The sequence below is a fragment of the Cladophialophora bantiana genome (assembly GCF_000835475.1).
Source record: "Cladophialophora bantiana CBS 173.52 unplaced genomic scaffold supercont1.15, whole genome shotgun sequence".
Taxonomy (NCBI): Eukaryota; Fungi; Ascomycota; class Eurotiomycetes; order Chaetothyriales; family Herpotrichiellaceae; genus Cladophialophora; species Cladophialophora bantiana.
Genome location: NW_015971589.1, coordinates 130295 through 407937, shown reverse-complemented (window position 1 = coordinate 407937; position 277643 = coordinate 130295). Strand labels below are relative to the sequence as shown.

Genomic DNA, 277643 nt, shown 5'->3' with positions numbered 1-277643 from the left:
AGATAATTTCTTCACCGATTAATTATTTCTCTTAGAGGTAGAAGGTCGATTTATTAGCGACGAAATATTTCTATCGAACTTCGTTTTACTATTCGTACGATTCTTACGACGACGTTATTCTTACGATTCTTTCTTTCGAACGGCTAAGGATCGAGTCTTTCTTTCGTACGTTAGTTCTTAGAACTTCTCGTCGAGTACTCCTTACGTAAATTTCTTATTTTCATTATTAATATTTTATAGTTCTTTTATTTAATTTTAGTATTTCTAAAAGTTCGAATTCTTCGGCTTTCGATTTATTAAATTCTATTTCTTTCGAATCTTATTTATATAAGTCTTTAGTAATTCTAATAAAAGAAGACGATAGTAAGTATAGTTAGTCTCGGCTTCGATTCTAATTAGATAAGTTATAGTCTTACGAAATTAACGGAGATATAGCTCTAAACTTTAAGACTTCTTTCGTCGATACTTCGCGAGTATCTAAAGATATTAAATACTTATTATTCGCTACACTTCGTTCCGATCTTTATATTTATTTAAGATCTTCTCTTTAAACTTTTTCTATTTTATTACGTTATACTTAGTGAGCTCTTTATAGCGTTCTTTCTTTACTTTAAATATAAAGTAAATAGATCTATAAATATATTCTTCGCTTAATATAATTTAGTTATATTTATATAGTTCTTTAAACTTCTCGAAGAAAGAGATAGCGTTCTTTCTATTAAAGTATAAAAGATTATTACTCTCGTTTAAGCTCTAAGATATTTCTCTTATTAATATTATAATAGAAGGAACGTATAACGATTATATCGTTAAATTCGGCGTCGATAGATCTTATAAGTTAATACTCGATATCGTAGAAGATCCTAGCTTTTCTTTATTATTCGATTCTCCCGTAGACGATATTTTTCTTTATTAAATTATTCTTACTTCTTCTCTTATAATCGAAATAGTGTAAAATCTTAATGACGAAACCGAAAGATTTAGATATTTTATTATTTTTAGTACTTTTATTATTATTTTTTCTCTTCTTCTCTTTATCTCTTCATCGACTTTCTCGTCGAGCTTCTTTCTTATCTTCACTAGTAATTTTCATTGAAATTCTAGATTTACTTTTCGATTAGTAGCGCTCTAACTTCGCTTATTTTAGTGAGTTTAGTTTAACCGCTTATTTTTATTATTTCTTAAGTAGATCCGCGTTCTTCGACTCCTCCTAAGCTTCTTAAGTTAGGAGTTTTTAGGGTTAAACGCATTCCTACATTCCTAGGAGATACTTCTCTCCCATTTCTTCTAGGTAGTCTAAATAGTCGTTAAGTCGTTGGTCTTTACTCTACATAGTGATAGTAAATATATATAGCTAGTAATCTTAAAAGGCACCCCGAGCAGCGATCTCTATGAATAGCTAGCGTAAATCGCTCCGTATAGCGGGATAGACTTACTTAGCTAGTGATCTAAATGATATACTCTACGCAGCGGTTCTATATATATAGCTAGTTTCTCTAGATTTAGTTAGATAGATAGGTAGGCAGTTCTTTAGTTCTATTGGTCCAGCAAGTAGTTTATTTTAGTTATTTTTCGTAATTTTCTCTCACCGCTCGTAGAGAGACGCCTATCTATAAGTATTCGTCGAAGATCTTGTTGGTGATACCACTGAACTGGGGCGAGGCTACTAGCCATGGGCATTAACTCGTACGGCGGTGGGTATGGTCTCTTCTCAACGCGCACACTTAACTAGGGGAAGTCCTCTCTATTAGTAACTTAGTTACTTATGTTGTCTATGAAAGATAGTTCCTTAGAACTATATAAGAAGAACCATAGTCTAGAGTCGGCGCCCCAGCTAATTATAACTCTGTTCACCACTTCCAACTTCTCCCATTACAATATATAGTTAGTTTCTCTAGATTTAGTTAGATAAATAGGTAGGTAGTTCTTTAGTTCTGTTAATCTAGTAAGTAGTTTAGTTGTTTTTCGTAATTTTCTCTCACCGCTCGTAGAGAGACGCTTATCTATAAGTATTCGTCGAAGATCTTATTAGTGGCACCACTGAACTAGGACGAGGCTACTAGCCATGGGTATTAACTCGTACGGCGGTGGGTATGGTCTCTTCTTAACGCGTACACTTAACTAGGGGAAGTTCTCTCTATTAGTAACTTAGTTACTTATGTATTATATGAAAGATAGTCCCCCAGAACTATGTAAGAAAAACCATAGTCTAGGGTCGGCGCCCCAGCTAATTATAACGCTATCCACCACTTCCAACTTCTCCCATTACAATAGGCACGTCTGAGATAGTGGCGACAAGGAAGGAGGAATTGCCTAGGCAATAAATAGTGGCAATCACCTAAGTCAGTATCCTCAGAGATCATAATTCCGCATAGATTAGACCACTCAATTGCAACCTTTCTGAGGGCATAGTCGCTGACATTAAATCGTAGGTGTTTGAAGATCGCGCCGTGAGCCTCTCTAGGATAACCTACTAGCGATAAACTCTCGGATTGAGCGATGTCTTTGATCACTCCTGAGATCGTTTGACAGAGCCGTTTTACAGCCACTTCAAGAGGTAATTGACCGTTCGTTATCTGAGTAACAACGTTATGATAGGACTCAGATCGCTGACTAGATGAATGGCCTAGGTTTGATAGTCCGCGCGTAAAGAGCGTGACGACGCGATCTTCCTTTTCACGCCATTCATCGAGATACCTAGGTTCGATTAGTCGCAATTGTAGGTCGTTCCGCCTGGCCTCAACTGCCTCTTGAGTGTCCGCACGGATATAGGCCCAGGCGCGATCGGCGAGGCCTTCAATGGCCTTTCTAGAGCCACTGCCCTGGCCCTTGATTTGGTCTGTTGTATGGCCCATTTTACGGAACCTTGCCTTCATCGCTTCCACCGCGTGCCAGTCACAGATCTGGTGACTCGCTGAGGGATAACACTGCTCAATCGACGACAGGATTGCCTTTGCCTGGTCAGAGATAACCACCGCAGGCGCAACTACTCTCTCCGGTAAGTGCAACTTGAGGCTCTCCCAAAAGAAGGTATAGGAGGCGTGGTTCTCACTCGGACAGAACGAGAACGCAACAGGAAAGGTCTTGTTGGTATTCAGCACACCGACTGCAACGATCATAGGCATCCTCAGCTTATTTGTATTGAAGGTTGCATCGATAATGCAGACAGATCCTGCGATAAATCGAGCGGCGGCATCAAGGTGGCCACGGTGTGAGAACCAGATCTGTACGCACTTCCTACTAACCACTGCGCCAGCCTCGTCGACGACCTCCTCGAGCCGCGTTTCATATACAAACCCTTCGTTCTGCAGAGCAAAGATTAGGCCACTAATTGTCTTTGCGCTTTCCTTTGAGGCAGGCAAATATCTGACCACATTATAGTACTCCTTTGATGTCAAAAGAACGCCTATTTCGCTGGAATCGAGGATCCTGCGACTAGCAGAGAATGGCAGGGTGTTGAATCGGTGGATACGCGCCTGCGCCTTTGCGGCCTGAACGTCTGCAAATCGATCTCTGTGGCCATTGAATATCAAAGGGTTATCGCCCAATGGGTGGCTAGTGTGTTCTAGAGACTTGGTAGTAAGAGTAAAGGCCTTATTTGCACTGCCTCGTTTATTAACTGACTTCCAGGACACACGGCAGGACTATCGGCACCCTGTGCCACGAATATGCGTCAGATTCCGCTGGCGTTTTGAGACGATTACGCCGTCCTTATCCCCCTCAACTGACTCCTCAAGATCTCGTGTGTTACGAGTGCGATCGCCGTGGTATATACATAGGAAGGAACTACCTGGATTGCTCGGTGTTCCGCCTGAAGACCTCACAATGTCAAAGCCCTGAGATAGCGAGTATCCAACTAGGCGTTGGTAGCACTCCTCAATGGTGTTGTAGGTCTCCTTGTTGGCAGGATCAACAAGGAACGAGACTGGCAGGTCGTTTACAGCCTTCTCAAGTGGCCCGCGGAGGTGGTCAGGACAGCCAGGACGTGCGCGCCAGGGAGAGATTTCGGTGGCCATTGCATAAACTAGGCTAGAAGGACACAAACGAGGCTGGAACGAGATCGATCAACACTAGGTTGGCTATACAAAACAGGCGGCAACGAGGTCAGATTGCGAGATTTTCTCAATATTCGATCGCTAACTGATTTAAAGGATTTGTGTGTCTAGCAGAAACAAACGCCAGCTAAATTTGGTGTAGTTAGATTCTGCCAAGCATAAATGCCGAAGTTGCTGTTGTACGAAGCTGCTAGCGAAGTTGCTGTCCGGAGACATTCCCGACTTGTCCTTCTCGGCCAGCTGCGTGCTCAAAGAATCGACAGACGTCTGCGAATGATCTGTCTGAATAGTCGCTGCTTTCAAAGAAATGCCCTTCTCGGCCAGCTGCTTCTTCAAAGCATTCACAGATGCCTGCAGATGATCCGTCTTGGTCTCCAGGCTGTTGAGAGAGTCCGTGCCTGAGGAAAGGGCTCTGTTGAAATCTTCGACAGGCTGATCACCATTTTTCGATCCTGTTTAGCGACACGCCGTTGAGATTGTCTGGCCTAAGCTGGCGAACCGGTGCGCATGTTTATCAGAGTCCTCGAGAAGATACAGGTGAACCACTACCACTCCTTGTCTGGGTTCTCCTGATCACACCTGCGAACCGATCACTTGTCTACCCGCATCCAGAGATACTCTGGTGCAATCTGGGTAATCTCTACTCATCTCTGTCAAAGCTCTTCAGAACCACAACAATACTATAACTAAGATTTGGTATCCTGTGGCGGCAATCTCTATCACTCTAGCGTCAGAACTTCAGGTCCATGCCCGCCATATCGCCCTTGGCTCTCCAGTCACGCATGATCTTCATGAAAGCCGGCGCACCTCCACCGTACCCGGACTCCCTCGCCGCGAAAAGGTTCACTTCGCCCTCATTATTGTAGTAGCCCGGTGTACATTCCGCAAGGAATTGAAGGCGCTTAGTGGCCAGTCTGATGATGGTGTTGACCCAGTCCTCCTCGGCTTGCGCGGTCGGCTCGATGCTTCTGATTCCTCGGGTCTAGCATTCCGAAATCACATATGCCAACTGCGATGCGGTTTCACTTGCGGCATGGATGAAGGTGGGCGTGAGCGTGGATTGAATAATGTGAATGAAGAAGTAGTTAGGGAAATTCCGAGCACTCCAGCCGTGTAAGGTCCGGGGGCCATCTTTCCAGACTTCGGTCAAGGAAATACCATCGCGTCCATAGATCTCCATGTTAGAGCGATGTGAGAAGAAGGTACTGTGCTTAAATCCGGTGGCGTATATGAGCAGATCGACAGGGTAATGTTGGCCGTTGGCCAGCACCCCGGTCTCATCTACGCCTTCGAGACTCTTGCCCATGGTATCGATCAAATGTACGTTCGGACGGTTGAATGTCGGGAGGTAGTCGTCGTGGAAGCAAGGCCTTTTACACATGGCGTTGTACCATGGCTTCAGGGACTCAGTAGTAGTAGGATCTTTGACTACTTTGCTCACCCGAGCCCGTACAGCTTCCATCTTTCTATAATCGGTGAGTTACCGTACTGTAGCAGCTTCGTCGGGAGTTAGGCTAGGGTCTTGCTGTCCGAAGATAGCGGGAAGAAGGTCGGTCCAGCCATCACGAATTAGATTTTCCTCTTTCCGTATGCCGTTGCAGAGGTTGTTGAAGTTGATGGTGCGATATTCCTACCAGCTAGGCTTCAGAGACTTTACCTATACTGAATCAGTCGGCTTGTTGCCTCTGATACTCACGGAACAAGGCGTACGCTGAAAGATATATAATTTCTTGGCCCATTCACCTAAGTAAGGCACAATCTGAACCGCTGTGGCGCCTGTTCCGATGATGCCCACGCGCTTATCGCGGAGTTTATATAAGTTGCTAGCTGAGTCCCCACCCGTATATTCATAGTCCCATCGTGAGGAATGGAAGGATTTTTTCTTGAAGCGATCTATACCTGGAATTCCTGGAAGTTTAGGCCGATGTAAGGGTCCAGCATAAGGGATCACAAATTTGGCTCGGATCTTGTCATCTCTGTTGGTCTTAATTGTCTAAAGCGACGGCTTTTCATCCTAATGCATTGTACTTCTGTCTAAAATAAGGCTTTCTCATAGAGACCATAATGATGGCCGATTCTCTCAGAATGAGCGAGTAATTCTTTGCCGCGAGCGTATTTCTCCGTTGGTATGTATTCTGTCTCCTCGAGGAGAGGTATATATATGTATGACTCAATGTCACACTGTGCACCTGGGAAGCGATTCCAATACCTTGGGGTCCACATCAGCAATGTTAGCTTCGAAGTGATACGGAATTTCCTCTTACTATGTGCCACCAAAGCCACCGGCCTTATCGATAAGCTTCAAATTAGTGACTCCTTTCACGAGAAGTTTAGACGCTACAATCTGTGCGGAGTAGCCGCCACCAAGTATCAGGACATCGACATCCTCGGTCACAGGAGCCCGACTGAAGGTTGAGTCTACCCAGGGATCCCGCAGGTATTCAGCGAATGGCCCGTCCGTCTCGACGAGTTGAAACTGATTTAGGCCGCCAAGTGCCTTTGCCTCCTGCCGGCGCTTATCGCGTTCTTTAGCGTACCGCTTTTTCAACACCTCTGGGTCGAAAGGAACGTCGGACGGGGTCTTCACCATGGACATGTCAGCATTCAAGTATTTCTCCACCGGCTTCGGACCTAATAGGTCGGTATTCGGGGGCACCTCGATCTCGACAGCCATGATAATCACTGTCGCCGAAAGCGCACTGTTTACGACGTCGATGGGGGTCTCTGAGAGGCAGTGATCAAATGTTACTGCTTATATCTGACAACTTAACTGTCGTTGGGAGTCATTTGTCTAAGTCCGAGCTTTCAGCAGACTGGTACTTGCATGTGTGCAGAACCTGGGTGTGGATTCACAGGGTTTGTATGGTAGGATCGATCACGGGCCGATTGGTCCTCTTCGTATCTCGTAGGTTCGAGGAGAATGTGGGACACGAGTGGCTGCGGCAGCCGCGCGATCTTCCTGTGCAGCTTGTAATGCCAGGGCAAAGTCGTCGGGCCGGAGTGAGGCGGGTCTGTTTGTAACTTTGCGCCAGCCCGTCGGGGTTTGTGACTGGTTGATTGTGCCGATTGACGAAACTTCATACCCGGTACATTCCTGAATTCGACCTCAGTATAGCACACCGTACTCCGCGAAGGACAGATATCGTGAGTCCGGGGCGTTTCGCCAGGGGAGGCTTTCGAGATGTGAGATATTCATGATTGGAGTCAAACTATTGTCACGCTATGCAAATTATAAAAGAACTGTGCCTACCCCAGCGCCAGGGATTCGATATGTTTCGATCACGTGTGACTCTACTAAGCATAGTGATTGTGCTATATCGCCTTCCAATTCTGGAAGATCGACGGGAGAACGATCAGAAATTTAGTGTCGCTTTCAACACCGATCCTGCCTTCAACGAGTACTCAATATGGGCTCTGTGCACAGTGTTGTTAACTGCGATGTGCTGGTGGTTGGCGCGGGACTCAGTGGTATCGCCGCTCTTTACAAGCTACGAAAGTTGGGCCTGAACGTCAAAGTGGTTGAGACGGGCTCTGAATTCGGCGGCACATGGTTTTGGAACAAATACCCTGGTGCCCGCGTCGACTCGGAATTCCCCTTCTACCAGCTAAATTTTCTAGAGGCCTGGAAGGACTGGAACTTTACTTAACGATTTCCCGACCGAGCTGAGCTGTGTGTATACTTCAAATATATTGACGAGACTTATGATCTACGAAAAGACACATACTTCAACACTAGAGTATATAATATGTCCTGGGACGACATCAACGGTATATAGACGGTCTCCACAGACACTGAGCTAGTCACCAAGAGTAAATATCTTGTTTTGACATATAGTTCTTTGGATAAGTCGTACACTCCGAACTTTCCAGGCCTATCCAAATTCTAAGGAGAGATCTATCATTCCCGAGAATGGCCGGACAATATAAGTCTAAAAGGTAAAAAGGTTATAGTCATTGGCGCTGGAGCGACTAGCATCTAGGTCGTCCAAGAGTCAGCGAAAGTGGCCAGCGAGCTATTAGTCTTCATTCGACGACCAAGTACTTATCTACCGATGGTTTAGAGAGATTTAACCGAGGAACAGCGGATTTAGTAAAGAGCCACGTATCCCGATCTATTCCGCGAAAGTCGCCTCTTATGGTCTAGCTTCCCTCTTAAGCGTAGTCCCAAGGTTGTGGAGACTTCGCCTGAGGAACGAGAAGCCATCTTTAAGAAGACTTAGTCACAAGGAGGATTCGCATTCCTGGCTGCCTTTTCAGACACTAGGAATAACCCGAAAGCAAACAGAATAGTATACGACTTCTGGAAGAAGAAGGTCCGTGCCAGAATCTCAGATCCGGTCAAGCGGGAAATACTCGCGCCAACAGACCCATTATTCTATTTTGGAACTAAGCGCAGCCCGCTTGAGCAAGACTACTATGAGGTACTGAACCGGGACAATGTCAAGTTGATCAGCTTACGGAAAAATTCATTTGAGAGGTTTCTCCCGAACGGTGTGGCCATGAGCGATGGTAGCACCCACGAGTTCGATGTCTTAGTTTTTGCTACAGGGTTCGAGAGTTTCACTGGATCGTGAGTATCGTCTTTGCACCACGTTGCATTGTGTATACAGCTAACTATTTCACTCAGATATTATAACTTAGGCCTCAAAAGCCGTAGCAATGTCGAGCTGAAGGACTCCTGGGCCTCAAAGATCCACACATATCTGGGTCTTCTGATTACCGACTATCCAAACTTATTCACCGTGTTTGGCCCGCAAGGTATGTAAGATGCCCTGCCAGCCTAGGAGCATCGCTGATTGCAGCCACAGGGCCAACGACACTCTACAACGCTCCAACCACCGTGGAATGTCAAACTGATCTGGTGGGTCGTCTGATCATGAAAGCAGAGGAGCGAGGTGCAAAATCCATCGAAGCCACAGAAGCGGCCGAAGACGAATGGGCTAAGTTACTCGACGCTCAATTCCAAGAGAATCTGGTCAGGTTTACTGAGTCGTGGTGGACTAGAGCAAACATTCCTGGAGCCCGTGTGCAGCCACTGACTTATCTGGGTGGGTTGTCTGAATACGAGAAGCGGTGCGACGAGGCCATAGAGCATGATGACGGGCTGGTCTACAGATGATCATAGGCAACCTGTCAATAGATCCTGGACGGCCACAATTTCTTGTGTAGCAGCCCAAGTAATGGTAATATAGTTGGTGGAATCTATGTCTCGTACCTGGAACATAAGTGGTGCTGCTATGATAGAAGGAAGCCTTTCTGTCTTACAATCAGCCACGAGTACGGCAATACTCGAAAGGAAGAGGCTGAGTGCCGCCACTGTGCGGTGATGCCCTTGCTGCTAGTAGCTTCGACATAGGTAGCCATCTCTGTCCCCTTTGTCCCCTTCTACTTGGTCAATCCGACCATATCAGCCAATGATGACTTGCTTTTGGTAGAGCAATGAAGCGTTTTTCAGCACATTGCACCTCCGTCGACAGTGTAGATACATCCCGTAGTCCAACTCGAGTCGTCACTAAGCAGAAAGACGAAGGTTTTCGCCAATTCTTCCGGCGTTCCCATTCTCGGAATGGTGAGGTTAGAGTCAACGGCATCGGTCCCGCCGCCAGTCTCGGAGAGGACTCTGTCCATCAGTGGTGTTTGGACTGGACCTCTGGCGCCGAAAATGTATATCAGTAAAGCCGGATCTGCTGGATTGGATATGGGAAGATAACTTACGGTGCTACTGCATTCACTCTGATGCCTCGAACGCCAGACTCGGCGGCGGCACATCTGGTTAAGCCAACAACGCCAGATTTACTCACACTATACGCTGAGATACCGGCCCTGCCTCGAAGCGCGGCAATGCTAGCAGCATTGACGATCGCGCCGCCGTGCTTCATTGCTCGGAGTTGGGCTCGCAAGCAGTAGAAAAGGCCGGTCAGATTGACGTTGATGACCTTGTCCCAAGATGAATTTTTCAACTCGGAGATGCTGCAGAAGACCTTTTGGTCGCCTTCAATGCCCGCGATATTCGCCGCTCCATCGAGCCGGCCATAAAAATCCACGGGGCTGTCGATCCACTTGTCCACGCTCTCCGAGCTCGACACATCAACTATCGTCACCGTAGCTTCTGCACCTTGCGACTTAAGTTCTTCGGCGAGCTCTTTCAGAGGCTTTTCTTGTACGTCTGCCAGTGCGAGACGGGCACCGCGAGAGGCGCATTCGCGGGCCACAGCACGTCCGATCCCGCTGGCAGCACCAGTCACTGCGATGACCTTAAGCTTGAAGGAAGACATGGTTACGATAAGTGCTCCTCTGTGCAATGCTCAGGCCTTTTCGAGGAGATGTGGCAGTGAAACGTAATACATAATGCTTGGACCGCCACTCAGGCTTCGGCCGGAGACAAAAGTAGCTAGACGTAAAGGAGCGGATTAGCGTGGAAACCACAGAAAGAAGGAATACTGGGCCCGGCGATTCTGATTGGATCACCGGACCGAACAGCAATATCCACACATGGCATGGTACCCCGGATCCCCAGATGGTACCGTCGAGCTGATCGTGTGGTAGAGGGTGTTCTCCGTATCATAAAAGAATTACCAAATGGAAGACATTCTCTGACACGACCGCCCACAGGCAGAGATCACACTCATTCGAAAAATCTTAAAAAACAATCACGGTCTACAATGTTCTCGTCACAGTATTTATGGCTGTGGGCTCATTGGGCGCAGGATATGCGGCCTCTATCATCGGCACGACTCTAGCACAGCCGTCTTTCCTGACCTACTTCGATTTACTCACCAGATCCAACGGTACGCAGCTCATAGCCACTACGAATGGTCTCTTCTTTGCCGGCGGTGTTCTCGGAGTTATCACTATATCGTGGATGGCAGATACCTGGGGCCGGCTGTGTGCACTTCGAGTTTCCAGCGCAGTCAGCATCCTCGTTAATGCTCTCCTTGCTGGCAGTGTCAACATCGGCATGTTTATTGCCTTTCGCACTGTGGCCGGCGCAGGTGTCTTTATGCTGGTAGCAGCTATTCCCCTGTGGATCAGCGAGACGGCACCGCCAGCAACCCGTGGTACCCTCGCCGACTTTCACAGCTGTGGTATCCTCCTTGGCTACGGCCTTGCATCGTATATGGGTTACGCATTCTTCCACTTGCCGACAGAGGACAATGTGGCATGGAGAGGGCCCTTTATAGTAGGGCTGGTGCCGTTAGCCTTCCACCTCATCGCACTTTCCTTTGTTCCAGAATCTCCACGATGGCTGTTGGTTAATCGACAGCCGGAACGCGCTCAGGCGGTTCTTCGCCGCCTCCATACAGCCCTGGAAGCGACCGTCGAGTTGCAACAGATCTCTGCAGCGATTAAAAGGGAGAAGAGGCTAGACAGCTCTTGGTCAGCGATGGTCCGAAAGCCGGCTTACCTCAAACGAGCGCTTATAAGTTCGAGCACTGTTGTCTTCATCGAGTCTTCGGGCATTCTCGTGATCAACAATTACGGCCCTACGATATACGGCAGCCTCGGTTTCGATAAACTAACCCAACTCAGATACAACATGGGCTATAACACCATGGCCATAGCCGGCGGCCTACTTTCATTCTTCATTATCGATCGAGTCGCACGTCCCAAGCTCATTATGACCGGTCTCACGGTTTGTTGCAGCACCTTGATCGCGCTAGCTGCAATCCTTGCCAATTTCGCCTCATCAGCCGACGACCTCGCCCACCCAAATACGACCGCCCTTCGCGCCGGTGTGGCAATGATATACATTTACTGCCTCAGTTTTAAATTCTTCCTCGATGGCACCATGTTCGCATATATGGCCTAGCTCTTCCCAACCCACATCAGAGCTAAGGGACTGGTCATCACCATCGCGTCGCTCACAGCGATTAATGTACTGTGGACCCAGATCGCGCCCACAGCATTCGAGGCCATCGGCTGGAAATTTGTCACGAGCCCACCGTTGTCCCCAAGTACTCTACGCCCTCCACCCGAATCGGGTGGACGGTATAGAAAGAAAAGGAAAGGATAAGGCAAAGGACGGTTGAGGCACAAGGCTATCGGTTAACGCTGCCTTACCCTTTTCACGTGACAGAAAGAGGGGAAGCTATAAGAGTCTCCTCTCACCTGAATCGGCTGAGAGAGAACTCTTCCTTTTTCTCAAGCGTTGAGTCGTTGTCAATAGGACTACGTGAATAGAATAAGGCATTCAGCTACTCTAATCTCTTTATACCTACTGCGTTGCGTAGGTCCCTGATAAAATTCTACCTGTGTTTCATCATTCCACCATTGTTGTTCGCCATCCTGGTCGCTTTCACTTTCCCAGACACTCTCGGCCTGCCGCTCGAAGAAATTGCGAGGATTTTTGGAGATCACGAGGACCAAGCCCAGTGTTGAAGTCGACGAGCTCTGATTGGCTGAATAGTCATGATGGAGAGTATGTGTGAACTTGCATGTTGCCTGCATTCCAGACATTGACCATCTGGGACTGTTTATATACACTTTTGGTAGGGTATTTCCCCGACAATTGCAGCGTTCTTGTGCCTGGACCGTGTTCCATTGCATATCCTTGCCTATCGGCGCTCTCCGCGTCGCAAGGCTCCGCCTGGGTGACGAGGCTGACCTTTCTGTATAGGACCTCGCCGACGCTGAGGTCTAGACCGAAAAGTGGGTCCTGGCTTCAACACCCAGCGACCGAGTTCTCCCACTGGCAGCTCAGATATTGTCTCAGCACACGTCAAAAACCCGTTGGCGCGCCAGGTCTCGGATGGTAAGACATCGTATGTTATCCTGTCTGATTCATCGAAGTGACGCCTATGTATTTGGAAGCGCACAAAGCTCGTTGGCCGTGGATTTCAAGATTACATCCCCCGGAGGTGTCGCTGAAGTTGCATCATCATTGAAAACATATTGCTCGATACTGAATCAATCTAAATTTGATATCCACACAAGTAAACGTACCAGAGAACCAGCCACAGGCAAGAACCAGATCGGACGTATTAGGCCATTCATGCAACGTTGTTCCTATCACGTATGATCGTAAATGTCTAGTTCCTACGCGGCTTGCTTCCCTAGCCTGCTTGATCGTTGACGTTAGAAACTGCCAAGGGGCCAGTTCGAGCCAGTGACAGAGTCAGGAATACCAGCCAAATCGAACCATGAATCCTCCAGGGCCCCGAAGCCGCCCGCATCGGAGAGAAGTGGGAAGTCCATCACCGAGGACGACGGGATGGCCGACCTCGCGTCTTGAAGACTGATGTCATTGAAGTGGCCCACCCCTTCTGTTTGGGTCTCGCCGGGTAATACCATCCCGGTCATGCTTGTGAGTTCCATGGCCCTTGAGGCGTGGTCTGGCCTCTCTGAGGCAGGGTTGCCGTCGCCACCAAAGAGTGGTGGAAGTGAGGACGCCCCCTGGGCATTAAAGGCTGCGCGCTGGTCAAGGTACGTATTCGACGTGTTACGCGGACCTGTTGTCTGGCCTGGGGCCGAGCGAGTATTGCTCGTGTCGTCCATCCGGCGATCACCAGACTTGGAGCCATCTTGGCTTGACCGTTCACGTCGCCTCGCTCGACTTAGTATGTACTCGATCGTTTTCAAGACCCACGACGGCGCGAATTGACGTTCTGCCAGCGTGTAAAGCATGGCTTTGCATTCGTCGAGTTGGCGAGATGCTTGGTTGCGAATGGTATTGTCGTCCGAAAAGGTATCGAATGAGTGGTGGATGCTAACGGGCATGATGCAGCTGACCACGGTCGCGGGCAGGAAGTTGAGCAGATCGGCGTTGAAAAAGTCCATAGCAACCTTTGTGATTTCTTGCGCGGCGTGTCGAACCCGACTGCGGGCCAGATGCTTTCTGTCTCGCTCGGTCACGCCCGTGTGGTTGGGCTGGTATGTCTCCAGCGGCAGTGCCTGTGGTCGGTGGATGGTCATCACAGCCATGTTGTACATCATGCACAGGATCGCTCGATGACTCGCCGTGGCTACAGACCACTCGGAGGGATCGTCCGGTAAGGGTCCACTGTGCCAGAGGTCGATCGGTACCTGCTTGCGCCAGGTCGCCAATTCCTGGTTGCACGCAATTAGGTCATCTATCACCTTCTGTCTCTCGTTCCATGGCATCGTGTTGGAATTCCTCGCGGCCTGGGTCAAATGAGCACCGAATATCTTGTTGCCCGTCCTCCGGTGACAGGTTATGCTGAGAATTTTGCCAAGAATCTGATTCAATTTAATGTATTCGACACTCAGACACGCCAGGAGGTGGCTTGGAGCATCGGGAGGCCAGTTCATGCCTGACCCGGTGACTGACCCAGCCTCCGGGTGGGTGAAATCGTCCGGGGTGATTGTTGAGATGTCCTCGACGGCAATAGTGAACCTAGGCGCACGCCTCAGATCGAAGGCTGCGATGATCTCTCTATTGCACAAACTCCACCAGACTTTCTTTCGTAGGCGCTGCATTTGCTGATTGATCGCGTCTGTCGCGTCTGTCGGCGGCGAGTATTGCAGGTCCATGCTACACGCGATGGAATGGGCAACGCCAACCCAATACCAGCCATCCTTTTGGTCGTTTGCTTTGCGGAACCAGAATGACCAGAGTAACAGAGATTGGACCAAAGTCAACCGATCGTCTTCATAGTCCGCGTCGTAGAGGACGCGGATTCGCCTGTCCAAGCTTTGCCGGAAGGCCTTGCGGCTGAGAAAGCCCGCCTTTCGTACGAGCCTAACGTCGGTCCACATGCCTCCGGCAAAGATCACGGCCTGTAACAATAAGAGGCTAATGTTGTCTGTGCTACCGTGCGGTGCGTGGACTGTGGACCAGATCTTGTCAAACTCCACGGTAGGGTACAGAGGGTGCATGAATTGGTAGTAGCAGCGCAGGCAATCATCACGGAGTGCCGGGTGAGGAAGTGTGAAGGCGTCCTTCTTCTCCAGATATGCGATGTCGTCGGCGTCCAGATGCGACGGCATCGGCTTGATGTAGTCAGGCAAGTCCTGAACCGATGACCGTACAGTTGATGGGGCGTACACGGGCGAAAGGCTGCGAGCTGTATAGGAATGGCTTTGCCTGTGCTCGGCACCACCTGGCGACCAGGGCAACTCGATTTCACGGGCAGAAGAGTCCTCAGACTGGGGCGAATGAGTGTTGGGACTGTACTCGGCAGATGCACCGTGTTCGGGGGACGCATTGCCAGTGTTCCCCTGTGGCTGGGAGCCGTTGTATGGTGCTATCCCGTCCTGCGGCTGGTTGCTTTCGACTGCGACCGAGCTCTCACTGGGGACTGGAAGCACCAGGGGAAGAAGAGTGGGAAGGGCCTTCAACCGCCTGCTGGGCAGAAGTCAGCGGTGGTTGATGTGAGAGGAGAGGATCAAAGCAATGGCCTAACCTTCGTGGTCGCTTAGGGACTATTTCACAATGTATGTTTTCAAGCATACAGTTTGAGCACCGTTTGCCGTCCTTCGCATCACAGCGGATCTTCTTGGCACGACATACTCGACACGCCGCTCGCGCACGCTGAGCCACGGGCGGACCTGGGGGCGAAGTATTGGACAGAGACAAATGAAAGCTGGGGGCAGCTTGCATTGTCAAAACCTCCTCTCTTTGCCGAAGAATCAAAATCTTGTGTGTACCACCCAAAGTGTATTAAGCTAGATAGCGCGGACACGCCCGTGGGAGTGGTTCGGTCTTTATGCGAGGTGCTGTGGGCGACACCATTGCCCCCGGAAATTTCCCCCCCGGGCAAAGTTGGGGATTTTCAGAGTGCGCAACCCCGCTCGTCCCCGCTTCTGTAGTCTGGCCAATCACTAATTATTGACGCCAAGGAGATGCAGGCAAGATACTCCGTATTGGTCAAGTCACGTGCTACTCAGCTGCCTCTCCGCTGTATGGGCACCGTGCACGCGGTACACCTCATCTATCTATCTACTGTAGCTGTAGATATAGTCTTAATGTTAGCATACGCGAGGATCCCCAAGGAGCCAAACTCGGTGCCGATGCCACTCTCCTTGACTCCGCCAAACTGTGCCTCTGGTGTAACAGTTGGGGAGCTATTGATCCAAACGTTTCCGCTGTCCAGTTTTTCTGCAACCTCTTGTAAGAGCTTGCTGTTTGTGCCAAACACAGTCGCTCCCAGTCCAGCCGTGGTGCTATTAGCCCGGCCGATGGCCTCGTCAACACTTTGGTATCTCTGTATTGGCACGATCGGTCCAAATTGCTCCTCCTGAACAATCATACTCTGGTCAGGGGGATCATCAATAATGGTAGGGTTGATGAACAAGCCTCCTATGGAGTCCTCACAATCGACCGTACCAAGTGCGAGTCGATAACCTTTGTCTTTGGTGTCATGGAAGAAGTCCTTGATTCGGTCAAACTGCTTCTGGTTTTGGACGGGGCCTAGCATGACTCCTTCATCGTTTGCGTTACCTACTTTCAGAGACTTGACTGCATTTGTGAAGGCGGTAAGGAAGACGTCGTAAACACTGGAATGCACATAGATACGTTTCGTGGCGACGCAGACCTGTCCGGTGTTGTAGAACGCGCCCTAGAACTATTGATCAGCTTATCTTAACCTTTCCACAGAATTAATGACGGTATTACCATTGCGATCAACTGCGCAGCTTGCGCGATATCAGCGTCGGGGAGGACAATTGCAGGGTCATTTCCACCCAATTCCAAGGTCACCCGCTTGAGTGTCTTGGCTGCCGCAGCCATGATACTCTTGCCTACGGCGGTCGAACCAGTGAAACTGATCTTATGCACACCTGGATGCTCGACCAAGGCGGGGCCTAGCCTATTATCGCCGCCGAGGGCCTGTACAAGTCCTGGCGGGAAGATCAGATTGGCGATCTCTGCAATCTTGAGCGCAGTGTATCTGTCATACGGCCGTCAATGATTCTGTTCTCGCGATGTCTTTGGTTATGCTTCGGAACGGAGAAACATGGGATAAATCCACGTACGGTGTAAATGGACTTGGCTTAATGATAACGGCATTGCCCATTTGAACAGCTGGAAGGAGCTTGGCTAAGCTCAGTTTGAGTGGAAAATTCCACGGACAGATGGCCACCGCCACACCCAAGGGCTCATACACATGTCTAATATGCCGTGTGGGGAGATCAAATTCCTCGCCCTTTGGCTGCTCGAGCTTGATGTGCCAGTCGAAGTGTGCATACACGCCGCTGACTTCCACCTTTGCAACACGGCGTGGCTTGCCGGTCTCTTTGATCAATATTTCTACCAAATCCTCTTCTGTGGGTCGAGGGTCAGCTCACTGTCACCGAAAATCATGCTCGAACAAGCCTGCTCATTGAGTAGGACTGACCATAAGCCTGCACGGTCTCTTTGAACAGATTAATGCGTTCTCTGCGATATTCCCACGACGTCGTTCTCCATTCCTTGTATGCTCGATTGGCGGCGTCTACCGCGTTATCCACGTCTTTTAGGGAAGCCACTGGTACGTCCCAGTTCGGACGGCTGGTGTTGGGATCGATACCCTGATATTTGTGTTTGGAGGAACGCAAGCTGCCATCAATGACGTTCGAGAAGGTTTCGAATGAGATTTGAGTCGCTACTGACGGAGCCATTGTGGCAACAACATCCAAATCAGCAAAAACGTCCTAAGGTGATGGATTGCTAGGATCAACGCGATGAATTCAGACAGACGACGATGTGACCATGATTGCTGGATGTTTGCACGCTTTAGAAGGCCATCGACATGCGAATGATTGGTTCATCTCAGGACATACGCCTCCGTGGTTGCGCTGAGCCCTATTCTCTACATTTGCCGGTCGCCCGGTCTAATCGACTGTGATTGATTCGGCTGATCTCCCACGGCTCTGAAGCGGGAGCAATTGTACATAGCATACTGGGATCCTCGCTCACCTCCTGGTTGGGTCAAGGGCTTCGGCCCGGGCGACAAATACGAGATCATCTAATTATCTGAGCCGGACGAGTGCGACCACACACACTAGTTCTGGACTTTGCTTTAGCATCCCCACAGCTCGACCAATGTCTTCTTCACAATCTTGCCGGCTGGATTCTTGGGAAGTCCATCGGCAACAACACGAAGAATTGTGGGCAACTTGGACCATGCCAATCTAGACCGGAGGTCTTCCCTCATTGAGCTCGGCGGGATTTCGGAAATATACCCATCCACACAAGCGCTACCCGAATTCATCGTCCGGTACCTCAGTACCTCGACTTCGATCGCTTCAATGATGCAGGGAAGATCTAGGCTTTCTCGCTCAGCATCCAAAGCAGAAATCTTATACCCACCCGATTTGAGAATGTCGATGCTGGCTCGGCCGAGAACGAAAGAATCCTCGCCTCGCTTTTGCGCTATGACGCCGGTCTCATAGTAGCCAGCTCACCGTGACCTGCCCGCGTTGCCGCTTCAACATGAAGACAGCAAGCAAGCATATATGGTGATTTGGCCAGGATTCACCTCCATCGAACTTGTGATTTTGAGTTCGACCCCATTTGACAATTTGCTGTGTTGTTGTCGACGCTTGCGAAGCGTCCTCCAAAATTAGCTGACGGACTGTGGCAACACCGAAGTTCCGCAAAATATGGCTTCGAGCTGTTTTACGCCTTGAGCCACTTCATATTCGGGCCGAGGAACGAAGGGTTATACCAAGCAAAAATGGGTTTCGCTATCTTTGAGCTTCTCACCGCGACATTGGCACTGGGCCTGCTATCGCCCGGGAACATCGTTCACCCCACGGGGCCCCGCGGTGTTTCACTGAGCATAGGCAAGGATTTCCTGGAGCCGGTCGGCCAGCCTTTAACATGCTGCAAGCCAGTCAGAGCAAGCACTCGAGGATCCGAGAATGCTCTGATAAATGAACCCTATGGCACTTATTGACAGCGTCTACTCTACGTGCTCTCAAGTCCAGACCCAACGCCCAGCTTCTGATATGTCTTCCGCCATGGAGTCCTCAAATCAAGATGTTCAGGAAAAACCTACCGGTTCAAAGATCAATGTGACAGATGTCGGCAAGTCCTACTACTACAGTCTACCATTTCTTGGGACCTACCTCGCTCTCTGTTTCAACCTCAGCGCTTGCACCGGAGGTTTCGCTTTAATTGCTCCTATTCTGTCCATAGTCAACGAAGACATCGGACCAGATCCCTCTATCATCTGGGTAGCCTTGGTGTACTCAATCGGTCAAGGCATTGGGTTGGCATTGATCGGCCGTCTCAGCGACTTGTTCGGACGACGGTATTTCCTCATTTTCGCCAGCGCTTTGGGACTGATTGGATGCATCATATGTGCGACCGCTAAATCAGTCCCTGTCTTGATCGGTGGCGAAGCCCTTGTTGGACTTTCGGCTGCCGGGGGAGCTTCTTACACGTCAGTTCTCAGCGAGATGGTCCCGGTCAAGCACCGCTTTCCAGCACAATCTTTTATCTACCTGTGGCAGCTGCCTACGGCGGGCTTTGGGCCAGCTTTGGCGTACATTTTCATCTTGAACACTCAAGCTGGATGGCGCTGGTGCTACTACTATAACATCATGTGGAACGGACTGTCCTTGATCCTCTTCATCGCATTTTACTTTCCGCCGACATTTGAGGAGAAGCATGGCAAGGAGGACATCTACAAGTGGTTAAAGAAATATGATTACTTCGGCACGGGTCTCTTCATTGCCGGCGAGGTCCTGTTCCTTCTCGGCTTGTCTTGGGGTGGAAGTGTATACCCATGGCGTTCTGCGTACGTCATTTCGACACTGGTCGTCGGTGTAATCACACTGATTGCCTTTGCAACATACGAAACCAAAATGAACCTGGAGGAGCCATTCGTGCCAAAGGGCTTGTTTAGACGCCGTTCCTGGGTTGCAGTGGTGATTCTGATCGGAGTCTGTGGTGGCGTCTACTACGCGTTCGCTCTCGTCTGGCCACGAATGGTCACGGCGCTCTACAGCGACCCTAACGACCTGTTGCAAGTGGGTTACGAGGCATGCGTCGTTGCTCTCGGAATCACTGCGGGCCAGATTGTTGGTTGTGGATTGTCACGTCCACTGGGCCGAACAAAATTCCAGCTTATTGGCAGTATCGCTGCCGGTGCAATTTGCCTATCAAGTACGTCGGCGCAGACTCCTCCGCTCTCTGATATTGTCTAACAAGCATCAGGTATGACAACGTGTGACCAATATACCAGAGCCAGAGCAACTGCTTTGCTATTCTTGGGCACCTTTTTTATCGGCTGGGCCGATGGAGTGGCCCAGATCATGTGCGGAATCGATATCGCGGATCAAAAAGATATTGGCGTAGCCTGTGGAATGATGGGAACCATTCGAGCCTCTTTTGGTGCCGGCTGTGCGGCCATTTACTCGACAATCCTCACCAACGAGCTATCTTCGAAAGTTCCCGGCCAAGTTGTCCCGGCCGTTCTTGATGCTGGACTTCCGAAGGGAAGTGTCACTCAATTCCTCCAAGCCCTCACCTCCGGTAACGTTACCATGCTGCAAGAAGTCAAAGGAGTGACCGCAACGATCATTCAAGATGGGTCATCAGCTTTAAAGCAGGCCTCCGCAGACTCCTACCAGGTGGTCTTTTTCTCGTCTATCGCTTTCAGTGTCTTGGCTTTTGTCTGCGCTTTCTTCACGGCAGATGTCGACAAATACCTAACAAATACCGTCAGTGCCATGGTCGGCAGAACGAAACCAACTGTAGAAGAGGTAGAGATGGTTATGGGCCCAAAATCCGATGTTTAGTTCAACAATCAGATTTCGGACACAGGGCAAAGCCTCGCACTGGAGGCTGTCAAACTCCTCCATGCTGATTGAGGTTACATATGCCTCATTATAGGTCTCCTGTTTCTTTCAAATGTCATCAAGAGTGACTGCGAATAGGTGACCACAATGAACTCGGAATAACAAATGTACGCTAGTTCCGGTGGATAGCAAATTTAACATTTTACATTGGTGGCTGGTTCGACTGGAATTGTAGCTGGAGGCGGTAACTTGGTTCCCCATTCTCATGGCCACGATCTTTAGTCCCGTGGGGATATTTCTTAAGCGAAGGAAGCACGAAGCATACTATCGGCCGGTGACTGAGCTCATGTACGAACGGGAGTTGGTGGTACGAAAGCTGTGCTGCAGAAGTAGTGTGGGTATGGAAGCCGCCCTTGTCGACACTTTCCACTGCTTAGTCGCGATAAAGTGGCAACAAAGAGCATTCCAGGATCTAGCATCTTCGACTGTAGCTTGATTTTTACCATGGCCTTAAGTCGGTTCCATCTCAAACGAATTGAATGCGTACTGGAGACGGATCAGCGAAGGTTTGAACCCTTGGGCGATGGATCAGTCTTAGATCTTTACTTCTCGACTTAAGGTCTGACACCCATGGCCGCATAAGAAGAACCTAGAGGATTGCTATTACGTTGGGAGGAGTGCCAACCCCGCCGAATACATTGAGAGGGGCGCTGGTAAGAAAAAACGACCACTGGTTCCTCTCTCGGCAAACCTCTGCTAATCTTTCGAGGTCCCAGAGTTCCCCAATCGGCGTTCCCCAGTGAGCAAGCAGCCATTCGTGGAGTTTGACGACGCCTTCGTCGTTGAAGTCTACCGGGTTGCATTCAAACCCTATCGTGTCACCGGCCACGGCAGCGAAATGGTGATTCCACAACCATTTGACACTGTTCATGGATGATTCCACGCCGATGAAGGCGTATTTGTCCAGCGATTCGACTTGGTCCTCCTTTGAGGCGTGCTGGTACCATTGCAGAAACCCCGAACGGATGATGAGGATGTCTCCTACATGAAACTCGGTGTCCTGGTGTTTCGCCACCGCCTCGAGCTCTTCGGTGGAAATTGCAGAGGCTGAATTCGCTGCGACGGGAGGTTGGCCCGTTTGTTGTCTCCAGCCAAAATAGTCCAATAATACACCACGCCCTACTATTCCACCTCGTTCTACCCACCCTATACATAAAGTCAGCCAAGCAAGCTTTCCCCAGGTCTTGCCACTGCCTTACGGTGGATGCCAAGCCTACCATCGTGTCGCTTGTTATCAATGTCAGAATGTTGTAGGCCCTGATAGTATGTGCCCGTCTTCTGGAGGCCGACATGTCGCAAACCGTCCCATTGGGAGCTGCTCTGTGTGTTGAAGGTGACGACATCATCGTGAGCATATAGATTGATATTGTTGCTTTCGCTCGGTTCTTTGAAATCTTTGATTCGATGCTCAAAGGCTTCACGTCCGCCAATGCGGTAATCAAAATAGTCCAGGCTCAGGTCCAGCTGGATCGAGACACCGGCCTTGATTTCTTGTGCAGCATTGCGCACGACATCGGGTGTCAGATAATTCAGTGCTGCGCCGGTGTCAGTGTGGCACCTCTAGATTGAGACACACAGCTCGTACTGCCATATTCGTCGTCCTTGCCCCACAGTCCCCAGGCGTTGCCTTGAGGTTGCCTGTCGACCTTGGGCAAAGAATCAAAGTCTGGATAGTGAGACATATGACCGTCTCTCTACGAGATCAGGAATTTGGACCCCTCGCAGAAGGTTTTCTGGTTCTCAGGACTATCTTTGTGCTACGCGGATGAGAAGCATCAAGGTTACGGATCACAGGACGGCCAGACGGGGAGCCCGATTGATCTTGTACCATAGGAATACCACACTCTGGTTCAATAACTTAGAATGTTTCATTCTGCTTGTTCAGACCCGTTGTGTCCAATAGCCTACCGCCGCAAAATTCATAGGCTCAAAGTCTCTCGGTCCGGCTGACCATTGAAATTACGACTTGGAGTGCGGATATTTTCGCACCCTAACGCTCCTCGCCATCGTTGTAATTGGCTCCCGGTTGCTGCGACATGCCGCGGAATTCACATGTCGACGGAACGGAATCTCGCAGGGCACTAGAGTGGCGGCTTCGATCACCTCGTGAGTTGCGAGTATTCGAAAATCCTGCGGCGTGGCGATAGTTTTTGAGTCTCTCGGCCCACCATGAATTCCCGATGCCTCCAGGAAAAGAAGAGTCTACAGCTTCGAGGAAATTCCAGCGAATCGTGTAGAACTATGCCTTGCTAGAACACAGTTGGTAGATGTCCTGATCTTTGGCACAGCCAACGACGTATCATTTTCATCCAATAACTTGCATTCAATCTCCCAAATCAGCGTGGAAGCCACTACTCAAGCAGCGTCTCTTCCTCTTAGGAGATATGGGCGATACCTTCAAACAACCTGCTGAGCCGCCCACCGAGTTGGGTCGGTACAGGATATTGTCCAGCACCGCTGGTGTAAGAGTATCCCCTCTGTGCCTTGGGACTTTGTCTATGGGTGATGCATGGCAAGAAGTAAGTGGTCGGAATATCATTTTATGCACGCTAGAAATATTTGAGCTTGAATCTGATTTCTATCGGCAGTGGCTGGGCAAGACGACCAAGGAGGACTCTTTCAAGCTGCTCGATGCATACTACGAAGCTGGAGGCAACTTCATCGACACCGCGGTATGTCCCATCTACGGCAATCATGTCCTTCCTGCATCTGACCCCTATGGATAGAACAATTATCAAGATGAGCAGTCAGAGACATGGCTTGGAGAATGGATGTCACAGAGGAAAAACCGTGACATGTTGGTTGTGGCAACTAAGTACGCCTTTTCTGTCTGGCTACTTGTCGCATTTTCAAAATCCACTAACGGCATGAACAGATACACCACCGACTATCGCAGCCACGAACTCGGCAAGGGTAAGACAGTCAACTACGCTGGCAATCACAGAAAATCTCTCCACCTGTCCATCAATGCTTCCCTCAAAAAGCTACAGACCGATTACATCGATCTGCTTTATGTTCACTGGTGGGTCAGTTGATATTTCTCCCATGTCTGTTTATTTAATGTGGGTTATTGATCCTGTCCGGCAGGACTGGATGACCTCGGTCAAAGAAATCATTGACAGCCTCCATATCCTTGTGGATCAAGGCAAAGTGCTTTACCTAGGCATCTCCGATGCGCCCGCCTGGGTCGTCAGCATGGCGAACGAGTACGCACACAATCACGGCAAGACACCCTTCAGCGTCTACCAAGGCCGCTGGAACGTTATGCGCCGTGACTTTGAGCGCGACATCATCCCCATGGCGCGGCATTTTGGAATGGCTATTGCACCGTGGGACGTGCTAGGCGGAGGCCAGTTTCAGTCTCTTAAACAAATCGAAACACGAAAGCAAGCCGGTGGGAGTCTACGCCACGAACAGACCGCAAAGGAGGCAAAGATGTCCGCGGCGCTTCAAAAGGTTGCCGGAGAACATAACCTCGAGAGTCTGAGCACCATTGCGGTCGCGTATGTGATACAGAAGGCACCGGGCGTGCTTCCCATCATTGGCGGGAGAAAAGTCGAGCATCTGCACGACAACATTAAGGCCCTGAGCGTCAAATTGACGGACGAACAGATCAAGTACCTAGAGAGTGAGACTGATTTCGATGTTGGGTTCCCCAGCGACTTTCTAGGGGAAAGTCCGGTGGCTTCAGGCAAAAGTCCGTATCTTGTGTCTCTGACTGCACATATTGCATATCCCACCCCCCAAAAGCCTTTCGTCAAGCAGTAGATGAGAGGAAGGGGTGGAAACCTAGCCCCTGGTAAGCAGCAAGATTGAGGCTGGAAAGTCATCTCCGAAGAGCTATCTATCTCTTGAGAATAAACTATGCCGTCACGGCGATATATCACACCTAATATAGACCTCCTCGATATCAACTTCGAGAAGCAAGGCATTCATGATCTGCATGAGTGTCGGCAAAGCTGAGAAGCCTTGTATCTCTACGACTCCGAATTTGCAAAGCAGCAAGAGCTCTCTACTGCGCTGAGCCTTTTGTTGAGAGCTCTCTTTGGTTAAGCACTTCGGTGACCTTGGGTCAAAGAAGGAAGAGCCACAGTTCGAGTCCGCCTAGGCCGGGTGCATTCTCTCGATTCTCATCTATCTTTGTTGGCTAATCTGATTGGATCGCTCCCATCCAATTTATTCAAACGGATATCTGCATGGTCTCGCTCTCATGCAGGGTCCTTACCAGAGACAATCTCCAACCGAAGACTGCTTGAACTGATGTCACCGGACTCGACGAGATGTTGGTCTGTTTCCATGTTACAAAAGGTGTGCCTCCTTGATCAATTGTATTCCTGCTGGCTGGGAGCGTAGAACAAAAGATTATCGTATTTGGAAAATGCTACCATTCGAACTGCCGACGGTGCTCCGAGAGAAAGGACTCATAAGCTTCGGTCCAAATGGAAGCGATGGTTCCGATGAGAACAACAGATGAAGTGACGAGGCTTACAGGGAAGTCCCCAACGGGCCGATCGAGGAGAAATATCCCTCGGAACCCAGAAGGGTTTAAGTCCCGCCTCGTACTCCCGAGACTTCTGTGAAGCCGACTGGGTTCAGTAGATCTTTGGCAATTCAAATTCATTGGTCACGGCTTCAACCTGTGTCTTGCGTTCATCAGACTAGCTCCAAAGGTCATCCTTGGAAGTTTGAAAATTTAAGACGTTGTAGTTCCAGAAGCAATTGTCTCAGTAAAGCTGAACTCTCGGTTTGCTTTCATATACTACCTGCATCCTCGAAGCAAAGATCGTTAAAACAATAACTCTCTGCAGACTCATTAGAAACCTCTCAGAGTGAGGACTAGTCACACTTTAGTCTGTACGAATTAAACGACGACGAAATCTTAAAACAATGCCCATCACCACCGCCGAGCAGCTTGCAAGCATTCGAACCGGCACTCTAGAAGACAAGGTTAACTATCTTCTCGATCATACGGCGATCGTCGATTTGGTACAGCGTTATGGGCAGGCCACTGATACGCACGATTTCAAGCTGTTGAGAACATGCTACGGAGACGAAATCGAGGTAGATCACACTCCAACGATCGGTGGGGGTCTTTTTCGGATTTCCGCCGACAAATGGTGTCGGCTGGCCGAAAAGTTTCATGGACAGCTAGATGGTGATGAACACATCATGATTCCTCAGAGCATAGTGATCGACGGAGACAATGCTTCTTGCCATGTACTCATGCATGCAAGCCACTACTATCGCAAAGCCAATGGCAGCCCATATCAGACCATCGCAGGGACGTACGACATGAATGTTGTGAGGACTAAAGCAGGTTGGAAGATTGCCAAGTCAGTTCAAAAGTTACATTTCGCTGAGGGCAATTGGCAATTTCACGAGGAGATCAAAAGCTCCCTTGGCAATTTGGAAGACGCTTGATTACTGCGATATCACAACAAACATCTCAAATACTCCTCGATCATCTGAACGCCTAGCACAAGAAAAGACATTCTATGATTACATCGCTACTTTGAGGTGACATCTGTCGCGGCACCGAGATATACTAAGCTTGCTAGACCCCTAGTTCATCACCAAACAAACTTATACTGAAGCCCTTACTATATAGTTGCGGCCCAAAAAACGGATGCCTAGTATATTCCCAACCCGTTGCGAATCCGTGCACGGAGCACTGGTTACAGCCCCTCTACATTATCCAATCTCGTCAAGCGGCTGTCTAATCGGAGCAACTTTGCTGATGAGAAACACCCAAAGCCGCTCCGAACTCATAGAAACATCAAATGCTTCTGCTGAAGGAGTGAAACGCCCCCTACAGTACTGTGAAGCCGAAGCTATTGGTGGTGCACGTGGTGGCTCAGGCACTGGCCAAATCTGGCAATAGCCGAAACTCCGTTGATAGAAGCCGTAGGACCGTAAACCGGCCCGGTCAAGATTGGGCCTAGTTTACATCCACGTTTCCCCGGTCGAGATTCCCAGAGACTTATGCTTGCGATGGAAAACCTGGAGATTGTGGAGTTGCCACGCGAATACTCCGTACGAACTCAGAGGCCAGATCAACAAGGTCAGAGAGCTACTCCGCGCATATATAGATTCCGATCATCCAATTGTCATTTTGACCTCGTGATCTTGTCCAAGTTACTATTCCAATCAGATCTACTCCTCTCGACATTATCCTCGTTGGAAGGTGCCATGAGGCTCCGAACGTTGCAACAGGTGGGCCACCACGAGAAGGCGGTCACGCTCGTCGATAGCTCAGAGACGCAAGACGAGCACAATCCGCATTTGGGTGCTACTGATATTGTGCTCGTCCCTCACCCATCCAATGACGTGAACGACCCCTTGCGATTCCCAAAGTGGAAGAAATGGACGATCTTTGGCAATGTCATTCTTCTTACCTTTGTCTGCAACTTTTGGCTGGGCGGTCTAGCTCCTGGATTCTATTTGCTGAGTCTCGAATTTAAGATCGGCACCTCTCAAGCAACAGGTTTGTTGACTTGGCCGCTGCTGGCAGCCGGACTATGTGTGAGTGGAAACTTCTCGATGGCTGGCCCTAATGAAAGCCGGGACTGGCTCTGCTAACGCTTTCACGGGTAGAACTTCTTCTGGGTGCCCACCGCAGACTACATCGGTCGAAGACCTGTTTTTCTCACCTGCGTCATCGCTATGTTCGCTTGTGAGATATGGGCTTCAGTGGCCACTTCGTATACAGGTCTCCTCGCATCGAGAACTATCGGGTCTTTCTTCTCGTCCTGCCACGAGGCTTTGGGACCTGTCATCGTCAACGTATGTATCCCCAGCTCTTTTCCCTCGATAAGCTTCTCCCCAGCTTGATCCGTACTAACGGGCTGGCAGGATATTTTCTTTCTCCATGAACGGGGTCAAAAAGTGTCGATTTTCGTGCTGGGAATCTATCTGGGAAACTCACTGGGCACGGTTATATCAGGATTTATTATTCAAGGTAATCAACCAATCTGTGCTTCAGATTGTGTTTCACTACAAGCTTGGGCATTTGTTAACGTACTACAACGAATAGGAATTGGCTGGCGATGGACATCCTGGCTCAGCGCGATTCTCTCTGGTATAAACATCATTGGCATCGTTTTCTTTCTTCCAGAGACGCGATTTAATCGGACCCTGGACAACGAGGCCGATCAAACTGTCTCAGCAACGCACCAGCCAAAAGAAGATCATGAGTACAAAGAAGAAGCCGCCATAGAGGAATTCAGTGCAACCCCGGTGCTGGTGGGCCAGAAGAAGACCATGTGGCAGGACATGAAAATTTTCTCAGGTGTCGCCAGTCACTCATATGTGACCCATCTAATCCGGCCATTCCCGTTGCTGTTCTACCCGTCGGTTGCTTGGGGCACCTTTGTGTGTGAGTATCATGTCCCAAATCCAGCGATGGTGTGTCAAATGAATGCTTACTGAACCCCAGTCCTCGTCAGTCTTGCATGGCTCATGGCTGCCGGCTCTCTCAGCTCGTTTATCTTTCAAGTCCCTCCGTACAACTTTGGACCTGGAGTGAACGGTCTAGTCCAGCTCGCCGGATTAAGTGAGTACTGCTGGATCTTTCTCAGAGGTTAATTTGGTCTCCCAAAAGGATCCAAGACTAACTAGCCATTTCAACAGTTGGAAATCTAGTGGGCGCTTTCTTCGGCGGACAGCTAAGCGATCTCTATGTACGATACGACGCGCGCCGTCGCGGAGGTAAATTCCTTCCCGAATCGCGCCTCATCTGCCTTGGCTTCGCCGCAGTCATATGTCCTGTTGGAATTCTCTTGTTCGGAATCGGAGCTCAACACCACTGGCACTGGGCGATTCTCTATGCGGGATACGGCTTCGTGAGTGTTATGCCTAACATAGCCATCATTGCAATGACCTATTCGGTCGATTCGTATTTTGAGGTAGCGTCCGAGATATTGCTCCTCATGAACGGATTGAAGGCTATTGGCGCATTTGGGTTCTTTTACGGATTCATCCCCTGGACTGCCAGCGTTGGGTACTCCGCGGTAAGTCCAACCATGAAGACTCTGCTTATCATGGCTTACCTTCGTCTAGGCATTCTGTACAATGGCAGGGATCTGGTGGTTTGCTCTGCTTCTCGCCGTTCCGATGTACTTCTTTGGACCACGGATCAGAAACTACACCATCGACCACTTCAAGATCGTGCTGATCTAACGGAAACACTCCGGCTCACAAAGTCGGTCGTATGTTCTCTGACGCGAGTAATTCATAGCAGAGTCAACAGAATTAGCTGACTTCGAAATTCTTCGGTGGGGGAGCGAGGCGACAAGGTGCTTCAGGATAAGATGTATCGCAGAGACGCCGTCTTTTGCTGGGTACGGAATGAGATAGCAGCCAAGCCTATAGGGAGTAACGGGACGTATCCTGACGTAAATATCAGAGCACCCTCTGGTCGCTTAGAGAGATCTTGCCGGGGTGTCTGCGGGCTCTGAACTCCGGTGCAGCAATTCATCTGGGCTGACCAGTGACGAGGAGGCGGAAGCAAAACATCCCAGTTCACATCGCACAATTTTGCAAGCTTGCGTGCGGATGACATCGAAGGCGAGCTCAAGTCCTTGCCACCACTCATTGCACTCAGCGAAACGAAAATCGGTCGGGCACTGGTGAGGCAGAGCAGATGCGATATCAAGTGAACACCAAGATGTGGACACAAGCAGCCCAAATGGTACAAAGAAGGAAAGTTGCAAACACTGATGCAGGGTCTCCTTGATACCACCGTCTGGAACATTCGACTTTGTCGACTTGGCCGGAATCCAGGATTCCCCCCACACATCTCAGGCGAGACGCATGCTGGCAATGGTTAGGGATGATCTTCGATGATGCTCATCGGCCAAAGCCAGAAGAACGCAAGTCCAGGCGGCGCTCAGAGGGAAAAGCTTCAATCTTATGGAAGTTGGAGGTGGAAATCGAGATCGAGACCTACGGCTCGCACACAATCAGAGCCAATCTATCCCGATCGCACAGGAGGACGCCTGCCAAAGTTGGCGTATGGTCATCCTGACAACAACCAATGGATTTGAGGTCTCTTCCTGTGATTCGTCTCATGCCGATCGGTGCTGTACTTTCCAACAGCTGACCCGCCAATGTATGGGTAGTGGGAGCTTGATAAGGGATTCGACCTGCAGAAACCCGCATAAAGAAATAACCCTGGCCACCTCGTACATTCTCGAAGGCGTTTGGTGTGGAATAGTCTCTATAGGTACCGATCTTTTAGTGCGTTATAGGGCCCAAGGGGCTAAGCACCACGTAATCGCCCGCCACACGGTCCCCTCTTCCAGCCCCTCAGCCCCTCAAGCCCCTTTTACCCTGTGATTCAACCCTTGGCTTTGAGATTGAGACCGCCGCATGCCTCAGGCTGCGACGCGATTTCAATTGCTGAGAGTACAACAGGCGGCATATAGTCTACATGCCTCATTCGGCCAGAGCAAACGACGGGCTGCCCTCCCTTCGAGATCGACTCTTCACGCCGAGACTCGGGAGATAGCAGCCTCATCTTGTGAAGTTGTCCAGTGGCGCCTCGTGCTTGACCTCTTCCTAGATCTTGTCAATGCCCTCGGCAGCCTTCTGACTCAAGGGGCCCTTCTCGATGCTTGTCAAGGTCTGCTCGTGCTGCTAGACGGCGAGCCAGATGACAAAATAAGTGGCACAGCCAAAATGGCCACCCCACCAAAGTCGATGCCGCAACGACTCTCAATTATGCCTATTGCTAGTAATTTACAGTGTATAGAACATCGTCTAGAAGCGAATCCTGCCTAGATTTCACCCCTAGTACTCTGTAACACCTCCATCTCTGAGCGCTAGGCTATTCATCCGATCAATCATGCTGTCTATATACCTGTTAATTGTCTCCTGCGGAATGTCCTACCACGCTTGGTTGATCGCCTGAACGAGGCTATTGTCGTCAAAATGATCGATCGACTTAATCCTCTGTTTCTACGCCCTCCAGATATTCTCAATCGGCGATAGATCTAGCGATCCTGAGGCGTTAAAGAAGTAGTTAAGACCCATCTGTTCCTTGAAGCGCCTGGCGGCAGAGTTCTGGCCAATGCCGTGAGCGCTGTCTTGATCCTCCTCAAGGATGAAGTCGCTATCGCCTTGATCAATCCATCGCTTAACCTCCGTTAGGATCTCGTTAATATAGACTGTAGTGGTCATCTTACCGTTTGACGAATGGGTCTCGTAAAAGATCAATCTGGACTTAAAATTATAGCCAACTACGGCCCATATATGCCAGCGTTTTTCGTTCTTATATTTGAAGGTCTTTTCGTTGTATGTCTTCTGTATACAATCCGGATGGTAGCGCTCTCCTGGCCTTCGAATAATGTGTAATTTACGCTGTGGACCGCGGCCAAAATGGCATTTATCTGAAAAGCGAACTCTTCGCCATTGGCGTAGTGGCCAGTGCCGTCGAATGGCGAGATATTCGCGACGTTCTTTGATTGATTTGGCCGTTAGAAAAGGCTTCTGGTAGGCAACGTATTTATAATAGCCTCGATCGTGAAAGGCCCTTTGAATAGTTCGCTTAGAGATCTGCCTGCGATCTAGAAAGACCTCGTGAAAGACCTCAAGCCAGGTGCAAATACGGTGGTCAAATCCACCCTGTAGTATCCAGTCTTCAAAGACTTCAAAGTCGCTGTTATTGAGGAGAGATTTCCTGCCACGATTCTCTGTCTGATAGGGCGAGTTATGATGCCTTCGAGGCTCTTGAGATGTAGCGATATAGCGATATCCAGTCCGTGGAGGAACGTGGCAGAACCTGAAGATATCCTGTTGACTAATATCGATGCCCTTTTGCTGGCAGAATTGCGTTAACGTCCGCACCTTTTCTTTAACTGGTGTTGGGTTCTGAGCGTTCCCTAAGGCCTCCTCTTCCTCTCTAGGTGTTACTGGACGATTTGCGACCATTTTGGTAGAGTAATTAAAGCACAAAGGTGGTGGGTTGCTCGTGGTTGTGGGTGCGTAAATAGTTGGCAACTAGTTGGTGGGTGGCGTGACGTAACGCTGTGCCACTAATTTTGTCACCTGGCTCGACGGTACTCGCGCCAACGATGATGGCGTCACCAAACTCCTTTTTCAACGGACAGTTATAGGTAACCCACCGATACGCCAGCTCCGATCGAAGAAAATCTTTCACAGTGACCAGGTCTGGAGTAGGGACGTCCGTGCCGAGATACTAGCTGCGGGCCGCGTCTTCGTCTGGGGGAGGGAGTCCTTTTCGCTCGTGATCGTCTCTCATCAACTTTAGGTGCTAGCTAGGCTATAATATTAGGGTCGACTATCTCTTCGAAGGGTAAGAGAAGGAATTTAGTAGAGCTCTTATAGAACGTAGCATTATAGAGTCCAATCGTGATCTTTTTTCGTCTTAGAGATATAATTATTCCCTCCCCGGACCTAATCAACTTCCGCATGCGCTCCTCTTGTGTACCCATTTGCGTCTACTTGAGCCCATAATCTGTCTGCGGTAGTCTCTTGTCCGCCCATTTTAGGAGGACGAGACGAGAAGGAGCAGGGAGAGGATGTCGGCGACGTCTTGTAGGGTATGAAAAGCTAGGATTTGGAACGGGAGAGTTCGCAGATATAGAGGAGGATTCGAGAAGGAGGATTTCTCAGATGGTCGGACGGCCGGCCAGGCTGGATCTGGACTCCCTTATGTCCTCCGCGACAATGAGCTGAGGAGGGAAATCAGAGGGAAGGGGAGGGGCTCTCAGCTGTAGGGAACCAAGGGAACGAAGGGCAGGACTTTGTCCCAAGGGACCCAGATATGGGCCACATCCACTGCCCGGCGCGCCGACATGACGGCAGGACGAATGAGGACGGTCGTAGGTTAGGGCGACGGGGAGAGTGAGTCGGCGGGTGAGTAGAGGGTGAGTAGAGGGTGAGGAGTGGATGAGCGAGGGTGAGTTGTGAGGTGACGGTTTTAAAAGCGGCACGGTCGGGGGTGATCCCCAAGTGAGCGCCGTGCAGATTTTACTCTGCTTGAGCCGCCAAGACTGCCTGCGCCCCTCCAAGCTGAACAGCGTTCCAAGCCTGATCGCAGCTAACCCTTGACCAGCTGAAACATATCCCCATAATAGTATGGTTGGGGATCTTCATTCTAGAAACTCGTTCAGCACCCTTTCACATCCCCAACACAATGACTTCTTTACAAGCTTCGTCCTATCCTACCATGTCACGGTTAAACACATGACGCTTCTACCTGTAAACCACACCGAGTGTTCCCTCTCTTCGTCCTCCCCACCTCTAGCTACGGTGATGACCAACTCGCCCACGCCGCCGGTAACCTTGCCCGACCGGGACATTACACGATGGATCCGCTATCAATGACCGCCAGCATCATTACTGTGTTACAGCTTACATTAACGCTCGTAAGCTACATCAATGAGGCGAGAAATATAACCGCAGAACAGAAGAAGGTAGTAGTTAAGGCTAATAATCTCTACGGTCTCTTAACCAGTCTACGCTTTTAAGTGGAAGAAGCCCGATCCAACGACCCTTGGTTTAATTAAGTGAAGCTGTTAGGAGTCCTAAATAGCCCCCTCGACCAGTTTAAAGGTGTTCTTGAGTCCATAGTAAAATAATTACCGATATCTAGGAAAAGAGATAAGGTCAAATCAGCAATATTATGGAAATTCACCAGAAAGGAAGTGAAAGATGTATTAACTCGAATGGAGCGGTTAAAGACGCTCATCAACTACGCCCTAATAAAAGACTTAATGTGCGTACGACTACTTTAGAGAGGAAAATAGTTACTAACGGTAGAAGAGAATTATTAAGAGCGATTTATGAGGATTTAGAGACGGTACGAGAATAGAATGAACAACTTTCCATGCGGATGAATCGCCTATAAATCCGCGCGGACCGTAAGTGCGGTTATACGTATTGAATGGCTAAGCTAAGATATATGATAGAGGAGCTACTGAATAAATTATCGCAGTGGTTAGACATACTAGATCTATCTATAAACTACCACGTAGCGCTGCAGAAGCGACACCCTAAGACGGGACAGTGGCTCCTAGACGGTCAACATTTCACTGATTAAAAAAGCTCAACATCGTTATTAATGTGGCTCCACGGTAGTGGTACGTTACGGTTATAGAAGGAATAAGGTAGCACTAACACTCTTTCTCAGTGGGCTGTGGTAATGTTAGGGATTCCTTGGTAAGTAGGCAGAATCTAACGATAAGCGTATACATAAGATATCCCTATAGTAAATGATTGATACTGTACACGACTTTAAGTGTGAGAGAGAGAAGAGTGCGCCTTCTATGCGGGGAGTGTGCTAGTAATAAGGATGCACTCCCTGGGTCGTATCTCTTAGCTGGTGGCCTAATTATTCTCCGATGTATTAGGCGTCCGTCCTTCCGATGTTTAGCCGAATCCGTAACACTGCCCCCCCCTTTAAGCTTCTCGTCCCCGAGGAGCTGTGAGTAGTATGCTCGTCGCACCCGTCTCGCATATGCTTCCATGACTACCCACGGTGTACTCCATCGAGTCGGTGCGCACTTCACCTTAACGACGTACTTAGTCGAGATGATCCTGCTCCCTAGCCTCGCCGTATAGCCTTATACATTTAGCCTCGCGTACGTTAGCCTTATTTCATTTTATATATACTATGAATAGTGTTAGTAGTAAATATTATGAATAGGCCCATTTATACTATGACAATAGCGTAAAGATAATAGTATAAGAACAATAGTATATCTTTACTGCTCGTGAGTCGCATACGTTTAAATGGCGAGTGAAGAATGTTAGTGAATAGTGTACTCACTTCTCTTATAGTATAAATATTTCGTTGCGACCATCGATTCTCGATCTTTCCTTTCCTCGGATCACTTAATTCGTTTCTCTATAAGCGTTTTTCGCCTACTATTTACATACGTTCTATTTATACTAATACGTTATACTACAGTCATCTCGCGCTAGCAGTTTTTAGTTCTTTAATTATTCCATTTAAACTCTTTATTAGTAAGTCTTCTACGTCGTATATACTTATCGTATACTAACCGCATTTAGTATCTTCTACTGCCGTTACGCCTACTACTTCTTCTACTCCCGGCTCTAGCGCTATTACTAGTGGCTTCGGTGATAAACGTCGTTCCCCTAGTGAAGATAAACGTTATATATACTTACGCTATTATAGTGCGTATAGTATACTAATCGTCTACTAACTCGTCGCTCCCCGTCGCCGTCTCGCCCGGCTAAAAAAACTAAGAAGAATCTACGTAAGGAGGCGCTAAGCCTACCCTACCGCCGCTACCTTCGCCGCCTATACAGCGGCCCGGGCTCCGGTAAGCTAGCGCCCGGCCAGCCACTCGTCTACGACACCTCTACGGGTGATACGCGCTACTTCCGCTGCGCTACTAATAATCGTAGTGATACCACGGATTACGTTCCTATGAGTTCGCTATCTCGCTACTATTATTATGCTAACACTATACGAGATTTCTACTTCTTATATACGCCGTATCTAGGAGCTACTCGCTGCTAATAAGGTCTACGATCGCGGCGGCCCCGGCGCCCCGGCCCCTATAGAGGTCCGGGGCCTCGTCGACATTCTATCGCGCGAGATGTAGACGGTCGCCGCCCGCGCCGCCCGCCTCGCCCCTAACCTCTTTATTATTAACGGCGTACGCGTAGCTAACGCTGCTCTAGGTAGTCCTAGAGTAGTAAGCGTATCGTCTATAGTCTAGATGGGCTTACTCCTCGAGGCGATTCGTATTAACGTTAATACACTTCGTTAACGTATAAGTGCGCTTCTCTCTTACGTATCGCGTACTAATAGTAGCTAGTGAAATTTCGAGCCCTATAAATGGGACGATGAGACCTTTAGTATCTCGTCCTCTAAGAAGAACGACGACGATAAGGATGAAGAGAGCGCTAACTAGCTAACGCGCACTATTAGATAGTTAGATGAGATATAAGTTAATATTGCCCTTAGGCCGCGTACGAGTCGTACGCGTACCGCTTATAGCCCTATATAGTTAGATAGTTAAATTAGACTTAGACTTCGGGGTTATAGTCTCTACTATCTCTTATACGATACGCTAGCGTACCGCTATAGTGAACTGGGGCGAGGCTACTAGCCATGGGCATCAACTCGTACGGCGGTGGGTATAGTCTCTTCTCAACGCGCACACTCAACTAGAGGAAGTCCTCTCTGTTGGTAACTTGGTTGCTTATGTTTTCTATGAAAGATAGTCCCTCAGAACTATATAAGAAGAACCATAGTCTAGGGTCGGCGCCCCAGCCAATCATAACGCTATCCACCACTTCCAACTTCTCCCATTACAATAGAAGATAGTATAGAACTATAGCCCCCTAGAGTAATTAGATAGTATTATATTAATGGTCGCTTACGAGCGCTATACGCCTCGCTTACGAGAATTAGACGATCACTCCTATCTCTTTTCTTTCCTTATACTTACTCTAAATCGTTCGACTTCGTACTATACGTTCTCTATATGCTCTTCTAACTTCTAGGAATCGTACGCCTTAGAGAATCCTTTTCATCTTACGTAGAACTAAGTTCTACTTCGAAGTCGACGTTCCTTAAGTACTTTCTTAATCTCTTATTCTTTCTTCTTCTTAATATTAATAGACGGTGATAAAGCGACTCTAGATCGCGCGCGATATATCTATAATAAGGAGATATAAAAGATATAGTGTAGTCGATTATACTTCTTTAGTAGATTAAGTCGATAAGTATTTACGTTAATTCTTTTAGTAACCTCGAAAGGACCTAGAAATTAATCTACTAGCTTCTTACTTACGCGTAGCGTACGAATATACTTTATCGTAAGAAGAACTTATGATTCGATTATAAACTTTATAGTCTTTCGTTACTTATTATAGTTCTTAGTCACTCGATTAGCGTTACGCTCGGCTATCGCGTATATCTCGCTCGCTATACGGAGTGATTTCGCTAAGACTTCGGCTCTCTCCCTCGCGACTATATTCCCGGGGTTTTTCTTTTATTTCTCGCTTACGATATTTATACGTATCTCCGGTGAGAATCTATATATAATACTAAACGGTGTTTCTTCCGTAGTAGTATTCGGTGTAGTATTTATTACGTACTCAGCGCTAGCTAATAACTTAGCCTAATTTAATTATTAATAGTTAACGTAGCAGCGAAGATAGCACTCTAGAATCTAATTAGTCCGCTCCGTCTATTCATTAGTTTATAAATGGAAGGCGATTAAGAAGAGTCTACGAGTCGTAAGATATAAATAGAGAGTTCCTTAGTAGACTAACGTAAACGTCGAACCTCTATCACTAACGATTAATCTCGGTACTTTATACTTTATAACTATCTTCTTTAGTACTACTCGGCCTAGGCCTTAGGCGTCTATCGTACTACGATATAGTGTTAAGTTTATTATTTTTAAGTACCGATCTATAATAACTAGTATTAAATCGTATACGTCTCGTCCGTATAACGACGACGAAAGATCTACGATAAAGTTCATCGAGATATTCTACTACGGTCCTTCTAGTCGTAGTAAAGACTTAAGCTATTCGTAGGGTTTATATCGTAGAATCTTTATTCTCTAATAGATATTATACGTAGTAATATATACGTCTATTGAACTAGGGCGAGGCTACTAGTCATGGGCATTAACTCGTACGGCGGTGGGTATGGTCTCTTCTCAACGCGTACGCTTAACTAGAGGAAGTCCTCTCTATTGGTAACTTAGTTGCTTGTGTATTGTATGAAAGATAGTTCCCCAGAACTATATAAGAAGAACTATAGTCTAGGGTCGGCGCCTTAGCCAATCATAACGCTATTCATTACTTCTAACTTCTCCCATTATATCCCTCCCATTATCGCTCGCTTCCTTAACGGCCTCGCTTAAGATTTAACTATAATCTTCGTCTATCCTTCTCGGAAACATTAATTCTTCTTTATATTCTTTAAACGCTCTGCGAAGTTATTTAATTATCTTTCATCTAATCCCTTCGGACTCGAGCCCTTTAACGCCCCTAGATCTTTACTGCGCTTCGGTTTACGCATAATTATCTTATAGATCTCTAGGGCGATAGTGAAACGATCCTCGATATCGACTTAAGTATTAGATAAGGCTATTTATAAGCGAGCCGTCTCGTAAGTTTCCGCATTAATGATCGCCAGAGAATTCTTAATTATCTAGAGTCCACAACTACTGGTGTCCTGCTAAAGATTAGATTTAAGGCGTATTTCCCGGGGTAAAATACTAAAAACGCTATTCTTTAATCATCGAACGAAGAAATTAAGTGCTATCTTAGTCGTATCTAATCTGCCTTATGTCGAATTAATGACCGAGTACGACTGCGTTATCTCATCGGCTATGAAGATTAGCCAATGGTGCCCTTTATCTATTAAGTCGTCGTTGAAGATAATGAGTCGTCTTATATCATCGTCGACGTTTCCCTAGACTTTAAATTTCACCGGTGCGTTTGCGTTCCTACATTGGTTGATTTAGAAAAGGAACGCGGCGCCTAAGATGATGGTACATCTCACATGTGATTCTTTCCGGCTTGCTACAATTCCCGCATCGATGAAAGACTAATTAACCCATTCGTTATATTTAGAACCTAGTAGGGCGCTCCGAAGAGCACTACTCGAGACATCGATAGCCTTATAGTCGAGATGGCTAGGTAGAATTCAGTAATTTACCGTTCCGAACCTTTCTTCTCACTACTTTATTAATTATTCGAGATTCTTTATAGAATCTTTATAAGGCGCAGCGATTCTTTCTAATTCTTCTAGGTATAAGGCGATTCCTTTCTCGGCTATATATAGGTAGGCGGATGTATATCGTCTAGGTATTTACCTAGTAAGTAAGCTTAATGCGTTAATCATCTTTTTAGCTCCGAATTCGTGGTATCGTTATATATCTTCACGGCTAACTAAGGGTATATTTCTTTCGTAGTTCGTCTATCTTATATACTTCTAAATTATTAACTACGCGAACACGACAGAACTCCTAGAATTCGGAATCGAATTCGGTAAGTTATCGGGCGTATCTCTTCCGAGGGAGTGTAGTGGTGGGACGGCTTCGGAAGGACTAGTAACACGTATTCTCTAGTTTATAAGTTACTATTCGATCTCGATTTCGTAGAAGAGTTCTAAAATTCTCGGCTTCTTTACACTTAGATTATAGCCGGGACTTAAAGCTACGAAGCCTAGACTAGGGGTTATCGTCTATAGTCGCGGTCTCTTTACAACGTCTAAGATATTAATCGAATTATTTCTTATTTAATTTACTTATTCGCGACTCCTAAGAATAGGGCGTTCTTCTCCCGGTTTCGTAAGCTATATTAAACTTCTTCGTTCTGCACCCGTTAAACTAGGCCGTATCGAAAGGGCGCTTTACTATAGTCGTATAGGAATTAGAGTAATAGGAGTAGGCGTAGTAGAGGCCGTAGAAATAGAAGTCCGATCGCCTCGGGTAGTCCGCGTATTTAGACGTCTTACGAAAGTATTAGAAGAATCGATAAGATCGGCGAAATTCGTAGTTCGAGATGTAGAGAGATTACTAGTGCTAGAATAAGTAACGGGTCGGTGAACTCCCGAGCCTAAAACGTTCCTAGTAATTAAACCTTACGTAGTAAGTAGTGTTACTAGCCTAGGTTTTCCTTCGGATGTAATTAGATTATCATAGTTTATAGGAAGAACGCCTACCCAGTACAGCCTAGTCGCTTCTATGAATCCGTATCGACTAAGTATCTCTAACCACTCGGGACGGTTGCGCTTAGCGATTCGCCCATTATCGTTAGATATTTTGCCGTCGAGGACGATCTAAATGTCCTCCGTAACTAGATACGGCGAAGTATTATAGTGTCGATTCTATCGAATTCGGGCTAGACGGGCTATTATTTTATGCGAGACGACTTATAGTAGCCGAAGAGAGGTTACGTTGTACTAGAGTGGGTGTTTCCGAGCGAATTAATACTAGTCTAAGAGTGTAGTTACATTCTCTCCGTATGGAATGATCAATTTATTAAAGAATTCTACTAACGTTTAAGTAGGAAGCTTCACGAATTCTCCGCGCGGAATAAGAACGCCTCTCTCTCTGTACTTATAATTAAAGAGACTTATATCATTTATTCGGCCGTATTTAGAGAGTAGCTTATTACGTACCTCTGCGCGACGATTTCGTCTATTATTAAACTCTTTCTTTTCAGCGTATAGACTAGAGTATTTTTAAAACTCTACACGGATATTTAAAAGGTCTTTAGTGAGGTCGTAGACTCGTTAGGCTATGAAGTCGCGGATCTCGCTTATTTACCGATATTTTAATTTAAGAGAGCTATAGAAGTCTTTAACTCGATTCGCGTTATCTTAATCTATAGTAGCTATAGCTTCTTCGAGCGTAACTTCTCTAATATGGTCTAGGTGTTTAATAGTAAGGATAGGCTAGTTTTCGACGGTTCCGACATTAAGTACTTAATATCTAGTATCTCTATTAATAGCGACCATAGAAGTAGAATTTAGATAAATCATTAAAAGTCTTAATAAAAGTAGCCTAGAATTTCCGAATATCTTAATAGCGTAGTGAATTATTAAGCTAGGAACCCGAGGAGAAAGGAAGAAAAGAAAAAGGTAATTCGGTCCGAACTATCGTCGTCGAAATACTGAACTTAATGATGAAGTTATATAAAGGTTTCTAGGCTTACGCTTTTAGAATCTCACTTAGAAAGGTGATTTTAAGAGTAAAGAACGAGTTAAGAGAGTCTAGAATAATTCGAAATAGTATAATTAACGAAGAATTAAGTCGTAGAATCGTAATCGAAAGAAAGATTAATAGGAAGATAAGGACTAGATACTTATACCTACCTTTAGTAGAAGTATATATATCCCGGCGTCTCTATAGTAAAACCCTAATATTTCACATTTTAGATTGTCTCTTCGAACTAATCCCGTACTAGACTCGATCTTCTAGTGGTAGCATCGTCACTAGTAGTGTCACTAATATATATCTTCCCCGCTATCTTTAGTCTATACGGCTATCTAATTTATCTTATCTATAACTAATCTTTTAGTTATCTATAAAGATCTTACGATATTCTTACTTAGTGAGCGAGGATTCTTAAAGCTCTCGTTCCCTAGCGTCATTACTTTTCGGTGGGAGTATACTTCGGGCCATAATATCCACTTTATCTTTCAACGTTTTAAGCGGGGACGGCTACCCCGATAGCCGTAAAATTTTAGCTAATTAGCGTACTTTATTTTTCTCTATACAGTGTTTAGGTAAATTTAGCTAATTAGAGTACGCGCTTACTTCCTTACGTTCGTAGTGTTTTCTTTACGGCCTAACGATTTACGATACTTTATTCCCTCTCTCCTTCTTTTTATTAGCGAGGTTCCGGAGCTAATAGGGTCGTAGATTTAGACGCATCGTAGTTCGGTCCGAGCGCAAGACTATGCTCACCGTCGTTCTCTTCCGTATAAACTTCCCGTAAGCCTTTAAATTTAGAGCGTTACCTCCCCTATCGCTTCGTAATAGTAGAGCGAAAGGGGTGATAACGAATCCTACGCAGTTCATTTCTTAAAAGATTCTCCTAGAATATTTAAATCATTATACTTTCTTCGTATTTAGTCGATCATAGAGGGAATTTCGACTATCACTATTGAGGGTGGCGGTCTCGTCGCCCTATTTCGAAGTCTACGGCTACGGCGTAAGTAGGTTCCTCCCCGCTCCGAGGAAGAGAACTCTATGTCTATGGAATCTTTCGTCTCCGCTAAGTACGGCGAATCCGGAGTCATTATCCGTTATTACTCTTCGTCGTCGGCGAAGTCTCCTAGTAATGAAGATATATCGGCTAGGAAGTTCGCTAGTCTTAAATAGAATCTCTTTAGGCGACTAGTAGTATACGTACTACTTAGCCGGGCCCCATCGAGCTCCGCCAACGTATACGTACTCTTCTCTTAATTCGCTTCCATAATTTTAAACGGCCTAAACCATCGAAAGGCTAATTTCTTTTCTATAGATATATTCATTAATTCTACGGTATTATGACTAAGAACTAATATACCCACTTTAAATGGTCCGGGATATAAACTATGCCGCTTATCGAAATATTTCTTCCCGAGCCTTCGTATTCTATTTAGATGAGCTGCTGCCTCTTCTAGATCTTTACTTCGCCTTTCGAGGGCCCGGGCCCTCATAGTAATTAAGTCTATAGTGTCGATAATCTCATTCTAATTTATGATATTCTAGGTCGTAATCTTAAGCTCGATTAATAGAATCGATCTATCTAAGAATTCGATCTCGTATAGTGTTATTCTAGTGCCGACTTTAATAGTTATTCGGTCTATCTAAAGAATAGTATAAAGATAGTGCATTTATATATCTTTCTCATCCGTTTAGTACATTTTTAAAAGAGTATTCGTAATATCTCTATATCCTACCTTCACTTATCTATTTATCTAAGGATAATAGGCCGAAGTAATCACGCGTTTAATTCTATATTTTTCGGCGAGTTCTTTCACCTATCTCTTATTCTTAGGTTCGCCGTTATACACTAATCTTCTAAATAAGCTATAACGATAGATGATCTCTTCGTATAGAAACTTCGTCACTATTACACTATTAGTAGATATAATATCTCTAGATTCAACCTAGCCGCTTATATTGCTTCGCGCTTCCATAAGGTATCTTTTCCCTTAAGACATCGGCATTAGGGTGTAATCGACACTAATCTACTCCTAGCGTATATCGACTAATGTTAGAAACATCTCGTTATATAATCTTCTACTTTCGCGGAACTAATATTTCGGGTAGGTCTTAACGAATTTCTTAACGTTCCGATACTAACCTTCCTAGAAATAACGATCGATCACTCGCTAATGTATAACTTTACGTCTAAAGTGTTTAGTATCATTATATATTACTTCGAGAATTCTCTTCTTCTCGGTATCATTATTAATTACTCATCTACTTAGTCTATTCGCTATTAGTTTTCTAAATAGATGGCCTCCGCGGACGAAGAAGTTCATTGAATCCTTTTATAACTATCGGAAATTCTTATTACTCATTTCGTGAGAACGCTATTAATCTTAAAGATACTTCGTAAGCTACTTCGAACCTTCCGAGTATTCGTCTTCGAAGAGCTAGACTACGCGCGGTACTACTGAGCTCGCGGATCGATCCCTCGCGCGTACTACTATCGGTCGCACCATTACGAAATCCCGGTGAGTAGCGTTCTATTTAATCGGACGAATATTCCCGCGAACGATTAGTATTCTAGCCTCGATTTAATCGTTAATCTCTTCTTCCTTCTCCGCCTCTTTAAGATCTTCCTCGGTCGGAGGACGGCGAGATAGGATATTTATAACTATATTTTTCTTACTAGGTATATATTATACATTAAAGTCGAATTTACGAATCTAGATTAATCATTAATTAATCACTACTTCTAGTAAATCTATCGATTATTAATTAAGTTAAGTAGCGAGAGTCATTACGTTAGTTTTCACGATAAAGCGTACGGTATATAATTATCTTTTAAACTTCTTAAGGGCTTTTAGTAATCCTTAAGCTTCTTTCTTAAGGGCATCGTATTTCAGCTCGACTTTTATCTATACTTCGCTCTCGTACCTTATAGCTCGGCGCATTCCGGTGATCGGGTTAACTTACATAATTACGTCTCCTCATCCTCGGCCGCTCGCGTTAACTATAAGAATGATCTATCCGCCATCCTCACTATAATTTAAGCTAACCAGAGTAGAAGGCGACGATAAGATAAGTTTTAAGGCGCTTATGCTTTCATCGTGAACTCTTTTCTAGATCTAAACTATATTCTTTCGGAGTAAGGCGTACAACGATTTAGTAATAATTACGAAATGGAAGATCTAGACACGATAATATACGTAGATTCTAAGAAAGCTACGGAGCTCTAGTTAATTCGTCGAGATAGGTTAGTTTCGAATCTTATCGGTTTTCGATTCTTAAGGATGTCGTTCATCTCGATCGTAGACGTACTCGACTACTTCGATTTTATTTATGTAGAGCTATAGCTTCTAGCCTATAATCGTAGCGCCGGCTCTTTCGAGGTTAGTTAGCACTTCGTTAAGATTCGTTAAATGCTTTAATATAAAGCGGCGCATTCCTGGAACTACTTCTTTCTATCCGTAATCGATCTTTAGTTCTTTTACCGCGATATCATCTAAGAATAATCGTATACGTTCCGGAATTTATTCGTGTAAGATACGATTCGTAATGCGTACGAACTGGGCCATAGAATTAGTCGCTTCTTGAGATAATATTACGCATCGAATTAATCTAATAAGTATATAAATATTCGTAAGATCTCGGCTCTTCTTTACGAGCTCTATTTAATCGTATTCGGAAAGCTAGTCTAGGAGGGAAGTCATCTATATTCCTAAGAATTCTTTAGTAAAGTCGTCCGAAGAAGGAGGTAAGTTAACGTCCCTTATTGTCATCGAATTAATGTTCTAAGCAGTAATCACTAGTCGATATTCCCTAGGCTTTTTCTTTTTAACTAGAAAGAAGAGGTTTCTATACGAGCTATGACTAAACTCGAAGAGACGCGACTAAATCTTATTCTTAACTAGCTTAATTACGATCGGCTCGAGTATCTTAGGGACTAGGAAACTCTTCGCCTACTATAGAATATACGATATAGTTCGGATCACCTAAGGCGGCGCTATATCGTAATGAATTCTTCTAATCTCTTTAATGTCCTAGGCTAAAGCGCCTTCCCGGTTATATAGGATTTCCACTAAGACTTCCTTCTTAAGAGATATTAAGTTAGGTTCGATAATTAGCTTTTCTAGGCGCTCCGATGTTAGACGTTCCCCGTGAGAAAATGTTATAAGTCTAGGGTGTATTCATTTAGAGAATCGGTACGGTCGTCCGTTAAACGTAGCTTATTTCTTCATAATAGTCTTTGCTCTCTAGTTTAGTAATTCTCCGGGTATTAAGTCGTTCTATCGATCGGTATCCATAGGCTTCACCTTATTAGCTTTTCTCTTATAGAGGGTATTAATCCGAGCTTTCAACGGCCGCTTAGATCTAAGACGTTTATATCGCTGTTTATTTTCTAGGTCTTATCTTAAGGCTTCGTCGTTAACTAGTCTCGACGATCTCACGAATTGCTTATCATCCCATACGTCGAAAGATCTAGCTGAGAACTATAGCTCCTAAAGGTCGTCGTCGCTCATCACGAAAGGATCCGTTACCGAGATTAGATTGCCGTCCTAGTCTACCTTGAAGTCGAGGGCTAGCGTCCTAGGTTTCTTCTAAGCCCTTATTAACGCGAGTATAGGCTTCTTTATCGTCTTATACTCGCCTAGCCTTTTAAAGGGGCTAAGTGTATAAGCTCGAATATCGTGAATATATCTCGATCTTCATCGAAGTTAGGAGTAGTCTATGCGACTATTTATACTCTCTTATCGACGTAGCTATTCGTTAAATCTATAATGTAAGTATTCTCGTCCTTTTCCTAGACTAATCCTTGAGCTACCTTCTAAAATGGCCTTCCTAAGATAAAACGATACGTTGGGTCCATGACATTCGTTATATAGACATTTATTAAGACCTCGATCTTAGCGATGCTAACCATAAAATCTTTAATCATCTCTATAAACTTTTCTCGGTCGTCGTTGAAGCCTACGGCGTCGTGGATAAACTTAGCTTTTCGCATATATTGAGATAGTCTTATCTCTTTAACTAGGGCGAGAGTCATTAAGTTAATCTCGGCTCTAGTATTTAGTAAGGAGTCTTTATATCGGCCTCTTATCTTCATAGATAGGTAGGGGCACCCACTATAATATAGTCTTAGGCGGATCGGGCGATTCACTAATGAATTTATTTACACCGTACCGACTTTAGTAGTAGGTTCCTCTTTCGCTTACGTGAGTCTTACGTCGCTACCTCTCGGGGCATGGCCCTAATGGACGGGCTCTTACTTATCTTCGTCGTAATGCTAATATTTACGGGAGAATCACTCGTCCCGAACCTCCTTTATCGATAGTAAGTTCTCCATTCGAATTAAGATCTCTTAGTTCAATAGGTGGTTTACGATCTTTCCGGCACTATTTAGATTCTATGATAATATCTTTCAAAGAGGCCTAGGCCTAGGTAGTCCGTACGTAGTCTCTTTTACAGTCCGGGGACGTAACAACACCTAACGAGACTAGGAAGGCCCTGGTGAATCTCTCATTATAGTATTCTAGGAGGTTAGGTTACGTAACCGCTTATTCTATACATTGTATAGGGAAATTCTCGGCCTCTAATTAGTCGAGCTAATCGGATTTAGCGAATTATCTACGATTCCGTTATATATAATTTCTTCATTGGATCTCGCCCGTCGCGTTGTATATCGTCTTAATCCTTCTACCGAAGGTTCGTAAGCCCTAATCCGAGGGTATTTCGCTTACGTATATTCGTCTTATTAAGGAGCTAGGCGCTTTCCTAGGGTATTTACGTGAGCTTCACTCTAGGGCTAGTTTACACGAATTCCTTTTAGACCTATAGTATTCGAGATACGGAAATTATCTTTAGAGTCGTCTAGGGCAGCGTAATTAGGTCTCGATTCGGCTACGTAGACGATACTTAATCTCGCTTCTAGTGACGTAGAATTAGAGTCTCGTATACTATAAGGCCATCCGGACGTAACTCCCGAATTCTTATCGATCTCTCGCGTAACCTATTCTAATCTTTCTATCTTTATCTCTCTCGTAAGAATTAGTAGGGTAGGTGAAGGACGATCTTAATCTCGGAACTTTCTAAGAGCGATTCTATATTCTAGATTAAGATGTAACGCTTCCATTACTTTCTAGTATACTTACTAAGGGTCATCTCGTAGTACGTGTCCCGACTAATTATAAAGAAAGTAATTCTCTTTAGAATTGCTTAAGTTCGAACCCCGTCGACTTAGCTATCTACCGTAGTACTGCGGCGTTTCTTCGAATTAAACCGAACGATTCTAGGACTACTATTCGCGCGAGAATTAGATCGCTTCCTAAGAAATATCTTTTAATGTCTTAATTAGTCGAGTCATAAAGTTTAGAGTAATAGCGTCTCGCGTCTAGATCGGTAGTGTTAGTGCTCCCATTAAACGGGATAATTCCTCCATCGATTAGTTATTTCTCTTAGGGGTAGGAGATCGATTTACTAGCGACGGAGCATTCTTATCGGACTTCGTTTTACTATCCGTACGGTCGTTACGACGACGTTGTTCTTGCGATTCTTTCTTTCGAACGGCTAAGGGTCGAGTCTCCCTTTCGTACGTCAGTTCTTGGAACTTCTCGTCGAGCACTCCTTACGTGAATTTCTTATTTTTATTATTAATATTCCATAGTTCTTTTACCTAATTTTAGTATTTTTGAAAGTTCGAATTCTCCGGCTTTCGATCCATTAAATTCTATTTCTTTCGAATCTTATCTATATAGATCTTTAATAATTCTAATAAAAGAAGGCGATAGTAAGTATAGTTAGTCTCGGCTTCGATTTTAATTAGGTGAGTCGTAGCCTTACGAAATTAACGGAGATATAGCTCTAGGCTTTAAGACTTCTTTCGTCGATGCTTCGCGAGTGCCTAAAGATATTAAACACTTATCATTCGCTGTACTTCGTCTCGATCTTTATATTTATCTAAGATCTTCTCTTTAAACTTTTCCTACTCTATTGCGTTATACTTAGTGAGCTCTTTATAGCGTTCTTTCTCTTCTTTAGATATAAAGCGAATAGACCTATGGATACGTTCTTCGCTTAATATAACCTAGTTATATTCACATAGTTCTTTAAACTCCTCGAAGAAAGAGATAGCGTTCTTCTCATTAAAGTATAGAAGGTTATTACTCCCGTTCGAGCTCTAAGACATTTCTCTTATTAACATTACGGTAGGAGGGACGTACAACGATTATATCGTCGAATTCGGCGTCGATAGATCTTGTGAGCTAATACTCGACATCGTAGAAGGTTCTAGCTTTCCTTTACCATTCGATCCTTCCGTAGACGATATTTTCCTTTATTAAATTGTTCTCACTTCTTCTCTTATAATCGAAATAGTGTAAAATCTTAATGGCGAAACTAAAAGATTTAGATATTTTATTATTTTTAGTACTTTTATTGTTATTTTTTCTCTTCTTCTCTTTATCTCTTTACCGACTTTCTCGTCGAGCTTCTTTCTTATCTTCACTAGTAATTTCTATTGAAATCCTAGATTCACTTCTCGGTTAGTAGCGCTTTAACTTCGCTCATTTTAGCGAGTTTAGTCTAACCGCTCATTTTTATCATTTCTTAAGTAGATCCGCGTTCTTCGACTCCTCCTAAGCTTCTTAAGTTAGGAGTTTTTAGGGTTAAACGCATTCCTACATTCCTAGGAGATACTTCTCTCCCATTTCTTCTAGGTAGTCTAAATAGTCGTTAAGTCGTTGGTCTCCACCCCACACAGTGACAGTAAACATACACAGCCAGTAATCCTAAAAGGCACCCCGAGCAGCGGTCTCCATGAATAGCCAGCGTAAACCGCTCCGTACAGCGGGATAGACTTACTTAGTTAGTAATTTAAATGGTATACTCTGCGCAGCGGTTCTACATATATGGCCAGTTTCTCTAGATTTAGTTAGATAGGTAGGTAGGTAGTTCTTTAGTTCTATTAGTTTAGTAAGTAGTTTAGTTTAGTTGTTTTTCGTAATTTTCTCTCACCGCTCGTAGAGAGACACCCATCTGTAAGTATTCGTCGAAGATCTTATTGGTGGCACTATTAAACTGGGGCGAGGCTACTAGCCATGGGCATTAACTCGTACGGCGGTGGGTATGGTCTCTTCTCAACGCGTACGCTTAACTAGAGGAAGTCCTCTCTGTTGGTAACTTGGTTGCTTATGTATTGTATGAAAGATAGTCCCCCAGAACTATATAAGAAGAACCATAGTCTAGGGTCGGCGCCCTAGCCAATCATAACGCTATCCACTACTTCTAACTTCTCCCATTACACTATATCGCGCCTTATCTACGGCTATTAGTAGTGTCGTATAATAGCGTTAGTTATACGTTGACGTCTAAAATATTCTCTCTACCACGGGTCATTATAATTTACTCTTATAATCTCTTAACGAGTGATAGAATCGCGAGATATATATACTACGCCGTCTCGTCGCACGAGACCCGCACTATCAACGCTCTAGGCACCTTTGAATACACTACGTATAATTCGGCTATCGAACGTCGTCGACTACTAAGCCTCCTTACACCACTCATCTAGTGCTTAGAGCTCCCTTAAGCGAGTAGTAAGCTCGTCGCTACGTTAACGCACGCCAGCCGACTACTACTTATCTTCGCTTAGCTCAACATTTAGAGCTTCAGTATTAGGTAGCGTCACAACATTGTATACGCTTTTAGCAGGGCTTCTACTACTCTGAACCCATGCCCACGTTAATACGCCAACGACGATCTCGTCGTTAACTCGCATATAATTAGTATACGATTCACCATCGCTAACCTTAATTCTCTTCTATAAGAGACTAGTTAGGATGTTCTCATTAGGGGCGTCTCTCTTCTCCATATAGTCTAAACGACGGGATAGCCCATTAGCTAGATTATCTTTACCTCGCCTTCATTATATACGAAAGTTATATACGGCTAGTACCTCGGCTCACCGCATCTAGCGTCTATTTAAGACCTTCGTAGTTATGAAACCCTATAACGCCTTATAGTTGATTAGTACTATTGTACTACTCGTAGGTACCTTAAGATAATAACGCTACTCCTTAAAAGTATATACGATAGCTAATATCTCGCCGTCGTCCGTGTAGTAGTTCCTTTCCGCGGGAGTTATTTTCCGCGAGAAGAACGTCACTAACTTTTAGAGCGTACGACCTCCCGGCGACTCGTATACTTATATAAGTACATCGCTAATCGTCTAGTCTAATGCGTTCACCTCGACTCGAGACTATCTCTCCGTATCGAAGTGCGTAAGCATAGGCGCTTACGAAAAGCGCTCTTTTAGCGTACGAAACGCATAATTAGCCCCGGGTGGCTATACGAAGGGGTCTATCTTCTTACCCGCCATTATATTCGTGAGAAGATTAGTAATAGATACTACTACCGCCGAGTATTTATAGATAAACTCTCAATAGAAGTTAATAAAGCCTAGAAAGATCTAGATCTCTCGGTACGATTTTAAAATAGATCACTTCGTTATAATTTACACTCTACTAGGATTTATCGATACGCTCGCGACTTCCACGCGGAACCTAAGAAAGTTAACTTTCTAGGCGTAGAACTTATACTTAGATAGCTTAATATATAATTTATACTATCGTAGTCTCTCGAGTATAAGTCGTACGTACCTCGTATACTTCTCTTTATTTCGGCTATAGATAAGTATATCGTTTATAAACGCGACGTATATATCGTTTAGTAGTCCTCGTAACGCCTTATTAATATAGACTTAAAATAATGCTAGAGCATTAGTTAGTCTAAAGAGTATAACATTATATTTAAAGTGCCCATAGCGCGTACGAAACGTAGTCTTCCAGCGATTCTCCTCCGCTATAGATATACTGTCACGAGCCCACCGTTGTCTCTAAGTACTCTACGCCCTCCACCCGAATCGGGTGAACGGTATAGAAAGAAAAGGAAAGGATAAGGTAAAGGACGGTTGAGGCATAAGGCTATCGATTAACGCTACCTTACTCTTTTCACGTAATAGAAAGAGAGAAAGCTATAAGAGTCTCCTCTCACCTGAATCGGCTAAGAGAGAACTCTTTCTTTTTTTTAAGCGTTAAGTCGTTGTCAATAGGGCTACGTAAATAGAATAAGATATTTAGCTACTCTAATTCCTTTATATCTACTGCGTTACGTAGGTCCCTAATAATTCTTAACGCTTACCTATTACGCAGTGACACTATCGAGCTAGTAGTAGCTATATACGATTCTAGGAAGACCTCTAAAAACCATCCTTACTAGGGTAAGTTTCTACCTAAATTAGGTGAGAATAAACCTCTTATCGCCCCGAGATAATGGGGCGCCCGAGGTCTCGTCGGGAACTATCGATGAAGACCCTACGATCACTGCGGGCCCTATAGACCCGCGATACCCTATTTTCACGCCTACGAACGTAAGTGACCTCGAAGAAATGGATAATGAATAATTATAGACCGAACTATCTAGGCTTAAAAGAGAAAGAATACGGCGAGAATAAATAGACCGAATTCATTATCTACGGAGAGAGAGTACTCTTAGTGTAGAATAGAGATTAATATAAGAGACTATAGTATATTCTCGAAGTCTCCCACCTAAATCGGGTAAGAATAATAAGCGACTAGCTATAGATAATTTAACTAGCTACGCGAAAATCTTTAAGGCGGATCCCCCGAAGTATTTTAATAGGGGTAGTTACTAGACCTTAACTAAGTTTATTATAAGCATCGAGATATATTTCGAGTCCTATTACTAGGATCTAATAGACCCTAAGGTAGCTAAGCGAACTATCTAAACGGCGGTAACCTAGCTAGATAAAGAGCCTCGTTAGGTATATTATAGATAACGTAACGTATCTACTAGTTAGAAGAAATTTCTTACGTTTCTTCGAGGCACCATTAAAAATTCTTAAACTTACACTTTTAAGGTCACTTATACTACTTAGTTTAGAAAGTAATGAAAAGAATAGAGTATTCGTTAGTACTTATATAAACTAGAGTAAGTAGAGATCGAGGTAAAGATATTAAGGCTTACGGAAGTCGAGTAAAAGATATAACGTTTCCTTTACGACCTATAGCTTAATATTCGTAACGTAGTTATGGTAAAGCCATAGGAGATACGTGTTAGACACAGCCTTAGGGAAGACCGATCACGAGTCACACGAGTACGACTCACTACGCTCATTAAACACCTAGAGGGATCCACGGAAGAATAAGGCTAGGTCACGTAATAGGCCCTATTGGCTCTGTTAGCCCTGTTGGCTCTGTCAACAGAGCGCACAGAGCGCATAGAGCGCACAGAGCGTAAGCATTATATATACACCCTCATTACCCTAGGTAGTTACACTCTCTCTGTAGCTAACTCATATTATCTACTGAACTATATAGTTCTTAGTAATAGAGAACCCTGCTCATACCTTATATCTTCCTCAACTAGCTCATGCTATCCTAGGATTATTACTGAGAACCCTAACCCAGTTAGGATTAGTAGGGATTCTTAATACTTTGGCTACTACCCCCGTTGCGGAAGACAACCTATATAAGTAGACCGAACCGACTCACCTCACCCATAGACGAACTCACGCAACGTACTGCACGACTATTACTCAACGATAACACAATGTCGATAACCTCGAGTACACTAAGACTAACACTAAGCACCCTAAGGACTACGGCCAGTGCACCACCACCGGCGTATAGGATAAGTGTAGCAAGCTCATCCAGAGACGTGCCATTAACAGTTAGTAAAGGGAAGATTAGCAACTCATCTAAGCCCTTTAACGGCGTGGAGTCTAAACTTATACCCTTTATTCACCATGTGAATATATATATTCTAATGAACCTCACTAACTTCCAGAACGACTTATAGAAGATCCTTTTTATGGGAAGCTATTTTAAAGGAGACGCTAAGGCATAGCTTAGACCCTTCATTAAGAACTATATAGAAAACGAAGGAGACGATAGGAAAGACGAAACTATTAATCTATTCGAAACGTTCATAGGGTTTAAGGAAACGGTGAAGCTAGTATTTAGGGTAAAGAATGAGGAAAAGAAAGCCTAAAAGAAAATAGTGAGTCTTCGATAAACGGGATTAGTTTAAGAATACGCGATAAAATTTAGAACACTAAATATAGCTCTAGAATGGTAGGATAATATCACTATTCCGATCTTTAAGGAAGAACTAAAACTAAAGATTAAGTGGGAACTACGACACCTTAAAAAGATCACCCTAGAAGACTAGATCGCTGCCGCTATTAAAGAAGATAACGATATTAAAGAATATCGGTAATAAGAACTCTATAATCCTAGAAAGATATAAGCTACGAAGGCCTAATAGATAAATACTTAGAAAAGACGCGAACCGTATTACGAACCTTAATCTATGAACTTAAGCTAGGCGTAGAAGCGACGAAATAATTCTAGGAAGGATAAATTAAAGGAATCTTCCGGGAAGAAGAAAGAAGTTATTTACTATAGCTACGGAAAACTAGAACACTATGTAAAGGAATGTAAATAGAAGAAGAAGTAGGTCGCTACCGTAGAAAAGTAACTAAAGTAGGAGAAAGTCGCCAAAATAGCCCTAGAAGCTAATATAGCTAAAGGAGGATATGTACGCCTAGGCGACTCTATAAACTAAGGGAAAGCGGTTATCACGGGAATTACTACTAATAAGATCTATATTCGAACTAAGTATTGGACAAGGAAACTATGCTTCGACCTCTACTATTCACGGCGAATTACGGAATATAATTATACGGTGTACGAACTAGACGAATTATCGGTAGACACGGAGACAACCTTTAGAATTTATATATGCCGAAGTTAGGAATGTTTATAGGCTAATACTCACCCGGATTTTATACACGTACACTAAGGAGAAAATTCATAGAGATAACCGTTAACCTAGATTTCTTTCGATGATATAACGCTACTCGAATGTAACATAGCTAATTCTAAATACGACTTAGATTCTAATTACACTAGGGAGAGCTAAACATAGAAATCTAAAGAATCCTTTACGAAGGAAGAAATTAGGTAATTAATTCGAGAAGCTACTAAACGAGTTATAGCGACGGTAGCGTAAACGAAATAGATCACCCGCGAAGTAAGGGAGGCTATAGACTAAGAAGAGATCTTCTTACGATCTCTCACCGAAAGAAATATCCTAGATATTGCTAGAATAACGAGACTCCTAGAAGAAGAGATTCGCGAACGGATTAATTACATAAGAATTATAGATCGAGCGGAAGCCGGGGTATAGGTAACTATACGCGTATATCGAGAGCGAGAAGTCCTAGTCCCGCGATACATTAAGACCTTGCCTAATATACTCATTATCGGACTATTTCCTTACAACCGCGTTCATAGTTGCCTCCTCCGACTAATTCTATACCTCCACGAGCAGCATCTCGACTATTTATAGCCCGAGAAGCTAGGTATAACGGCTATCGAAGTATAATAAGTCTATACCGAGTTAATTTAACGTTATGGCGACCATAACTACGACGTATCATAATCTTAAGATGGAAAAATGAACTATCTTCACTAGCTAAAAAACTAAGTTAGTGGGAGAATTAGGGGCACCTATATCACCGAAAGTATATCTCTAGAAGACGCTAACGCTAAAAGATCGATAGTAGAGGCGTACGTCTAATTAGAACTAGAGAAGAAAGGCGAAAGTTAAAACTCGAAGTGAATGCGGCTATAAGGTCTAACGCTAGGGCTATATTTCTTAGAGAGATACTTAAAGACTAAGAAGTTAGTATTCTAATAGACTTAGGATGTATAGGGAACCTCGTATATACAAGGGTAGTAGAGAAGCTATAAGGCTAGAAAGTTCTAAGGCCGAAATCCGACTTAATTACTGGATTCGATGGAATAATTATGACATAACTTACGTATGAGCTGAAAGCGGTGTAACTAATAATTGACGATTACTAGGAAAGACTAAATCTTAATATTATGAATATAAAATACGATATAGTTCTTAGAATACTATAACTAAAATACTATAACTCTATTATCGACTAAGCTAAATCCTAGGTGCGGTTCGATAACTACGACCACGATAATAAAACCCTAGAAATAGAGATGGGGGCGGTATAAACCTACGTAAAGAAAACGGTCTGGGTGCGACCGGCACGGGTTTTTAACAATGCGACTATAGAATATTCATCACAATATATACACTTAAAATCAGTGTTCGAGAAAAGAATAGAAGCTAATGCACTACTAGAATATAAGCCATGGAATCATGAGATACATCTTTAGAAGGGAAAACAACCTACATTCGGACCTCTTTACTTCTTATCGGAGAAGGAATAAGTCGCTCTACGAGAGTATCTTAAGGAAAATATAGTTAAAGACTATATTAGATCATCGGAGTCGGAAGTAGAATATCCGATTCTATTCGCTTTAAAGAAAGATGGTAAGCTCCGATTATATATGGACTATCGAAAGCTTAACGATATTATCATTAAAAATGTCTACCCGCTACTACGAATCGATGAGCTATAAGACCGGCTAAGAGGCGCTAGATATTTTACGGTACTCGATATTTAGAACGCGTACTATCGTATACGCATAAAAGAAGGCGAAGAGTGGAAAACGACTTTCAGAACTCGATATGAATTATTCAAGTACTGTGTGATGTCATTCGGACTCACTAACGCCCCAGCGACGTTCTAGGCACTAATTAATAATGTATTAAGAAAATACCTCGATATATTCTATGTCGCGTACTTAGATAATATATTAATCTACTCTAAGACCTATAAGGAACATATGGAGCACGTTACGAAGGTGCTGGAGGCCCTTCAGGAGTACCAACTACCGGTTAAGTTGGAAAAGTGCGAATTCCACAAAGACAGTGTCAAGTTCTTAGGGTATATGGTCACCCGAGAAGAACTTAAGATAAACCTCGATAAGGTTAAAAGTGTATTGAAATGACTAGAACTAACTACACTAAAGGAACTATAAGCGTTCCTAGGATTCGCCAACTTCTACCGAAAGTTTATACGAAATTACTCGCGAATCACTACACCCCTAATAAACCTAATAAAGAAAGGAGTCGCGACCTTTACTTTAATAGAGCTTACTAGATAGACGATTAAGAATCTTAAGAAAGTGTTTACCGAGGCCCCGATCCTTACGATCTTCGACCCGGACCTACAGACGCTTCTTGAGACGGATGCATCAGATGGCGCTATCGCCGCGGTCCTTACACAGGTAGGGCACGATGGAAAAGTTAGGCTAGTCGCCTACTTCTCACGAAAAATAACAGAACTAGAGCTTCACTACGACATTTACGATAAAGAATTACTCGCTATAGTGAAAGCATTTAGACATTAAAGAGTTTATTTAAAAGAATCTAAATACTTAGTGAAGATCTATTCGGATCATAAGAACCTTTTATACTGAAATACGATTAAAACACTTAATAGAAGATAAGTACGATAGATAGAAACACTCGCTATATATAACTTTAGGATCTACTATATTAAAGGGAAAGAAAACGACCGAGTAGATGTTCTTAGTCGACGACCAGACTATATAAAGGACATAAAGCTAACCTCACTAACTCTACTACGATAAGAGAGAGAATACCTTATATATGCATAACTAGTGCTTATAGTAGTAGAAGTAGTCTTAGAAGGAGATAACTATCGGTTTAACTTAAAAACTAACGTAATAGAATATTACTTCGTAGATAGGGTGCATAACGAGGTTATACGCCTAGAAGTTATGAAACATTATCACAACGATTCATTAATGGGACACCTAGGAGCCGATAAAATGATCGAGCTTATCACCCGACACCACGACCCTTAGAAACACATGAGATAAGAAATCTAAGAATTTATTAATTAGTGCGAAGTGTACGCGTAGACGAAGCACGCAAGACATAGGCTCTATGAACTACTAAAACCGTTATAAGTTCCCGATGAAGCCTAAACATCTATTACATTTAACTTCATCACGAAACTATCTAAATTATAAGAGCCCCTTACGAAAGTAACCTACGATAGTATATTAGTGATATATAATAGATTAACGAAGTTTTCATACTTTAGACTATACCTTAAGAAATTAATAGTAGAAGAATTCGTATACGAATTTCTACGAATAGTCTTTACTAATTATGAAATACTAAGAGAGATCATCATAGATAGAGATAAGCTCTTTACATTTAAATTTTAGAAGATATTAATGAAGTTACTAATAACGAAGTATAAATTATTCACATTATTCCACCCTTAGATAGACGATTAAATAGAAAGAACGAACTAAACTCTAGAATAATACTTAAGGATGTACGTAGACTATAGTTAAACGAACTAAGTAAGGCTACTACTAGTTACTTAATTTTACTTTAATAATCATAAGTTAACAATAGAAATAAGTTCATTCTTTACTAATTACGGGTTTCATCCACGGCTCGAAGAAGTTATAGACGAAAGTCCGAGCCCTAGAGCTAAGAATATAATATTAACTATAAAAGAACTATACGAATAACTTAAATTAGATCTACGATTTCTCACGGAAAGAATAGTATAATACGCGAATAAAAGAAGAATCGAGGGACCGCTCCTAAAGAAGAGGAACCCCGTCTACCTTTTACGAAAAAACATTAAAACGAAGAGACTAAGCGCGAAGCTAAACTACACGAAACTCGGACTATTTAGGATTAAAGATAAACTTAGAGACGTTATATATCGACTAGAACTACTAAAGAATATAAAAATTCACAACGTATTTTATAAAGCACTCCTTAAATTAGCACCGCGAAACGCTAAAATTATTTAAATACTTCCGCTAGATGAGGAGATAGTACCCGAGGAATATAATGTTAAGAAGGTTCTCAGAAAACGCGTTAGGCCCGGCTAGCCCCAATATCTAATTAAATGGTTAGGATACGACGAGTGTAAAAATAGCTGGGAACTAGAAACTAACCTTTTGAAGGAACTTCTAAGGAAAATAAGGAAGGATTACTCTAAGTGGTTCCTAACGTTAGTAAAGCATTTAGCTATTCATCGTCGAAGGCGAACTCATAAGCTATCGGTAGCTTAGGTTCATCCGGCGTATACCCCTCTTCCCGATTAAAGGCATTCAATATCTAGGATTGCCGAACCACTATATCGCTTTGAGCACGAGTATACCCCTCTATTTACCGCTGATAACTAGCCAGCCGACGTTCTAACTTAGCTAATTCGGCCACGAACTTAGCAGCCTCAGCACGCACTTAAGCCATGCGGTCGCATAGCTTCCGGGCCCGTTCTGCCATTCCCTCACGCGCCTCACGGCAACGACTTTCTAACTCTTCCTTCTTCTTCTCTAGAGACTAGAACTCCTCCTCGAAATATTAACTATCATATCTCATATTTTTCCGAGTATACTCACTACAGCGAGAATTATCTTTTAGAAGGAAGTAGATAGAGGACGACCTAGCGTAATTCGAATAAGAGGCTATAGTTAAAGAACCTAGGCGTTTTATCTTTTTAGTAAGGAGACGACGCTTAGAGGAACGTTAACGGGAAGCTTTGCGAATATCTAAGAAAGAAAGGAGGGAAGATATCTTTAGACTTAGATAAATTTAAGCTAGGCGGCGTTCCGCTTTTATATCATCGCTAAGATGGACTCTTAGAATAAGAGTCTAACCGGAGAGAGAATAGTATTAGATACAGCCTTAGGGAAGATCGATTACGAGTTACACGAGTACGACTCACTACGCTCATTGAACACCTAGAGGGATCTACGGAAGAATAAGGCTAGGTCACGTAATAGGCCCTATTGGCCCTGTTGGCTCTGTTGGCTCTATTAATAGAGCGCACAGAGCGCATAGAGCGCACAGAGCGTAAGCATTATATATACACCCTCATTACCCTAGGTAGTTACACTCTCTCTGTAGCCAACTTATGTTATCTACTGGACTATATAGTTCTTAGTAATAGAGAACCCTGCTCATATCTTATGTCTTCCTCAACCAGCTCATGCTATCCTAGGATTGTTACTGAGAACCCTAACCCAGTTAGGATCAGTAGGGATTCTTAATAATACGTCTCAATAGAGATACTATTCTTACGGCCGTCTATCGCTATAAGATACGTTTCGCGAATAAGTAAAAGAGTAAGACTAAGAAGAAGAATACTTTAGAGAAAAGAAATGAGCTTCTAAAGTAAAAGACATCGATGACTATAATAGAAAGTAAGAATAGAACTTTCCACCCGAATCGGGAGAGAAAAAATACATCTAGTTCGCTAAATGTATTAGCTAAGTCTAAATCTAAGTAGAGAGAAAAATTAACGTCCTCGTTTATTCCTAAGTACTATAATTACTACAAGGAAGGGCATCTAGTACGGAATTACCCTGAAAAGGGTATAAAAAAATAGATACTAATGTAGTAAACGTAGCTACCGTATTGGGATATATTTAGTCTATGAGACACGGCGCATTAGAGTAACGCTGTGTGAGTATTTAAGTAATAGTCCGAGTAAAGAGCGAGAAGCATCGATTACGAGCCCTTATAAACTATAAGGCATAGGACGACTTTATCTCATAGATAACTATTATTAGGCTTAGTTTAAAAGGCGTTTCACCAGATATATTTAGAAAGGCTATGAATAAACGGTAGATCACTATTTACGGCCGTTATAGTCTCGAGGTTTAGGCCATTAATGACCGGGGAAGAACTACTAAGGCTAGACTTAATTTATTATCTACGAATATCGAGAGATTCGATATAATACTCGGTATACACTGGCTCAAAGCAATTAATTCCGACATTAATTTTAGAGATGATACCTAGGTAGTGAGAGATCTAGATCGCTAAATCCGAATTAGTATAATCACAGTGTAAGAGCTTATTTAAGAGAAGAATAAAATCTACATTATATAGTATTAATCTTTAGAGAAATCTTAAAGAGTTTCTTACCCGAATCGGGTGGGGTAGTGTTTCACCCGCCTCCGAACTCTCGTATTAAGTAAGGACGGAGATATATCTTCTCTTTATACTAGCTATAGCGACGTAGCATTAGATTCGGACGAGACTTAAATTCCACCAGTGTCGAGGGTAGAGTATATAATTAATCTCACGCTAGGCACAATAGCACTCTATGGGCCCATCTATCCTTTAAGTAGTAGAGAACTCGAGGCTCTAAGGGAATATCTCGACAATATATTAATAAAAGGGTGAATTTAACGAAGTATCTTATCTACTAAGGCTCCCATTCTATTTATCCTAAAGAAAGACGGAGGACTTCGCCTCTATATGGACTATAGAGGGCTAAATAAGGTCACGATTAAGAATCGTTATTCATTGCCCTTAATATCTAAGATTCTTAATCGCCTAGCAGAAGTAAAACTCTTTATAAAGCTAGATCTACGAGATACTTACTATAGGATCCTCATTAAGGTAGAGAATTAGTGGAAAACAGCATTCCGCACTAGATATAGGCAGTTCGAATACTTAGTAATACCTTTTAGGCTAACGAATGCCCTAGCTACTTTCTAGACATACGTGGACGAGTCTCTAAAGAGCTTATTAGACGTTTTCTACATTGTATATATAAACGATATTCTAATCTTTAGTAAAATAGAGAAGGAATACGAGAATCATATTAAATAAGTGCTCGAAAGACTTCGGAAATCACGGCTTTTCATTAAACTTAGTAAATGCGAGTTCTATATAAGAGAAGTGACATTCCTAGGCTTCATCGTTAATGAGAAAGAAGTTTTAATGAATCCTTAGAGAGTAATAGCTATTCGAGAATAGCCTACCCCCTAGATATTTAGAGATATTTAGATATTCCTAGAGTTTATTAATTTCTATAGAGACTTCATCCGTAATTTCTTAAGAGTAGTAGCGCTAATTATAGATCTACTAAAAGAAATAAAGTATAGTGTAAAGAAGGACCCTCTGGAATGAACTCTAAAAGTAGATAAGACTTTTTAAGAGCTTAAGATGCGCTTTAAAAGAGCCTCTCTACTTTATTATTACGATTTAGATCTAGAGGTAAGAGTAGAGATTAATGCCTCTAATAGTAAACTAGGAGATATATTATTTTAGAAGGTCACTATTTTCTTATTTAAAATAGATAAGAAATCTTTATTCGTTTAGAAATCTATAGCCTTCTACTTCCGTAAATATAAATCTAAGAAAATTCGGTACTCTATGAATAACTAGGAAATACTAGCGATTATATATATATTTAAGGAATGAAGGCATTATCTAGAAGTCCTCTCTAAGATAGTGACTATAATCACTAACTATAAAGCGTTAACCTACTTTATAAATATAAAGATATTAGCTCGAAAGAGATAAATACGCTAAGTAGAAGACTTAGTAGTATTCAATTTTCGTATTAAATGAAGAGTAGATAAGAAAAACTTCGCTAATAGCTTATCTAGAAGGCCTAATTATAAGCGAGTAATTTTAAGTGCTAATAAATAGGGCAATATACTATATAAACTTATAGCCCTACGCTTAGAACCTTCACCCGAATCGGGTGGGAACGGTGAAGTATCGATATCGATTAGCGCTATTCGAATTACGGTATTAACGAGAGCGCAGTCGTTACGAAAACCGCATCTAAAAGACAGTGAATGGAACACCATCTTTAGCCTAATATTTTCTACTAACGAAGTAAAGCTAGAGTAGAAGAACGATGAATTAAATGAACTCATCGAGGACGGTCACCTAGTAAACGTAAGCGGGGCGACCCCTAAAAGAGAAAGCGCGTCGACTTTCTCACCCGAATTAAGTGGGAGAGTAAATCTAGAAGCTTAGATTCGGGAGGCGTAGAGTCTTAATCGGTTCGTGGACGCACGAATATAGATAATCTCCGTAGATAAAGAGCATTAAACACTAGATTAAGCGGGAATAGTCCGACGAAATAGACTTATTTATATTCTCAATGATCTAACGATTAAGGCTGAGATCCTAAGGATTAATTATAATGATCCTTAGGACGGGGGTCACTTTAGGCGAGCTAGAACGCTCGAAGTTATTCAGCGTTATTACTAGTAGCCCAGGGTAAAGAGAGACGTTTACGAGTATATAGATACTTATAATGTGTGCTAAAGAATAAAGATTCTAAGATATAAGCCTTATAAAGAGCTAGTTTCTCTAGCTCCGCCGATAAAACTCTAGTAAGATATTACTATAGACTTCATCGTAGAGCTACTACCGTCTAAGCATCGAAATAACGTCTACGACGCGGTGCTAGTAGTAGTAGATAGATACTTAAAAATAGTGCGTCTCATTCTATATAAGTAAGATATAACGACCTAGAAATTAGAGACGATCTTAATTAATGAAGTCTTCTCGAGATATAGAATATCTAAAATAATTATAAATAATAGAGACTCCCTATTTACGTCGAAGTATTAGAAGACGATATACTATTATCTCACGATTAAGAGAAAGCTATTAATCGCCTTTCATTCATAGATAAACGGATAAATAGAGCGGCTAAATTAAGTACTTAAATACTACTTAAGATACTATCTAAATAACGAATAAAGTAACTAAGCTAAACTACTTAGTAGTGTAGAATAAGCTATTAATAATAGTCGGAATAGTACGATTAATACTATACCGTTCTAAATAGTATATAACTATAAACTTAGTATAAAAAGAAATCTTAAAGGTCCTTATTCACTCGAATTAGATAGAAAGAAACCGCTCTTAATTTATAAGAGAGTAAAATAAAATACTAAGGAGATTTTAGCTATACGAGCCTACTTACGAGAATTTTAGTAAAGAACGTAAGAAAAGATTAAGAGCTACTATAATTAGCACCGTAAGAATATAGAATTTATAGCGAACGATCTAGTTATACTCTTAACGAAAAATATTAAGTTACGTAAAGCTAATAAGAAACTCTCTAATAAGTATATAAAATCTTTCTACGTTAAATAATGAATAAATAAAAATATCTATTAACTTACTCTATCTAAGCGTTATAGACGAATTCATTTAATATTTTACGTTTTACTTCTTTAGGCTTATTATTAACGCTAAGAAACTCTTCCTTCTCTACCTATTAATGTAGATAAAGAGGAAGAGTTTAATATAAAATAAATTCTAGACGCTTAAGAAAAGAAAGTAAGACGACGTTAGTTAGTTAAATGACTAGGGTAGGGCCATAAACATAATATATAGAAATCTAGAAAATACTTCACCGGTGCCCTTATACGAAAAATAATTAGAGAGTTCGACGAAAAGTACGGCGTACGTACTTAATGAGAAATATCTCTTATCTAAATTAAGTGAGGGTATACTTAGTTTCACTATAAAGAGCTACTTATAACCTACGCCACGTAAAGGCGATACTCTTATAGATCGTTTTAAGGATTCCGACCTACCCCTAAGGATAAGTATTACTCTACTATTCATATATATTCTATGTTTTAGGAAGGTCCCGACCTACCTTCTAAGGATAATATTACTCTACTATTCACTTATATTCTATATGGCTCTAATGTTAGTACTATAAACGAGAAGAACGACGTCGTTTAGAGACATCGTTATCCCAGCGACTATAGACCTAGAGACGTTCTTAATTTATATATTCGATCTATATTTTAGGGCTACGAAAAGTAGCTAACCATACGTTCGGCACTCTCTAGCGAGCGCGGACGACGACAGCGGAAGAGAAGAAAGAAATAATAGTCTTCTTTAAGATCGGCGAAGCCGAAGAAGAGAAGAGAGAAGAGAAGAAGTCACTAAAATAACTAGTACTCTAGTCTATTTCACTATTAGTAATTTCTTACTCGAATCGAATAGAAAGAATAAGTATATCGAAACCCGAGCTAAAATTCTTCTTATCGTTATTAACGAAGGTAGAAGGGGCCGGGAGAGAGGAAGTCACTATTCTAATTAGTATTATTTCTTCATCTCTTAATATCACTAATAAAAGGTGAAAACGTTCATTAGAATATCTAATAAATACTAAACTTCTCTAAGATCGGAGAGATCGGTATCGTCGCTAACCTTATAAGTACGGTTAGCTTTTCGAAATATAGGCTTAAGCCTCTATATCTAGGACTTAAGCTATTCTCTAAAATAGATATTAGTGATTCATTATCTAAATCGGGTGAGAAATATCTATATCTAATCGGCTAAAATAGCTAAATCACTACTAGTAACGAAAATTACTCTCTCGATGAGAGCTTAAAGGGCACGATAACCTATCTATAGGTTAACGGGGACCTAATTTATTTAGTATATCATTAATCTTAGCTGAATTCTCACTTACGATAACGTAGTTAGCGCTAGGCCGGGAACGAGAGTAAAACCCACACGACTTGAACTAAGTTTAGTCGTAGAGTAAGGTAGAAAAAACTAGCTCGGAGCTAGGGGTAGACGGAGAATTCGTAAAACCGCGGAAAGCGCTTCTTTCGTTAGTACGCTATCATTATTTAGATATAGTAGAACTTATAATTCTTATTAATAAGGCTAGCACCATAGCCTAACTAAGACTAAGTGTTTAGCCGAACTTTCTCGTACGTAAGAGGCTATATATACGTTAGTAGCGTCTCTCACCCGAGTCGAATAGATAATACTTATATATCTTATAGTTAATCTAAACGAGAAAGAAAGAGATAAAGAAAGCTAGAGTAAAGGACTTAAGAACTAAAGTAAAGACTAAAGTGAATGGCTATTTAACTACTATGTCATTATCTTTATCATTAACAATTAAGACGGCCTACCTATATAATGAATTAAGGCTATCTTTATACTTATAGCGACCCGAGGGCGAGCCGCTTTTTAGAGAGGGGGTAACTATCACGAGCTCACTATTGTCCCTAAGTACTCTACGCCCTCTACCTAAATCGAGTGAACGGTATAGAAAGAAAAGAAAAGAATAAGATAAAGAACGATTAAGATATAAGGCTATCGATTAACGCTATCTTACCCTTTTTACGTAATAGAAAAAGAGGAAGCTATAAGAGTCTTCTCTTACCTAAATCGGCTAAGAGAGAACTCTTTCTTTTTCTTAAGCGTTAAGTCGTTATTAATAGAACTACGTAAATAGAATAAGATATTTAGCTACTTTAATTTCTTTATATCTACTACGTTACGTAGGTCCCTAATAAATCTCTACTACGTCTACTCTTATTATCTTAATTTCTATACGACTATAGTAAAGCGCTCTTTTAATACGACCTAGTTTAACGAGTATAGAACGAGAAAGTTTAATATAGCTTATAAAATCGGAAGAAGAACGCTCTATTCTTAGGAGTCGCGAATAAATAAATTAAATAAGAAATAATTCGATTAATATCTTAGGCGTTATAAAGAGATCGCGACTATAGACGATAATCTCTAGTCTAGGCTTCGTAGCTCTAAGTTCCGGCTATAATCTAAGTATAAAGAAGTCGAGAATTTTAGAACTCTTCTATAGAATCGAGATCGAATAGTAACTTATAAACTAAGAAATGCGTATTACTAGTTCTTTCGAAGTCGTTTTATCACTATACTTTCTCGGAAGAGATACGCTCAATAACTTATTAAATTTAATTCCGAATTCTAGAAGCTCTATTATATTCGCGTAGTTAATAATTTAGAAGTATATAAGATAGACGAACTACGGAAGAAATATATCCTTAGTTAATCGTAAAGATATATAACGATACTACGAATTTAGAGCTAAAAAGATAATCGACGTATTAAGCTTACTTACTAAATATATATCTAAACGATATATATCTATCTATCTATATATAGTCGAGAAAGAAATCGCCTTATACCTAGAAGAATTAAAAAGAATCGCTGCGCCTTATAAAGATTCTATAAAGAATCTCGAATAATTAATAAAATAGTGAAAAGAAAAGTTTAAAATAATAAATTACTAAGTTTTATCTAGTTATTCCGACTATAAGACTATCGATGTCTCGAGTAGTACTCTTTAGAGCGCTCTACTAGATTCTAGATATAATGAATAAGTTAATTAGTCTTTCATCGATGCGGAAATTATAGTAAGCCGGAAAGAATTATATATAAGATGTACTATTATCTTAGACGCCGCGTTTCTTTTCTAGATTAACTAATATAGAAACGTAAACGCACCGGTGAAATTTAAAGCCTAAGGAAACGTCGACGATAGTATAAGACGACTCATTATCTTTAACGACGACTTAATAGATAAAGGACACTATTAGTTAATCTTTATAATCGATGAGATAACGTAGTCGTACTCGGTCATTAATTCGATATAAGGTAGATTAGATACGACTAAGATAATACTCGATTTCTTCGTTCGGTAATTAAAGAATAGCGTTTTCAGTATTTCACCCCGGGAAATTCGCCTAGAATCTAATCTTTAATAGAACATTAATAGTTATAAGCTCTAGGTGATTAAGAATTCTCTAGCGATCATTAATACGGAAACTTACGAGATCACTCACTTATAAATAGTCTTATCTAACACTTAAGTCGATATCGAGAATCGTTTCATTATCGCCTTAGAGATCTATAAGATAATTATGCGTAAACCGAAGCGTAGTGAAGATTTAGGGGCGTTAAAGGGCTCGAGTTCGAAGGAGTTAGATAGGAGATAATTAGATAACTTCGTAGAGCGTTTAAAGAATATAAAAAAGAATTAATGTTTCCGAGAAGAATAGACGAAGATTATAGTTAAGTCTTAAGTGAGGTCGTTAAGGAAGCGAGCGACAATGGGAGGAATATAATGGAAGAAGTTGGAAGTGGTGAATAGCGTTATGATTGGCTGGGGCGCCGACCCTAGACTATGGTTTTTCTTATATAGTTCTAAGGGAGGACTATCTTTCATACAATAGATAAGAAACTAAGTTACTAACAGAGAGGACTTCCCCTAGTTGAGTGTGCGCGTTAAGAAGAGGCTATACTTACCGCCGTACGAGTTAATGTCCATGGCTAGTAGTCTCGCCCTAATTCAGTATATTACGTGACTTAGCCTTGCTCCTTTATAGATCCCTCTGAGTGTCTAATGAACGTGGTAAGTTGCGTCCGTGTAACTCGTGATCGGTCTCTCCTAAGGCTATGTCTAACACTATGACTGCGCTCTGGTTTTTAAGAATGTTGGGGTTAAGCCCCTTTTAAATTTAACAATAGAATATAATGTCATTACGTAATAATTAACATCTAAAAGTACTCCGTACGTAAGATAGTAGTCGTTTTTGTGGATCCTTCGCGTCGTCTCCACCTATCATAGGAACTCGTAATAATTATAACCGTTTTAATGAGTTAGTTAGCTTAACTGCTAGTCGCATCATGGGACTCACGGTTAAAAGGGCCTCGATCGTGATTCTTCCTAGATTTACATTTATTATAAGAGAGTAAGTAGATTTTAAGACTAAGTAAATTAAAGCGATATCGAAATCATTAAATTAGCTAATAGAGAGAAAGACTTCAACATCGGAATCGGGCAGCGATTATTAACGAGAGGTAGGGGCGTTTTGACGTTGGTCACTCAGTAGAAGAATTAAGAGTGTGGGGGGACACTACTTAAGGCTATAAGACTTATCTAACTATTGAGAGTGCGGGTGGTTCACATCTCACAGCACCTAGTTAGGGCGCTAAGCTGCGACGGTAATTTCATGCCGAATTTCCACGGCTTAGCCTCGAACTTCCTCGGTGCCTCTCTTACCTTCTACGTCTCCTTCGTTGCGCGGCGAGACCGTTTACGGGTAGTACTATATCGTTGGAGAATAGTGGGTATAGTACATGCTCTCTAGATGTCAGCGCTAGGATTAGGTTAAGTGATAAAAGGATCGAAAGTTGCCAGGTAGCAGGCTTAGCTGAAAGAAATGAGGTGTTACTACTGGGCAACTGTAGCCGAGGCCCCAAAGAGGACCCCTAAGCCTAAACTGGCTTCTGCGAATGGGCATCAGGCAGCGCTCCTTGTGGCTCGCCCAGTGCTCGGGCGCGCTCTCCCGTACTCTGCCGTGGCCCCCTCGACGCTCCCCCTGGCTCGGCCGGAAGCCCTCGATGCTCCCTCACGTGCACAATAAAAGCGGCCTGGCTCCCTTTCCCGAACGAAAGTGGTAATGGACGAAGCACAGTTCGGGGCATATATAATGTATATATATATGAAAACGAACTCAACAGCCGGCTCTTCATTCCCATCTACCTAGTCCACAACACCGCCCCCCCTTCGACTCCATTCCTCCTCAACGGGTTCTCGCCCCCTTTGCCGTCCTCAGCCTCGCTCACATAGCCAACAAGCTCCTTGAAGCCGCACTTGCGGTAGAATTCTTCCTTGCCCGCGGCGGCCATCACGCACGCGGGCAGATCTCCGCCCATCGCCGGATCACGTCGCGCCAGGTGTTCCAGCCCGTGCTCGACGAGCTCCCGCCCGTAGCCCCGCCCCTGGAAGGTCGGGTGCACGGCGAGGATCTCAAGCGACCAGTGGGTCATGCGGTGCGGCGCGTCCATGAACTGCGTGCTGAATGGGAGCAGCGACGCGCCCAGCGCCCAGTACGTGAGTGGTCGCGGGTTCTCCGCCGTTGGACGGACGGCGGCTTTGTTGGGGAAGAGGATGAGCCTCCGGAGTCGGTAGTATGTGGACAGGATGGGCTTTATCAAGAGCCCTGAGGGCGCATGTTAAACACGATGTTAGTTAGTCATTCCATACAGCACTTTCAATAAATCGGTGGTTGCATTGGGGGATGGATGGCTTCTTCGAACTTACGCGGATCCCAACGTCCCCAGAGTCCATGGACGCGGAACGATCTCTCCCCAGCGCGTTCCCATTCAGCGATGCCAGTGATGGTCTGGCCTTCTCCTCTGACGGTTGACTTGCCCGTCGGCCTCGACGACGGTATCAAGGCTTGTCGCTCATCGGCGTACCTGTCGTACTGACTGGCTGTCCCAATACCATCACCCTCGACCTCATACGAGACCATCAACACTTTCCGGTAGTCGTACCATGACAGCCAGAGGCTCTCGCGCAGCGCCCGTTCAAAGTCCTCCGGATGCTGGTGCTGGAAAGGAAACATGACTTGGAAGAGACGATCCGGCCCGAAAGATGCTGCGAGAACCGCGGCCATGACGGGTATGTCGGCCGCTGCGGCGCATCGGACAGGCATCTTGGGGGGGCCAGGGTTTTTTCCGGATTCGGCTTTTTTTCTGGTTTTTCCAACGATGGCCGGGGGAATAGTTCTAGTAACTCGTAGTGGTAATGCGTAAGAACTTAATGGGGGAGTGTAAGAACTGCTTCCGTCGTGTTTGAGTGCCCTCCTCCTACGTATCCTGGCTGGCGGGCAGACAGGCAGGCAGGCAGGGGGCCCTTATTTCTGAGTTCAGCTTCTGTACCGAGTACTGTAAATGGGTGGATTCGATGGATCTTGACTCCTGAAATGTTATCTTTCAGTGTTACGGGGGGCACGAATAGTACGAGGTACTCGTCGGCTTTTACGAGTAAATAGTAGTACGTGGTAGTTCATTTCGCCATCATCCTGATCCACTCCCCTTTACCGAGCCATCACGCACTACTGCCAGTCCGGGTCTAGTGACCAGCCCCCTTCGCAAAGAATGTCATACTCGCTCTCCGCCTATGGAGCGCTGGGCTGGGTGGCTTGGGGCCCCCGGTTAGTCCATTAAGTTAGATCGGTCACTTCTGCCCCGGGGGCGGCATTTTTGCCACGGAAACGATTCTCATTCCCCCCCTTCGGATGTTGAAAACCTTATTGTTAAAGTCGACTTCCTTCAGTCGCAGTCGGCGCCCTCCCTGGCCCCCAGCCATAACGACCATTCCGACAAGATGCGGCGGAACAAGTATTTTCTGTGGCTGCAATATCGGTCAACGGGATTTCCCCCGGCTCAGCAATAGATCGTCGTAGCGGAAAAGGGGCACCAAAGGGGAGACTCGTACGGCTCTGTATCGAACGCCGCAGACGCGAATTGCAAGCAGTGATCCCAGGTATATCAGTATTTAACGTGGGGAGGCTCTGAAGAGGCTCCGGTCCTCACTAATGCGGGTCTTCTAGGAATGTTGGCCATGGCTTTCTCTTCAACACGATATCCGCTTTCGATTCGGGCGTATTGGTGTCAACAAATCTGTGTATAGAGTTGAATATTCGTTCGTCCAGGCTTGAGACGCCGCAGGACATGAACTTATAAAGCCGCCTATCAATCCAACCCGTTCTATGATGCAATGATAAAACAGGGAGGGAAGTCGGGTCAGCGATGTCCTCCATCGGAAAGCATGCCTCCTGTCCAGGGAGGGAATGTCCTTCCCTATACCAAATTTCTCCCAGGGTAAACTTTTGCTTTTGTGTAATGATGCTCAACGCGACGCCATGGATGAAGAGACACTTAATTCATCGTTGTTCATGACGAATTGTGTATTCTACGTCCTTGCGAATGATGAACTCGTCGCTGTTATGTCTCCCAAGTGAGCCTTCTTCATGCGAAGCATTCGATCTGCCGTCATTGTTGATCCCCTCATTGTGCGGGCCCTCGACGCTCGCGTGATACTGTGTGTGATTAGGAGGGCAGAAATTGATGCCCGTACTCTTTCCCAAGACCTCGTCGGCCTTGTCATTTTCCATCCGGGTGTAGTTCTTCGTATCCTCGGTTTTGGACCGCTGAGCACCGAGCGAGTCCATTTGGTAGGTGCGTCCGCCAGAACCGTATTGGCCGGCGTTGTATCCAAACACAGTTGCTTGCGTTGTGTCGAATTTGCGGAGGTACTGATTCAAGGCCGGGATAGCAGCGGAGAATAAGGAGTAGACGACCTCAGCCTGGCGAAAAAGAACAGGTCGTGTGAGCGCGATGCCAGCGTTAGATGCTGAGTTGAAGTCTGAGACGTATTTGATTTGGAGGCAGGTAAGGATAACGATCCTGCGGCCGGTTAGCATGTGTTCGTGCGGGCTCATGTAAGTGTTTCCCCTACGGTAATCTGAGAACAAAGCACATGGACGCTTGAACCTTTCTCTGAACACTCATATGCAATGGGAAGATGACGATAACGGAAAGACCCCAAATGATTAGTTCCAGCAGCGCATCGAACAAGCCAATGATGATCCAGCGTGTGACCTGTACTTTGATCAACGATTCTTGTATAGCAGTAGCAGTGTTTTGGGGCTAAACTCACCAGTCCCGAGCACTTTTCCGTGCTCGATCGAATGACTTCGCTGGATGTACATCCGGCCGTGGCTGTGATGGTGGATCCAATCCACCATATTCCACAGAGAGCAATGGTTATTTCGCAGTACAGATGTTTCTGATGCTGTCCAACGGCGAAAAGACGCCTGCAGAGCCAGACGGCAGAGCATTTGCCAACGAAGAGGGCTAACAGGAAAAGAACGTCTCCTGCTCGAAGCGACTGGTAATCTCCATCAGCCCGAGCCTACATTCAGAGTGTCTTCGGGGTGTACCTTGGCGACTGTTTCTGTATCGCTAGGAGAAAGCAGCGAATATGAAGAACCAAAGCCACCGTCGACTGTTGCTACCATGATGGATATGAACTGTGGAATTGCGATAGCCTGCCGATCATCAGCTTCCCTCCAGAAATAAACAGAAAGGGCACTGAATAAACCGTAGCAGCGACGGAGAGCCAGTCTTCGAAACCCATGTTCCTGAACTTGCTCACCAGACGCATTCCCAGCACCATGAGTGAGTAGACCATGAATAAAATGCTCATTGTCAAGACGATGCCCCGGTGGTCATTCTCGGTGTGGTGGTATGGACGCGGGCCCAAGGCAGGCACCTCACCTGCAGACACACTCATATTGATGGCTGAGGCTCGAGATCATTGAAGGTACCTCTTCCAGCAAATGTCGGGGTTACTATATGTGAGGGTGCAGGCTCTTAACAGAGTGCAAGCGAGTAACCAGTTGTTTTTGGCACTGGGCTATGACACTCCATTATCTGAGAGACTGCAAGGTTGGGCGCAACGCTAGCGCAGGAGATCTTTTCCCTTACCTTGTTTGTACCTTGGGCCAGAGACTTGGTGACTGGCTCCTGACTTGCCATGGACGACATGATAACCATGTCGACATGGGACTTTCTGGGCCAGGGTCCGAAACTGCAAAACTCCTCCTCTGCAGCGTGATGCCTTGTATGTTTTGCCTCTACTCAGCTGATGGCCCCAAGCAGGCCGCGCCATCAAGGTCCGCTATGCAAAGTTAGCTTTCCGTGGAATATCCCCTTGGACCGTGGATTGGCCACTGAGGCTTCAGTTTTGCTTCAGCCGACTTTAACCCTTGTGTGCCCAGGATGGGTTACAAGTGGTTAGGGAAAACACTGGGCGCTGGCAGAGGCGCCTCGGGAGGACTAGGAGACTTTTCCAACGTAAACAAGGATGCTATCGGCTCTTAAAATTGCTGTTGAGTGAGTCGGTTTGTCCATGGATGGTGCAGAGGGAGACCTCGTACGTACTTCGAGTTCAGCACACAGACCAGTCGTCGCCCTTATGCACGGGAACCCACTTGCCATTGCCCCGGGCGTATCTTCCTTCAGCCACTGCCGCCCAGCTGCGGGGCGGTGGTGGTGACGGGAGGAGGATGATCAGCGCGGGAACCCACCTAAACAGGTAATGATGCCTTACCATTCGTCTCTCAAAACATTAAAGCTGGAGGCGGTCATGGATACCGCCACGCCGTGCGCAGCCTAAGTCGAGAGGAAGCGAGTTTCACTCAGAGCTTGCGCCATCCTATCTGTGCTCATGAGAGATAATAGTTCGCATGACAACCGCTCGAATTTCCTCCATACCTATGGGGCGATATACATACGGCAGAACAAAATATGCCATGCTCTGTGAGAAATCCCCAAATGTTGGTCTGAAATCCCTGCCACGATGACATATATACATGGTGTAGGTTTCAGCGGTTCTGCCAAGTAACCAAAATGGCTCTCTGGCACGTTCGAGAGACGAAATGGTGTTTTGGAGTCTCGAGCTCGAGCCATTGTGACAATCAGTTGCTACCAAGGAGCTTAGCTTTTTCCATTACTCGGTACGGACATATGTGGCCTTTCCGGTGGCATTTCCGTCCTTGTGAGCCCTAAGGCACCGTCATACTCCGCACTTTTCCTAGTCTCGCACTTAGCCAGCTCTTGACGCTGGCCGGAGACTTGTCTATTCCCTGCACTGTATGTGCTGCGTCCTGTTCTTTGGATGCACTTCCAGGGTAGCTACCGTTCAAACTGATCGATGCGGCACCATGTGGCCAGGGAGCTTCAACAGACAGGATCCTGCGGAGGTCATTTCTTTTCCGGTCAAGACTCAACGGCAAGGGATGGGTGGTGGATACACCGCGACAGTGACCACAAGATCACAGGGATCTCAGTGGTGGACTAGCTTTAGTAGCTCATGCAGCTGTGTTGGCACAGTCGTCTGGGATACTGATATCCCTCCTCTCGGCCAATCAGCCACCCATTTTCCTCGACTAGAGAAGCAACCGACCAGTTTCCATGTGGCTTAATCTCGCCGCGTGGAATGAGGTCTTGCAGCTCCGTGAAATAGTCAGAAGTAGGACCCTTTGCCTGAAGGATCGGTCTTTTTTCCAGGCCTCGCTTTCCAGGTCCTGAAGAGGCTCGACAGGTTTCTCTCCACAGTTGAACTACTGAGCCTCGTACCTCGTGCCATGTGGGGATTGGAGGGCTCCTCGACCGGGAAATACCCCCTCTCTTCATTCGATCTTCTCTCTGCTCTGCTTTTCTTTTTTTCCTTTTTCCTTTTCACAACCGTTTCAAAGCACAATCTTACGAAATGGACAAGGCCGTCCCGTACAGCATTGACCCTACCGAGGACATCAACGACGATGGCGTCGTCCTCGGTGAGAAGACGGGAACGGTGGCAGACAGGAATGCTATGGCGCGATTGGGCAAAGAACAGGTCTTCAAGGTCAGTTAGCAGCATTACTTGGTCTCGGATGCGAGTCTCTGACCAGGTGAACAGCGTAACTTTGGTTTCGTGTCTATCTTCGGCTTTGCTCTCATCATCATGAGCACCTGGGAGACGATTCTGTCGACTCTGGCCTTCGGATTGGGCAATGGCGGCCCTGGAGGACTTATCTGGACCTTCGTTGCGGTGTACATTGGATTCATTCTCATCAGTGTTTCAATGGCCGAAATGGCCTCCATGGCTCCCACCTCGGGTACGATTGTTTTGGGCATTTTCTGGAGAAGACCAACGCTGACATATTTGTGCGACAAGGCGGTCAATATCATTGGGTCTCTGAATTTGCTCCTCCGAGTGTCCAGGCATTGTTGTCATATTTCATCGGGTGGTTTGGCATCCTCGGCTATCAGATTGGAACAACTATCGGCGCATTCGTCGCTGGGACGATGATCCAAGGCGTCATCATCCTGAACAATCCCGACACGTATACACCTCAACGATGGCATGGAACCTTGATCGCGATGGCTATAACCATTTGTGTGGCCCTATTCAATATTTTCCTCGCGAACCACCTTCCATTGGTCGAGGGAATCATCCTGGTGCTCCACATTGCTGGGTTCGTGGCTATTCTGGTACCTCTCTGGGTGATGGCTCCACGTACTCCAAGCTCTGAAGTCTGGACCTCCTTCACTGATGCCAATGGCTGGGGGAGCAGTAAGTTTCGCAGCAGCTTAGCAGAGGGAATCAAGCTGACCATCCACAGTTGGAGTCGCCTGCCTGGTCGGTATGATCACCAATGCTGGTGCGTTGGTCGGAGGCGATGCCGCTGCGCATATGGCCGAAGAGTTGAAGAGCGCCTCGAAAATCCTCCCAAGGGCGATGATCTGGACCATAACCGTGAATGGAATTCTCGGATTCGTTATGCTCGTGTAAGTGGCCATGTCCTTCATTAAGAGGTCGCTTCTTGCTAATACAGCGTCAGCACCTTCCTCTACACACTGGGGAACCTGGATGATGACCTCGCATCGGCGACCGGTTATCCTGTCATTCAAGTGTTCGCCACGGCTACCGAGTCCAGTGGAGGCGCTGTCGGTCTCACCACAATCCTCATCATCCTCAACGTGTGTGCAAACCTAACCACCATGGCCGGCTCTTCCCGTCAACTGTTCTCCTTTGCTCGAGACAAGGGTGTTCCTTTCCACCACTGGGTGTCCCGGGTACCACCTGGGTACGACGTGCCGGTCAACGCCATCATTGTCTCCGCCTTCTGCTCATGCGTTTTCCACTGCATTAACATTGGCTCCTCGATTGCCTTCAACATCATCATGTCCATCGGCACAGTTGCATTGATCACGAGTTATATGACCTCGATCGGCAGCATAACCTGGAGGCGAATCCGTGGGCTGCCTCTTCTCCCATCCAAATTTTCTCTCGGCAAATTTGGCCTTGGGATCAATGTGGCCGCGCTTTGTTTCTGCGCCGTGGTCTATGTCTTCTCATTTTTCCCCCCAATGCCAAATCCACCGCCAGCGGCGATGAATTGGGCCTGTGCCGTATATGGAGGAGTGGTGCTGCTTGCTTCCGCTTACTATGTTATCCGCGCGAGATACGTCTACGTTGGACCTGTGGCTTATGTCAATAAGAATGCTTAAACACCAAATCAGTTCAGAATAGCCACAACAGGACCTTCGAAAAAGCACTGTGGCGTTCGTTGAAAGTACAAGGATCGGGGAGAACAACACGCTGCCTTCTTGCCTCCAAGATTTTCCGTCTAGCTGAAAATAGAACTTTGGTCTCCTTGTCGTTTGGGGTAGAAAAGATTTCCGACTTGTTCCACTCTTTCGTTGAATATCAAGAGTTGACGAGGCTGTAGGGGTCTCTGGTCCCCAGGAGTTTCACAAAAAAGCAGAAGGTAAGCCGAGCACTAGCCTAAGATAACGTTCTCTTGGCATCTTGGCAGGCTGCTAACTGAAAGGATCGCCTCGGACTTGAATCTTCCATCTCGCAGCTCACTGGCACCAGAGGTTCCCAGGTTGGGGTCAATGGAAACGTCTCTTACTCCAATCGCGTGCGACACGGTTACTCGGTTCGAACGAGTTGAAACAGGCATAGCGGTCGTTCTGCGCGTGTGCTTAAGCGAGCCAGCAATGCATACCCAGGCGAGTCCTCTTCACCGCCCCCGATAATCTGCTGAATTGCCCTTCCCCATCATATGAACAGCAGTCGGGATATTAGTAGTAGTAATAAACTTTGCTTGGATCTATCATCCCCCTTCCACCTTGCCGTATTAACCGCCGCTAGCTAGTACCATTACTATCACTTGGGCTTCGGCCGGCTAGCAGAACTGCGACATGAGCTCGTCAGAGACCCGGGCACGTCAGCCAGACGTCAACATTGAGGCCGACGAGGTTGACTCTGCCCTTGGAGATGATCTGTCGACCTACACGCACTCTCTCGCCTCTAGCCTGATCCAGAGCGTGCAGGAAAATGGTAGGGCCTACCATAGGTACAAAGACGGCTCCTACATCCTCCCCGAGGACGACCTTGAGCAAGAACGGCTGGATCTACAGCACGAGATTTTTCTTCTTACATTAGGCCGAAAGCTCTTTCTTGCCCCTGTTCAACGACCAATGCAGGAAGTCCTCGACCTAGGGACCGGGACTGGCATATGGGCAATCGGATTTGCGGACCAGCATCCCGAATCTAATGTTTTGGGCATCGATCTAAGTCCAATCCAGCCGCATGCTATCCCACCAAATTGCAAATTCGAGGTTGATGATTTTGATACTCGGTGGACCTTTAATAGAAAGTTTGATTTTATCCACGGAAGAATGCTCCTTACTGCCAGCGCCGATTTCCCAAGGCTCTTCCGACGCGCGTTTCACGCGTTGCAGCCTGGTGGATGGTTTGAAATGCAGGACCTCTACATGCCATTATTATGTGACGACGGCACCCTCGAAGGAACAGCTTACGGGGAGTGGAATGACACATATATGGAAGCTTGTGCGCGACTCAGAAGAGATCCGTCTTGGACTGCCAAGTACAGGGATTGGATGGTCGAAGCTGGGTTTACGGGGGTGAGACAAGAGATTTTTAGGTGGCCTGTCAACCCTTGGCCGAAGGACAAAACTCTGAAGGAAATAGGAATTTGGAATATGATCAATATGCTCGAAGGACTGGATGGTTTCACGGTTCGACTTTGGACAACAGCACTGGGAATGACAGCAGAAGAAATCCGGATATTCCTTGTGCAAGTGCGAAAAGATTTACGGGATACAAGAATTCACTCCTACTGGCCTATGTGAGCATGCCCCCTAGGCCTCTTCCACTGCGACTAACTCGTTGGTCCGAGATATATCGTATACGGCCAAAAACCAGAAGAATGAATCAGATGAAATGGGTGGTTAGTCTGGGCTCCTATCATTATCTCCTTTAAATCTTGAGTACGAGTTTGAGCAAACCAAGCTGTGGTTTTGGCAACAGGCCCGGAGCTGGTGAGTCTGGAGACGAAGTAGGGAACCGACAGTTTCGAAAATGACAACTTGAGCGCTTCGCACTAACGCGATCAAAGGTCGGCTCCCCTATCTACGAATCCCGACAGGGAAATTGTGAGGGCCATAGTGATCACCCCTGAGATACATATCGAAGTATTTCACCACACTTCGGGGGTTTTTATTTTCCAGCCAGAATGGGTACGCCTTCTCCCCGAATTGCTGGACGGTAACTGCAGCATAAGAACGAACTCATATTCAGCTACGGAAGTGCCAGTAGACTCGCCTTGGTTCCCTTAATTCAGCCGAGTGGATTCACGGACCACGTAGGAGACAGTGTGCTGCAATACTTATTTATGGGAGAATGGGTGTGAAACTAAAGCAACGGGTCAAGAATAAGGCTGTGAGCAAGCGAGTCGAACCGAACAGCACCCAATCACGGCAGATGGACTTGCTTCGAGGACATTCGGAGGCATGAGGCGCTCAACGGCTGCGACCTTTGGGGCAATTATAGGGGTGAGGTTGTGGCGGTGAGGCAAAAACGACGTATGGTGCTTCACAGGACTTTATTACACTCTTCATGCTCATACATCTATGCTTGGTTCACCTTCTCTAGTCAATATCGCTACCATTTACCATCAACCAACTTATTGCAACCAAAAGTACTACCCCGTCGCTATACCCAACCCCGCAAAACCCATCTTTAGCCGACACTCCGCGTGGGGAATCAACTCATCCGTGCGCACAGGATCCCACTCACCATTCCCACCAAGGTCTTTCTAATGCGATGCGACTGTTCAGGCTATGATGCGGCCCTGGTCGGCCGTGTCAATGCCGGCATAACCGCCCGATGAATGTCCAAATTCTGCCTATATGGCCGTTTTGCAATCTAAAGGTCCTATCGGGAAGTCGCCGATACAATGAATCGCATGTGCCGTACATCACCAGTTGACAATGCCCACATACCGCGACGCGATATGGCAGATCGGGTTGGAATATTGTCTCGCCTGCAGATCCCTTCCGTCCATGAACACGGTGCTTGATCTTCTGCGGTGCCCTGATAAGCCTGATGTGCTTCATTTATTTAGGCTATATCCTCACTGTCGATGGACTCGATGATGCCAGGAAGTGGGAGCATAAAGTACACATGAGCGCCAAGTGCACTCTGTACGCGGCCAGCCCCCTATCCCTCTCAGATAGAGGCCTGTACTAATATGGATACCAAGACATACGACATCACGCACTCGGAAGACGTCGCGGCCGGACGGCAGCAACAGCACGAATATGGCGACGTTCAGGGCACCGCACGCATACACGCATCGCGCATGGAAGAGGCTCTTCTGCAAGAGAAGCCGAGACCACTGCGCAAGAGTTTCCTGAAACTGTATGCCTGTATCTTCGTGGCATATTTATGTTCGGCGACCAACGGTTTTGATGCAAACACATTTGGTATGTACCAGATCACGCACTTGATGCACTGAGAAGGTGCTGTGCTCAACACGAATTTCAGGCGGGCTGTCCGCGATGCCACCGTTCATCGACTTCTTCGGCATCAATTCCAACAACCAAGGCTTGATTGCGGCACTGTATGTCATTGGCAATGTGGCTGGCTCTTTTTTCGCCGGACCATGCTCGGACAAATACGGCCGGAGGGTGGGTATGGCCATCGGCTCAACCGTCTGCATCGTCGGCACTATTCTGCAAGCAGCTGCCCAAAACCTCGCGACACTCGAGGGTGGAAGGTTCATTCTTGGAATGGGCGCTGTCCTCGTGCAGACCGCTGGTCCAAGCTATGTCGTCGAAATGGCATACCCGAAGTATCGTGGACAGCTCACAGGCGGCTTTCAAGCTTGTTTCTTCCTGGGCACCATTATCTCGACGTGGCTCGAGTATGGACTGTACTACATCAACACCAAGTCGTCGTATATATGGCGACTCCCCCTGGCGGTGCAGGGCCTCCCGTCCATAATCATCCTTTGCTGCGTCTGGTTCATTCCGGAGACGCCTCGATGGTAAGTAACCGGGCAAGATGTGGACACCACTAGAAGTGAACTGACTGACCTTGTGATGACTTTGCAGGCTCCTAGCTCACGACCGAATCGAAGAGGCGAAAGCCGTGCTTGTGAAGTACCACGGCGACGGCGACCGGGACTCGGTTGTCGTGCGGGTCGAGCTCGAAGAGATGATGGAGGTCATCCGCATGGACGGCGCCGACAAGCGCTTCTGGGATTTCCGCGAACTCTTCAACACGAGGGCCGCACGATATCGCACGTTCCTGGTCACCTGCATCGCCTGGTTTGGTCAACTCGATCTCCCACCGACGAGCTACTACTTCCCGCTCATGGCGAAGACGGCTGGCATCACCAGCGTGCACACGCAACTATTGCTGAATGCGCTTCAGACGCCCATCATGATGGTCGCGGCTCTCTGTGGCCTGCGGTTCGTCGAGAAGCTGGGTCGTCGCAAGGTCTTGATGGTTTCTAGTGCTGGCATGTCCGCATCGGTCGCGATCATCACTGCCTGCACCGCCAACCAGGCAGGGAAGCCAGCGGTGGGCGCCACTGGCGTGGCATTCCTCTACGTCTTTCTCGTCGTCTTTGCCTTTGCGTGGGTACGTTACGCGGCCTGCCTCGCTTATCGTGCGCTTTTGAAGGGGGTGGCTCTCGCTGATTGACCACATCTTTGCACAGACGCCGATGCAGTCGCTCTACCCAGCTGAAGTCCTGACATTTACCGCACGGGCCAAAGGCAAGTCCCTCACTCCATTCCATTCACCTCTCGCCTTTCTCGCGCCACATTTTCTCTCTACTCTGCAAGGCTGACCAATTGACGAATGTACTGTACTGTAGGCATGGCGTACCTAAACTTCATGGTCAACTGCGTCAACGTGCTCAACACGTACGTGCCGCCGGTGGCGATCGCGAATTCCGGGTGGCGCTTCTACATCCTGTATGTAGTGTGGGACGCGTTCGGCGTGCTCGTTATCTACCTCTTCTTCGTCGAGACGCGCGGCCGCAGCCTGGAGGAGCTCGACGACTTGTTCGAGGCCAAAAATCCCAAGAAGGCCAGCTTGGAGTACAAGCATGTCGTCATCAAGAGTGATGGCACTATCAAGGACGCTGCTGTCGCTGAGAGTTGAAACTCCGGAGGAGAGACGAGGCTTGTTGGAGTGGACGGACTTCCCTGCCGACGTGCTTCCGTGAAGAGGGTAGTGAATGCACATCGCGATTCACACCAACCCCAGTTCCGATGGCTCCCCAGGTCCGCTCGAGGAGATGTGCAGATGGACGAGATACGCCCGGTTGTACTCGTACAAGACCCTAGGTCGGGGCGGTCCGGATGGATGAGTGTGAACGAACAAATCAATTTAGCTCCCAGCCGCGTTTGCGACGTATTGCACTGTGTTGCAAATGCAGCGCACCATCTCGACGAAAGGACCACGGCCGAATACATAGCTAGACGAAGCAATGCTACGATGGGTCTGTCAGATGAATGCATCACTGTGTTGTAGGGATTTTACCCAGATACCGATATCTATTCAAACCATCCTGCCAGGCTACGAAACATTGAGTAAAGCGGGTAATCTGCTATCTGGGTATTTATTCGCGTATCTAGTGCACTTCGTGTCTGGCCTCGACGCGCAGAGTTCTTGGTGGGACGGGACACGGGTGGGCGCTCCTTCACCGGTATCTGTCTCCTTGCAAGTGGTCCGAGAATGTCCCAAACCCGTGAACCGACTAGAGCTGTTATGTCCCTTTAGTTCTTCGGTAACCCGAGCGCTTCTCTCCTTCCCGTGGAGGCTGGGTCAAGATATGGCTTCTCACCAACGCCCGATGCGCGTACGCCGACTCTGATTCCATCCACCAGGTGAGTGTCGGGCTGTTTGGCGCAGTTTTGTCAGTTCAATGCATAGTATATCGTAGGGTTGAGGGGTTGTGCTGGAACTTTTTGGATGCTGGACAAGGCTAAGACTCAAAAAAAGGGGGGCTAGCCAAGCCTTTCCGTTCTGTCGCACAAGAGGCATGGCCTACGGTTTAAAGACTTCCAATGTGGACAATGAAGAATGACAACGTACCGTTGCGGCATGCAAAGTGCATGCATTGCTCCAGATGGCACATGCTTGCTTCGTCCAATGCATTCTTGCCACACAGTCGTGATTGCGTGTGATAAGCCTGAGGACATAGTCGCGAATCATCTGATCCTCATAGTTATAGACATCGTTGATTCGTGTGACGTGTAGGCCGACGCCCGCGAAAAGGGATTTCCATCCAGTGACTGGGTGGGTGCGGATGACGGGATGCACAGGGGCGAATTTGTCGCCGACATTCAAGGGCGAACCGCGGGGCGACATTAGCTCGTAGCCGCCGGCTTCGGATGCAGATTTGAAAACGGGTTGAGCGCAGGTGGCGGTCAGAGTCTCGAGGAAAGCGGCGAAAGGTGGAGAGAGGCGGTCATAGCTTAAGAGCAACGCGTGTCAATGGAATCAAAGGGAGCAGCAACTGGGCAGGGATCGTACAGTTCATAGCCAGACACCCAAAGTGTGTCTCCACCGGATGGGGGTGTATCTTGCATGCGCAAGAAGCTGAAATCTGCAGGACATTCTTCGAAGAGACCTTTGACAAGTCACTGTCAGCCAAATGTGTCCGGAACCGTCGGGGCAAAAAACGAACAATCACTGTGCCATTCCCGGCTCAAGTCCTTTGGCTCGCCTGTGCTGTTCGGTCGATTCTTCATCGTTGCATATAATTTCTTCATGGCTTCCGAGTTGATAACATAGCTGTATCCTCGTCAGTACTCCATAGTCTTCGCATGTCAAGGAGACCCACATGTTCTCATCCGTGGTCCCGTCTGCCATGGGAATGTTGTTGGGGTCATTATAAAGAGGATGGACGTGCAAGCCATGGTCCTCAGGTCTGCCCGTTAGCTTGCCCAACAGATACGTGATTCTCTTCTGCTCTTCAACGGTTAAGTCGTCTTGAGGCGCGCGAAAGAAAACAACACCGCGCTCGCAGATAGTGATGGCAAGATCTCGAATCTGATCGTCCGCGTTAGGGGCATTCAACATGTCCTTGAGTTTTGCAGTAGGATATTCACGCCCGATGATGGGCGTCACGTCAACATATTCGAGATGGTCGATTGACCCCGAGTTTTTCAGCGGGGTTCGCCGCAACTTCATATGTGACATGGAACCCATTGTTTTTCTGAGAGTTGACGGCGAGAAATGTGCTGTGCTGTATCCTAAGTTGTTTCCGTTGCTCCCACAATATCCAATTGAGGCCTGTTTGCTGCCACCATGAGAAACCAAGCTCTCAGGATATCCCCCTGCCCTTAATATCAATAGGTGATCGACATCGTGGGGCTAGAGAGGAAATGTCTCTGGCATGAACTTGAATGTGGAGTCTTCCACCAACATTGATGTGGGGAAGGTGTGTACTATCAGATTGGAGTAGAGAGTCTTCCCCATGGGGATTGTTCACGGTCGTTCATCTGCCGAAAACATCATGTACGAAAGGATGCTTGGCTGCGATCCCAACCGCACATGTATTCGAAGAGGAGTCGACCTAGCCATGCTCAAAACGTTGGATGAGACAACGTAGAACATATTGGAGCGGGCACCGCTGGCTTGTAATGGAGCAATGGACCATTAGGGCTGCAAGATTTTCGGATGGGACGGCCACTTTCCGACGGAGGCCTGACAACAAAATACAACTGCCGAGATGTCTGCGACTCACTGCTCGCTCACTCTGCGACTCGGCTTGTGGTTGATCCTCATGTTGTCTGGAGAGGGCCAACAGGAAGAGCCACACAATGTGGGATTGCGAGATTGGCATACATATCATGTGACATCGCGTCATTCGTCGCGTATGTCACACTTGTCACGCCTTGAACGCTCTGCAGGCTCCACTGCGCCTGCTGCCTTAGTTGCCCCTCGCGTTGATCACTGACCGTGATGACCCGGAGGACTGATTGTCTGTCTCCAAGCATGTATTTGAATGTCTCAACGTCTTCATGCGGTCCTTGATCCGTCGTTGCCCTCAAGATGGTCTTCACGGACAGCGAAGACGACGACCTGGATGCCCCGCGCATCAAACGAGAAGGTGCTCATAACGCCGAAACCGTCGCAGGGAAGGTAAACAGAAATTTTAACGAGAGGACTGATGCCAGTCCAAGCACAGCCAGCGAGGCGGCAATTTCAGACCGCGCAATAGGGTACGATGATCGAAATACACAAAAGAGACCTCGCTCTGAGCCTGCTCTAGCTAGACATATTCTCCACGATTCCGCCGATGAAGAACTTGAGCGGCTTGAGCAAGAATGGAGGGAAGATGGAGAGGAGAAGGCCAAGAGCGAAGCGCCAAAGACAAAAAGGAGAAGAGGGATGACTGCTACAATTGCTAACGTTGTCGGAAATGAGCTTGCTCCTCGTTCGAAGTTTAAAAAGGCGACAGGTACAACAGGAGTCGGAAGACGTGAGCCTACCAGGAAACGCCGGAAAATAAGAGAGAACGGCAACTCCGACTCGGACGAGGATCTCATGGAATGGACCATGCCAGACCACGTCCGAAATCGAAGAGCGAAATTTGACGAGCGAGCAAAGCAATTGAAAGAAGGTGGCTTGGCCCTGCCGCCCACATATGACGATGTGGACTTCTCGGATACTGAGAGACTGCAGGAGCTGAGAGAGCGGCCGGACTTTCCCCCATCAAGCGCGTCTCGAGCATACAAGGATATTGAACTGCGTTATTCACTCGGTCTCATCCCTGCCCCAATCGCACAATTCTTGCGCGAATACCAGGTTAAGGGCGTGGCATTCATGCATGAACTTTTTGTCTATCAGAAGGGCGGAATCCTTGGTGACGATATGGGTTTGGGCAAGACTGTACAAGTGATTGCATTCTTGACCGTCGCTTATGGCAAGACCGGGGATGAACGTGATCAAAAGAGAATGAGAAAGATGCGGCGAGCGAATCAGTGGTACCCGAGAACGCTCATTATCTGCCCAGGTACACTCATGGAGAACTGGAAAGATGAATTTCGCCGTTGGGGCTGGTGGCATGTTGACCTCTACCACGGGGGTGCATCGCAGAGACACGATGTCTTCTTGCAAGCTCAAGCCGGTATGTCGGAAGTCATGATCACGACATATCACACCTATCGAGCCAACAAGGGGGAAATCAACATGATTCAGTGGGACTGCGTCGTTGCTGACGAATGCCATATCATCAAAGAACGAAAATCAGATACCACCAAAGCGATGACCGAAATCAATGCTCTCTGCCGTATCGGTCTCACAGGAACCGCAATCCAGAACAAGTACGAAGAACTATGGACACTTCTCAACTGGACCAACCCTGGCAAACTTGGACCGATATCGACGTGGAAGAATTCTATTTGTATACCGCTCAAGTTGGGTCAAAGCCACGATGCTTCTCAGTATCAACTGGCAAGAGCCAGGAAAACGGCCAAGATGCTCGTTCAGAATCTTCTGCCACAATTCTTCCTCCGACGGACAAAAGCCCTAATCAAAGACCAACTGCCGAAGAAATCAGATCGCGTGGTATTCTGCCCTCTCACCGTGACTCAGGCAAAAGCGTATCAAAATTTTCTAGACAGTGACATTGTCCAATACATCAAAACAAGCGGCGATCCCTGTACGTGTGGAAGGCCGAAAAAGGCGGGATGGTGTTGCAGGATGACGCTGGACGACGGCAGCACATGGCAAAGCTGGGTCTTTCCTGCAATCGCAAACCTTCGAAATCTATCGAATCATCTGGCGATTCTTATCCCACAAGGATCGGACCCAATGGACAAACAAGCGAAGGATCTCGAGATGCTCCAGATCGCAATGCCTGATAAGTGGAGGGAGATCTACCAAACCCGTGACAGCATTATGCATACTGGCAACCCAGAGTATTGCGGAAAGTGGCGAGTGCTGAAGAAACTCCTCACCTTCTGGCATGAACAGGGTGGTAACAAAGTCCTCATCTTCTCACACAGTGTCCGCTTGCTTAGGATGTTGCAGAACTTGTTCATCAGCACCAAATTCAATGTCAACTATCTGGACGGAGGCATGCAATATGAGGATCGGTACGCAGCTGTCAAAGAATTCAACAGTGATCCGACACAATTTGTCTTCCTCATCAGTACTCGGGCCGGTGGTGTTGGGTTGAATATTACGTCGGCCAACAAAGTGGTCATTGTAGATCCGAATTGGAATCCCAGCTACGACTTGCAAGCGCAAGATCGAGCTTACAGAATTGGTCAGACGAGGGACGTAGAAGTATTTCGCCTGATCAGTCAAGGTACTCTGGAAGAGATCGTGTACGCTCGCCAGATCTACAAGCAGCAGCAAGCAAATATTGGATACAACGCAACATCTGAGCGACGTTATTTCCAAGGGGTGCAGGACAGCAAGGATCAGAAAGGGGAGATCTTTGGATTGCAGAATCTTTTCGCCTACCAGAACGAGAATCAGGTCCTGCGCGACATCGTGAACAAGACCAACATTGCAGAGTCGAAAGCCGACGTCCGCGTCGCAAATCTTGAGCTTGAAGAGCACGAACGCGACACCGATGCCGAAGAAGACGGTATCAAGGGTGAAGATGGTGCGCCACGTCGGATAAAAACCGAGCCAGATTCGGAAGACGCAGCAATGTCCCAACTCGCAGCCGAAATCATTGGGGAGGAGGACCGATCATCTCGCTCCCGCTCAAAAACACCTTTCGGTGTAGCCAAATCGGCTGTCAAAAAACATGATCCAGTCCAAGCCATCCTCTCCTCCGTTGGTGTATCGTATACGCATGAAAACAGTGAAGTGGTTGGCTCTTCGAAGGTCGAGGCGCTACTGTCTAAACGAGCCGAAGAAGCCGCAGCCAACAACAGACACTGGGACACTCAAGAGCAACAAGCCAAGGTATTCTTGGATGACGCGCCACAGTCCCGACACAGCGATGAGGACGAGGATCTTTACGACTACGTCTACGACCATGCATATCACGAAGACCAGCACGACAGGACTCTCACACCCGACGGGAGCAGCGTGCGATACAGGTACCGCCCACCTCAAGCCGTGCGGAACCGGCAATTCTGCAGCATGGCCAGGTGGGCCGGCTACGGAGATGACGTGGTGTCCTTTGCGTTGGTAGTGGAGAGTTGGACGCAAGCGCAACGAAGAGAGTGTCTCGATCGATTCTATCGCCATAGGAGAGATGTGCTTCGTGGACTGGTCAAGTCCGAGAGCTCTTGTGGGAACGTGAAGAAAGAAGAAGTCAAAGAGGAGGACCAAGACGACGTCAAGATCAAGAGACAGGAAATGCAGGTGAGAGAGCCAAGTGTCACAGCCGACAACGACACTGAACAAAACGACGCGTTGAAGCCCAGGGCAGACCCAGGACCTGAGAAAGAACCCGACACAGAAGTTGTGGACATTGAGTCGGCAAGTGAAGATGAAGACGACGAGCTTTGATTTGACCTACCCTGGCTCCCCTTGGAAAACGGGTAAACGGAAATCGGCCACGCGGACTACCACTACCATAATGTGATGATTGACGATGTTGATGACCTTGAGATACCCCCTGGACTATCCGTCCTAATGGATGCTTAAACCCATGATTTATGCAATTGTCTAGATAGTTGTACCTTGGAAATTAATTCCCAGGCGGTCGGTGGTGAATAGGACCTACCTAAGTACTCCGTTCCACAGACATTGAGTCACTGACCTTGGAAGTAGGAGTTCTATGTACGCAAGGCATGACTACTGACAATAATATCTCTGGAGCGATTGCGAGCTACGTCTGCCCGTGCCATTAGAGTCCAGCCTGTCTGGTGCTCACATGGCGCCCAATACACAACCCTGATCCTTGTATCCTCCGGCTTGGTTCTTCGCGCCAAGCGTGTCCTTTTGTTGACATCAACACCAAGAGGTGCAGTCCGCGTCGTGTGCATTTGAATGCAGGCTGCATATCTCTAGCTTTTGATTTTGTTTAGCGGCGCGGGCTTCTGCCATGCCGCAAGCATGTCCGACTAAATCATTCAAGATTGGCTCCAAAGCAGTGCTCCAAGCTGCCAACCCGTGAACGCGCTTGATCCCCCTTGCGTTGACAGTTCCCAGCACCCACATTTGAACATCGGAACTATCACATGGCCAGGTCACAACGGCAGTATCATACGTGGCAGAGATGAAGAGCATTTTTCGGAAGATTGGAGGAAAGAAGAAGCATGACGAAGAGCGGAATGCATTGAAGCCCGACAATGCCAAAGGATATGCTCCGCCAGCATCGACTCCCCGCCTTGCTCAACAGCCTGCTTCACAATCCATTCCGCAAAACCAGAATTTCGGGTCTTTGGCTTCTCAAAGGCAGAATCGAAATGTTCCTCAACGACCTAGCCCATCTGGAACAAATACACTTCGTGTCACAGCCTCTTCTCCGCTTCACGACATTAGCAAGCTACTGACACAACCAGCATCAACTTCAATTGACGATCCAAGAGCTCTGATCCAGATTAAACCACGTGCACTTTGCCTGGTATGCTGTAACTTTGACCCAACCCAAGCTCCACCAGATGGCAGCTTGCTTCAAAGACCATGGGCCAAAGCGGAGTACAATATCCCGGATGGAACGCCATTCGGAAAGGTAGTGGTCGAAAAGTCAGAACAGTTACTTGAGGCTGCCAAAGGCGGATGTCCCTACTGCGTTATGGTTGAATCAATGCTTGGGGCATTACATCCTGGTTGGGAGACCGACAACGCCTTTGTTCATATCTTTCTAGCGTCCGGCCTGCCTGTAGTTGTGCGCTTGACCTTTGGTGGAACGTCCACCGTGCCGATGACGAGAGAACAAATTCTCGGGCTTGGTTTCGAGTTACCAGAGGGGCGGAATATCGGGTACCTCATCGAGGTTAAGGACCGTTCGAAGCCGCCCATAGAAGTTGAGATCTATCGACCTGTTATTCCAGATAACCAGCTCACAGTTGGTGGTACGTCATTCAGCTCAAGCAAGATGACATGTGTATGAGATAGGCGCTAACGGTCATGTCCAGATCTTGCTTTAGCACCCTTTGTGCAGCATATGGGCTTTGCGGAAGAGATCGCAGAACACTCTGGGGATCAACAATGCTTCGACTTCATCAAAGAGAAGTTGGGGACTTGTATCAAACAACACAAATGTGGAAAGGATGGGGGTCTCCCCGTGCTTCCCGATCGTGTCATCTGGATCGAAGCCAACAATGCAAGCCGCATTCAGCTTTTGGAGCCGAAGAACATTTGTGCACCGTTTATCGCCCTCAGCTATTGTTGGGGCCCTGTGGGTCCAAATACGTATCTCACAAACGCGCGAAACCTGGAGGCGAGGAAAGCTAGCATAGAATTCAATGATTTGCCGCCTCTCTTTCAAGACGTGGTCGACGTGGTTCGCTCACTTGGGATTGAATACATCTGGATAGATCGACTCTGCATCATCCAAGGAGATGACGAGGACTTTCATTCCCAGGCGCCGAAGATGGGAGAGATCTATGGAAACGCTACTCTGACTATTGCAGCAGCTTCTGCTACCACCGAAAATGACCGTATCTTGGTTCCAAGGGACGAAAAATGGTGGCCGTTCGATCTGAACTTGGATTTTGATGGAATCGGCTCTGTGAATCTTCGATTCCGGCGCCGATCACATGCCTTGGGCACGGAGGCCTCAGGGGGTGATTATGGCAAGATGTCTACTAGAGCTTGGATCTGGCAAGAACGTCTCCTGGCTGCAAGGACCGTCTTCTTTACTCCTACAGCACTGAGGTTCGAATGCCGTTGCCATTCTTTCTGGGAAGGGTTCTGTAAAGGCCGCACAGGCTTGTCTTGGTCCGCCCAACTCGACAACATTACACACGTTGCTTGGACAAGATTGGTCGAGGAGTACATGGGCAGGGATATCACCCGACCTTATGACCGGCTCCCAGCCATGGGTGCCGTTATGAAGCGCATTGAAAAGAGCACAGGATGGTCGCCTTTCTGGGGTTTGTGGACAAACGCACTTGCCGAAAGTCTGGCTTGGAAAGCTCGCGCGAGCGGTTCCAGAAACTGTCGAATGAATCCAGGCCACTACGCTCCGACTTGGAGTTGGGCCAGTGTGGACGGTCCGATCTCTTACGCATCTGCCAGACCACGGGGCGAATTCGACAAAAACGATCCAATACAGTGGGATCTGGAATATCGGGGTCTTAATGAGGCTTCAGGCTTGATCAGGGTATCTGGTTACATGATCCTCGTCGAGCTGGACGGTGTAGTCGAACGCAATGAGTCTCACGGCAACAGTCCTGCCGAGGAAGAGAAATTCCGGTACAAGTACAAGATAAAGTGCGAAAATGACCAAGGCTATGCAGTTACGCCCGACGTCGCTTTGAAGCCATGGAGCGGTAACATCAATGGCCATAATGTGTCGACTGTTGTCCGAGTTCCATATGGAGAAACGCCTACAGTGCAATCTTGGACCGCCCGCTGCGCTTGCCTTTTGGTCGGTAAGTGGAAGTGGAGATCTCTTGTTCTCTTGTTGGGCCGCTCGATACGGGAACCTGGTGCCTGGGAGCGGGTTGGACTGGGTGATGGAACACTGTTACCTTCTATGTTCTCGACGCGTGAGAGACAGATTATCGACATTGCTTGATGTTTGGCTGGATTGCTGTGTGCATCTGTAATCAGCGAGGTTTCCAACACCGGGGCCTGAGATGGTAGGGATTTTGGCCTCCGCCATGTGTGAATCTATAGAGGTGATCTTGCCATCACTAGAGGGAATGCGGCAGACTATCACAGGGATGAGATACAGTAATGGTTGCTCCTACGATAAAAACAAGCGTAGTTGAATCAAATGAGAGCTTGATTGGGTGAGAAGAGCGGAAGTGGACACCACATACGAGCGCTCTACGACATTTACTCTTTACTTCTTGAATAGCACTTCCAAAATGCCTTGTTGGCGGCAGCATCAACCATGACATCTATTACCGTGTCCGAGATCTCTCGCGTGGATCTCCAAGGACTCGAAATCGCTGGGCCGGCTCCGGGCTCCTGTTCTCTTATAACTGGATTGAGCATTTAATGTCACATCTACAATCGCTGTTCCCAATAGTCCCGCCCTTTATTTGGCCCCCGGGGTTTCTCGATGGTTGCCAAAAAAGGATTCTGACCTTATTTATACAGCTCAGTATGCAGCCCGCCATCTAACCCTCTTGACCCAATTTTTGTGCGCTATGTATCATATATTCTCCATTCGATATCCGTTCGACTAATGTTGTGACCGACGGAATGGTGTCCATAAGCTCCTCTCGTCCATTGACCCTATCTCCACCAGAAATGGGCTCGAAGCATTCACCATGCGCATCGAGATAACGAAGATCGCCGCAATATTCTATTGTCACGGGGCAAGGAGGCTGAGACTGTATATTATATGTATGGCCAAAATGGGAAGATGTACTATAGAGAATGGGAAGGTATACCGACGACTATTTAGTCTTCTTTATCTACTCTTTCCCTTCTCTTTTCTCAATGTTCGGGCTTTCTTGGCAAGATAGGCAGAGTCTGCCGATAAGTGATAGTAGATATCTCTATAGTACGTGGTCCATACCGTACACGACTCAAACATAAGAGAAGAGACATTGCAGGGAGCGTGTTACTCATCAGGGGGCGCTCCCTGTAACAGAAGTCTTCTCTCAATAACTCCCTCGAGGCTTCAGCTAATTATGATAGTAAATGATCTCGCCTCCGTGTTCATTATTGGCCCTCATAGTTATTCCCAACAAAAACTACCAGCACTGCAGCGTAGCTGGGAAGCGGTAAGCTAGAATCCCAGATACAATACGAGGAACTTACGCTGCCGTCGCCACAAAAACTTCGAAATTCCGGCTCTTCGTTACGAAGGCGATCGCCGAGGCAAAGACCAACGAAAAACAGGCAATGAGTGTCAAACGATATTCTTGTCTCTCGGTGTAGGACAAAGCAAAGAGTGGGCCAATGAGGATGATGACGCTGATCAGAGTCAAGAAGCATCTGACCACCCGGCGGATGGTTGTCGACGAGTAGAAGCGCACTTCTTCACCAAAGAGTGGTCGATTCTGATGTTTCTTAATAGAGGAATGTCAGCTCGATCCCTCCAAAGGGGTGACTTCTCACCTTTGTAACAAAGACCCGAGAGAATTTCTCTTCCGCCCACTTCTCGAAAAGGTGGTAGTCTTCGACTTTGAGTCCCAGACTCGCTAGGTCGTCACGTTCATCGATCCAATGTGATTCTTCTTCGACGACGGGTTTGCGGCCATCGATCCAATGACTGACGCTGTCGGCGTACATGTCTCGCGCTTTTTCCATTTTCAAGCATTGTGAATGTATATACAGCCGCTTCTCTGGAACCGGTTAGAACTCAAATCAAACACAATTGCCGACTTTGGCATACGATATTGATACATCCTGCGCTCCAACGCTGTCATAATGGCTTTTCGTTCAATGTTCTGATCATTTCTTCGCGAGTGCAAGGAGTACAGGTCTATGGCATTCCCGGAAGTCCAATCGGCCGTATCCAGCGCCCTGAGCCTTTGCTCTAATTCGCTCAGTTCGTCTTGCATATGCAATAGAACTCGGATTGACATCTGGTCAAATCTTCTGAAAAGACAAAATACTTTGTCGCTCGCCATGAACTCTGCGAGGGAACCATATCCAGCTACCCGCGGACGCGGCGTTGTCATCTCGGTACCTGGCTCCGCTACTGCTTGACCGTGAGAACGGAACGGACAGCAGAGATGCTACTTACTATTCAGATCCTGAGACGGCGAAGTTTGCATTTGGCCACCAATTGTCGCAGGTGGTGGAGGTGATATGCCTTGCGCGGGTCCAGAGGCCGGCACGCTGGAACCATTGGAAGTTGCATGTCCACTCTCAGTATCTTGAGAAGAGCGAATGTAAGCCGCAGGCTGCAACTTGTCAGCCAGCCCATATCGCCGGAATTTGTGACAAACTTGCTCTCGCAAATCGTCGAACTCTTCCAGTGCCTAGGCGTAAGGGTTCTGGAAGAGGGTCGACGTTGTTCAAGGCTGTCTTTTTGAGCTCCAAGACATTTTGCACTGGTCTTTGTCATCACTACAGCCGGCAGTGGTAGAATCTGGCCCATTCTCACCTTGCTGCTGATGTGATCGACTTGCGAGTCTTGACGGCTCCTCATATCCTGACATTTGCATTGATTCTGGTGAAAAGACCGAAAGTCGTATCGGACGGGAAGAGGAGATCTATTTGGCCACATTCTGTCGTACATTTTGGAACAGCCATCATGTGTGGCGTTGAATTCTGGTGGTCTCGAATTTCGTGGCGTTGCATTATTGATGGCTGACACAGGGGAAACACCCCCCCAGCCCCAATCATCCAGGGGCATGCGCGCCCAGCCATCTCCAGCTCTCGTATACCCAACAACTGATATGTCGACTCCTGAGCGAATACGCAAGTTGACAGATATGGAGCATAGTTCAGCCATTTTCAGCTCACATGCTGAGACATCTCGACGCCACCAGAGTCGCCCTCGAAGTCAAGCTGCACAAATGGACGTCCCAGGACGGTTCTCGACCTCACTCCTTTCTTTTCGCTGCTCGCGAATCCTCAGCCTTTCTGGTCTCTTCAGCCAATTTCTTCTGAAATCTCAGTGTGATAACGATCAGGAACCAAGTCAAAATGTCGTCCCAGGCGACTACTCAGGATGGAGAAGGCTATGAGGACCCTTCCAGGCTGATGAGCAAAGAGGACGTACGCGGAAGTATGAAGTCGATCTTCTTCTAGGACCTCATCTCACGAAATCTAGTCTGTGAAGTCGTCGGGCTTCCGAAAGAGTCAGTCAACAACCATGAGCCGATGCCTGAGCCATTGCGGCTGGGTGCTGGAAGAGTTCGGGCTTTCGACAAAGGCAGGTTCTACATTAAATTCTGGAGACTGAATCTAACGGTGAATCAGACCAAATGCTTTCGTTCTTAGAGAAGCCATTAAACCTGGCCGGAAAACCAGAAATTCTCTCCACGCATCCTTTTCAGCACGCGACGAATAGTCCCCGAGCAAGTGCATGGCCGTTCAAACCAAGTGAGTTCTATTGATGTGCCACGGAGTTCGTTCTAATTGTGGTATTGCCGCCCACGACTTCAAAATTTCAAGCGATGAAATTACCAAAAGGGCCGCGTGGTCATGGTACCGGACGGGCATCTTGTATGAGAAGAGTGCTGAACACTGGGTCCTGAAGCGTGCTCATCCACGTGCTTGGACGTATCGACAAGCGACAGTAGGTCATTGACTACTATTTTCAACTCTTGTTCGATGAATGCTCACGATCCTCAGGACCAAATCGATCAATCCATCAAGACCTTGAGGGAGAGAGGACTTAGGGCAAAGAGTCATGCGCTATCGCTCTACCCTACTCTTCTGATGCACGAGAACATTGATGCTCCAACATGGGCAGAAAGATTTTCCAAAAGGTATGCGTCCGTCCAAAAGACTTGGCCGATCCGTGTCTAACACCAATTAGCGACTTTGATTATTACGCAGAAATGGCGCGAAACAAGGAGCTAGTCGACAGATCTACCCTGGCAGAGTACTACAAATTGATGGCGTATGAGTATGCCATGGAGGCCATGAACGAGTACCTGGAGCCAAGAGAAGCAGAGCGTGCGAAAGGTCTGGCGAACCTTTTGTAACCCATGTATCAGACGCTGACCCTTCAAAGCTTCAGGAGCCGGATTCCGAACCAACATTCAATGTTTTACAGAGGCAGCGCGAGAACAAGGAGGAGTGCTTGCACTTTGGGAGCATGTGGCCAAATTGCACCATTCTGATGAAAGTTTTCAAAAGTGGTGGACCCGAGCTGCGTTTGCTCGAGGACATGCTGAATGGTTGTTGAAAGAGCCTTATAAGAAATATCGTGAGTGTTCACCCTTGGTATTGAAGCCAGAATACTGATGATCTTTACAGACGGACAATCTAGCAAACCCCAAGATCCCATCGAGCCATGGAGACTCTGGCCTCCAAGGTCTCCTCGTCAGTCCACCCAAGATTGCGTTCCAAACTTCCTGCAAGGCCTGTGGGGCCCCAACGACTTCTATCGGACAACTTACTGGCTATCTCACCACACTTTGACCGAGGCAGAATATCAGTTAACGGGCCGCATGCCTCTGTCAAGTCTATTTGGCGCACCGGTACGTCCGAAGTTCATTTGCACCGGTCGATATCTCTCATCTGCGGCCCAGAGGAATATTTAACTCACTCGCGAGGCAGGATTTTGTCTTTTTAGAAACCTCAGAAATGGGATGGGCACAGGAGCTTTTTGGCCTCTTTTCCGACTTTGCCGTTCGGTCGGCGTTCGAGAAACAGACGTTGTTTAGGCAGAGGTACCTCCGAAAGGGAGTCTACGACACGCTGCCAGCTTCGGCTAGCGCCTACCACAAAGCTTTGGCAATCTGTGCAGATGACGTTGTATACGAACGTGCCATAGAGCTGACTCTCAAAGTTAACTTGAAAGCTGATGTGGATATCAAGAACAGCCCTGCTGAGAGAGACATTGAGAATCTCAGGAGAGATATTCAGTTGATCACGGCCCGGAGAGCGACAATGACTCGACAAGAATCAAAACTATGCGGATTCCAGAAGGCCGTGTCCGACATTATCCACCATTACTCAGACCGAATCTGCAACTCGAATACTCGAGCAAGCTTCATGGTCGTCCTCGCTCTGCAATTGGAACTCCGACAACTTCTGTCCCCCTGGCTACTGGTCAAGGCATTCATGAGCGTAGGGGGCAAGTGGAAATGGGGTCTCAGCCCACCCGGACAGCCAGTCCAGGCACCACAGCCGAGTTCTGGACTCGAAACTATCCCTTCATTCGTTGAAATGGGTCGTATCATGTTCATAGATCTCAAACTCGAAACGATACGTGCGCAGATTCTGAGGAACGAAACTTTACAAGGCGATGAGCTGCAAATGGCGTTGTGTTTCCGCCGGTTTCTGGAGACGGGCCAAGAGGCCCAGATGCCGCTCATGGCGATGGGTCTGCGGAGACGTCGCGACATTACTATTGTCGAGTACAACGAGACATCAGCTATCAAATGTGCTGAAGGCTGCACGTGTTCGTTGAGTACGCAGAAGGATCGGAAAAAGATGCTTGCTGCGAAGAGGAAAGGCAATGAACCAGTGATCACGGCGGAGCGACAGAAGATCCACGCCTGGTTTACTCGTGTTGAGGGACCGCTAAAGGCGACTGATCTGGAAAGTCCAGGAAGTCACGCCTTCCTCTCAGCCAACAGAGGTTTTCCGCAACGGCAAGGAGCCTCACTGTCCTCAGATTCATCGGCAATTCTGTCATCGGCATCGTCCATATCCTCCATCTCCTCATCCTCGCTGACCCCATCCAGCCCAAGACCTGCAATCAATCAACAACTCCAGCCGTCTTACACATTTCCCCACCACCAGCGTGCCTTAGCATTACGCGCAGCCAGGTCGAGCGGCGCCCTAAACTTAACGGATTCAACCAACTTACACCAAATCCACCCACCGACAGCCTCGTCGTCCCCACAGAGCCCGACACGAGTTCGAGACCCACCGGTGCGGACATTGCAACCTCCTCCCCTCCAAGCAACCGAACTCAGGCATAGCAGCATCCTCCGTTCTTCCCCTTCAGTCCCCATAATGCAGAAGTCGCCAATGACGGCGAATGCTCCACCGCCTCTACCACAATCACCCCAGAGGCAACACCCTCCCCGCCAATCCACGCTCCTGGAAGCAAGAAGCTCCAATGTCGAAGATGGGGGTACCCGGCGAGGGAAGCGAAGGAGTATCTTCGGCAACTTGTTCCGGCGGCGGGATCGTACAGGGTAGAGCGAGCTCGCATTTGTGTCCCTCTCCTTTACCTTGACGCAATCTATTGAGCTTGCTTGGAGTTGATTCATTCTCTACAGGTACGGCATGACGAATTGGAGGATGGTAATGACAGGAATACATAAACGCAGAGGATGAGTTGTTGGGATATGGAGTTGAGGGAGAGAGCCACTTCTTCCCGACGGATTGGACCCTTGACCCCTAGTACACGAAGCAGGGGGCATTCCAGCTGATGTATTGACTGATTAGTTAGGTGCTTTGTACATGGATTCCCATCGAACTATTGCGACTTCAAAGAGATGTATGACTAGATCCGTTCGGCTAAACCTGATGACCGTCCTGATCTTGGCTACCTCTACTGTATGAACGCATGCATGTCGAAGTAGCCAAGCAAATCCGCATGACTGAAGAGAAGAGGGCCAGGGAGAAGTCCAAGAGGGAAGCGGGCGACAGCGATAATCCTGGTGGCGGCAACGCTTACAACGGCAGCCCGAAGCCAAAGCGTGAGGAGAGGAGTCACTTGAAGCGCACCTATCCTGGTTACGGCAAACCCGGCCATCCCGAAAGAAAATTGCTAGATCAAGCACCCCAACAAGGCCCTACGTTCCCGAAAGGGCATGTTCGCTGCCAACGCCGACAACATGGCTAATAATGGGTATGGGCGGTGCTACGGAAACCAACCTCACCACCTTCGGAAATGCCTACTCTCGTGCCGACACCCCAGGGACGGCTCCCTCCCCTGAGTTCCATGTGAACGCGGCTGACACTTCGCGTAGTTTTCGAGCGCGGAGAGAAATAGGGGGTCCTTCTAGTGTAACAAGGCAAAGCGGCTGTGCTGTGCCGGGCTGGAAGAATGGTAGCAGGGGGGAAGTTATCTAGTCACATGTTAAACCGAAATGGGCAGGTAGGGGGGATTGCGAGACAGTTTACAGTGCTGGAAGAGTGCCATTCTTTATAATTTAGATAGAGTGTCAGTATTCTATGTTTTGATGTCGTCTGCCTATTCCTGAGTATTTTATCGGCCTTTTCCTACTTCTCAATGTCGTCGCTATGCTAGGCGGTCGCTGCCCTAGCTGCTGCCTCTATGGGGGTGGTATTGGTGGTGGTGTTGACTTGTCAGCGCCAACCAGAAACGCGTTCTCGATTCCCGACCTGCTGGACATGCCCCTGTGCGTTGTTGCACGTGCATGCCGAACCCTGAAGTGCTCTGTTACAATATTCGAGAGAACTTCGATTATGGAAAACCACCATAGCCTGAAGACAATCTTTCTTCTGTAACCAGTCTCTATTATGGCACAGCGCGAGTCAGGAGAATTCTCGTCGCGAAATATCGTTGACAGAAGACAAATTGCCCGCCATCACTGATCTCGCAATTGAGCTTGTAGGAGTCCTTCAGGGTGAGTACGTAGCAGGCTTCTGGCGCAATGACATCCTCAGAGGTATGATTTGGTCGACATGGTCATTTTTGTACGTCAAAAAGCCTAAGGTCTGGCGAGCTTCATCTTGGCCCTCAGCATTAGTCGACAACGTAGTGACTTACAGGTTTCTGGACTACATGTCGAGTGAGGCCGGAAAGATGGCGGAGGTGGTCGAGTGTACAACAACGCCTGTTGCACTACATAGCCAGCTAGTCAATGCTACATTACGTTTGCATGCGCTAGTTCTGAGTGTTCATCAACAAAGGTGTATTCACTAGCGCTCTTCGAGAACAATACAAAATGCCGCCAATGAATCACTCTCTTACCTAGAACCCTACCAGAGAAGACACGGGATATGAAACATTTCATTAACAACTGACTGAATATTTCTTGCCTAGTTCTAACTTCTCCGAGCCTGTTGGCGTACCGCTGCTCTAAAATACAGTATAGGGCCTTTTTGTGCTCCTTTTGGCTATAACAGTTCCCGCGGGAACTTCGTTAGCATTCTTTCTAAAGGCAAAGCTGACCAGCTTTTTTCAACGCTGGAGAAGCGAGTAGTGTTTCGAGTATATTCATTGGCCGACAACACGACTTACAGCATCTAAAATCCCTGGCTCGACAACGTTTTCAAGACGGGGTTCGACTAAATTGGCGACACCATGAACTACCCAACCTCGCGACAGAAGCTTTTGATACGACTCCTTCCAGCGACTTAGGCCTGTAAGATGTCATCGTGGATGCGCTGGCCGAAAATAGCACAGCACTACTGCAACAAGATGACTGGACTCATACGTTCGAAGAGAATGCACAGATGAGCTACCTGGTTACAGTTAAAGTGTCTGATAAATTGGAGAAATATGCAGCGGAGCCCTCAACGTCATCCCTTCGAGACAAGATCAACAGTAGACGCCAGAGCAAGCATTGCGGAGCGGCATTTAATGCATGCATTGACGCAATGGAGCCGGGAACCCAGCGGTGTAGAGAATGTAGAATCCGATATTGACTGATATAGCGTACCATGCATCTTCTCGTATCATCTCTTTTTTTTGTTTCTTGAAATTCACCTCTGATTTCTGCGTGATGGATGTATCAGGAATGACATCCTAGGCCTCGAGGAGCCTTAATTCGTCTTCATCTGTGGCTCCTGACTCCGAGAGGTGTTGACTTTCAAGGCCTTGAGAAAGCCCAGATGATGAGGGGAAGTGCAGATCGGATTCTCCCGAGGGTTCGAACTGTATATCGGGTGGTATGGTATTGTATCGATGGTTAAACAAAGCTTTTTGAAGTGAGCAGCCATCCAGGCCTCATAGACATTCCTCATAAACCTGTATGCCGGCCATTTCTCTTCCCCATCCAGTGCGATGAAGTCAAAAGTATGAATGGGATGACTGTAGAACATAGTCTTTTTGCCTTCAATGACGGGATAATGGCCATAAATCCTCACAGATCGGTTGTCGTGCGAGATAGAAAAAGTAAGAATCTGTCGATGCAGCTCTTTTTCACGCTTCACAAGCCGGAATAGTTCCACGCCTTGAACAGCGAGCGTCATGCTGTGTGCGTTCTGTCCATCCGCTACGTCGAGTGCGGCCACACTGCCCTTCACTACGCTCGAGAAGGAGGGGAAGTACATGTACTATGTCCCCATAAAGAAAGAGTTGTCGTCAAGGTCGCCGACAAATGGTTGACGTTCCTGGAGTTGAGTTTCGGTGAAAGCTTCTCTTCGGAACCCTTCGTCAATGGTATAGAGTTATTCCAGCCTTCGTTAGTGCTTTCAATTAGCAATCAAGGGCAGCGGCACCATACATTTCAAAGATTTCTGCGACGGGCACGATCAACTGAGAAACGTCTCGGATAACCCGGGTTTCATTTCATAAATTTGCACTATAAACGAAAGGACGGGAAGCTCGTTGCATCTTCGTGTTGCCGATTTGCAAAGCGTTTCTGCCAGCCCAGTGCTCCGGCATTGCGCCAAGCTCAGACTAAATCTCTCCCTTTGCCCTGAGGCTGCTCTGAGGCTAAAATTGCAGCGCAGTTCACGTTGCCTGAAAGCACTCTACCGCGGGCGCAGTGTTACCCATCGTGGATTTCCATCTCTTCTTAAGGTTCAAACCCTACATGTTCCAACGCTAAGAAAAGTCTACGTAACCGGTGCCTTTGACAAACGTCGCCAGCCACGGGCCTTGATCCTTCTCGGAAAGCTCCACGTAGAACTTCCCATGTGCCTCTCCATCAATAGCACGGTACACAGCAGCACCATCAGCCTTGCGCTCATCTGCATAATAGAAGCTGCCTCGATTAGCATTTGGCCATAACTCAGGACGTGGCATAGACTACCTGTATCCGCGGTCCGCGTAGACTGACGCTGCCGTCTGGATCAAGTGCGCTGTAGCGCTCTTTCCCATTCCCGCACTCATCAATGCTGGGATTGGCTGAGAATTCGTTATATTTCCAGTAAAGATAAAGGTCCGGGCTGCATCCTTCGGCAGCGCCTCGAAGGACTTGACGGCTTCTTTTGCCGCAGCGAGGGCGCTGAAGGTATTGATATTCATATCACGGATGGCATCCTTGAGAGAAATTTCCAATGGGTCCTCCTTGTTCACGAACGAGGCCGCCGCAGCTGTCTTCGTCAGCATCGAAACAATAGCAACGAACAGCCCCAGCCACGAACCGTTGTAGACAACTACGCTTGGATGGCCAAGTTGCTTGCGGACGGTTTCGAAAACTGTCGAGACGCCTTCGGGATCTGTTAAGTCGGCCTGGATGTGGAGTCGCTTGTCGCTTGCGTCTGCCGTAGCTGTCCGCGACACTGTTGCCATCCTGTACCCTTTGGCAGAGAAGGCTTTGACGACGCCGGCTCCTACGTTTTGGCCGGCACCAAAAACAAGGGCGATTGGCAATGATGCGGACATGGTAACGTGTTGCACAAGTAGCTCGTTGAAAATGAAGCAGGGGAGGACAACTTTGGACTCCCTGCACAATGTGACACTCTTTGCAAACAACAACGCTGGAGTCCTGGAACTGTTACGACTTTATTCCACATGACAATGATCCCTTTATACTTCTTGCTCCGACAAGTCTCTAAGGAAATCCCCATAGTTCAGGATGGTGGACGGGTTGCTTAGCAATCGCGCTTCTTCCGCCTTCAATATTTGCCCAGGAGTCGGAGAAAGTTGCTTCACTTTACATAATTCTGCCGCCATCCGCTATCGACAGTATCGGCGAACAAACCAAACATGAATTATTAATATTACTTCGCAAATACTTTCCAGTGATTACAGTATACACGACCGGATACCTCTCACTTCCATGGCACTGTGTGATGGGTCCCGCGATGGGTATAAGAGGATGCGACAGCATCCCCTTCTGTAGATGCATCACCACAACCAAACGAACCGAGTAAGACAATCTATATTATCCTAACCCTCTTCAACATTCTATACTGGTCACTTATCGCTGCCTAATATCGACGAAACTGAAAATGGTGTCCTGGGCTATCACCGGCGCAACGCGAGGCATTGGGGTAAGCTTCCTCAGATCAACACCACAATCACATCCTCAAATGCTAACAAGAGAATCTTGGCAGTTCGGCTTCGTCGATAATCTTGTGAGTCTACCGTTACAATTGTAGTCTTGGCAAGGGCATACCACTGACGGCGCCGCCAAAGTCTGTCGATGCGAAGAACCAAGTGTTTGCCATCATTCGAAGTCGAGGAACTGCCGGTCCGCTTGAGGAGCTTGCTGCAAAGCGCAAAAACATCCACATTGTAGTGACCGATATCTCCGACCCGAGGAAATTGGATCAGGCTGCCGCTGAAGTCTCTAAAGTAACGGCCGGTTCGCTTGATGTCTTGATTCTCAACGCTGGCTCCGCAGGGCCAGAGACCAGCGCGCTACCGCCAAGTGCTTTGTGAGTGAACGGGCCTGGATGCGCTTGAGTGTTCAAATTGCTGACACAGCGCAGTCATGGCAAGGAGGAAGCGCTGGAGAAGGAGATCAATGAGAACGTATGAACCTTCAGCTAGACCTTGAGCGATACCAGCAAAGGTTGACTGCACACAGATCAAAACAAACCTGATCAGCAACATCTATGTTATCAACTGCTTCCTCGGCCTCATTCGTAACGGCAAAGAGAAGAAGATCATATTCATCTCCAGTCAGAGCGGAGACGTTGAGTTCACTCGTGTCACTGGCCTTTCTACCGTGCTGGGATATTCTGTCAGCAAGGCTGGCATGAACATCGTCACCACCAAGTTCGGCGCTGAATTGGCCCAAGATGGCATCAAGACACTGTCTCTGAGTCCAGGATGGGTAGATACAGATGCTGGTCAGTCGATACGCCAGGCGAACCGTGTCGGCACAGATGACTGACTCAGAACAGCGCGAGCCGTCACAGGCGACCCGGCTATACGTAAATTCATGCTACATGCATTTCGAAAGCTCGACCCAAGCGTCAATGGACCGATTTCGGTCGATAAATCAGTCACCGATCAGCTTCAGGTGATTCAGAGCTTGACGGAAGCGAACAGTGGGAAATTTGTAACACATCACGGAAATCATGATGAGTGGTTCTAGTCCGGAAGCTGAATGGACCTATCTTGATAGAAGATCGGAACAGCGGATGGAAATGATGGGGCTATGGCCTGAACTCATGCAAATGGTGGTATGAATGGAACTCCACCAACAACCGCATCGAAAATTGTTAGATAATCGACTTGGTTCTCCGCATTGAGATCATGCTGGTTCCACACAGCCTCAACCATATGCTGAATAAGATGAATGTGACTTGATCTTCGTCTTCGATCGTGCCGACTTTGTTGAAAGACGTCCAGGATAGCAAGGCGCTGATCATCGCCAACTGCCTCGCAGGCGATAATGAACAATGGCCACGCGTTCTGGCATGTTATCATCTTGGTCAACAGCGATATTCCCTCTCTCACAAGTCGCCTATGACGGAATTCTGTTCCTGAAACGCAATGGACGGCCCGATTGACATATATCAAGCACGCGAGTCGATGAAGATCGGCGACCATAGTATTCCGGTCTATCGGGGTCGCAGATGGTACGTGAATTGGGCCATAATCTCCCACTGCCCTGGAAATGTTCTGTTCCAGCACCTCTGTGCGCTCCATGTCAGCATTCGCATAATTCATCTCAGAGGGTTTCGCGACTAGAGCTCGTCTACATGTATGTACAACGAGCTGGAGCACATCAGTTGGACAGCCGATGTTGTCCTCTACCTGCCGAAGTATTAGTTGATGTCGGAGAAAATGCAAAAGGCTTCCATTTACCTTTAGACCGCTTCCCTCGATGGCTCTGGGTGATCTTGCTGTTGGAGCGAAGCCGCAACCTTCATAAGGAACCTTCCAATGCCTGATTGTGAACTCTGCGAGGACCTCGTGATAATAAATCCAATCAAGGAAGACCGAATATTCTTGCCGAACCAGCTTGTGAATTGCTGGTGACGTGTTGATAATCCTTTTCACTGCGCACAGATATATTACCCAACTCCCTTTGGAGTTTGATTCGAGCGAGAGCTGTGATCATTAGCCGACCATGGCAAGCCTGTCCGGACCGGGTTATACTACCTCATAATGATACAAAAGCATCGTTGCCATCAGGTTCTGGAGCAGCGTCTTCTCGTCGAGCCAGTTGACGGACTCTTTAACTGATGATATGACAAGATGCTTGTAGCGAAAGCTCTTCAAGCTCCCGTGAAGCTGTAGTGATGCGAGAGCAAACACGCCTTGTAGGACTGGATTGGTCGCATCGGATGGATCTGAGAAGGCAATTGTCAAGATAAATTGTGCCAAAACCTCCTCGTCGGTAGGTCCTAGTACCAGTGATCTTGATTCGTTGACTGAGATGTTTAGGTCAGTATGATGATTGGGTCTGGAGAGTCACCCTACATACAGAACCCCAGTAAATGCGACTCTTCTCTGTTTATGACGGTGGGCGATAGATAGGTCGGGCGAGGGACTTTCATGGTCCGAAGGTAACGAGCTACAGGTAACTGCCGTTAGTATCAAGCGGCTTGACGGTGTGTCGGGGTGGATTTTCACCCGAAATCTTTCCGTTCTCTAGCTCCTCCGATAGCGATATGTCCCAGAAAGAAGAATTCAGGAATCCTTTGACATTTGATTGAAGAGCATTCACTGCACGGCGCGTGTCTCGCAAGATGATTGCTCTTTTTCTGTCGCCCTCTCGAGGCCAGGACAGCTGGATGCCATAGCCCTGACAGACGCGCCGCGCCTTCGTGCAATTGCCACATCTCGGCCAATGCGAGTCACATCGAACTTTGCGCTCTAAGCAGAAATCAGCACATTGACAATCGTACGGGATCTTATCCACTCTTGATGTTTGCCTCTGCAAGTCCAACACCCTTTTATTCCCATGGCGAGATCCTTGTGGACCAAGTCCACATGCTCATCCTCCAAATTGTAGAGACTGCTGGACTCTTATCACAGCCTTAACTCGATATGGATTCAACCTGAGTTCATGATGCGCCGTGAATCTTTCTCTGGTGCGATGTTTATATGACGACGGACAGTGTTCTCACGCACTTATTCACCCCAGTCCGCGCCCGTCATATCGGGCCAATCTGAGCAGAGGATTAGTCAGGCACCACACCTAGGATACGCCAAATCTCGGAGAAAGTTGACTATGATGATTAAGCCAACAACACCCACGGCTCAGCCGGCTCGCACGAGCACGGGTGAGAACAGGGCCGTATCACCCTGTTTCTCGATCGGGGGTGAGCCGCGAGCAGTTAAACCACACCTTGGCAGCAAATTCAACTCTAACCGAATATTTCCTGCTCCAAAAGTGCGCAACGCTCCACTACTTGTTCGGGCCTGCAGGACAATAGACTCACCTTCACGCTCGGGGTTGAGCGCTGAAAAGTCGTGGACCAAGATGAATCCACAACGCAGGGAGAGACTCTTTACGACGTGTGAGCACCAGAACCAGGGGACACCATTTGAAAACCATCCGACCCGTCAGTATCCAGCTCGGACCTGGACCCGAAGCGCGTCCTATCAAACATCTGGATGTGGTGTCGTTTATCGACGAGGTAGGTCAACCCCAGCTTACATGCGCTTTAGCTCGAGCCATCGAGAGCGGAGCGTTCATCCAGCCGACGGTGTAGTCTGGGGATTGGACATACTCGCCGCGAAGGAGACAAGCCGAAGAGGCAGTTGCGCAACTCAATGTCAGCCCTTGCCAATCCGAATTGTTAAATGAGGTTCAAACCTAAGCCATGGCTCAATAGTTGAGATGAATAAAGAAGCATGGTAACGACACTGAATCAGGCTGAGAGATAAAATAGTGGCTCAAGAGCTTCATCGCTATCGTCTAGCTCCCCGTCCAAGCCAGTCCTCCTTGGGCTGACCAGAATATATCTCACATTTTTGGAACTTGTTGGCCCTTCTCCTGCAGATTTTGCTGGTTGATCCAAATGTCATCGCTCCACGAGCGCCGCTACCAGGTCGTCCTGATGGTATATAGCTGGGGAATGTTCAACATCGCGTGCCGCCAATCCCCTTTCAGCCGTCAAAGGAAACCCGATTACATTCACCAAGCCCTTTTAGGCTACTAACGGTGCCCACTCGTTATATCCTTTCTTCCCTTCAACGTACGATTCCGTTTGATCCCTCCCTTCGATGCACGCATCCCGGGAAGGATTCGCAGAAGGAGGGAAGTCATTGCTTCAAGTGGTTCGAGTTGGTTGAGCCGCCCAAGTGCGAGTGCGAATGTGAATGCGAATGCGACCTCTCTCGTTGACACGGATGACGACCTCCAATCGATCCGCACGAGTATATCGCTCGATCAAATCGAATGCTCGACCTGGCATGTGAAAGCTATTCTGAGGCATGAAAAACTCGTCCAAGAAACCTCGGGCGCCCCGGATCCGGGCGCGGACATTAATTGCATGTCCCTAATACATGCGCAAGTGAACAATGTCGGCATTAAGCCTCGTCACAAACTCTAAGAAACCCAAATCTGCGTTCCAAACGGACGTGCAGTCAGCGCCTTGGGCTTCGATGACGTGTTCCTTCAATTTCTCTGGTAGAGCCGCAAGCCAGCTCGGCCAGATCCTCATGCGTTTCGCCGTCAGTGAAAACCTGCAATCACCAAGTTTCAAGATATTGGAGGATACATCATCTTTTGAATGGGTACAAATTGTCGACCAATATGCCACTTTATGTCCTGTATGAAAAGCATAACATCAAAGGTAAATCTATAACTCACAGACCCATCAACCAAAAGACCTACACGAAATATATCTTCCTAGCATCAGCAGCCAATGACTTGCCTTCAAGGCCTTTTGAAAAGAGGGGTTAATGGGACACATGACGATGCTATGGAGCGATTCACGCAGCTATACAAAAGCGAAAGGAGAGATATGAAGAGGCCGAAGAACGCGCGAATGGGAAAAGAGTTGCATCTCAATACGAAGATGCTGGCACTAATACGTCCGCTGATGCTCGCGATGTCTTTAGTAGCTTTCCCGCCATTACTGCGCATGATAGTGCAGCTGAACCCGGATACGGTGCCATAGACGTTGAGGACGCCAGGAGCCCCCGCGTATCGGTGCTGACCACGCCGACGGTCAGCCAACCCTACCAGAAGCAGAGCGCAACGTAGTCCTTATACCGAATGGGGACATTAATAGCGGCAACCAACAATCATGGGCTAGAAAACATGTATCGGGGGTATTTCATTTTCATACGGCTTCTCCTCCTGCTGGCGATCAACCGAAATTGTACAAGGCTCGAGCAGTGCATCACGAAATCGCCTTCTAAGAAGGTCGAAAAGTGATCATCTACGAAGCACGACGGTCCATCTATTGAGGCCGAGCCGTTAAAGAAGAAGCGCGATGCTTGATCATCTTCCGAGACGCGTAACAACACTCATGGGTTTTGTTATAGTCGCTACCTAGTACTTTCATCCAGATATGCTGCCTCGTCTCCTTATTCTCCTGCTTGGATACGGCTCTTATCTTTCGACGAGGAATCCTTCATAGGAAGCTCCAATGAGGCGGATCATCCTAGGTAGATCTTATCGAGATCTCCGCCTGAGAACGGTGTGATGAGCTGAACCGGGGGTTCGCAAACGCTTAGTGCCTTGAGCCCTCGGGCTACGTCCTGTCCTTCACCAAGCTTACCCATGCCTGCTGGATGGATGTATTCCGCCTGTAGACAATATAATGCTTGGTGAATATCGATACTCCTGTGCCCGCCGCCAAAACTCCATCGTCAAGGCACAATCAACACAAAAGTCTCATACCCAATCTCATCCATTCCCTCTTCACTCCAACGTACCGGCGCAAAAAGCCTGTACCTCTGGGACACTCGCAACATCCTCAAACGCAAACTCCGGCGCAATGACAGCCAGTCCCACCTCCAAGTCCTCGATAAAATCACAGAAGAAATCACCGCCGCCCGCGGCTTGAAATTCCCAAGTTGCATCAATGTACGCTTCAGCGCCAGGAAGCTTGGCCTGCCGCCATTGTGGAGAGAAATACCCGACACCGGCAAAAGAGGCCGTGTGGCAGAGAAGAGTGTGTTCGGTGACGGGTTCCGGGTGGTCGCGGACGTGAAGAGTTTTTCCGCCGCCGAAGAGTCGAGAGAGTGGAAGGTCGTTGAATTTGTCGCGCTTGACGAAGGTGACATAGGTCTGATTTGAGCAGGAGCTGGGCTTTTCGGACCCCGTTTGCGCTGTCAATGCGGCGGATTTGATCATTGCGTTTCGCAATGTAGTTGAGTTGTAGGAGCTTGAGGCAACTTTGATCACGAGTTCGCCGCCTGTGTCTAAGCTATCCGCGCTCACGTACTCGATATTTGGGATAGTTATACTACCTGTCTCACAGACCGTGAAACTCTGTGTCTGAGTTACTGTTGGACAGAGACTTTCTAGAGCGCTAGAGACGGATGTATATAGGGCTGTTCCGGTTAATGTACCGACGTGCACGGCGGAACTTCCTGCCTGGACCGTGACTTGTGCACTGGTAGGTGTACATGACGCGACAGTTGTGCAGCTGGGTGCGTTGAATCCAACTTGAGTACAGGCTTGACAATTTTGGGTGTATGTAGAGGCCAATGTTGTAACGGCTTCATGAGCGGTGGCGGGGAGGGTCGTATATGCACAGCTGTCGCTCTGATGGCCGGTGGACCCTACTGAAAGAGGTGATAGGGTTTCAATACTGTCGCAGAGACAGTACGCTTGCGTAATGCCTTGATCTGGGTCCTGGTCGTGCAAGACGCAAGATGGTATGGCTTGCGGAGGGATGATTGTAGAAGCGGAAGACGAAGCTGTGGAACTTTCAGTATCGCTTGAGATGATCAGTGAGGGCGGACAAGCTGAGACTTGTACGAGTAGTGTATCATCATCATCTCTTTTGGACCTCCGAAATCTAGCAGGAGCAGCAGCCGGGGGGAGGGACGGGGCAGGAGGGACTAGGATAGCACTCGCTGAACCTTCAGGGAGCAAAGGATTATCTAGTCCTGGTGGTGATTGCCCATTTTCCCGTTCAATAGATTGTTGATTGTTGTTGGAAACGTCGATGCTAATGATACGCGCAACAGCGGTGTTGCGCTGCAGCACTGGTAGCTCATAAGTGCGCCAGATGTTGGGATCTGTTTGCGTAGCGGGTGGAAGCTGAAAGGCGCCGAGTAGGTCACCGTTGCCCTTTCGCTGGCCGACGTAGAGTATGGCGTCACCGCTTGTAGCCAAGGCGAACGCCTCCGCCGAGCGTGCAATGAGGAGATCTGTTCTCTCGCGTACATCCCATCGAAATCTAGAAGATTTGGGGTCCGTTTGGGGGACCGAAGGCGCGCTCATCACTGTTTCCCAGTAATTGTCATCCAGAATATCGTAGTAGACGTTGCCCATTGGTGTGAGTTGATCTCGAAGGGCACCGATGCCCTTTTTGATCACACCAAAGGCGTAAAAGACACTCTGAGCTCCATTGGCTCCAATTATCCCACAGGTCTTGATGTCTGCGAGCAGACACTCGACTGTGGGAAAGTAGATGCTAGGATCTTGACAAGCCCACAACTCTCCCGGGGGCGGCACACCCAGACATACTTTATTAGACGCTGTGTCGTCGGAAGAGTCTTCTTGCACAACATTTGACTGATCTGAGAAGCAGCTACCAGCCAGAGCCGGCATGATGTGCGCTCCAAGCAATATCAAAAGGAAAAACAAGAGTAGGACCATCTTTCTTGCCGTATAAAGGGGACTGGGTATTTCTATAGCTGGGAAAAGAGGTGTGATGATCCTTCCGCTCTGGATTTTGTGATCAATGGTAGTTTCTGTATATCTGAAGGTCGTTAACTGGAAGCTAGGTGCTCGATCTAGACTCTCTGAGTCTGGTTATATAACAACACGCAATCGTGCAAAGGAGGCCGTGCTACCTCTATCTTTGCCGGCCTTCGTCCGCTTCGGGGGCTGCTGCTGGGGAACTTGAGGCTTCATGTCGCAAGATATAATAAATCTCAAGCGAGATGTCTCGACCTCCTCGCAAGCTCAGCATGCTTTCCACCAGAACTTTACACTTCTGCGGCGGGGGGAAAAATAACGTTGGCGGCTGCTTCCAAAATGCAGCCGTGAAGGCTATAGTTTTGTGGCATCTTCAGACATTACATTAGATTTTCGCTAACAGAGCAGCGGAGCCTCCCCTAGTCTCGGTATCATGAACTGCTCAACACCAAACAGATATAAACCTAGTCAAACGCTTACTTAGCGCCGGCGAGGCGGATTCTCCAGCCCGACATCGTAAGGTCAAGTGTTTGAGCTGTGAGGCTTAAGTCGGAGATCGAAACAACCACTGTCTTGTCAGTCAAGGATCCGAAGCCAAAAAAAACATGGCGCACATCTCGAGGTCAAAAGACTGGGCCGGTTGTCAAGGCCCAGGCGAGAATTATACGAATCCACTTCAATATAGAAAGTGACAGACAACTGCCGGGACGCGAAATATTGGACTGTGAATTGAAGAGGTCAAAATTGGCGGAAACTGAGGCTTGGCAACATCATGTGACTTCATGTGACCATCTGTGCCGCCGGCAAGTTAGGTCGGCGGCTCAACCTGAGGCGTTAGATAGAGCCCAGATAGACGCTCAGCGTCATCGCCTGCAGCCTCCTGGTTACAAGCAACCATTCGTGCCATCAGGCAACCACAAAAGACCTAAACCAGTCCAACAATTCATGCATTGTGAACCAAACTACGTTCTCCGTACAGGGCCCGGCGCGTATTCATGAGTTTCGAGAGAGCGCTCCGCCACCAAACTAGACGCCGTCAACACTGTGCCCTCTGACTGCGATGCTCGATGTAAGCATCTTATGCTAGTCAAAAGCTTCCGCTTCATATAACAGTCCAGCCTCAGACTTTGTACGGAATTCTGTCAACTTCTGTCATTTCTGAAACCTACACCACGCATTTTCAGAATGGTCGAGTTCGATGCAGCGTCCTCTGACCAGTGGCAGGAAGCAATGCTGAAAGCCTGCAGTGCCGGTCGACTGGATGAGCTACAGATACTGTTCAATGAGCACGGCATTAAGCCTGGTAGCCCTGCTATACGATATTACGAAAGAACATCAGAGAGTGCACCGACGACGAGCCACTTGTTCGCCGCAGCTATTTCCCATGGACACCAGCCGATTGTTCGACACCTATATTCAGTCTACCCGGAAGTCGAAATTAGCGACGGTGTAATTCCCGACGCACTTCTGAAGCCGCCTCTGAATCCTGATATGCTTAAACTAGTCTGCTCGCACACACCTGAAATTGCCTTTTTTGAGTACGAAGACCACATGACGAGCTTATTGGGTAAAGCTTGCGAAGGGGGTGCCGACAACGCGCCTTTTATACACGTTCTCTTGGACCACGGAGCCTTAAGCAAAATGACTCACAACTGCACGTCCCGTATGGGCGGACCGCTGACACGAGCTGTGGAATGCGGCCAACCTATCGACGTTGTTAGCAAGATGGCCCGCGATACCTCTCATCTTGATTTTCCTATCAATTCAGCGCTATTTCATAGACGTGCCGATGTCCTCGACGTACTATTGACCGAGAAGAGAACCAGAGGACGTTCTTCCCCCATTCACCTATTAAGAGCGCGGTCGTGGCTCGAGGGAGAGAAGAATAAAGATATGATCCATGTGCTTAAACGCCATATCAAGAGCTGCGAACAGCAATTAGCCGAATCTCCTCAGAGAGGCCTTCAAGCGACGAGGAAAGACGATGCTAAACAGTGGTGGCCATTCGGCGGCATAGGGACAGAGGCAAAAGGCAAGATCAAGGACCAGAGGAGCTCAACAGCAGTTGAAAGCGAGGGCCCTTCAAAATCATGGTGGCCGTTATCGAAGAAAGGAAATAAACTCGAGTCTGCCGATGTACAACACCGTGAGAAGATGAAGCGGGTTGACTATTTAAGTTCTGATGAAGACACGGGAAAGGACGGTTAACAATACTCTACGCTGGGGCAGTACTGTGTATATCTTCCTAGTGGAAAGGAGATTAGACTCGAACCTCCTGAAAATTTCTCTGTAATCGTCGTTAGAATTTGCCATTGATCAACATAGCTAGCTTGACTCAAAACCAAGTTCCCCTTTTGCATCCTCAGTGTCCTTACCTCTTCCACACCAACTCTTGAAAAACCATCTAAGACAAGGAATAGACGCCGACTCCACAGAACATAGCCAGCGACAAGGAGGCTAAATAAGTGGAAAGTCAGGCGCTAGAGTTGTGATACACAGAACAGGAATGGATCTATCTGCTTGATTGTGTCTTGTCCCTCTGCCTATTCAGTGAGACTTTGCCCTATTTATATACAATTTGGCCTGTGATCTGGAGGCCATTCCTGAAACCTCCTATTCCGCCGTCATGCTATCGCAGAACGGCGAGAACAACGGTGTTGAGGTGAGTGGCGCAGTTGGTGAGACGGCTAGCGTCTCAGTGGTTTGCCGCAGTGGCTATCTTGCAACCCTGTCAACAAGAGTCCTGTCCCTGGTTTCTACGCTTTTACGGCGGTGATAGATTATTGATACCCTGGCTGCAAGGAATAAAGCTCGCGCCACCGAGTCCCGCTTGAAAGGTTTCCGGAGGCCAACAAGATGCTCTAGCAGCAACGGTACAGCAATACGGCGATATCTTAGCTCAGACCTTCGTTCTTCCGGATGTAAAAGTCGAGGAATTGGTGCTGAGGAGTGATGGTGCGCCAGGATGGGAGACTGTCGACTGGACGTATCTCGAACACTAATAGCGCTTCTGAATCGCTTGTAAGGTCTTCTGCACTTCATTCGACGCTCGGGCTGGTCCGCTTTATATGTGGTCTTGAGCTTTCTGTCTCTTGGCCTTGATATCGCATTTTTAGTCCTTCTCAAAAACGCCAGCGGGCACATCAACCTTCTTGTACCCATCGACCACCTCGTTAGATCGGACCGGGTTCATGAGACCTTGTGGTCCGTTCAAGCCACTAGCATTAGGTAGAGCATCCATATTGCTTTCTCTCTCCTAGCAGCGCGATCAAGATCACCCATTCAGCGCTAGCATTGGGTAAAGACGCATCACCGCACAGACGGAAGGATCGAAGTTTCCAGGCAGCAGGCATAATAGCTGAAACGAAAAAGGGGGGGACCGGTGGCAAGTGCAGCCGAGGCCCCCAAAGGGGCACGCCTCCGTAAGTTCGGGGCGTACATACTCGGTAACCTCATCTTAAAATCACGGAGTATAAGTTTTTCCGCTCCGAGGCCAAATCATACCCCTCAGAAAACTGAGGCATAAACCTCAAGTTTCTGCAGCAGTTAATTGTGGATCAGGATGGATGCAGACTGTATCGCTGCCGGAGCAGCGTTGCTAGGTCGAATTCATGGCAAACCATCGGGCCTCCCCTCGACTTCGCATAGTCGCCAGCCCCCTTTTAGCCGTAAAGCAACGTGACCAAGAGTTCTACATTGAACAACACAATTTGCTACCATCCTGGTCCTAACGGCCTGGGCCGGCACCTAACTCGATCAGTAAAGGGACCATCGCCTGATTATCGAACTGAGTCGCTGTCATCAAAGGTGTCCAGCCGGTGCTGTCCTGACATTCTAGGTTCACACCTAGCTCAATAAGTAGGCGGGCTACCGCCTCGTGACTTTGCTGAGTTGCCCATACTATTGGGGTATAACCGAAGTCTCTGTGTTCCGGCTCCAGGTCAGCACCCAGACCGGCTAGAAGCCGGACCGTTTCCGCATGCCCTCGTATAGTGGCTAGCGACAGGGGCGTCCATCCCCATGTATCATGCAGATCTGGTTGATATCCTCTTTGAATTAACGTCATCATGAAGTGTATCAGCCCGAACCATGCAGCTAAGTGTACACCTGTTGTCTGTATTCGCGTCTCTTCACTGCAATGATCCCAGGATTTGGCTGATGCAAACAAAACTTGACTTGAAGAAGCAACTTTTGAGTCACTGATAAGAAACTGAAGAACTTCTTGTTGAGTCTCCACATCTTCTTTGATATGCTCTCCCCAGAATCGGCCTGCGTAGCCATAGAGTGGATTAGTTCGTAGCCTTTCCATGAACTTTTCGGCAGTGTGACAGATGCCGCTTTCAAAATTGTTGAAGGACAAATAGGTAATGCAAGCCCTCGCGATGTAGCTTTCTGGCTCTGGAAACCAAGCCCCTTGCTTCGTGAAGTACTCTTGTGCCGTATAGTGAACGAGTCGGATGACTTAACTTTGTTCATCGACCGTGACCAGACCAGCACTGACAGACAATACAGTGCCCTGGTCGGGTACATTGTCATCATCGGATTCGCGATCGCCAATGACTACGGCAAGGGCGTGCCGTGGCTCCAAGACGATAAGTGGACGCTTTGCATACCTGATCCAAGACAGAATTTTCTTTGGTAGTGTCCGAAACCCTGGGTTGTCCGTCGATTCTCTCTATTGCGTGTTTATAAGCTTCAGCCAATGCCTCAAGTTTCATGTGTTGGTTGGATTCTCCTTAAGTCTTCATTCCGAAATCTGCCAAATGTATTCTTGATTTCCCTTAAAGAAGTCTTATCTTGGAGTGAATCCAAATAAAGTTGTGCTAAGAGGAACCTTCGTTGGGTATTAGCTGGACCGTGTTGGTCTCACAGGCTGGCATAGCACATACATTCCACCTACAGCCCCTATAATTCGGTTCTTAATCTCTTCCTGCTGATCTTGCCTCTCCAGCGTAAAAGATACTGGTTCTGAGATGCGTCCATCAAGATATGTTGACATGTCTTCATCGCTAGCAAGAATCTCTAGTGATACAAGTGACGCACATGCCCTGAACTCCTCCTTAATGTCGAGCATTGGCCGGGAGGTTGCGAAAATGTTCAAATTTGTATCTGCCTGAAGTCCGACAATTTGTGATAGTAAGTTTTCGTCGACAAATAGGAGATAATTCATCCAACCCGTCAACAAGAATTAATGTTCTTGAGAATGAAGCAACTAAAGAGTGTAGCACTCTCAAGATTTCATCGGGTGACAGTCGCGTTCCTCTAGCTTGGTGCTGATGATAAAGATCTTGAATCTCGGCGGGTGTGGATGACCGATTCTGGACTAGCTGTCTGAGTAGGCTAGATAGGAAGGTGGCAGCATTCTGATTCTCTTGCTGGCGAAAATTACAATAAACATAAGCAATTCCGATTGTAGTATCTCTGTTGTATCTTTTTTGGAGATCGTCAATCACAATTGATGTTATGATCGTCTTTCCCACTCCCGGAATCCCTTGGCAAAACAATGTCTGTGTGAGGGCCCCTAGCCAGTTGCGATACTCTTGTGAGTTGAGGAACCACTGACCGGTTCCCGGCTGATGCTTCATCATGAAGTCGTTTTGCTGAGAGACAAATTCTGTGGGCGAAAGTGACTGGAGGCTAGCTTGTTTCATTCTCTCAGTCTGTACGTTGACAACGGTCTTGATATCCTTCTGAATATCTATTACATATACAAAGATATTAGGCTGATGGCTCCTATGTTTTTGAGGCTTACCTACCAAAGAGAGACCCCGAAAATGTTTCGGTGATCTTTTTCTCAGCTTGCACTCTGTTTGGTGGGATTCGAAGCAGGAGATCTTTCGTATACGCATCAGCCGCCTTTGCTGCATATCCCTGCCACCGCTTATTCTTATGAGAGTCCGAGTAATCGCATATGCCGCGGACCACCAGGCAAGGAAAGTGGTTCATAATACCCGCTGCCTCCATCTCAAAACACAGAACACCATACTTTGCCGCGCTATTTCAAGCTGAGGCATCGTTTATCACTCGATTCGCTGAAGCAATCAATCCGTATTGTATGGCGGGGTCATCGTCGTCTTCTGTTCTAGGTTCACGGAAAACAATCTTATAAGTCTGAATCACAGGTTTCAGAACAGTCTCTCTCGTCGTTCGGAGGATGAGCGACTGTTGTCAGATATAGTTAATCTGTTTTCGGGTCCGTCCGCCGGTATTTCTTTCGTAGTCTTGGTTTATTCTCAAGCGTGGTATCAATAGTTTCTTTAAGCCGATGGCCATCGCTCTCATATTGCGCCCTTAAGCCAGCGACAACTGTTCGGAGAATCGGTGGTGGTTGATTTAAGAGTCCTGTAGTTTGAAATTCCTGATTCTGCCTCTCTTTGCCGAAGTCGGACTGAAATACTCCGCCTTTTCCATCGCGAGGAGCACTAACCACAATGTCACCAAGGCGTATATCATTCTTCTGACTTGGTACACCGCCAGCGATGCCGATTAATAGACCAATACGCACATTAGGAAAGCTGTGCACCATGTCTCTTGCGACAGTTGCTGCGGACTGTGTACCATATTCTCCATCGGGGCAAGCGGCGATGACTACATTATGTTTTCCAACTCTTCCCAACGTGTAGTCATTGTTGTCATTGGTGGACACGAATTCTGGGCCATCATGCTTCTCGTCAAGGAAGGCCTGCGCGGCAACGTACTCTGTGCTGATGGCACATATCCAGCCGGCGGTGTAGTCTAGGGGATTGGACATACTCGCCGCGAAGGAGTCAAGCCGAAGAGGCAGTTGCGCGACTCAATGTCAGCGTTTGCCGATCCGAATTGTTAAACGGCATTCAAACCTAAGCCATGGTTGGCGACATATGCCGTGAACTATCACGTGAACCTCGCCCCTTTCTATGTACCAATAACTCTGTCGTCCGAACTCGAGATGAGCGAAGTTAAGGCAGTGGTGTGGGGGTAAGGATTGACTAAGTTCAAGGAGGCTTTTCTCTTAAACCAATGTCTACTGAGAGGTGCAAACCTCAGAATACCGAGGTATTTCATTGTAGTTCGATAGGAATAGATGCACAGCGCATCAACCCATGGTGTCCGTACGTCATTCTGTCTCCTCGAGTGCTGCAAAGCGATCTGTAAATTCGGTGTTATAGTGAAGGCGTGCCCGTTCATCCAAATATCCCATTCATTGCTCATGTCACCCCAAGTATGATAGTGCTTCGTGGGATGGTTTGTCTTCGAGCGAGCTCGTCTGAAACAGATGTCCAACTGAGAGGCAGGTGTGGCCGATTGTTAGCTGGCCTCATTTAGCCCTGAGTGTGTTGCTCAGGGGGTGCTCAGGGAGCGCGCAGGAAGCACTCAGGAAGCACTCAGTGATGCTCAGCTAGTGGCTGAGTCAAAGCTCAGGTTAAAGCGGCCTTCGCTCATGCTCTAGGATCAAACGGTATATGGCAATCGGGTTTTCCGTTCCTGGGTACTCTAGGAAGTAGTGAATGTAGTTATTGGTGGTGACTTAAAAAGAGAGGACGAGTCCTTGAATAAAGGATCAGGATCAGAATGTCCTGGCGCCGAAGCACCATACCAGCCCCAACGGTCGAGCCCTTCTTTTTACGGCATGCCATTTCTCCGAACAATCTTGGTCTGAGAAGGACCTTTACATTGTTGTCGAGGCCTGCTGGGCGCCCTGGATCGGTTCGTCCCAGACCCAGCGGTCCTTGGTGTAGAGCTCCGCGCCGGGTTTCGGCGGCGATGTTTTGAAGTCGTCGAATAGCGCGATGCGCACCACTACGTGCCGCAAGGATAGGAAGTGAGTTAGATACGTAGTCACAACTGTTTTTTGACTTTTTTTAACAGCGTTCGCGTAGCGAACAATTGTGGGAGAACAGAAGATTAGAGATGTATGTGCAACTCACGAGCTTGGCCGGGCAGACCCTCCTTGGCGAGCCCGTAGATCGGACTGCCGCAGATGTCGCAGAAATGACGGTCGACGGTGCGGCCGCTGTCGGTATTCTTGTCGGCGTAGTGCTTGATGGGGCCCGCGAAAGTGACCTTTTCCAGCGGGACGAACATGGCGAAGCCGCCTCCTGCAACCAGATCAGTGCCCGAGTATAATGCACGTCTTTTAAAAGCGTCGATTGAAGTCTGACTGGCCCCCAGGGGGGAAGGGGGAGGGGGAAGTGGAGATATAACATACCTGCACCGCTGGTTTTTTTGCAATTCTGACAGTGGCAGACAAATGCATTGGGGGTTCCCTCAAGAGGGATGTCGGCCTCGACGGTGACGGCGCCGCAATTGCAGGACCCGTGCATGTTGGAACGGTATGATTGATATCAATGCGGGTGGTTTTCGCAAGTCCTTCGGTTCTTTGACCATTGTGATTCACTGGATAGTTGTATGCTTATATTGTCATGCGGGTAGTCTGGTTCAGGACAAGAGGCGAAGCTTGAGAAGGGACTGCGCGCGTAGAGAACCGGCGTTGTAGATGGCGCCGACGGTACGGAGCCTCCAATGTCTTCGAAATAATGTTGTCGCTCAAGTCTCGATGATACCCACGGAGGCGATGATACTCTCGTGGATTCCAAACTAATTAGGTATAGCCGATGTCCGGAGCCGAGCTCCTGGTACGCACGTAGGAGAATCCGATCAAACAGGATCACCGCTCAGCATTTCCCAGTCAAAGAGCGGGTACGGGGAGATTCAAAACAAGAATTTCCTTACCATGAAATCCGTGTGATGTGATGAGCTATGTTAATTGTGTGCGGCGTCTCAGTGCCTTCTCGTCGCAGGTCAGACGGGGTTTAGAAGAACGTCAAACGTTGACCGATCCATGGCCAGCATAATCAGACATGATTTCCCTGTTCAGGGACATGGTGACGAGTCCCTAAAGCGGTGAATGGGGACATACCACAAGCGGCTGGTGGCGATGGGATGGCTCAGAGTCCATTCCAGCCTTCTTCGGCGTAGATGGCGTGGCATCTCTGCGAATGTCCTCGATGGGTTTGTAGACAGATTGATAAGCTCTATCGACACGAAACCATGAGATGCACTGCAAGGCCGTAATGCTGAGCATAGGGACTGTCGACCGTTTCCCAGCCAGCAGGTCTGACTTGCCCAGCAATTCAGCGTTTGGCCAAGATCTGACATGAGGCGACCGTCTCATTCTCGAGGGCAAAGCTCTTGATGCTTTCCTGCAGCACACTCTTGGTGATCCTCGGCAACGAGCTTGAAAGTGACACAGACAATGACACTTACTAAGTTTATTGTTTGCTTCACCTCCACAAGAAGACGATGCACCTTGACAGCAGATGACCATCCGATCTCAAACATAGCAATAGTTAAGCTCCAATTAGCTGAATCGTCTGCAATTTTCGTCTGTGAGGCAATGTGATCAGTGAACGTGGATCTTTGTGATTATCCAGGAATGGACGTGAGTGAACACGGTCCTACAAGTTCTCCCTGGCCATGAGCCGTTGTAGTAGGCTAACCTGAGCCGATAGATCCTGAGTCCGCTGCTATGAAGAGCTAAGCAACGACGAGTGGAGGGTCCAGGAGAATTTCCACGTCGAGCAAGTGATGCATCCCCTCCCAGAGTCCGTCAAACGACCAAATCCGGGTTGAAGTTTCTCGAGGACAAGAGACGGGCGGCTTAGATCTTGCAAACGGGAAGAGAGCTCACCATCGGCATTCGTGGTCCGAAATCGTCAAAAGTGTATTGGAAGATTGTGTTTGTCTGGGGCAGTTTGTCGACCTTGTCGGAGGCTTTGTCCATGTCCACCGAGATAGGCCTCTCCACCTATCATAAGGAGATACCGGGCAGTAAGGAAAAGCTCACTAATAAGTCCTGCGTACAAAACGATCTGCAGGCAAAGATGGCTTCAAAGCTGACGCACCTCAGCAGACAGACACAACACAGAAAAAAATCAAGCTAGATGCATGTGTCTCCATGTCGAGTGGTTCCCACAGTTGTTTGACAGGTGCAAACAAATTAACTGCCTGATTCAATACGCTTGCACCGCATAAAAGGGAGGTGTGGTGTAGAATGCATGTAGCGAGCTACTTTTCGTTCCTCACCGTCTTCCTCACCAGTGTTTGGAGTCAAGGCAACATCCATCTTCCCACTCCCGCAGGGTTACCGGGACGACATCTCGCAGCAAAGTTGGAAACGACACTCTTTGTAGACCATTCAAAATCCAGCCAGCAAAATGGGCGACAGCGACAGCACCAAAATTTGGGTCCCGATAACGGTTGTCGGTCTCATCCTCGTCTTTCTCCTCGCAATGTGCTGTCTTCCCTGGCGTAGCGACGACTACATCGAACGACAGTCCAGGGGAAGAACACCATCACGCCATTTGCCAACAGGATTACCTTGGGAAGAGATCACCACGTTCAGCTCATTTCCGACTCGACCTGGACCAGTGTTTCTGGGACCACGCGGCGGCCGACGAGGACCGAGTCCATCCTGGGGCGATAGGGGGCTATTGTATTATCCTGGAGTCAACATCATCGAAAGAGAACCTATATTCGCACGGAGATGATCGATGGGTTGAAGGATGGGAGAATCTCGCGGGAAGCTGTGGTTAGGTGACATGGAGCCCCCAGGACATGTTGTACGGTGTCGACGGAGGTGTGTTGGCACGGCTCGGGGGGACGAGGAGACTGCTAGCAGAGGCAGGGATGATGGAATCATGTTTCGGTCATGAAGATATGGTGGGATGAAGGATGTGGATGAGTGAAGGGTGATGGTTGATGGGAATGGTGGTGTTGAAATGGATGCTGCGCTGAGACATGCCAACGTGCCAAGTTGGGATTGAGCCGCGTGAAGTTGGTCTCGACTCTCGACTCTCTATTTTCCCTCAACTACCCTGTCTCATCTTCCCCCTCCTCATACCTAAACGCCCAGGTTGAGCTGCTACTCAACTAATGACAAACATTCATCGCTAATTGCAGCTTCGGATGTACTGGTTCGAATGCTCAACAGAAAACGCTGAGCCATCACCCAAGACTTTTTCGACGCAAGTTCGCCTGGTCGTCCAGCCATCGAGTCCCTTCTCTCTAACCTTTTGAACTCAATATGTATCATGTCTATGAGGCCCGAGATAACTTTCAAGATTCTACTCAGATTCAGCACCTGCCTCTCCGCTAGATACAATTATATGTCCTGCAACGTCGCTTTCACAAAATGAAACCGCGCCAGCGAGCTATCTTCAAAGTCGTTTTAGAAGAATAAGAACTCGGTCTTCGGAGATCCTCGGCATGGGCAACTCCAACGCCTGGTTGAAACACGAACTCAGGAGAGATGCTGTGATAACGGGGCGTACACCTGCCGATAGATACGGATTTCTAGCACACGACCGAAACATCTCATGCTGGGTGCCTGCAGTAAAAGACCATTGATGTGCCGATGACCACTGCGCCTTGCATGGCAAAAGCTCTATAGCAGGGCACCGCAACCGGAGAACTGGGCGCAATTAGATTTACGATTTGGGCATTTAGACGCATGTGTCTCCGATGACACGAGGGATCCTGACCAGACAGACGCCTCTCTCTGCTTTGTCGGCTGAACCTCGAGCTATATGAAGGACATACTGTATCTGCTTGGCCAGTTCTCTGCGAAAAGCCTCTTCTTGCGGAAGCGTCAGCCTAACCAAGACGCTATTTTCAACGCCCAATGGATAAATCGGGCCACATTAACTACTAGCAACCAATCGATCTTGATTCTGGTATCCTCCGCTTATCACTCGACCGGAAGAAATGTTGTTGACATGACTTGCTCACTGCCCGCGAGATCGTTGAGTCGTTGGGTATCAGGCCGCAGCTAGACTTGAAGCGGAATAAACCAGTTGTTGTCTCGAAGACTATTCGTCGCCTCATGCTAGCACGTCCGATCGATTCTCCAGCTGCTGCCTAAGTATTGTCAACCGGAGAGGGGCAGGACAAGAGCAAGGCGCATCCTGGGCTTATTGTGACAAGGTATGATGATTCGGGCTTGAGACAGCTCCCTATCGGCAGAGCTCTCGTCGGCACTCCACTCTCTAAGGAGAATGTTTTGACAGGCTTGACGGACTTGGCCAGCCCACCCGCAACGCCGGACAGGCCCCCCTATCAACTGTGTGCCTAGAGCCGCAAAACCCTCGGACTCTGCCCAGAAGTCGACTTCTCTCATCCTTGCCCACTTCTGTTCATTCATCACTATCCTGCACAGCATAAGCAGATGGCTTCTCACGCTACGAGGCGACGATGGTGGCTCTGAAGCGGTTGTGTCTGGGTTGGTCATAGAGACTACGGCAAAATTTGATCTTGTCAACAACTCACCTGAGCACATTCCCGCACCTCCAGTCACAACTATAGCCCATAGCCATGGTTAAGTCCACGAGATTGACTGTGAAGATCTTACTTGGGATCATCAACGACTGGACCACCCAGAATGGAGAAGAAGGAGGAAAATGAGATGGTCTGCGATACATTTACGATAATGCACTATCCTATCGAAAATCAACCCAACAATACCATCCATAATCTACCACGCAATGGAAAGGGCGTTTCCAACACAACGGATGGGGCCAACGAGCAAGAAGTTCTTAGTCGGATCAAATCTAGAGTTGCTTTGATCGAATCCTCCTCGGGAGATAGGCAGTTGGCGAGCGCCTTGTCTCAAGGCAGCAACATCCATCCTGCCGCTCAGTTGGTCGACTACGAGCCTTACATCAATCCATTTACAGGTCAACAGTTCATACCTAACTGCCTTGATGAGCCAGGCCCGTCATATCCTACAAAGAGGGTCCCTTGTACTTTGATTGCAAGTCGGCTCCATGCAATTGAACACAAACATAAAGCCTCCAGCGGCATTCCACGATATGCCGAACCTCCTGTTTTCGTAAATTCTGCCAAACATCGCAACCTCCATTCCCCACAAGGTCTCTTACATACCAGATCAAAAGACCCAACCTCAGAGGTAGCTCCGTGCGACACATTGTCGGAAGCTTTTGGCGGCAGTCCGTTACCGTCAGAAAACACAGCATACGCCCCCAATGCATGTACAAATGTGAGTATGTCGCTCAACCCGAGTAGTGCTAGATCTCACCTCGATCTGCCTTGTCCAGCTGGGAATCCGAGGCAGGCATATGAAGATAATCAGGGAATCGAGCCTTCTCTGCAGGAATCCGAGGAGGAATTGGCATTAAGAGGATGGAATAGAGAATGGAAAAATCATGTGGCTGCAACAAAGGGTAAACATCATACGGGGCTGAAGGCGATGCCTGATGGGCTGCGGGCTGACCTTCCAGATTCGAAACAGCAGCATCAATGCGAAGTGGATCGCAGTTGTACCATGAAACTTACTGGGGACGTTCCCCAAGACCATCAGATGCTTCTCAAGGCCGAGACAAGCCGTTTGTCGGAGGAGAGAAAAGAAATGCAGGTGGACCAGGACGAGACCGATCGGCGAGACCAAGAAGAGATGAAGGCTACATTCGAGCAGATCCACAAGTATCAAGACGGATGGAATCGGGAAGTCGACTTGATTGTTCGCCAGGAGCATGGTACGGCACGGCAGGTCGCGGCGAGGGAAGAAAGGAGAGAAGAAGGACAGGCACCAGAAGAGATGAGGCGCTTTCAAAGCCAAATGCAGACAGAGGACGACCGTATGTTCGAGACTAATCAGAAGCTAGCTCGCGCTTTCTCCGAGATTGAGAATGAGGCAGGACTTCCGCCGGACAAGCAGGGACACCCACTTCCCACCTGGACGGAGCAGTCACTTTATCCGGAGACGCCTTGTCCTTCAACATGGCCGGAGAGAGAAGGAAACGCACAAGACCAGAGTTGGGGGGTCAATCCATTTCGATGGCTGAAAAAGACACTCCGACTGGCGCTTAGCTTATTACCAGCACCAGTCCCGGCTGACATATCTCATCAGGGTCAAGGCATCAAGGCACCTGACGGCTCCGATAGCACTGGACGTGCCGGCGAAACTTCAGGAAAGTGCAGGCTGCCAACAACGGACAGGGAGCAACCAAGACAAGAAGAACAAATGAGGAAGCAATTAGCCAATGTAGCCGAGTGCAGCGTGTGCGCCGACTTGGCTCCCAAGGACCAGATGTGCCGGTTTGGATGCAAGCATTACTACTGTCGCCACTGTCTGGAGACAGCGGTCCAAACAGCAGTCAAAGACAGGAGAGTGTTCAAATGTTGCAGGAAACAGGCCGAGCCGAGTGTTGTCTGTCGGTGGCTTCCCGCGCAAGTTCACAGCGCGTACACGGCCGTGGTCGAGGAACTAACGACCCCCAACCCGACGTACTGCCATAGTAGGAGATGCTCAGCCTTCATCCCTCCGGTCCAGTACGTCGGCGACACGGCACTGTGTTCCCAGTGCTCGACCGAGACCTGCCGACTGTGCAAACAGAAGGTACATCCTGGAGTCGTATGCGAACAGGACAGCGGAGGCCAAGCGTTGCTGCGCCTGAGCAAGACCAGGAAGTGGATGCAGTGCCCGAATTGCAAGAACATGGTGGAGCGGAGCGCGGGATGCCTCCATATGATTTGTCGGTGCGGGAGTGAGTTCTGCTACAACTGTGGGAAGTCCAGCTGGCGGTGTCGCGGGGACAAGTGTGCTCGAGGGTGATGCAGCCTTGTGCAGCCTCGTTCCAGCTCCATGATCAGCCTCGATATATAACGAGTATTTCTCTGACGTCCTCAGACCCAGCGGACCCACAATCGCATGCACTCCGCACTGGGCAAGAGATGTAATTGAACTGGACTCAGGATCTTGTGTCCTCATTAGTCAAACGTAATACCAAGTCCCCGTCGAACTACACGGCGAGGAAATAGTAAACCCTGCTTAGCTCGCCCTTTATCTTTCCCCTGATGGTCTAACCGCTGGCCATGTTGTAAAGAGGTTATACCTTCGGACCAAGGTACAGTCCTGCTTTGTTCGCCCTCTGTCTTTCCCCTAACGCTCTAGCCATCGGCCATGTTCTACAAAAGGTTATGCCTTCGGACCAGCGTACAATCATTCCGAAAGATCCACCGCAGACGACCTCCAACTCACCAGCAACAAGGGAGACACACGGGAAGAAGATGTCAAGAGCCTGCATGGCATGTCGAGAGACCAAATCAAAGGGAGGTGGACCAAGCTCGCTCCCAACACCATACTGAGCTCGATACGGTCATCAGATGAGCGGTCTACTGGTGAGCTACTCAGCCTCGTCCACGCAGGGCGGCCGGTGGAGAGATAATCCAGTATGCCAAAAGCATTCTCAGTCGCAATGAGCTTCGAGGCAGATCACGCACGCGGCTGAGACAGGCTGTTATGGGCAATGCCTCGTTGACTGACGATCCACCCATCCGTCTGCCCGCTTCCCCATAGATCGAAATCACCTGGGACGACGAAGCGGTATCACATCTGATCTCCATTTATTTCACCCGGCATCACTGCTGCTACCCGGTCGTCGACCAAGACGTATTTGTAAAGTCGATGAAGTCGAAGGATTTGACCAGCCACTTCTGTTCTCCCTTTCTAGTCAGTTCGCTTTCACTGGTTGCACGCCTAAGTAAATTTCATCTCCGACATCCATTCATCATGTTCGCTTGTCCCCGAGCAAGCAGCCCAGAACTACACCGACCATCCCGCTGCCTTTGCCAACCCGGAAGACCGCTCGACCAGAGCGATGCACTACATGGAACAGAAGTGGACGAGATTATGGAACCTCGAGCAAGGCAAGGCAAGTTTGGCTAATTTGCAGGGCTTGCCTTCACTGTTCTCGTGGTGAGTTATGGACGACGTTGCAGAATTGCGCTCCCCACTGTCCCGACTGAAATTCTTTGCCCACAGTGCCGTCTTCCTAGGCAAAGATCGTGTCGGGCGCACTGTATACTAGCGAATCCGTCACCATCGCAGCTGAGCTTGTGAGACACGTCAAAAAGAGCTTGCGACGGGGAGAGCCCGAGTACACGACCAAAGAATTCCAGCGATCGTCCAGTCTGGCTCTGCGGGCAGCATTCAGTATTCAAACGTTGAGTCCATCATGCAAAACACACGCAAGCCGAAAATTGTGCGAGAACCGACTGAGAGGTTTGGGGTTGTATGTATAGCGAAGTCGCCTTAGCATGGATGAAACCCCTTGATTTACGACTCCCGACGTGCAGCGCACCGTACGATGAGCAGGAATTAGCCACCGAAAGCCTCGTGGCAACCATACCCAAGCCCCGGTCCGCGTGCGCCATTTTGCCCTCATGCAGTAAACAACGAAAGATTTCGACTCTACATCGATGCGGCGGACCTGTTGCCTTTGGTGTTGATGGGGAATCCACCAGACAGTCCGTTGCCCCGTCACGTCGTCCTCGGCCTTGAGGAGAGATTGGAGCGGCTGGCCGACGTTGAGCTCCAGCTTTTGGGCTGATATCAGTCCCTTCCCCTGAGGGCGCGGTGCGAGCCCGAATCATCTCCAAGTCTAGCTGATCCCCAGGTCGATCTGTAGTAAGTTTGTTGCTTGCTTTTGAACCGTGGATGGCTAATTTTTGGGGGTTCAATAAACAGTCTCGCATACTACGGGTTCTACATTGCCGCACAAGCCCTCGTCATTCGCGCAACGCCGGCCGAACAAGGCCCCAAAAGACGAGAGGTCGCCAGGGGCAAAATAATCCGCGCCTGTTACTGCGTCGCGAGCCTCTTTCAATGGGGCCAGCGCACCATCGGCCTGACCTATTTCGGCGTCGCCTGGATGCCCGCCGCTTCCGTCTGCGCGTTCAATCTCGTCGACCACATGGCCCAGGCCGGCGTCGCGGAGACATTCCACACGCCGATTGTCGTGTTGGCCAACGTCTCGACGCGCAGGACGCTCGCGCCGGACGTCGTGAAATTCATCTGGATCATGCTCGAGGAGCGTAAACTCGACGCGCATCTCGACGCCGCCACGCGGAACCTGTTCAAGCTCAACGCCGTGGACAACTGGGGCGCGCAGGACGACGAGTTGTTCGACTTCGGCGCCTATCCGAATTATGCCGCTATTTCTGAGAGAAGTCGTGATTTTGTCGAAACGGGAGAGCGGTTGCACGAGTATGCTGCCCTGCATCTTGTCTAATGCCGATAATATTGAAAAGTAAAGCATACATACCGGTATGTCGGCAACCGAGTAAGTAATAGAGCAACCACGAGCCGAGAGAGGAGTAAAGACTGTACAGCCATCTCACCCGGGCTCCGATGCATTTGGGCCCGTCGTGTCTTTGCGTGTGGTGCCCTTGACGAGCTTGGTCTCCAGTCCAGAGTCCATACGGACGCGCTTTGCACACTTCGAACACTCTTGCTTCCACCTGTGCCCAGCTTTTTGCTCGTGTGGATCGATCGAACATGATGTCCGACGCTGGTGGCGCTGCTTATATGCATATATATACTGCGCAGAAGTGAGTGACGACCATCCAGGAATGTAGCGTCTGGCCTGGAGTCCTGGGCCATATTTGTGGAGAGCTCGGTATGTGGATATATCGTATATGTATATTCCAATGTCGAATGTCCAATATCGAGCGTAGATAATACAGAACGCAGAACATGGACCGTCATGCGAGATGAGATATACATCGTAATCTTGATTCAATACATCTGCCTGCCTGCATTTACTTCAGTATATTACATATCCATGGATTTATACACTCCTTTGGTGGTGCCCGTCATATGCGCAGGGGATACTGGGACGGCATTACCGGTGCGTTCCTGGATTCATACTTCTCTCTCTCTCTCTCTCTCTCTCTCTTAGATACTGTGATTCGTTCCGGGGTTCACCATTTCCATCGGCGAGGCGCCACTCTCACAGATCCCGTCAATACCTCTCCGGCATTCGTCGCTGTACCTTCCTCTCTGCTACTACGTCCAAGCTTTGGCTTGCCTTGCCCTCTACCGTCCTATCCATCCTTCCGGTATCAAAATCGAACCTACCTCCTCTACCCCTCGCTCCATAACCAGCAAGTTGTAGGCGGCTGCTGCGTTGGGCGTGTCCATTACATCGAGCTTGATGCCTAGTTCCTCGGACAGATATCTCCTCGTTTCGCGAGAGAGCATCCACAATTTGCGACCCGTGCCGACGAGGAGGAGGTCTGGTTTGGGATAGAGGAGTGAGAGAAGGCCGAGAGTCGACGGCGGGAAGTTCAACATCCCGCGGGGGTCGAGAAACACCGTAAAGCCTTTGTATTCTCCGGTTCCGCTTCCGCTCGTCTTGCTTGCAGCATTCCCGCCAGAGGAGGCCTCATCGGTAGCGGCAGCACTAGTAGTTGTAGGCATCCACGGCCGCCACAGAAACGCTTCTCCGCCCACCAGTATCACCCCTTGTCCGCCCGATGTCTGCACGCCATTGTTTAAATGAAACCCATCGCTTGTGCAGGCGTCGATGGATGTGGCGGGTTCCTCAACCCCCGCGCTGGCCAGAATGTCCATTTTGGAGAAATCCGTCTGCGTGTCTTCTTTTGAAGGGGGGCCACGGTCGCGGTGTTTCGGCGCGCGAGGGTTGATCTGTCTCGAGCGGCTGGTGGGCGTTAGAGACGGGGTGGCCGGTTTAGAGGAAGAAGAGGAAGAAGAAGACGCTTGCTGGCGGCTTGGGGCGGTTGTAGAGAGTGGACGAACATGTCTCGCCCGAAAGGGTAGAGTGTAGCATGTTTGGCGTCGTGTGAGAGAGATAACTAGGGGGCGTTGTGCTTGAGATGGGTTCGTATGTAGAGACGAGGCCGTTGCTGCTGCTGCGGCGGCGGCGGCGGCGCGACGAAGCGCCCGGAGGAGGTCGATTGAGGGAGCAGGAGCTCGCATCGTGAAGGTCGGCTCTAATTGACGAGGAGTGAGGGAACAAGAATGAGAAAGAGCGGAAAAGGCCCAAGCTCAGGCAAGGCAGGAGAGAGAGCTCCTGGCTAATTCAGGATTTTTCAGCAGACCCAACTCTGTGCGCGAATGATGTAGAAAGGCACTGAATGGGCAGGAGTCAGGAGGAACGCCGCATTATCCGTCCATTGAACCCAGAATTATCGCCGTCGTTGGGGTGATGTAGAAGGTCGGTCGTGAAAAGGGTTACCAGCGGCAGTTTGATGGTGTTTGCGAAACCATGACTTCATCATACTTGATCGTATAGGGTAATAGGCCGTAGGCCGTCTGCAATGCGGGCGGAGCGCCATGCTACTAACAGGGACTATGTACCGCCACCGAATAGCTATACGCAATCGAACCTCGTAGTATGGACAGCTACACTCCAACGTAATATCAATCTACCGCCACTACAGTGCTCGTAGCTTCGCTTTCAACTTGAGACTCTCATACTGGGACATGTTCACATATATTATTCGGTAATTTTCCCCCCTATTTGGACGGAGTTCTCTTCACGCAGACCTCCTCAATACGAGTGGAATGCCACCAGACTCGGGATCAATCAAATAGTCCCGAGTACATGTCTCCAATGCACCCTGCATCTTTGCCCGCCTACATGGATAGAAAGATACCTTACCCATCGCAATGCAATGCACCACCATGCACAAAAGGAAAAACATTACATCTGACATGCTTGAGCTCGACCTCTTCTTGCTCAACGTGCCTCAAAAGTCGTTGTGAGATTATCAAATATGCCGTCAAAGCTTCCCAAAATTACAAAATGCACAACCCAACAACGGCAATAACAACCGCAAGCAGACTTCCCTTGAGCACAGTTTCACTGTTGCCGCCAATCTGGCCCGCACCATTGGAAGAGTCTCCCCCATCACCTTGCACGAACCCCGTCGAGGCCGCTCCGGTGGCGCTGGCGCTGTTATCTCCCGATCCTGAACTGCCGCTGTCGTTTCCACTGCTACTCGTGGTGTTGTCGCCACGGCCGCCGTTGGTGCCAGTGCCCACGCCAGAAAGACCGGGAATAGTGGCCGGCTCGCTTGTCTTGGACGAGCCACTTGAGCTGGCGCTGCCACTGGGATAGCCGGCGGACATGTTGGTGCCGGTACCGAGGAATGATTTCAGCACGGTATTGTCATTGGTCACTTCGACAGTGTTGTTGGTCATGGCCGCGTCAGTGAAGATGTAAGACTTGGTGCCTTGCACGTTCGCACCGGCAGGTGGATCGTAGCACTGCACCGAGACCGAGTCGAACTGGGCGTAATAGTAGCCGTTGGTCATGTACGGCGAGTCCCATTGCACAAGACCTCCCGCCCATTCAATGGTTCCTTCGCCGTTGGATGGGAGACCGCCGGGCCACAGGGACAGCTGCACTTGGCACGGGGTTTGAGGGTAGTAGTATCGGTTTGCCGTCGCATTCCAGGTGTCTTCGCGGTTCAAGGTGCGGACTGTATTGCCGTCGATGGACCAAGTAATGCTGTCGGGTTGCCAGTCAATTTCATAGTCGTGGAAGTTTGCATGAACATCTGAAAGACCGGTAGTGTTGCCGCCATTGGTATCTAGAATCCCAGTCAGCAGGCTTATTCCCATTTGGGTGGGGGAGACCCTTGAGAGTGTTGCTTACAGACTGGTACACCCTGAGAGTAGAAGTTTGTTTGGGCACTTGTCAACTGCGTCCCGACGAACTCGAAATCGATTTCGTCCTTGGAGTTACCGAGCAGGATGAACGCAGTGACCACACCAGCACCAGCAGAAGTGGCAAACCTGGCACCGACCTTGCCATACCATACGAAATGCGTGCTAGTTAGCAGTGTGCCCACTGTTCCCTCGGCCATAGTCAGCAGCACCGAGTTGTTGTATTCCAAGGGACTGCCGGAGGAAACCCAGTCGGCCTGGGTAGCATCTCCCAGGTACTTCGTGTTGGGCATAACACGGTCGAGGTTATTAAAGTTATAAGTTTGGGATTGACAGACGGGTGCGGGCACGCAGGAATCGAGGCTGGCTGAGTTGACAGGATCACATCCCCCCAGACAATACGCACCAACACCACATTGGCCATACTCTGTCACCCCATTGATTGTCAGTATCTCGATCTTGTTCGTCACACGACATGTATATCGGGGTCAATGGACATACGCGAACAGCAGGGAGTGTCTGATGGGCATAGAACACCACCGCCACACTTTGTCTGAGCAAAGACTGCGGGTGCCAACGCCGTGGCAATGAAGACGAGTGAATGTAAGACTCGGCCCGCCATTGCGGTGTTTTTATTTGTTTTCGTTTTCTCGGGTTCGGTCGGTCGATGCGTATGCAGTCGTCAATGAAAGGGCGACGGCACCACGCACCAATATACGATGAATGCCCCGAGCCCAATACAAAAAGATTTGTTATTGCAGAATTGAGTATCACGACAGGTGGGGATGCTCTAGTCGTCCGAGGCACAAAGAACGAGGTTTGAAGATTCGTCAGATGTTGCTGAGCGAGAGACGGAATCTGCGGGAAATTGGGGGTTGGAATCGAACAAAGGGGCCACAGCACTCGCGGGAGAAGGCAGCGAACGAAGCTAGCGAGAGTGAAAGGGGCGCTGTAGATAAAGAAGGATGCAAAGAAGATGGGATTACAACTGATGATGAGGTCGGAGTACGAAGAAAAGGACAAAGAAGAGACGAGGAAGCAAGGAATGGCGAGTGACACGGAGCTGAGATGTTACAAGGAGACCGCATTGGGCGCAGGCGAAGGCGAGGAGAGAAAAAGAGACTTAGCCAATGTTACTATGCTTGGATTGACGAAGGTGTTGACCATTCCAGTGTCGGCGCCCTGTCTGTGAGTGGCTCTAGGTGAGTCTGGTGAGGACCCAGGCACACATAGCGGGTGCGTAGGACCCGAGATCCAGGCCCACGAGCGCCGTGACTGGTCCGGGGCAGTCCAGGGGTTCCATTGCGTGACGCGGCGCCTGAAACATGGCCAGGGATGGACGTTCCCAGGTGCCTACCGTAAGGGCAGTTGCCACGCCTGGGGAAGCCCGTTAATACCCGTTAAACCCAGATCGGCTAAAGAGTCAAGAGATGGTGGCGGGAGGTCCCTTCAATGGCGGCGTGCTGTGGCTGTGCATCCCCAGATGTTCCATCACCCATTCTGGACGTGCTTGGTCCTTGTCGCTGGGTGGTTGATGGGTATCCTCTTGTTCCAGATTCAAGTTTCCCACGTTTGATAGACGTCCTCGATGATAGTGTGATAAGGACTCCCACGCGGCTGAATCCTCCTCGCCTCCTCCCGAAGCTCTAAGCTCACGTGTCGGGGCCCCTCCCACTGCCTTATACGGTAGTGACTTCAATGCGAGTCATGAGAAGCAGACAAGGGAATAAGAGACCGTCACCATCACCATCGCTGTCTTTCTCGGCCGGGTCGATGCGTGTCGGTCCGTCAATTCTAGAATGACCATCTGACCAAAGTGGCCCCAAAGCAACCTGTAATACACACGCTCGCACTCACCCCATGGCGGAAATCAGTCCGACAACCCTGATGGGCCCCCAGGCTCGAGGCATTCAGGGCACATCCGTCTCGCCATCCACGCCTGAAGCTGACCTCCAACTCCGGAAATCCATGACTGGTCTTTCAAGGCGTGTGGTTTCTTCCTGAGGCTCGTTCTCAATAGAGACCACCAAGACCACCCAAGTTGCAAGAACGGTAAGCCGGAATGTTCCGCATCGCGAGCTGCCCGCATTCGAGCTTGTCAGCCAACTCGATTCCATAAGCATCCTCTTGTCTGATATAAATATATAGTCAAGTAAAGCTCGCCGAAGCGTCTCATCAACTATTATATCGAACCTGCGAGGTTTGGTGACCGGTAGACAAAATGGGCTCAATCGAACCAAAGAGACCATTTGAAAAGGTAACGCTGATTCCCAGCAATCCTTGCTCAACTTCGATTGTCCCGTCGAGGGCAGGGTGTTTGTTCGATACGCATATAGGGAACTCACCAGCTCATAATTAGGTCATAATCGTCGGAGCCGGTCCGGCCGGGTTGCTCCTCGCTCTATTACTCTCGCAACACGACATCCCGTCCTTGGTGTTAGAGTCATGGGATAGACTGGACGAGCGACTCAGGGCAACCCAATATGGGGTCCCTGCCACCAAGATATTCCGTCGGGCAGGCATCCTCGACGATATCCGGGAACAAAGCATCGCTAGCTTTCCCAGCATCTGCTGGCGTCGAGTCAGCGACCATGAACGACTGACGGGCATTGATCTGTCCGTCGTTAAAGACCACCCAGACCGCATGACGATCCTGCCGCTCAACCAGATCATCCAAATCATGTATAAGCACTGTCTGGAAAAGGCCAACGGGCTGGTCGAGGTCAAGTTCAACCACAAAGTCGTTGGTACAGGTCAGGACGACAGGTCTGCCTGGGTCGATGTCGAGGTTGGTGCAGAAGGGGAAGCCAAGGAGAAAAAGAGGATGACCGCCGATTATGTTATTGGGTGCGATGGAGCAACCAGCACAGTGAGGAAATCTCTGTTTGGCAGAGAATGGCCCGGTCAGACATTTGATTTCCGCCTGATGGTCCAGAATGTCTGTCTCTCTCCCCAAGGCCTTCTTCCCCCCTGGTGTTGTAAACAGACGTCATAGCTGATCGGAGCAACAGGTTTGGTATGACGGCTTCGAGAAACATGGTTGGGACGGAGGCAATTATATGGTCGACCCGGACTTCTGGGGTCTGATTGCAAAAAGAGGCAAGGGCGGCCTGTGGCGTGTAACCTACGGAGACAGCGCCATCGGTCTCTCTGATGAGGAGTACCTTGAGCGGCGAAACAACGCCTTCAAAAAGTTACTGCCCGGCCATCCAGACCCCGGCGAATATCAGATCACCCAGACCGACCAGTTCCGGATCCATAACCGCTGTGTCGAGAAGATGAGGGTGGGACGAATCATCCTCGCCGCCGACGCCGCTCACGTGTGTAACCCATTCGGTGGCTATGGTTGTATGACGGCAGTTCTGGACGTCGGTGCGCTGGCCGACTGCCTCACCGGCTTGTACGAGGGCAAGGCCGACGAGAGCATCCTTGACCTGTACGCCGACATCCGCCGAGAGAAGTTTCTGAAGTATGTGGATGCACGGTCCATGAAGAACATGAACAGGATCATGCACACCGACCCCAACACGGTTCTAGAGACCGACAAATTTCTCCAGCTGCTCAAAGGTCTGGAGGGCAACGGGGAAGCGACAAGAGCATTTCTGTTGGTAAGTTTAGTCACACGATTGCCCTCGTGTCCACGTCAAAAGCAGGACCCTCGTGACTGATCTGTGAGAAACCTCAGAAATATTCCAGCATCGAACACGACTTCACTCAGTACTATAAACAAACGTAAGGGGGACACGAAGGCGGGAAAAATCTTTGCGGCTTCGAGCCCCATTGACAGGGGCTAGGTACCTTCGCCCTTTTGCTGGGCGTTCTCGGCCCTGAGAACGACGAGCGTGAATATCAAGCCGGGGAAATAGACCAGTGAGACTTTGCAGTCCCTGGAGAACGGGGCAAGGGCGTGAACGGAAGCTCTAGCTGAAATGCAAGACGGGACAGGCGGCCACACCGCTGCTGATCTTGCGGACTAAGGACTTTCGAATACGAGGAGAGAACCACTATCCGCTTAGAGAGCAGAATCGCTTCCTTTTAGCAATTTGCGGTTTGGAGCGGTTCGATGTTTTTTCACCCTTTTAGAGTCGCGACAGCCTGCATGAGGAGTTTCTGAATCGCTTTGTCCGCATGCTTTAGTTGAGTGGTGTCGGTGCCAGCTCGCTTCGTCAACAATAGTTCTGGTGGAAGGAGGATGTCTGGTTTTGGTTTTGGCTTTGGCTTTGGCTTAATGGTCCTGGACGCCTCTTTCAGGAGCCCTCGCATGTCCTCCCCAAGTGACACATCTGCCTGTTCTCTATGCCCACTTGTGATTTGCAGACCGCCTCCGTTATTCTCCCTCTAATTGTTGGCAAGGAACAGATTCCGCCCCGTGCAAACAACTGCTTTGGTCTAGACCTGGCGGATTTCTCTGCTTTTGTTTTTTGGGCGTTTTCAGTGATTCCTCCACGTTGACTGTGGCTATAGAAAGCTCAGCGGCATGGGAGCATTTCTTGACCAGTCTGTGCACTATGACTTGATGTCTGATAACATCTCGCGTCGCTAGTAGATGGTGCAGTTGTGCCCTTTCCACATCATTTTACATATGTGTTGGGGGTAATTTCCGAGATCCGACCATATGCGTTACTCCATTGTAACCACGTACCTGCACGATAGAGGAATAACGCAAAAACAAGTCGGCTCGAGAGGTGCACTACGGACACCTACCTATGCACGAGCTTGTCCGTAGGGCTCCGAGAGTGGAACTTGAACTTACCAAAGCTATGAAAGTCTTGAGCTGAAGCTTGGCCGTTCGAGTGACGATCTGTCTGGCGCGTGGTGCCAAGAATGGTCAGGGCGGTTATAGTGTCGTCCGTAAAGTTTCAAGAACGAAAGGGCTGTTCGCCTGTACCGACTGCAGAATGCTTGTTTTCCCACGTCAAAACAGGCCACAGTACTCTGTCTGTCCTAAGATGGGATGGGATTGCAAGGCAGAAAGGAAGGGGTGAGGATTTGTCAGCGAGAGAGCCCCACGGTTCACTATCGTCGTGCATGAATTAGTGCTCCGTAACCTGTGTCACACAGGAGGTGGCGTGGTGTTCCCATCTCGCGCTAGCCTGTTCCCCATTGTAGATCGGGACTCAGGCAATCGGTGGCTGGGAGAAGGTCGGTTGCCGGCAGGCCAAAGATTAAATTGCATGTCTCTCAGGCTCCATACCTACATAAAGCCCATGCGTCGAAGATGCGGACATTTCTATCTCGTACCCTCAAAGCGAGAAGACGGACTTTTTCTTGGGAATTTCCGCTTGACTATTTCGTGGCGTGCATGGCGGTCGTCGGACATCAAACCTGGATCGTCAGCATATGCCGACCACACATCAGCCTGTTCTGCATTGAGCCACTTCTGTGACCTCGTCGTCGCCGTTGGTAATCATGTCTTGCAACGCCTCCCAGCCACATGGCAGGAACAGCGGTGTTGGAGCATTGGGCCAGACTCCGCTCCGAACACCCTGACTTTCAGGAGCATCTCGACCAATTTCCTGGCGACAATCCTGATTCCCTCAGGAAGCCGTTGGTATATCTCGTTTAGGAGAAAGCCGGTTGTCGGGAGGCACAAGGGTGTCGGATTCGGCTTCGATGGTTGTCTCGACGCGCCAAAGCACAACACTACCGAACGAGTGCGGCGTCCAATTAGGCATACCTATGAGGATTGAACCCAAGGGGGATGTCGCTGCGAACACGGCCGCCCCGGTCCGCACTGGATTGAAGGGTGACGGTAAGCGATAAGCACTACCCGAAGAGGTCTCTCGCTTGGTGTGGTCTGTATCATATTCTGCAGCCTCAAGGAGAGCCAAAAACGGCGTATTGCTTTCTTTGCCCAAGAATCTGGGTGTGGGAATCCTCCTGAATTAGCATCTTCAATGCTGGTGTGGCAAATGAACCAGTCACGGGCGTGGCACAACAGGCCGTTAACCCCCTAGCGTGTGTCCTTTGTTTCGCCTCGCCAAGTACGGAGTATTGAGGAGGGATTTGATCCAGGTCAATATACGGGCCATCACGGACCAAGGAGATACATAGCGTTAGAAGGTCCAGAGGATAGGAGGAACCATTCGGAGTAGCGGTGGCCGATCGTGACGGGTGTGGCTTGCTGGACAGCGACTTTGACAGCGCGTCGAAGATTGACGATGTTGTCCACCGACATCCGCTGTTTGTGGGCTTCCCTTGCGCCAGGCCGCCGGTCCTCGGTACTCTACAATAGGTTAGCATTGCGACAATGGTCTCGAGGAGCGTACTGGGGGGGTGGCCTAGGGAGCGCCCAAAACCTCAGCTGGAGGAATACGGGGTATTTTGGTGCTGCGGTCTGTACTCGGTGGTGCCTTGGTTTGCTCGTTGCAGTGGAAATGGAAAATTCCCGCAGTGTGCCCCGTGGTTAGGCAAGCCGCCAAGCGGCAACCAACTGACCAGCAACTCCACCAGCCTTTTTTTCTGGAGGCCCAACAATGGGTTCGCCCAGATTGTCGCCAGATTATCGCCAGATTATCGCCAGGCTGATGATTGCACCCCCCTTTTTTCTTGCTGAGGTTGCTTTCGGCTGTCGGTGCTTGACGCCCTTGTCGCTGGACATCATTGGCCATCGGTCTCTCCTCAGGCCAGCGGCTTTGGTCTAGCCTCTCCTGCTCCGAACCTGTTCCCCATCTTCCTCGACTAACTTCCACTGTTCGGCCTCGCCATTCGTTCCTGTTTCATCGTATGTAGCATTCCGTGCGCCTCGAAGTCACATGGAGGATTTTTTGTTTTGGTCAGACAGAGGAGAAAAGAGTTGGGTGTTCCTGTGTGGCAACTCGTATAGCATTGCTGGGGTAGCTGACTGCGCAACCACAACATTCAGCTGGGCCAAGATTGTAGTGTACATCTGCTTCGAAACGAAAAGACCAGTTTTAGAAATTCCTGGTGGCAGCCAAGGCTGAGCTGCTTGTCGAGGGCGAATGGGCGTTTGCACTGCAACCTGGTCGTCGAACCAGCGCTGGATTACCCGTTGTCCCTCGTGGTTGCGAGAGTTTTTGAGTTTCTTGTCAGTCAGATCAGCCGTCAGCATCGCCGTCTCAGCATGGAGGACCCTCTTCGGGAGGCGGTTGATGGCCCAATTTGCATTGACGCTGCTGGTCAAAACTGGTCATGGTGAACCGATTCAAAGACGGTCTAACAGGGTAGTTGCCTTAGCAGGGGCCGAACACGTCCAAGAGTGGAGCTGCGCGACACAGGAGTTCAATCTCGTGGTTGCTCCTTAGGCACCGATTAGGGTTGTTGCAACTTTCCATCCCACCGCAGCCCTTGTCGCTCGAGCATGGAGCATGGCTGAGCTTGTCCTTGCCAATTGAGGACAGAGAGCCAGGCCTACTCCGTGAGTTCGCGCTTCGGAAACCCAGAAGAAAACAAAGATAAGTCTTGCCCAGCCCCTCGTGGACCAACTTCATCAACCCATATTTTTCCTTCTCCTCGCCTGTGTGTCTGCCCCTTCGTTGTGTTTTGGACTGCTGTAACCTGTCAAGCTCATCAGTGATCCATCACTGCCGTTGCCTAGTCTCCCGTCAGGACATCCATTCCCCCCTTCTCCAAGAACATCGACCTTCTCTCCCTGCGCGTCTCGACGACATACGACATGGGTCAGACAGCATCCCAACCCGAGGGCGGCAAGACCCTCAAAGTCATCGGCGCCGGTCTCTCCAGAACGGGAACCACATCGTTCGGAGCAGCCTGTTCCTACCTCCTCGACGGCCCCTGTTACCACGGTGGTACTCAGATGCTGAACTCCCCCGAGGCTCACATCAAGCGCTGGATCGAGATCATCAAACACACCCCCGTGAAGAATGAAGCCGACCGAAAAGCCCTGAATGAGGGCGTCAAGGAGATGTTGGATGGATATGTCGCCTGCACAGATTTGCCCTCCAACGCCTTCGTCGAGGAGCTCATGGAGATCTACCCCGACGCCAAAGTCATCTGCACTGTCCGTGATCCCGATAAATGGTGGAACAGCTTGGCACCTATCGTGGAGAAGGGCAACTTGACCGTATTGTCCTGGATCCTGGCCCCTCTTCCGACCCTGCGATGGTTCCGAACATACCACGACGCCCTCGACGATGGCCGTGTCGGCGAGCTGTACTTCCGCCCCGGCGAGCCCAAGAGACCGACCAGAGCCATGTGGGACCGACACATCGAGCATCTGAAGAAGGTCGTCCCCAAGGAGAAGCTGTTCTTCTATGACGTCCGCGACGGCTGGGAGCCCCTGTGCGCGATCCTGGGCGTCCCCGTACCCAAGGATGTTCCCTTTCCCAAGCTGAACGATGCTGCGGCCATGGAAGGTTTCATGAAGAAGAGTGCCCAGCGAGGCATGATGGTGTGGGCTGGCATGTTGCTGTCTGCTGGCGCTGCTGCTTTCGCCGCGGCGAAGTACGCCCAACTGATCTAAAAAAAATTTGATGCTTGTTGCTGGCGGCTTCAAATGTTCTTTTATATGACGACATTGGTATCACTCGTCCTAGGGTGAAAGCAAGTCTGGACAGTCGAATGAATGAAAGGGTGTGAAAATGATTTCATACATCTCGAAATGCAAACACTATGGGCTCAGGTTATTAGGCGCCATGGGGAAGGAACAAATACGGCGGATGGGTTGGCGTCTTATGCAACAGTTAATCGATGACTATTCAAGTTGCTGGGGGTGACTGAACGTCCTAGATCAGTGGCAATTAGAGGGACTTTCGAGGCTGATTTCCGGGCCTCGGGGTCCAGCGCTGGATTTGAAAGGCTTCTTTGCAGACAGGCCGAGAGGCTGCTACGATTAATTTTTGTAATGCCAAATACTGGAAAACTGCGTCTTCGTCGTGAAGGTCCCGATCGCGCCTGAGCCCCATGTCGGTGATGGTGCCCCTTCGAAAGCGGAGCCTTATTGTCGATCATAAGGCTGAAAACCGGCCGCCCTCCATCTCAAAACAAAGCACGGAAGAGTCCTCAATGCCAAATTTGGGGGGGAAAAAGCACTCGCAAAAGAACAATATGACAGACTTGAAGGAGAGAAGAAAAACACAACAGACAGGTTGACAGAGAAATCCATTTCGTTTTGGTTGATTCTGATCCTTTCAATTAACCAGCATATCTATTACGTGGGCATCCCTTTTTATGGCGCCATTGCCCGCCAAGGAGACAGATCAGGGGGTGGAGACAGCGAACGCGCCCACAGCATCAGCTTGGCCCGGTCAGCCCTGTCAGGGCTGCTTGCGGCAATAGGATATATCCTGCGGCCGTCTGCCTTGTCTGTTGTAGGGATATTTCCATTTCCTCTGATTGGTTCTATTACATTTCGAATTTGTGACCTGTGGAAATCCCTTCACCATCCTCATCTAAAGGTAAGCACCATCATCCTGCATCCAGTTCGCACTGTGACCGTCTTTCTGGATTAGATCTAGTTTGCATGGCCGTAAATGACTGAAAATGGCGGCCTTTGAGAGGGTTGATTGCGCTCGTGCTCTTCGCGGGTTGTCACCTCCATCCTGTTTCAACCATCCAAAGCCCGTGGTGTTCTCGTCAGGCTGAGCTTGGCGGCAGAACGGTCTGGACCGTCCTGGGGAATCCTGGAGGTATCTGCCGGTCAAATCACGACCAATCTGGGCAGATGCAGTAACCGAGCTTCATCCATCATGCATAGTTTGGATATCATCAACCAGCCTGCCACTGGTCGAAGGGGTTCATGGGATTTGAAATTTGCCATGGGTGCCCATACGAGCACAATCATGTTAATCCCAGCCCGATCGAGGGCAGATACATATCCGTACGCGGTATAAAAAGACAGGATATGCCGGACATTAAATTTGGCCCTAACCGCCTTTCACATACCTCATCTATTTTGTGTCGTGAGGAAGTTCGTTAACACCCATGTCATGACGTCGTTGATATGCCGCCAACTTCGACGGTGGATGTTGCATGTCGTACATTTGCTGTGGGCCCACCATTCTGCTGTCTGCTTCGCGGTATATCTGCTAGTTGGGGTGCTGACTATGGAGGTGGAAGTTATGTGAACAGTGGTTTGCGCATCTAGCGCCGATGTCGTTGTGACCTCCTTTGTCGTTGTGCTCGTGCGATATTCAGTAGAGATGATCGTGGACGTTAAGTCGACGATCGTCGTGGCGTGAATCGTTGTGTACACAATGGCAGTCGTGGTGATAGCCTGGATCTTCTGAGACCGTGGCTCGGTTCAACGAAAGGGGTGATTGGGTTTTGCGAGGGGTCTTCGTAAACGCCTTGGGCTTGAGACGAGGAAGACGCATAGTTGGTAGACAAAGCAACTGGTTTGGACTTGGATGGAGGAATTGCGGTCTCGGCTGAAAGTAAGTGGCGAGCTCTGTTGGCCATTCGTATGCCCACTGTGGTTGCATCTACCACGGTAGCTGTTTCACCATTTGATGCTTTCGCCACGTCGATGTTCGTCACAGTCTCCGTAACGATTTCAGTGGCATAAGACGTCTCATACCATGTGACGTGCACGAAAATTTGCGAGGTAATAGTGGACGTGGATGTGAACACCTGGAAGCTTTGAATCATGGCCTTTTGACTTACGTAGGTGTTGCACATTGAGAGTTCTCAACAGCAGGCAGCACCATCCAGTGCTCTCTGTAGTGTCGGTACAGCAGAGATAGTTGTCCGAACAATAGGCTGCTGCGTTGTCTGGAAAACAGTAGTTGTTGCGTTTCCTCAGTGGATCGTACAAGCCTCGTGGAATCTGAACACGATTGCTTAGCCGACTTGCAGAAAGGTAGACAAAATCATAAAGCTGGTCAAGCACTGTCGTGCTCGTACGGTAAACGTCTTCCGGCTCGAGATCGAGCATGTCTTAATTAAGCACGTATTCATTCTGAGATAAGCTGGCTGGACCTGTGATTGCCTGTGAGGCACAGAACGAAGAAGACAACAACTAAAAAGAGCACAGCATTGGTGATGACCAGATTGAAAGGCAAGAAGATCGACGTCTCCCTGATCGGAAATAGCGGGAGGGCCTCATTTCATGCTCAGTACAGGGTACATTCGGTGCTTAGCCTCGCCCCCACGGGGACTCAGAGAACACCAACCTTTTGTTCAAGCAAATCGCGGCAGGCGTTAATGAGACGTCGGTCGATTCTAAGTGCTCAAAGAGTCGCCCGGCCCGATCGACGCTGTTTCATGGGTACCGAGTACAATCTTTCCAATCACGCCCCAGAAACTCCCTCATTAAGATTAGCTCGCACACTTCTTCGAGAAGTCCTGGACTGGATATGAACCCCCTTCGGTGGTCGATCAAGTCAGAGACCTCTAGAAGCAACCTACGGTGTTTGGAGAAAACATGAAGAATTTTTTGATCAGCCATTCACCTGGAGCTCACCTCCGATGTCGAGAATCGTATCGAGGGGATAATACTCCCTGAAACACCTGTGGCTGGCCAAACACACAGACATTTCGTTTTCGGTGGAGTTCCGCGCCATGCTGCATATGCTAAATGTTATGCCCTTGACCGCCTCTGCTTTGTACACGACAAGGCAGACAGTGGAAATGCGGGTAGCGGCCACTCGGCTTAGTGTTACCTTCTCAAACGATTAGAAAAAATTTGAAGTATTGAAGTGGTCCCTCAATTGTCCTTCGTGGAAAGGTCTGATTCGCGGTATAGACTAAGCGGTCAAAATACCAGTTTGTGCCCAGCAAGGTGTACTCGGGAGTTGTAAACATGTAGAGATTGGCGCAGTTCAAAGAGAGAGAAACCGTAAGTGGCGAGGTAGGTAGTCAACTCTAATGAGGCTCGGAAATCGGAACTTACAAGGACAATCCGAACGTCCCTCCAAATGATACGCACAGATTAATCAGGATGGTCGAGTACTCCGTACCTCGTACTTCGGTGGTTGTGCTGTCATCCTCTGTGAGTGATTGGGGACTGCTCCAGCTGTGGCAACGTACATAGATGCAAGGTGACACAAACATCCTGAAGAATATGAAGGTGAGGAGGAGGCCCGGCTTTGACTGCCCGAGATTGAGTCGGCAGGCATGAAAGGAAGAGCATGTATGGGACGGATAGAAAGGGTAGCGCATATGGCCGTTCAAGGCTTCCTTTCGCTGCACGTGACATTCCGCTAAGCCCTAATCGGGTCACCAGGTCCCTCAATGGCGCCTGCACCCTTCTTGACCCTTGTGACGCTTGCGCTTGACATATACAGTCACTGTCATCCGGGCAAAGAGACACTCATCAACATTAATTGTTGTATGGCTTCTTCAAGCTCGACTCTGCAGCCTCCAGTCTGCATATAAGAGCCAGAGCAGTCAGTCACCATGACGCGAGAAGAGCCCCTGCTCGCCCGGCCTGCCTCTCCCACCTCGTCTACGAACGATATCGAAGAGGAAGACGCGCTCCTCACGGGTCAGCCAACCGATAGATCCCATGCTAAAAAGTACCGAAAATGGAGGGAAATCGGTCTCTTTGTCTGGGCTCTTCTTGCAACTGTAACCGTCATCATTCTAGGTGTTGTGTATCAGCATGAATCCACAGTCGCACGGGCGAGGCCCAGAACAGGAGGATGGGGACCGGATGGAAGACCATCTGGCAAGAGAAACATGATCTTTATGGTCTCGGACGGCATGGGCCCAACATCCCTCTCAATGACCCGCAGCTTCAGACAGTACACATCCGGGTTGCCTATAGACGACGTCCTGATTCTCGACAGACATCATATTGGCTCCTCGAGGACTCGAAGCAGCAGCAGTCTGGTGACCGACTCGGCTGCTGGTGCCACTGCCTTCTCGTGCGGACTCAAGAGTTACAATGGGGCCATTGCTGTTCTACCCGATCACACCCCATGCGGAACAGTCCTGGAGGCTGCTAAAAGAGCCGGTTACATGACAGGACTGGTCGTCACTACAAGGATCACGGATGCCACTCCTGCCTGTTTTGCCGCCCACGCGAATCGAAGAGAATATGAAGATCTTATTGCAGAACACATGATAGGTAACTATCCGCTAGGTCGTGTTGTGGACTTGATGATCGGCGGTGGAAGATGTCATTTCCTGCCCAACACAACCGAAGGTTCATGCAGAGCGGATGGCAAGGACATCGTTGCCATGGCCAAGGACAAATTCGGGTTCACGTACGTTGACAACAAGAAAGATTTTGACAATCTAAACCCAGAAGATGATGCACAACTACCGCTGCTTGCCCTGATTGCAAATAAAGACGTTCCATATGAAATCGATAGAGTGCATGTCGCCGACATTTATCCAAGCCAAGCCGAAATGGCTCGATTCGCACTCAAAGCCTTGTCGGCCGCAACAAGGGACTCTGATAAGGGGTTCTTTCTCATGATCGAAGGCTCCAGGATCGATCATGCGGGACACTTTAACGATCCCGGGGCCCAAGTACACGAGGTTATGGCCCACGACGAATCCTTTGGCGCCGTTCTAGACTTCCTAGAATACGACGAGACGGACGGCATCCTAGTGTCGACATCCGACCATGAGACAGGTGGTCTTGCCGCAGCCCGCCAATTACATGAAACGTATCCCATGTACCGCTGGTTCCCCGAGGTCCTCGCCAACGCTACACACTCGACTGAATACCTCGCAGCCAAGTGGAACGAGTATCTCTCCTCCAGCGCAGATACCTCACGCAAGGACGACGAGTCAAAGCTGCGTGATCTGATCACCTCTAGCCTCGGCATATCAGACTCTAGTCAGGAGGAGATTGATGCCATCATCGATGCCACACCGGTTTGGCCTCCCTTGTACCACTTCTCAGATATGATATCGCGCCGCGCGCAGATCGGGTGGTCTACGCATGGCCATTCCGCGGTGGACGTGAATATTTATGCTTCACACCCGAGTCACGCGCCGGGATTAGTGGGAAACCGTGAGAATATAGACGTTGGTGAGTTTATTGCAGAGTACCTGGACCTAGATCTCGGAGTCATCACGGCGGAATTGAAAAGTAAAAAGGTCAATATATCATCTCTGGCCGGAGATATGGAGGAGGACTGGGGAGAGTGGATGGGTCCCCGCGGTCTGCCAGTCAACGAAGACGGAAGTCTCATATCACTGGACGCATACCACGGGGATTACAAGCATAGAAAACGCGAGGCCGAAGCGATTGCAGATTGCGGTTGCGGCATGAAGCACTGAGGGTGAACCCGGGTGGAAGAAACAACTCTGATTTTAGCCGTCACGAGACGTTGACGGGCAAGGCAAAATGAATGAGACGCCAATATATTTGTGGAGTACCCTGCAGAAGCTTTAGATAAGGGCGTTTGACAAGAGGATTTCTCGACAGCGGGCGAAGTTTGTTCTGATGGTCGCGAGCTTTGGCTGTATACACCTGAGAAAGAATGCGTAAATTGATATACTCGAATCGATTAATCTCCATCTATGAAAACGGGTGCTGATGCATTTATTAAGGCCACCGAAGGTGGAAGTCCAGACCTCTTCTCCGTATTCTCGGTGGACTATTAAGGATGTTTCCTCTTCCATCGATGTGTGCGTGTGTGCTTTTCGCCGTACAGTCAGCCTCGTCCGGCCTCGTCATTGTACTCAGTGCGGGTGGTGGATGGGTAGAGGACGTTTCCAACGGCCTCGCAGCACCAAGGCCAAAAGCCCAAAAACGTAAAGCGAAAGTTAACCCTCATGCTCGACTTGACTTGACTTGACCTCAGTATCAGTCAGGACGAGGTACCCAGGATGAGGATGAGGATGAGGATGAGGATGAGGACCAGACCAAACACGCCTTCGCCCAGAAGTGCGAATTGCCCGAAGAAACGAACAATGCTCTCCCATGCGTGCCTTCCCACCCAAAACAGAGGGAAAAAATTGACGTGGAAAAGGAAAAACGGAAAAGTTGAAGAAAGGGATAGGAGGACTTGCGCAGCATGGCGGGACGTGTACTCGGCGAGGGGTATGTGCCAAATCTGCAGAGAAAGGATTATCCGGTACCAGTCTCTCTGTCCACCTCTATCTATCTGTGTACTGGGTATTGATCAATCAAACAATCTGACCATCAAAGCGACGACATGCAGGCAGGAAAATAGACAGACTATAGGACAAGTCATGACGAGAACACTGGGTAGTGGACACTGATCAGTTCATTGCTATTTCCTTGTGGGGATCTCCGTACCCATGTTTTAAATGCAATAAAAACGACACGCTAATGCTCGCAAGAGCGTACGGTATATACCCCGTACAACGGATAAAAACAAACGCCCTATTTGTTGGGGCTTGACTTCCATTACCTATTTTCTCCAGTTCAAAACAATAACCAAGAGCTGCTAATGCGACATGATGCTTTTCGGGCATTGGATGCATTCCTCATTTCTGTCGTTTCACTTGTCTATTATCCATCCCGACCTTCCTCCATCACCTCCCCGTCCTTCCACGAAGACCGTTTAGTTTCTCAACAGGCGCGCATTGCCGGAGGGAGGAGGGCAAGTGCCACCAATGTCAACAATCCACGCGGCGGAGTTGAATTCGGTGTGAATCTCGGCGAGTTGCCAGCCAGTGGGTCCGACGGTGGCGTCAGGACCCTTCTGCACGGCCTTCAAAATCGTGATACCCTGCGAAGGATAGATCTGTTTGCCAACAGCACCGACCCATCGGAGGACGATATAACCATCGCAGGTGACGACGTCTGTGCCCAGAATGGTGAAGCCGATGGGTGGTTGAGCGCCTTGGCCTGCAATATATGCCTGGGCGCTGGGGAAGGTAGGACTGCCCAAAGGAATGCCAGCAATGTAGTTGATGGAGTCTGAGGTGTCAACAAGCTCAGGGGCGAGTAGGTTGGTTGCGGTGGCAGTGTCGAAGTTGGTCAGGGTAGAAATCCACTGGGTTTCGATGGCGATGGCGATGTTATAAGGAATGCACGAGGAGTCACCACGAGCATTGAGTGCTGGGGCGGCAGAAGCCAGAGCGGCCAAGCTGACTGGAGCGATGATGCTGGAGAAACGCATGGTGGCGAGTGATTATGTAGATGTGAAAAACGAAAGGCTTCTGTAGTTCGTTGAATTAATCTTAGTCTGGTGTGGTTGTGTTGTTGAGTGATAGTATTATATATAGCTAGGACAACGAGTGGCCTGTTTGGTGTAAAATGAGAGTGATTCTTTCGTTGGAGAGCTGAACTGATGATCTGGAGGAGGAAGAATTCTCTGCTCTGAGTGGGAGGCGACTTGCTTTAATGCAACAGGCGTGCAGGGGAGCTGTACAGTAGGCTGGATGCCTTGCCTGCCTCTTTTTTCGGGCTCTGATCATGTGGGATTGGGATGAGGATAGGAATAGCAGTGGCAGGAACGCTAGGCTCTGTCGCTCCGCCCACTCGACTGGTTGGCTTCCTCCACTCGGTTCGTTTGTAGGTAGCTCGGACCGGTTGCTTCGTTCAGCACAAGTTTAGCTTTGTGCAGGCTCTTGTCCTGACTTCATCCTTGTCGGCCATCCTGTGCCCGAGTGGATTCAACGACGAGCTCTCGGCGACTCGGGAACCGCCTTAGGCCAGATGCAGGAACAGCCCGTGGCATCGGTCTGATGTGAGCATTCAATTCGTCCAATTGGGCATCGAAAACTGTACGAGGTAAACCCGTCAGCGGGAGCGAGGGCTTCACCAGATGAGGAGAAGATTGGAAGGTCCTGAAGGATTTTCCCGATGAAGAGGGAGGGAGAATTAGGCGAGAGGTTGCTGATGGTGGAGGCGCAGAGCCCATTCCAGCCGCAGGCCCTTCAGCCCAGCCTGCGGCTCAGCAACTTGTTACTATCCTCGGACGCTAGCTGGTGGTGTTGTTGGTGTCATTGGCCAACCCCGCCGCTTTCTTTGCTTGTTCTGACCCGTAACAAACCTGGTCAATATGCACTCGGTGCCCACCGGGAACCCTTCTGCCGACCTCTTGCGATCTTGGCTTCTTGTGCGGTGAAAAGCTTGGTTGAACCTGATGCTGAGCGAATCATGGAGAGGCCGGACCTCGTGTCAGGACGCACGTCAGCCCCGATAGTAGCCCCGCTAGACGCAGAGGCCACCCAGGTGAGTGTGGTGGTTGGGTGTCTTGTGGCACAAGAGAACGGTGACGAATGTGGAGGGGCCGGGGGAGTCTGTCTGACGCTGTGGTTGGCGGACTTGGAGGCTGGCTCGCGGGCGGTGGAGGGCAGCTCAGCGGAGTCGAAGCTCGCAAGAGCTTCCAGGGTTTCCACCTTCGTCAGGTACCTGCCGGCCCTGATACATCATCCATAGTAATCTTTGTCCACGACTGCGGATGGAAAGGCTGGGGGATGGAGTAGGTGATGTCGATTGCAATCGCGCCTGCAAAAATGGAGAGCAGGAAACACGTAACACACACCCCGAGGGATTGGCAGGCACCGTATGAGTGGGACGTGAGTAGGACAAAGATCTACAGAGCTGGGAGGACAAGATCAAGCAGCAGATGCCCAGAGTAGCGGAGAGTTGCAGAGAGTGGCATCAAGCTTGCATCGGACTTTGACAAGAGCAGAAGCCCCAATGCCACTGCGCTCCACACACTCTCACCTTCACCTTGCCTTCACCTTTGTCCTTCCACTTGGCTACCACCACTAACTCCCACCACCATCGTCACTAGCCATTTCTTCTTACCTCCTCCGTACATAGAGAAGGTGCTAGATACGCAAGACAGTGAAGCTTGGACAGATAGACAGAAAATCCGAACATCGTCACCTCCGGCCCAGAGCTCGACCTCCGCAGCTAGTCCAAGTCCGTTATCTCTACAACTCCAGCTTTCAGAGGGTTTAAATTAAGAAAGGCTTTCGCTTCCACTTTCCACCGTGTGTCAGTTGATCACTTTCTAACTTACATGCCTAGGTAGATACTGTCACAACCCGGAACCACCTCCCATTGTGCCTACTGTTCCTACTTGTACCGTACAGTATAAGCCGCAAGTGAAGAATAAAAGAAAAAATTGGCCTCCAAGCGTCCACGGAAGTCACCATTCAGGCTAATGCAGGCCAGCTCGTGGCCCATCCTGCATCCTGTCAAGGTAGAGACCTTCCGCATCTTCCGTCCATTCATACCTTCCCATTTCTGTCCGGAGACAGCTCCGCTGACACGACCGTGTCTTTTTGGATGCCTCTGGACCGACTTTGCCTTTGCCTTGTGAGGAGGAGTCGGTTGGGGCGGCTGCTGCTGTTGCTGCTACAAACCAACCAGTCTCCGCCCCGTGCTGAATGCACCGTTTCGGAATAGATCACGGCCAAAGCAAAATGGTAGTGGCAAAGACTTTCAGTCACGTCATGCGGCTGCCTTGGTCGAGATCCTTTTTTTGTGAGGAGCGCCGAGCTTGAGTCACCACCACTAATGATTTCGAGTGCGTGATGGCGATCGTCCGTCCTCTTCTCCTGGTGTAATCAGTCGAACACTCTTCCGTGAGTTGCTGAATGCCGATGTCCGCCCCCGGCTGCTGCCTCTTTTGCTGGACAAAATCCGTTCGTCGCCGCTTTGCGTAGCACGCTCCCCGGCCAGACTGTTGCGGAGTGCTACTCGTGCTTTGTCGACCGCAGGGCTAGGTGTCGCTTTCAACAGATCTCGCTTCGTCGAGCCGCTCGTGCCATTTCCAGGATTCGGACCCCGAATCAGTTTGGCTTCATCTTCCCGCTGGACTTGTTGCTGCATGCGTTGTCGTCGTGCCAGTCCTGGACCGCAATCGCAACCGCAGCCTGACGTTGGACATCTCCCTTCGCTAGACGGCTGACTGAACCACTCCATCAGACAGTGGACGTGCCCTGAATGACCACATGCCTGGCAAAACATCCACATGTTTGGATTATGGCCCCAAAGAAGCGAGTGAGCTCCCAGATCTAGATTTACCTGCATCTCCACCATGTCTCTGAGCGATTGGCAAATCGGGCAGACGGATCGAACTTGCCGACACCGTTCACATGTGCTCGTCTCTCCCGTCAACGGCCGCTGGCAGTTGCTACAGACCATGGATAGTGTCATTGGGTCTCCGTTGCTGAGACTGCCACCGGTTTGCTTGCTCTCTGACACTGACCGATAGACTTCGGGATAATCAAATTCCACACACATTTTTCTCAGAAGTGCTGCGGGTTCAAAGAGCCCTATCTGCCTCAGAAATGAAACGTGGTTCTCAAAGATCCCCTGGATGATCCGGTGTCCGAGCCGCGGTGTCATCAATCTATCGGCGAGACTGTCCGCAAACTCTTTTTCACCTCGTTTCAGTTTGCGAAAGCTTGCATGGAAAAAGTATGGATGAACATGCATCAGAAGGTGCGCGGCAAATTGCGCCTGACCGATTCCGTTCTCTAGGTCGAACGATATGCATTGACATATCAAAGGAAGCGATGACCATGCGAATGGGAGTTTCGGCTCATATTGGGATAGATCAATGGGCCGAAAATCTTGGTACAGGTACGTCTCATGGTCCAACTCTTCCATAGAGAGTCGAGTTAGAAATCCATTTCCAGGGCGTTGAATGTCGTCACCGGCACCTCGATTTGTGAGCTCCGTTCTGATAGGATTCGACGTATGTATCCGTGGTTTGGTGATTGAGGCTGCTTCTTCAAACTGAAAAATATCTGGCGACGATGATGCAGCTGTATCCAAGTGCGAGGGAGGCACAGACTCATGTTGCGGAATTGCATGCAATGAGGCTTGATCCTTTGGAGATGACTCGGAGGGCCGTCCTTGTCCACCAGGTCCAAAGCTCATTTCGAGTGGTGTTTCAATGGCAGACAAGCCAATTTCGTGCTCGTCCGACGCGGCCGTCCTTCCCCATTTGGGACCGAGCCTCCTACCGCCATGATCGTCTGAAGAAGACAGTTCATATTCATCATCCTGATTGAAGATGGGTTCTCTCGCCGAGTGTCTCGCAGATCTCCTCAAGCGTTCACCAGGAGAATCAAACGACTGTCCAATTGATCGGGACCGATGCGAGCTGTCTGTTGACACCGAAAACATTGGGAAACTCTCATCAGAATCGGGCCTGCTTTCCGAAGCTACATTATTTGTCGAATCAGCCAAGGAGAATAGAGGTCGAGCTTGGATGCGATAATCGCGTAATGCTGCTCTGCGATCTTCCTGGCTCCTATTTTGGCCTTGCGTCTGCTTCTGCTCGACTAAAAGATCGGACCGTGGCCTCTTGACCGGAGAGACTGGCGATTCGGTCAGCCTTGGGAGTTTCTTCGATTCCTCAGCACTTCTAAGGAGTTCAGGTGGAGAAGTGTCCGATCCTTTTGCTTGGTTGGGGGAACCAATCAGAGCTCGAGCTGCTGCGGCGGCGGTTGAGTGTGAGGTCAGGACCGAGGGAGGCAGAGGTGCAATGTTGTCCAGTCCCTCTTCAGCGGTTGGTTGGGACCGTCTCTTTAAGCTAGGCAGAGGTGAATTTGGTAATGGTTTGACCAACGGCGTCGTCATATTGGAAGTGCTGTCTATTTCAGATATCTGTTGCTGGCGCTCTCCTGCAGCGACGCCTTTGAACAGACTGCTCATGAGTTTCTGGCCTTTGTTATCGGCCTTCGGATTGAAGCCCCGGTGTGGGAGTCCAGCTAGCGGAGAAAGACCCGGGCGGTGCCCTCCAGCTCGAAAGCTCTCCAAAGTCTCACGTCTTCTGGCGGCGTCGGCTCGACGGTCGGCACGATTCGCGTCCGCCCAATCCTTGAGCTCTGGGACAATCACTGCTCCTAGAATCCGCCAAGACTGAGCCATACGATGCATGGACACCGCGTCGCATGCAGCAGCGTTCTGGTGGAAGGCATTCTGCAAGCGTTGAAGTATTGTGTCTGGAGATGACTTGTTGTCATCAATCGTCGCTGGAATCGCATAGTGTGAAGCCAAGTATTCGACCACTTGCGGCTCGGTTGCCACACCAGGAATAAAGCCAACGGCACCCTCCTGATTGTTGTTAAACAGACCTTGACGGTTGAGGACTGCGGCATCTAGAGGGAGGATCGGCGGTTTATCGTCCATTGACGACGGACTGTTCGTGTGAGACTTGATAGGTCTCGCGGGCACACTGACACCTTCACGTCGACGGAAGCTCGTCCCCACCGTCGACTCAAGGGCCCCTTCATCATCCGTAAGACTTCGGCTTGCCGCGCCATCCTCACCACTGCTGAATTTGTCTCGCGGCACATTCAAGAAGCCTGCTGCAGCGTCATCCAAGAAGGATACCCGTTGGACGTCCCTTTCCTCGGAAAATGTGTAATACTCCCCATCGGGGAGGAATGTGGAGGTGCAGGGAGCGATTTGGTTATAGAAGGGTACCGTGTGCTTGAGGTCCCACTGAGTGAAGATGCCTTCATCACCCACAGTCCAAAGCAGATCCTTATCTGCCCACAAGAGATCGTTCGGAGGCATGCTGTACCTATCGAGTTCTCGAAACGGCAAGAGCGGCCGTCGAAGGTCCCAGATGTGCAGTCGAGGGTCGTCGTGATAATACGAAACAGCGACCTGGGTGCTTTGCCACAAGGTCGACTCTGTCGATTCCGGCGCCTTGCAGGCCGGCCTCCACCTGATGTTTCTGATAGCGTGAGGCGCTCTGAGCTGAAAGACAGGCTTCTGGCGTTTTTTGTCGCTCTCGAAATCCCATACTCTGACGTACTTATCGAACCCACCTGAGATAACATGACGCCCATCGGGGTGGTAGTCTATAGAGTAACAAGCTTTCTCGTGCGCGTTAATACTCAGCTTGGGCGCGACTGGTACGCGAGCATCCCATTTCTGAACGACACCTCCGTCTGCGCAGATGGCGAAATCTAATGGGTCTACCGGAGACCAACGGACGTCGCGGACGGCACTGCGCACCTCAAACCTTATGCGGGACTTGTCACGCTGAGGCTGTCGCATGTCCCATAATCGGACAGACTTATCTTGGCTGGCCGAGAGCAACAGATATCCGGCATGAGGATCAAAGTCTAGCTTATTGATCTGTCCGGTATGCTCGTGGAGCCATGCCAACTCGGTCTTTGCACTTGGGGCATTTAGGTCGTACAGCGCAATGCGACCATTCGTGGCTGCCGTCGCTATAATGTGCTCCCAATTGCCTATTGACCACTTCACGTCTCTTGCAGGAAGATAATCCCTCCGCCTCTCGGCGCTATCCAACTGCGGCGAGGAGTGGGCGGAGGCATAGGAGCTGATGGAGGCCCGAATGTTTAGGTCTTCGGTGACTTTGCCATCGTGGACACGAACTGTCTTCAGTATCTCTTTGCCGGCCAAGACGGCATGAGTCTTCTGTCTGTTAATGTCGAGGGCGGCAATGGGAATGCCTGTTCGATGGGTGGCCGTCTGGGAGGAGTGCGAGCTGGTGGTCGCAGTTAGTCAGTGCGTCGACAATAGCAGCAGCAAGCGAGCAGCCCACTCATGCCTGTACGTGTGTATGCCAGTGATTCGACGCAGACCGCCATCACGGTCGCCCTGTACTGGGCCCCCATGCGATTTGGAACCAATATGTTTGCCCCAGGGAGCGATGATTCTCTGCAATTGGCCTAGCCGGCCGGGCGGTAATGGGGGAGCTGGTGGAGGCGGAAGAAGATTTTGCGACTCGGAGGGAACAGGATCAGACATGCTCTTCTGTCGACTCAGCGATATCCGCGGACGTCCCGAATATCGATGACGAGATGACTGCGGGTGAAAAAGGATGGACCAGGCTCATTGCTGTTGGCTCCAGCCATCATTGGACGGGATAATCAGCGCGAGAGGTCTGCGTCCTGCAAAGTAGCTGCGGGTTGGGATATGCAGGCTGAGAAAGCGACGCAGAGATGATGCAGATGCAAACAAGACCAAAGCGAGGGCAGCCAAAAGGCATTGAGAGAATTGAAAGAACCGATAGCGTCGAGACGTGGTAATATGGGGCGCAGGCGCACCAGGCGAGTGGTTGCAAGGCTGGAAGTGGAGCAGGGTATGACAGAGCCTCAATTGGCTGGGCGGAAAGGCTCCCTCTGCGCAAGCCTGTGCTAAGGCTGCGGCGCTTAGAGTTTCGGGGGAGCTGGCCTGTTGGGCAGTGTGCTGCAGGTCTTGTAGCCACCGGCCCCTAAGCCTATAGCCATGCTTGCAGGTGCCCAGCATTGCAGACGGCTACGAGGACACATTAAGTGCCTACAGTAGGTAACTCGGCAGCCACTACCCTGGTTCCTAAGTACACCTACAGACATAGTTGAGTTAGTTGTACAACCCCTACAGGCTTGCCTAAGCCACGAGGGCGCCGGTTAAATGGGTTTCTGTGCCCCGGAGTTTTTCCCCTCATACACTCGATTAGGACATAATATAGGGGGCTTGGGCGGTTGATTAGCTGCCCTACTTACCCGGTACATTAGGGAGACGCCGAGCAGCCCCCCTCCAATGCGGTTCGGACAAGTGCCTTTCCCTTTCCCAGGTATAACCATTGTGCTGGAATAGCGCCTAACCGCTAAATGCTACAAGATGCTGGAAATGATGTCCCAGAGGCAGCAGGGGGACTGCCATAATGGAACCATCGGATTTCTGGCCCTTTACATCCGGACGAGTCGCCTGGGCTTGGGCGTGAAGATCCCGTCACTCGCCTCTCTCCATTCGTACAGCCTGTTGTTGCTAAGGTGCCAACACTACAGTCGACAGGCGACTACTGTACCTAGAGCTCTCTTAAGCACTCGACTTCGGATGCAGAATCTTGGATTGTCTGCATTTTTCTGGCCGGGCGGTGAGTGAGCTTGTCCTCATTTCTTTCTCATTGCCCATCTCCATCTCCATCCATCATTCCATTGCTTGCATTTCCTACCATTTCCTGCCCGCGACGCACATTTCCACCCTTCGGATATCAGGTCAACTTCATTTGAGGCCACTGACAGATGTTGGATTCAACCTATCTCAAATCCAATTCACTTCCCCTTCACCATCCGATACCTAGTCCATCGAGCTACTCGAAGCTAGCGGGAACATGAACCTCACCCTCATCTCACTCTGCTCCCCGTATCGCCAGCCATGGATTTGTATATTTGCCTCAGCATTGTCCTTTGGGACCGCGATCCTCTCCCTCCCTCTGTTGTCTGCTAGACATCTGACAATCAACATTTGTCAATTCAATCAGTTGCAAACTGCTCTCTGTGTCTTCCCGTCAAACTCAAGCCGGGCTTATCTCACAACCACTTCTTTTCCCCCTTCTGCTTTGTCGTCGACTTCCAGGTTGACATCTACTTGTTTCCCCGTTTCACCAGACTGGTCTTTGCTCTGGACATCGCACATTTGAAATCCGACATCTGACATTTGCAATTCTCCTGTGCTCTTGGGAGACGTGCCGGTTACGTGACGCGACGCTAGGCACGGGGACACCGTCAGGTCCAGTGACATATTTTAGCTGCCGTCCACTACTCCCTCCTTCCGCCTTTCCGCCTTCGCCCTTGACCTCCTCCACCAACAACAGCGCCGTCAGATTGCCGTCACTACTCAAGGAGAGCTTCCTTGGCCGTCAGAACAGGTCCCCACCCATCACCGCTACTATTGACTGCGCCGCCATTCACTGAGCCGTTTGTCTCGGCCCATCTCCAGCGAAAAGTATTCCTCACACTCAGCTCACGGGCCATTACCGGACTACCGCGTTGGCCCAATCACTGCTGCAGTTTGTCACGCGACAGGACGGCGCAGCCCGCAAAGAGAAAGGTGAGCCTTGGTGAGCCTTGATGAGCCAGATCTAGGTATCGAAAGCTGGGTTAAAAGCTTTTGGGCCCTTAGCAGCGGCCACCGAAGGGGGAATAGACACCACACTAGCCGCCAACTGCACACCACACCATTCCACTATTGCACCAGACCAACAGACCACAAGACCACCAGACCACAACCACCCCCGCCCCAGCTTTGTCGCCTCCCAGATCGCTCCCCCCGGCTCGATCGCCACCAGCAGGCCAACTCTCGAACTTACGTCGTCATTCTTCACACGTTCTCTTCAACACCTGCAAACATCACTTGTCCTAACGACGACAATCGCTAAATTTCGCTCCTCAACACCATTTTCTTTCGTTGTTGTAATCGTTCCTTCCGTCTTTCGCTCAACCCTTTTGACGCCCATTTCCTTTTCCCAGACGAAGAGAACCCGACGTCTCATACACTGCCTTCCGGTTCTCAGAAAATTTCTTTCATCGACCGAGGCGGCAGAGACAAGCGGACTCCCCTGGCACTCTTTGGTGGACGCGACGGCGAGACCTTCACGAGTCCAGCAAGACCTGTGCTTGTCTCCCTGATAAAAGGCGAGCCTTAAATCTTTCAAAAATCTGTGATCCTGGGAGGCTTTCTCGATTTTCCTTGTTTCGCGAACATCTTAATTACTGTTGAGGGACTGGGTGAATAATATGCCCGCGGAGCCAGACTTGGATGCGATTCGAGCCTCTCTACGGGTCTTGAACTTGGCAAAATGGACCTACCCTGTCATTCTTCTCATCGTCTTTGTTGTCGCATTTGTCTACCACGGCATCAAGACCGCGCCTGATGATGGAGGCAAGGTTAAGATTCACCCAATGCGAGGTCCTGGTGGAAGACCTCTCCCCGTCCGAAGGAGATCCGCCAATCAAGTCAAGGAAGCTGCGGCGGTAAAGGATCTATCGCCTGCAGTCAAGACCGTTTTCAAGGTCGGCCAGGTCGTTGTCATCTTAAGCTTTTTGGGCAACGCGGCGATTCTTCTCTTCGAGACCTTGCTGAATCGAAAAGATGAATGGTGGCCCGGGAAAAATGCTGTGGTATGTTCGCGTCCACTCAATCCTATCCCGCACTGTAACTTACGACGTTAGATCTATGTTATAGCTTCAACATTCCTCTGGCTCGTGGTTTTCATCTCTATCCTGGATACAAAACCCTCTCCCAACTCCGCCCACTTTGTTACGTGGCTCAGCGCAGTACCTTTGGAAGTCATCATAGTCGCAGCAAGCCTTCGAGTATACACCGCGCCCCATTATGAACCTCGCGTAGGCAACCAGCAAGGAGGCAAGTATAGGGAAAAGATCACAGGATGGGAGACGTTGGAAGTCGTTGTCAATCTTGGCCGACTTGTTTTCCTCCTCGGCATGACCGTCCTCTTTCTCGTCCTCTTGTTCAACTGGGGGAGACCTAAGGAGTCAGCTTCAGCTACCGAGGATGAGAGAAGCCCTCTGCTCGGCGGAGATTCAGAAGCCGGGAGACATCCGAATGGCCATGCTCACCATGGAGACCACCAAAACAATCCGTCATCAGAACCTAAAGAGCAAGTCGACGCTTGGGCCAAACCAACTGAGGTTCCAAATATTACCTGGTTTGCGTACCTCAGAGGGTTCCTTTTGCTGATACCTTATCTCTGGCCTAAAAAGTCCTTCAAATTGCAGCTTCTTGCGGGCACCTGCTTTCTCATCATGATCAGTCAACGAGTCATCAATGTCTTTGTCCCTGTCATGGTAGGCAAAATTACAGATGCCCTATCCGGCGATGATGGCCGTGGAATCCGAGCCCCCTGGTTGGATATCGCTTTGTACATCTTGTTCAGATGGTTACAAGGCTCCCAAGGCATCCTCAGTGCCGCAAGATCAATTCTCTGGATTCCGGTGGAGCAGTACTCCTACCGTGCGATATCAACGGCAGCCTTCGAGCACGTCCATGGTCTGAGCGCGGAGTTTCACACCGGAAAACGCACTGGCGAGTTGATTTCGGCCTTGAACAAAGGAAGTTCCATCAACTCTTTCCTCGAAATGGTGACTTTTCAAGTCGGACCGATGGTCTTTGATCTCGTGGTGGCGGTCGTGTATCTCACTATCAAGTTCGACGCATATCTCGGTTTGGTTGTCGCGATTGTGACATTTTTATACATCTATGTCACTATCCGTCTTGCGTCGTGGCGAGTCACCTTGCGCCGGAGTTACGTCAATGCTCAACGAGAGATGGAAGCAGTGAAAAACGATTCTCTACACTCTTGGGACACGGTGAAATATTTCAACGCGGAAGATTACGAGTTTGACCGGTACAGATCCTCGATCAAGGTCATGCAGAACTTCGAATATTGGGTAGATGTCACCTTGGCCTACATGAACACGGTGCAGGGTGCACTCTTCATGATCGCACTGCTGATCGCCAGTTTCATCGAAGCATTTGAGGTTGCACAAGGTGACCAGACTGTGGGTAACTTCGTGCTTCTGATAACCTACATGGCCCAATTGCAGGGCCCTTTGAATTTCTTCGGAACCTTCTACAGATCAATCCAATCAAACCTCATCAACGCAGAGAGGATGCTGGAACTTTTCAAAGAACAACCGCATGTTGTTGACCGCCAGGGTGCAGAGACGCTAAATGAATGTTCCGGAGACATCATCTTCGACAATGTGAGCTTCAGTTACGATAAACGAAGACCTGCCCTTGACCGATTGTCTTTTCGCTGTCCGCCTGGATCGACCACTGCTCTTGTTGGTGAATCTGGTGGTGGTAAAAGCACTGTGATGCGGTTGATTTTCCGCTACTATAACCCAGACTCCGGGCAGATCAAGGTTGATGGCAGAGACGTCCAAGATATCACCATCGACTCACTGCGGAAGTTCATTGGGGTAGTGCCTCAGGATTGCAACATGTTCAATGAGTCGATCATGTACAATCTGAAGTACGCCAATCAAAACGCAACGGATGAAGAGATTTTCGATGCTTGCAAGGCAGCCTCGATCCATGACCGAATTATGGAGTTTCCCAACGGCTACGACACGAAAGTTGGGGAACGAGGTGTACGTCTTTCTGGCGGAGAACGTCAACGGGTTGCCATAGCCCGGACAATCCTCAAAAACCCACGCATCACCATGCTTGACGAAGCCACTGCTGCTCTAGATACTGAGACTGAAGAGAAGATTCAAGAGTCTTTCAACACTCTTGCCGAGGGACGGACGATGATCATCATCGCCCATCGACTCAGCACCATCGTGAATGCCAGCCAGATCCTGGTACTTTCTCATGGAACCGTGGTCGAAGGCGGTACGCACGAAGAACTCATCGCGCTGGGTGGCAAATACGCAAGCATGTGGCGGAAGCAATCTCGGGCGCAAAAGGCCGCCGCCGAGGCCGCCGCGCTAAGGACTCGGGCGAAGAAGGCGTTGGAAGAGGCAGAGGCCGACAGCGCCAGTGTCAGTGAAGAAGAGGTTGAGCAATCGAAGAAGCGGGACAAGGGCCAGTGGTCCAGAAGCCATAAGAGAGTCAATTTTAGCGAAAGCAGTCATCTCCGGGCGAACTGGACGGTGGATGAGCACGATCGAGATCGAGACGGTGACGATCGATCAGACAGCTCCCAGACGGGGCATGGAGATGGTGGGCACGGCCATTCCGGAAAGCCCCCAGGACATCCTTGAAATGCCACCAGGCTGCCGCAAGCTGTACCTGATCAGCTCCATGTCGGCCTTGCAACATGCAGCCGAACATCTTTCTCAGGTCTTATTTGTTTATTCTTTTTTGTTCGTTTCTGCACAGAAGTCTCGAACACAGTTGTGATTGGACGACCAAAATAACGCCAGCCATGCGACGGTTTCACGACGGACGGAACGATTCAGGGTTGCAGTATGCGCCCTGGCGGTTACAAAAGTCTTTGTTTTGCTCTTTTCTTTTCGGATATCTCGGGCTTGTCAAGATCTTCGTCTTGCTCGCGCAAGCACATATGAAAAGAGGTGTTAGCCTCGCGGCCTTGGGCTTGGGACTTGATAGTGGGAGTGAGGCAGATGGACGCTCGCGCGAGAGAGGGAGACATGGTGCATATGTGTGGGTGTGTGTGTTTGCTCATCTTCTCTCCACGGCGATCGAAACAGCGTTCGAAACAGCGTACAATACCACAGATTGGATACATGAATGCAATGCGTTAGATCAGCGTCATAACAAACACGCTTGTTTTTCTTTCCTTTGGGGAAACTGTTCCCAGTCCAGCCCGGTCAAGTCGGCGCATTCCAATTGCCGTAGCTGCGTTTCATGGACCTTCTACCTACGAACTCCCATGCTTTTCGCAATCTTACCCTATATGGCCAGCTACATCGCACACCTCTTTGGAGATCTATATTCGTCACTCGTTCGGTACAGGCTTCGCCTGTCCGCTGCGTCGAAGGGGCGGAGGGCTTTTGGTCATGGCCATTTCACTGCACTGCGGTTATGTGGAGTTTGTATTCCGTATTTTGTATTCCGGGTTCCAACGCATGGGCAGAATCTGGGCCGGGCTGGATTGAATTGGGAGGATACGGTGGCATCGGCATCGGACTCGGGAATGGAATTCGGATTCGGATGCCGGATTCAGGACGAGGACGATGATAAGGATGGAAACGAGGACAAGGAAGAGCCAGAGCCAGAACCAGAGCCAGAACCAGAGCCAGAACCAGAGCTAGAGCCAGAACCGGAACCAGAACCAGAGCCAGAACCAGAGTTAAAACCAGAGTTAAAACCGGCGCTTCTTCTTCCCACCGTCCGTCGCAGCGATCGTGCGCTTCAGTTCCATCCTGCGCCGACCTGCGGCTTCTTCGGCTGTTTCTTTTTGCTTTGTTTCTTCTTCCACCACAGGCTCCTTGCGGGTCGATGGGCGTGAGGCTTGGCGTCCTCGGTGTCCTCCGGATTCTACGCCCAGCAGTTTCTGGCGCGAGGACGAAGCAAGCGGAGACGGAGAGTTCGTTGCGTTCGAGGAGTCGTCGACGATGCCGGCTTTGTCCTGCGCTTTTGGCGATATGGTGGTTGTTGTCTCACGATCACTCTTGCGGGGACCTCCGAGTCGACCTAGTTTCCTCCTCGTAGGAGTCAGTGTCTCCGGGGTCTCATCACCCTTTGGCGTCTCCTGTGGCTCCGGCGAGGTGCTCTTTAATGGAGTTACTTGTTTCCTCCCTCCGAGGCGGCCTAGACGGCACCTTTCATGCGCTGGCGTTGCAGGCTTTGCTTTAGGTGGGGGGGATGGGGATGGGAATGAGGTTGACGCGGGGTCTAGATGGTCATCTGTCACTTCCTCTTCCTCTAGGGTTATAGATACACGAGGGGCACGCGAATTGTGGGGAGTGGGCCCTTCGTTGTAACCTCTTCCCCCAGAAGAGGTGGGTGACCTCGATTTTGGCGCTGGTGGTGCCAGTGATGACGGTGAAGGTGTCGGAGAGATTCTTCTTGGCCGCAGTACGCCAAGTTTGGATTTCTGCGTTGAGTGACTGCTCCTACTTTGCGGAGCGGTAGGTGGCTGGGGTCCTTCGTTATCGGCATCATTATCCTCTGAAGCTGTTGCTGTAGCTGTCGAGGCTGTGGAGGCCCGACGACGTGAAGGGGACTTGTTCTTAGCACAAGGGGCTGATTCTGGAGAGCGCATCGAAGCGCCAAAGGCTTTTGTAGCATTTCGTCGACCTAGACCGCCAATTGCGGAGGACTGGGCTTGTTGGGGGGCGAGTTCGTCCTCCTCGGTCTCCTCGTCATCTGTCGCTGCTCGCGCCGCCCTTTTACCTCCGGCACCTTTAGACTTCAAGTGGGGTGGAGTTGCTTGACGCTATGAAAGGTTTAATCACAGAGGCAATTAGGTTTTCAGTGGGAACATTTACCTCGAACTCGTCATCAGTTGTCTCGAGATTAAAATCTGGGTGCACGGGGCCGGTGCTTGTTGATGGCGACCCAAGTTGGTTCTTGCTGGCAGCATTGAGATTTTGAATTTCCATGGAAGGAAGGTCTTTCACCCAGCTTTCATGCTCAGCTCTAGTGTGCACGAAGCATTTCTCACAGCCCCGAACAAGGTTAGTCAACCCTGTCCGATCTGCTCCCTCGTAACCATCATTGTTGGCAAATTGTGTCGTCCACGACTTCTCATCGAAGCTCGACATCCCGGGGACATGCTTTTTTGCATCCGCGACGGACACATGACCGCCTTTACGTGAAGCAAAGCCCGTTATACCTGGGAAGACCAAGCTCAGGTCAACGGCCGAGTTGCCGACTCTCTCAAGCAGGCGCGAGATGACGTGGTCTTTGTCCTTGATGATTCCGAGCAAGGAATTGATCTTGTTCTGGGAGACAAAAACTTCATGCAAGCTGGGGCGGAGGATGCGTTCTGCTAACTCTGATGCTGCACGGAGATCGAGGGTGAATGTCCACTCGAGGGGTCGGAGTGGGCGGGGAAGAGCTATCTTCGTCCGTAGCAATAGCGCCTGCGAATTTCCACGGCCGTCGCGATTGATGGAGTTCTCGCCGTCGCTCAGACTTTTGCGGATCTTGGAGAGCAATATTTCGAATTGGTCAGATGAGACGGATGGATCGATGCTCGTCTGCTGTCGAGCCGCTGCAGCGAGGATGTCATATTTGTCCAGTGAGCATTCCCAAATAGAGATCAAATCGGTTAACAGAAGCGTGAGCGACTCTTTTTTGGTGGAGAAGGAGTAGAATAGCTTGGGGCATCGACGGCGAGACTCAGTTTGGAGTTCTTGCCAGCCTTCGCTCTCTGAATCGGGCATTTCGAGAAGCCAAAGCCGTTCACATACTGTTGCTGAAGGAGACCTCGGGGATGGTAATTGCCGTGCAGCCTTGTCTCATTTCGAGCCGAGTCCACTGATGAGGCAGCGAACTTGAAGTCATTCAAGCAATGGCCATAACAAAGTCACGGAGGCAGTTGTGCACTAGCCAATAGGCACCAGCCTTGGCAGACTAGCAGTTCAGTTTTGGATTGACCTTTTCTTGACCTCTCTTCTCTCTTTCTCCTCTCTTTCCGTGTTAAACCTTTGATTTTCCTGGAAATAACAACAATCCGTGCGAGGCCATTGTATCTGCGACAAGTAGTTCCTCGAGTTTAGGTGGCCATTATTTGAGATGGCAGAATCTGTTACCGCCGACCATCGCTGGTCAAACAGGGCCACGCAGGGGCCGTTTCAGGGTTGTTGAAGGCAGCGGCTATGCCGCCTGCGCATGCACTGTACGCCACTGACCATGCGTCTTACCCAGAATGACCACCACAAGGAACCAGGTTGCTGGTCAGGGCCCTGGTGCCCTGCACGCAGTTCCAGGGAGGTCATATATATCTGACGGAAGAGCGGTGGTGGAACATCTGGCCCCTATCAACGCCCGCTGTGTCCGGCTGTTATTCTCCGTGGGGCAGGTCAGGGACTGGTCTTGTATATCATATTTGGTCGTTTACATGTACAACTTATCCTGGATTATCGCCAGTCTCACCCTCTAGGTTTCTCCATCGGACCACAGCGAATTGCCTTGACTGCTCAACGCTCACAATGTCGGAAAAGCGCTATGGGAATGTTATTGTCAACGAAATCAAAGACTCCCAGAGGCTCCGCTATATCCACTGGCGAGCACCAACTGTGATGGGTGCCGGTTTTCTCGGCGGCGTTGTTCTCATGACATCCCACCACGCATTCTACCAGAGCCTTAGCAGACAGCCTGCAGACAACGCTCTGCTGCAGCTGTGGGCTATTCGTGCAGGCACAGCGCTCGCGTTCCTGTCGAAGCTTTGTCTGGCTATTGGGACGGGAGTCGCATATGATCAATGGATGTGGGTCAACTTGCATTCGAAGCCGCACGAAATGGGCTCACTGGACTCCATGTTTGCGATATTGGGCAATGCTTTCGAGTTTTTGGCTGTTCGTATATGGTGGCGGCGTCCTGTTCTTGCCTTTTTGGCGGCTATGACCTGGTGAGAGTCCTTGCTTCTAACCATCCAAGTTGATCCTGACCAGCCCAGGCTTCTCCCCCTCTCTGCCATCATCACTCCAGGAACCCTCTCTGTGCAACCCGTGTTAGTCTCCCAAAACGGCACTTTAATTGTTCCTCAACGGCCTTTCACAACTGACAGTAATGCCTTCTGTGGCGTGATAAGTGACGGCAACACGACAACCTACGCCTCCATGGCAACGGGCCTATCAAATCCGACATTCGCCACGGTTCTCTCCAACAGTGTTCTCCCCCTGCGGTCGTCCAGCACAAACTTGACCTTCAACTTGCAATTCTTTGGCCCCGCTGTCACTTGCAACATGTCGAGCAGCGAAGAATTCTCCTGGGCGAAAAAGGCCATGCTTGAGTACGAGAACATGACGGACACCAGGGTATTTTACTATGGCTGGGCGCCCCAGTCCGGGTGGGGCCCTGACGTGAATGGCTCGTTCTTCGCGTCCACAGACGTGCAGATCGGGAACAATCGACTAGATTTTGTCTCGAAGGACGCAGCCCGAGTGTTTATCTATCTCAACACCACAGGTGTCGATGAGACGGGCAATCGCATTCCTGGATTTGACGGCGAGGCGGAGGCGCAAATGATAACTTGTGCATTGTACAACGCGTCGTACGACGCACACTTTGCGGTGAAAAGTACTGGCGCACAATTCATCACTTCCTCCCCGCAGTTCGAGAATTGGATGCCAGCGCTCAGCACGATGGAGGGCACGTTAGAGGATCTACGGGTCCGTCAACAGATGAACATGCAAGCCGTCATGGAGTCCTTTGTTATGATGGTCAATGGACCCATCACCTACTCCAACGACATCTCTTTTCCGACAATCAACTCGGTCTATGGCCTGGCAATGAACAAAGCCTTGTTCCCTGCGCAGCCAGCGCTGAATCAGACGGCACTGGCGCTCCGTCAAGCGAAGCAGAACGAGATGCTCTTTCAGAACATTACGCTGAGTATGCGGTACAGCGTCGTCTCCGGGTATGTTTGAGGCATATGTATACGCACGTCCATATTTTTCTGCTCTACTCGCAGACCTAGAATCCGACTGATTCACTGATTATCGAATGCAAAAATAGGTCCGTCGGTGACGACCAAACAATCGCTGCAGCGGTGCGACAAAGATTCGAATCGCAATTCGTCTATGAGCCGCGCACACTGCTCATAGCATATGGACTCAGCACTTTCTTCGCGCTAATCTGTGTCCTGCTGGGCGTGCACGCGCTACTTCACAACGGCGCTTCGTACACGAATTCTTTTTCGACAATCGTGAGAGTCACGAGGGATCCGGCTCTGTCGAGATTGATAGCGGACGAAGGCGATCTCCAGGGCGCCGAGCCTGTGCCGAAGCATATTCGCAAGGCAGAACTGCGATTAGGGAGGAGTGCGAAATCGCTCTCGCTGAGCTATGCTTCGAGCTGGATTTGAGGAGGCATCACGACAATTAATGATCTGATGACACGACACAACACGGATTGTACAAAGATAGCATATGCGTATAATTCATATTGTGGGATATACCACGACTTTGCCTTACTTAGACCACCATGTCTGGTGGCGGTATGTAGAAGTCTCCGAGTTCGTTGAATAGCGAGTCCCAATCAATCAGATCACCGCCCGAGTATTCAAAGGACAGGTTGTCTGGGTACGCTTGCGTGGCGAACTCGCCAGAAAGTGGCGTGCGATCACTCGCAGCAGCGAGGCGCTCACTCAAAGACTGAGCTGGTTTTTCCAGGCCGAATTGCTCCTTTAGCCGCCTTATGGTGTCCCACATAATGCTCGACGCCATCCTCGACTTCGTTCTCAATGCGAAGCCATTCCCTTCTCTCTTTAGGGGATGCTGGCTGAGGTAGGAAATGGTGGTGCAGGTTCTCGTCAGGTAGTCATGCTCCGTGACCGTGCAGGCGTGAAGGGTATTCCAGGCTTGGCCGATTGCCTTTCTAGTTGCGGCGAGGTCGACTAGTGGGTGCTCGCTGTCTCTCAGCATCAGGAGGAAGAAGGTGGCCGCGATGAGGGATTCCTTTGTATGCACGCTCCAGGAGATTATTTCGTCTTCGGCATTATTGGCGATGTTGATGAGCTTCAACCCCGTTGCGAGAGCCGGGCCGATGAACTCGTCCACATTGGAATGCCGGCCGTTTTCACTGGTGGTATTTGAGGAGGTAATTGCATAAATATAGAGATTCAGCTTAGATCCGAGAAACAGCACCTCCTCGTGAGGAGACCACAAAAGGCCAGATGTCGATTCCATCAAGGAGAACTCTTTTTCGAACATGTGGATGGCTGAGATCGAGCTTTGGAGGACCCCCGCCGGGCTGAGGTCGGAATTACCCAGGGTAGTGTTTGTTCGGTACGACAGATACGCGATCTGAAGTTGCTGCTTGAGTCTGGAAGGGATGGCAGAAGAGGGAGATGATAAAGCTTCAAGGATGGTGTGGTCGATAGGAGTGGTGCACGGAACACCGATTCTGCGGCTTGCCCTGGTCACATTAGCGGACAATCAGATATCATGCAGAGGCATACATCTCATTAACAATGAAGCAGGCAATCCATGCCTTCCTTCGAGGCACAATAGCATCTTCATCGAATTTCGAGCCGTAGATGAAATCGTTGCTATATTCGGGTCGATGCAAGCCAATTTGGAGGGCTGCGTGGGTGGCAATCCCACTGTAGGTCCATGAAAGGTCTGTCCAACTTCGGTCATCGCCTCCTGCCCAGGTGCAGAGGAGCAACAGAGCCTGGATCATTTCAACGGACCGGTTTGCAAGGTACTCGGGACTTAGGACCAGCCTCTTGAGCGGCTGGCTTAGTCTGGAGTACAAGCCGGCGTGCTGACGGCATTTTGCAGATACCAGGATAATGCTCCAGAACAGAGGAGGCCATTTCTTTGACGACCTCAGAGTGATCGAGGGCGCCGACAAGATGGGGAATCGCGGGTGGTGGTGGAGGTAGTAGCTTTATGGCAGGATTAGAGGGAAATGCTGAATGACTTTGGACGAAACCCACCGCTCAAACAACTCAACGATGGAACCAGGCTGGATTGTAATATCTTCGAGAGTTGCTGGTTCAAGTTCTCCGATACAGCTTGCGAAAGGGAAAGTAGTGAAGTCCTCCTCACCCCCAGGTTGCCGTGCTTGTGGTTCTGTTGATGCTCGATCAGAAGCAGACGGTGCATGTTCCAGCTTCTGTTTCGCCAGGAGCAGCTCCTCTTCCAGCCTTTCAATACGTCTAGAATCGAGTTAGGAAGTAACATCGAGAAGATGCGACTGACTTACTCCTGGCGCTTTTCCCGCCGAAAGGAAGAATCGATCAGGCATCGCGCTCCAGTCCTGCTGCATCGGCTGCAGGGAGCAGGGAATGTTTGGCTGGAGTCACATTTCAACTGCGCGCGAGGTCAATAACTTAGCCGCATATTGCATCATGGGAAGAAGCCGCACTGGACACCAACGCGTTCTGTGTTCAGCCTACCTTCAACTGGCGGCACTGAGTGCAAGCCGGCCCCTTGTTTCGAGACTTCTGGATCTTGTCCACGGTCTGCATGATGGAAAATCAACCATGTGACATGAGAATGGAGAAGGCATTTCGGTGGCATAGAAGCAGACGAGCCAAGAGGAACATCCCAACACACTAAATGTTTGTTAAGAAGGGAGGTTGTGGTGTGAGCAAAGTGTGAGCTCGCAGGTTGGCGAGCTGGGCGAGTTGGAACCGCGGCGCCGAGGTTTAGCCATGGAGCCATCAAGCGCTTTGCCCGCCTCTTTTATTCCACCAGGCAAGAAAAACCCGCCTTTGCCCGGCACAGACTGCACCTTGCAGTGACAACCACTGTTACAGTCAGTTGTGGACTCAGTCGAGGTTCATTCCGCGAAAATGAGCGACCTTCAACATTCTTACAAGAGAAAACGATCTCAATCTCCTCCATGGCGAAGGAGTAACGACACCAGACAATATCGAGAACGGGATGCTCCAGGAAGGCGAGACAATGTCCAGCCTCAGCGATGGTCTCATAAGGACCAAATGAGAATTAATCAGATGCAAGAAGATGAGCGCATGAGAGAGTGGGTCGCGCAAGAGGATGATTTCGTTCTCAGGCAGGCTAAGAAGAAGGCAGACATCCGAGTCAAGGAAGGACGAGCGAAACCCATCGACTGGTTGGCAGTAACCCTCCGTGTTGTCGACCCTACCCGGAATCCTTTGGATGATGAAGTTGATGAGAAAGATTTGGATTTTGTGGATCCAAACAGTGTCTTCGACGGGCTCTCCGAAAGCCAGCTTTCCGACCTGCGCAAGGATATTGAGACCTACATGAAGTTGGAAACAAACAAGAAAAACAGGGACTTTTGGCAGACGATGCAGATCATTTGCAAGGACAGGCAAAAGAAGCTACGTGCGTCAGGTCCAGAAGGGAGAGCGATGAGCTCCGTGGCGACCGACATCGACAAGCTCTTGGCACCCAAGACATACGAGCAGCTGGAGGTGTTGGAGGGACAGATAAGGACCAAGCTGGACTCAAACGAGCCTATAGATACGGATTACTGGCAGCAGTTGCTGGATAGCTTGCTTGTTTGGAAGGCCAAAGCGAAGCTCAAGAAGGTCTGCCAGGATGTTCTCGAATCGCGGTTGAAGAACCTGAGAGGAGAGAACGAGCAGAAAGCGCTCCTAGCACAACGTCAACTTCGGCATGCCGGAGGAGAGCCCGCATCTCCCGTCCAATTTTCAAAGGACCTGGATCCAGATCCGTTGCTGGAGATTGCAACGAAAGACAAAGGACTCGAAGTCCAGGATGAGAGTGCATTTCTTCAAAACGTGGCGGCGAGCAGAAGGAAAGTAGTAGACATGGGTTACGTCCCAGCGCCGAAAGCGGGGGTCGCCACGACCTCGACAATCCCGACTTCAACACAGCCTCGTCCAGGAGTGCAACAATCCAAACCTTTCGATCCCACCAACCGATTTGGCCCGTCGACAGACGACATGTCGTCGACCACGAAAGCCCTCTTCGACCGCGAAGTGGCCAAAGGCGTCAACGAAAATGAGGAGATCTTTGCTGGCGAGGAAGAGACCTCATCCGAATCCAAGCCACTCTGGATGCAGCAATATGGGGGCAAATACCGACCGCGGAAACCGAAATACTTCAATCGGGTCCTAATGGGCTACGAGTGGAACAAGTACAACCAAACACACTACGGCCATGACAACCCTCCGCCGAAAGTCGTCCAGGGGTACAAATTCCACATCTTCTATCCCGACCTGATCGACCCGACAAAAGCACCCACGTATAAAATCATCCGCGAAGGAGGGAGGAAGAAGGGTCAAAGGATGGCCCCGGCAGGCGAAGAAGATACTTGCATCATTAGATTTATGAGTGGGCCGCCATATGAAGATATAGCGTTTAGGATCGTGGATCGGGACTGGGATTACAGTGCGAAGCACGACAGAGGGTTCAAGAGCACATTTGAAAAAGGGGTCTTGACTCTGCACTTCACCTTTAAAAGGGTGGTGTATCGGAAGTGATGGAGAGGTGAGATCTTGCATCCGCCGCGATATGCAACAGACTGCTAGGCACGTTGCTGAGGGCGGTGAGGCCCGGGGCTGATGAGGCTGAAGGATGTCCAGGGGCGAGGCTGTCCAGGGGCCTTATGGAAGGGCCCTAAAGCTCGCGCTGACAACACTGTTGTAACCATTTTGCACGACAAGGAGGATGGTTATCTGCCTGCTTTTTCTTATTATCTGCTCGGCGTCCGACCGACCTGATTAGGTAGAGAAGCTACAGTAGAAAGGTGTTGGTGTTCTGATTAATTAATTAATTAATCAATGCTCCATGGACCATGACGATTCAACCGAGCAAAGTCGGCCTAAGAAACTAAACTGTCATAATGTCATCCCGTCTGTGTATCATCCTCCCCACCGCTAGTTTGTCCCCCTTATCCCACTCGACTCGTCATCCTTCAGCCTTTCCTTCAAAGGAAGCGGGGAGGGGAGACGAGTGACAAAGCGGCATCCTACGGACGCGGACTTTATTACTGATGCTGCCACCATCTCATTTCTCCGTGTCTTTGGGCGGGCTGCCTAAACAACGCTATGCAAACGTATGTGTGCACTCGTATATGCCTGAGGATGACCCATTGGGACTAGGGCTTGACCTTGATGGGCGCCCGATAATGATTACATACCAGTACAGTCGTTCCCGAAACCGCCCTCCCCTTCGCGGACACATTGCAACTTTCTCCCACGGAAAGTTAAAATATTAGCATGCTATGCCTAATCAGTAACAGTCTACCTTCTAATCCGAGTATGACTAAGCGACCGATCCGTGTCATCTTATTCCTAATACCACACGAATACAGTACCGAAAAAGCAGTCCGGTAATAAAACTGCCCGCATCGTTCCGGCAGTTCCGTACTCCGCATACCACGTATTAGCGGGGTCTGCGTGCGCCGCCTGGCCTTCGAAAGCTGTGAGCGCATCGGCCACCCGAGACGCTGGTGTTTAGATGATGTGCGCAACCAGCGACCACCGTTTCATCGGTAAAGATTAACTCGAAGGACAACTACTATTAGTGCAAGGTTGGAGGCGCAATATAATACATAATCAGGCCCTAGTTACCGCCACAAACTATAAGCCGCTGAATCCGCACCCCGCTCAGAGGAAATTTTCATTGGGAGCCATTAGGTGCTAATCTCATCGATAATGAGACATAAAACTCTGTATATATTGACTTAGTATTAGATGCAACACCCTTTACCTCATCTTCTGGGTATAGCTTAGGAGAAGCCGTGTACCTCCTTTCCTAACTGTACCTATAGGTGAAGTTTCGAAGGAGATATTTCAATAGGGCGTCTCGCATGGTGGGAGTGATAGATGAAGGATGTTCACCCCATAATTAAGGTGCTCTAATACTATCGAAATCACGAAGGTTTCGACTAATGGCTTTAACTGCGTTAAAGCTATAATTAGCGGCCTCACTAATTTAGGGATGAAAGCGCCATTTTCAATCATATGCTAAATCTATGTATATTACGATGCTAAGAGATTAGGCGCCATCTATAGATAGCATGAGGAGCTCACTCTATCATAGCACTCCGGAGAAATGCCCACTTTCTAAAAGGGGCAGCCCGCATAGCGTAGGAGCCTAAGGCGCGTTCCTCGAATATTCCGACGTTTAGCTACACCCGAACGCCTCAACGCCACTTCGTTTAGATGCGCCTGCTGGAATGGGGGTAGAAACATACTCGTGCTGTAACGGAGCACTTCAGGGTTCGGTGTGTACGTGCAACAACGTACAGAGGCCTGTCCAGCAGATCGGGAATCGAGAACGCGTTTCTGGTTGATACTGACAAGACAATACCACCACCACTAACACCACCCAGAGAGGCGGCGGCTAGAGCAACGAACGCCTAGCACAGTGGCAGCATTGAGGACTGAACGAGACTGATAAAACACTCAGGAATTAGGTGGACGGTACCAAAAGCCATCTAATTCGTAATCTCTTGCTCTCTCTGTAAAGATGGCAGCCTGCCAGCACTATAAACTGTCCTGCTCCCAGCTCTCTAATTAGGTTTGACATGTGTTGACAGGGTTGCAAGATAGCCACTGTGGTAAACCACCTGAGACGCTAGACGCTTCACCAACTGCGCAAACTGCTTCAACCTCGTTGTTCCTGCAGTTCTGTGACAGGATGGCGACGGAGTGGGAGGTTTCAGGAATGCTCTTGTGGTTATAGGCCAATGTATATATAAATAGGTAGAGTCTCTCTGAATAGCCAGGGGGACAGGACACAATTAACCAGACAGGCCCACAACTCAACCTTCGTACAACAGGATTCATGGATCAAGGCAGACTCTATTCTGTCCAGGGATGCCCGGTGCCGGTAAGACGATGATGGCAGCCTTCGTCATAGATCATCTCTTTGGAACGATCCGAAATGTCACCAACGGAGTTACGTACATATTTTGTAACTACGGAGAACAGCGAGATCAAAATGCCACCGGTTTACGTGGAGCAATTCTCCAACAGCTAGTGCGGGCCCAGCGATTAATCCCTGAGCCTGTGTTGCGTTTGTACGAGTATCATTCTGGCAGAGGAACCAGATCATCACTCCAGGAGATATCCGATACTCTGCACACTATATTCAGCAACTACTCAAAAGTTTACGTGGTTGTCGATACTCTAGATGAATGTGCAGATGACGGTACCTGTGCTAAGCTTCTAACCACGATCCGGAGCCTCCAAAAGGAATCGAGTACCGATCTTCGTCTGATGGTGACTTCGCGTTCAATTCCGAATATTGAAGAAAAGTCGAAAGGAGAGTTAACATTGAAAGTTCGAGCCAGTGAGGAGGACGTGAAAAGATTCATTGCGTGCCAGATATACCGTCTACTAGAAGCTGTGTAAGATGATGACGAGCTGCAAATCTTAGTGCAGGATACAATTGCTCAAGCAGCGGATGCTATGTCAGTACAACGCATCCCCCTTTTTGACCATCATTAACTTACGATCCTTTGGATTTCTTCTTATTCGTCTCTATGTCGACTTACTTCTCGACAAAATAATAAGAACCGAGGTCGAGGATGCATTGGGACAACTTTCGAAAGTGATTTGGGCATAGACCATATATACGACAAAGCTTATATAGAAGCGCTTTAAAGAATCGAAAGCCAACTACTAGGACATAGGAAACTAGTAAAGAAGGCACTCTCTTAGATTACCTACGCGGAGAGGCCGCTTTCTTCCGACGAGCTATGCTATGCCTTAGCGGTTAATCTAGTCGAGTTGGATGAGGAGAACATCCTAGATAAAGACGAGGCCCCTGTTCGCGCGAGTCTTGGAGCTGACGAGTTGGACCGGAAAAATATCCCATCTGTTAAAACTATCGTTTCTGTTTAAGCCAAACTAGTTACTGTGGACGAGACGAGTAATATTATTCGTCTTATACACTACACTACACAGGAATACTTTCAACGCATCCGGAGAAGATGGCTTTCTCGCGCTCAGCTACAAAGCGCAGTAACTTGTCTCATTTACCTCTCGTTTAAAACTTTTGGGAGCGGTAGCTGTCCTAGTGATGAAGAGTTCGAAAACAGACTTAAGAACAACGCGTTCTTAGATTATGCTTCTCGATACTAGGGTGCGCACGCTTCAGAAGTCTAAGAGTAGGTATTAGACCTTACGTCCATTTTCTTATAGGATGGCAATTCGGTGTGTTCTGCTTTACCGACAATGTCAATATTGAGGTATAAATACCGAGATTATAGTCTGGATTTCCCGAAATAAGCCACGGGCCTATATTTAACAGCATGGTTCGGATTACAATATTTATCGAAAATCCTATTGTCAAAACCGGCCAGCGATACAGGCATTTTGGCCGACTCAAAACATTCTGGTGGCCGGACGCCGCTCTCGTGGGCAGCCGAGAACGGGCACGAGGCTATGGTCAAGCTGCTGCTCGTGACTGGCAAGGTCGACGTCGACTCGAAGGACAACGACGGCTGAACGCCGCTCTCGTAGGTATCCGTAAGGCCTGATCAAGGCTGAGCTAAAGTTGAACTTGCCTCTGATTTGGCCAACCGGCCACCACGTTACGATTCACGTAGCCATGATGTGGATGTCATGAGCAGCCAGGTTTGGTTGAGTAATAGCGATGTTAAACATCTCCTCTGGCCATCAACTCCCGCAAAGAAGAGTATTCGGCCATGCACTGCTTCGTAATCTCGTGGTCTGGCCCGTGAAGTTTGGAGTTGCCACTACAAGCCCATTCGTAGAGATCCGCTGCCCTTATATAGTCTTCCCGGATTCGAAGAAGGCGGGCGAGAGTATAGGCGCTTGTCAGCGTCAACGGATGCTCTTTCCCGAGGACCTTCTCGGTCTCTTCTAGTGCTCGCCGAAACATTTGCTCAGACTCGTCGTGCTCGCCTCGGATCATTAGAACCATACCAAGATTTATGATGCTTTTGAACGTGTCCAGGTGATCTTTCCCAAACGCCTTTGCAGACCCCTCTAGTGCTCGCCGAAACATCTGCTCTGCTTCTTTACCGTTGGCCTGACTGCCCCACATCATTAGTCCGAGTTCATTGGTAATCCTAAGTGTTTCTGGATGCTCTTTCCCAAATACATCCTCATACCCCCGTAGAGCTCGCCAATACATCTGCTTAGCATCTTCGTGGTTTTTCTGGGCCTCTAGTACTGAGCCGAGATTGTAAACAATTCTGAGTGTGTCCGGATGCTCTTTCCCAAATGTATTTTAGTACCCTTCTAGCGCTCGCCGATATATTCGCTCGACCTCTTCATACCTTTTCTGAGCCTCTAGAACTGAGCCGAGATTGTAAACAATCCTGAGAGTATCTAGATGCTCTTCACCAAGTTCATTCTCATACCCTACTAGCGCTCGCCGAAGCATTTTCTCTGCTTCTTCATATTTACTCTGATCACGCAGCACAAGGCCAAGAAATTTGACGCTCAAAAGCGTCTCCCGATTCTCCTTCCCGAATGTCTTTTCAAATCCTTGCAGCGCTCGTCGATACATCTGCTCGGCTTCCTCATACTTACCCTGTGCCGCTAGGACCGAGGCGAGATTGCGAACGGTATTGAGTGTCATCCAGTGTTCCTCCCCAAAGGGTTTCTCTATCGATTCGAGAACATGTCGATACATCTGCTCCTGCTCTTCATCCTTGCTCTGGCCGGATTTTGAAGCTGTGTCATCGTCTTCCTCGCCCTCCTTGTCCTTCCCGGATGCCTGCTTCCACATCTTCCTGCCCTCCTCGGCCTTACCCTGGACCCAGAGCACCTCCGCGAGTCCTTCCATTGTGCCTTTCATAGAAGAGTCATTTGAGTTTAGGGAAAGCCCGTTCGTTTCCAGCGCACGACGGTACATCTCTTCAGCCCCTGCATACTCCCCCTGATTCCCTGTCCGTCTCGTATCTTCTTAGAGCGGCTACCGATACTGCGAGGCAGTTCATACTGAACAGCGTGGTCTTGTGTTCAGGTCCTAGTACCTCTTGGGACTGTTTCAATCCCCTTCGAAACACCTTCGCGGAATCCTCATGCTTCTTTTGGCATAGCAGTGCCTCCCCTAAATTGACCATGCTGGAAATCGTGTCTATGTCGTTGGGACCCTTAAATTTTTTGCATATATCCAAGACTTGTTGGTATAAAGTTTCAGCAGCCTCGAATTCTTTATTCGAAAAGTGACCCGCACCGGAAGCACTAAGGCTTGCAAGTTTTTCTGCCCACCCAAGATCGGGCGAGTCCATGCTTGATTGTGGGTCCAGCACATCTGTGCTATCACTTGCATTTTGTGTGCCACTTAAGGCCTTATGCATCTCGCTTTCCTTTCTGTGTAGGTTTGACATTCTGTTAAGCCGATAGCTACAAAGTTGTGATGCAGCTCGATGTATGGAATTGGTAGACAACTCCTATGTGGGCAAGTCGCTTTGACCGCATAACATTGTGAGGCTTAAAATCGAGATACCAAATGTAAAATGAGGGGTTTGAAGACTTAGTCGTCTGCTGGCGCTCTTCATGATGCTGTGGAATATCGAGGTTGACGTTAGAACAGCGAATCAAAATTTGCCACGTTTAAATCTTGCTGTTGAACCACTTCCGCTTCTCGTACGACGTCAGGCTGCGGGCAGGAAACTGGCATATGATGTGGTCGCCATTCGATTGCCTGACCGCTAACGCAGGCCAAGTATTCAGAGCCCTCCAAAAATGCGAACGCTCCATTACCTGCGCAATTTGATCTGGTGCATTTGGTATAGTACTCGTTTCTCAGTGTCAAAATCATTCATGGTTTCCTCGATATCTAGTATCCTTTTCCTGGGCGAAGCTAGCCGACTATATATATTGCGCAGGAGGGGCCCCAAATTTTGGAAGTTGTCAAGCTTCACCTAACCTCGGGAGCCTGCGCAGCGTTCTCATAAAGCCTGGTCCCTACGAAATTGTGATTCATCATCGGAAGAGGCTGCCGATCATAGAATGGCCCATCCATCAGCTAACGTCGAGAATCAACCAGTCGAAAATTTTTACGACGGGGACGATGGCCAAGGATTCATCGAAGCTAATAGAGCCGTTCTCGCATGGCCGGAGGAGGAAGGGTTTGGCCATATAATTCAGCCCCAGAAAGGATAATTCCCAAGATTTGATAGACGGAAGGCAAGTCACATTGGTCTCTTGCTAAGTGGACTCTTGTTGATCATCTTTTTACGACAGGGACCGTTTGAAGGGGACGACCGTTGGACCCATATCGTAGACAATGCCTTTGCGCTTGGCTTCTTCAAGCAGCTCAAATTGTATACGCATCCCCCAGGCCCAGCTGTGACGCGACTGTGCGAGACTTGCAGCAAAGATCGGATAATGGCCGCGAATTTTGAGCGCATTTTCAAAGTGTCTGATCTACAAGAGACCCCGAAAGACTGCGAGCTATGCAATATAGTCTATCAATCACTGGAATTGCCTGGGACAAACAGTCAAAAATTCGCCGATTCAGGTGAGAGGAGACTCTTATAGCTTCCCCTCTTTCTGTCACGTGAAAAGGGTAAGGCAGCGTTAACCGATAGCCTTGTGCCTCAACCGTCCTTTGCCTTATCCTTTCCTTTTCTTTCTATACCGTCCACCCGATTCGGGTGGAGGGCGTAGAGTACTTGGGGACAACGGTGGGTTCGTGACACTAGCAACGATGGCAAGAGATATTTAACATTATGTCTACTGCCATGGAACATACTATGAGATGGGTCGATAATAGTTTCCTCACAGCGATTACAGGAGACCCGTTTCACAGACCCTTAGCAATTATTCGGTTGTAGACCGAGGAATCGTATAGCCCCTATAGTGAAGACCTTAGATTCCGATGTTCGGATTGGGCGTCATATAAAACGTTATGCCGGCCTGAAAGATTTGCTGAATGAAAAAGTCTTCACCATAACAAGTCTTCGAAATCATGGCGAGAATAAACCTCAACCCTCCGTACGGATATCATTCAGTTACGACGCGTCATGGCTGTTGTTTTATGCACAAAAGCTGCGATTATTACAAAATCCAACCTGTTAGGTCGCGATCATGAGCGTGGATCGACTGCAGCGATGCAATATTTTTGGGGGTCGATCTAACGAGTTAGTCGTGCTTAGTGGAGGAGAAACTTATAGTGCCAAACATCCTCATGGCGTCGAAAACGCCTGGTCTCGGCATATTTTAGCATACGGGTGTATGCTTCTTCAGCCCTCACCTGTAATTGATCAGGCGCACGTAGAAGTCATAAGCGCCGCAGTGAGCAATATACAGGTTTAAAGGTAATCTGCGCTGTGGATGTGTGAGAGCAGCGAGGGATTGGTGGTCGTCCCACCGCCACTTGTGACTAACCTAGCTCGAATCCTCTTCCGAGCTAGAGATATATATCCCTTCTTCTAACTTCCATTGCTTCATCTCTGAACCTAGATCCTTTTTTCCATCGTTGATCATCCCTCGGTACATTGAGATTTCCTCCCCGTCACCATCCTTTCTGCTCGCGTATAGCTCGGTGCAGAATTTGTCTGCCTTATTAAAATGCATTTCTGCCATAGGAGGGATGTCGGCAAGCGCAGTAAGTATAAGATGACACTCAACTTAATATAAGGGATGAATATCTGGCTCTTGTAGCATCTCATTGCACAGCTCGCGGGCGCGACGCTTATCGTCATCTTCGACGAACACATAGGCCTAGAATAACAATTAGTCTACAGCAGCAGTGATAATCTAGTCTAAGTACCTTCTTGTTGGAAACAGCCTTGGAGACGACCGGTCACGAGCCGTACGGACACGGCTTACCATATTCATTGGACACGTGGAAGGTTCCACAGGAGAACAAGTCTGAGTCACGTGATACACTCTACTGACTCTGTCGGCTCTGTTGGCTCTGCGACAGAGCGCACAGAGCGCAGGCATTATATATACACCCTCGTTACCCTTAGATAGTTACACCCTCCCCGCAGCCAATTCATGTTAGCTATTGAACCTAATAGTTCTTAGTAACATCGACTACTCATACCCTGCGCTATCCACAGCCAGCTCATGCTATTAAAGGGTTGTTACTGAGGACAGCTGACCCGGCTGGTACTTAACAGCAGCTCTAACACTTCTCGAAAGTAGATGTCCATTTCTCTTTCGCTTCGTTAATATTCACGATCTAGCCTTTTATTGTTTGGCACAAAATAAGTGCGGTGCTGAAAATATTACCGAGTCAAAATCCCAGTAATAAATAGAGTTGAACAATTGCGCGCACATGAGAACGGCACTATCAGATCGATCACAAAAGTTACAGTCTTTAAGTTAGGCTTTGGGGTTTCGCAGGGACGTGGAACAAGATCAAATTGCGTGTTGGCTGAGCTGAATTAACCTGTGCATGATGATCAACGCTCTCAGATTTATATAGGATCAGCCTTTTCAGTATTGTCGACTATCACGCATTATTGCATTAAGTCTTTACAACCTTCCTTACTAACATCGTAAACAAGAGGGTCGTTAGCGCCATTGATCATTAAGTGAAATACTAGAGAAGACTATAACATATCCGGCTAGAACAGTTCCACTTATTTCTTAACCTTTCACCAAAGAAAGTCGCTGTGTGTACTTATTGAAAGGGGGGGGGTTTCGGGAACGACTGTACTTGGTAGATTGCAAGTGCAGCAACTGTTGAGGGGGTGCCACAGTCCTGGCATGTGAGAAGGTCCCGGGTTGGAGCGAGTCTGCTTCCCCAAGCTCGGCCGTAAAGGGAGAGACGATACCTCGATGAGGGATGGATGTTCTGTTGGCGGCTTGTCGTTGGCGAGCTGACAAAGCGTGCTTCGGGCAGAGAGTCGCGGTGAACGAGCGCAAATCTTTGCTGAGGGCCGTATCGTGTGTCAGACTCCTCCCTTTTCTTTCCTCACTAGTGTGGTGATGGACGGAGGTCGGTGGGGAGATGAGCGTGGTGTTGTTGTCCAGGATTCTCGAATGAAGAAGCACGCGACATCAAAATGCTTGATGCTTGATGCAGTCTATCGAACTCGGAGAAACCCGTCGACCAAGAGGGATCGATCTCATTATGTTTACCATCTTCGTGGAATCTTCAGAGTGTCAGTCTATCAGTACTTGTTACATGTAGCGTCGACTCTTCTTCGCCTTGAACTCCCCGCTCCTTCTTTCGGATCTCACATGCAAAAGGGGATATCCAATGCAGCACGCTCGAACGAGTGCCGAAAAGCATCCAGGAACACGGGCTTGTAAAACACATATCCATCCCTTCAAGCCAGACGCGATCAGACCAAATGCGCATCATTCCATTAAATGTACTTGTAATCAATAGAAATAGTAGTACAGATGAATCCGAAGGGTAAATCACGCCTCCGCATCTGGGCTAGGCTCTTTTGCTGTCTCGCGGTCAGAATCGGTGGGCTCGAGCCTTTTTTCTTTGTGCAGCTTTTCGCCAGGCTCAATGCCACAGTCTTCCTCCCACGTTATGGTTTCTTTGTGCATATCTCGTCGAACCCAGGGGATGGTGATGGCGGTCCAGATGCCGATCCAGACGAAGGGGACACCCCAGCCTGAAGCCCACATTAGTGATGATTCTTTCGTAGGAGATATTCTTGGGTCAGAACTTACCAATACCATAAGCCACGTCCTTGGGTACGGGATGGATGCATACAACCACCGTGCAAGCTATAGCAACCAGAAGTCCCGCGACAGACCAGAACAGAGACTGCACTAGAATCATCCTCCGGAACCGTGGGCTTGCTCGATACCGCGCAGCCAAAGCTTCACGGAAAGGTCTGCCGGCGTTGGCATTAACGGCAACGACATCCTCAATCAGATAGTACGCTCCAGGGTAAACCACGCCGCCCTTCTCGGTGGAGCTGATACGGAAGGGCGCCTTTTTGCCAGCAAGACTCCACATGGTGAGTACGAATATACTGCCGGCAATGCAAAACACAAGTGCTGGGGCAGGCATTGAAAGAACTCGCAGCCAAACAATGTGAGGAGCACTGCCGACAATAAGCAGCGCGGTGACAGCGGTGATGGTCAGGACCGAGATCCAGTGGGTGATGTCAAAGGCCCATCGGTTCGAGGTGCCCAGGGGCCGGAAGAAGTTCTCCTTCTTCCACAAACGCCAGCTCCTCACACCAAACTCGACGTATGTCGGGCCGCCCCAGATGGTAGCCACGACCGCGAAAACTATGATGGATATGTTAGCCAGAGAGTTGCAACAAGGTGTCAAGGTATTTAGCCTACTTATCCAACCTTGTACGTGGCCCGCGAATTTCATGGTATAGAACAAGACGATAGGAATGACACAGGCGTCCACAATGATCGTGAATATCGTCAAGAACAGCTTCCACCTTCGCCACCCGTGTCTCCATGTGAAAGGCAATTGTGGCAGGAGGGTAGGATGTTGGGAATAGTATTCTTGCAGTGTGCTCGCCCGTCTTCTGAATTCTCTCTTGGTCGCAGCACGACTATCGTAGTATGCATCTCTTTCCGGCTCCGTTTTCCGCTCTCTCCTGGCTTGTTCTCTGCTCTTTCTTCGTTCAGAGGCAGACATGGTGCTGAGCCCGGTATCGACTGCTCTCAGACCTGGTGTCGGAGTCTCCTCTCGCACACCAGGGCTTTCTGAGCCGAAATGGACACCCCGGCCTTCTCGTACGGGAGTGGAGGGGGCCGCTCCATCATGCGACGCACGACTGCGCTCTAATTGAAAACTGGCACGACTGCCTCGGACGACTTCGGGCATGGCGGCTGAGTATGCTTCGACTGGGTAGAGAGGTCCAAGATGGAACAGAGGAGAGAAAATGGTCGTCACAAGCAACGCCTGAAGGAAGGAAGGTGAGGAGATATGAGGGCGAGCCTCCCTGCCCAGCGAGAAGAAACACAGAGGCCCTAGGAAGGTCGCGGAATGAGATTGAACCCTTCTGTCATTCAGCGCAAATGAGTGGAGAGATAATAAGTCAGGGTACTGCCGCTGATGGATTAGTCCCCAGACCAAGAAGTGCAGTCGAGTGATTGAAAATGTGTACTTGTATGGAGTTTATTTAATTGGCATTTCCCTGAAAAGGGCTCCTTCCGGGGCATCACGGGCTATCGCAGAGCACAGTAAGCAAAGTCAGCTCGCGTTGACTGACGTCGGCGGCCCCTCTCAGGCGATGATGTGGATTGGTTGGCAACGGGTGCTAGATGTAATCAGCTGGCTGGCCCGGAAGGGAGGCTCCCGGACATGCGGCCTCCAGCAACATTTGGGGCCAGCAGCCCGAACATAAAAAATGCTTGGCATTGTGTTGTGGGCGTCGGCGTCTGACCGTTGCCAAGCCCATGGTGCCGCAACTTCCTGTACTTCGCAGTACCGCCTACGGTGTTCTCTACCAGTCAGATGTGCAAACCAAATCGTTCTCACCACCACGGTCCTTGACACCATCTTAAGTCCTCAACTTTGTACGTTGTCTTCATGCCACCATTCGGCCGACCTGGTACTCATTGGAGCTCTGCCGCAGGCTTCTGTCTCCTTGATGCAGTATCTCTCTTATGCCGGAAGCTGACAACGGTTGAAATTTTCCAACAAGCGGCACCGCTTATCTCAGAGAGACTTCACCCCTCCTATCGAATGCTAGACTCCGAGCCTGCTTGATCACGTCTTTCTGGTGGCCACATTGGTTTGCATACGTCTCCTAGGGTGGCCATTAAGATCCCATTCATGACTACGCGGAGTGTGACACCTCTCAGATATCGGCCACAGACTGGAATGAAATGAACTGTCAAGTCTACATATACCTGGGTACACAACGAGATGATACCTAAGCTACCGGTAAATTGATATCTCTGGGCATTCCGGCCAACTCAGCTTGACGGCCGTTGCATATACAACATTCCTGCTCCGTTGAGCGCGGAGCCCACCGGTACAACTATCCGGCTGCCTTGTCTCAACCCAGCCAGATCATGGCGCTCACTTCTGCTTGTTCGCTAATCTACTATGCTAGGTCTTGTGGGCCTCCCTTCAGCATATGGTGTGGCTTGTATAATCGTCAACCCTTCTGTGCCATCACAGAAGCAAAGGAAAACACACAAAAGTCAAATTTTCCTGGTGCAGGATGAGAGGGTGGGGCACTGCAGGTTGGCATTTGAGGCCCAGCCAGATGCACTCTTCCGAATATGACAGCTTGTTGAGCCACATCTGGTTGCACAAAGAGCTTCGCAAACCGTCCCAAATCTGATTGGATAGGAGATCCTTCAGCATTCCGGATTCCCTTTGGATGTATGTGATACAGTACTTTACTGTACTAGCATGCAGCTGGTGCATCCAGGCGTCTTCTCCTACAGCAAAAGGATATGAAAGGTCAGTCTAGGAACCCTTCTGTTTGCGTTCCGGCGCCTGTTCCTTCCACCCTTCCTACCCCTGCCTGTTTGCATGGTTCCCCCCTTTCAAGCATGTACCATGATATGCACCTTTAAACTAATTGCTTGTTCTAGATAATACTATTTCCCACCTTTGACTTTTCTTTGTTTTTGGCAATAAATCCTTAAGCACCGGCCTCTCCTCCTGTTTGTCGCGATCACAGTCAATGATCCAAGATCTCATCGTCCTCTTGCACTTTCCCCTGACTTGGACAGCATTCACATCAGGTCCATTCCTCGCCTCCGGCCTACACAAATCTCGGTGAAGAAGTTTCTGCCGCCTATCACTCGGCTCGCATCTTCCGAGAACCCAAAATGCGCAGAACGGTGGAAATGGATGCTGAGATCCCAACTCATCGCTATGAGGCATATGACAATTTTGGAGATTTTGAACTTTCAAACATCACGACCGGGGCGTTCGAGGAGCAAAATTTGCAGTCACCTTCAGCAATCTCGCACCTTCAGATGCATCATGGTCAACAACACACAGATGTCCATCCACTGCTCCAGGTGGAGACTGTGGACGACATCCCCTATGAGAACTTTCATCCCCATCACGAGCATATCTTCCCGGCAAGCGCCCAACTCCAATTTTCCGAAATCGATCTAGACCCGACTTGGGCACCCCATCCTTATCCGCAATTCATCAGCAATACTGTCGGACAAACAGATGGTTTCAGTGGCCTTCCGCTGTTCCCATACACAGCAGATCCAGTGGACCCCCCTCTGTCAGCATACCAATATTATGAAGAGCAGAATATCTGGCCTTCGTCTGACGAATACAGCCAGTGCAGAATCTTCACCACAATGGAAGAAGATGAAGACGCAGTTGACGACAAGCCGTATGCCCGACTCATCTACGAAGCTCTGATGCAGGCACCGGGCCATAGGTTGATGCTCAGAGAGATTTACGAATGGTTTCGCCACAATACTACTAAACCTCAAGAATCTGGATCAAATGGTTGGCAGAATAGCATTCGGCACAACTTGTCCATGAATAAGGTTAGCAATGCATACTCCTGGGACCATGCGCATCCCCGACTAACCATGCACACAGGCATTCGAAAACGACAGGGATAGCGCAAAGGGCAGCGTGAGAAAAGCTACTAGCGTCTGGATGCTGACCGATGAGGCGATCAAGAATGGGGTCCAGTCTACCACAAGGTATCGCAAATCTGGAGCAGGCAAAAAGACACTGCGGGGCCGCATACCAGCCATTCAACGTCAAAGAGCGGGAGCAAAAGGTGGGCGAGCAGCGCGGCATTCAGCCAAAAGGAGGTATCAAGAGCAGGGTGCTTTCACTGACTCGACGCCAACGGCAAGCCCTTCGACCACATCGTACTCCGACTACACCGACTACCAAAGCTTTGACTCCCTGGATCTACGACTAGCAGCGAAGAGTTGGCCGATGACTCCGGTGGAGCAGAATCTAGCAGCTGAAGAAGCGAATTTGCTGAGCTGTCTGTCTCCACAAAGCGCGCCGGGTTTCAGGCCACAGCGCATTGGCTATGGAGAGGAGAACGCGCATTTGCAGGATGCTCTCTTGCAGTCAATGCAAGATCAGTAGATGGGGGAACTTGTCAGATTTCATGTGGAATGAGACTTGGGGCGGAAGGCCCCCCTTTTTCTCCGGGGTTGGTCTCACGTCATTGGGTACCACTAAATGACCTGCAGGAGCTAGATTCCGCGGACGCTTTCGAAGCACGGATGGATATTACCTGTTCCAGAGCGATCGGGGCGGACCAGCGGACCGTACAGTGACTTTTCTTTTTCTTTAGTGTGGTTGAGAAAGTCTGCGATTCATGTCGTTGGAGACGGATGCAAGTTCGACGCAGCAAATATACGACAATGTTATGTTGCCCACGAGCCATTGGCATTGCGAGACCTTGCATATGAGAACTGTTGCCATAGGGAGCGACAATAGCCTCCGATTGTACTATACCTCCTTTAGCGAGAGGGAACCAGTGCGTTGGGTAACAGAAAGCTGCCAGAAGCGAGCAATACGCGATTCGCTTGGCAGAGAGAGCGGTTCTAGACTTCCGCTTTCATTTCAACTTCTCATGCCTTCATTCGTTTTGTCTCTCCTTTCTCGTTCGAGCAATGGATCTGCGTGATGGAAATCATTTTCGTCCTCTGAATGGCCTCTGCCATGCGTAATGGTTCTTGCTAACCTCTATTCTCCACCCACCAAGTGCCATCGTCTCCTTTCCACCCTTCTTTCCTCGGAATGGGTTGTGATGTGCGCTGGCAAAAAAGCTCCTCGTATTAGTCCGGGGATTTCGATCTCCGTGAAGAGTTCCCCGGCTCAATCCCATCGACAAGCGCAGGCCTTGGCTGAGAGCATGGGCCAAAAACGCAGTGGAGGCTGTAGCCAGGGTTGACAACGCAACTACATGGGTGGAGGTGCAGTTAAATTTGGGCTGTGACAACCCGGGGATGACACTAAGACATGTCAAACAGTTTTCAAGCCCCGAGATTCAACACCTCCTCGCACAAATGCACCAGGCTGACGGCCAACAGTTCCCGCTTCCCCCTTGATTGATCCTTCGACCACCAGTCTGTTCATGCTTCGGTGGCGTCACGGTACAGCCAGACCTTAACCGATAGGTGCTAGTGCATCTACACGGAACAAAGGCCAAAGCAGAGAGAAACTCTAAAGGCGCAATCAAAAGCCACGTTCTCTGTCTCAGCTTGTGGGCGAAAATGCAAAACTTCTCCTCTCTTCCTCCATTAGCACATTCGACAGCCCCATCCCCTGCATTGATTGAACGCGAACACGAACTTACAAGCTCAGTATCTTGAGCACGGATCCGATCGAAACTCCGAAAGATCATGTTGTGAAGATTGTTGGCTTTCCGATGTTCCAATTGTCTCGAGACGATTCCCGCCAATCTCAGCTCCACAAAGAGCCTAGTACTGGCTCGCTTGAGCTGGACCTGGCCTCACTTGACTACTAGTAAGACATGCTCACATGCCGCAGGACAGGCCTCAAATCTGGGTTTGCGTTTTGTGGAGGCGAAATGTTCAATCCGCTTGGCCACGATAGGCAGACGCAGAGGGTGTGATCGAGGTGGTCCATCTGCAATGGTCAATGATCTGACCTTCCACCGAGTTCTTTGCCACCTCGTCAAGGGTGGAAGAATAGCCCGACATAACAGATTTCTCAACGTGGTTAAGACTCGCCAGCAGCGGACTGGGATGCGGGTAGTTGGATACGAGGTTGGAGATGTCAACCCTCATTTCTGTGCCAACCCGAGGGCTGAAAGACACGAGTATGAGCCGTTAGGGTTTCCAGCCCCGTCTAGAGCCCGTTTCAACACACATCTGCACGGGTACAAGGCCAATCCTTGAACAAAAGTCTTCCATGCACCAAATTGGACAGACAGAGGCAGGAAACAAACCCCTGCAAAGATTTAATCCGGATCCAGATGCTCGCCGGATCCTCGACAATCTCTCCAATATCCGCAACGGCTGAAGTTTCGGGATCTGGAATATCTCGGTCTCTTTAGGAACGGAGTCATGCAGAGAAGACTACGATATTTCCAACCTCGGTCGGCAACAATCTTCCTCGATAAGTTCCATGAGGCAGATGGCGAGTCCCCGAACCCCCGTCCACCCCTTGCCCATCTGCAAAGCACGGATACTCCCTAACGATCGGTTCGAATATGATAGATTAAGCGGCGCAAAACGACCGCTTTTCCGTCAACCCGTCATGCATGGTTCCGACCATCCTTACACTAGTCAATTGTTCAGAACGTGCTTGACACATACCTGGCAACGTATGACGATACAACCTGGGATCGACCAGATCAGGACTGACCGCAGAATTATCCAGGGTGAGTCTTAGAGGATTGGTCTTGCACCGTATCACAATGTCAAACCACAACCTTGCATCGTCGGTGTGCACCAGGCCCCCTTGCTAGGTGTTCTTGAATCTATCGACGTCGACGCAATCCCCTCGGCGCCTTCCGTGGTCTAGCCACTAGGTTTGGGGCATTTCTGCCGCACTTCACTTGCTAAGCGCATCTGTCAGGATGTCAAAGATGGTAGTTACCTCGCTGTCATCGGCGGCCGTTGGAGTCCCACGACAATTGGTGTGACTACTCACAGGACCAGCGGCAACCAGTCACACGAGCATACCAATACCCCGCTGCAGGTGGCTCGAGGATGTCGCATTAACGGCCTTGGACACGGGCGTAATCAAGAGAAATGGTGGTAGATATTGTTTTCTTGGAAAGAGTCCGCTCGAGCCGTCTCACGTGGAGCTACCACTTTCCATGAGCTTGGACGGTGACATTGATCACGATGCGGCATGAACACCACCTGCAGGAGATCAAAATCTCGACTTCATAGTCGCCATCGTCGAGACTCATAAAACCTGCTGAATACTCTGAAGCCCATGTCTTGGTGGCAGCCACCAGATATTGTGACTGAGGAGGCCTTCTGTTGTACAGATGCGTCTGTATCACCCCTAGCCCTCCCCCCACCAACCCCAAGCCTCTTCGTTTGGTTGTGTTTCTCGTACGTACGCTGAGGTTGGAACTGCAATCTTCTGGGGATGGCCGAATACTTCCCGTACGCTTCCTATACAGGTCGTGCCTGGCATCGGACGCCGACTTCCGAGCCGACGCAGGCTCATCTTGATATTTTCATGCCTCTTGCCAGCCCGCAAGTGATGTGCCCGACAGCTATCTAGCCAGGAGGTTGTACAGCTGTGGCTTCATCGGCAGTACAAAATCCCCGGTGGGCCTTCGAAAGGCTCGCCTGCCTGGCAGCCGGCAGATATGACAGATTTGACAGCGGCAATGTATCACCTTCCCACTCAAGAGTCCGATCTGATCCCGAGCCCTTCTTTTGGTTTTCTGAGGAATCATTGAGACTCGGCAATCGAACAGCTTTCCCCAGGCACACTTTTGGTGAACTTATAAACAGCGATGTTATCCATTATTGAACCGTTGGGCGATTGTTCTGCACTGAGTTGAGTCTGCGGAAACGCGGGAGAAGACAACTAAGGGAAATTTTGCCTCGATTCTGCCCCGGTGAAAAGTTGTGAGCCGTTGTGTGGTGCAACTACAGGGCTCGGCCAACAGGAATGCCGACACATGCGAAAGATGGTGCGCATCGAGTAGTTGGTATCTCTCTCATCGCACAGCTCAAGCATCAGGTTTCGGCCGATATCGCTACTCTGCACCCCCGGTCGTTGGACCAGTCTGCAAGTGCGGTTGCGTTTCTCTGGTGTGAGTAAACGATGCAGGAAAGGACTCTACTATACTCGCCCTTTGCAGGAAGGTGGTTCTGTCAAGCACGTGCAGACCATCATTGTATGGTCCTGGCGCCTGAGTGTTCCAACTTTTGTCCGCCGCTGGTTTAGAGATGGGGCGCTCGAGAAACTGCTCATGCGATCCCCTGTCCCAGAGCAATACTACGAACCAGGTCTGTGGTAGAGGCGCTCTTCCTCTGTCATAGTGACCTTGTTTCAGAGCGCCGCGCGAAGCGCTCGCGAGAGTGGTATAACGATCTCACTGACCTGTAAGTTAGGTAAGGATGAACAACCCGCTCAGACTGGACTTCGGCGGCTTTAGCAATAGTTATCACAGGAACATCCAGAAGAAGTCGGGTCCATGGAAGAGGAAATAGGTAGGCGGCAGATGTTGCACAGAAACCATAGTCCTTCGGATTTGGCTCTTCATTGTGCACATAGCTCACGCCCCCTGTTTTATTGGCACTTCAATAGAGACATTTCTTGGTGTAGAAGGCACTTCGCAGCGAATTTTGACCTCTCAACACCCAGATATTGCTGTCTTTAGGATGCTCGCGTATCATCGACCCAAACCCTGGGAGATGCTAGGGGACCACTGTTGTTGTGCACACGTCAAAATCTTGCCTTTGCCATACGCTTCTTGACCACCACCATTGACCTCTGCAAGCTTTCGGTCATAAACACGACCCCGCTTCTTATCAAAAAAGAAGTCATGCCGGTCTTCCTCCAGCTCTCTTGTCACTTTCTATTTCTTCCCCGTCTTCTTCTCTTGCGTCTCCTTCAGCACCTTCTTCACAATCTTCTGCTCCTCGATCAAGAAAGCGCGGACGATCCGATCCCGTACACAGTTGGCGCATCTTGAGCCGCCGTATGCTCGCTGAACAGTCTTCTTGGGTCTGCTAGTGGTGGCATACTCTCGTGGCCGGAGGGCAGGGACCTGTATCACCGATATAGCTTGTTAGAAATGGATCTCGACTTGACGATATTTTGAACTGTGCAGTAGTCGTCTGTCTTTCAGTGGTGCCACCACTTACACCTGGTAATTTGATGCCGCAGTCACCGCATTTGGGGGCTGTGCCGCGCTTCTTGATGTGCAGGAGACGAAGTTTCCCACCAGGGGTCTTGATGACTCGGACGTTGTTGGAGGAGGTGTTGTAACTGTATGTTTCGCGAGTCCCATGTCAGCCATTGAATATTGTCCTATTTCCCCATGATTTTGCGATCTTGTAAACGTCGATATTTTCGACAGGGGATACGTACGGGTTTCGGCGGCGATATTGAAGTCTAACGCCTGCCATTGCGACGGTATTGAATAGGCAATGGAATGGGTTAAAGGCGAGGAAGTCGTTACTTGTCTTGAATCGGCGGTTGACTACCAGATCGCTTTGACGAAAATCCGTGTGCGAAGTTTCTGTGCCGATGATGTTCCGGCTTGGCGCCAAGATCCACGCTTCCATCTTTCAGAGTCACGTGTGCGGGCAAACCCGACTTAAGTTTTCTCGCGGTCGTCAAGGCAGAACTTGTCTCTCGGGTCGACAATTGTTTCAGCCAGTCCATCCGGCAAGACCTGCAGCTGGCGGATGGTAAGTCTGAGACTACGCGAGTGAAAGATACTGCTCTCTAGGCAGAAGCAGGGGTCAAATCACGTACCGTAAATGGTAAGCGACCTTCAGATACATCTTCAAAATCGAACGACAAATTCATCTTCTCTATCGCAATAGTCACCGTCAGCCGCCTAGCGACAGGATGGCTTCGATACCACCTCCGCCTCCACCGGGATGGAGTGCTGGTGCGCCGCCTCCTCCTCCCGGCATGGCTCCCCCGCCTCCAGGTTATCGTCCGCCAGTCGATCCTCGAGTCGCGAAGTTTGCACAGAAAAAGAAAGAGTGGCTCCGCACGCAGCGCAATCGGTATGGCGAAAAGAGGAAGGGCGGTTTTGTGGAAACCCAAAAAGCAGATATGCCGCCGGAACATCTGAGGAAGATTGTCAAGGACATTGGAGACGTCAGCCAAAAGAAGTTCAGCAGCGACAAAAGAAGTTATCTGGGCGCGTTGAAGTACATGCCACACGCCGTGTTCAAGTTGTTGGAAAACATGCCCATGCCCTGGGAGAGCGCGAGGGAAGTCAAAGTATTGTACCATGTCAACGGATGCTTGACACTGGTAAACGAGATCCCACGAGTCATCGAGCCAGTCTTTCATGCCCAGTGGGCAACTATGTGGGTTTCGATGAGACGAGAGAAGAGCGACAGGAGGCATTTCAAGCGCATGCGCTTCCCCCCTTTTGATGACGAAGAACCACCGCTGTCATGGTCGGAGAACATCGAAGACGTGGAGCCTCTAGAACCCATTCAAATGGAACTTGATGAAAATGAGGACGGCCCTGTCTACGAATGGTTCTACGATCACCGGCCTCTCCTGGAAACGCCACATGTTAATGGCCCAAGTTATAAAACATGGAACTTGACACTGCCGCAAATGGCTACGCTTTACCGACTTTCGCACCAGCTCTTGAGTGACGTGGTGGATAAGAATTACTTCCATATGTTCGATCGTGAGAGCTTCTTCACAGCAAAAGCTCTCAACGTTGCCATTCCCGGTGGGCCCAGGTTTGAGCCTTTGTACAAAGATATTGATCCCAACGACGAAGACTTCGGCGAGTTCAACGCAATCGATCGAATCATCTTCCGTGCGCCAATACGGACGGAATACAGAGTCGCCTTTCCTTATTTGTACAACTCGCTGCCACGAAGTGTCAAACTCTCGTGGTACTCTCACCCTCAGGTTGTCTACGTAAGATCCGAGGATCCTAACTTGCCAGCTTTCTATTTTGATCCCGTCATCAACCCCATCTCCTCGAGATCAGTAGCGCCAAAGAATATCACTATCAGCCACGAGGATGAGATCTTCGGCGAAGGCAATAATGAAGACGATGAGTTCGAGCTTCCAGGTAACGTTGAGCCATTCCTCGCGGACGAGGAATTGTACACCAGCGAGACAGCTTCTGCCATCGCATTGTGGTGGGCCCCTTTCCCATTTGATCGGAGGTCCGGAAGAATGGTTCGTGCCCAGGATGTCCCGTTGGTTAAGCAGTGGTATCTGGAGCACTGCCCTCCTGGACAACCAGTCAAAGTCCGAGTCTCTTACCAGAAATTGTTGAAGACCTATGTTCTGAACGAACTGCATCGGAAGAAGCCCAAGGCACAAAACAAACAAGACCTCCTCAAGACCCTGAAATCCACCAAGTTCTTTCAGCAAACGACCATCGACTGGGTAGAGGCGGGCTTACAAGTTTGCCGGCAAGGGTTCAATATGCTCAACCTGCTCATTCATCGGAAAAACTTGACGTATCTGCACCTGGACTACAACTTCAACCTTAAACCGGTCAAAACCTTGACTACCAAAGAGCGCAAGAAGTCTCGCTTCGGCAATGCGTTTCACTTGATGCGAGAGATTCTGAGGCTCACGAAGCTTATCGTTGATGCTCAAGTGCAATACAGACTCGGCAATATTGATGCATTCCAACTGGCTGACGGCATTCTCTATGCTTTCAATCATGTCGGACAGTTGACGGGAATGTATCGTTACAAGTACAAGCTCATGCATCAGATCAGGTCTTGTAAGGACCTGAAACACTTGATCTATTATCGCTTCAACTCTGGTCCAGTCGGTAAAGGTCCTGGTTGCGGCTTCTGGGCGCCAGCGTGGAGAGTGTGGCTCTTCTTCATGCGAGGCATCATTCCTCTTCTGGAGAGGTGGCTTGGGAATTTGTTGTCGAGACAGTTTGAAGGTCGTCACAGCAAAGGAGTTGCAAAGACGGTCACAAAACAACGTGTGGAGTCTCATTTCGACCTTGAACTCCGAGCGTCTGTCATGGCAGACCTGATGGATATGATGCCTGAAGGCATTAGGCAGAACAAAGTCAATACCGTGCTTCAACATCTTTCCGAGGCGTGGCGATGCTGGAAGAGCAATATTCCTTGGAAAGTCCCGGGCTTACCAGCACCGATCGAGAACATCATCTTGCGATACGTCAAGAGCAAGGCTGACTGGTGGATTTCTGTGGCTCATTACAACCGAGAGCGGATTAGGAGAGGCGCAACCGTCGACAAGACAGTAGCCAAGAAGAACCTTGGTCGATTGACGCGACTGTGGCTGAAAGCTGAACAGGAAAGACAGCATAATTACATGAAAGATGGTCCTTATGTTTCTTCGGAGGAGGCTGTGGCTATTTACACGACTACTGTACACTGGCTTGAGTCGCGGAAGTTCTCGCCAATTCCCTTTCCCAGTGTGTCTTACAAGCATGACACGAAGATTCTCATCCTGGCTCTAGAAAGACTCCGGGAGGCGTATTCTGTCAAGGCTAGGTTGAACCAGAGTCAGAGAGAAGAGCTTGCCTTGATCGAACAGGCGTACGATTCGCCCGGAACCACCCTCGCCAGGATCAAGCGTTTCTTGTTGACTCAACGGGCGTTCAAAGAAGTCGGAATCGACATGAACGACAACTACAGCTCAATCAACCCGGTCTATGATGTTGAGCCAATTGAGAAGATCACTGATGCATATCTCGACCAATATCTCTGGTACCAAGCAGACACTCGACATCTTTTCCCATCCTGGGTTAAGCCTTCAGATTCAGAGGTCCCACCGCTGTTGGTCTACAAGTGGGCCCAAGGTATCAACAATCTGACAAATGTTTGGGAGACCGCAGACGGAGAATGTAACGTCATGATCGAGACGCAGCTTTCCAAGGTCTACGAGAAGATTGATTTGACTTTACTCAACCGGTTGCTTCGACTCATCATGGATCACAATTTGGCCGACTACATCACTTCGAAGAACAATGTCCAGCTCAATTACAAAGATATGAACCACACAAATAGTTACGGCATGATTCGAGGCCTACAATTCTCAGGATTCGTCTTCCAGTACTATGGATTGGTCATCGACTTGCTTCTCCTCGGCCTCCAACGAGCTAGTGAGCTCGCCGGACCACCCCAGAGCCCCAACGACTTCTTGCAATTCCGAGACAGAGAAACAGAGACCAGACATCCTATTCGGCTATACACGCGGTATATTGACAAGATCTGGGTCTTCTTCAGATTTACCGCAGAAGAGTCGAAGGATTTGATCCAGCGCTTTTTGACCGAACAGCCCGATCCGAACTTTGAAAATGTGATTGGCTACCGGAACAAGAAATGTTGGCCTCGAGATTCTCGAATGAGGTTGATGAGACACGACGTCAATCTTGGCCGGGCCGTCTTCTGGGATTTGAAGAACAGACTACCTCGTTCAATCACCACCATCGAATGGGACGACACTTTCGCGAGTGTCTATTCCCGGGACAATCCCAACTTGTTATTCTCAATGTGCGGCTTCGAGGTCAGGATCTTACCAAAGCTTCGAAATCAGAACGATGAGTTCCCGATCAAGGACAGCGTCTGGGCTCTCGCCAACAATGAGACCAAGGAGAGGACCGCGTATGCATTCTTGCAGGTCACTGAAGAAGATATCCAGAAGTTCAACAACCGCATAAGACAAATCTTAATGTCCTCGGGCTCTACGACTTTTACTAAGATCGCGAACAAATGGAACACGACATTGATTGCGCTGTTTACCTACTATCGAGAAGCAGCTGTGTCTACTGTTAACTTGTTGGACACCATTGTCAAGTGCGAGACGAAAATCCAGACTCGTGTCAAGATTGGCCTGAACTCTAAGATGCCTTCCCGTTTCCCTCCAGCTGTCTTCTACACGCCGAAGGAGCTGGGTGGCCTTGGCATGATCTCAGGTTCTCACATCTTGATCCCGACTAGTGACAAGCGATGGTCAAAGCAAACTGATACGGGTGTTACGCACTATCGAGCCGGCATGTCTCATGACGAGGAAACTCTCATTCCCAACATCTTCCGATACATCATTCCCTGGGAGGCTGAGTTCATCGACTCCCAGCGAGTCTGGACCGAATACTCTCAGAAGCGGATGGAAGCCAATCAGCAAAATCGGAGACTTACTCTGGAAGACTTGGAGGATAGCTGGGATAGAGGTTTACCGCGTATCAACACTCTGTTCCAGAAAGACAGAAGCACTCTGAGCTTCGATAAAGGCTTCAGAGCTCGCACAGAATTCAAGCAGTATCAGCTGATGAAGAGCAATCCTTTCTGGTGGACGAGTCAGAGACACGACGGGAAACTGTGGAATCTAAACGCCTACAGAACCGACGTCATCCAAGCCTTGGGCGGTGTCGAGACAATTTTGGAACATACCTTGTTCAAGGCAACAGCTTTTCCATCCTGGGAGGGCCTTTTTTGGGAGAGAGCTTGTCTCGCCAACGGCACTATGCTGCTGCGATATGATGGCTCTAGGGTCGCCGTTGAAGATGTCGTGGAGGGAGATCTACTCCTGGGTCCCGACGGTGGTCCTCGTCGCGCATTCAACATCGTCAATGGAAAAGACCGTCTATATCGTATCAAGATTGGATCTCGAAAGGAGGATCTCGTTGTCACTCCAAACCATATTTTGGTCCTCCACCGTAAGAAGGACGCCGCAGAAGATGATGTCTTCGACACCGTCGAAATGACGGCCCGTGAATTTGCGTCGCTCGAGCGCATGGAGAGGACCAGATATCGCCTCTTCAGAAGCCCTGGTTTTGAGTTGCCAGAGCAGACACCACCAGTCAACGCGTATTTTCTTGGACTTTGGCTAGGAGATGGATCACGCAGCGAGCCTACGGTCTACAGCGACCATGAAACTGAAATCCGAGAATTTCTCGCTTCTTACGCGGCTGAACTCGACCTTCATTTTGTTGGCAAGACCAGAGTCGGAGCTCGACCCCTTCCTCTAACGAATGCTGATTGCAGCAGTGACGACGACAGTGTGGATTCCATCTCTGATAGTGACTTTAGTGGCGACGACGACAGTGTGGAGTCTGTCACTGATGACTATCATGACCGAGCGTCACTCTTTCAGCGTCAACGTGTTACTCGTTCGGAGGCTGGTCGTTGGGCTTACGGTGATTTGCCGCCCGAGGAGGAGGAAGAGCTTGCCGACAGGATCGTTGGCAACTCTAACAAGTCCTCTGGTGTAAACACGCTTCTCAACGCGCTCCGTGGGCTTGGAATCCTCACAGAAGGGGGCACGGACCCCGAAGCTGGCAAAAAGCGCATTCCAGAAGTCTTTATGAAGAATACAAGAGCTGTTCGCCTGGCCGTCCTTGCAGGACTTCTCGACAGCGATGGCTGGTATGTTGACTCCGAGAAGATGTTTTGCTTCCAGCGAAGTGAGCGCTGGCATTCTCATCTTTTCTGGGATGTTGTTGCTCTTGCACGCTCTCTGGGTTTCAGCGTATTGACTGAGCGGATCATGAAATGCAATCCTAATCATACGCAACAACTCCCTCAGCTTATTGCCCAGATATTTGGCAATCTCGCAGAGATACCCTGCCTCCTCGCGAGCAAGAAACCAGTCGAGCGTTTCATCCCACAAGCCCACAGCTTTATGATAGAGGATGTCTCCCTCGAGGCCGAGCCCACAAAATGGGCTGGTTTCCGCGTCGACAAAGACCAGCTTTATCTCCGCCATGATTACCTCGTGCTTCACAACAGTGGCTTTGAAGAGTCCATGAAATTTAAGAAGCTCACCAATGCCCAACGGTCCGGTCTCAATCAAATTCCCAATCGTCGTTTCACACTATGGTGGTCGCCCACCATCAACAGGGCAAATGTCTACGTGGGTTTCCAAGTGCAGCTCGATTTGACTGGCATTTTCCTTCACGGCAAGATTCCGACTTTAAAGATAAGCCTAATGTGCGTGTTCCCCTCCATCAATATTAGTACATGCTAACCGATATTTTTAGCCAGATATTCCGTGCCCACTTGTGGCAAAAGATCCATGAATCTGTTGTCATGGATTTGTGTCAAGTCTTTGATCAGGAACTGGAGCAATTAGGCATTGAGACTGTTCAGAAAGAGACGATCCATCCTCGAAAATCGTACAAAATGAACAGCTCCTGCGCTGACATTCTGTTGTTTGCAAGCCACAAATGGAACGTCACTCGACCGTCTCTTCTTTTTGACACGAAAGATCAGATCGAGGCCACGACGACGAACAAGTTTTGGGTCGACGTCCAGTTGCGCTATGGCGATTACGACTCTCACGACATTGAACGCTACGTCCGAGCCAAATACCTCGACTACACGACTGACAGCATGAGCATCTATCCGTCAGCGACAGGGCTGATGGTTGCTATTGACCTCGCATACAACCTCTACTCTGCATACGGCCAGTATTTCCCCGGTCTGAAGGCTTTGGTGCAACAGGCAATGGCCAAGATAATGAAAGCAAATCCGGCGCTGTATGTGCTACGCGAACGTATCAGAAAAGGCCTCCAACTGTACGCCTCCGAAAGCACTCAAGAGTTCCTGAATTCTCAGAACTATTCGGAATTGTTCAGCAACCAGACTCAATTGTTCATCGATGACACAAATGTTTATCGAGTCACCATCCATAAAACCTTTGAGGGCAATCTGACGACGAAGCCTATTAACGGCGCCGTTTTCGTGTTCAACCCGAAGACTGGACAACTATTCTTGAAGATTATCCACACCAGTGTGTGGGCTGGCCAGAAGCGTCTTGGACAGTTGGCTAAATGGAAGACGGCAGAAGAAGTTGCTGCACTGATACGATCTCTACCTGTCGAGGAACAGCCGAAACAGTTGATCGTGACGCGTAAAGGTCTTCTTGACCCTCTTGAGGTTCATCTCTTGGATTTCCCGAATATTTCCATCCGAGCTTCAGAGCTCCAGTTGCCATTCCAGGCAGCTATGAAGGTCGAAAAGTTGGCTGACATGATTCTGCAAGCCAAGGAGCCACAGATGGTCCTGTTCAATCTGTACGACGACTGGTTGAAGTCGATATCGTCGTACACGGCGTTTTCAAGGTTGATCCTCATTCTCCGCGCGTTGCATGTGAACACCGACAAGACGAAGCTGCTTCTCCGACCTGATAAGACTGTCATCACTCAGGCACATCATATCTGGCCCACTCTTTCGGACGAAGATTGGATCAAGGTCGAAGTTCAGCTTCGAGACCTTATCTTGAACGATTACGGCAAGAAGAACAATGTCAACGTTCAGTCTCTCACCAGCAGTGAAGTACGAGACATTATTCTGGGTATGGAAATCTCGGCGCCGTCGATGCAACGACAGCAAGCCGCAGAGATTGAGAAACAGCAACAAGAGCAGCAACAATTGACTGCGGTGACGACCAAGACCCAAAATGTCCGAGGCGAAGAGATCATTGTGACGACGACTTCGCAGTATGAGCAACAGTCATTTGCCTCCAAGACTGAATGGCGAACGCGGGCGATCGCGACCTCGAATCTGAGGATGCGTGCGAACAACATCTACATCTCGAGCGACGACATTCACGAATCGGACGAGTCGTTCACGTATGTGCTCCCCAAAAACATCCTCAAAAAATTCATCACAATTGCCGATCTTCGCGTCCAAGTGGCTGGGTATCTCTACGGCTCATCGCCACCGGACAATGATCAGGTCAAGGAAATCCGCACGATAGTGATGGTTCCCCAGGTCGGTTCCATACGCGAAGTACAACTGCCGCACCAACTTCCGCAACACGAGTATCTCAAGACAATGGAACCACTTGGGATTATCCACACAGTCAGTGGTAATGAGATGCCATACATGAGTGCATCGGATGTGACGATGCATTCTCGCCTAATGGCTCAACATCCCAGTTGGGACAAAAAGACCATTACACTGACCGTGTCATTCACCCCGGGTTCGGTGTCCCTCAGCTCATGGGCCCTTAGCCCACAAGGATACACATGGGGCGCGTCGAACAAGGACACGCAATCCGATAATCCGGCGGGCTTTTCGACTTCGTTTGGAGTCAAGACCCAATTGCTCCTGTCTGACAAGATCCGGGGCTACTTCCTGGTACCCGAGACGGACGTATGGAATTACAGTTTCATGGGGGCGCAGTTTTCGACGGTGGAGAAGAGGCCCGTGTATGTCAAGATTGACACGCCGCGACGATTCTACGATGATCTGCATCGGCCCGTGCATTTCAGCAGCTTTAATGAGTTGGAAGACATATGGGCTGATCGGGAGGATGCATTTGCTTGAAGGGAAGTGGTCATTGGGACCTTTGATGGGATTCATTTCCCGTTCAGCTGATGTACGAAGAACAGGGACAGGTGAAAATTCAACAAGGAGATACAGAAGCAAAAAGAGGAAGGGAATTTCTGCACGGCGGTATACTTGTAAGATAGGGACATGCACCCAGCACAAAAGCATGAAGATGGCACGACTGTCTATTACCAAAGCAGGAGGAGACAATGGGATACCCGAGGTTTGCCCCAATCGTCAATACAATTACTTGTCTAGGAGTTGATCAGGCCAGCGCGGATTGGATGTCATGCATTCATCCCTCCATCCTTGACCCTGACCCTTGAACCCAGGTGTTTCAATATCTTCCCAAGGCTCCTTTTTTCCCCCATGGAGTGCATTCATCTCTCTGTCGACTCCTTTATCGCTAAAGAATCATGAACTGTGCGCTATTTGCTGCGTTCACTTCGGCGAAATTCCGCCTACAGAACCTGCCAATCTCGTTTTTTTTTTGGATACAGGTATTACATACTAACCAAATATCCAGTCCGGGGTATTGGCATGCACCCGATCAGCGAATGGCCTAAGTCCACCATGTCCCCCCTTCCCTCACTTTTCCCTTGGCTGAGCCGTGCAAGGAAAAGGCAGCGCGAGCGCGCGTGGATTACTAACTGATCCAAAAAGAGGCTCGCGGCCCACGCGATTGCTGACCCCGTTCAAGCCCTGTTTTGCGTGCTCGGTACCTCGTATTAACAGTACAGTACAGGTTGCATGAAGAGCTAGGGACAGGAACAGGGACGCTGACATTCGTTCGACTCGCACGCAATACCTACTGTCGATACTCTTGCGAGGGCCTGGGGGCTCACAGGGACACCCTACACCGTACGCCGTCGACGTGGTCTAGGTATACACAAACAGCAGTAGTCAGTCCACCTTGTCCCCTTTCTCCTCTCCTTTCCAGTTCAACTGTTCAACACGGTGGCTGTCTCCGGTCCATTCTTGCCCCCAACTCGACTAATTGACTGCCGTTCCCCGAGGCAGGACGTAGTCCGTACGCGCTATCCAACGCCGCCCCTCCAGCTTCAAAACTTTCCCTCAGGATGAGTCCGGCTTCGTTGTCCCATGCCCTCGTTGTCCACCACGCTACAATGCAATGAAAAACCATGAAATAAGAAGAGATGCCTCGACTCCATTTCGTGCAGGAATTACCCGTCGGCTCGTCGAAGCGGGATAAGGAACTGGAGCGAGCAAAAGCCCGCTCGCACGCGGCCTCAGTTTCGTATCAGAATCATCGTCAGGCACCCCGCCTCGCAGCACCTCAATCTCATCCTCAGCCATGGCCTCCACCACACCCCGAGAGACCGCAGACGCTGAAGGAGCAGCGTAGTGACCATGCCAGTGTTGGTGGCGGCCGGCGGCCGTCCCAGTTCATCGCCAGACCAGACGCTATTCACATTGGCCCGGGCCCATATTGGGATGATGATGGCTGCGGTCGTTCATCGTCCAACCCGACTCTGTCCTTTGGTCAAGTTCAACCACAACATGGATTGCAGACGCCGCCCCAGTCGCCACAAGAGCGCGACTTAAATACACCGACTCATACGAGTCTGTTCCAACCGTGGTCCACAAATCCCTTCGCACACCCGTCCTCCAACCAGGCCCTGACACCGCCCGACTCCACCTGGCCCGGGATTTTGTGGGAGGGCAACAGCGAGGACAATCACACCGAAGACGTTGAAGAAGTCAATTTCAATTCCAACTCCTCGTCCCTCCTCGACAGGCTGTCATCTTCTTCGTCCTCCGCCTCGTCGGCTGCACTCATCTTCCCACAGACGAGGACGCCCTCTCGTCACCATGTCGTCTACCAAATCAACCCGTACGCTCAGACTACCGCACACATGGGGCCTTGGGCCACCAACATCAACAGCCCGACGACGACGCCGACAACACCAGCATGTATCCCGCACGACCTGCTCGGCACGCGCGCCGACCCGTTCGACTGCATCCCGCGACGGCACGCCCATTCGCCGTCCGTTAACGCGGTAATTGACTACCACGCGCAGATCATGGCGCCCAACCACGCGCCCATCTACAAGATCTTCAACGTCACAAACGTCTACACGTCGTACTACTTCGAGCTGCTCACGCACCCGGACTTCCTGTACACGGGCGTCGCGAGCGTGCAGGCTATCATTGATCATCTGAGCCGACGACCCGACGACGCCTCAGGACCGAGCGAAAACGTCTTACGACATATCGGGACGGCCATGGTGAGGTTGCGAAGGAGGTTGGGGCGCGTGCAGAGAGAGATGAGGGAGCAAGAGGCGGAGGAGGCGGAGCGGGAACGAGAGAAGGAAACACAGCGGAGGAGAAGGAGGCAGCGAGAGAAGAGGAAGGATGGTCACGATGTGAGTGTTGATATTGCTCCGGATAATGGTCATCAGCGCCGTGATGACGAGCAGGAGGAGGACTCCCCTGAACCGGCTGCGAAGGACAGAAGCAACAACGAAACCCTCCTCGTTGACGACATGACAATCATGACCGTCCTCTTCCTCGCCGTGGTGACCCGCGCCATCAACGATCTGCCCTCGCACGAGATCCACAAGAGGACAATCGCCACCCTCGTCGCCGCGCGGGGCGGGTTGCAGAATCTACACGGGCACGACGGCCTCGCGCGCTGCACGCTGATGCAGTGGGAGTCCTTCTGGGCGCTCAACACGGGGTCTAGTATTTTCCCAGAATCCCGCCCTGCCTACCAGCCCGTGTATCCATCGGTCCAAATCCTCGCCTCCTCATCCTCTCCTCTGGCCCAGAAGGTCGCGTCGCTGCCGCTCGGGTTCCAGGCCCTGGCGCACCAAAGACGGCTCGCACTCGACGTGCTCGAGGTCCTCTCCCGCACGGCTGAGGCACACGCAGAGCAAATGCGGCACAGCACGATCGTCACGCCCAGCGACGTCTTCCGCACGAAGCCGCGGCGATTCCAGGATTTCTGGGAGGCGTGCACGTGCTTGGGCGCGCCGGACGAAGTGCACACGCGGCTTGCCGAGGACGGCGTTACGGAGGAGGAAATGATGGTGCCAAATCTCGAGAAAATGATCGTCCTGGCCTTGTTGCTGTATTGTCTGCACACGTTCTCGCCCATGAGGGCCGTCACGGCCGTGTACAACGGCAGCAGGATGAAATTGACGACGGACGCCCCGCGCCGCGTGAGACGAACATCTCATTCTACTCCCATGCGAGCGTTCACGTCTCGAAACCCCTCCAGTGACAAAGATGCTATTGCCGAGATCGAGATCGATATCGAGAGTGAAGAATCCGTCCTCCTCTGGATATGGTTCAACCTGGTCGACTCGTGGCGCGCCGCAAACGACGCCTTGCTCCCCCAGGGCCTGACGCTCATGCGTGACCTAAGACGCCGGTTCCCCGAGGTCACGGCGACGTGGGAAGGGTGCGAGGACGGATTGCGCCGCTTTTTCTGGAATGAGAAATTTATTCGGCGGTGTCGCGGGTTTTGGGTGGTTAGTGAAAGCGAGAGGATGGTGATGGAGAATGGATGATGATGACCATGACCATGACCATGACCATGGACCATGGACCATGAGCCATGAGCCATGAGCCATGAGCCATGAGCCATGAGCCATGAGCCCCATGAGCCCCATGAGCCGTCATTAATGTTTTCGCAATCTGTCGGTTGCATGTCGGTTGGATGGATACGGATGTGTGTCTGGGATCCAAACTTCCCCCCTTTTTTATCCTGGACACACACTCCTCCTGCTCGCTGGGTGCAAACGACTCTGGGCGCACAAGTGCACACCAGAGCTGCATTCTGTGGAACATGGCATCCATACCAAGTCCCCTGCGTTTGGACTTGTCTTTAACGGGCTATTCTTGATATTGTCGAGCAACACTTACCTACATGGTCCAAGTGTTATCTAACCATTTTCCGCTCGGGGCTCTCCCGTCCAAGTACAGCACTGCCAACCACTCACCATTGCCGCTCAGAAGATCAGGTTCGGATACCCCTCCATCGGTTCAGAATGATACGCATTCGCAAAGTCCACCTCACTGATGGCGCCATATGCGAACGCGTCTAGCGCCATGATCGGGTTGAAGTCTGATGGGTTGTACGCATGGGGATTATCCAAAGGCGAGCCTTGGTGGTGATGCTGCTGGTGTTGCCGATGATGTTGTTGCTGACGAGGAGGCTGTGGCTGTGGCTGAGGTGTCTGAACGACATGCGTGTGCAAGTTCTCAACGGGGATAAATTGGCTGCCTGCCGGAGGGGGCTTTACTTCTTCCTCTTCCTCCTCGATCACGTAGCCCGTCCCGGTAGTCTGGGTTGTCTTCGCCGGCGGGGTCGGCGGAAGTAGCCTCGCCTTCTGTACATGCGTCTGCACCGAGACTGGCATGATGCTCCCTGCGGACGAACACGGGGACTGTGGAATATGGTTGAACGCCGGCATATCGCTGTACAGCTCTGGAAACCTCTGGAAGATATCAGGTCCCATTGTCCAACACTTGATGTCCCTCAGTCGCTGATCAAAGATTGGGGAGAACTTGTACATGCCCGTCTCAATCTCCCGAGTATAGCAGTCTCGAAACTCATAAGGCCACAAGATCCGAAAGGATTTGCAGAATAAATGCCAAAAGTCGTTGCCGCAGTAGTCGTGTTCATTAAAGATGAACCGTTCCCGCACGCCCGGCCACGCGAAGTAGTCGATTGCGTAAGAGTGAGCGATCTTCTGGGACGGGCGACGCATGTACCACGGCGGGAGTCGTGCATAGCGGTCGAATGTTGACTCGGTGTGGAATTGCAACAGCGTGTGCATTGCGCGCAGGATTGCCAGACGTTCGGTGTTGGGACACATGGAGAACAGGGTCTCGTCGATGCGGCGCAGGATCTGCCATGAAGGGTGCAAGGGAGCTCGCTTTGCCACGGCGTCCCAGCCCTCGATCAATGCGCGAATCGGCACGTCGTCGCACAGCTCATCAGATTCCGGGGCCACTTCTTCGTTCCATTCGAAGCGTTCGCTTAGCACTTCGTTTGCGTAGCTCCAGTAGTTTCCCCGCCAGACGGAGCGACGGCCAGGGCGACGCTCGTGGCAGCTGTTGCACGAGCAGGATCGTCGCGGAATCGCCCAGTTGTCGCTCCAGCTGCACGGCATCGGGTTCTGTTCTTTCACAGCCTTGGATTGCACCATGACTTGAGCGGACGCACGGGTGCCATCGGTCTGCAAGGGCACCACTTCTGGGGCAAAGAGAAGATCCTGGGACTGCAGCGGCAAGCTTGGTGTTGGCGAGAAGGTGGCCAGGTCGAAGTTCCTCGCCGGACTGGTGGCCGATTGCATATCGAGGGGGTCGGGCTGGAAGGCTAGAGGAGCGTCGTCTCGGGTAGGAGTAAGACTGGAACTTCGCCGCTCGACACTACTGGCCTCTTCATAGGCCATTCTCGCCATTAGCACTGTGCTCTTGTCGTCCACCTCTTCCTCGACCGGCTTTGTCGGCTTGTGTATGTCCATTGCCTTTTGGATGTCCTTGAGGGTCTTGGCCATCAGGTCTCTCTCTGACTCCACCTCTTGTAACTGCTTCATCAGCGTGGCGATCTGACCGCTCGAATCCTGGCGCCGGAAATCCTCCACCAGGCCTTCGAGGTAGGCAATGCGGGACTTCGTGCGTTCGCGGGCTTGACGTTGGCATCGTCGGTCGATTTCCCGCTTCTTCAAGCGGCGGGACGAGACGCCTTGGGTGTCTGTGGTCTCGGGAGGTCGAGCGGTAGCATTAACTCCGTGGCTGAGCGTAGTAGTATGGGTGGCCATGATCACGACAGGTGAGTTGTTGTCACACAGGTTGGCGCATGGGAGGGGGTTGCTGAGGTGAAAAGGATGGGATGGGGTGGGAGGAGTACCCAGTACTTCGTGGTACGTTCGCTCTGGCATGATCGTGGCCCAGAACCAGGATGAGCATGGGATGAGGCTGCCTTTCCCGAAGGCATGACTAAAGCTGTTCCAAACATGAACGTCTCACGCGGAACCGCACCCAGACCCGATGGCGGGTCTTTGTCAATGGCCAAGGGGATCCGGGTTCGAGGTTGCGGGGTGCGAGTGAGAGCTGAAGGAATGTCACCAGGCAAGCCCAATGCGTCGCCCAGCAGGCGCCAGAGATGCCAGAGGTACCAAAACCCATTGGGAGCTAGTTAAACTCTCCCTAATTGCATGGGCGCCTTCCTCGCTCCTTAGTGCCTAGGTAGCCAAGCCCCCGCGTAGAGGTGAAATTTCGGGGCTGATGGGCCTCCAGCCTCCAGCCCAGGTTTCCCCCCCCAGATGTCCCCAGAGGGGAGGAATACGAGATTCAGCAGTTCCTTCTGCCACCATCTGCTGCTGAGGGCTATCCAATTGGCCTCCAACGGCCTCCGGTTGCCGGCTACTTTGGAGCTAGAAAACCACCTTCTCACCTTGATTGGTCTTCGGCTAGATGGATGGGATGGCCAGGATGGATGCTTTTTCCAGCACTTGCCACAGTGGTGACAGTCCTGGGTGATGATGACCTCCCTTGTTCTCTTCGGGGATCAGAACTTGGAAGAACAGAAGCCAATGTTGGCAAGGCTGGGGCCCCAGGCCCTTGTCCATTTCACAAAACAACCCCTGAACCAAATCTAGAGTGCCTTGCTGGGTGTCTATCCCGAAGCCTTTGCATCTGTTCGGGTCGATCAAGGTACTCCGTAAGCAAGAGCGGCCGCTTTTCGTTAAGATCCTTCAATCACAGGGGCGGCATTCTTCTAGTTCCCCGCCGATTAGACCCCCAAGCAGCAAACTTATGGCACGGGGGAGGGCAATCAAGCACTTCGGATCGCGCTCGTGGGTTCCAATGCGTGGAGAAGGTGCTTCGGATTGTTGAAGAGACCCATCGCTGGAACTTCCGATATTTCGCATTGCATTAAACCCAACCCGATGAATCTGATGCCACGATCAATCCCGAGATCAACTGCTGCTTAATATGGCAGCTCCCGAACACTGTGCCCTAGGACTCACCTTCCCAATCCTTATGCGGCAAGAAAATCTCCACGATTCAACCTCTTGATATTCTGTGTGCGAAAGAAACGTTCTGTCTCGGCCCAGACGCAGCCGCATCGTCAGATAGGGAGACCCTCCGGAAACATCATCGAGTTGACATGTCTTTGCACAGTCCAAACGATTTGTGTGCCTTACTCTCCTCTTCCATCATCTTCCCCTTCAGTCCGAGAAGACCTCACAAACTCGGCTAGACTACTGTTTTCGGTAGGGAATATTATGCTCCGGCTTTGAAGCCTTCTCATTGGTTGCCTTGTGGGTTCATGCAGCCTTAGCAGATAAGCATTAGTAAACATCCTTTGTTCCTCCTCTTCGATGCCTCATCGGCGCTTCCATCCTTTGCCCTTCGTCTCATTACTCTACGTCCTAAGTACTAGTCTCGGTGTCCGATAATTGGCACAAATCTTTAGATCTTCGCAATGTCCCTGTCTAGTTGTTGTGTTACTGGCTTCCGGTGGGATGGTACCCCGAAAGGCCACGAAGCCACTCTTGCCGATAAAAGGGCCTACGTAACTGGCACCAACAAAGATGCGGCGGTTCTCATCGTCCACGACATATTCGGCTGGACCTTGAACAATACTCGACTGCTGGCCGACCACTACGCCGAGGAAGCAGACGTCACTGTGTATTTACCTGATTTGTAAGTGCTGGTGACTGAATTAGCTGGTGTATTGCACACACTGCCAATTATTCAGCGCTGTTCTCTTGCACATGGTCAAAGGCTCTCTGGCTTTTTTCCCAAAATTGCTGACGAATCCATCTTCTTTGTCCTCCCCATCCAGCTTCGCCGGCGAGATCGTCACTCCCGATCATCTCTTTGGATCTGGCGATCATGCATCGACTGGACCATTGGATGTGGGAGCTTTTATTGGTCGACACGGCAAGGACATCAGGCAACCGGAGATTTTTGCCTGTGCTGCTGCACTGAAAAAGGACCTGGGCTATAAAAAGGTCGGTGCAATTGGATTCTGTTATGGTGGTTGGGCGGTTTTTCGACTGGGAGCCAAAGGTCAGTTTTAGCACTCCCTTTCTCGACCTTTTGTTTCTTGAGACTGGCTTGATCCGTGACTGACAACATGGAACGGGCTGAAAAGGCAACAACCTGGTCGACTGCATTTCGACGGCACACCCGTCTCTGCTTGAAAAAGCAGAGATTGACGCCGTCGGTTGTCCTACCCAGCTCCTCGCGCCAGAAGAGGATCCCACCTATACTCCAGAACTTAAAGAGTATTCTTTAAAGGTCCTGCCAACGTTGAATATCGACTACGATTACCAATACTTTGCCGGCTTAGCCCATGGCTTCGCTACGCGAGGTGATACTGAGAATCCGACGCAGAAAAAGGGCTTAGAGCGGGCCAAGAATGCCGCTGTGTCTTGGTTCCGAGAATATCTTCATTGATGCCGTCGCCTCCTTATTATTTTGTACTCTTGGTGGAGAGCGTCCTACTGCTGCCACGCTCACTCGTTTGGCCTTTGCGCGAAATCCAGAGCCCCGATTGTACTGGCATTGCTTAGCCCGTATTGATGAGAGAACGTTCTTTGATCGGATGACCTGAGTAGAACTCAGAGGACGAGCTGCTTTGTACGTTCAGTTGATATTTTGTCTCCTCAGACAGTTTGTAGTTGGCGACTACACTCAGCAATGGAAGCATTCGAAAACAAAACACCATTGTCAATTCGAGCCTTGCTCTGCCTTGGGCTCTGCTCACGGTACTTGCGCAGGGAATGACAACGTCTCTTGCTTGACAATAGGACATTCGCCGATTTCACGTTCTGACATATCCAATCGTCCTTCTATATTGCGACTAACCGGCATCAAATCCTAGAATCTCTTGATAGGATCAAACAAGTGATAAGGGATTGTCGGAATGGAGCTCCGCATGCAACGAACCCCACAACCCGGATTCAAAACCATGGAGCGGCGCCCCTTTGGTTTGGTTCATCCACCCGGCCTGCGTCTCTAAATGCAAGCTACTTTGCTTACCCTCCGCAGTCTTTCAAACCGGACCATCGCGGCAGGGTCCCAAGCAGTACAGAAGAATGTACTTCTGCGAGCGACAGGCACCCATGGTCCGAGCCAGTTGAACTCATGATATGTCATGACTGCCTCATGTGCAGCGCAAACATCCGGCTCTGCACGCCGCAGCTCACGTGGATATATGGAAAGGGATGGTGATCTGTTTTTTTTTGGAGGGGCATGACTCTTTCGACCCAAACCTGCACCGAGGCTTCGATCCTCAGGCAAACAATATATCCCGCGATATCTACATCCCTACTGTGACGGCAGCACTGGCCTCTCTATCATGGAATGCATTTTGAATAATGACAGTTTCGAAGAAAAAGAGCAAAATCACTGATCTTACGGTCGAATTCAATGGCCGCCCACTCACCTTCATGTGCTTATTGCTATGTGAGAGGAAACACGGGCTCCGCGACATTGACCAATAATCGAGCTGTTGACGGGTCTCGCAAGTCCGTGGACTTGAGAAAGCCCATCATCCCATCCCATGGGGCTAGCATTTTCAGTCAACTAAAAGGAGCCCAGGCCGGGGGGAGAAATAGAGGTAGCTAACCCAAAGCCATCCGCGCCAGGCCAGTGGTGTATATAGGAAAGGAACTCGTATAAGGTGCTACGCAGGGTCGAAGCATAGACCTCGAGTTCGAAGATATTTTGGACTAGGTTGTACTTCGTCTCTTCCACCTCTCATCCTCTCCCTTTGGATTCGTAACCCTCGTTCCCCATTATTGCCCATGGTGCGCAAACGCAACGAAGGCCTTCTAACCTCCCGCCCCTTTGTCTCCCGTTTCTACCCAGATGTGACATGTGCGGGCTAACCATCTCCAGTTTCCGGGGCAAACACCGTGTTGAAAGACAACGACTGGGAAACTACGACCAAAGACACCTGGCAATCTGATCTATAGCCCGCCCTTCCCTGCCATCCGGCGAGATACATGCAACAGCTCCTGGAATATTCCTCTTTGCTCGGCTCTGAGAAGATAAAGAACAATTCACATGTCCCATCCCCACGACCGCCGCCTCCCACGACGTTTCTCGACCAGGCCCTCTAGAGTCCCCCTGTGAAGCGCTTCCAGGAGGTCAAGGTGTAGCTAACTGACTACCTAACCCTGGATGAGTATCCAAATAAGCAGAGGAAGGGTGAAAGGGAGCTAGGAAGGAGGAGGATGCACCGGTGGTCGTCGTGGTCGTCGTCATCTAGAGGTCTGTGAGCTGGTTAGGTAGATTGGGTTAGGTGCTGTGGGACATACATATTTCGTACCACGCACATCCAACGCACGCCCGAGTTTGCCTTTGAGAAACCAGAGCGGAGAAGACGTCGCGTTTAGCTCCTATTCTAGTTTAGACGTGAGCGAATACCGGGATCTAATATCGAACGCGAGGACACCGTCATATGTAGTATCCACAATCCAGGGGAGAGAGCGTCCTAACCACGTAGGTAGGTAGGTAGAACTTGGAACGCAAAAGCCAAGCCGCATTGCAGTTCGAAACTCGAACTTGAATGTCCACACTCCCTTCTTCTGTTCACTTCTTTTTTCTCTTGTGTTCTCAAGTCCCTTCCCTGGGGAGTCGAAGAGGGAGGTTAGGGGAGGGGTGAATCGTGCATCGATGTGGCGCTTTGGCCTGTGGTGTCTTTGACAATGGGGCAGGGGGACAGCCAAGATAGAAGGAGAGTGGGTAGGGTAAGGTATGTACATAGGTATTATACATAGCACAGGCAGGTACGTAAGCCTAGAGGTATCAATATATAAACCACATACGACAAATGGCGGCAAACGACTCTCTGAGACTCCACCCTCTTCAACGAATACCCCAAGAGGCATCATACGTATCGATGACTGTGACCTGGGGACACCGCGACGAACGGAAGCTCGAGACTTCCAGCTCCAAGGCGTCACCAACGTCGACAGACACGATGGTCTTTTCTGGCAGCATACTATGTACCTGGCTCCTGGGAATCCAGCAGTATCCCCCGGCGTTCAAAACACATAGACACAGTCTTTCCATTCGTAGCATCCACACACAGACACACAGGTATACACGCATCTTGGAGTTTGTTGGCACCACACTCATCATCCTGTATATATAGGGAGGAATGTAGGGAGTAGGTGCTCGTTCTCAGCGGACTGACCGTCCTCGATGATCTTTTTCTATTTTTCCCCCCTTTTCTCTTCTTCGAGCTCACGGTCGTCCTAGTCGTCGTACGGTGCAGTGAGTGAGAATAAAATTGACAGCATCAGCGAGTAAGTGAGCGGGCTCAACTCAATCCAGCTCAAAACACCACAGCACCTTCCCTCTAGCCCACCCTTTCAATTCATGTCGGTCTGGCCATGCTGATATTAATGGAAATTCCCCCCCCCGGAGGGGGGAGGGGGAGGGAGAGAGAGCAACCTGCAGACACACAGATAGACAGACCACGATATCAAACTCTGCTCGCCGAGGGCAAAACCCCAAGGACCGCCTTGCAAGAGGTAATGCATCCATGTGGAATGTGGTCTGTGATATGTATAATGAAGGCCAAAGTGTAGGTTTAGGTTTAGGTTAAGGTTGAAAGTGAGCATCGACCGCGACTTGCGATATGTATATATGTATGTATCTAGGAGAGAGGTAGACATTTGTGTTTTCCGAATCCGAACGCGAATCGGTGCAAGGGCTTTGCTCATGAAGGAGGGTGCAGGTAGGTAGGTAGGTAGGTAGGTAGGTAGGTAGGTAGGTAGGTAGGTAGGTAGGTAGGTAGGTAGATCGATAGATAGGGTAGCTGGTAATATACATAGACTGAGTGCATTCATCATGTCTTTCCCTTCTTTATCCTTTCAAGACCTGAATGAGATGTACACACACACTCGACCTCCACGCCATTCATCCTTCCAAGCAAAGATGAGCTACGAACCTCCAGCCTTTCCACCATGGGTGATCCACTGCTGACGACTAATTCGTGCCATGGCTCAACTGGCCTCCAGCTCAAATGTCAACAATCCGCTTGTTGGCCTCCGCCGGCTGTATCGAGAAAAGCTCAACCCTTGCTGAACGTGACCTGCCACCAAGACTAGGAGCCACCATCAGACGGACATGCAGACCCTAGTATCGCGAATAGGGAGACATGGAATACCTGTGGGGCGGAAGCTGGCCGGGACAACCAGACAGGGTGACACAAGACAGCAGCACCAGACACAAAGAGTTGAAACTACTGGGGTCCGATCTCAAGGTGAATACCACGCCCTATTAACTCACTAGGTATGTTCGAGGGAGGCCTGGACAGGAGATAGACGTGTACAGAGCAAAGGAAGAGGGAACATCCAGGAGCAAACTGAGTAGAGCAAAAAGAAATAACAACGTTCGGGCGCCACAGGGATTTAATATGGTCCTGCCAAATCCGGAGGCATACAAGTAGGAGACTCTCGAGTGAGAGAGAAAGCAACCGTACACCATTCCTTGCAAGCTGCAACGTCCTGTCGTCCATTCCAGCAGTTGAGCCAGATGTTCTGTATGTATCATATGCTGATAACCCCTTGTCCAGATCTCCCCAATGAGCAAATGCTTTGTCTGTGCACCATGTCGCCCTCGCTTTGCAATGCTTCACCATCCGAAATGACCTGCAGTATACCCTTGAGACTCGAGAGCAGTGCCATGGGCTATCCATAGGCCTGCAATATTCCATTTCCACGACAATCTGTAGAAAAACAGTTTCACAAAAAGAATGAGTATGTGGGTAGTCAAAAGGAAAGGGGAGGAAGCAACCTCCTCGTTTAGCGTCTGCGTTGAACAGTCTGCCAACCATCTGAGTCGGTACCCTTCCGGACGCGGGTGCCTGCGCCTGGAATAAATTTGGCAGCATTGGGGTTGTAGGAACGGCCACTCGATCCAGACTTTGCACTGTTGCTGCGATCTCGAGGACCTGGGGCGGGGTATGGAATTTGAGTGATCAAGTTCATGGGACGTTCGCATGGGTCATGAGAAAACCCAACCTGGACCTCTTGGTAAGGTCCGGGCCTCCTCGATCGACGAAGAAACTCGTCTCGGACAATGCGGGCAATGACAGTCGACGAAAAGACGGCCGTAGCTAGGGATGACGGTCAGACCAGCAGAGGGTAGGGTGAGGGCAGGGCGAGGGCGGGGTGTGTGCCGACTTACCATTGCCAGTGTTAAACAGCCATACCAACTCGACGTTGTGTCGACCGACAAGCTCGGCCAGGTCCCTCCTGAATCTCTCCTCAGTCAAACCATTGGTGAAGAGCTGTTGACGGGCAAAGGTCAAGCGCCGGCGCTCGTTGGTGGGAGGTGACATGCGAACGAGGTCGTCGTTCTCGGGATACGGCTCGCCATACTTGACCTCATGGCCTTTTCCGAACAAGCCAAGACCATAGTCATGAACTGCTTCAGCTTCTTCGTTCATGAAGATCATGGCTGCGCCGGCGTACTGGAAGATGACGCAGACGGCCTCATATTGCTCCACGTATGCCATGGAAAAGATGGCACCGGTGCTGATTCGTTCCGTCACCATGCTCAAGGGCTTATCTTTGGACCAGCCATAGATCCATATGCAGCGGAAGTCCTCCTCCCGCGGCTGGGCCTGGTTTGACGAGTCCTGCTCGGTGATGTGTCGCTTTAATCCATCAGACGGTCCAAACTTGACCAAACGATTGTTGCTCGGGATGTCGGTTGCAGCGACCGCTGCCCAAGTGGACGAAGTATTGGGTCTTGCCACAGCACGACCGGCACTGCCGTTTTGGGGGAGTAGTTGAGCTTTGGCGACAGGGATGGAGTTCATGTGGAATTTCTCGATAGACCAAGGGGCCGTGGTATGATTGAACGTGTCAAGCATGGAGTGGACGTCGCGTGCGATGCCATTCGCTGCTTCATTTTCACCTTCGCCTCGCAGCTGTTCCATGATTAGTCCAGCGTGCTGCAACATGGGAAGAGCCGTCCCTTACATGCTCCACCACCCGGTTCAAGTGGCTCAGGGCATCCGCCATAACATCGCTGACATGGAGAGGGTCGTTTCCGATTGCCATAATGTCCTGTGTTGATGCCTGATTAGTATGCTTTCGCCTTCGCCTTGCGCGGGATTTGGAGGGCACGAGGGTACGATGATGGAGGGAGTGTGAGAGATATTGTGTCCAAGGAGGCCAGGGGGGGTTCACCAACTTCAGAATCGTCACTACTGGCGTCACTGTAGATGAGGGAGGGAGAGTAGATGGGGACGGTGGAGGGGTGGCCAAGGCTGCGCCAGGTTGGGCTGGAGGTGGAGGAGGACGAGGAGTATCTGGAGAGCATCATGGCGAGGGATGAGGGAGCAGGGAGCAGAGAGCAGGGTGCGAGGAAAGATGTTTCTGATCTGGTCTGGTCGCCTTTGAAGGGGTCCGGCAGACGTGTGAGGGCGGTGTTCAATAGACCTTCTCCTGGAGTCTCAGGCAGTCACTTCACTTTGGATCGGGCAGGTTCTGGAATCTGGTGCTGGGATGCCTGCAAACAAAGAAGTGACAAGGCAAGCAAGGGGAAGGCTCCCGCTACAGATCAGAGACAGCAGCGCGTGGCGGGAGTCGTGGCGGATATGGGCATCAACTTCAAGCAGCAGCTACCCGAACCAAAACCAAAATAAAAAGGGCGGTTGTTTCTTGTATCTTGTAACTTCAAGCTTCGCGAGATCACTCTGAATGTGTGCCAATTTCGAAAGGGCGAGTTTTGTTTGCTCCTGCCAGCTTCGGTGGGAATCTCTTCCCATTTGTACTGTATGTTTGCTGCTCCAACCTCCAAACTGGTCCTTTGCTCCTCCAAATGCTCCATTCAGGGCTCCACACCGCGCACACTCCAGGACCCATGGTTCATTAGGTCCGTCCATTAAGGTCCTCGGTCCATGGACATCTGGATCTCTCTTCGCTTCAATAGCACCAACCTGCAGATAAGACCCAGAAATATCAGACATAGTGCTCGTAAATCAAAGCCAAAGCCAAAGCAACGCTGTGAGAACCTACAAAGTTATCACATGTGCCCGCCCCCCCGTCCATGATCCATAACATTTCTTGTCTCCTTCCATTCGTGGCCTCTTGAGCCCTTCAGCGCCGCCAGAACGCCATTCTGATGCCCAACTCCCGACCCAATGCCCGTCGTGCCTCGACCGTCCTGGTCATGGCATCTCGATTTTCGTGGGCGCGGCGAAGGAGGTATTTCATGCATTCCCCCATCTTGCCCCAAACCAAATACTTATATGCCTTGGGAACCTCCACGCTGCTGTTGTTGTTGTGTGACGCTAGACGGGTCCTTGCCCGCTGTACCACCTCATAGCTGACGTTATCCGCCATCCCCATCAATTGGCCATATGCGAGCTCGATCCGGGCTTCACCAGTGCGCGCTTGTTCATCTCGAAGTTCGCTGGCTAGTCTCACCGATTCCGCATTGTGGGTGGCGAGCACGAGAGCTACCCGAGGGAACTCCGTGCATCCTGCCTCCCCCGGCTGCAGGATGCCCTGGTATCGCCGTTGCAGGATGCTCTTCGCGATGCCGTTGTAGCAATTGTGGGTCTCTTCGATGGTTCCCCAGAACAGCTCTCGGGGATCGCTGCCCATATACGCCCCTCGTACCAGCTTCACACCGAGCACGAAGCCTTCTCGTCGAGCTAGCTCAAGATGGCTGGCCAGATTTTTTGGAGTCCTTTTCGCGTAAGCCTGGTAGGTACCGTATACCAACGCTTGTTCTCTGTTGTATCTCTTTGCGAAGTACAAGGTCCAGTTGTCGATACCTTGTTGCAAGGATGCTTGTTCGGCATCGAACAGGAGCCCGACACCCTTCTCCTGAGCTCGCTGGCAGATGTCGTGCACTGCCACCTCGAACTCTGGAGAGCATGCGATTGTGGCCTTCAGATGTCGAAGTGCTTGGCGTCCCGCTCCGGTGAATTTGAGCGCGACGAAGTCACCCTTTTGCGTAAGGTCCACCGTGTCAATGGTGTTCTGTCTCCACGTGGCAATTTCCTCGGCATCGATTTGAGCCTGTTCTGCTGCATTCTTAGGCACATCCAACCCATCGGCCTCTTCTTTACTGAGGACGACCTCTTTCGCGTGGCCTAATATTACTCCTTTGAACCCAGTGTGCTTCAAGCTTGCAACTGTGCTTCGAACCTCTGACGGCGTCTCTCCAGCACAGAACTGGGCATAAAAGGTGCGTTTCAGGAGAGAGTGGAGGATCGGATTGCGGTCAGGGTTGAACAGAGCCGACTTTGTATGAGCGAGAAAGGTCATGGCGGCTAATGAAGGACGGAGCAGAGGCGGAATGGATGATATCGAGGTGATGATATAAGATCGCACCAGGGACTGCAAGGGAACGCATGCTAAGGGTCTGGAGGAATGCATGTCTGAGGGCGGCGTATCGGTCTCTGCGGCATCGTAGGCTGTGGATGTTATGTTGCGTCGTGTATGCGCTTTGCGATGTTGATATATCTGTTGGAACCCTCTGTTCTCGAAATTCTCTTTTCGATATCGTAGGCGTGTCTCGTGACGCGAGTACACAGAGGGAGCAAGGAAGGCTTGCGCATGAAGGGCTTGCCTCGATGGTATTCGTGACGTTAATCTGGTATAAAGATGGAGGTCCATTCTAGACACCAGGAAGCGGCAAGACGAAAAGAGGAGCAAGAATAGGACAAAGAGTGAGAAGCTAGCAGCACAGATGCAAACTCATCTCAATAGCAATTGCAGATGATAGGAACAGTGGGCTAATCGACAAGATAGAGTGGGAGCGTGCTCGTGGTATACCGTACGATTAACGATACGTCAGCGCCCATCTCCACCCCTGGTAACCCATGACCCCTCCGAGATAAACAGGAACCTGTGGATCTGATCGGCTGACTTGGAGCCGCGAATAGCCGCCCGATCGCAAGGTGGAATTGATCGAAGTCAAGAAGTGTACTTGGTATATACCGAGTATAACAGCGGCTTCTGACCATTGCGGGTATTGAACGGAGCGGCACCCGGAGGGAAGGGACATCTCGTGATTAAAACATGGGTACCTAGACCTTGTGATGATTTCCTGCTGTTGAACTCTCGCACAAACCAAGGGACCTTTGCGGAGCGATGGGAAAGCTGGGAAGAAGCTCCCTTAATGTGGGGAGGGCTAGAATCAATGTGACAAGCATGTTAAGGGTAGGCAATGCCTATGAACTGGGTAGCTGGCTGTTATTCATTGTAAAGAGGCACTGTTCTCTAGACAGATAGAAAGGAGGAACAATAATATATGGAGAAATTAAGAATGAAAAGGGCCTGAAAGCCGAGAGCTTCGTGTGAGGGACACGTGACAAAAGCGTTGCCTGGACAACAAAAAGCGCCAAGAAGACTAACGCGAATCGAGCGAAGTCGCAACAGTGACTCTCAATGCGTGCAGTTGAAATCAACGCTCCACACACACCTTCAACAAGCCACAGCCTCGATCACTGCCTCCGACCTGCATTCTGATCTTTACGACACTCACCATTTCGTACCGTGCCTGAATCTCACCGCTCGCATTTTCTCCCAGGGCCTGCTAGGGGTGCCCTGATGAGCTCTGTCTGGCCGTGATCCTCTATCTGAAGCAGCTCACACTGCCACCATGGCCTCCGATGGTGCCTCATCAATTTCAGTCACTGTCCGAGTTAGACCGTTTACGATCAGAGAAGCCGCTCAACTGACAAAATGCGACGACACAACGATCTTTCTGGGTGATGGCTCGCTGGCTGCTGCCCCAACTCCAAAGCTCTCTCAAAAGGGCATTCGCTCCGTCATCAAAGTCGTCGATGAGAAGTGTTTGTATGTGGATCCACCGCTCACTCCGTTAAATCTTTCCCGCATATTGATTTGGTCCAACAGAATATTCGATCCTCCGGAAGACAACCCAGTCCAGAAGTTCTCACGTTCAGTCGTCCCCTCCGGCAAAAGAGTCAAAGACCAGACATTTGGTTTCGATCGCATTTTCGACGAAAACGCATCCCAGGGTGAAGTGTACGAAGCCACTACAAGACCACTGCTGGATAGTGTCTTGGATGGATATAATGCAACCGTCTTCGCTTATGGCGCAACGGGCTGTGGAAAGACTCATACAATCACCGGCACTGCCCAAGAGCCGGGCATCATTTTCTCAGCTATGAAGGAGCTGTTTGAGAGGGTTCAAGAGCAGTCCAGCGAAAAGGTCACAGAGATATCCTTATCCTATCTTGAGATCTACAACGAAACTATCCGTGATCTGCTCGTCCCGAGCAACGTCAAAGGCGGGTTGATGCTGAGAGAGGATTCCAACCAGGCAGTCTCAGTTGCGGGGCTCTCAAGCCATCACCCGCAAAGTGTTGAAGAGGTCATGGAGATGATCATGAGAGGGAATGAAATGCGGACAATGTCACCCACGGAAGCAAACGCAACCTCTTCCCGATCACACGCCGTCTTGCAGATCAATGTGGCTCAAAAGGACCGGAACGCCGGCGTAGAGGAGCCCCATACAATGGCAACTTTGAGCATAATCGATCTGGCAGGTAGCGAACGTGCAAGCGCTACCAAGAATCGAGGCGAACGTCTGCTCGAAGGTGCTAACATCAACAAATCTCTCCTGGCACTGGGAAGTTGTATCAATGCCCTTTGTGATCCACGCAAACGCAACCACGTACCTTACAGAAATTCGAAACTCACTCGTCTGCTCAAATTTTCTCTCGGCGGCAATTGCAAGACTGTCATGATCGTTTGTGTCAGTCCTTCGAGTGCACACTTTGACGAAACGCAAAACACTCTCCGATACGCCAACCGAGCGAAGAATATTCAGACAAAGGTCACTCGAAATGTGTATAATGTCAATCGCCATGTCAAAGATTACCTAGTGAAGATCGACGAACAGATGGCCCAGATCAACGAATTGAAAGCTCAACTGAAAGACGCAGAGGCATTTGCTTTCACCAAATTCAAGAAGCAGAATGAAAAGAAAGAAATCATTGCCCGAGAAGGAGTACAGAGAATCAGAGCGGCATACGAGAACTCTGGGGCAGAAAGACAAGAAAGAACGAACAACATGATCAAGTTGAAACAAATAGGCCGACGGATTGCCATGCTGTCTTCTTGGATTTCTGCCTTCGATGCAGTTTACGACAACCTGGACGAAGAAGATCTCATGAAAAATATGCAGGCTGTGAAGAAGACGGCTCAAGGCATCATGATGGAGTTGGAGAGCGGCCGACATCACTGCCAGCAGAAAGTTCTGAAGAATAGCTGGGATCGTCCTATGAACACGGCATTGGAGCACACCTTGAAACAGCTGAAGGAAGTGGATACAGGCGACATGATTGATTCTGAGATGCTTCGACGCGAAGTGGAACTGCTGAAGTTGAATGCTGAGCGGGAAGCTTTTGCAGCTTTGGCGGAGCAAGACAAAAATGGAGACGCACCCACCATCCAAGTTCTCCTGCGAGCTCACTTTGAGACCATCTCGGCCATTGAAAGCTTGAACCGCATGACCGTTGATGAGGCAGTTGAAGCCGCCACTCAGATTCTGGGAAGGATGATCAATTCCGCCACGGGTGCGGCATCTTATGTCGTCAAACCAGATGGAAGCCTTGCTCCTGTCGAGGCATTTGCCCCTACCAAGGCAGGCACACCCAAACGACGCAAACAGAATGTCAACAACTCGATCACGGAAGGAAGTCCCGTGAGGGCTAAGCCCGCTGCGATTATGGCTTCTCACCTCGCATTATCTCCAGCTAGACCATCGCCTAGACGTCGTGGTCTGCTGGGAAGTGCAAAGAAAGGTGTCCAGATATCCTTCACCCCGAAGAAAAGAAAAGCTCCTGCCAAGGGAGTTAAGCGAGCTGTAAGATGGAAAGACGACATCGAGGATGGCGCTCTTGCGGAGTTTGAGAAGACGCCACAGAAGTTCACTTCGTCGGACGAATCAACCGCTGAAATCAGCCTACCCCAAGTGTCAGATCTGACCTCGTCCTTCTCGAAATTGCAGACACAATCTCCTGATTCTTCCCCCATCCCTCCTCCCCCAGACGCTACGCTAAACGTCCAACCCAAGAGCCGCCGCTTTCAAGCCGGGTTTCTTTCCAAGAAATATGACGGCTCACCACTCTCCTCAAGCATGATGCCTCCGAAGATGTCGTCGCTGTCGTCCTCAGACAATGAGGCATCACCATTGAGAGAAATCGACCCGAGCAGAGCATCGAACCGCCGCTCTCTCATTCCCACACAGCAAAATAAAGCCACTGCAGACACGTTCACAGATACCGGCGGGATTTCCTCGGCAACAAACTCGGACACGGAAAACCACCACAGCACCGCCTCTGATAAAGAAGACGTGCTCAAAATCCGTGAAGCGGTCAAACGCTCCTCTTCCCTTCGCCGTTCAGGTATTCATGGTTCCCGGACTCAGCGGCGCCGATCCCCTACGGCAGCAACGGCGGGGGCTGCTGGTTCTCCGCCCAACGAGTCGATGTTCGCTGCCGGCCACGTTAGGAGGATGGTCCATGGCACGAAGAACGATTTTTTGAAAGAGAACGACGCAGGGCCTTGGAAGGTTGGCGTGCTTAGTCCGCGCGTTCAAGGAATTAATAGTCACGGGAAGGCTTTGGGGACACAGTCGAATCCTATGCGACGGACGACGATGAGCGGGATGGACGTGCGAGGCACCCCCACCGGCGCTGGCGGTGGTGCTGAGCGAGCAGGAGGAGTGAGACTCTCTTCTGTTACGCATGCGCCAATCGGGCACGGACATTCCGCTAGCAGGGGAAGTTTGATGCCTACCGGGAAAGCCGTATGGCGTTAATTTGACAAACATCAGGTGGTTAACTTTAGGAAAGAACAGCCATTGCTTGATTGGCCGTACGCCACTTTACCTGATCGTTTGCATATTCTGGTGTTACAGGCTTATGGCTAGGACTGCCGCCGGGAGCAGCGGTTGAATTCAGGATCCCGGAGTTAACAGGTCTTGGACAGGAACGGGGTGGGAACGGGACGGCTGGGACGACTTCAAAGATGCGGATTATCATGAAACGGGGGTTCTGGTTCTGGGATGTGATTCAACTTCGACTGGATCAGCTGGAGAGAGTTAGTGGACCTGATACTGGACTGTTCCCGACCGGAAGACGAGTGTCGTGGGTCTTTTAGGGCTTCTGTTTCTCCTGTCTGTAAACCAATTAGACGTTTCGCTCAAGTGACTGACGGCAGCAACATGATCCAGCTGTATTAATTTGTTTAGAGATTATGCCATTCATTTCGAGACTTGACCTTCCTCAGATCTGTCTCGTGTCGATGTTGGTGGCTGCGCTGGATTGAAACAAGCCTGCCTTTCGAATGGCAGCCACGTTCACTAATTGCCTAAGTTCGGGTTCTCCTTGCAGGCTTCTAATGTATGAGAGGTACGACGGGGTCAAAAGGGGTCAACAGCGTATGGTATCGACGTCCATCCACCTACACCTGGTCTCAAAAGCCCGATTTGGTCAGATCATCAAGGCCTGCCTTGACATCCTTTCTCACAAAGGCCTCCCACTATGCTCCTGCGCTCGAATCCGTGAAGTCTTCATCGCTCAGCAAGTCCACGTCGGGGTCCGGGTCATCTACCGCGCCCTGCAGAAGCCGGACGCCCTGGTCCCACTCGAAAAAGTTATCCCTGTCCCAGCACTCCTTGACGCGGCAAAATCCATGCTAACTGTCCCCAACATACGCCCTCTCGAGTGCCTTTTTGGAGAGTGTGCTGTCGGGGAAGTAGATGAACGCGGCCTTCTTGTTGAGCGAGAAGGGCCGCAGCTCCTTCTTGCCCTTTCCCAAAAAGCCTCGCATGTCCCGCTCCATCCATCCCTCGTCTTGCCCCCGCGTGGAGAGGTGGCGAGGATCTCAACTTTTTCCCTGGAGGACAGGCGCCGAAACGTCTCGATATCTTTCCTGATGATGGCCGTGAGGTTTTCGATCATGTCTCTGTCATCGGAAAGACGAAAAAGCTGTAGATGTTCCGCCTTGTTAATTGGGAAGGACCTCGCGGTTTCCTCGGACCACTGGCCGACGAGCGTCTCGTGTAAGAAACGCGTAGACTCTTCGGGCCAAGACCGTCGTTTGAGCTGATTCGCCACGTCTGGTGTGTTTGATGAGGTTATTGAATTCGCTCTTGTTGCCGTCAAATTAGGTGAGGAACCGGATGCCGTCGCCCGTTCTCTGGCAGAGGTTGCGCAGCCAGGTGCTGTCGATGATCATCACGGTGGGCCAGTTTGTCGTTTAGAAATTGTTCATCGTTGCCATCAACAAGTCCCCGTTTCCTGCGCCAGGGGACCATTGGCATCGCCCAACCACCACTGCACCATCTCTGTTCGACAATCGCTGGATCGCTGAACATTTAGCGTCACGCTCACCGGGACACCAAACTTGCCGCCCCCGCCGACGCGGCGCAGTACCCAGAAGAGCATTCCTTCCTTTTGTGTCTCCCCCATTGTTTTCGTTGACAGTGATCTTCTCGCCGTCTGCCGTCACAACAGCGGCTTCCATCAAAGTGTCACTGCCAATTCCGAAGCTTTTTGTAAACGGACCAAGACCACTGCCCAGGATGAACTGCTCACGCCCACCAGAGGACATCTCCCGCCGTTGATAATAGAGCCGTTACCGGTATGCTTGTCCTTGATTAGCGTCTTATACACGTCGCCCGACTGGCCACCGAAATCTATCGCGACTTGCTTCGATTTCAGGTCAAGTGCCACATTTTTCATCCTCCTGATGTCGAGCGAGATGCCCTGAAAGGCAGTCGAGTGGTCAGCGTAAGAATGCCCGGTGCACTTGACGGTGACTTTAAGCTTCCTCGCTTTTGCCTCTTGGATGATGGTGAACATGGGCAGCATTCTCGGGTTGAATCGTGCAATCAGGGTCTTGAGAAGAGGTAGAACAGGTTTGAAGTTGCCACGGAGTGCTCGTACTCCTCTTCCTCCATTTCGTCCACCCCCCCCCCCCCCCCCCCCCCGGATTGCATTTTCCATGATGTTTGCGAAGAGTTGAGATGGTAGCTCCGTGGGAGGGGGTGTCCGTTTCGAATTTTCAAGCCTGTGAAATAAGTCGCGGTGGCCTGCCCCTGTGCCCCATCAGAACCCAGGGCATTTAAGGAAACCACCATTGGTTTCCTGGCATCAGATGCTCATCGACAAAACATCCTCCCAGGCTTTTGACTTGCCATGCATGTCTGAGCTGGATGAAGTACTTTGGGTCCCTCCACGTCTGTCCAATAAAACAGAAGCTGGAGGCCTACTGTCACCACCAACATCCCGCTACAAGAAATACGCAACTATATCACCAAGTACAAAGATTCCTTGCCAACCTTTGGCAAAAGCCTCACGATTAGCGGATGTCATTTGTTGAGCCCAGTCCAAGCTGGTCAGTGAGTCAGAGGAGTACTAGGCTTAGAAACATGGAATGGATATGATGTTCTTTCGGTGTTGATCGAGGGCGACATCGAGAAGCAAGTTCGCCAGGCTAGTCCCGGAGGCTAAGAGAACCCTTCCTAATGCGGTTAGAAAGCCCAAATAAGGTAATTAACTCTTCTTTCCTTTCCTAATTAGTCTACAAGCTAGGTTTCTGGACCGTCAACCGAAGTTCAACTTGACATAATACCAGAGATATCGCGCTGTTCGCATGTTGGCCGTTCTCCCTCAGGCAGTGGACAATCATCCTCCCTAATGTCCCTGCCGACCAGTATAAAGCAAGACAGCTGCATGCTCGCACCTTTTCAGCACGGTGGGTGACGTGTCGTGTTTCTGCCCACCTATTGCCTCAAGCCGCACGAGCCCAACATCTCCCTAGTCCGATAATTCCGCCGCTACTGTATTTCAACTTCACAACCCCTTGGCGCTACTGCCGTCTATGACAATCAGACGGCGACGGCCTCTTTTTGGCAAAATTTGGCGCTTCTCTGTCCGTATTTGCCTCCTTATGCGGGGGCGCTGTGACTGAGGAGGCATCTTAGCCGTTTACTTAAGCTGCACAACGCCTTTGGGACTCAGCTGCAGTGCAGAGGCCCCGGGAAGAATAGTAGCTATGATAGAGATGGATACATGTATTGGATCCCAATATGTTCTAGTTTACTTTGAACCTTTTCAGAAAGTTCCACAACAGCAGATGACAAAAAGTAGCCGAAGTCAAACCTCTCATCATGGGTATTCATGAAGTTGTTCGCAAAGGATTCTTGACTGAGGCAAGGCTCGAAAAAATATCGAGGCTGATTGGACTGTTCTCGAGCAACGAGACCCCAACGAAGGTCTCACGCCACTGGGGGCTGCCATGGTAGCAGGATACGCCGATGAAGTCCAGTTGCTTTTCAAAAGAGGTGCCAAAGCAGACGCTCTCTCCAAAGATGGCGAAACGCCACTCCTGCTTGCCGCGTTCAAGACCAACAAGAACCGTGCTCGGATTATCCAATTACTTCATGCGAAGATACCTTCAAGCGCCGTTGACGCAACCAGTCCCGTAGACGGGACCAACACACCGTTGATGTTCGTGGTCCGTAAGAAGGGTACCGAATCCATCCGGCTACAGTGAAAGGCCAGGGCATCCTTGACACTGATGAATGATGATGGCTACAATGCGAAAGATTTGGACGACAAGACCTACGATAGGGTTGTTACCCATCCTCTCAACCTGGTGGAGAAGGCGAACTTGGCCAAGTTGATTGAATTGGTTGTTGGATTACTCCTCTTCATTGTTGCCTAGATCAATAAGGTCGCCGATGATATCGTCTGGCGGGCGCACGGCATAAGCATCGATCTAGACGAGGCCTGGGACCAGGTAAGCCAACTTTCGTCAATAGTATAGGTGGGAATAGTGCACACTAACTGAATAAAAACCACAGGCTGTGAATCGTGGCGAAGGCTCGACTACAGCTGCACTCGTGGAGAAAGTGAACGAACCGGCCGGAGACTCCCCCATAGAGCGTTTCCTCGAAGACAAGGAAGACTTCGTCCAAGAGGTCGCTAAGAACGCTGTGGAGCTGCAAAACGATACAAGCACTACTCTCGATAGTCCGGAGGTTCTGCCCAAGACCAGCAAGGTAGCATTATATCAACAAGCTATCTATTGCGGTCAGTGTCTCGAAATCAGGAAGTCAAAGATGACGACCTCTCTCCTGTTCAATTTCTGACACAGGTGGCGTAGATGTCAGCGGCTCAATGAAACGTGAAGATCGCTGGAAGTCCCAGAAAAACCTCGTCGAACGAACGGCGAAGATCACCACGCGAGTCCTTCCCAAAGGTGAAGGGGTCGCGCTTCGCTTCATCAACCAGGAGGTAGACGGCTCGTCAAACCTGGGCCTTGAGCATGTTGCGAACATCCTGGCACCCTTGAAGTGGGATGATTACGGTAATACTAGCATTGACATGATATTAAGGTCTAGGATTCTTCCCACATTTGTTTAGGACAAGATCGACTCAGTGCCGAAGTGTTTTGGGAACCCGCTCCTCATCTCTATCCTCACGGACGATGGGCCTAAGCGCGAACCAGGAGGAAACACGCTAAAAAATGCCATTGTCGAGTGCGGCCAGAGGATGAAGGATGTCGGGTTCCCTCGCGAGAGTGAGCATCCTCATTTCAGCAGTCCCAACCGCTAACTGTCTGGCGGCCAAGTGTGAAAATTTATGATCGGCGAAAATGGATGGGACACAGTTTCCGCAAACTAATACGGCCAGTCCGGAGATTGTGGAGATGGCGTACTGTCCCTCAGGGAGGCGAGCAGTTCATACCTAGCCACCTTGTTCGTCTAATCTTTTACAGATCAGCTGGATGAAAAAGTTCAAAAGGGAGTACGAAAACGCAGCAAACCTCGATCGATGGGTAGATACCACCTCCTTTTCCCCAGCTCGAGGTCCCGCCTGATAATCTGGTCTTTTTCCCGGCTAATCGAAACGTTGTTTGAACCACTCAAAGAAGCTGGAAGAGTAAATGCAACTTTACATCTGTGGAATTGGCTGTCTGTTGGCCATTTCAATTAGATGAAAAGTTGGTCCGAGGTTGCCAGAGTCTCAAACAGATGGCTGGGAAAGGCATGTGAGTTCGGACATCAGTCAAGTCTTTGGTAGCAGTGACTTTGGTTAGTGCGCCTGCATGAGACTGCTTGGTCCCCAATAACGACTTAGTTCTTGTTCGACTCGGAGGGGAAAGGGGAGGAAGGGAGAGTCGTGATGAATGATAGAAATTCAACATGGGTGTAGTCTGTGTGGTATTTGTGGCTGAGAATGCGTCCGCGTCCCTTGCGCCTACCTAGGTATATGATCAGAAATATAGCTTGTATACCGTATTTGTCACCGCCACGAAGCCTGATAACGGAATCATGCATCCCAGGCCTAGTGAGCCTGATCTGGGGGGAAGTCGGCGCAAGCTACGATAGGCTCACCAGGCCTAAGTGAGCCTTGAAGGAGTAGAGGGAGGGAAGCCAGAAGACGGAGCCCGCTAAGCTAGTAGCCGACAACCAGCAGCACTGCCACGAAACTGCCACCAGGAATCTGTCATCCCCTCGGCGCCTCGCCCTCCAGCGTCTCGGGTGCCCCCCATCTTGCCCATCCGCTCGCCCCCTCTATTTAATGACGTGATTGATGATTGAGAACTGCACCCACCAACGTTCACTTCCCCTCCCGAGAAACTTCAACGACCAAGCGAATACGCTTTTGACCGTTGACATCTGGAATTGTTCAACTTGGATCTCACGTATATATCGACATTTTCCCCCTTTGCCAAACTTCTCTTCACACTCGAGCACCAAACAAATCGCCAAACTGCAGCCCGACCTCAGCGACCTCTCCCCCTACGCCATCCTCATCCCCATCATCGTCCTCGTCCTGACCATGGCCTTTCAGATGCCTTCATTTCTCTCGCGCTTCCTCCGTCCCTTGAGCTCCGCGGCCTCCATGTCCCTCCAGCCAGATGCTCTTGCAGCAATGCAATTCCCTCCCAACTCACAGCGAGCCATCTTCGCCGGGGGATGCTTTTGGGGTCTGGAAGAGTTATACCGCCACACATTCGGCGACGGCAAAGGTCTTTTAGATTGTAGAGTTGGATACACTGGTGGCCAGACCAAAGCCCCGACATATGCCGACGTCTGCTCGGGACGAACTGGCCACGCTGAATCCCTGCTGATCGTCTTCGACCCGGACCGTCTCTCCTATCGGCAACTCTGCGAATTCTTCTTCAGAATGCATGATCCCACCACTCTCAATCGACAAGGTGCTGACACGGGCACTCAATACCGCTCTGCCATTTTCGCCGAGAACGACGACCAACTGAAGATTGCGGAAGAGATCAAACAGAAAGTGGGCGAGCAGTGGTACAAGGGCAAGCCCATCACCACCGAGATCAGGAGGGCGACGCAGTGGTACGACGCAGAGCCCTACCATCAGAAATATTTGATTCCCGAGCCCGGAAAGGATACGGAGGGATTGTATCATTGCCCTGCGCATTATCGTCGACCATTCCCCGAGTTGAAGTAGCTCATCCAGGGTAGATGGAAGGAAGGGGAGGTGAATATATATCGGGTATCTTTAGCGCTACGTGGTCAGTAAATATGTATCGAATATGTTTATCAGAGTTACAGAAGATTGTTCCACAAGTCCTTTCGTACCGTGCAGAACCTGGACGCAAGATCCGCCCTATTTGCGCACATTCGTATCAAACATCCCTCATGGCCGTCCAGCGACCGTCCGGCCCCCACACAGAGCTCCGGCCCAGGGCTACTGTATGTACCTCGTAGAAACCCTGACGTCCCGTCGCCGTGTAGGGCCTTGCAGCAGCACTGCCCTGGTGCTAACAAGTACAACGGATTTCACGGAGCAAGCATAGCGCACGGCCAGGAAGGCCAATTCTTGCAGCGCGCTGTTTTGTTCGGGGAACGATTCGTTTGGCGGTATATATGTGCATGTGTACAGGCCCTTGATATTTGTATGTGGCTGGCATCGCCATACCCGGACGTGTACATGCATTTGCGTGGTGTATGAATACCTATGTAGGTATCCATCAGCGTATATGCCAGGCACGAAATACGCATGTGCTACATATACCGGGGCAAGACACATATCAAGTACCTGACCCTTGGTTCTCTGTTTCAATCCGTTGACAGAGGAAGGGGGGCGGTCAATTGATTCTCTAATGCCGCCTTGCCTGTCGTTTTTTTATTCCTTTAAAAAATATCAAGCATCTCCATTCGATTAATTTGGATCCGCGCCGACTCAACTCAACTTGCCTCGACCCAGATCGCCTCGACCGAACTGAACGGCCCTTGAACCAACCAGCGTGCCGATATTTCGGAAACCTGTCTACATAGGACTCGATACCATCTAGACATCCATCCACCACCCATCTAGAATGCCAACCCACCTCTCCGTCGCCGACGGCGTGGTTGCCAAAGGCGGCCTGGCCGAGGGCGAAGCGGCGCAGTACGAAGCCCTCAAGCACTCCGTGCTCGCCGAGCAGGAGCGCCAGAGGCAGGCGGAACGCGAGAGGCGGGTGAGTCTGGGCCTGCCGGCTGAGATGACGCGGGAGGAGAAGAAGAAGGAAGCGAGACGGGAGGAGAAGGACAGGAAGAAGAGGCGGAAGGAGGAGAAGAGCAAGGGAGGCAGGGGGAGGAGGGTGCTGGGAATGTTGTGTTTTGGCGCTTAGTTGATAGAAAGGGACGTCTGAGGATGGGAAGGGTGGTCAAGGTACGAGGTATGGTTTCCAATGGTCTTGTTCTTATTTGGGGGATGGGGGATTTGTCGGCTTGTGTATAATGCAATACAGATGTTCACAGTCGGCTGGGCATCCTCACTGCGCCGTCGAGTCGAATGACAAACCCATTCAGCATTGGATTCTCAACAATCTCTTGGACTAGTCGTGCGAACTCATGACCCTGACCCATGCGCATTGGATACTGGATCATTTCCGTATTCATGCCCGCTCGTGCTCCAGTGCTCCCTTTCGATTTTTCAACTCCTTCCTTTTTGGCTCCTTCTGGTTGCGGTTTCTTTTTCGGTTGCACGGTCATCCCGGTTTGAAAGACACCAGGCGCAATCCCCATCACCCGAATCCCGGCCTTTTGGCCCAGTTCGCGAGCCAGTGGAAGAACGATGCTGCGGACGGCGCCTTTACTTGCGCTGTAGGCAAGTTGACCGACTTGGCCTTCATATGCAGCCACGGACGAGACCACAATCACGATCCCTCGCTCACCGTCGGGACCCCATGGTTTGTTGAGAGCCATGTGCGGAAGACCGAGCCGGATCAAGTCAACCGTGCCCCGGAGATTGATGGCCAACGTACGATCAAATCCAGACATGTCCATGTATTTGACGTTGTTATGGGTCGCCGAGGGATCTTGTTTAGGAAGAGCCAACGCTGCAGTGCCGATGCCAGCGGAACAGATGACACCGGAGAGCGGTTTGGTAGTCTGTTGAGCCCATTGTACTGTATTTTGCACGGCTGTCTGTAATGACTCGGTAGACGCGACGTTGGTCTTTGTGAAAAGAATTCGGGATGGGTCGAGGGAGGCATCTGAGGGCGGAGGATTAAGATCGAGGATGGAGACGTTTGCGCCACGTTGGAGGAAGAGAACGGCGGTTGCGAGACCTAGGCCAGAAGACCCTCCGCTCACAATGAAGGTGCGGTCTTTGATCTGCATGTTGCTCTGATGGGTGACCTGAAAAGAAATATGAAGTCTAGAGTAAAGATGGAAGAGAGAACCGTGAGCAGTTTAAGACACCGACACACCTACCTCGGTTCGGGTGATGGAATTCCATGTGCTCACTACAGTCAGGCTAGTACTCTAGCAATGTTGAATCCCCATTGAAGTCGTATACCAGTATGGGTTGTTGTTTTCGACTCCGTCGAGAGAAGCGACTGCTCGGGCACTTGGACATAGATCGAGGGGTGTTAGAGCTTCGGCCGCGGTCTCCCTGTGCTGTAAAGGGACGTATTGACCAGAGGCCGGTCGAGGTCGTCTTGAATCTAAATAAAGAGTGGCGCACGTGATGGCACTTTAGTGGCACTTGTTCGGGTGATTGCAGTGAGTCGTCATGGCGCCGCCACAATCCCCATCTTGCCTATTGCCCATTAAACCCCCCCTGTAACTCTTCGCCCCTTGAGCTTTGACTGTGCCGCTAATGTATGAGCGTATGAGCGACTGCCCGCCGCCCGCAGTCTTGGATCTGCGACTTGCGCGTGGAGGCCGACCCTGAAACATTAATGACTGTCACACGGACGCCGTTGATGAATCCTCACCTTACCCCCGATGACATGTCAATAGACACTCTTCAACTCTGGGAGCAAAAGTGCAGAGCGTTGACACCCACCGTCTGAACAGCCTCGAAAGGCCGGAATAGCGCATGATCGCTACTGAGACTCCGTATTGATCGTCACGTCACCCTGGCCTCACCACTGCACACAAGTTCACAACACACCAAATTTCCCCCCCACCCCCCAAAGCCGCAGACACAATCCATCTCCAAGAGAACCAGGCTGATCTGGTCCGACCACGCCCACCCGCTCGCAGACCACTCAAATACAAGGCTCGAGCACGATACGCAGTACATCATTTCACATTCCTCTCGCATTGAGAAAGAAACTATTCAATTCATGACCATATCGCCATATGTCCCTTTCTTCCAGCCGCTCGAAACCGCTGCCCAACCGGAGCGTCAACAGTCTCAGAAATGGAGGGAGAGTCTCCAGAGACTCCTCCAGGGTTCGCCGGAAATCCATAAGTGCAAACGATGCCTACCTCTATGCTTTGCGAGTGGCCTACCTGTCGTACTTGCTACAGCCCCGTAAAACCAGAAAGAAACATGTCGAAACCCGGCCCACCGTCGTCCGCACTGGCACTTCCCATTCCTTCAACGACCTCATGAAAGATTTCACCATGGTTCGAGATGCAAAGAGCGCAAGATTTCCTCATGACTTTATTAAAGAGCTGGAAAAGAGGCTACAAGGTATCCTCGTGGGTAAGGAGAGGCGGCAAGAATATCATGACGCTATGGTTAAGAGGGTCTTCGCCATCTTCCTTAACACCCTGTCCGATCCGTCTTTCAAAAAGCGTATGGAGGCAGATCGGAGGGCTGAAGATCTCGTTCTCATCTTCTTCTCCACCGCGACCAAGGAGTTACAGAAGGGCCACCCTGCCGGAGATGATGCTGTCAAGCGCATGGTTGATCGGCACGTCGCCCTTTTCGTTCGCCTCCTTTCTCTGATTCTCAAGGATCGTGACTGGGCCAAGGACAAACCTGACTTGGCTGCTCGATTGCAAACTCTAGAGTCCAAGTTGCTGAAGGGTGATGAGAATCTGGCCACGTCGCAAGCAAATGGAGAATGGACCACCATCGAGGAGGTGGTGCCTCTGAGCTATGAGGTCAAGGACATGCCTCTGGTTCAGGTGGTCGGGCGCATCTTTGGCCTGACCAATACGATGCTACAGTCAGACATTACAAAGAACAAGCCAGTCTGGACAGAAAAGGCCGCCCTTCAGGATCTGAAGACTTACCAGCAGCACCTCACTCTGGGGACGAAGTTGACTCTGAATTCCCATGACTTCGATACGCAAGAAGCATACGAGAGCTGGAAACGAAGTGAAGGACCAGACCTTTCCCAGCTGATGCTCGCCATTATACAGTCCAATCCCGAGTTGGCAAAGAGCACGCCGGGCGGTGTCTTGCCCCAGTTCAACCCCCAGGGTGAGCCCTCGAGTCCCTCGGATTCTCAATATGCCGAGCTTTCCAGAGCCATCTCGCAATCTGGAGACTCTTCTTCCTACGTCTTAGATCTGCCGGCGGATCTCAGCGCCCTTCAACAGGATTCGGGCGATTCCTCCCAGCATAACGACAATGCAGCCCAAGTCTATACATTTATACCTCCCGACCCCAGAGCCATGTTTCGATTTGTAATGCTTCAAGCCCTTAATCATGACCTTAACGATAAGATGAATGGAAGTGCTAACGGTCCAGAAGGGGGCCGCCTATTTTCCAAGGAGACAATGGAGCTGCTGAATGAAATTGCTTTGAGATGGCGGATACCCAAATTCACTCGCGTTGTCCTCTTTCTGGATGTTGTTCGTGAGAAATTTCTTGAAAACCAGCTCAGTCTGGAAATGCTCGACGCTGCCTTCAACTACGTCAAGGAGCCATTACAGGATGACAACAAGAACAAGAGGAGCTCGTTGATCATGAGCACCACCTTGTATGATCGAAATAATTGGACCGTCGCCGACTTTGCCTTAATGGGCAAACTCCTTAATGCCATCTATGAGTCGTTACTTCGGGATCTGTATGAAGTCATCATGACATCCTACGCCGACAAAGCTCAATTGCCAAAGTTGGGCGTCATTATGGCAGTTATAGATGAGCATATTCGAAGCGACCCAAATTTCAACCAGAGTCCTGAAGATTTCGAAAACTTCAAGAGTGCCGCCATTGACGGCTTAGCAACCGAGGCACGGAAGATTTACGACGCTCTTCTAGATCGCGAACTTCCCCAGGAACATGAAAAGTGGGAATTTTATCACATCCAGCAATTGGCTCAGGCGGTATTGAAGCTGGCAGAAAAGGTGCAAAAGAGGTTCAGGAAGAATCCAGAAATCCTCGGTATCAATCCATTGATGATTTTGGTCAACTGTACTCTGCCAGCGTTCGCTGAGGACTCGAAAGCCATGGTGGAGCAAATTCTAAATGTTGCCCAAAGAGAGGGATTCGAGGTGACCATTCAGGACGGCTTTGATTTGTACAAGGGGTTGAGCGAATTCCGTCGTGTTCACGCCGATGCTTTACCGCATGTCCCTTTTCCCTATAAAATCGAGGATCTGCTGGCTGACTTCGTCTGGCGATGGATTAAGACGACTGAGACGCAAGTCATTGGCTGGGTCGAAAATGCAGTCAAGCAGGATGAGTTCAAGGTCAGGACGGCAGTCCCAGACCAGACACCCACCGAGGACGAACGCCACTCAACTTCTGTTCTGGACATTTTCAGCTCTTTCAATCAAGTCATCAACCAAGTTAGCGAACTCAATTGGGACGACGATTTGAGTTACGCCAAGTTTATGACGGCCCTTTCGAAGGCTATTGGCCAAGGTGTGTCGAGGTATTGTGAATTGCTCGACCAGATGTTCAGTAGAGAAATGGACCGATTGACTCCTGAACAAGAAGCTGCTGCGAACATGACGAGACAGGAGAAGTGGGTTCAACTTGCGAAAGACACCTGGAACCAAAAAGAGAGGGTTGAGCCTTTTAATTTCTACCCAGAATCATTCGTCAAACTCAACGACATACTGTTCGCCATTCAACAATGGGACAAACTTGAGACCGAGGTCAATGTTGATGCTTGTGCCGAAGTCATCAAAAAGTATGCTCCACCATTAGCACAACGGCACAAAAAGACGACGAATTATGTTTTCACCATCAAAATTGTGGAGGCTGAGGATCTCAAACCTTGCGATGTTAATGGATTCAGCGATCCGTATGTTGTCTTGACGGACGAATACCAGAAGAGGTTGTTCAAGAGCAGGATCGTCTATCGAAATCTGAATCCGCGATGGGACGAGTCAGTAGACATAACTACACAAGGACCCCTCAATCTCATTGCGACAATCTGGGACTGGGACGCCATGGGTGATCACGATTACGTGGGAAGGACTTCACTCAAGCTGGATCCTTCACACTTTAGCGATTTCTTGCCTAGAGAATACTGGCTGGATCTTGATACCCAAGGACGAGTCATGGTTCGTGTCAGCATGGAAGGAGAGCGGGACGATATTCAGTTCTACTTCGGCAAGGCCTTCAGAAGTCTTCAGCGAACCCAACGGGACATGACACGAAAGATCACCGACAAACTTTCGGCATACATCAACCATTGTCTCTCTCGACGAGCACTCAGGTCTCTCCTGAATCGGGGCATCTCTATGGCAAATGTGTCCGCCAATGTGTCGTCATTCTTTGCGCGAAACCGAGCATCGATCGCTCCCACAACTACCATGCCGACCGACGCTGAGATTGTCAACGCCCTAAAACCACTCTTCGACTACTTCGACGACAACTTCGCCATCATGCAACAAACACTGACGTCGGAAGCAATGAAGGCAGTCATGACACGCATCTGGAAAGAAGTTCTCGTCACTGTGGAAGCTCTCCTTGTCCCGCCTCTATCGGACAAACCTTCGCAACAAAAAGCCCTGACACAACAAGAGCTCGACATCGTCTTCAAGTGGTTACAATCTCTCCTTGAATTCTTCAACGCCGTGGATGAAGACACTGGAGAAGCAAACGGCGTGCCTCTCAACGTATTAAAGAGCCCAAAGTACCACGAATTGCAGATGCTCAATTTCTTCTATTTCGAACCCACGGAATCTCTCATCCGCGAGTCCGAAAGGATGGCCAGCGCAACGGCTGCAACTCAACAAATGCATCGCTCAAGGTTCTCTGCTCCCGCCAATCTAAGTAATCACTTGGGTGCGGGCGGCCTCCTCGACCCTGGCAATCTCACGGGAGCGCGCAGGGCGAAGAGCATTTTGCTCTCTCGCAACCTCGGCACGAAACGCAAAGCCAAAGAAGAAAAATGGAAAGCCGCTCAAGCGGAGCCGAATGATGACATGATCCTGAGGATTCTAAGGATGAGACCTGAGGCAGCTGGGTATCTGAGGGATCGGAGCAGGCAGAAAGAAAGGCTTGCGGCTGCGGCTGCGGCCGAGATGATTGTGAGACAGAGTCTTCTGAGTGGAGGCGGAAGGATGACAGGACCTTCAGTGATACGGAGGTAGACAAATAGAAAGGGTCCGTTGTGTGTGAGGGGAAGGGCGCGGAATGGATGAAGCATGAGCAACGAGGATGGATTAAGACTGTTTTTGTATCATGACAGGCATGTGGCTGGGTCATGAAGGATATGTGTGCCCCCCTTTGTCATGGATCGGCGAAGTCGCATACTTCTGGGGTCAGTATTTGGTGTATAGGCGCATTGGCAGAAATCCATGAGGATATGGTGGAGTTCTTGATGGGAAGTGGTAATGCTCACGACGGCGACGTGGAACACACGAAGACAGGTTAATACACGGGTTACAGCTTGTAAGTCAAGTGGGAATCTGTGGAGCTCTAATTCCTTGCACACCATGTCAAGATATTTGGGTTTGCATGACTTCTGAAATCGGCATGTTTCAATAGCCCGGTATCTGTTAGTATACTTGCTATGCAGGACTGTTTCTGTTCTTGGCGTTTGGCTTTGTCCCGCTGAGTGGGGGGGCCAGGTTGCAAGGAATAGGCCTTCAGCCTTGTTTGAACTAACAGGTCAAAATGGGGGCCAATTGCATCTATATTTAGATTACCGGGTAGAGGGTGCGATAATATTATTCACGGCATTGCATTGCATCGACTCGCATGCTTCTCCATACCGAAATGCGGAGGTCCAGGACACAGATGACCGACCAGATAACTGAACCTACCACTACATACCCCCCATGCGAACCATGCCTTTTTGATTATACGGAAAATAGTGCTAGGTCCCATACGGAGACTACGTGGCTTTGACCATCTCCAACGACTCGCCTATCTGGCCGTACTTTGCAAACAGGAGATCCCAAAGGTAGTAGGTGCGAGGCTTCCACGGGCCGCGATCGCCCGTCTGGGGGAGGTCCTTCTCCGCGGCTTTGAGGTAGGTTGAGTTCAGGTCGAGGAATTTCTGGGGCTGGATCGCGGCGCCGGGCTCGCGTCGCGGGATGACGGCGTCGATGTGTTTCTTGTCCATCATGCGGAGGAGGCGCGTGAGGAACAGCGACGACGCGTCCGCGCCCAGTGTCCAGGAGGCGTTGGTGTAGCCCAGGAGGAACGCTGCGTTGGGCAGGTCCTGCATCATGACCATGTGCCACATGAGTTTGCCGGCCATGTCGAACGGTACGCCGTCGACGTCGACTTTGATTCTGCCGCCCAGACGCAGCTTGAGGCCCGTGGCGGTCACGACGATGTCGGCGGGGAGAACTTCGCCGGACCGCAGGTGGATGCCGTCGGCTTGGACCGTGTCGATCGTATCGGTCTTCACCTCCACCTTGCCGCTGCGTAGGCTCTTGAAGAAGTCGCCGTCCGGACACAGGCACAGCCGTTGATCCCAGGGGTCGTAGCGCGGCGAGAAGTGTGGGTCGACCGCCACCGTGTCTGGTATCTGTCGACGCACGCCGCGCAGCAGAAGCCGCCTCGTGAAGTCGGGGAACTTCCGGCAGAACAGGTAGAAGAGGCGCGTCCTGACGATCAGCTTGAAGCGCGTGAGCCGGGACACGATCCTGTTCGGAAGCATTGCGTCGAACAATCCCGGCTTGGACCTGTTCGGAAGTGACATGATGTACGAGGGACTGCGTTGCAGCATTGTGACTTTTGCCGCGCGATCGGCCATCGAAGGCACCAGCGTGATTGCGGTCGCGCCGCTTCCGATGATGACCACCTTCTTGTTGGAGTAGTCAAGGTCCTCGGGCCAGAACTGTGGATGGACGACGGGTCCCTGGAATCGGTCGAGCCCAGGTATTTCAGTCTGGAGCGGCTGTTCGTAGTCGTAGTAGCCCGTGCCGAAGACCAGAAATCTCGTCGAGAAGGTTGTGGTTGCTCCCTTGTAGTCGACAGCCAACCTCCACAGCCTGTCGGTGGACGAGTACGAGGCCGATACGACCTTGTGATGGAACAGGATATGTTTGTCGATGCCAAAAAGACGCGCCGAGTCGTTCATGTACGCCTTGATGGCAGAGGCCTCGGCGATGGGGTTGTTCTGGTTCCACGGATGCCAGGAGAATCCAAAGGTGAACAAGTCCGAGTCGGAGCGGATCCCGGGGTATCGAAACAAGTCCCACGTCCCTCCGATCTCACCTCGACCTTCGAGGATGACATACTTGTAGTCTGGCAGCCCGGACTGGATCCGATAAGCTGCATTTACGCCAGATATCCCAGCCCCGATGATGAGAATGTCGACAAAGTTTTCTCTTCCGTCGACGGGGGCGTGCATGGTGGAGGACAAGGTCACTGACGAGATCACCAGAAGTGGAATATGAAGGGTCAGGAATTACTTTTTGGCGACATGTTCCGTACATTATCTGCTTTCTTTATCTTCCTGGATCCAGTACCCTAAAGCCTGATCGTGTTTGGGCCGAGGTAACATATACCCAATTCGGGGAAGGAGACGTCGACTGGGTGTGGCGAGTGATCGATGGCGAACGGGATACTTACTATCAAATTGTTGGAATAGTTCGGTAAAAACGATAATGGAGTACGTGTATCAGAGAGTAATGTGATCAACCGGCAGTAACTTGCATCTTGACTCGTTCGAAACCAGGATTTTCAACGTTACCGGTAATTAGCCTCTTGATCTGGTGATCAACCAACAGAATACAAACTCCTGACCCACCTCTGAGAGTGTACTTGGTAGGACCATAACATTTCCTCACTATCCATGGCCTTTGCCGTTGTGAACAGGCGAGCTCTCACGCGACTGCGTGGACTGCTCGTCCTTGGTGTCAGAGCAAGGAACACACGGCCAGTTGGCTATCTCTTCCAGGGATGGCCAGAGTGGGGTACGTTCTTTGATTCCGAATGTCCAACAGGACGGAGTTGCTCTGAGACGGGATGGCGTATTGGTTTCGTCCGAGTCAGTCAAAACTGAGGCATAATGGTCAGACAGCCAAAAGAGGTAGAAGTGCTTGATATCTCCAAGGTTCGGTTTTGCCCATTTTGCCCCTTTAACCGTATTCGCAGACCTCCGAGACACAACCTCCGAGACTATTCCTCTTCAGTCGTTCCACCGAGATGTCCAGCGTGTTTGAGCCTAGGTAAATTTTCATGGCCTTCGAGAGAACACCGAGACTGAAAGTCGCTACTGGAGCTCTCAATTCGCAAGGCGGGATAGATCGTAAACCTTGTCGCTACCTAGAATCGTGGGGTTCGTCGTCGAATGGTCAAGTCTGTCCTCCCTGATGCCAAAATTTGCGTGGGCCTCGGTCGCCGGCCGGCGCGCCAATCTTCGAGTGTCGACGTCGCAACAGTCGGGTGATGAAACCTGTAGATGCCGTCTCTATTTTGGCTGTTGATGCAAAAGCAATCTTGGGCCATTGATGAATTCTTATTGTTGTGTGGGCAATTTACCCTCCTCCAACATCAACCGAGATATCGCCGTCTTCGTCGCCATCTCGCAAATGCCGAGGATGCAGCCTCGCCGAATTCGCAGCGGGTTGCGAAAGGACAGAGCCCAGACTGTACATCAAAAGCCAGTGTTCACGACGACATGGTCATAGCCAGCAATTGCAGTGAATAAACCCTTAGAAGCTAGGGCGCCAAGATATTCCTATGTCCACACTCAGGGTGAAGTGGAGAGGCACCATGTCCGAGTTGTCTATTAGCTCGTTATTGACGATCGTCCATACAGGGTGGAGAACAGAGAAGGAGAGAGTTGCGCTCAACAGTTAGACTTGAGCTGCTGGGTAATGTGAAGGCTACCGAGTATGGTGAAGTTGAGCAAGGCTACGAATCAGATTCTGCCCTCCACCAGTTCGATATGGACTGGAATCAGTCTAACCTGTTAGGGGCAATTTCCGACCCCTGAAGCCTTGAAGCTCGCCTCGGTTCAGCCTTCTGAATGATCTTACACCACGCTTTGAATGGCCTTCATCCAAGGCTTCTTTGTATATTGCAGCAGTATCCTCTTGCCATAGGGTCGTTTAGAATTTTAGAAAGACAAGTCGACAAACATCAAAAGTTCCTTCCGGAAAAATAGACGTCCAACGGATCCCTGCCTTTAACGAGGGAAGCTTCTCTCGTCTCACGCGATGGTGTCCATATTCAAAGCAGCCGCCCTCGAGCCACTATTTACTGGAGCATTGCTGTACACTCTGCCTACGCTTCGTCCATCACTCCTTGAGCGCCTGCCGCCCAGCCTTTACAGTGTCATTCAATCGCCCCAAACGGCCAAAGCGCTTACTTTGCTTCTCATCCTTGGAATTCTGAAGAGGACCAATAATGTCCTATCAAGACTTGCACTCAACAACTGGACAGGAAGCGATCGCTGGGATGGAGGGAAGGAACTCGTTGTAGTCACAGGAGGCGCGAGTGGCATCGGGGAGAAAGTAACGGCAAACCTGGCAGCAAGAGGTGTAAAGGTGATCATCCTCGACGTCAATGCGCCAAAAACACCACTACGTTTGTACACCGGAGTCTTTGCTCGTTGGCATCGCTAACAGGGTGTCGGGCAGCGCCAAATGTCGCCTTCTTCGAAGTCAACATCACATCGTCAGACGCTGTGAGAGATGTCGCGAACGAAATTCGCACGACATACGGACATCCCACGATTCTCGTCAACAATGCAGGCGTGGGCGATGGAGGCACGATCCTGAATGGGACGGAAGCGAGTGTCCGACGCACATTCGACGTCAACACCATCTCCCACTTCGTCCTTGTGAAAGAATTCCTTCCAGACATGATTCGCAATAATCACGGTCACATTGTTACGGTCGCGAGCATGGCCAGCTTCGTAACGGCGGGCGACATGATTGCCTATGCATGCTCCAAAGCTAGCGCCCTGGCATTCCATGAAGGGCTCGCGCAAGAGTTGAGATACTGGTACAACGCTCCAAAAGTGCGCACTAGGTACGTACGATCTAAACCCTCGACCGATGATTTTTTTTTCAGTGTTGGCAAGCATGTCGCTCGTATAGAGAACGTATCTCGTATAGTTAGCGTATCCCTCGTATTGACGGCGTATTTCTAACCTACACTCGAACAGCATTGTCCATCCTAGCTGGGTTTCTACGCCAATGACACAGAAGCTACAAGATGCCGACAAAGGCTTTCGACGATCGGCTCTGCAGGTTGAAACAGTCTCGGATGCCATCGTAAACCAACTCATCTCTGGCAGCAGTGGGCAGATCATCCTCCCAGCTACATTATCCGGTGCGGCTCTTGTCAGAGCTTTGCCCTTCTGGATCCAGGAGGCTGTGCGAGGCAGCGTAACGAAAATGCTAATAAGGGCAGGAGTTTAGCTCTGGGGTATTTATTCCATTGATTGGGTTAAGGGATTGAGATAGCATGGCTCTTGGTATATGGGTAGTCGAAGGAGACAGTGCGAAAGAGAGAATAGGCGCAGCTAGCTGAGCGTTGGTGCACATAGAAACGATAAGGAATCCTGGTTGACAAAAACCAACACCTCCTTCAACCTGCACCCTGCGATGGAGGCGCGGGATAAACCATTACACCCCCCTGCCTGCACAGATATCTACTTTGACGGAGTCGATATTACATAGATCATTCTCCCCTTTGGGGAATCGTAACACCGACTCACCTCCCCCATTGCAGTCGCAACTCGCGGGCCGCTTCCTCGTCCACAACCCCGGATGACCCGGAGCGCGGACATCTGTGATGCAAGGTGAATACGTACCGCTTGCTTTCTGTCCTTCGGCAGCTGTAAGCCTACCATGGCAGTAGTAGTGTACGTTTGCCCGACAACACCACCACCATCATCAGAATTCGAGAAAGGATTCATAGCCTCCGAGCACGTACCCCGTACTGCGTACAGACCACCGAGCGATCGATCTACGTTCATTTCTCCACTGCTCCAGGATCGCGAGTTGCGGGGCTCTCGGTGGAAATTTGCACCGTCCTTGGGCCTTGATACCGCGGCTCTATTTTGACCTCTGGAGGGACAAACATCATAATAACTATATTGCTATTACTATTGCTCGAGCGACGGATTTCCTTGTGAGGGTTTATCGCTGTACCGGGTTAGCATGTCCCCGCGTAGACATATCGTATAGATATACTGGACGGCGAGGACACCCTGCTGCTGCTCGGGACCAATGCTTCTTCTCTCTTTGGATTGAACTGTTTTCTATATTATCGCCTTCGACAACACGGCGATGGCTTTCAACATCCCTACGCCGTTACTCCTGGTCTTTTCTGCGGCTCTACAGGCTGTGGTGTTGCTTGCGACGGCTCGCCAGTATGCCCCGGTCGATGGCTTCAACCCGGCCTTTCTCGGCTTCACGCTACTCAACTTTGCATTGTGGTTCTTCTATCTCATATTCATCTATCCAAATTTCGTCAGCCCGCTTCGAGATCTTCCAACTCCAAAGGTACGTCTTGACGCACTGCCTGGAGCGGGGTTTACAAGGCGGGAGGATTAATGCCTGTTCTTAGGGTGGCTATCCCATCTTGGGCCACAGCCTGTCCCAGTTCAGACTCCCACGAGGCGGGGACTATCGGAAATTTACCCAGGAAGTCCCCAACGACGGTCTCATTCGGCTCAAGGGTTTCTTGAACGTCGACCAGTTGCTGGTGACGAGCCCCAAGGCGCTGGCCGAGATCTTGGTCACCAGATCATATGAATTCCCCAAGCCTGAAAAGGATCGTGTCTTTCTCCGTCGTTTGATCGGTGACGGACTGGTCGCGGCTGAAGGTGACCAACACAAACACCAACGCAAACATAGCATGCCCAGCTTTGCTTTTCGACAAATCAAGCTGTTGTATCCCTTGTTTTGGGAGAAGTCTGTCAAGATGACCAAGGTGATTGACGCTGAAGCCTTTGGGCAAGACCGGAGGCATGCAGAGGACGAAAGACTGCCACCTGGAGCGGTGGACATTGAGCATTTTGCCCCGAAAGCAACCTTGGATATTATCGGTGTCGCAGGCTTGGGTCGAGATTTCAACACGCTGGAGAATTCGGACGACGAAATGGCTAAAATCTACGATCAATTGGTGAACCCTTCTGTGGGCCGGCAAGTATTCGCAGCTGTGTCCTTAATTGGAAGTAGCGAGCTCGCATCATGGCTCTGCCGCCCTGTCGCCCAACGGTTTGATGAGCTCAATGCTCAGTTGAGACTGATCTGCAGGCGCTTTGTGCGAGAAAAACGAGAGGGAATGAAGGGTTCAGAAGACGAAGCCATCGACACTCTGGCCTTGTTGATCAAGTCGAACATTTTCTCGGATGAAGAGCTCGTAGATCAACTTTTGACAATCATTGCAGCTGGGTAAGCACGAATTCTCTTTCCCACGAGCGCTTGGAAATTTTGCAGCCTCTCTGATCACTGACTTCGCCAATTAGCCATGAAACGACCTCCTCGAGCTTCACATGGGTAGCATACCTTCTCGCCCTTCATCCTGATATTCAATCCCGCCTCCGTGCCGAGATACACACTGCAATTCCGGATGGATTCTCACCGACCAACTCCCAAGACTCGAGCATTGCTTCGGTGCTGGAGTCGCTGCCTCTGCTTAACGGCGTCTGCAGCGAGGCTCTCCGAGTCCTACCTGCTGTACCCGTGACCATGAGAACTGCCAAGCGAAATACTACATTGATGGGCCACCCAATTGCCGCAGGCACTAAGATCATAATGGCTCCCTGGGCAGTCAACAATGATCCAGAGTTATGGGGACCCGACGCTCATGTCTTCAAGCCAGAAAGATGGATCGACCCTGAGACCGGTAAGCCGAATCAAACTGGTGGTGCGTCGACCAACTATGCCACCATGACATTCCTTCACGGCCAGCGAAGTTGCATTGGACAGAATTTCGCCCGAGCAGAGCTTAGGGCGTTGGTGGCTGCCTTTGTTGGCGCCTTTGAATGGACTTTGCTCAATCCGGATGAAGAAGTTGTTCCGGCTGGAATCATCACATCAAAACCAAGAGACGGCCTTAATGTAACACTGAAGAGGGTGAAGCAGTGGTAGAGGGCTTTTTGGAAGGGTTTATTCGGTGTTGGTATTGCTTGGGCGGTCTTCTGTGATTAGTACTGCTTTGCGGATAGGAATAACACGAGCTTTTATTTATCTCAAGATAGAGCCTGTTCGTTTTGGGGTTTTGACTGGTGTCTTTCGGTTTTCAAGTCAAACCTGATATCGGTTGTGTTCTCGGTCTTAGGTGCTGGCGTTGGAGGAGTTCCAGGCGTTCCAATTAATAAATCTGCTGAGTAGCCCACGCTGCTGGGGAGCGAGACAGAGAATGACTCAGTGTCATCACTGCGTCTTCTTTTCCGGCCTCGAAAATCGGTCTCCGACCAGTTATCATCATTCGGTTCTGTGTCAGGACGGGGGCGCTTCTTCGGACTAACGCTGCGAGATTTGCCCTGATATGCTGTATCTCTAGCGAGGCGCAAGCAACGTTCCGGGCTACACATCTCCTCTTTTGTCTCATTGTCCACGCGAAGCCGAAGTTTCCTTGTAGTGTTTGCTTCCAAGAATGCTCGAAGGCGCTCAAAAACCGTGTACGCGAAACGTGCGAATAAAAACTGGCTGAGGAAGCCTGAGTTTCGAACTCTGTGTATTTCGACACCGTGATAAAGGCCTTCAACTTGCGAACCAAGGTTAGTGTTCATGCAATAGACCACTAAGCGTCCCTCGATTGGTACGATGGCAAAGCGCTTCGCATCGAAAATGGTATGTATATCGCTCCGCAGGCGAATGCTGTTATCGGACTCTTTGAGCTTATCTGCCTTTGTGGAGTGAATGTGTACAGCCATATTGTTGTTGAACCATTGCCTTTCGGCGCTGGAAACTAAGTGTGCATCTTCAACACCCTCCTCACATTGCGATATTCGGCAAGCGCTGTCGCTATCCGGCCGTGATTTCTGCTGGAAGTCTGGGATTTCGCGCCAGCGGGGAGGGAGATCACCATAGGGAAAGCACCAGTGCTCGAACGTGGGAGTTACGGCATAGTTCAAATCTAGTTCCCATTAGATGTATAGCAGTAAAATACAAGATGATCGTTACCACTCGGCGATGGTGATGTCTGGAAATAGTATACTTTCTCTCTCAATATCCTTTCTGATTCCGGGACCGGGTGTTTTCCATGCTTGTCCAAAGAGAAGAAACCGTCCCATGTATTGTTATCGAGAATACCGCAAGCAATGCGTACCGTCTCATGATGGATACCGCCAGCATCCAGAGGGGGAAGAGTGAAGAGGGTGGTGTCGCAGCCGGGATGTTTGAAGTGAATGTGCTGGTGTGCTGGGCGTTCTTGGGGTTTCTCAGGATGGGATGGTGGACCATACGGAGACCATGTAATTCGATCCCTGTCCTCGTTGCTGGCCATTGTGCACAGGTACAGGACACGTTTGGAGATCGAGATGATGTGATGGGCAAGAATCGGCCCAAGAATCGCAACGCGAACACTGCGCCACGCGAACCATCTTCCTGACACGGTGGCACGTGATTTGTTCCCCTCTGAAAGGTGGGGTTGGAGAAGATCATCGGTCATTGGAGGAGATCTTACTAGGCTGGGATTACCCCACGTCTTAGCTTTGTACGGGAGAAAGTCACGGTTTGTGGGCAATGGGGAGGGCGGTCAAGGGCGGTTCAGTCCACGGCTGCATAGCCTAGAGAGAGGTCAGGGCAAATGAAGTCAAGTCAAGTCAAGTCAAGGCTGTATAGCCATAGTTCATAGCACCTTCATCTTAACTGGTGATCGAGTGCACCTTCTGCACGTCTTGTTAGCGCCAAATCGAATTGAATCATCTTCTACGTGATGCTCATTCTTTCGTGTTCCTTTTCAGGAGAAAACGTGGGAACGCCACCATTACACTTGGACGCCGTCCCTGTCGAACTACGCAGCGATGCTGACTGCTTCTTCAATACCAGGCCGATGGGTGCACCTTTGTGCTATTTCGTTTGCCTTCCCTTTAAGCCCTGTTCCAAAAAGAAGCATATAATTGATATTGGCGCAGGTGCCATCAATTCAAGTCCAACTGTCACTATAGATCTTGTGTGCGTGCACAATCTTATGACTGAGCGACAATGTATTTTGTGAATAAGGCAGGATTTCGTTTTCAACGTTTCCGTCACTACAGGTCGCTTATCGAATACTTGGTAAGTGCGAAGCCGTGGCCTCAGCAGCCACAAGCAGCCAGCGTTGTTGTTGGCGGTTGAGTGAAACGTCATATAGCCTGGGGGATCTCGAAGCTTTGAAGGTCCATATCGAGCGGAATAGCCGCAGGGGAGGCAATTTTAGGCGAACTCGAGTGTTTCCAACTCAATGAACATCGCTCAATGGTTACCTTTTCGGGACAAGGATCTACCAGAAGGGTCTTGCGGGCAACGGGGTGAGGAGTAAGGCAAAAGGCCATTGCTGGGCCTATACTTTGGCGAGAACTGCAATTCGAGACCTAAAGATTGTCACTTCGGGCTCCTTTGAGGAAGGTTTGATTTCGGCGTATGTGGTCATGGTTATCAAACTGCTGTCTGAGCAGAGGATTGAATCTGTGGTATACGGAGATTAAAAGAGACGAATACAACGCTTGGTGAAAAAAAGGATATCAACGCTCCAACTTATACAGTATAACTTCAATTTTGGGTGGACACTATCATCACAAAATAAAGTGATTTGATACTCGCCAATGGGAGGGCAACAATACGATTTCGCCGTTCGCTTTGCTTCTGCGCATATTGCAACCAACCCTCGCTTGAGCTGTCCAGCACCGAATCGTGGCATCCAATTGCAGTCAATGCTCTGGAGTCCGCTGTGTGGTTTGCAGAAGCAGCACACTCACCCGTGGGATCCGGAAGTATCGGTCATACAAACCTAGCCAGGGGTTAACAAGTTCGTAAACCTGGCGGGTTAACGGAAACCCAATACTGCCATTTGCAACGGTGGTGTCGTAACTTGCAGAATTCTTGGGCTGACGCCGTGGCTTGTCCGAATCAGATCGCAGATGTGAGCGACGTGTCGAATGTTCTTGCCTACTGGCGTTCATTGGTGTGCTGAACTCGGCCCTGGCTGACCTCAACCCCTCTCCTCGTAGTCCTCGTCCTCCGGCCATTGTTCTTATCAGGAACATTTCCCTTCAAGATATTTGCTAATGGCACATAACTGGCCATCTAGCAGCGCTCTATGAAATCGAGTTAGATCAATTAGTTGAGGACCTTCCCGACTAAACTTGAACTATCGAATACTTCGCACGTTGCATGCTCCGTCTGGTTTTCTTTTCTTTTCTCTCTTTTCCTTTTGTTCTTAGGGGAGACATCTAGTCAAAAAGGTCAAACAATGTTTCACCCATCCTCTGAGGAGGATGGCACCCAGTTTCAACCAAAATGCATCTATCCATTTATGGGGCAGGTGCCCAACTACCAACGGGGTCTGCAGAAGCTAGACGTTGAGGTTGAAGATCACAGCCGCAGCTACAACGTATGAAGTTTCTTAACGATTATTGACCTTGGTCCACTCACATGAAATTAGGAAATCTGGGCTGGCTTGGCCGTCTTCCCTGTCCAGGGATCGAACATTTATTTGGGCTTCAGCTTGCATGACAGCATTTACAATGTTGATTTCCGTGTCGGTAGGGAAGCGAGTAATGATATCTGGATGAGACTAATTGCCTGTTCCAGACATGATCGATTGGGTGGACCAGATTTCACCAGAGAGGAAAGCTATTATAATCGAGAAACATATTATATCTACCCTCGCAACTTACCGCGAAACCCATCGTTGCAAAATCCTAGGTGTTGGCGTAACGGCTGAGCTTGCAGATGAAGTTCCAAATCTTTGTGCCCAGCTCTGGGCAGTTCTCGATACTGTGCCAACTGTGTTCACAGGCGCAAGGATGATAGGTGCACAGAAGGGCGAAGATGTCGATGAACTTGCAGATTTGGTAGCCCGAAAGTGCTTGAGGTAAGGCCTGTAACCCGGTTTCTGTGACTGATGGGGCTTATCGACCCAGTCTCTTCGGTCCGGCAAAGCAGCCTCGACTGTCCATTAATCATCGCAATGAAGTGCAAGTGGATGTTGCTGGGCAGTGCCAGATCACGACTCTCTCAGACTACGAGAAAACCGTAAGGCCTACCACGTGGCGAGCGGTCAATTATTGGATCAGCCGAATCAAAGAACAGAATCTTCGCTTCGCCTTTTTTAGCGCGACACCACAAGGCGGGGGAGTCGCGCTGAGCCGCCACGCCCTCCTGAGATTCTTGAGAATTCAGGGAGTTCGTGTAGAATGGTATCGGGGAATCGATTCATCCTTTGAGTAGAGATTACTGATTGAGTTAGGTACGTCCCGAAACCCCGGCCAGAGGTCTTCCGGTTGACAAAGACCAACCACAACATTCTACAAGGCGCCGCAACGCCAGATACACGGGCAACAGATGAAGAATTACAATCAATATCAACCTGGATCCGAGAAAATGCCGAAAGGTATTGGCTCTCAGCGAACGGTCCTCTCAAGAAACGTTCCGAGAATGGTGCGGACGTTATAATTGTTGAGGATCCACAAATGCCAGAACTGGTGAAGATCTCAAAAAGCGTGGATCCAGATCGTCCAGTCATCTTCAGGAGCCATATTGAAATCTGTGATGATCTCGTTCATCAGAAGGGGAGTGCTGCACACCATGTCTGGGAAACGCTGTGGGAAAGCATTAGACTTGCCGACGTGTTCATCAGCCATCCGGTGAGATCCTTCGTGCCGCACGACGTGAAACCAGCGTCCGTGGGCTGGCATCCTGCTACCTCGGACTGGCTCGATGGTCTGAATAAGACAATGGATGAGTGGGATATCCAATATTACCTACACGAGCTTCGAGAAAGCTGTCATGACCAAGGCGTCCCTGCACTAGAATATCCAAGACGTCCTTACATCGCACAGATTGCGCGCTTTGACCCCTCCAAAGGGATTCCCGAAGTGGTTAGAAGCTACGGCAAGCTCAGACGCCAATACATGAAAGAAGAAGCAATCGAGAAGCAGCCTCAACTGATAATTTGCGGTCACGGCTCCATTGACGATCCTGACGGAGCAAAAAGCTATGACCAGACCATCGAACTGATCTCCAGAGAATTCCCAGAGCTCAAGAAAGACATCGTCGTCATCCGGCTTGGGCCCATCGATCAGATGCTGAATGCAATACTATCCAAGGCAAGCGTCGTGCTGCAGTTGTCGTCGAGAGAAGGGTTCGAGGTCAAGGTATCTGAGGCCCTGCGGAAAGGCAAGCCTGTCATCGCCACCAATACCGGAGGCATACCCCTGCAGATTGAACACGGAAAGAGTGGATTTCTCGTTCCTAGGGGCGACATTGGGGCGGTTGCCAAATATCTGCATGGCCTCTTCACCGATGAGGAGTCGTACTCTCGCATGAGCAATTACGCAACTAATCATATCAGCGATGAGGTTCACACCGTGGGTAATGCACTCGCTTGGACGTATCTGGTAGCTGCCGTTGCCGCTGACAGGGAGTTTCAACCCAATCAACGTTGGATCAATGACTTGGCCAGGGAGGGAGCTGGAGTGCCGTACACTGAGGATGAACCCCGATTACCCCGTCATTTGTCGACCTGACGTCTCGCATGTACCCTGCTGCTGATTTGCTCAACGCCGAGTCTGTCACTTCAGGAGTGGTAAAAGAGCCAAAGTTGGCTGTGATATCGAGGGCTTCCACGTGTTGCAGCTGCTGCGGCAATGTGAAGGGTGATAAGGTCGTTGAATTTCCGATCTTTTCAAAGGCTACATTCTAGTTTTATAATTGGGACACTCTGGATTAAGGATAGCGTTGTCCCTAAGATGGGGATGGGCTGGTCCACCATTTCGAATGATATGTTTCTTTGTGATGGAATACCCTAGCGATTTATATGTCTCGCCCAACTAAATATGAAGAAGAATTCGTTGGCTGATGTCGAAAGACTCAAACACAAAAGCAAGCCGTTCTCCAATTGAGCATGTAGAATTACAGTGACATTGGCGCGAGGGTTGGGCGTAAAACCACGTTCTCAGGCCCTGCCAGTGCAGTAACAACCATCAATTGTAACATCCCACCCAAGACTGGACATGATACATACACACTGACATTGGCACTAATGCCGACACTCTACTATACCTTCAAAGTGGTCTCAAGAAATCCAAAGAGTGGTTCGGGGCAAACGTGAAGCGAGCGTAGTCTCGGAATCATGTGAAAACGGTGGGATGGTCTTCTATACTCCCTCGTTATTTCTGCACACTGTTATTCTGTACCTCCGATAATAGAGGGGATAATTAAACAGCCATTGGCTTTGTGATATCCAAAATGCAGCTGTTTCGGAGTGCCGTAGGGCCAAGTCCTCATTAGTATTCCGGTTCGTTCCAGGCGCCATTTCGAAGAAATATGCGACATGGCATTGTCATCGTCAAGAACACCTCGGCTGGGAGCACATTGGGCTAAGTCGTGTTTCCTGCAGGTCGACGCCAATTGCGGACGGGCTGAATATGATACATTGCTGGGAGAGGTCAACAACGAGACAACAACCACAACTATCTATGGTCAATGTCTCGCGCTCAACAAGGGTCACCCTTCTTCTATGTGTTGCTTTAGATGTCGCCGTCGGAGACTAGCAGGGATTATTGAACTTCTCCTCGGCCAAAATCGACAAACAGTGGGTTCGGACTGTCTCGAACCTCTTAGCAATCAATAGACATCGATCATCGGAGGTGGTCCCACATTTTCAGAGCCTCTTCGTCACCAGCTGACACGATCCATGGGTGATTCTCTTCCGGTAGCCGGTGAAGATAATGGTTCATTTTCACGTCTGGAAATAGCAGGGATCGTTGATGATTTTGCTAACGTCGTTTCAGGAGAGCTTTGCAGAACCATGGTTCATGATGCCATTTTAGATTCTTCCAAAAGTGACAAGGATCACTAGCCTCATGTTCTGAGAACCTCGTTTGCGAGAGAGATTATCAGTTTTGTTGTTCCGGCGAGCACCCTGCAACAATTCTCAGCTATATCCCCAGGCCATTCAGTCAGTCGTCGCTGTCATTACAGCTTAGGTTTGCCGGGAGCGGGCGGAGTTTCCTCTTTTGACAGAGCATGGCGGCTCCAGATGACGACGATCGCAGACTTGTTTGCAAGATAAGTTGGTCGTGGCTCTTAACTCCTGTGATGAACTTATGGCTATGTTCTCCTGCTGACACCAGGAAGGCCAACGTCGCATATCAAGTTGATCGTTTTGACAACAAATGCCAACTCCTAGGTTTCATATATGGGACAATATGGCCTTCGTAGGAATAACCGCGGCTAGTTGGGTTCCCTAGGGTGGCCTGCTAAATTGACGTGTTCCTTTTGAATCCTTGTAACGACCCCCTTACACTGAAATAAACGATTTTCACTTATTGGTGCGAATTTTCCTTCCAGCTATCTATCCTTGTCCTGTTTTTACTTCCCTTCATAACGCTTCTCACCTTCTCCCCCCGCCAGTGCGAGCGAGAGGCCCTACACCCTTTGCTTTACATCTTTAAGTAAGTCAGAACCCAGAACTTGTGAACCTTGTGTCGGCGCAACAACCGAGAAGTCTCGTCCACAACCCCCAACACTTGCAGGCAAAAGGCATTTCGTCGTGTGGGCCTACATGTGTGTCCGCAAGGGTCTTGGTCGTGTGTGCACTTGTCTCTAAGAAACTTAACTTTTTGCACTGTATTTCAGGTAATTTACCAGCTTATAGAACAGGTTTATCTGTCAAGGGTAACTCGGAGCGCCATTTACGCACACCAAGCTTGAGAGTTCCCCCAACCTCACTCACTCCATCTCACCTCTCAACGCGCGATAATCACTGATGCATTCTGCCAACATTTACATAAACGCAAATAGCGAATCTTGGAACTCGTGAAGCAATAGCGATCATGGCTCGTGGAGAAGCAAAACAGACCAGGATTTACTTTAAGGGCAAAGAGAACGAGTTTGTCGTTTTTGTTGACAATCCAGAAGCCGTCGAGAAGTGGAAGGCGGATCAGACCACCCCTCTGGTACAAGTTGTTAAGGCATTTGAGATCTTTGTTACTCACAAGTAAGCCCTATCTCTCATAACTACTCGGAAGACCACCCCAAAATACCAATATGCCTCGGATTAGGCACGGAAATCAAGGACAACTACTTGTAGCCTCGAATGCACTACTCGATGAGGAGTTTGGGACCAACGACCAGGAGGAAATTATCAGGGTGATTCTAGGAAATGGTCTTCTGCAAGAGAAATGGGTACGTATTTATCTAACATCAATACCCCACTGCTCTGCCAACCTAGAAACTCAAAGGCTGATGCTGCCTTTCTCACAGGACGCTGAGAGACAAGGCTCTAGAAACGATAGTATTGGCCCACGAGGTGGTCATTAGGTCCTCAGCTCAAGTTACGCATTAGTCCAGTGAGCGGAGTGCTGACTGGGGAAGATGGCGTTTATCTGAATGGTCAAATGCAAAAACACACATGGCTTCCTGTGTATGTGGGATTTCATCGACAATATTCAACGTTTTCGTTTCTTTGCGTGCGCGAAACGTCGAATCAACTTGAGAATGGGCACCTTGGCAGACACGCATGACAGGATCGAGCTACCGAGGGGTGGCTTCAACGATCAGACATCACATGCTGACTTCCTTGTGAATCTGGTTTCCGTCTATATCCTCAGTTGATTTTTCCAGAGACGACCTTTACCTGCCGGGCAACAGAAGCCTGATACACTCCCAATCTGTTGAATCGTTTTCAGATGCGGCAGGCTACGGATCCTCTCCATCTCCCAGGGCTCCTGTATCTCTCACTATGTCATCTGCCGCTTTTGGCTACGATTGAGCCTCGAGCTGACGGATCGTGTGCTTATGCTCCCCAACCATTCCGGCCTGTCGATGGCTGACATTGTGGTTGGCAACAAGAAAAACTGTCTGTCCCTCAGCTTCCACGATTGGTCCTTCCGATATGCCGACAGTCAAAGTAAGCAGCCTCAGTTGACAGGGACTTCCCGAGATGACATTGAGTCCTCCTTCCAGCACGATTGTCGTACGTTGATCGTGCGCTAACGATTCAGAAACTTTTAGTATGATTAGAATTTGCTTAAGGACGTTATATCTTTGGTCCCTTAGTTTCGAGGTAGATTTGCTGACGAGTGAGAACGAAGCCTTTTGCAGCTTCTAGAGTCGCACATTCAAGCCCATCGAATTTTGGGAGGAACCTAGATTCTTCACTTACACGCGGCTTCATGAAACCGACTGGTGTCTGTGGGAATCTCTCATCTGAAATGTCATCTGGAAAATGAGCTGTTTCGTTGGCGCGAGCTCAGACAATGCGGTGTGGAAATTAACCCGTCCTCGACCCACGGGCGGTCGACGTTATTACGTTCTGCGAGATGATGCGTTTCAGCGGAACACTAGAAAAGTAGGGTCTGACAACCGGCGTTCTGTCACGGGGTCGGCGCGAGTCAGGGTAAAGCACATTGCGGTACGACAATAATCTCAATATGAGGTGAGCTGCGAGCAGTTTCTACTCCATTTGGGGTAGAGCAAGGTGATCAACGCGCTCAAGGCCCAGTTCTATGGAGACGAGGCTTGCTATACGCTTTCCGGGGGGCACGTCTCTATATTTCCCTACTGTTGACTAGCATAGTAGCCAAGAAATGTAAAGACCGTCGCGCCCGTCCTCGGCCGAGGGCCATCAGACTAGTGTCAATAACCCCTGTGTGAATTTACTGAACTAATAGTCGGACGGGCTCATGGCCCTGTAGAATCGGCATGTCCGCCATTGGGTTACAGCGACTACCAAGACATGCCTCTGGCTGATCTTCTCAAGCTGACTCTGACCTTGCTCTGACGAAGAACCAGAGGTGTACTCGGTACAACCTGGAACCATCTCCTATGAAGTCCTGAACGAGTCATCCCGAACGCGAACCTGCATCCTGTTTCAGCACACATTGCGATCCGATTACATATCGGGCAAAGAATCCTCATTGGGTAGAGGAACGTCAGTTCCTCATAGCCATACTTCGCATCACCCTCTGCAGCCTCTACATCCCGTTCAGTGTCCGTGACGCCGTCGTCGTCAGCTTCTCCTGGTTCTCCCTGATTGACGGTGTGCGGGGGAAGCCCACAAGCGCGTCCGGCAATATGGACACCCTAAAGAAGTGGCGCGTTGTCATGTTCGTCAAGAAAATGGGTATAGCCAGAGGACAATCCATCTGTTCCGAACGAAGATTTTATCTGACTTAAGTGCGATTGTTGCGAGACCCTATTAGTGTAAAGCAAGGGCTCAGTGTTCAGACTCAACTGACCACCGGCATGGCAATTTCGTCTGAGAGAGGAGAAAACCGCCCCTTTCAGCGGCACTCAAGTTATCAATACTGTTTGGTAATAGGCAGCGTAACGGTGAGACCTCGCGTATGTTTTGTACTTGCGTATTCTCAGCATCCCCCCCGGCGTCGTACGTGTGACAAGTTGTGCCTCGTGCTGTTTGGTTAGCTTCTCTTGACGGAGAAAGCGAACCGGTGGTGATATTGAAATGATCCTGGGATTGCGCTTCTGGAATAAGAACAGGGCCTTGATATAGCTGACTTCTTGCCCGGTCTGGACTGTTCGTAATTCCTTCTGTCAGAGTCTTATCTCCCTCTACAGCGTTTCTCGTGATTTTGTGCCCCCCTCTCTGTAATGGTTAAGTTCGAAGTGCATATGCTTTTGTCGATCTTGGTATCTTCGATTTTCAAACCACTTCTGCCTTTTCTTGTCAGTCTCTTCGTTGTCGTAAGAGGATATTGAGCATGCGTTTACTCTAACTTGACCAGTGTCCATCCTTGTCTGCATTATGATGCCTCGAAGTTCCCTTTCCATTGTATTTCGATTCTTTTGGTAAGCTTCCTCGAGGATTATGATCTCTAGGCCTAAGACGCCTACCAGCAAGGATCGCAATTGCGGATGCAGACCCACTCTACCTCGTTTTTTGACGTCTGCCAGGCCTCTTGTTGAGAGGTTCTGCAGGGACTGAAGGATTGATCGCCCTGCAGTCGGAGCTCTTGGCTCTTGCATGAGACTGTTCAGGTTGTTCAGATGCAAACATGGCTGTAAGTGGCCGCGGTAATGGCCTCTTCTCGTCTTGGAGCGGCAAATCCTCGAGAGTTGACTGCAGGAGCGCGAGGGATGATGGTCTTGCGGGTGTGCGCTGTCACATCATGTGCAAGGAGGATATTGCTGTCTAGACAAAAGACGGTTTTCCTCACTCACAACTTGTAACCCTTGTGCAAGTTCAAATAAGCCAAACTTATCCCACAGCTGAATTGCTATGTTGATGGATAAAATATGCCAGGATCAAATTTTATCATCTTCAAAAGGCATTTCACGTTTGGATGCTCTTCTCGGAGGTCTCTTATTAGCTGGTTTGGATTGTAGCCAGCGGAAAGGGAAAGTTGTCGGGTGTCGACATGAATGTTTCGCGTGTCCAGAACCACGTCGCGTCTGTCAATCCCGCACTTGACGTACTGCGTTGGAGTCTCACCCTGTCCTAATATTGGCAACAATGCATTGGGTGAAGTCTTCCCAGTCTCATGTAAGCCACGACGGGATAAAATTTAAGCCCGCGAGGCCATTCCAAACCTCAGAAGGGGCCACAGATCATTGAATAATTGATAACGGTTGCACAATTGAAGCGCATCCCGATGGCATATGTAGGATGTCTGAGATGTGTTCTAGTTCTCGTGAACCCATCGCATTTCGTCCTCTGGCTTCGTGACGCGCTTGTCGACCACTGCCAATTCCACCAAACCCCTGACATTGACCCAAACATCTGCAACCTGGAGATCGATATTGACGCCTCTCACGGCCATCACAATTACATCACCACGGCGTACTAGGGGCGGCAAAGCTTCTGGTACGGCTTGTACGTTATCCGAGGCTGCTTTGAAAGAGTCCGAGTCTCGGCGAGAGCAAGCTTTGCCCGTTTGTTGCGCCTATGTCGAAACTTGAACCGACAGTGTAACAAGGCGAAGTGGCTGTGCTGTGCTGGGCTGGTGGGCTAGCGGGGAGGGAAGTTGTCTAGTCACATGTCAAACCAAAATGGGCTGGTAGGGAGAAGTGCGAGACAGTTTACAGTGCTGAAAGAGTGCCATTCTTTACAATTAGACAGAGTATCAGTATTCCATGCTTTTTGATGTCGTCTACCTATTCCTGAGTGTTCATCGGCCCTTTCCTACTTCTCAATGCCGTCGCCGTGCTAGGCGCTTCGCTGCCGTAGCCGCTGCCTCTATGGGGGTGGTGTTGTTGGTGGTGTTGCCCTGTCAGTGTCAGCCAGAAACGCGCTCTCGATTCCCGACCTGCTGGACAGGCCTTGTGCGTTGTTGCACGTGCATGCCGAACCCAGAAGTAATTTGAGACGGCGACCTGCAGCCTCGGAGACTTTGGGTATAGAACGCCGTAGTCCTGAATCCGGGGTGAGTTTCGCCCGATCTGCATGAATAGAGCGGATAGATTGTCGAAGTAAGACGCAAATCCGCAAGCCAGCTGTAGAGTCAATTTCAACGTGCCCCAAATTGCGCTTGCAATAAGTGATTGAGAGCCTCCTATGATGGCGTCGATAATGGCCGAGAACTGTTGGACGGCTTCGAGTACACTGATGAGGCGAGGTCCAAAGCAGCGGCGACTCCTGCGACGGCTGTGGTTGCGATCGATTTCATCTGTGAGTTTCATCACATCTGAGACAGTAGGAGGTCGTTCCGATTGCTGGTCGCGGAATCTTGTCTTCTCGCCGTCCGCGAGCAGAGCTTCATATTTAGAGAGAACCTGTGCCAGCCTTGTCTCTGGTTGCAACGGTGCAGCACTTCGAACGGCAAGCGCCATGCTCGCAGGGTGTCTCGCATAAGAATCATTTGAGAAAACTTATCAAATCTCGGACATCTCCAGCTTTCAGAACAGAATGGGCGCGAGTCCATAGGTTGCTAAGGGGGAAGGTGGTTTCGACGCAACGTAAGATTGTGGGCCGCAAGAACAGGTACTCGCAGTATAGCGGAGATTTTAGGCGTCTCTGTGCATGGAGCACCATGATTCCTTCCTTTTGACGGACGATTCAACCACGCAACCTGTCGCACCGCCAGGCCCAGGGTTACAAGAAAATTTAGGCAGCGGCGCAAAGACAGCGAATCTACCTCGTACTAGGTTTCCTAACGCCCGCCTGAAATAGATATCCAGCTAGGAGGCAGGTATAATAGCCGACTAGCCGATCGCTCAAGAGTCAGATTACGCGCCCTCTTCTAGGTCAGTGTGATGCTCAGGAAGTGGTCAGTGATGCTGAGCTAGAAGACTCAGTTAATGTTCAGATTAAGCTAGCCTTCGCTCACCTCTAGGATCAAACCGTGTATGGCAATTAGGTTTTTTGTTCGCGAGTACCTAGGTAGTCTCAGGCGAAAAACCTGTCCTCCGTCGTCCCGTTCTGATTAGCCGCTTGCCGCTCTACTCACCCTCGGCTCACCTACTGCTCCCGGAGCCCTCCCTGAGCGCTCCCTGAGGACTGCCTGAGCACTGCGTTCTTTGGACTTCTTTCTTCCTTTTCATTCACAACACCAACTTTCGTCAACTTTAGACGATGGGACCCGTTTGGGATGCTGGGGGATCCCAACCCGGCCCCATTTCTAGTGCGCTCGAACTGCTCAGTCGTGCGCCTCCTACGCTGCTCTCTTACAAGGCAATGATGGATCTCTGCCCACTTCGTTCGAACGCCTGGCGGAAAGCCGGGCTTCTGTTGGTTCTCTAGGATATAAGTACGCCGCCCTTCGCTCGCTACATACTCCCCTTCCACTTAATAGTTAAGGCTGGAAATTTAGCCAGAACGTTGGGTTTACAGCCGTCACTACAGCGCTCACGCCCTACGTATCTCGTTTTAGGCTCTCATCGACTATTCTTCTTCCTAAGCGTGTTTTCTACCAACGAGTTTCCCTCTGCTCTCGGCCGTACTACTTATATGCTCGATGGCGAAAGGGCGGAAGGGCTTCTTCGATCGAGCAGAATAACGAGGTTCGGAGTTGGACAAGACGGGGATCGATGGTAAACCTATCCATAAGTCTCTTAAAGATGGAACAAAGAGACGATACAAAGATGCTATGAACATATGGGCTGAGTATGGTCATCCGGTGTCACCTTTCACTTCAGCTCTCCCAGTCTCATTCCTCTACGTATACTAACTATACGCGCCACGAATATATAGTGTAATGGGAGAAGTTGGAAGTGGTGGATAGCGTTATGATTGGCTGGGGCGCCGACCCTAGACTATGATTCTTCTTATATAGTTCTGGGGGACTATCTTTTATATAATACACAAGTAACCAAGTTACCAACAGAGAGGACTTCCCCTAGTTGAGTGTGCGCGTTGAGAAGAGACTATACCCACCGCCGTACGAGTTAATGCCCATGGCTAGTAGCCTCGCCCTAGTTCAGTGGTGCCACCAACAAGATCTTCGACGAATACTTATAGATGGGCGTCTCTCTACGAGCGGTGGGAGAAAATTACGAAAAACAACTGAAATAAACTGCTTGCTGAACTAACAGAACTAAAGAACTACCTACCTACCTATCTAACTAAATCTAAAGAAACTAATTATATATATAGAACCGCTACGTAGAGTATATTATTTAGATCACTGGCTAAGCAAGTCTATCTCGCTGTACGGAGCGGTTTACGCTAGCTATTTATGGAGACCGCTGCTCGGGGTGCCTTTTGAGATTACTAGCTATATATATTTACTATTACTATGTAGAGTAGAGATCAACGACTTAACGACTATTTAGACTACCTAGAAGAAATGAGAGAGAAGTATCTTCTAGAAATGTAGGAATGCGTTTAACCCTAAAAACTCCTAACTTAAGAAGCTTAGAAGGAGTCGAAGAACGCAGATCTACTTAAGAAATAATAAAAATAAGCGATTGAACTAGACTCGCTAAAATGAGCGAAGTTAGAACGCTACTAACTAAGAAGTAGATCTAGGATTTTAATGAAAATTACTAGTGAAGATAAGAAAGAAGCTCGACGAGAAAGTCGGTAAAGAGATAAAGAGAAGAAGAGAAAAAATAATAATAAAAGTACTAAAAATAATAAAATATCTAGATCTTTTAGTTTCGCTATTAAGATTTTACACTATTTCGATTATAAGAGAAGAAGTGAGAATAATTTAATAAAGGAAAATATCGTCTACAGAAGAATCGAATGATAAAGAAAAGCTAGGATCTTCTACGATATTAAGTATTAGCTTATAAGATTTATCGACGCCGAATTCGACGATATAATCGTTATACGTCCCTCCTACCGTAATATCGATAAGAGAAATATCTTAGAGCTTAAACGGGAGTGATAATCTTCTATACTTTAATAGGAAGAACGTTATCTCTTTCTTTAAGAAGTTTAAAGAACTATATAAATATAACTAGATTATATTAAGCGAAGAACGTATCCGTAGATTTATTCGCTTTATATCTAAAGTAGAGAAAGAACGCTATAAAGAGCTCGCTAAGTATAACGTAATGAAGTAAGAAAAGTTTAAAGAGAAGATCTTAAATGAATATAAAGATCGGAACGAAGTGTAGCGAATAATAAGTATTTAATATCTTTAGGTACTCACGAAGCATCGACGGAAGAAGTCTTAAAGTCTAGAGCTATTATAATGGAAGAAGTTAGAAGTGGTGGATAGAGTTATGATTAGCTGGGGCGCCGACCCTAGACTATAATTCTTCTTATATAGTTCTGGGGGACTATCTTTCATACAATATATAAGTAATTAAGTTACTAATAGAGAGGACTTCTCCTAGTTAAGTGTGCGCGTTGAGAAGAGACTATACTCACCGCCGTACGAGTTAATGCTCATGGCTAGTAGCCTCGCCCTAGTTTAATGGTGCCACTAATAAGATCTTCGACGAATACTTATAGATGGGCGTCTCTCTACGAGCGGTGGAAGAAAATTACGAAAAATAACTAAAATAAATTGCTTACTGAACTAATAGAACTAAAGAATTGCCTATCTATCTATCTAACTAAATCTAGAGAAACTAGCTATATATGTAGAATCGCTGCGCAGGGTATATTATTTAGATCACTAGCTAAGTAAGTCTATCTCGCTGTACGAAGCGGTTTGCGCTGACTATTCATGGAGACCGCTGCTCGAGGTGCCTTTTAGAATTATTGGCTGTGTATGTTTACTGCCACTGTGTGAGGTGGAGACCAACGACTTAACGACTATTTAAACTACCTAGAAGAAATGGGAGAGAAGTATCTCCCAGGAATGTAGGAATGCGTTTAACTCTAAAAACTCCTAACTTAAGAAGCTTAGAAGGAGTCGAAGAACGCGGATCTACTTAAGAAATGATAAAAATGAGCGGTTAAACTGAACTCGCTGAAATGAGCGAAGTTAGAGCGCTACTGGCCGGGAAGTGAATCTAGAATTTTAATGGAAATTACTAGTGAAGATAAGAAAGAAGCTCGACGAGAAAGTCGATGAAGAGATAAAGAGGAGAAAAGAAGAAATAATAATAAAATAATAATAAAACAATAATAAAATAATAATAAAAGTGCTAAAAATAATAAAATATCTAGATCTTTTAGTTTCGTTATTAAGATTTTACACTATTTCGATTATAAGAGAAGGAGTGAGAACGATTTAATAAAGGAAAATATCGTCTACGGGAGGATCGAATAATAAAGGAAAGCTAGGGCCTTCTACGATATTAAGTGTTAGCTTATAAGATTTATCGACGCCGGATTCAACGGTATAATCGTTATACGTCCCTCCTACCGTAATGTTAATAAGGGAAATGTCTTAGAGCTTAAACGGGAGTAATAACCTTCTATACTTTAATGGGAAGAACGCTATCTCTTTCTTCGAGGAGTTTAAAGAACTATGTGAATATAACTAGATTATATTGAGCGGAGAACGTATCCGTAGATCTATTCGCTTTATATTTAAAGTAGAGAAAGAACGCTATAAAGAGCTCGCTAAGTATAACGTAATGAAGTAGGAAAAGTTTAAAGAGAAGATCTTAGATGAATATAAAGATCGGAACGAAGTGCAGCGAATAATAAGTGTTTAATATCTTTAGGCACTCGCGAAGCATCGACGGGAGAAGTCTTAAAGTCTAGAGCTATATCTTCGTTAATTTCGTAAGGCTATAACTTATCTAATTAGAACCGGAGCCGAGACTAACTATACTTATTATCGTCTTCTTTTATTAGAATTACTAAAGACTTATATAGATAAGATTCGAAAGAAATAGAATTTAATGAATCGAAAGTTAGAGAATTCGAACTTTTAAAAATACTAGAATTAGATAAAAGAACTATAGAATATTAATAATAAAAATAAGAAATTTACGTAAGGAGTACTCGACGAGAAGTTTTAAGAACTAACGTACGAAAGGAAGACTCGACTCTCAGCCGTTCGAAAGAAAGAATCGTAAGAACAACGTCGTCGTAACGACCGTATAGATAGTAAAACGAAGTTCGATAAGAATACTCCGTCGCTAGTAAATCGACCTTCTACCCCTAAGAGAAATAACTAATCGGTGAAGAAATTATCCCGTTTAATGGGAGCACTAACACTACCGATCTAGACGCGAGACGCTATTACTCTAGACTTTATAACTCGACTAATTAAGGCATTAAAAGGTATTCCTTAGGAAGCGATCTAGCCCTCGCGCGGCTAGTAATCCTAGAATCGTTCGGTTCGATTCGGAGAAATGCCGTAGTACTACGGTAGATAGTCTAGTTAACGGAGTTCGAACTCGAGTAGTTCTAGAAAAAATTATTTTCTTTATAACTAGCCGGGATACGTACTACGAGATAACCCTTAGTAGATATACTAGAAAGCTATAGGAGCGTTATACCTTAATTCGAAATATAGAATCGCTCTTAGAAAATTCCGAGATTAAGATCGTTCTTTATCTACCCTACTAATTTCTACGAGAGAGATAAAGATAGAAAGATTAGAATGAATTACGTAAGAGATCGATAAGAATTCGGAAGTTATATCCGGATGGCCTTATAGTATACGAGACTCTAATCCTACGCCGCTAGAAGCGAGATTAAGTATTGTTTACGTAGCCGAATCGAGATCTAATTACGCTGCCCTAAACGACTCTAAAGATAATTCCCGTATCTCGAATACTATAGGTCTAAAAGGAATTCGTATGGACCAGCCCTAGAGTGAAGCTTACGTAGATGCCCTAGGAAAGCGTCTAGCTCTCTAATAAGACGGATATACGTAAGCGAAATACCCTCGAATTAGGGCTTACGAACCTTCGGTAGAAGGACCGAGACGATATATAACGCGACGAGCGAGATCTAATGAAGAAATTATATATAACGGGATCGTAGATAATTCGCTAGATCTAATTAGCTCGATTAATTAGAGGCCGAGAATTTCTCTATACAATGTATAGAATAAGCGGTTACGTAACCCGACCTTCTAGAATACTATAATGGGAGATTCATTAGGGCCCTCCTAGCCTCGTTAGATATTGTTACGTCCCCGGACTATAAAAGAGACTACGTACGGACTACCTAGGCCTAGGCCTCTTCGAAAGATATTATCATAGAATCTAAATAGTGCCGGAAAGATCGTAAACTATCTATTAAACTAAGAGGTCTTAATTTAAATAGAAGACTTACTATTGATAAAAGAGATTCGGGACGAGTAGTTCTTCCGTAAACATTAGTATTACGACGAAGATAAGTAAGAGCCCGTTCATTAGGGCTATGCCCCGAGAGATAGCGGCGTAAGACTTACGTAAGCGAAAGAGAAACCTACTACTAAAGTCGGTACGGTATAAATAAATTTATTAGTGAATCGCCCGATTCATCTAAGACTATACTATAGTAGGTGCCCCTATCTATCTATAAAGATAAGAGGTCGATATAAAGACTCCTTACTAAATATTGAAGTCGAGATTAATCTAATGACTCTCGCCCTAGTTAAAGAGATAAGACTATCTTAATATATACGAAAAGCTAAGTTTATTCACGACGTCGTAGACTTCAACGACGATCGAGAAAAGTTTATAAGAATAATTGAAGATTTTATAGTTAGCATCGCTGAGATCGAGGTCTTAATAAATATCTATATAACGAATACTATAAACTCAACGTATCGTTTTATCTTAGGAAGACTATTTTAGAAGGTAGCTTAAGAATTAGTCTAGGAAAAGGACGAGGATACTTACATTGTGGGTTTAACGGATAGCTACGTCGGCAAGAGAGTATAAATAGTCGCACAGACTACTCCTAACTTCGATGAAGATCGAGATATATCCACGATGTTCGAGCTTACATACTTAGCCTCTTTAAAAGGCTGGGCGAGTATAAGACGATGAAGAAGTCCGTACTCGCGTTAATAAGGGCTTAGAAGAAACCTAGGACGCTAGCCCTCGACTTTAAGATAGATTAGGACGGCAATCTAATCTCGGTAACGGATTCTTTCGTAATGAGCGACGACGACCTCTAGGAGCTATAGTTCTTAGCTAGATCTTTCGACGTATAGAATGATGAGTAATTCGTAAGATCGTCGAGGCTAGTTAACGACGAAGCCTTAAGATAAGACCTAGAAAATGAATAGCGATATAAACGTCTTAGATCTAAGCGGTCGTTAGAAGCTTAGATTAATATTCTCTATAAGAGAAAAGCTAATAAGGTAAAGTCTATGGATACCGATCGATAGGACGGCTTAACACCCGGAGAATCACTAAACTAGAGAGTAAAGGCTATTACGGAGAAATAAGCTACGTTTAACGGACGACCGTACCGATTCTCTAAATAGATACACTCTAGACTTATAATATTTTCTTACGGGGAACGTCTAACACCGGAGCGCCTAGAAAAACTAATTATCGAACCTAACTTAACACCTCTTAAGAAGGAAGTCTTGATGGAAATTCTATATAACCGGGAAGGCGCTTTAGTCTAGAATATTAAAGAGATTAGAAGGATTTATTACGATGTAGCGCCGCCTTAGATAATCCGAACTATATCGTATATTTCATAGTAGGCGAAGAGTTTCCTAGTCTCTAAGGTACTCGAGCCGATCGTGATTAAGCTAGTTAAGAATAAGATTTAGTCGCGTCTCTTCGAGTTTAGTTATAGCTCGTATAGAAACTCTTTCTTTCTAGTTAAAAAAGAAAAAATCTAGGGAATATCGACTAATAATTACTACTTAGAACATTAATTCGATGATAATAAGAGACGCTAACTTATCTCCTTCTTCGAACGACTTTACTAAAGAATTCTTAGGGATGTGAATGACTTCCCTCTTAGACTAGCTTTCCGAATACGATTAAATAGAGCTCGTAAAGGAGAGCCGAGATCTTATGAGTATTTATACACCTATTGAGTTGGTTCGATGCGTAATATTATCTTAAGGAGCGACTAATTCTATGGCCCAGTTCGTACGCATTATAAATCGCATCTTGCACGAATAAATTCCGGAACGTATACAACTATTCTTAGATGATATCGCGGTAAAAGAACTAAAGACCGATTACGAATAGAAAGAAGTAGTTCTAGGAATGCGCCGCTTTATATTGAAGCATTTAACGAATCTCGACGAAGTGCTAACTAATCTCGAAAGGGTCGGCGCTACGATTATAGACTAGAAGCTATAGCTCTATATAAATGAAATCGAAGTAGTTAGGTATATCTACGATCGAGATAAACGATATTCTTAAGAATCGAAAACCGATAAGATTCGAAACTAATCTATCCCGACGAACTAACTAGAGCTCCGTAGCTTTCTTAGAATCTACGTATATTATCGTATCTAGATCTTTTATTTCGTAATCATTACTAAATCGTTATACGCCTTACTCCGAAAGAATATAGTTTAGATTTAGAAAAGAGTTTACGATGAAAGTATAAGCGCCTTAAAACTTATCTTATCGTCGCCTTCTACTTTAGTTAGCTTAAATTATAGTAAGAATAACGAATAGATTATTCTTATAGTTAACGCGAGCGGCCGAGGATAGGAAGGCGTAATTATATAAGTTAACCCGATTACCGGAATACGCCGAGCTATAAGATACGAGAGCGAAGTATAAGTAAAAGTCGAGCTAGAATACGATGTTCTTAAGAAAGAAGCTCGGGGATTACTAAAAGCTCTTAAGAAGTTTAAAAGATAATTATATACCGTACGCTTTATCGTAGAAACTAACGTAATAACTCTCGCTACTTAACTTAATTAATAATCGATAGATTTACTAGGAGTAGTAATTAATTAATAATTAGTCTAGATTCGTAAATTCGACTTTAATATATAATATATATTTAGTAAGAAAAATATAGTTACGAATACTCTATCTCGCCGTCCTCCGACCGAGAAAGATCTTAAAGAGACGAAGAGGGAAGAAGAGATTAATGATTAGATCGAGGCTAGAATACTAATCGTTCGCGGGAATATTCGTCCGATTAAATAGAACGCTACTCATCGGGATTTCGTAATGGTGTAATCGGTAGTAGTACGCGCGAGGAATCGATCCGCGAGCTTAGTAGTACCGCGCGTAGTCTAGCTCTTCGAAGATAAATACTCGGAAGGTTCGAAGTAGCTTACGAAGTATCTTTAAGATTAATAGCGTCCTTACGGAATAAGTAATAAGGATTTCCGATAGTTATAAAAGAATTTAATGAACTTCTTCGTCCGCGGGGGCCATCTATTTAGAAAACTAATAGTGAATAGACTAAGTAGACGGGTGATTAATAATAATGCCGAGAAGAAGAGAATTCTCGAAGTAATGTATAATGATACTGAACACTTTAGACGTAAAGCCACACATCAGCGAGTAGCCGATCGTTATTTCTGGGAAGGTTAGTATCGGGACGTTAAGAAATTCGTTAAGACCTGCTCGGAATATTAGTTTCGCGAAAGTAGGAGATTATATAACGAGATGTTTCTAACATTAGTCGATATACGCTGAGAGTAGATTAGTATCGATTATACTCTAATACCGATGTCTTAAGAGAAAAGATATCTTATGGAAGCGCGAAGTAATATAAGCGGCTAGGTTAAATCTAGAGATATTATATCTATTAATAGTATAATAGTGACGAAGTTTCTATACGAAGAGATCATTTATCGTTATAGTTTATTTAGAAGATTAGTGTATAACGGCGGATCTAAGAATAAGAGATAGATGAAAGAACTCGCCGAAAAATATAGAATTAAACGCGTAATTACTTCGATCTACTATCCTTAGATAAATGAATAAGTAAAGGTAGAATATAGAGGTGTCACGAATACTCTTTTAAAAATATACTAAACGAATGAGGGAGATATATAGATATACTATCTTTATGCTATTCTTTAGATAGATCGAATAACTATTAAAGTCGACACCGGAATAATACTATACGAGATCGAATTCTTAGATAGACCGATTCTATCGATTAAGCTTAAGATTATAATCTAGAATATTATAAATTAGAATGAGATTATCGATACTATAGACTTAATTACTATAAGGGCCCGGGCTCTCGAAAGACGAAGTAAAGATCTAGAAGAGGTAGTAGCTTATCTAAATAGAATGCGAAGACTTAGGAAGAAATATTTCGATAAACGGTATAGTTTATATTTCGAACTCTTTAAAGTAAATATATTAGTTCTTAGTTATAACACCGTAGAATTAATGAATATATCTATAGAAAAGAAGTTAGTCTTTCGATGATTTAGGCTATTTAAAATTATGAAAGCGAATTAAGAGAAGAGTACGTATACGTTGGCGGAGCTTAATGGGGCCCGGCTAAGTAGTACGTATACTATTAGTCGCCTAAAGAGATTCTATTCGAGATTAGCGGACTTTCTAGCCGATGTACCTTCATTACTAGGAGACTTCGCCGACGACGAAGAGTAATAACGAATAATAACTCCGAATTCGTCGTACTTAGCGAAGGCGAAAGATTCTATAGACGTAGAGTTCTCTTCCTCGGAGCGAGGAGAAACCTACTTACGCCGTAGCCGTAGACTTCGAAATAGAGCGACGAGGCCGCCACCCTTAATAGTGATAGTCGAAATTCCCCCTATAACTAACTAAATACGGAGAGAGTATAATGATTTAAATATTCTAGGAGAATCTTTTAAGAAATGAACTATATAGGGTTCGTTACTATCTCTTTCGCTCTACTATTACGAAGCGATAGGGAAGATAACGCTCTAAATTTAAAGGCTTACGGAAAGTTTATACGGAAGAGAACGACGATGAGTATAGCCTTGCGCTCGGACCGAACTACGATGCGTCTAAATCTACGACCCTATTAGCTCCGGAACCTCGCTAATAAAAAGAAGGAGGGAGGGAATGAAGTATCGTAAATCGTTGGGCCGTAAAGAAAATACTACGAACGTAAGGAAGTAAGCGCGTACTCTAATTAGCTAAATTTATCTAAACACTATATAGGGAAAAATAAAGTACGCTAATTAGCTAAAATTTTACGGCTATCGGAGTAGCCGTTCCCGCCTAAAACGTTAAAAGATAAAGCGAATATTATGGCCCGAAGTATACTTCCACCGGAAAGTAATAACGCTAGAGAATAAGAGCTTTAAGAATCCTCGCTCACTAAGTAAGAATATCGTAAGGCCTTTATAGATAACTAAAAGATTAGTTATAGATAAGATAAATTAAATAGTCGTATAGACTAAAGATAGCGGGGAAGATATATATTAGTGATACTATTAGTAACGATACTATCACTAGAAAGTTAAGTCTAGTATAGAATTAGTTTAGAGAGATAATCTAAAACGTAAAATACCGGGGTTTTACTATAGAGACGCCGGGATATATATACTTCTACTAGAGATAGGTATAAGTATCTAGTTCTTATCTTTCTATTAACTTTTCTTTCGATTACGATTCTATGACTTAATTCTCCGTTAATTATATTATTTTAAATCATTCTAGACTCTCTCGACTCGTTCTTTACTCTTAAAATTATCTTTCTAAGTAAGATTCTAAAAGTGTAAGTCTAGAAATCTTTACATAACTTTATTATTAAGTTTAGTATTTCGACGACGGTAGTTCGGACCGAATTATCTTTTTCTTTTCTTTCTTTCTTCTCGGGTTCTTAGCTTAATAATTTACTACGTTATTAAGATATTCGGAAATTCTAGGCTACTTTTACCGAGACTTCTAATAATTTATCTAAATTCTACTTCTATAGCCGCTATTAGTAGGGATACTAAATATTAAGTATCTAATACCGGAATCGTCGAAAACTAGTCTATTCTCACTATTAAATACCTAGACTATATTAGAGAAGTTACGCTCGAAGAAGCTATAGCTACTATGAATTAGGATAACGCGAATCGGGTTAAAGACTTCTATGGCTCTCTTAAATTAAAATATCGGTAAATGAGCGAGATCCGCGACTTTATGGCCTAACGAGTCTACGACCTCACTAAAGATCTTCTAAATGTCCGTGTAGAGTTTTAAAAATGCTCTGATCTATACGCTAAAAAGAAAGAGTTTAATAATAGACGAAATCGTCGCGTAGAGATACGTAATAAGCTACTCTCTAAATACGGCCGAATAAATGATATAAGTCTCTTTAATTATAAGTATAGAGAGAGAGGCGTTCCCATTCCGCGCGGAGAATTCGTGAAGCTTTTTACTTAGACGTTAGTAGAATTCTTTAATAAATTAATTATTCTATACGGAGGGGATATGACTATACTCTTGAACTAGTATTAATTCGCTCGGAAACACCCACTCTAGTATAACGTAACCTCTCTTCGACTACTGTAAGTCGCCTCGCATAAAATGATAGTCCATCTAGCCCGAATTCGATAGAATCGACACTATAATACTTCGCCGTATCTAGTTACGGGGAACATTTAGATCGTTCTCGACGGTAAAATATTTAACGATAATGGGCGAATCGCTGAGCGTAATCGTCCTAAGTAATTAGAGATACTTAGTCGGTACGAATTTATAGAAGCGGCTAGACTATACTAGATAGGCGTTCTTTCTATAAACTATAATAATCTAATTATATCCGAAGAAAAACCTAGGCTAGTAGCACCACTTACTACGTAAGGTTTAATCACTAAGAACGTTTTAGGCTCGGGAGTTCATCGACTTATCACTTATTCTAGCACTAATAATCTTCCTATATCTCGAACTACGAATTTCGCCGGCCTTATCGGTTCTTCTAATACTCCCGTAAGACGTCCGAATACGCGGACTACCCGAGGCGGTCGGACTTCTATTCCTACGGCCCCTACTACGTCTACTTCCATTACCCTAATTTCTATACGACTATAATAAAGCGCCCTTTCGATACGGCCTAGTTCAACGAGTGTAGAACGAGAAAGTTTAATATAGCTCACGAAACCGGAAGAAGAACGCTCTATTCTTAGGAGTCGCGAATAGATAAATTAAATAAGAAATAATTCGATTAATATCTTAGACGTTATAAAGAGATCGCGACTATAGACGGTGACCCCTAGTCTAGGCTCCGTAGCTCTAAGTCCCGGCTATAATCTAAGTGTAAAGAAGCCGAGAATTTTAGAACTCTTCTACGGAATCGAGATTAAATAGTAACTTATAAACTAGAGAATACGTATTACTAGTTCTTCCGGAGCCGTCCCATTACTATACTCCCTTAGAAGAGATACGCTCGATAACTTACCGAATTCGATTCCGAATTCTAGAAGCTCTATCGTGTTCGCGTAATTAATAATTTAGAAGTATATAAGATAGACGAACTATGAAAGGGATGCACCCTTAGTTAGCCGTGAAGATATATAACGATACCACGAATTCGGAGCTAAAAAGATGATTAACGTATTAAGCTTACTTACTAGGTATATATCTAAACGATATATATCCGCCTATCTATATATAGTCGAGAAAGGAATCGCCTTACACCTAGAAGAATTAAAAAGAATCGCTGCGCCTCATAAAGATTCTATGAAGAATCTCGAATAATTAATAAAGCAGTGAGAAGAAAGGTTCGGAACGATAAATTACTGGGTTCTACCTAGTCATCCCGACTATAAGGCTATCGATGTCTCGAGTAGTGCTCTTCGGAGCGCCCTACTAGGTCCTAGACATAACGGATGGGTTAATTAGTCTTTCATCGATGCGGGAATTATAGTAAGTCGGAAAGAATTATATATAAGATATACCATTATCTTAGGCGCCGCGTTCCTTTTCTAGATTAACTAATGTAGGAACGCAAACGCATTAGTGAAATTTAAAGCCTAGGGAAACGTTGACGATGGTATAAGACGACTCATTATCTTTAACGACGACTTAATAGATAAAGGGCACCATTAGTTAATCTTCATAGCCGATGAGATAACGTAATCGTACTCGGTCATTAATTCGACATAAGGTAGATTAGATACAACTAAGATAGTACTCGATTTCTTCGTTCGATAGTTAAAGAATAGCGTTTTTAGTATTTTACTCCGGGAAATACGCCTTAAATCTAATCTTCAGTAGGACACCAGTAGTTATAGGCTCTAGGTGATTAAGAATTCTCTAGCGATCATTAATGCGGAAACTTACGAGACGGCTCGCTTATAAATAGTCTTATCTAATACTTAAGTCGATATCGAGGATCGTTTTACTATCGCCCTAGAGATCTATAAGATAATTATGCGTGAACCGAAGCGTAGTGAAGATTTAGGGGCGTTAAAGAGCTCGAGTTCGAAGAGATTAGATGGGAGATAATTGAATAACTTCGTAGAGCGTTTAAAGGACATAAAGAAGAATTAATGTTTCCGAGAAGGATAGACGAAGATTATAGTTAAGTCTTAAGCGAGGTCGTTAAGAAAGCGAGCGATAATGGGAGGAATATAATGGGAGAAGTTAGAAGTGGTGAATAGAGTTATAATTAGCTGGGGCGCCGACCCTAGACTATAATTCTTCTTATATAGTTCTGGGGGACTATCTTTTATATAATATATAAGTAATTAAGTTACTAATAGAGAGGACTTCCTCTAGTTAAGTGTGCGCGTTAAGAAGAGACTATACCTACCGCCGTATGAGTTAATGTTCATAGCTAGTAATCTCGCTCTAGTTCACTATATCTTCGTTAATTTCGTAAGGCTACGACTTATCTAATTAAAACCGAAGTCGAGACTAACTATACTTACTATCGTCTTCTTTTATTAGAATTACTAAAGACTTATATAGATAAGATTTAAAAAAAATAAAATTTAATAAATCGAAAGCCGGAGAATTCGAACTTTTAGAAATACTAGAATTAGATAAAAGAACTATAAGATATTAATAATGAAAATAAGAAATTTACGTAAGAAGTACTTAACGAGGAGTTCTAAGAACTGGCGTACGAAAGGGAGACTCGACCCTTAGTCGTTCGAAAGAAAGAATCGTAAGAATAACGTCGTCGTAACGACCGTACGGACAGTAAAACGAAGTTCGATAGAAATGCTCCGTCGCTGGTAAATCGACCTTCTATCTCTAAGAGAAATAATTAATCGGTGAAGAAATTATTCCGTTTAATAAGAGTATTAATACTATCGATCTAGACGCGAGACGCTATTACTCTAGACTTTATAACTCAACTAATTAAGGCATTAAAGAGCGTTCCTTAGGAAGCGATCTAGTCTTTACGCGACTAGTAATCTTAGAATCGTTCGATTCGGTTCGGAGAAATATCGTAGTACTACGATAGATAGTTTAGTCGACGGGGTTCGAACTTAAGTAATTCTAGAGAAAATTATTTTCTTTATAACTAGCCGGGATACGTACTACGAGATAACTCTTAGTAGATATACTAAAAAGCTATAAAAGCGTTATATCTTAATCCGGAATATAGAATCGCTCTTAGAAAGTTCCGAGATTAAGATCGTTCTTTATCTACTCTACTAATTCCTACGAGAGAGATAAAGATAAAAAGATTAGAATGGGTTACGCGAGAGATCGATAAGAATTCGGGAGTTACGTTCGGATAGCCTTATAGTATACGAGATCTTAATTCTACGTCACTAGAAGCGAGATTAAGTATTGTCTACGTAGTCGAATCGAGATTTAATTACGCTGCCCTAAACGACTCCGAAGATAATTTCCGTATCTCGAATACTGTAGATCTAAAAGGAATTTATGTGGACTAGTTTTAAAGTGAAGCTTACGTAGATACCCTAGGAAAGCGCTTAGCCTCTTAATAAGACGAATATACGTAAGCGAAATACCCTCGAATTAGAGCTTACGAACCTTCGGTAGAAGGACCGAGACGATATACAACGCGACGGGCGAGATTCAATAGAGAAATCGTATATAACGGAATCGTAGATAAATCGCTAGATCTAATTAGCTCGACTAATTAGAGGCCGAGAATTTCCCTATATAATGTATAGGAAGAGCGGTTATATAACTCGATATCCTAGAATACTATGATGAGAGATTCACTAGGGCCCTCTTAGCCTCGTTAGATATTATTACGTCCCCGGACTATAAAAGAGACTACGTACGGACCGCCTAGATCTAGGCCTCTTCGAAAGATATTATTATAGAATCTAAATAGTGTCGGAAAGATCGTAAATTATCTATTAAACTAAGAGATCTTAATTCGGATGGGGGACTTACTATTGATAAAAGAGATTCGGAATAAGTAGTTTTCCCGTAAACATTAATATTACGACGAAGATAAGTAAGAGCTCGTTCATTAAGGTTATACCCCGAGAGGCAGCGGCGTAAGACTTACGTAAGCGAAAGGGAAACTTACTACTAAAGTCGGTACGATGTAAATAAATTTATTAGTGAATCGCCCGATTCGCCTAAGACTATACTATAGTGAGTGCCTCTATCTATCTATAAAGATAAGAGGCCGATATAAAGACTCCTTACTAAATACTAGAGTCGAGATTAATCTAATGACTCTCGCCCTAGTTAAAGAGATAAGACTATCTTAATATATATAAAAAGCTAAGTTTATCTACGACGTCGTAGACTTTAACGACGACCGAGAAAAGTTTATAAAAATAATTAAAGATTTTATAGTTAGCATCGCTAGGATCGAGGTCTTAATAAATATCTATATAACGAATACTATGAACCCAACGTATCGTTTTATCTTAGGAAGACCATTTTAGAAGGTAGCTTAAGAATTAGTCTAGGAAAAGAACGAGAATACTTATATTATGGGTTTAATGAATAGCTACGTCGATAAGAGAGTATAAATAGTCGCATAAACTACTTCTAACTTCGATAAGAATCGAGATATATTTACGATATTCGAGCTTATATACTTAGCCTCTTTAAAAGGCTAAGCGAGTATAAGACGATAAAGAAGCTCGTACTCACGTTAATAAGGGCTTAGAAGAAACCTAGGACGCTAGCCCTCGACTTTAAGATAGACTAGAATAGCAATCTAATCTCGGTAACGAATTCTTTCGTAATGAGCGACGACGACCTCTAGGAGCTACAATTCTTAGCTAGACCTTTCGACGTATAGGATGATAAGTAATTCGTGAGATCGTCGAGGCTAGTTAACGACGAAGCCTTAAGGTAAGACCTAGAAAATAAATAGCGATATAAACGTCTTAGATCTAAGCGGCCGTTAGAAGCTCGGATTAATACCCTCTATAAGAGAAAAGCTAATAAGGTGAGGTCTATAAATACCGATCGATAGGACGGCTTAACACCTAGAGAATCACTAGACTAGAGAGTAAAGGTCATTACGAAGAAATAAGCTACGTTTAACGGACGATCGTACCGATTCTCTAAATAAATACACCCTAGACTTATAATATTTTCTCACGGAGAACGCCTAATACCGGAGTGCCTAGAAAAGCTAATCATCGGACCTAACTTAACACCCCTTAAGAAGAAAGTCTTAGTGGAAATTCTATATAACCGGGAAGGCGCTTTAGCCTAGGATATTAAAGAGATTAGAAGGATTCATCACAATATAGCGCCGCCTTAGGCGATCCGAACTATATTGTATATTCTATAGTAGACGAAGAGTTTCCTAGTCCCTAAGGCACTTAAGTCGATCGTAATTAAGCTAGTTAAGAATAAGATTTAGTCGCGTCTCTTCGAGTTTAGTTATGGCTCGTATAGAAACCTCTTCTTTCTAGTTAAAAAGAAAAAGTCTAGAGAATATCGACTAATGATTACTACTTAGAATATTAATTCGGTGATAATAAGAAATACTAACTTACTCTCTTCTTCGGACGACTTTACTAAAGAATTCTTAGGGATGTAGATAACTTCTCTCCTAGACTAGCTTTCCGGATACGATTAAATAGAGCTCGTAAAGAAGAGCCGAGATCTCACGGATATTTATATACTCATTAAGTTAGTTCGATACGTAATATTACCTTAAGGAGCGACTAATTCTATAGTCTAGTTTATACGTATTATAAATCGTATCTTGCACGAATAAATTCCGGAACGTACACGATTATTCTTAAATAATATCGCGGTAAAAGAACTAAAGACCGATTACGAATAGAAAGAAGTAGTTCTAGGAATGCGCCGCTTTATATTAGAGTATTTAACGAATCTAGACGAGGTGCTAACTAACCTCGAAAGGGCCGGCGCTACGATTATAGACTAGAAGCTATAGCTCTATATAAATGAAATCGAAGTAGTCGGGTACGTCTACGATTAAGATAAACGATATTCTTAAGAATCGAAGACCGATAAAATTCAAAACTAGTCTATTTCGACGAACTAACTAGAGCTTCGTAGCTTTCTTAGAATCTACGTATATTATCGTATCTAGATCTTTTATTTCGTAATTATTACTAAACCGTTATACGTCTTACTTCGAAAGAATATAGTTTAGATCTAGGAAAGAGCTTACGATAAAAGTATAAGCGCCTTAAAACTTATCTTATCGTCGTCTTCTACTCTAGTTAGCTTAGATTATAGTGAGAGTAGCGGATAGATTATTCTTATAGTTAACGCGAGCGGCTGAGAATAAGAAGACGTAATTATATAAGTTAATCTAATCATCGAAATACGCTAAGCTATAAAATACGAGAGCGAAGTGTAGGTAAAAGCCGAGCTAAAATACGATACTCTTAAGAAAGAAGCTCGGGGATTACTAAAAGCTCTTAAGAAGTTTAAAAGATAGTTATATACCGTACGCTTTATCGTAGAAACTAACGTAATGACTCTCGCTACGTAACTTAATCGATAATCGATAAATTTACTAGGAGTAGTGATTAATTAATAGTTAGCCTAGATTCGTAAATTTAATTTTAATATATAATATATACTTAGTAAGAAAAATATAGTTACGGATACTCTATCTCGTCGTTCTCTAATCGAGAAAGATCTTAAAGAGGCGGAGAGAGAAGAAGAGATTAACGATTAGATCGAGGCGAGAATACTAATCGTTCGCGGAAATATTCGTTCGATTAAATAGAACGCTACTCGCCGAGATTTCGTAATAGTGCGACCGGCAGTAGTACGCGCGAGGAATCGATTTACGAGCTCTATAGTATCGCGCGTAGTTTAGCTCTTCGAAGATAAATACTCGGAAGATTTAAAGTAGCTTACGAAGTATCTTTAAGATTAATAGCGTCCTTACGAAATGAGTAATAAGGATTTCCGATAGTTATAAAAGAATTTAATAAACTTCTTCGTTCGCGGGGGCTATCTATTTAGAAAACTAATAGTGAATAGACTAAGTAGACGGGTGGTTAATAATGATGCCGAGAAGAAGAGAATCCTCGAAGTAATGTATAATGATACTAGACACTTTAAACGTAAAGCTATATATTAGCGAGTAACCGATCGTTATTTCTAGGAGAGTTAGTATCGGGACGTTTAGAAATTCGTTAAGACCTATCTAGAATATTAGTTCCGCGAAAGTAGGAGATTATATAACGAGATGTTTCTAATATTAGTCGATATACGCTAAGAGTAGATTAGTGTTAATTATATTTTAATACCGATGTCTTAAGGGAAAAGATATCTTGTGGAAGCGCGAAGTAATATAAGCGGCTAGGTTAAATCTAGAGATATTATATCTACTAATAGTGTAATAGTGACGAAGTTTCTATACGAAGAGATCATTTATCGTTATAGTCTATTTAGAAGATTAGTGTATAACGACGGACCTAAGAATAAGAGATGAGTAAAAGAACTCGCCGAAAAATATAGAATTAAACGCGTAATTACTTCGGCCTACTACTCTTAGATAAATGAATAAGTAAAGATAGAATATAGAGATATTACGAATACTCTTTTAAAAATATACTAAACGAATGAAGAAGGTATATAGATATACTATCTTTATACTATTCTTTAGGTAGACCGAATAACTATTAAAGTCGATATCGGGATAACACTATACGAGATTAAATTCTTAGATAGATCGATTCTATCGATTAAGCTTAAGATTACGACCTAGAATATTATGAATTAAAATGAGATTATCGATACTATAGACTTAATTATTATAAGGGCCCGGGCCCTCGAAAGACGAAGTAAAGACCTAGAAGAGGTAGTAGCTTATCTAAATAGAATACGAAGGCTCGGGAAGAAATATTTCGATAAGCGGTATAGTTTATATCTCGGACTATTTAAAGTGAGTATACTAGTTCTTAGTTATAACATCGTAAGATTAATAAATATATCTATAGAAAAGAAATTAGTCTTTCGATAATTTAAGTCGTTTAAAATTATAGAAGCGAATTAAGAGAAGAGTACGTATACGTTAGCGGAGCTCGATGGGGCCCGGCTAAGTAGTACGTATACTATTAGTCGCCTAAAGAGATTCTATTCGAGATCAGCGAACTTTCTAGCCGATGTATCTTTATTACTAGAAGACTTCGCCGACGACGAAGAGTAATAACGGATAATAACTTCGGATTCGCCGTACTTAGCGGAGACGAAAGATTCTATAGACGTAGAGTCCTCTTTCTCGGAGTAGAGAGAAATCTACTTACGCCGTAGCCGTAGACTTCGAAATAAGGCGACGAGATCGTCACCCTTAATAGTGATAGTCGAAATTCCCTCTATAATCGACTAAATACGGAGAGAGTATAATAGTTTAAATATTCTAGGAGAATTTTTTAAGAGATGAACTACGTAGAGTTCGTTACTATCTCTTTCACTTAGCTATTACGAAGCGGTAGAGAAGGTAACGCTCTAAATTTAAGGACTTACGGGAAGTTTATACGGAAGAGAACGGCGGTAAGTATAGTCTTACGCTCGAACTAAACTACGATGCGTCTAAATCTACGACCCTATTAACTCCGGAACCTCGCTAATAAAAAGAAGAAGGGAGGGAATAAAGTATCGTAAATCGTTTAGCCGTAAAGAAAACACTACGAACGTAAGAAAGTAAGCGCGTACTCTAATTAGCTAAATTTATCTAAACACTATATAGAGAAAAATAAAGTACGTTAATTAGCTAAAATTTCACGGCTATCGGGGTAGCCGTTCCCGCCTAAAACGTTGAAAGATAAAGCGAATATTATGGTCCGAAGTATACTTTCACTAGAAAGTAATGACGCTAGGAAATAAGAACTTTAAGAATCCTTACTCACTAAGTAAGGATATCGTAAGGTCTTCATAGATAACTAAAAGATTAGTTATAGATAAGATAAATTAAATAGTCGTGTAGACTAAAGATAGCGAAGAAGATATATATTAGTGACACTACTAGTAACGATACTATCACTAGAAGGTCGAGTCTAGTACGGGATTAGTTTAGAGAGATAATCTAAAACGTAAAATATTGAGATTTTATTATAGAGACTCCGGAATATATATACTTCTACTAAAGATAGGTATAAATATCTAGTCCTTACCTTTCTATTAATCTTTCTTTCGATTACGATTCTACGACTTAATTCTCCGTTGCTTATATTATTTCGAATTATTCTAGACTCTCTCGACTCATTCTTTACTCTTAAAATTATCTTTCTAAGTGAGATTCTAAAAGTGTAAGCTTAGAAATCTTTATATAACTTTATTATTAAGTTTAGTATTTCAACGATAGTAGTTCGAACTAGATTATCTTTTTCTTTTCTTTTTTTCTTCTTAGTTTCTTATCTTAATAATTCACTACGTTATTAAGATATTCGGAAATTCTAGGTCACTTTTACCGAGACTTCTAATAATTCGTCTAAATCTTACTTCTATAACTACTATTAGTAGAGATACTAGATATTAAATATCTAATGCTGGAATCGTCGAAAATTAGTCTATTCTCACTATTAAACACCTAGATTATATTAGAGAAGTTACGCTTAAAGAAGCTATAGTTACTGTGAATTAGAATAATACGAATCGGGTTAAAGATTTCTATAGCTCTCTTAAATTAAAATATCGATAAATAGACGAAATTTACGACTTTATAATCTAATGAGTCTACGACCTCACTAAAGACCTTCTAAATGTCCGTATAGAGTTTTAAAAATACTCTAGTCTATACGCTAGAAAGAAAGAGTTTAATAATAGACGAAATCGTCGCGTAGAGGTACGTAATAAGTTACTCTCTAAATACGGCCGAATAAATAATATAAGTCTCTTTAATTATAAGTGTAGAGAGAGAGGCGTTCTCATTCCGCGCGGAGAATTCGTAAAGCTTCCTACTTAGACGTTAGTAAAATTCTTTAACGAATTAATTATTCTATACGGAGAGAATGTAACTACACTCTTAGATTAGTATTAATTCGCTCGGAAATATCTACTCTAGTATAACGTAATATCTCTTCGGCTACTATAAGTCGCCTCGCATGAAATGATAGCCCGTCTTGCCCGAATTCAATAGAATCGACACTATAATGCTTCGCCGCATCTAGTTACGGGGGATATTTAGATCGTCCTCGACGATAAAATACTTAACGATAATGGGCGAATCGCTGAGCGCAACCGTTCTAAGTAGTTAAAGATACTTAGTCGGTACGGATTTATAGAAGTGGCTAGGCTATACTGGGTAGACGTTCTTTCTATAAACTATGATAATCTAATTATATCCGAAGGAAAACCTAGATTAGTGGTACGACTCGCTACGTAAGATTTAATTACTAGGAACGTTTTAGGCTCGGGAGTTCATCGACTCATCACTCGTTCTAGTACTAGTAATCTCTCTATATCTCGAACGACGAATTTCGCCGACCTTATCGGTTCTTCTAATACTTCCGTAAGACGTCCGAATACGCGGACTACCCGAGACGATCGAACTTCTACTTCTACGGTCTTTACTACGTCTACTTCTATTACTCTAATTTCTATACGACTATAGTAAAGCGTCCTTTCGATACGGCCTAGTTTAACGAGTGTAGAATAAGAAAGTTTAATATAGCTTACGAAACTAGGAGAAGAACGCTCTATTCTTAGGAGTCGCGAATAAATAAATTAAATAAGAAATAATTCGATTAATATCTTAGGCGTTGTAAAGAGACCGCGACCATAGATAGTAACCCCTAGTCTAGGCTTCGTAGCTCTAAGTTCCGGCTATAATTTAAGTGTAAAGAAGCCGAGAATTTCGGAACTCTTTTATGGAATCGAGATCGGGTAGTAACTTATAAACTAAGGAATATATATTACTAGTTCTTCCGAAGCCGTTCCATTACTATACTTTCTCGGAAGAGATACGTTCGATAACTTATCGAATTTAATTCCGAATTCTAGGAGCTCTATTATATTCGCGTAATTAATAATTTAAAAGTATATAAGATAGATAAATTACGAAAGGAATGTACCCTTAGTTAGTCGTAAAGATATATAACGATACTACGAATTCGAAGCTAAAAAGATAATTAACGTATTAAGTTTATTTATTAGATATATATCTAGTCGATATATATTCGCTTATCTATATATAGCCGAGGAAGGAATCGCCTTACATCTAGAAGAATTAGAAAGAATCGCTGCGCCTTATGAAGATTCTATAAAGAATCTCGAATAATTAATAAAGCAGTGAGAAGAAAGATTCGGAACGATAAATTACTGAGTTTTATCTGGCCATTTCGACTATAAGACTATCGATGTCTTAAGTAGTGCTCTTCGGAGCGCTCTACTAAGTCCTAAATATAACGAATAGATTAATTAGTCTTTCATCGATGCGAGAATTATAGTAAGCCGGAAAGAATTATATATAAGATGTATCATTATCTTAGGCGCCGCGTTCCTTTTCTAAATTAATTAATGTAGGAACGTAAACGCACCGGTGGAATTTAAAGCCTAGGGAAACGTCGACGATAGTATAAGACGACTCATTATCTTTAACGACGATCTAATAGATAAAGGGCACCATTAGCTAATCTTTATAGCCGATGAAATAATATAGTCGTACTCGGTCATTAATTCGATATAAGGCAGATTAGATACGACTAAGATGACACTCGATTTCTTCGTTCGGTGGTTAAAGAATAGCGTTTTTAGTATTCCACCCCGGGAAATACGCCTAGAATCTAATCTTCAGTAGGACACTAGTAGTTATGGGCTCTAGGTAATTAAGAATTCTCTAGCGATTATTAATGCGGAAACTTACGAGACGGCTCGCTTATAAATGGCCTTATCTAACACTTAAGTCGATATCGAGAATCGTTTCACGATCGCCTTGGAGATCTACAAGATAATTATGCGTAAACCGAAGCGTAGTGAAGATCTAGGGGCGTTAAAGGACTCAAGTCCGAAGGGGTTAGATGGGAGATAATTAGATAACTTCGTAGAGCGTTTAAAGGATATGAAAAAGAATTAATATTTCCGAGAAGGATAGGCGAAGATTATAGTTAAATCTTGAGCGAGGCCGTTAAAGAAGCGAGCGACAATGGGAGGGATGTAATAGGAGAAGTTGGAAGTGATGGATAGCGTTATGATTAGCTGGGGCGCCGACCCTAGACTATGATTCTTCTTATATAGTTCTGGGGGACTATCTTTTATACAATATATAAGCAACTAAGTTACCAATAGAGAGGACTTCCCCTAGTTGAGTGTGCGCGTTGAGAAGAGACCATACCCACCGCCGTACGAGTTAATGCCCATGGCTAGTAGCCTCGCCTCAGTTTAACAGCTATTATATGAAAAACTATAAAGACCTCGTTAAAGACGCTTACGATCTAAAAACTCTTAAACACTTTACTAAGGGAATCGTCTGGGGCCTTAATGGCTATGAGGAAGAAAATGATCTACCCTCGGGAAAATCTACTAGATAAGTGTGGAAAGACTTTACGGCGTAGTTCCGCCGGTAGAATGATCTCATTCCTCGTAATACGATGCTTTCTATTACCAACGTATGTTCCGCTAGATAAGTTTCCTCTTCTTATTCTCTCTTAATATAGGCAGTACTCATTAAGTGTAGTGGGTCAAAGAGCAAATTAAAAAACGTGGTCTGCCTACTTCGAAGCGACCTCGCCGTTACGCGTCGAATAACCACTTAGTTTATCTAGGAACCTAGCTCTAGGAGCGCGATTAGTTTGAATATAAACGTCCTGGGATCCGGGTATCGACATAGTCTAAGACCCTCGATTACGGCTTTACCTCTGCACGGGTGGGGGAGTATCTCGAGTCAACTGCCCGTGCTAATTCCGGGCGTGGTCTGTACCATCGGGTGAGTTGTTCTGGGGCGCGTTTTAACATCTCGTGCCCCGTCCTCTTAGGCAAGATTTGCAATATCTTAACCATAACATATACTTAGGACATTATCTTCATCGTCTTCCGGAACGAGTATAGAAAGCCCGAGTTTACTGCCCAACTTACACGGGACGCGAAGGGTATAATATGGACACCAGACAAAAGGTAAGTTTCCTAGTCATCGAGGATTTAAGGCTCCCCATAGTCCTACTAGAGTCTTTATTAACATTATGAACCGTCAACATAGGCCGGAATAGGCGATCCACGAAGACTCGGAGCTAAGACCTTTTCTCTTAAACCCAATTCTCCCGAAACTAGCAATGTGTCTGGCGCGAGGTGCGTTTCGAGACTATAAAACGATAGATAACGTCTTTAATATTCCGGCGCCACCCGAAAAGGAAGTCTATTAACTTTTCTAGGAATCTAGCATTTGTAACTATTCTTTCTATGAAGGCGCTACGACCGAGATTAAGAAGGTAAACTCGTATAGCACGCGACTAAACGATTTAGGTCGTCGTGCGGACTATGTAAAGCCGCCTACGATTCATGACTTTCGAGCTAAAGGGCTTCATCTCATCGGTGGGTCCCCTTTCCCGGGCTGCGATATGAGGCTATCTTGGCGTTGCTGTGATTACTTCTAATGAGATTAACTAGATTCGCTTTATTTAACAGTATAGAGAATAAGTCACGGGGGCTAATGGAACGAACGTACTCACCGCCAGCACTACTAGCCTAATAACCCCGGCATCGATGACTAAGATACGTATCTTAGAGGGAAGATTCGGACCATTATAGCTAATCTATTTCGTGGTATAACGGTAGCTCGTAACCCTAATCTCTTTCACTGTCTACCGGCGGAGAAGAAGGCGGAGTTAGAAGCGAGCCCCGAATTTATCTCGATGAACAGCGAACTTAAACTCTTGAAAACGCAGCCTCCGTCACAGAACCGCGACCGACGCCGCCGTGAGATCTATAGGAACAGGCAGAAAATAAGAAAAAAGAGACTTCGTCAGGCGCAGAAGGCTTAACTATGTGAACGACCCTAGGAAGCCAGGGCTAAAATCCGATTCATCGGGGGCTACCGGTCCCGCTTCCAGCGTATCCGCCACCTAATGCCCGAACGAAACCGCTTAGCGAAGAGTATATTCGAGGTTAGCTATCTAAGAAGCTTCGAAGGCCGTTAGGTTCTTTAAGATATAATCGCCCTCTATAGAGAAGAGAAGGAGGTGACCGTTAGACTAGGGTTAGAGCCGAACAAGTGTCATTACCACCCAACTAAGTCGAGCGAGGAGCTAGCTAAATCTATCACCTCTAAGAAACCTAGCTCGTATAAGGGGTTTCGACGTTGGCTAAGTAAAGCTAACTTAGAGGTGGCTTTGTCCTCTACTCTAAATTCGATCGCACCGAGCTGGAAGTACATCTATACGTGTCATAAGTAATACCTTTCGGAGACGAACGGCTTTACCGAGTTATGCTCTCTCTGCAACCGCTGAATCGTCGGATTAGATGTATGAGAACAGCATTGTTAAAGCCACCTCGTCGCGCCTTAGACAATTCCCATCCAATGTAATCCGCTCATTTATGGCGGTACCCTTAGCGCTTTTAGTTATTGCCCGATCTACCTAGGCAACACGGAGCTATTGGCGAGAGATCGAATGCAACAATTTATAAGATTAAATTATTAGATGTCTCATATAACTAAATGCACCGAAGAGCTGGATCGGAGAAGCACGGTAGGTTGCTCAATTCGTTGGTGTAACATCCCGTGCGAGAATGCATTAAGTCGGCGATATCACCTCTAGGATGTCCACTGCGCGCAGTTCAATAAGGGACTTAAGCGATCGACTTAGGATGTGACAGTAGAAGATATCGACGAAATACCTTCTTATAAACGCGGCCGTAAGGCTCTTAATAATAAACTCACCGCTGGCCCTATCGACTCTTCGATCTCTACCGAGAAATATTAATTTATCGATGAGACACCAGAAATAACTAAACCGCTAAACTCGACTGTAGTTTAATCGCGCGTAATAGGAAAGCTACGAAAGAAGTAGAGCTCTGCTAAGCAGCCTAATTCCCTCGTTCCCACTGTGGTCCCTCCGCCGCCCCTTGCTAACTATTCGATAGATGTTAAAGCTGGTATTGCGCTGCTAATGATGTTAAATAAGGTCTTTTCCGAGATCGTTAT

The 277643-nt window shown here is 48.4% G+C and overlaps 73 protein-coding genes across 73 annotated transcripts; 38 read left to right on the top strand and 35 right to left on the bottom strand.

Annotated features, from left to right (window-relative positions):
• Positions 1–2239: 2239 nt before the first annotated feature.
• On the bottom strand, positions 2240–6729 carry Z519_09319 (uncharacterized protein; the record flags this gene model as incomplete). The annotated part of the gene is made up of 9 exons (XM_016767043.1): positions 2240–2338; positions 2397–3603; positions 3655–4029; positions 4874–5023; positions 5066–5451; positions 5545–5685; positions 5752–6048; positions 6116–6236; positions 6320–6729. 9 exons carry the CDS (start codon positions 6727–6729, stop codon positions 2240–2242), a joined length of 3186 nt encoding a protein of 1061 aa, XP_016616559.1.
• A 733-nt stretch (positions 6730–7462) lies between these two features.
• On the top strand, positions 7463–9174 carry Z519_09318 (uncharacterized protein; the record flags this gene model as incomplete). The annotated part of the gene is made up of 4 exons (XM_016767042.1): positions 7463–7605; positions 8320–8625; positions 8683–8813; positions 8864–9174. 4 exons carry the CDS (start codon positions 7463–7465, stop codon positions 9172–9174), a joined length of 891 nt encoding a protein of 296 aa, XP_016616558.1.
• Positions 9175–9506: 332 nt separating this feature from the next.
• Z519_09317 (uncharacterized protein) lies at positions 9507–10330 on the bottom strand (the record flags this gene model as incomplete). The annotated part of the gene is made up of 2 exons (XM_016767041.1): positions 9507–9705; positions 9771–10330. The coding sequence occupies 2 exons, from the start codon at positions 10328–10330 to the stop codon at positions 9507–9509; spliced, it is 759 nt and encodes a 252-aa protein (XP_016616557.1).
• A 407-nt stretch (positions 10331–10737) lies between these two features.
• On the top strand, positions 10738–11865 carry Z519_09316 (uncharacterized protein; the record flags this gene model as incomplete). The annotated part of the gene is made up of 1 exon (XM_016767040.1): positions 10738–11865. One exon carries the CDS (start codon positions 10738–10740, stop codon positions 11863–11865), a length of 1128 nt encoding a protein of 375 aa, XP_016616556.1.
• Positions 11866–13130: 1265 nt separating this feature from the next.
• Z519_09315 (uncharacterized protein) lies at positions 13131–17612 on the bottom strand (the record flags this gene model as incomplete). The annotated part of the gene is made up of 5 exons (XM_016767039.1): positions 13131–15360; positions 15993–16573; positions 16630–16903; positions 16989–17277; positions 17351–17612. The coding sequence occupies 5 exons, from the start codon at positions 17610–17612 to the stop codon at positions 13131–13133; spliced, it is 3636 nt and encodes a 1211-aa protein (XP_016616555.1).
• A 1344-nt stretch (positions 17613–18956) lies between these two features.
• On the top strand, positions 18957–20741 carry Z519_09314 (uncharacterized protein; the record flags this gene model as incomplete). The annotated part of the gene is made up of 2 exons (XM_016767038.1): positions 18957–20106; positions 20158–20741. The coding sequence occupies 2 exons, from the start codon at positions 18957–18959 to the stop codon at positions 20739–20741; spliced, it is 1734 nt and encodes a 577-aa protein (XP_016616554.1).
• A 649-nt stretch (positions 20742–21390) lies between these two features.
• Z519_09313 (uncharacterized protein) lies at positions 21391–22483 on the bottom strand (the record flags this gene model as incomplete). Its single annotated transcript, XM_016767037.1, has 3 exons — positions 21391–21947; positions 22001–22336; positions 22387–22483. The coding sequence occupies 3 exons, from the start codon at positions 22481–22483 to the stop codon at positions 21391–21393; spliced, it is 990 nt and encodes a 329-aa protein (XP_016616553.1).
• A 702-nt stretch (positions 22484–23185) lies between these two features.
• Positions 23186–24569, top strand: Z519_09312 (uncharacterized protein; the record flags this gene model as incomplete). The annotated part of the gene is made up of 5 exons (XM_016767036.1): positions 23186–23320; positions 23390–23473; positions 23528–23616; positions 23677–23827; positions 23889–24569. The coding sequence occupies 5 exons, from the start codon at positions 23186–23188 to the stop codon at positions 24567–24569; spliced, it is 1140 nt and encodes a 379-aa protein (XP_016616552.1).
• A 1119-nt stretch (positions 24570–25688) lies between these two features.
• On the top strand, positions 25689–26222 carry Z519_09311 (uncharacterized protein; the record flags this gene model as incomplete). Its single annotated transcript, XM_016767035.1, has 1 exon — positions 25689–26222. The coding sequence occupies one exon, from the start codon at positions 25689–25691 to the stop codon at positions 26220–26222; it is 534 nt and encodes a 177-aa protein (XP_016616551.1).
• A 768-nt stretch (positions 26223–26990) lies between these two features.
• Z519_09310 (uncharacterized protein) lies at positions 26991–28979 on the top strand (the record flags this gene model as incomplete). Its single annotated transcript, XM_016767034.1, has 7 exons — positions 26991–27323; positions 27396–27584; positions 27654–27759; positions 27835–28176; positions 28237–28353; positions 28431–28810; positions 28860–28979. The coding sequence occupies 7 exons, from the start codon at positions 26991–26993 to the stop codon at positions 28977–28979; spliced, it is 1587 nt and encodes a 528-aa protein (XP_016616550.1).
• A 38609-nt stretch (positions 28980–67588) lies between these two features.
• Z519_09309 (uncharacterized protein) lies at positions 67589–68550 on the bottom strand (the record flags this gene model as incomplete). The annotated part of the gene is made up of 2 exons (XM_016767033.1): positions 67589–68052; positions 68154–68550. 2 exons carry the CDS (start codon positions 68548–68550, stop codon positions 67589–67591), a joined length of 861 nt encoding a protein of 286 aa, XP_016616549.1.
• Positions 68551–69783: 1233 nt separating this feature from the next.
• On the bottom strand, positions 69784–71195 carry Z519_09308 (uncharacterized protein; the record flags this gene model as incomplete). Its single annotated transcript, XM_016767032.1, has 5 exons — positions 69784–70306; positions 70359–70501; positions 70560–70790; positions 70843–70950; positions 71004–71195. 5 exons carry the CDS (start codon positions 71193–71195, stop codon positions 69784–69786), a joined length of 1197 nt encoding a protein of 398 aa, XP_016616548.1.
• Positions 71196–73175: 1980 nt separating this feature from the next.
• On the top strand, positions 73176–74959 carry Z519_09307 (uncharacterized protein; the record flags this gene model as incomplete). Its single annotated transcript, XM_016767031.1, has 5 exons — positions 73176–73310; positions 73365–73563; positions 73623–74021; positions 74071–74236; positions 74290–74959. The coding sequence occupies 5 exons, from the start codon at positions 73176–73178 to the stop codon at positions 74957–74959; spliced, it is 1569 nt and encodes a 522-aa protein (XP_016616547.1).
• A 699-nt stretch (positions 74960–75658) lies between these two features.
• Z519_09306 (uncharacterized protein) lies at positions 75659–76612 on the top strand (the record flags this gene model as incomplete). Its single annotated transcript, XM_016767030.1, has 1 exon — positions 75659–76612. The coding sequence occupies one exon, from the start codon at positions 75659–75661 to the stop codon at positions 76610–76612; it is 954 nt and encodes a 317-aa protein (XP_016616546.1).
• Positions 76613–78012: 1400 nt separating this feature from the next.
• Z519_09305 (uncharacterized protein) lies at positions 78013–79620 on the top strand (the record flags this gene model as incomplete). Its single annotated transcript, XM_016767029.1, has 4 exons — positions 78013–78247; positions 78309–78810; positions 78878–79409; positions 79489–79620. The coding sequence occupies 4 exons, from the start codon at positions 78013–78015 to the stop codon at positions 79618–79620; spliced, it is 1401 nt and encodes a 466-aa protein (XP_016616545.1).
• Positions 79621–79649: 29 nt separating this feature from the next.
• Positions 79650–79937, top strand: Z519_09304 (uncharacterized protein; the record flags this gene model as incomplete). The annotated part of the gene is made up of 1 exon (XM_016767028.1): positions 79650–79937. One exon carries the CDS (start codon positions 79650–79652, stop codon positions 79935–79937), a length of 288 nt encoding a protein of 95 aa, XP_016616544.1.
• A 617-nt stretch (positions 79938–80554) lies between these two features.
• Z519_09303 (uncharacterized protein) lies at positions 80555–81992 on the bottom strand (the record flags this gene model as incomplete). Its single annotated transcript, XM_016767027.1, has 5 exons — positions 80555–80677; positions 80874–81255; positions 81315–81411; positions 81469–81575; positions 81625–81992. 5 exons carry the CDS (start codon positions 81990–81992, stop codon positions 80555–80557), a joined length of 1077 nt encoding a protein of 358 aa, XP_016616543.1.
• An 846-nt stretch (positions 81993–82838) lies between these two features.
• On the top strand, positions 82839–86264 carry Z519_09302 (uncharacterized protein; the record flags this gene model as incomplete). Its single annotated transcript, XM_016767026.1, has 1 exon — positions 82839–86264. The coding sequence occupies one exon, from the start codon at positions 82839–82841 to the stop codon at positions 86262–86264; it is 3426 nt and encodes a 1141-aa protein (XP_016616542.1).
• Positions 86265–86976: 712 nt separating this feature from the next.
• Z519_09301 (uncharacterized protein) lies at positions 86977–89445 on the top strand (the record flags this gene model as incomplete). Its single annotated transcript, XM_016767025.1, has 2 exons — positions 86977–87775; positions 87839–89445. The coding sequence occupies 2 exons, from the start codon at positions 86977–86979 to the stop codon at positions 89443–89445; spliced, it is 2406 nt and encodes an 801-aa protein (XP_016616541.1).
• Positions 89446–90545: 1100 nt separating this feature from the next.
• On the bottom strand, positions 90546–91414 carry Z519_09300 (uncharacterized protein; the record flags this gene model as incomplete). The annotated part of the gene is made up of 4 exons (XM_016767024.1): positions 90546–90597; positions 90645–90886; positions 90945–91171; positions 91222–91414. The coding sequence occupies 4 exons, from the start codon at positions 91412–91414 to the stop codon at positions 90546–90548; spliced, it is 714 nt and encodes a 237-aa protein (XP_016616540.1).
• A 1069-nt stretch (positions 91415–92483) lies between these two features.
• On the top strand, positions 92484–95663 carry Z519_09299 (uncharacterized protein; the record flags this gene model as incomplete). Its single annotated transcript, XM_016767023.1, has 7 exons — positions 92484–92565; positions 92611–92750; positions 93135–93271; positions 93322–93470; positions 93520–93714; positions 93765–93988; positions 94068–95663. The coding sequence occupies 7 exons, from the start codon at positions 92484–92486 to the stop codon at positions 95661–95663; spliced, it is 2523 nt and encodes an 840-aa protein (XP_016616539.1).
• A 2538-nt stretch (positions 95664–98201) lies between these two features.
• Positions 98202–98630, bottom strand: Z519_09298 (uncharacterized protein; the record flags this gene model as incomplete). The annotated part of the gene is made up of 1 exon (XM_016767022.1): positions 98202–98630. One exon carries the CDS (start codon positions 98628–98630, stop codon positions 98202–98204), a length of 429 nt encoding a protein of 142 aa, XP_016616538.1.
• A 577-nt stretch (positions 98631–99207) lies between these two features.
• On the bottom strand, positions 99208–99990 carry Z519_09297 (uncharacterized protein; the record flags this gene model as incomplete). The annotated part of the gene is made up of 3 exons (XM_016767021.1): positions 99208–99367; positions 99416–99698; positions 99750–99990. 3 exons carry the CDS (start codon positions 99988–99990, stop codon positions 99208–99210), a joined length of 684 nt encoding a protein of 227 aa, XP_016616537.1.
• Positions 99991–100559: 569 nt separating this feature from the next.
• Positions 100560–101653, top strand: Z519_09296 (uncharacterized protein; the record flags this gene model as incomplete). The annotated part of the gene is made up of 5 exons (XM_016767020.1): positions 100560–100601; positions 100720–100988; positions 101043–101085; positions 101141–101405; positions 101460–101653. The coding sequence occupies 5 exons, from the start codon at positions 100560–100562 to the stop codon at positions 101651–101653; spliced, it is 813 nt and encodes a 270-aa protein (XP_016616536.1).
• A 74-nt stretch (positions 101654–101727) lies between these two features.
• Z519_09295 (uncharacterized protein) lies at positions 101728–103064 on the bottom strand (the record flags this gene model as incomplete). The annotated part of the gene is made up of 4 exons (XM_016767019.1): positions 101728–102318; positions 102370–102615; positions 102667–102938; positions 102992–103064. 4 exons carry the CDS (start codon positions 103062–103064, stop codon positions 101728–101730), a joined length of 1182 nt encoding a protein of 393 aa, XP_016616535.1.
• Positions 103065–106387: 3323 nt separating this feature from the next.
• Positions 106388–108250, bottom strand: Z519_09294 (uncharacterized protein; the record flags this gene model as incomplete). Its single annotated transcript, XM_016767018.1, has 1 exon — positions 106388–108250. One exon carries the CDS (start codon positions 108248–108250, stop codon positions 106388–106390), a length of 1863 nt encoding a protein of 620 aa, XP_016616534.1.
• A 1275-nt stretch (positions 108251–109525) lies between these two features.
• Z519_09293 (uncharacterized protein) lies at positions 109526–110548 on the top strand (the record flags this gene model as incomplete). The annotated part of the gene is made up of 1 exon (XM_016767017.1): positions 109526–110548. The coding sequence occupies one exon, from the start codon at positions 109526–109528 to the stop codon at positions 110546–110548; it is 1023 nt and encodes a 340-aa protein (XP_016616533.1).
• Positions 110549–113400: 2852 nt separating this feature from the next.
• Positions 113401–114304, bottom strand: Z519_09292 (uncharacterized protein; the record flags this gene model as incomplete). Its single annotated transcript, XM_016767016.1, has 2 exons — positions 113401–114038; positions 114097–114304. The coding sequence occupies 2 exons, from the start codon at positions 114302–114304 to the stop codon at positions 113401–113403; spliced, it is 846 nt and encodes a 281-aa protein (XP_016616532.1).
• Positions 114305–114518: 214 nt separating this feature from the next.
• Positions 114519–115091, bottom strand: Z519_09291 (uncharacterized protein; the record flags this gene model as incomplete). The annotated part of the gene is made up of 1 exon (XM_016767015.1): positions 114519–115091. One exon carries the CDS (start codon positions 115089–115091, stop codon positions 114519–114521), a length of 573 nt encoding a protein of 190 aa, XP_016616531.1.
• Positions 115092–115988: 897 nt separating this feature from the next.
• Positions 115989–116643, bottom strand: Z519_09290 (uncharacterized protein; the record flags this gene model as incomplete). Its single annotated transcript, XM_016767014.1, has 3 exons — positions 115989–116119; positions 116248–116418; positions 116529–116643. The coding sequence occupies 3 exons, from the start codon at positions 116641–116643 to the stop codon at positions 115989–115991; spliced, it is 417 nt and encodes a 138-aa protein (XP_016616530.1).
• A 4115-nt stretch (positions 116644–120758) lies between these two features.
• On the top strand, positions 120759–122951 carry Z519_09289 (uncharacterized protein; the record flags this gene model as incomplete). Its single annotated transcript, XM_016767013.1, has 1 exon — positions 120759–122951. One exon carries the CDS (start codon positions 120759–120761, stop codon positions 122949–122951), a length of 2193 nt encoding a protein of 730 aa, XP_016616529.1.
• Positions 122952–124439: 1488 nt separating this feature from the next.
• On the top strand, positions 124440–125409 carry Z519_09288 (uncharacterized protein; the record flags this gene model as incomplete). Its single annotated transcript, XM_016767012.1, has 2 exons — positions 124440–124645; positions 124866–125409. 2 exons carry the CDS (start codon positions 124440–124442, stop codon positions 125407–125409), a joined length of 750 nt encoding a protein of 249 aa, XP_016616528.1.
• An 806-nt stretch (positions 125410–126215) lies between these two features.
• Positions 126216–127118, bottom strand: Z519_09287 (uncharacterized protein; the record flags this gene model as incomplete). Its single annotated transcript, XM_016767011.1, has 1 exon — positions 126216–127118. The coding sequence occupies one exon, from the start codon at positions 127116–127118 to the stop codon at positions 126216–126218; it is 903 nt and encodes a 300-aa protein (XP_016616527.1).
• An 822-nt stretch (positions 127119–127940) lies between these two features.
• Z519_09286 (uncharacterized protein) lies at positions 127941–129106 on the bottom strand (the record flags this gene model as incomplete). Its single annotated transcript, XM_016767010.1, has 2 exons — positions 127941–128737; positions 128803–129106. The coding sequence occupies 2 exons, from the start codon at positions 129104–129106 to the stop codon at positions 127941–127943; spliced, it is 1101 nt and encodes a 366-aa protein (XP_016616526.1).
• Positions 129107–131034: 1928 nt separating this feature from the next.
• Positions 131035–132549, top strand: Z519_09285 (uncharacterized protein; the record flags this gene model as incomplete). Its single annotated transcript, XM_016767009.1, has 4 exons — positions 131035–131070; positions 131173–131751; positions 131825–132421; positions 132499–132549. 4 exons carry the CDS (start codon positions 131035–131037, stop codon positions 132547–132549), a joined length of 1263 nt encoding a protein of 420 aa, XP_016616525.1.
• A 3900-nt stretch (positions 132550–136449) lies between these two features.
• Z519_09284 (uncharacterized protein) lies at positions 136450–137256 on the top strand (the record flags this gene model as incomplete). The annotated part of the gene is made up of 1 exon (XM_016767008.1): positions 136450–137256. One exon carries the CDS (start codon positions 136450–136452, stop codon positions 137254–137256), a length of 807 nt encoding a protein of 268 aa, XP_016616524.1.
• Positions 137257–138947: 1691 nt separating this feature from the next.
• Positions 138948–139382, bottom strand: Z519_09283 (uncharacterized protein; the record flags this gene model as incomplete). The annotated part of the gene is made up of 1 exon (XM_016767007.1): positions 138948–139382. The coding sequence occupies one exon, from the start codon at positions 139380–139382 to the stop codon at positions 138948–138950; it is 435 nt and encodes a 144-aa protein (XP_016616523.1).
• Positions 139383–141131: 1749 nt separating this feature from the next.
• On the top strand, positions 141132–142970 carry Z519_09282 (uncharacterized protein; the record flags this gene model as incomplete). The annotated part of the gene is made up of 1 exon (XM_016767006.1): positions 141132–142970. The coding sequence occupies one exon, from the start codon at positions 141132–141134 to the stop codon at positions 142968–142970; it is 1839 nt and encodes a 612-aa protein (XP_016616522.1).
• A 1253-nt stretch (positions 142971–144223) lies between these two features.
• Z519_09281 (uncharacterized protein) lies at positions 144224–144784 on the bottom strand (the record flags this gene model as incomplete). The annotated part of the gene is made up of 1 exon (XM_016767005.1): positions 144224–144784. One exon carries the CDS (start codon positions 144782–144784, stop codon positions 144224–144226), a length of 561 nt encoding a protein of 186 aa, XP_016616521.1.
• Positions 144785–147138: 2354 nt separating this feature from the next.
• Positions 147139–151368, bottom strand: Z519_09280 (uncharacterized protein; the record flags this gene model as incomplete). Its single annotated transcript, XM_016767004.1, has 2 exons — positions 147139–151105; positions 151163–151368. 2 exons carry the CDS (start codon positions 151366–151368, stop codon positions 147139–147141), a joined length of 4173 nt encoding a protein of 1390 aa, XP_016616520.1.
• Positions 151369–152910: 1542 nt separating this feature from the next.
• Positions 152911–153126, bottom strand: Z519_09279 (uncharacterized protein; the record flags this gene model as incomplete). Its single annotated transcript, XM_016767003.1, has 1 exon — positions 152911–153126. One exon carries the CDS (start codon positions 153124–153126, stop codon positions 152911–152913), a length of 216 nt encoding a protein of 71 aa, XP_016616519.1.
• A 995-nt stretch (positions 153127–154121) lies between these two features.
• On the top strand, positions 154122–157115 carry Z519_09278 (uncharacterized protein; the record flags this gene model as incomplete). The annotated part of the gene is made up of 2 exons (XM_016767002.1): positions 154122–154505; positions 154557–157115. 2 exons carry the CDS (start codon positions 154122–154124, stop codon positions 157113–157115), a joined length of 2943 nt encoding a protein of 980 aa, XP_016616518.1.
• Positions 157116–158179: 1064 nt separating this feature from the next.
• On the bottom strand, positions 158180–160208 carry Z519_09277 (uncharacterized protein; the record flags this gene model as incomplete). Its single annotated transcript, XM_016767001.1, has 2 exons — positions 158180–159256; positions 159309–160208. The coding sequence occupies 2 exons, from the start codon at positions 160206–160208 to the stop codon at positions 158180–158182; spliced, it is 1977 nt and encodes a 658-aa protein (XP_016616517.1).
• Positions 160209–160976: 768 nt separating this feature from the next.
• On the top strand, positions 160977–162853 carry Z519_09276 (uncharacterized protein; the record flags this gene model as incomplete). Its single annotated transcript, XM_016767000.1, has 3 exons — positions 160977–161395; positions 161444–162406; positions 162505–162853. 3 exons carry the CDS (start codon positions 160977–160979, stop codon positions 162851–162853), a joined length of 1731 nt encoding a protein of 576 aa, XP_016616516.1.
• Positions 162854–162962: 109 nt separating this feature from the next.
• Z519_09275 (uncharacterized protein) lies at positions 162963–164965 on the bottom strand (the record flags this gene model as incomplete). The annotated part of the gene is made up of 5 exons (XM_016766999.1): positions 162963–163905; positions 163949–164380; positions 164432–164653; positions 164701–164807; positions 164894–164965. 5 exons carry the CDS (start codon positions 164963–164965, stop codon positions 162963–162965), a joined length of 1776 nt encoding a protein of 591 aa, XP_016616515.1.
• Positions 164966–165292: 327 nt separating this feature from the next.
• Z519_09274 (uncharacterized protein) lies at positions 165293–166933 on the top strand (the record flags this gene model as incomplete). Its single annotated transcript, XM_016766998.1, has 1 exon — positions 165293–166933. One exon carries the CDS (start codon positions 165293–165295, stop codon positions 166931–166933), a length of 1641 nt encoding a protein of 546 aa, XP_016616514.1.
• A 2343-nt stretch (positions 166934–169276) lies between these two features.
• Positions 169277–169813, top strand: Z519_09273 (uncharacterized protein; the record flags this gene model as incomplete). The annotated part of the gene is made up of 1 exon (XM_016766997.1): positions 169277–169813. The coding sequence occupies one exon, from the start codon at positions 169277–169279 to the stop codon at positions 169811–169813; it is 537 nt and encodes a 178-aa protein (XP_016616513.1).
• A 902-nt stretch (positions 169814–170715) lies between these two features.
• On the top strand, positions 170716–170943 carry Z519_09272 (uncharacterized protein; the record flags this gene model as incomplete). The annotated part of the gene is made up of 1 exon (XM_016766996.1): positions 170716–170943. The coding sequence occupies one exon, from the start codon at positions 170716–170718 to the stop codon at positions 170941–170943; it is 228 nt and encodes a 75-aa protein (XP_016616512.1).
• A 119-nt stretch (positions 170944–171062) lies between these two features.
• Z519_09271 (uncharacterized protein) lies at positions 171063–172767 on the bottom strand (the record flags this gene model as incomplete). The annotated part of the gene is made up of 3 exons (XM_016766995.1): positions 171063–171624; positions 171667–172321; positions 172377–172767. The coding sequence occupies 3 exons, from the start codon at positions 172765–172767 to the stop codon at positions 171063–171065; spliced, it is 1608 nt and encodes a 535-aa protein (XP_016616511.1).
• Positions 172768–176764: 3997 nt separating this feature from the next.
• Z519_09270 (uncharacterized protein) lies at positions 176765–178154 on the bottom strand (the record flags this gene model as incomplete). Its single annotated transcript, XM_016766994.1, has 3 exons — positions 176765–176970; positions 177029–177598; positions 177656–178154. 3 exons carry the CDS (start codon positions 178152–178154, stop codon positions 176765–176767), a joined length of 1275 nt encoding a protein of 424 aa, XP_016616510.1.
• A 1967-nt stretch (positions 178155–180121) lies between these two features.
• Positions 180122–181373, top strand: Z519_09269 (uncharacterized protein; the record flags this gene model as incomplete). Its single annotated transcript, XM_016766993.1, has 2 exons — positions 180122–180808; positions 180864–181373. The coding sequence occupies 2 exons, from the start codon at positions 180122–180124 to the stop codon at positions 181371–181373; spliced, it is 1197 nt and encodes a 398-aa protein (XP_016616509.1).
• Positions 181374–185811: 4438 nt separating this feature from the next.
• Positions 185812–186523, bottom strand: Z519_09268 (uncharacterized protein; the record flags this gene model as incomplete). Its single annotated transcript, XM_016766992.1, has 3 exons — positions 185812–186003; positions 186101–186224; positions 186327–186523. The coding sequence occupies 3 exons, from the start codon at positions 186521–186523 to the stop codon at positions 185812–185814; spliced, it is 513 nt and encodes a 170-aa protein (XP_016616508.1).
• A 289-nt stretch (positions 186524–186812) lies between these two features.
• Z519_09267 (pre-mRNA-processing-splicing factor 8) lies at positions 186813–195217 on the top strand (the record flags this gene model as incomplete). The annotated part of the gene is made up of 2 exons (XM_016766991.1): positions 186813–192874; positions 192925–195217. 2 exons carry the CDS (start codon positions 186813–186815, stop codon positions 195215–195217), a joined length of 8355 nt encoding a protein of 2784 aa, XP_016616507.1.
• A 1160-nt stretch (positions 195218–196377) lies between these two features.
• On the top strand, positions 196378–198756 carry Z519_09266 (uncharacterized protein; the record flags this gene model as incomplete). Its single annotated transcript, XM_016766990.1, has 1 exon — positions 196378–198756. One exon carries the CDS (start codon positions 196378–196380, stop codon positions 198754–198756), a length of 2379 nt encoding a protein of 792 aa, XP_016616506.1.
• Positions 198757–199197: 441 nt separating this feature from the next.
• Z519_09265 (uncharacterized protein) lies at positions 199198–201015 on the bottom strand (the record flags this gene model as incomplete). The annotated part of the gene is made up of 1 exon (XM_016766989.1): positions 199198–201015. The coding sequence occupies one exon, from the start codon at positions 201013–201015 to the stop codon at positions 199198–199200; it is 1818 nt and encodes a 605-aa protein (XP_016616505.1).
• A 1670-nt stretch (positions 201016–202685) lies between these two features.
• On the top strand, positions 202686–203665 carry Z519_09264 (uncharacterized protein; the record flags this gene model as incomplete). The annotated part of the gene is made up of 3 exons (XM_016766988.1): positions 202686–202906; positions 203049–203275; positions 203361–203665. The coding sequence occupies 3 exons, from the start codon at positions 202686–202688 to the stop codon at positions 203663–203665; spliced, it is 753 nt and encodes a 250-aa protein (XP_016616504.1).
• Positions 203666–208029: 4364 nt separating this feature from the next.
• Z519_09263 (uncharacterized protein) lies at positions 208030–209295 on the bottom strand (the record flags this gene model as incomplete). The annotated part of the gene is made up of 3 exons (XM_016766987.1): positions 208030–208343; positions 208415–209162; positions 209215–209295. The coding sequence occupies 3 exons, from the start codon at positions 209293–209295 to the stop codon at positions 208030–208032; spliced, it is 1143 nt and encodes a 380-aa protein (XP_016616503.1).
• A 1041-nt stretch (positions 209296–210336) lies between these two features.
• Z519_09262 (uncharacterized protein) lies at positions 210337–211515 on the bottom strand (the record flags this gene model as incomplete). Its single annotated transcript, XM_016766986.1, has 1 exon — positions 210337–211515. The coding sequence occupies one exon, from the start codon at positions 211513–211515 to the stop codon at positions 210337–210339; it is 1179 nt and encodes a 392-aa protein (XP_016616502.1).
• A 1339-nt stretch (positions 211516–212854) lies between these two features.
• Positions 212855–216046, top strand: Z519_09261 (uncharacterized protein; the record flags this gene model as incomplete). Its single annotated transcript, XM_016766985.1, has 2 exons — positions 212855–213051; positions 213112–216046. The coding sequence occupies 2 exons, from the start codon at positions 212855–212857 to the stop codon at positions 216044–216046; spliced, it is 3132 nt and encodes a 1043-aa protein (XP_016616501.1).
• Positions 216047–216768: 722 nt separating this feature from the next.
• Positions 216769–217059, bottom strand: Z519_09260 (uncharacterized protein; the record flags this gene model as incomplete). The annotated part of the gene is made up of 2 exons (XM_016766984.1): positions 216769–216889; positions 216944–217059. 2 exons carry the CDS (start codon positions 217057–217059, stop codon positions 216769–216771), a joined length of 237 nt encoding a protein of 78 aa, XP_016616500.1.
• A 695-nt stretch (positions 217060–217754) lies between these two features.
• On the bottom strand, positions 217755–218102 carry Z519_09259 (uncharacterized protein; the record flags this gene model as incomplete). Its single annotated transcript, XM_016766983.1, has 1 exon — positions 217755–218102. The coding sequence occupies one exon, from the start codon at positions 218100–218102 to the stop codon at positions 217755–217757; it is 348 nt and encodes a 115-aa protein (XP_016616499.1).
• Positions 218103–219531: 1429 nt separating this feature from the next.
• Z519_09258 (uncharacterized protein) lies at positions 219532–220853 on the top strand (the record flags this gene model as incomplete). The annotated part of the gene is made up of 6 exons (XM_016766982.1): positions 219532–219750; positions 219793–219930; positions 219961–220035; positions 220100–220328; positions 220402–220605; positions 220678–220853. The coding sequence occupies 6 exons, from the start codon at positions 219532–219534 to the stop codon at positions 220851–220853; spliced, it is 1041 nt and encodes a 346-aa protein (XP_016616498.1).
• Positions 220854–222083: 1230 nt separating this feature from the next.
• Z519_09257 (peptide-methionine (S)-S-oxide reductase) lies at positions 222084–222725 on the top strand (the record flags this gene model as incomplete). Its single annotated transcript, XM_016766981.1, has 1 exon — positions 222084–222725. One exon carries the CDS (start codon positions 222084–222086, stop codon positions 222723–222725), a length of 642 nt encoding a protein of 213 aa, XP_016616497.1.
• Positions 222726–223596: 871 nt separating this feature from the next.
• Z519_09256 (uncharacterized protein) lies at positions 223597–223890 on the top strand (the record flags this gene model as incomplete). The annotated part of the gene is made up of 1 exon (XM_016766980.1): positions 223597–223890. The coding sequence occupies one exon, from the start codon at positions 223597–223599 to the stop codon at positions 223888–223890; it is 294 nt and encodes a 97-aa protein (XP_016616496.1).
• A 124-nt stretch (positions 223891–224014) lies between these two features.
• On the bottom strand, positions 224015–224884 carry Z519_09255 (uncharacterized protein; the record flags this gene model as incomplete). The annotated part of the gene is made up of 1 exon (XM_016766979.1): positions 224015–224884. The coding sequence occupies one exon, from the start codon at positions 224882–224884 to the stop codon at positions 224015–224017; it is 870 nt and encodes a 289-aa protein (XP_016616495.1).
• A 969-nt stretch (positions 224885–225853) lies between these two features.
• Z519_09254 (uncharacterized protein) lies at positions 225854–229999 on the top strand (the record flags this gene model as incomplete). The annotated part of the gene is made up of 1 exon (XM_016766978.1): positions 225854–229999. The coding sequence occupies one exon, from the start codon at positions 225854–225856 to the stop codon at positions 229997–229999; it is 4146 nt and encodes a 1381-aa protein (XP_016616494.1).
• A 746-nt stretch (positions 230000–230745) lies between these two features.
• Positions 230746–232215, bottom strand: Z519_09253 (uncharacterized protein; the record flags this gene model as incomplete). The annotated part of the gene is made up of 1 exon (XM_016766977.1): positions 230746–232215. One exon carries the CDS (start codon positions 232213–232215, stop codon positions 230746–230748), a length of 1470 nt encoding a protein of 489 aa, XP_016616493.1.
• A 1813-nt stretch (positions 232216–234028) lies between these two features.
• Z519_09252 (uncharacterized protein) lies at positions 234029–235237 on the top strand (the record flags this gene model as incomplete). The annotated part of the gene is made up of 3 exons (XM_016766976.1): positions 234029–234398; positions 234452–234845; positions 234982–235237. 3 exons carry the CDS (start codon positions 234029–234031, stop codon positions 235235–235237), a joined length of 1020 nt encoding a protein of 339 aa, XP_016616492.1.
• An 873-nt stretch (positions 235238–236110) lies between these two features.
• Positions 236111–237919, top strand: Z519_09251 (uncharacterized protein; the record flags this gene model as incomplete). Its single annotated transcript, XM_016766975.1, has 3 exons — positions 236111–236326; positions 236391–237220; positions 237295–237919. 3 exons carry the CDS (start codon positions 236111–236113, stop codon positions 237917–237919), a joined length of 1671 nt encoding a protein of 556 aa, XP_016616491.1.
• Positions 237920–238020: 101 nt separating this feature from the next.
• Z519_09250 (uncharacterized protein) lies at positions 238021–239279 on the bottom strand (the record flags this gene model as incomplete). Its single annotated transcript, XM_016766974.1, has 2 exons — positions 238021–238910; positions 238958–239279. The coding sequence occupies 2 exons, from the start codon at positions 239277–239279 to the stop codon at positions 238021–238023; spliced, it is 1212 nt and encodes a 403-aa protein (XP_016616490.1).
• Positions 239280–241226: 1947 nt separating this feature from the next.
• Z519_09249 (uncharacterized protein) lies at positions 241227–243504 on the top strand (the record flags this gene model as incomplete). Its single annotated transcript, XM_016766973.1, has 5 exons — positions 241227–241367; positions 241419–241518; positions 241568–241850; positions 241900–242175; positions 242226–243504. 5 exons carry the CDS (start codon positions 241227–241229, stop codon positions 243502–243504), a joined length of 2079 nt encoding a protein of 692 aa, XP_016616489.1.
• Positions 243505–245814: 2310 nt separating this feature from the next.
• On the top strand, positions 245815–246301 carry Z519_09248 (uncharacterized protein; the record flags this gene model as incomplete). The annotated part of the gene is made up of 3 exons (XM_016766972.1): positions 245815–245978; positions 246043–246166; positions 246245–246301. 3 exons carry the CDS (start codon positions 245815–245817, stop codon positions 246299–246301), a joined length of 345 nt encoding a protein of 114 aa, XP_016616488.1.
• Positions 246302–250131: 3830 nt separating this feature from the next.
• On the bottom strand, positions 250132–250771 carry Z519_09247 (uncharacterized protein; the record flags this gene model as incomplete). Its single annotated transcript, XM_016766971.1, has 2 exons — positions 250132–250209; positions 250292–250771. The coding sequence occupies 2 exons, from the start codon at positions 250769–250771 to the stop codon at positions 250132–250134; spliced, it is 558 nt and encodes a 185-aa protein (XP_016616487.1).
• Between the last annotated feature and the right edge of the window lie 26872 nt (positions 250772–277643).